Source organism: Pteronotus mesoamericanus, unplaced genomic scaffold (assembly GCF_021234165.1).
Source record: "Pteronotus mesoamericanus isolate MK-2021 breed Mesoamerican mustached bat unplaced genomic scaffold, CSHL_Meso_final contig_53, whole genome shotgun sequence".
NCBI lineage: Eukaryota > Metazoa > Chordata > Mammalia > Chiroptera > Mormoopidae > Pteronotus > Pteronotus mesoamericanus.
This window is the reverse complement of record NW_026555195.1, coordinates 2,264,282-2,552,639: the sequence shown is the minus strand read 5'-3', so window position 1 is coordinate 2,552,639 and position 288,358 is coordinate 2,264,282. Positions and strand designations below refer to the sequence as shown.

Below are 288,358 nucleotides of genomic sequence, written 5' to 3'. Positions count from 1 at the left end.
AAATGTTAGGGATCTCATGTATAGAAATGTTATTGTTGCCTCTGTTAATTCTTTTAGGAGCCTTCACATAATTTTGCCTGATAAGAAGTGGAATTAATACTTTATACAAAAACTTACATTTCAGTGTGATTCCTTTCATTTCCGGGTTGAAGCTCACATCTGACTGTAACATGGATTCCCTGCTGTTCACGAAGATGCCAGCTGTGGACCTCAGGCAGTTGGTGATTTGCTCCGGTGACTGAGGTTGCTTTGCTGCCTCAGACATTTTCTCCGATCATTTTAGACATGCTCAGTGATTTTCATGTTCTTAGTTGATTTCAAAAATATATTTATTTATTTCTTCCTCATTTTTAAAAATATTAGACAAAGAAGTTTGGGAAACATAAGTATCAGGGTTAATTTCCAAACTTCCTCTCTTCCAAACCTTTTTCATAATAATTACATTTTTCAACATTTATGATATCAACAAAAGAAGAAGGAAAGCAGGCCCATTTTACAGATGGAAACAGAAATGTTAATTAACTTGTTCAAGGTTACACAGTGGGGCAAAATTTAAAAAAAAAAGGGACGGCTAACATCTTCTAAAATTTACCACATTCCTTTCCAACATGGTGATTACTTCATTTGGGAACAAGATGTAATTTGGCTTTAATTTTCTGTACCTTTAACTTTTATATATCAAAACGTAATTGCAAGGTTCGTCTGTGATTTTGCTTACAGGCATTACATTACTCATTTAATATGTACCCCTCTCTGCTGATTCTTGATCTTTTCTTAGATTTCTCAGTATAATTTGTTTTGATTTGCCGTGAATTGCAAATTACATAATTTTATAATTTGCAAGTAGTCCTCACTTGTAGTAAGTATATAGAAGATACATCTGTAGCAATAAGCGACAGCAGAAAATAAATGAGCGTAGGGATTCTGGAAAGCTGACAGTACTATTTATTCATTTACTTGGCGATGTGGATTCAATGGTGAACAAACAAAATCCCTGCCCTCATGGAGCGTTTATGCTAGTAAGAGAGGCAAATAATAAATAATCATTTACAAGCACAATCATGCAGTGAGTTAGTGCTGTCAAAAAAAGAAAAGAAAAAAAAGCAGAGTCAGGGAACAGAAGGCAAAACTATGTTAGCAGTTGAGAAGGTTAATTTAAAAGCTGGGAAGAAGTGTCCCTTGGGGTGGAAGGAGCAGCTGGAGGCTAGCCCTGGGCGGCTGGGGCGGAGTGAATGTTAAGAGGTAAAGACTGGAGAGGTGAACAGGCTGAAGGGCTTGCAAGCCCAGGGGAAGGACTTCGAATTTTATCATAGTGTGATCAGAAGCGCAGAGCACTGAGAATTTTGAGTGAGAAGTAGGACATTATCTCACTAATGTTTTGAAAGAAATTCTCTGGTTGCTGCGTTGAGACCATGGAGGGGAATAATGAAAACAAGGAGACCAGTTAGTCACTCAGGAAGGAGATTATAGGGGGCAGATGGAGGTGTCAGTGGTTAAGAGAGAGGAAAGCGATTAGTTTCAATATATTTTTTGAAGGTAGAACTGCAAGGATTTGTTACTAAAAGGAACTGTGGTATTTGAGAGGAAGGGATGTTTTTGTTCTGAGATGGGGGAAGAGTTGCAGGAAGCAATTTAGGGTTTTGTGTTTAATATAGAAAATCAAGAGTTCTGCTTTGGACACATTTAAGTTTGAGATATCCGAGTGGAGGTGTCAGCAGGCAGCTGGATATTTCAGCCCGGAGTGCTGGGGAGAGGTCAAGGTTAAAGATATACATCAGTGAATGGAGGCCATTTAGAGCCAAGGGCTGCGGGGGGACTGTGCTGGGACGGAGAGCAGAACGAGAATGGGAAAGGCTGAAGGTCAGAACCCTGGGGCGGTCAACATTTAGAATTCTGGGAGAGGAGAAGGACGCCATGGAGAAAGTAGAGAAGAGCCGCTATCTGGCTGAACTGTTCAAGAGCAGATGTGTAGATAAGTACAACTGATGTTAAGATTTAAAGACTGAAAAAAAAAAAAAAACCAAACAAACCAACCCAAAACCCCAAACCATTGACGGGAGAACAATGAAAAGTTCTAAACTATCGTCATAGAGAATAATAAACTGAAATGTGACCAGGAGAGAAGATGGGAAATTGATCATTTCAATGAAGGCTCCAGGGATTTGTCGCATAAGCAGGGAAAATGATATTGACCACCTCCTAAAATGTTGCTCAATAGTAGTATTTTGTTGCAAAGGAGGCTTCTCCATGGGTATCCATGTTAGCTAGGAGAATGCTGCCCACAGACAACATGCCTTTTTCAAAAATTTATTTTATTGTTCTGTTTTATGGGGACACAATATGGCACTGGCCCTTTGGGCAGGAAAAAAAAAATAAACAAGGCAATGTCAAATGTCACTCTGGGAAAATTCTCTGTTAAGCCTGGCCTACTTTCAGCAACTCATTTTTCTCAAGCCAGTTGTTGGGCATTCAATTTGAGAATGAAAATAGGCTTGCTTTCTGTCCCTTGCTCAATTCCCAAGCTCTCTCTCAAACTCAAGGTTAGGTAAGTGTGTTGCAATGATCTGTGTGGCTGCTCTCCTTGCTGGCTCTACTTGTCTGCACCATGACGCTGCTCAGTGCCTGGAGGGGACTGCAGTGCAACAGATCCAAGATGCCAAGAGTGAGCCCAGATGCTACCACCAGAAGAGGACAGTGCCAAGGCCGAGAAAGGAGGCCAGCCTGAGGCCTCCAACAGCTTCCAAGAGAGGGGGCATTTGTCTTTTTCTCCCCCCTCCTTCTCCTCACTGTGGGAATACTGAATCAAACCATAACAAATGCAGTTATTGAACATCATTTTACAGCTGGACAGGCCTTTTCTTTTCTTAGGAACTGTTGGAATTTCTAGGATAAATAAATTGGATCACTAAGGGTATTATTAGGTCAGAGGTAATTGGTAACAAACATCTGAAACAGTAAGTTCAGACGGCTGCGGAGTTGTCCAGGAGTCACAACCTTCAGTTCAGCTGCGAGTTTAGCAATCATAACTATTTATTCACAGGCTATTTGAATGCTGCTTCCCAAGGAGAATGACTGCTGGGTCTGAATGAGAATAAGGAACATCAGCGCCCTTGAACTTGCTCACGTACCTCTGACATAAGGAATCCATTTGTTCTTTCTCTGAACTAGTTAAAATACCAATAGAGGAAAAGATACCGAAATGTTTTGTGACTCTGAAGCAAAATATCTGTCACCCAATATATGCATAGATCCTAGGTCCTTTATATGTTACTTACCTTTTCTACCAGCTGAACATGAAGTCATTTAACATTCAGCCAGTGCAGCTAAATTTTGGGATGTGATGACAAAATTCTGGGATGTGAAGGCTCTACAAAAAAACAAACAAACCCAAAACCAGAATGTCATTATCTTACTTGAGGGTAGTCAGGGGACTAGAGCCTTGGGCAAAACTTGCTTCTCTCATGGTGACTTGGTTTAATGTCCCATACTGATGTCCTCTTGACATCTCAGGAGGTTTTATGTTTAAAGCTCACCATTTCCAGGACCAATGCAAGCTACCGAATTCCTCTCTGCATACGCGCCTCTCTCTGGCAGAGAAGGCTGTGGTCCAAAGGTGAGCCCATGAAATGATCGCAGTTTGGAGCAAGTAATTTTTAAACTCTGGGTTTCTGTTGAAGTTGAAGGTTTTAGTTTTCTTCATTTACTTTGCTTTTTTGCTAGCACTTCTGAAGCACCCATTAAGACCTTTAAGGATCCTAAGTGCACGTTTCCAGTAGTTGGTTCTATATCAGGACACATTTATTTAAAGAAGGCTTCTTTAAATTTTCCCATCCCAGTCTGTGCCTCTATGCCAATCTGCTCATTCCACCCCTTGTTCTCTGCTAAAAAACATCTAGAATCTTGGTCAACGTTGATTATATTGAAGGTGGCAAGAGTGGGAATGTTGTGTATATTCACTGTCTACTTTCTCTAAAGAATGTGGCGAAATCCTGCTTCGCGTACATGCCCTTGACATTCTGCTAAGTGTGGTCAAGGCCACGTTTTATGTTCAGTGACTCCCGTTGAGTGGACCCGAATCACTGCAGTGACATTGGATGACGTAGGACTAAGGGTTAAATGATGTAGGTTAACTGCCCCCTCCCACCCCCCAGCATTTAGATAGCAAATGGGTCAGAAGGAGTGAAAGGTACATATATAAAAGGAAAAAATGAACATATAAAATGGTAGAATGTCAAGATATATACTGTTACATAGAGGGTGGTTTCTCTGGAAATGCTGCGCAGGCTTTAGAGGCTGAACAAAAGGAATAGGGCAAGAAACAAGGTTAATGCCATCCACAGGCGGGGGTTTTCCATAAGCTCCTTCGCTCCCCTCCAGAAGCTCTGCTCAGTCTATCCGCGCACCTTCAGGTCTGCTTTCACCCTTTCTCGTCCTACCTCTCCCCTGCCATGCCACTTCCAATGTCCTGGTCCGTAACTCTAAATGAAGAAGCAACCGAAGGAACTTTTATTTAGATCCCGCATTCCCAGTAATAACCGATGCGAGTTGATTTTAGATCAAAATGCGCAGGAGATGGAGAGACGAGGATCTTCCTTCCTGACTTGCGGCAACGCCCCCTTCCCTCCCCCGCTCGGTGACAGTATTCACGGGTCAGCTGGGAGTGGAGAGGACCCACTGCCGTAGTCTCACTGGAGGTCTCTTCCCGGTGTTATCGCTGCTGCGGTTTTTTTATTTTTGCACCGCAGCGCAGCGTAGAAGCCGAGGCAGAAGACCGCGCCCGAACCTCTAAGGAAGTGTCTCAGTCCCCCTGACACTCCCGGCCGACCCCTGCGGCCCCCCGCGCCGTGCACGTGCGCTCCCGGGACAACGGCAGGCGAGGCCTGGGCGCGCCCCCGCCGCCCACGGCCGCGCGCGCGCTCCGCCCGCCCCTCTCGCGCGTACTCGTGCCCGCGGCCGCGGCGGCGTGCCTCTTCTCCCCGCTGCGGGCGTCGCGGTGCAGAAGGAGGCGGAGCGCAGGAGGCGGAGGCCGGGCGGGCGGCGGGCTCCGGCGGGCGCGCGCCGGGGAGCGAGGCGGGGGCGCGGCGGGGGCGGCTCGAGGGCGGCGGGTAGGGGCTCCGAGCCCGAGGATCGCGGACCCGGGCCGACTCCGCCGGGGCGGGCGAGCGTGGCGCGTGACGGAGGTGGGGACTGTGTGAGGCCGCGGCCGGGAGCCCGGCGTCCCCGCCCCCGAGCCTGACGGGCGGCCGGGCGGGATGAGGCGCTGGCGCGGGGGGCGCCCGGCCGAGCCTCCGCGGCTGCCCCGGGCGGCCAGGCGTTAGGCTTGCGGCGCGAGCGGTGCTCGGCGGCGAAGACGAGGAGGACGAGGAGGCTGAGGCGGAAAGGGCGGCGGGCCCGGTGCCCGCGGAGGGCAGACACGGAGCGGCGATCGGGGCGCAGCGAGGCCGCAGCGGCGCGGCGGGGCCGCGGGGCTCGGTAAGGCGGGGGCCGCGGGCGGGCCGGGGGCGCCGGTGACGTGGGCAGGCGCCGCAGGGAAGGCTGCGGGGGGCCTTGCTTTCCTTTTTGGAAAAAATTCTTTTTAAAGTGAAGGTTCCGGATCGAATGTTCTTAGACCATCTCGGGTTTCCCCCGTCCCTCCGTGCTCACTGCCCCAGCCTCCTGGGGGCACCCGGCTTCGGGCCGACTGCCTTCCGCGCCAGCATCTCCCGTGGCCCCGTGGCCTCGGTAGACGAGGGGCTCGGACGCATTTCTCGTTCTCTGCGGTGCTCCAGCCCGAGGCTACAGGCGGGCTCGAGTCGCGACTCCCAGGGATGGCAGAGGGGCTCCGGGGACACAGCACGCGCAGTGGTCCGCGCGCGAGCGTTTCCCTCCGGTACCGCCCCCGGGGCTGGTGGGGGCAGGCTGGGCGACATGTCTCAGCTCGCGGGGACTCCCGTGGAGTTTTTCCTCTCATCTTTCTAATTGGCTGAAGTTGCTGCTGCATATTGGACGCTACTGGGGACTTAGTGCCTCTTTTCCTCCTTGATCTCCCTGCTACCCCCATGTCTTGCCTTTCTCAATTTGTTGGCTTGAAATATCTATGTTGAAGATTTTCGCAAACAGATCGCAAGAAACGGTAGGAAGGGAAAGTCAAGCCTGATTTCTTAGTTTTAGTCTGCTTCTGGACCCGTTTTAACTTCATCTTCTCTTGCTCAAGCTTAGAGAAGGTAGAGGGGAGGAGACCCACGGCAGGACGCTTGGGATGCAGTTTAATAGTTAGCTTTTAGGAAATAGAATTGGGATAATTATAATTTTGATCTGCATGCAGAATTGCAGTTTGCTTTTAAAATGCTCGGGGCACTGCATGATGCTACATGGCTAGCTGGCAGCTGGGCCACATTGCATTGTTGTCAGCATCTCTCTTATGTTCCACTCTTTTAGACTTTATTTGGCACAGATTTAGACCTTTTAAGTCATTCTGAATAGGAATAACTTCTGATACATTGGTTGCTTTTGGAAAACGTTGTCTATATTTGTATTTGTACAGGAAGGAAAAAAAAGCATATGGTGTTAGAGTACAGTGGCTTTCAGAGTCCAGAAATATGCCAGTTTGGTCCAGTAATTGGATTTATTGTTGCGATATTTTGGGGTAGTGATGGTTGTGATTCACTGTATTCTTTTCCTATTGGGTAAATTGAAGTCAAGCTGGACATCTTAACATTGGCTCCTTGGAGCTTGAGAGGGAAGGAAATAGAAGCTTTAATTGCTGCTACAACAGGATCTCAGTTTTTCAAGAACTCGTTGGGTGGAATCTTTCTAAGAGGACTGTTTGTGAAGATGGGGTATTATGCTGTTGTGATTTCCATTTTCAGGACTATCTTGAGTCTACCTCACTTTTAAAATTGGTTATGTGGTGATGCTTAAGAGAGGAAGACCATAGGATGGTGGGGGACTGGAACTGCGCTCAAGCCTGTTACCTTCCTACCGTCGTCTCCATAGCAGGCCATGGAATAAAGCAGCACTTTGGACAGAGACTTGTCCAGACGTAGTGGGGGTGGAAGCCCAGTTTGCTGTACCGTGGTGCACACTGAGGTGGGTGACAGAGTGTAAATGGGCCAGAGAGGAAATGATAGTTGCGAGAATCTTTTTCCGTTGCGTAACTGTTTTGTTTTCTAGGGATAGACGGAGAAGCAGTCAGGCAGACTGAACTGCCATTAAGGTCTTTGATGTTGGTTTGAATCCCAGTAGTTATGTTCCTCTTATTTTCTTTTCCCAACCCCCACGTCATTTCCCAATCAGAAGCTATTCTGCAGTTGGGCTGAGACTTTAATGTTAATACATCCATCTTCACTTCTCTCTTGGTTTTTCTTATTCTCTGTTTAGATGACTTATTCAGCAGTGTTTTCTCTTTCCAAGCTGGCCTGGCTGTGTTGTCTGCATCGTATATATAGATTCATTGTTGACTGTAAATGCGTTTAACAAATGTCAGGGACTAGCAGCTGTTTTCTTCAGAAGACCATGGTAGCAGAAGAAAAATGGCATGAAATGACTAAATATTGTTCATCATTTAGTTTCGTCTTGCAAGGAATGAGAATGTGTTAGATCTCTTCAAGTTTCAAAACTTTGCAATTATATCTTACTCTTAGGAAATCTATATGTCGTACTCCCAGTTTGGAACTTTTGGAAGTTTTCATTATTTTGGGGAAGATGACAAAGTTTATTGAGACTTTGAACTTTCATTAATGCATCAGGTCAAAATATCAAAGGAGGTTTCAAGTTAGGATTTGTGAGAAGAGCTGTTTAGTTAAAAAAATTATGTGTTTTCTACATTATTTAGGAATAAGTTGGCAAAATTCAGTCTTTGGCCAAATCTGGCCCACAGTTTGTTTTTTGTATGGCCTACAAACTAAGAATGATTAAAAAAATTTAAATGTTTGAAAGGAAAAGAGGAACAACATTTTATGACATGTGCAAGTTACATGAAATTCAGGTATCACTGTTCATAAATGCAGACATTTGGCACACAGTCCTGCTCGTTCCTTCATGGATCGTCTGGCTGCAGTGGTCGTACGGCAGTGGAGTTGCGTTCTCATGACAGAGAGTGGTACCTGCAAGGCCTAAACTGTTTCTCTGGCCCTTTACAGAAAAACCTTGCCAAACTCTGATTTAGGACTTAAAATTTTACGCGTTACTTAAGAAATCACAGCGTGATTTCTTATCCTAGCGTTATAACGGGTAAGACCCTGGAAAGGTGCTGATTTTTGCTTTGGAGCATAAACTTTGATCCTGGGCGAACTAACATCTTGGTGCCTCGGGTACCTCTTCGTAATCAAAGAATGACGACGGAATCTATCTTAGAAGGTTGTAGTGAGGATTAAGACATGGCAAGTCTTAATGCAATATAAGTATATAGAAAGCTCTCAGTACGATGTAGATGATGATGATGATCAATTCTAGTCTAAACATATGCCTAAAATATTGTACATCACCTTTGCCCCTGTATTACACAGTTGTTCTCCTGAGTGATATGCTTACTTGTTCCTGACTTTTCAACTTTTCTAAAGCCACTAGTTTAGTTAACAGGTGATCATTGTAATAATGAGAAATTTTCCAGATGTTATATGATATTTTTATTAATCACTTATTTAGGGTGGAGGCCCTGGCTCAGTAGCTCAGTTGGTTAGAGGGCCGTCCTGATATGCAAGGGTTGCAGGTTCAGTCCCCAGTCAGGACACATATAAGAACCAACCAATGAATGCATAAATAAGTGGAACAACAAATTGATGTCTCTCTCTCTCTCTTTCTTCCCCCACACCCATCCTCTCTCTCTCTCTCAAAAAAAGAAAAGGGTGAAAAGGTAGTTTTTTTCTATTTTTTCAGAGATCCTTGTTTTTGATAATTTTCTGATACTGTTCTTTGCAAACTCAATTTAAATATTGGTTCTATTCTGATACTGCTATTTTACTATTACAGGCTTTAATATTAAGTTGCTTTTTGAAGTTTTTGGCTTAAATTATCTTACAATTGAGAAATTGGATGTGCTTTTTAACTTCGAGTGCTGGTTGATTTACCATGAACCTCAGACTAAGAGTGAGCAAGTAAACCAGGCCGTTGAGCTAAATGAAACAGAATTGGGGTCATTGTGCCTTTTGCAGTTCTACAAATTGTGTAGTTTCGTGCCTTGGGTGATGCTTAAATGCAGGGGGATGATCCAAGGGAAATGGAAGGGCACTCCTGTCCCCACATTGTCCTTGATGGAACAGTGGGATGGATGAAGGCAGAGGCCTTCCATATGGCATAGAGCAGTAGCACCTGGAAAACTAAACTGCAGGGTTCTAATTGTAGCGCCTGAAGAAAGGTAGCGACCTAAAGAAGACCTGCTCTCATGAGGAGACAGCCTTTTCTTTCGAGGTTCAACCAGCCAACCAACCAACCAGCCAACCAATCACCCAGCCCGTTTTCTATCTAGAGAGATGAAGGTTGAGAGAAAATGTTCCCCAAAGGTAGCACAGATTTGGTAAGCTGGCTGTTTACAGTTTCACAGTGTACCTGGACAAGAAGACCTTCCCCAGTATTTAAAGAAGATTGTTTTAGGACAGGTAAAATCATGTGAGAAATGAGGTATTTGGTTAATTCCTCATAACAAATATATGAACCAGAATGTTCATTCTAGAAGTAGAATTCTGGTTTTCAGAGAGATCCTAGTATGTGGCTTGTGGTCATATATCCATTTGCTACCTTACTTTATGTTACAGATTATAATATAGGTTAATATTGGAGGTTGTAGAGAAGAAAAGTATGGGAAGGAAAGGCATGTGAGTCCATTAGCATAGAAGTATTAAATGGTATGTTTACATTGTCTTTATTAGAAAAGATAGGCACCATGCTCTGGGAGTTAATTCTAAAGTAGATATTCAGTTTGTTTGCCCTTAAAAATCATACAGTCGTTACTACATGGGGTTCAGCCTTGTGATCTTGGGCAAGCCATTTGACTGCATTGTTTTTATTCCCTTGTGTGTAGGATGGAAACTGCAATACCTGTTCCTTTTTTTTCCCCAGTGGAGAGCTATGTGGTAAAAGGATACTTTAAGAAGAGTAGCATTGTCACCAATTTTGAAGAACGCATGTGGAATTCAGTAATTACTTTGTGTATTAAACACAGACATAAAAGTGAAGTGACACTTGAACAGGGGAAGGAAATTTGAACTTGAAGTCACAGGACCTGGATTCTTGTCTTGTCTCTGCTGTAAATTGTCTGTGACTTTGGACGAGTAATTCATCTCTCTGAACCTCATTTTCCTTATATCTATAATGAAACTATAAGGCTATATCCTAGTCAGACTAGAGGTAAGGTCCTTTCTTGCTTCAGAATTAGGATTCCCTCGTCCTTTTCTAAAAGCTAGGGACCATCCTCTTGCATTTGCCTAGCTTCCATTGACCTAGTAGCTGCTTTATATCCAGTGGTCTTGCAGATTCAGTAGCAGTCTTGGCTCAGTAGGATGAGAAAAACCAAACCTTTTTTATCAGTTAAAGTATCCTCTGAGTATGTATTACGTATTTCGTACCATGCTAGACGCAATGGAAAATAGATACGAAAGAAGGTGACATTGACTCTCTGCTCTCAGAAAATGTTCATTTCATTGGGAAGATAAACTGTATTATGAGAAAGAATACTAGAAAAGGGTAGGCAAGGGAACAGTGGGATGATCTCTTGGGATGTACTATTGGAGAGGGCACTCTGTGGCCTTGAACTTTTGTAAAATGAGCTTAGTAGACTCCCTTCAGCTCTGAAATTGGTCATATTCTCTTTGATGGCAAAGCAGCATCCCAGAATCAGGAGCCAACCCAAGTGAGGACTGCGCCATGCAGACCAGAGTTCTATGCAGATTTTCTGCACTCGCTTGATTTGTTAGATGGGAGGGAAGGGTTACTTTAACCTGCTGGAAATGCATTCAAGGACAACCTTTGTTCTGAAAAGTGAAGCATGTGACAAGTGACAGGAGACCACAGTGTCCCTTTTTTTGAAGCAAAAAATTTGTCCTGCTCACAATCATTTTTGCCTTCTTATGGCCTCCACTTCTGCAGCTACTTCCTTTACTAAATTATTGTTCTGTCCGTACTGGATCATCTCTTTTAGTGTGCAAACGTGCCTTACATTCCTTGCAGCAGTGATGACTAATTGTCTACCAAAACATTCTCTGAGGCTTCCTTTCAGTAATAGGACCCTCTAATTTTATCTGGGCACATGGCGCCCAACTACACTACAGTTCCTAACCTCTCTTTTACAGCTAGGTGTTGCCATGTGACCTCTAAGTTTTGGCCAAAGGGATGTGCCCAGGAGTGATGGGTGTGATTTCTGGGTGATGGTCTTAGGAAGCTAGTTGCCTTCTGCTTCTCTTTTCCTTGGTTTTGTTCAACGTTGCAGGTGAGAGCAACACTTTAGGAGGATACGGATCAGTAAGATGGATTCGTGGATGATCTCATGGAGCAAACCCACCTCTTAGCCATGGGGACTGCTTGTTTATCTCTGAATGGTTAAGTGAGGGACAATAAAATTTGATTTTGTTTGAGCCCCTAATACTTTAACCGAATAAATCACCTCTCTTAAATCATGCTCTCCTCCACGATTCTCTTCAACCATCGCCCAATTTCTTTGTTTCCTTTTACAGCAAGAGGTGCCTCTATTTGCTGTGCTGACTTCCTCAGGCGGCCCTGGCCTGGATCTTGCCAGAGCCAGGGATCAGTTCAGGTTCTGCATCTGACTGACCTTTGACCAGCATTTCACATTGGATGACTTTGATCTTTGATCTCTTACTACTCATTCTCTGTGTCTTTTTGCCAGCTTATCTCTACCCTTCCCCCAGCTCTAAAATTTGGAATGTCCCTGGACTCTGCTCAGGTTATTTCAGCCATTTTTATGGTTTCAAATACCATTTACATGCTGATGAGATTACATTCCTACCTCTAATGCTGAGTTTTTCCCCCTTGAGCTCTAGATTCATCTCACGTCATTCCTCTGCTTGACGTCTAAAAGACACCTGAAATGTAACATGAACAAAGTGGAACTCTAACTTACTCTTCCGTTCATTTATTCCTCCCCTCACCTCTGCCAAGCTGTCCCTATCTCAGTAAGTGGCGCTACCATCCATTGAGTGGCGCAGGCCATACCCTTGGAGTCTTCGTCCATTTTTTTTCTTCTCATCTCATGTGAAGTCTTCTCAGCTCCATCCTCAGAATATAAACTGGGCCGGACTGCATCTCTGTTTTTCACTATTAAAAACCCAGACTAGTAGCCTTTCTCCTCTGGATAACTGCCAACAGACTTCCTCGCCTCTGCTCTTGTCTCTGTCCTCCCTCCCTGTCCTGTACACAGGAATGAAAAATACTGGTAAGTTGACTTGATCGTGTGACCCGCTTACTGGCTTTCTAATATACTTAACAGTAAAATGAAAATGTAAAATTTTTATCATGGAAACAAAATCCCCATCTTGGCCACTTACAAGGCCCTGTATCAGTGGGGAAGGTTTTGCCATGAGGGGACACTTGGCAATGTCTGGAGACATTTTCGGTCATCGGGACTGGATGTGGGGCAGTGGGGGGTGGGAGGTGCTGCCGGCCTCTAGTGGGTAGAGTGCGGAGATCCTGCTGAATATCCGACAGTGCCCAAGACAGGTCCCGATAAAGAATAACGTAGCTCAGAATGTCTGTAGTGCACGAGTGGGCTCCTGGCTTTCTCTCCAGCCTCGTCTTCTATCTTCTGTTGGTTCACTGGGCTGTAGTCACAATGATATTCTTTTTCTTTCTTAATAGGCTTTATTTGGAAGAGCAGTTTTAGGTTTACTGCATAATTCAGTGGAAGGTACAGAGATTTCCAACACAGGACCAGCCTCTCTCATTACATTATCATCCCTAGAGTGGCCTATTTGTTACAATTGATCAACCTGTATTGACACAACATTATCACTCAAAGTTCATAGTTTATACTAGGGTTCATCCTTGGTGTTATACATTCTATACAGAGTAGTTTTATTGTCCTAAATATACCCCGTGCTTCACCTATTCATCCCTTGCCTCTCCCCACCCCCAGCCCCAGCTATCAATGATCTGTTTAGTGACTCCATAGTTTTGCCTTTTCCAGAATGTCATTTAGTTGGTAGCATACAGTATGTAGCATTTTCAGATTGGCTTATCTTGTTTAGTAGTATGTATTTAAGTTTCCCCATATCATTTCATGGCTTGATAGCTCATTACTTTTTAGCACTGAATAATATTCCATTGTCTGAACGTATGGCAGTTTATCTGTTCACCTGCCGAAGGACATCTTGCCTGCTTCCAAATTTTGGCAGTTATAACTATGGTTGCTTAAACAGCCATGTGCATGTGTTTTTGGACATAATTTTTCACCTCCTTTGGTTAAATACCAAGGACTGTGATTGCTGAATTGTATGGTAAGAGCATGTTTAGTTTTATAAGAAACCATCAAGCTGGTTTCCCAAGTGGCTGCACCATTTTGCCTTCCCACCCGCAGTGAATGAGTGTGTTCCCGTTGCTCCACATCTTCTCTGGCATTCGCTCTTGCCAGCATTCTGGAGTTAGGCCGTTCCAATACGTGTGCCGTGGATGATGTTCTTTGTTATCCATTGAATGAGTTAAGCATGTGTCCTCTGCGGGATTTGCGATTGCTGTTCCTTTTGTTTAGGGTGTACTTCCTTCAGATCTTTGCACGACTGCCCTCCTTGTCTTCCCGAGAGAGGCCTTTGTACCTGTAAAAGTGCGACATTCTAATTTGTCTTCTGTGTTTTCCCACTTACCTCTTTTATATTAGTTTATTATTAATTTGCATGTGCATTTAATTTATAATTTCCTCTCCATAAACTATTTGAGGGGGCAGGGGCTCTGTCTAGATACCTGTTGTGTCCTTAACATTCCTACTTAATAAATGGTTTGTTGATGACAGAGAGGTGCCCGAGTCCAGTGTGGGAATGGAAGGCAAGGTATTCAGTGATGATGATAAATCAAAGGATTCAACTGGGAGCAGTAGGGAGGGTTATGATTTTCTGGAGGATGGAAAAGAAATCCCTTGAGACAAGCTGCTTTAGCCTTTATTTAGTGATTAATTTTGTAGCGTGGAGGAGCTCACCTCTGTTTTATGAGGAGGGAGATGACAAGAGTAAGCTGACAGCAGGAACTCTTTAAGAGAGGTTACTTCAGGATCTCCCTTTGATTGAGCCTTGCATCTTAACACCGCTTGTTTCTGCATAGAGAGCCGCGTCTTCACTGGACCGTTGCATGCTGCAGTTACGTAGACCTGTAGGGAGTGTGGTCTTTTTCGCAGTGTCAGAATTCCTTCCAGATTATCCTTGGAAAGTAATCATCTGCTCCGTGCTTCTGTGTGTTCAGTGTCTGGGAACTCAGCTACATGACTGCCCAACTCTCTTTAAAAAAAAGAGTTCTTTTTGTTGGAAAATCCCTTATTATATTCGAGTGGAATGGAGCTCCCTGAATTTCCAACACCGCACAGATACGCTTTATTTTTCACATGATCGTTCTTCAGCTGTCATGTGAAAAATGGTTGGTTCATTTATCTTCCCATCAGCCTGTTTTCTTTTCAAACTAAATGTACTCATTTTCTTCAACCATTCCTCATATGACAAGGTTTTCAGCTCCTTTTCCAGGCCTGTCCTGGACATTTTTGGGACTTGGGGCAAGAGCAAATGGAAGTCCGTATACGGTATGTCTAAAAATTGACAAGTTCTAATTCAGACTAACTGATAAAGCCATTCCATTGCCCACCATAACAAAATGTCACGATGACCTAATCAGAGTCAAACGGAGTCAGAATCCTCAGACAGACCTGCGTTCCGCTGCAGGACGTGGTAAATCGTAAAGGACCAGCCTCCAACCCGAGACCTCCTTTTCACTGCAGGCTCCTTGCACAGGGGACTTTGCATGTGCACAAAGGTGGGCACTCTGTCCCATACCTCCCCCCACACCTTTCAGACAGCAGCTCCTTGACCATCCTTGGGGTCCAGGGGTATAAATACTGACGAGCTTACCCTCCCTTGCGAGGACCAACTCAGGGAAGAGGGCTGAGCAGACCCTCCTGGAAGTGGGCAGGAGATTTTGAGATACTGGGCAAGATAAGGACCGGGGGTGCGGGCTGCAGGTGGGCACACCGTTTAGGCCCTGAGAACAGCTGGCCCCATGGTCAGAGGTGTGGCCAGTGGGAGGCCAGAGCATATGCAGGCCCAGGCAGGGGTGCCTATTGCTTAGATGGTCCTGCTCTATCACTGTCAAACTCTGGTCTTGATTCTGTTTGCCAAAGCTAGTTATTGTGGAAAATGTTAAATTTCCTCTTATAGTATTCCAGATTAGGCACGGTGTTCTAATTAGAGCTTTCTCACTAGTGTGCTAGGCAGTGCTCTGAATGTGTTACAGATGGGCCAGAAATACTGATTTCCTTAGTCCTCCGAGAGTATTGTCAGTCGTGGAGAGGCAAGAGGCTCTAGGCCGATCACTGTTGCCCAGCAACAGCATGGCTTATTTACCCCAGTGTGCCTGCACTAGTAGAGTTGTTCTCTGTCCGTGTCATGAGTGAAGAAGATTGGGAAGCCCTGCTCCAGACTGATACATGGCGGCTATGCAGTTCTGATAGTTTCATGTCTTTTACATACAGCTTTAAGAGGATTTTTTTTAATCAATGTCATTATTTGGTCTGCCTGACAATGTTGGAGGTGTCAAACTAGGTTTGTGCCCTTCTTATTAATGAGGATATAGATCCAGGTTAAGTGGCTTAATCTAGCTCCATATTCACAGTCAAGTAGGGCAGCTGAAACTAGAGCTCCGTTCTGACTCTTATTTTGGCATATTCTCTCTACTAACCTAAATTGTTTTTCTTGTACTTCTATTTATTTATGTTTTCGGACAGCCTGTCATTTCAGGTTCATTTAGGGCATGCAGTCAATTAAAATTTTTGGAGTTTTTCTATCCCAACGTATGTTACATTACTACTTTATTGTTGCTTTTTAACCTGAAGGCTCAACTTTCCATTATTCCCTCTTAATGGTATCATTTTTATTTTAGTCAAACTTGATCCATGTCTTGAAACTTGATTCTCTGTTGTCCATTTTGATAGCTCTCTTCCCTAGATGAGTGTCATATTTAGCTATTAGAGTGATATTTGTCTGAAATAGTCACCCTGTGTCACTTATAAAAAGTTAGATTACATTAAGGCAGAAAACTGCAATACTTTTAGAAGTAGTTCTTTCTCAAAGCAGTTATGATAAAATTCCAGCACTTAAATGTAAATTTATTTCCTTTTAATTTAGTGCCCACTTTATATTGATCCTCACAAATGTTATTTTATGTAAACCTCAGACAAGTGTAATCACTTGCTTATGTCACCCAACTAAGTGGTGAATTGATTCAGAATCAAATCTAGGTGTTTTTGACCTCAAAGTACCTGTGCTTTCCTCAGAATTACTCTGTAAGTAATGTGAAATAATTTCCAGACATTTAGCTTGGGCTGGGAAAGGAATGTTTCCCAGATTTATGTTCTTACATGTAGAATAACTAATTCTCTAATGTTACTCATGCATAGGACAGTTGCCACATCCCCTGCCCCCAAGAATTGTCTGGCGTAAATGTCAGTAATGTGAGGCTGAGAATCCCTGCTTTAAGGGTTTTGAGAAGTCAAGGTGTGTTTGTATATTTAGCTGACTATCACGGTGATGGGTATTAGAATGTACGAGTGGTGCGGAAGTCCTCGTGCCTCCGTATTTTATATTCGGAATTGTCTGCCTCCCTCCTTAGAACAGGTTGTCAATGAGAGTAGAGCATGATGTTTATCCGTTTCCATCCTGTATTGCTTCTAGACCATCTGAGATTTTTATAAAGGCCTTCTAAGTGGTGAAGGTTAGGCTTTTTATGTTTGAATGCTTTTCAATGCAACTATGCTGGTTTTTGTCTGTTGACTTGCTAACAATGTGACTTCTGTGAAGAGCTGTATTTATCGGGTAAAGCACAAATTTGAAGGAATGGTTGCTTAACGTTCTAATACAAGTCCTTTCTCTTTTTCCCTGGTTTTTGAGTTCCCAGACATGACCAGGACATCATTATAGGTAGCCCTTTCCCCATTTCTTCACAGTAGCTTTTCTAGACTTGATTTTTGTCTTCCTTTGATCTATATTGCCACATCTTCTGCCTGAAACTTGCTTCATTGTATCACTCTAGCAGATCATGAACAAGCAGAGGGTCCCTATCCCTAACATACTTAGCTCTCTTGTTCAGTTTAAAGGAATGGTTTTTTACAATCCTCAATTCAGGATTCAGTTTTACTAAATGGTAAATATGTGTCTCAATAATCTCAGTAGCTACTGTTACTGCTAACAGTATTTAATTATTATTGATATGCCAGGAACTATTTGTAGTCCCTTACTGTATTACCTGGTTTAAGTCATTGCAGTTGCCTCATGAAGTAGTTACTCATACTGATTTTTTTTTATTGTGGTAAAATTTACATAACAAAATTTACTATCTAAACCATTTTTAGGTGTCTAGTTCAGAAGTGTTAAGTTTATTCACACTGTTGTGAAACAGATCTACAGAACTTTTTCATCTTGCAGAACTAACTCTCTGTGCCCATTAACAACAACAATGCTTCATTTCTCCCTCCCTGCAGCCCCTGACAACCACCATTCTGCTTTCTCTTTCTGTGAATTTGACTTTCTTTAGATACCTCATGTAAATGGAGTCATGCAGTATTTGCCTTTTTTTGTGACTGGCTTATTTCACTTAGCGTAATGTCCTCAAGGATGTCATCCATGTGTAACATGTGACAGCATTTCCTTCCTTTTTAAGGCTGAATAATATTTCATTGTCTGTATATATATCACATTTGTTTATCCACTCATCTTTGAGGGACACTTGAGCTGCTTCCACCTACTGGCTATTGTGAATAGTGCTGCTATGAACATGCGTGTGCAAATATCTCTTTCATTTCTTACTTTCAATCCTTTTGGATGTAGACCTAGAAGTAGAATCATGGAGCATATGGTGATTGTATTTTTAGTTTTTTTCAGGAATCGCCATGCTGTGTTCCACAGCAACCGTAGGTGCACAAGAGTTCCAGTTTCTTCACATTCCTACCAATACTTGTTATTTTCTGTTTGTTTGTTTTTTTCCTTTTGCTAGTAGCCAGTGGATGTGGGGGTATTATCTCATGTGGTTCTGATTTGCATTTGCTTAATAATAGTGGTAGTGACCATTTTAAAATACATTGTTGGTCATTTGTGTATCATTTTTGGAAAAATGTTCATTCAAGTCTTTGCTTACTTTTTAATCAGGCTGTTTTTTGTTGTTGTTGTAGTTCCTTATATATTCTGGATATTGATCTCTTTCTTACCAGGTATATGATTTAAAATATTTCCTCCCATTCTGTGCTTGCCTTTTCATTGTGTTGTAGTGTTCTTCGATGCATGAAGTTTTTAATTTTGATGAAATCCAACTTACCTCTTTTGTTGCCTCTGCTTTTGGTATCATGTTCAAGAAATCATTCCCAAACCTAGTGTTAGGAAGTTTTCTGCCTATGTTTTCTTCTGAGTTTTATAGTTTTAGCTCTTTTGTTCGGATCTTTGATGAGGTTTGGGTTAGTTTTTCCATATAGTGTAAGGTATCGGTCCAGTTTCATTCTTTTCCATGTGGATATCCAGTTTTCCCAATACTTTCGTCGAAAAGACTGTCCTTTTTCAATTTAATGGTCTCTGAAAACTTGTTGAAATCAGTATTTATACTGATTTTATAGATGAGGTGATTGACATTGAAGTGTGACTGATAGACACTATTAACACATTTTAGAAAGAATTAGTCGCTCTGGCCAGCGGGGCTCAGGTGGTTGGAGCACTCTCCCACAACCGAAAGCTTGCGGGTGTGATCCCCAGTTAGGGCACAAACCGAGGTTGCAGGTCCGATCCCGGGTCTTACTACGTTAAGATCCCTGGTCTGGGTGTGTGTGGGAGGCAATCAATAAATGTTTCTGTCTCTCCTTTCTTCTCTCCCTAAAAGCAATGAGAAAAATGTTTTTGGGTGAGGATAAAAAATAATAAAAAACTGAAAAGAATTAGTTAACGCCAAAGTAATCTACATTTGGTAGAATAAGGTGAAGGGAGTTTTTCGGGTTGTGAGGTGTGTGTGCGTGCGTGTGCGTGTGCGTGCGTGTGTGGTAGTCTTCTTCCAGGTGTACAAGTGTCAGTAACCTTGCAACCCAGCTCCGATAGGTTTCCAGCTCTATGCAGTAAGCCAGGGATTTTCAGACTCTTTTAGCAACAAAATCCCTTTTTTCTCCAAAGAAAATCTTAGATGGACCTTCAGTGTTTCTACTGATAATTAGTATTTTGTTAGTATACATTCATCTAAAAAAATCAGTGTATAATATTTACTTAATTTCGCTACTTGATGATAATACAAAGTCATGCATTTGTGGTTTCAAGTTTGTTGAAAACATGTCCATCTTACGGTTTTTAAATTTTGTGTCTTATAGTTTTAAAAATAGGTAATGGTATATGGGAACACCTTTAAATCAAGTGCTTGTAGAATTCCTGAAGCTCTGCTTTGGGTATCAGTGTGAGAAACGCTAGCTTACTTAGGTGTCTTTGAGGTTCAGCTTATGGTTATGGAGAACCGTTTTTCTCTTCGCAAAGTTAACGAGAGTGTTAAACATAGCCAGGTCTTGACTTCTTTAGTGCCGAATGTGGGCCTAATTGAAAAGCCTAACTACTAGCCCAAACCAGCTCTTTCAGCTCTGCTAAGAATCTAAGGAGAGATGCCAAAAGCCATCTCATTTTTCTGTATCCTAAAGTTGTTTAAACTTAAAGCCAATTCTCATGTTGTATTTTAAGATTCTGTGGTTGATAAAGATATCAGAAATTTTGTAGTTGTAAGAATTTTATTGTTTGAGAATTAATTGTAAATATGTCATCGTTTGTTAACTTCTTAATGGAAGAGAGTAATTTTGGGTTTCAGCATTCTTAACGTAAGGTCTTCAAGAAACAGAGTACTCTTTTTTAAAGTTATTTTTCCTAATACAATGTTCCCCAAGAAATTACAGTATTTATAATGAAATGTACTGTGTTTTAAAGCCATAAGCATTACCTAATTGTGTAATGGCATTAAGTACTTTTGCAGAGCCCAAGATACTTGAAAATTGGTATAGTTGGGTGATATTTTAAATTTAGCAACAATAAGAAATACTGACTTCTATTCAGAATATATGTAATACAGGTGTCAGAAGAGTGGTGTTTTGGTTTTGTTAGATTTATTTTGTTGTTTTTAAATGCAATTTTGCCCCTCCCAACTTTATTGAGATATTATTCGTGTGTGACATGTAAGTTTAAGATGTATATATTGTGAAATGATTATTACCATAAAGTCAGTTAATATCTTTATTCCCTCACACAATTACCTTTTTTTTTTTTGGTATAATGCTGACATTTAAGATCTACTGTCTTAACATCTTTCAGGTGTATAAATACAGTATTGTTAAATGTCCTCACCATGCTGAACATAGATCTCCAGAACATAATCAGCTCATGGCTGGAAGTTTGTACCCTTTGAGTGAAATTTCTCCATTTCCCCTGCCCTTGCCCCTGGCAACCACCATTCTACTCTCTATTTCTATAAATTTACCTTTTTCAGGTTTCACATGTAAGTAAGAACATAGAGTATTTGTCAAAGTCCATGGTGTTGCAAAAGGAAGCATTTCTTTATTTTTTATGGCTGAATAATACTTCGTTGTATATATGAGTATATGTTGCACTTTCTTTATCCAGGCATCCGTGGACGCTTAGGCCTTTCTATGTCTTAGCTATTGTGAATATGCTGTAGTGAACATGGAGGTGCACAAAACTCTTTGAGATAGTGATTTCATTTCCTTTGTATACCCGGAAGTGGAATTGCTAGATCATATAGTAGTTCTATTTTAAAGTTTTTGAGGATTCTCCATACTGTTTTCTTTAGTGTCTATACCAACTTACATTCTTGCCAACAGTTCGCAAGGGTTCCTTTTCTTCACATCCTCACCAACACTTGTCTTTTTGGGTATAGCCATTCTAACGCATACGAGAGGATACCTCATTGTGTCTTTGATTTCCATTTCCCTGATGATTAGTGATGTTGAACATCTTTTTTATGTACCTGTTGTCCATTCGTGTGTCTTCTTTTGGAAGAAATTTTACTCAAGTCGTCTGCCCATTTTTTAATCAGGCTTTAAAAAAAAAAAAAAGCTCTTTTTCTTTTTTTAGAGTGGTTAAAAAGTGTATGATGATCAACTTTTGTTGGCTCATCTGCGGAAACAAACAGCTGCCCATATGCATGTTCCCCTGCCCCTCCTGTGGGAACACACGCTGACCTGCCATTTTAAAACCTGCCCAAAGTATGTAAAACTGTGTTTTAAAATGAATGGTTTTAACAAGGTCTCTTTAGCTATATTTTATAGCTCTGTATTTCTAAGTTGGGTTAAACTGATCTCAGCTTTAATTCAGTAAGTAATTTACTACCTACCTAATGGAAGTGAATTTGTAGGGTATAAAAAGTAGGGACTTTCTTGATGCCATTTATATTGATAGAAATTAAAGATAAACATGAAAGAGCTAGAATAATTTTCAGTGTAATATAGTACAAACTTTTTTAGAAGTTGAGTAAAAATTCTAAGCACAAGAGGTTTATTAGAATTTTATTCTAGTTTTTGTCTAGCATGCCCGATTTACTCCTTCCTAAGTAAACACTGTGAACATTTTGTCAGATTTTCATATTTTCTCTTAATTTGTATGTGAAGGGCAGACATAATTTCCCTATTTATATAAAGGTCCATATTAATTTTTCATATGGCAATATGGTAATGGCTAAACATGAACAAGTTTAGTTATCAAAATCATCAGAAATTAAAAAATTTTTTTTCTTGCAGCAACAGTAGTAAAAGGAATTTCTAAGTCATTGCTGGTAGCATGTTAAGTTCCTGCTAAATTAGATTCTAATACAGTTTGCCTTTATTTTCATTATACCATTAATAATCTGGGAATCATTTAGTGAGATGTTTAAAGTCTAAATTACTCTGATTAACATAATAAATTGTTTTATCAACCCTGCTCCTGACAGGAAGCAGTTTTCCTACATTTATTTGCTTAACAGTATGTCCTGAAAGCTATTTGGTGAATTCATCATCTGCTTGCTTGGCATAGGAGAGAAGTGGAAACAGGAAAAACGCTTGGTTTTTACTGGCTTTATTTCTTTCAGCATTCTTGCTTAATCGAAACAGGAGCCCCTGCTTCGGCACGTAGAGAACCAAATTCACGTAGGTGGGACTGTTCTTTTATAGGTTAACCTCTTGAAAGGTAGGAAGGAAAGGTCTGAAATAGGAGAAGTTTTAGAAAATCTTTTTCAGATTAGTTCTAGCTAGATTAGTGATATGAAAAAATATGATATTCTTAGTGTTTCAGGGTTATGGATTTTAGTAGAAGTAGAAAAAGAAGAAGCTGTTGGTTAAATAAGTCTATAAAGGCGCTAATGGTTTAGAAATATTTCTGAGTTACCAAATTTTATGCAGCAAAATCTGTAATAACCTTTCCTTTTTTTTTTACTTCAGACTGTTTTCCTTCCTTTTAGCCCTGTTTAGAGCCACCTTGTACTCAGTTTCAGCCCTATTTCTGTGTTTCTTTGGTCTTTGCCATATGATTTGTTCTTTTTTGCTTTTTTAAGTTGTATTCCTTTCCACTCTATGCTCACTGAAATGAAGAAAAAGAGTTTGGGTGTATTTTCTCTGACTGAGGAGTAGATTCAGCCCAGTGTCAATGGCTCAGGAAATTTTAGCTGGTACCTGGGCCTCCTAGAAGCATCTGCCTTAGTTAGAAGCGGCTCTGGGAGGTTTTCTGCGTGGAGGAAGCAGCCTCTGTGCGGGCAGGGCCTTCAGCGTCGCAGCTGCAGCGCTCGCTCTCCTGCTAAAAAATTGATTTCAGAAAGGCTCATGCAGTTTTACTTATCTGCTAACTTTTTGAGGGGGAGTAATTATTTTTTTGATTATTCAACTATGATAACAGTACTTTATTGTATCAGAATAGATTTTAGAGGTTGCTGTTAGCACATGAAAGTACGAGGAATTTTTTAAAAAGTTGTTGGTTTAAATGGGCAGTTTTAACAAATGTTTTACTTTTATGCTTCAAGAGTATTTAAAGTATATAGATAGGGTAACGTTACTTGTGTTCTAAATTATGCTGTATATTTATTGTAATATATGCATATTTTAAGCTCTTTTCTATTTTAAAGTAAATTTTGTAACTTTGAGACTTCTTAGGTATATCTTTATTTATTTTTAAAGGATTTTATTTTTATATTTAGAGAGGGGGGAGGGAGGGAGAAAGAGAGGGAAAGAAACATTGATCAGTTGCCTCTTGCATGTCCCCAGCTGGGGCTTGGCCTGCTATCCAGGCATGTGCTCTGACTGGGACTAGAACTGGTGAACTTTTGGTTTGCGGGACAGTGCCCAACCCACTGAGCCATACCAGTCAGGGCGATAGGCTCCTATTTTAAGAAAGAACTTTAAGATATATAATTCTGTATAAAAACCTATAATAAATTTATTTTTATTTATCATCTATGTGATTTAAAATAAATACAACGAGGATGAGAAGGATCCTGAAAAACAAAGTCAACAAAGCTTTACAGAATAATGTTATATGAAGTGTGATAATTATGACAAGAAACCATAGAGCATTACTGCCAATGATGTTCTTTGTGTTTGGCTAGAATTAATACTCATTATCCCCAGATAAATAAATGGTTTTCTTTCACAATAGAGATTTAATAATTTATGGTTGAAACATAAATGATATACTATGGCCCTTCAGTTAAGTACTGCTCATTGCAGGCCTCCGACGAAAGAGTTCAGGGTAGTTGTTGCAGCCCATGTCATTGAAGAGATGGGGACAAAAGTTTGTTTGTAACTATCATGGAACTGAGTATAAAGACGCTAGTGACCTGTGAACCTCTGTGGCTGTGTATCTGAACAAGGAATTGTTTGAGGATGGGAAGAGCTGCCAGAGACTTGGGATATGCTTTGTCCTTGCTTTCTCTGGAATTGTTGAATGACTCTACTTCAGAAAAACAAAAAAGCAAAAACCAAAAAAGGAAAAAAAAAAAGCTTAATTGGAAGATGCTGTTATTAGTCTCAGAACAATCTTGTGTCCATTCAGTTAAATCTCATTGGATATTCATATTCTAAAGTGATAGTTTCTATAAAAATATAGTCACCACTTACAAAAGTAGCAATGTTGATTATTGCCATCTGCTCATTGACAAGGCTTACCGCTTGTGGTTTTTTCCTTTGAGGTTTTGGTACCTTCTTTTTAAAAGCTATTTTCGAGCTCTACCGGTTGCTATCTTCGAGCTCTACTGGTTGAAACGTCTTTCTGTATCTGGGTCACTCTTAATTCCTTAGCTTTCTTTTACATTGTTTAAAGGTTGGGCATTATTCAGAGAGTGAAACCCATAAATACTTGTCAGTTGAATGAGTGAATTAATAAAACCAATGAAACAGTGTGTTTTGTGTGTGTGTGTGAGAAAGTAGGAATAACAGCATTTATGGGACTTTTTCCCCTACCTTACTCCCAAGAAGGTTAATAAAAATTTTGTACCATCTCCCAGTGCAAGAATACTGTAAATAACAGCTACGGAAGAGCTCTTTTGTGAGTTTAGTTTTGATTGCCCGAGCCAGTGTTCGAACTGGGCTCAGATAGCAAGGTTTTGTTTCAAATCTATTGTCCTTGGAAGAGCTGAGGAATCAATGCTACTATTACCATTTTGGAAAAAAGCAGGTTTTGGCTTATATTGTTCATTTATAATATGACTGATTGCTGCATAATTACATATGATTAATAAAGCAAGATGTTTGTATTTGAAATTAATGCACTGATTCACCATTAAACAGTGATATGCTTCGAGGTGGCTGTCTTTCCAATCAATAATGCATTTGTGCATTTATTTTCATATACTTTTAGGTAGTTCTCTTTCTGACTGGTGATCAGCTCATAGGTTAGTTTATAGGTTATGATATGTTGCAAAGATCTGAGACCATATAGCTTAACTGGAGCTATTGGGATTGCATCTGTGACTTCTTTAGTAACTTCGTCTTTGTGAATGACAAGGGATAAGGTGTGAAAATTAGCATGGTAGTTATGATAAGAAAAATGATTGACTTTTTCAGTAACTTTTCTAAATGTTTTTATATATATATTAAAATACTGTATTACCAGAAGTTTAACATAAATTCTCAACTAATTGATACTTGGAGAACTTTATTCATCATACTTATATGAGAAATTACTTTGAAAGTTAAGCTTTGAGTCTTGATTTATCAACTACTCTTATGAAATACAGTATACCAGAAGTTCTTCAGGTTCTTCTTCGGTCTGTCGTAAAATGCCTCAGCATGAGGAGGGCCTCCATGTTTGAAATCCTCTGTGGAGTTAGAAACGTAGGATGGAGGGGACTGTAGCCACGAAGAGAAACGTGTGGCTTTCAGGGGAGATGGTGGAAAGAGAGAGACCTGGGAGCCGGATGGGGATAAAAGGAGGGGCTTGTGAGGTACAGACAGCTGCGGATGAGCACTCACATTCCAAGCTGAAGGGAGTGAGAGGAGAGAATCAGAATAGCAACTCAGGCATCAGATGATTTTTTATCTGGTACAGGAGACAATCCTTGAAAGTTTCAAAGATTAAAAAAATGACATTCAACTTCCTTTGGTTAATATACACATACATATCTTTTATTCAATTTTAGCTTTGGTTTATTTTAATTAAAGTCTTTCGTGATATGTATTGAACTTAGATTAGACTTTAATGTGATAGTTGTTCCAGACAGAACAAGCAAACCATTGCACAAAATAGATAATATATTTGAGAAAATTTAAGTCCATTTAATATTTAGTGAAGTGAATATTCCTTTAAAAAATCTTCCATGAAATATGCTGTTACTATTTAGACAAAATAAACTTATTTTGAATAGCGCACTCCATTTTGTTAAAATGGATGGTTTGTGCAAGGAAAAGATAAGGGGGAGGACTGAAGAATATGAGGAGATACTGGCTAAATAGGGTATTATTCACACCTGTTATATTGAGAGGGAAAGTTTGAGTTCCGATAACCATATTTCAGCAGGAAAGTGCCACATTATTTGATTTTATAAAATGTCAAATAATAATAAATTAAAAATAAAAATAAGCCTTCACTGGTATGTCTCAGTTGCTTGGGTGTTGTCCTAAAAAGTGAAAGGTGGCTGGTTTGATTCTTGGTCAGGCTCATGCCTAGGTGGCAGGTTCGATCCCTGGTTGGGGTACAAGAAGGAACCAACTGATCTTTCTCTCTCGCATCAATATTTCGCTCCCTCTCTTTCTCCCTCCCTTCCCTTCTCTCTACAAACTAAATAAATAAAAATTAAAAAAATATTAAACTAAAGTGAAACAAAAAATAATTTGGATGAATGTTGAATAATGTTTTAGGTCAGAAAAGGACACATTGAAAATTCATTGTTTATTCTGAAAAAATTTGTCAGGAAATAATTTCTTTAGGATTTAGGAATTTTTTTTTGACTTCTTAACTTACTATGTCTAAAAACTTGAGTATTTTAGAAAAGTTCATTCAACCTTTTTGTAATTATTTTTCCAAAATACTAAAATGGAAATATGAAAGGAAAACAGTCTGGATATTGATCAGTTGCTGCCAGCTGAAGAAATGGTTGCTGTAACTGGCTCTTTAATATGGTAGTGGCTTTACATTTCTTCCTGTGGTAAATAGTATGAAAAATACTTGGGAAAAATGGTTGTCAGAATTGTATCACAGAAAATCGCTTGTTGTGTCATGAGCCACAGACGTGTAAGTTGCTAGATTAAAAATAATATATTCACTGTTTGCAAACTCATCCTATCTGTGGCCATGACTCCTAGGTGTCTAATGTCCATTTATGCACTGCCCTGCCTCCACATCTTCCTTTTCCTTTCTCACAGAAGGTTACATTTTGTTCAGAAGCAGAACTGTGCCTAGCTAGAAAAAAAAGCTGTATGTTTCTTAGCCTTTTTTCCCCCTGGAGTAGCCAAGTGACAGTCCTGACCAATGAGATGTATACAGAAATTTCTGGATGAAGTGCTTGGGAAAGCCCTTTTACCTATTTCTTTGTTCTCCTGCCTAGAAATTAGACGTGATGACTTGAGTTGGACCAGTATTCTAGAGACTTTAGAGAAAAGCCAAGAAATTTACCTAAGTATCAGCCCATGTATTTTTGAGCTGTTAGAAAGTGCCTCTCTCTGAATTTCCATTTCACTGCTTTGTTTAAGCCACTATAATTTGGACTTCCTGTTACATGCATCAGAATATCATCCCTAACTAATATAATAGTTTACATGCCCGTTAGGGCATTTATGACATCCTTTCAGGACATTTGGAATCTTCTGATACTTTAACAAGGGATTTTTATCTAACTTCAAATGCAGAAGACTTGAGGATTTTTGGAATTATTTCTTTTAGATTTGATTGGAAGAGCTGCATATCCAACTGGGTGGATATTGGTTGCTGCTGGAGATTTGAAGGAAATATAGGAGTGTTCATAAACAGTTTAGCATTTCCCACTGTCATTTCATCCACTCTTTCATTTCAAGTCCCTGGCTTCACCTGGCAACAGAATCTCTATTAAAACTAGTAGAGCTCCCTCTGAATGGAGGAGATTACAGGTAGTCGTAGCACAATTAGGGTCACTTGGGTTGGTTAAGGAAGGACAAGACTCGAACTGATGACCTAACATCCATCAGGTCAAGGTTAACGATGGAGAGCCCCTCCCCTCCCCTCTCCCCTTCCTTCCAAAAATGTATTCATGTGTAATATACATACAGGGAAAGTGCATAGATTATACATGTACAGCTATGTGACCTTTCACAAACTGAACATACTTGTTTAAGTGGCATGAGATGAAGAAATAAAGTTCTTCCGTTGCCCTTGTGGGTTATTAGTGTCCAGACTTAAAAACAGCATAGACTAGTTTTTGCCTCTATTTCTACTTTATATACCTGGAATCATATGGAGTGAAGTCTTTTGTGTCTGGTTTCTTTTGTTCAGCATTTTCTGATATTTATCTATATTACATATAATTATAGATTGTTCATTTTCATTGCTGCGTAGCATTCCATTGTGTGAGCAACTATATACCAGCTTATTTCATCCACGTTGGTGGGCATTTGTATTGTTTTTAGTTTCTCAATTTTATTATTATTATTTTATTTTTAAATTTTGTTTATTTTCAGTTTGATATTCAGTATCACATTAGTTTCAGGTGTGTAATAGTGATTAGAGATTTATATAACTTAAAAGTGATCACCGTACCATCAAAACTGAATACTGCTGCCTAAACATTCCAGTACATACCTTCTGGTTGGCATATGTCATTATTCTGTTGGGGATATATGTACCTTGGAGTGTGGGGATATATGTACCTTGGAGTGGAACTGCTGAACCGTAGGGTATCAGCAACGTGTGCGACTTGCTCCTCTGTGCTCTCAGTAGTACTTTGTTCTTGCTTTTAACTGAGTCACTCTGGTGGGTGTGTATTTCGTGAAGCACCTGTTCAAGCCTTTTGTCCATTTTTCTATTGAGTTGTATGCCTTTTCTTATTGTTTGTGGGAGTCCTTTGTCAGATGTTTGTGTTGTGAATATCTTTTCATATTGTGTGAATCATTCTTTCACTCTTTAGTGTATTTTGAGGAATAGGTCTTATTCAGCTTTTTATCAGCTTTTTCTTTATGGTTAGTACTTTTTGAGTACTGTTACAAAACACCTTTGCCTATTCCAGCATTACAAAGATGATGATTTTTTTTTTACATGAAAGCTTCATTGTTTTTTACCTTTTATATTTGATTATTTTAACTTTAATATTTAGACCTGCCCTCCATCAAGGATATGAGGAGGTCATAATACATTTTTTTCATATGGGTACTTAGTTGAGTCAGCACCGTTTATTAAAAAATTATCCTTTCCCCCACTACTCTGTAGTGTCAGCTTTGTTGTAAATCAGGTAATCACATAAGTGTGGCTTGTTTCTGCACTCTATTCTGTTAGTCAGTTTTTCTACCCTTTTGTGAATGCCATACTGTCTTAATTATTACAGCTTTATAACAGATTTTGTAACTGTTAGTGTTAGGTTCTTCAGCTCTGTTCTTTAAGATGGCCAGATAGGTGGAGTTAATCATTGTTTTGTATGCCCTCTAACTTTTACCATTTATATCCCTCAACCAACTGACTGAAATATTGGCTTAATCTTCTTAACTATCAAGAGAATCTCGTTAGGACCTCTAACCTCCTAATGGGTTTTCAGATTTATTGAGTAAACAAAATAATTTCTTGGTGCACACACAGTACATCACATTTAAAATCATGGCTTACTTTTAGCATAAGTAACCGCAGTGTGCGCTGTAATCAAATACTTAGTTTAAATGTGCGTATTTAATTGCTCTGATGCTTAATTTTCTCATTTGTAAGTAATCAGCTGTTTTGTCTGTTATGACCAGCTCTGTAGAAGCCGTGTTTGGGAATCAGAGTGCTTCAAAAAGATGAAACAGGAATAGTGAAATAAAAATAAGTGGAATCCATCTGGAAGAATGAATCATCTGTGTGTGACATTTGAAGGCAGTGATCTTTGTTAGTAACCATGTGATATTGTCAATTGGAATAAATTTCTCCCAATATCCTGCCTTTTCCCCTTCCATTTCATGTTTATTCAATTGCTGGAAATCATAGGTTTTAAAGTAAAATAATTGTTTTTCTTCAAAACTGATTATTCATGACTTGTCTTATTTCCTTTGGGGAGTGGGGATCGGAACGAGATGGAGAGCGGGGAGCCTTCTGGACTCAGTGATCGTGTGTTCCAAGTTCCTATGTGACATGTTATCACACATGATGCATTATTTACAATGGAGACTGTCCTGAGAAATTGAAAATATGTGATCAGTACAATAACTTTGGGGAAGCTTTTTTCTAGTTTTTAAAATGGGGGGGCCAAATGATCAGAGCATTGTGGGTAGCATGGGTTTCCCCCCCTTTTCAATTAATAAATGGTGAGTTATTGGATTGGCCAAAAGTTCATATGGATTTTTCTGTAAAATAAAACACATTTTTCATTTTCACCATGAACTTTATTGATTTGGATATTCTGAGTATGTGTGTCCCCTGCGTGGTATAATGTTGATTGTCCTCAATTAATATCTCAGTTTGGTCACTATCAACTTCACCTGGTCTACCTGACTGTGGAGCATTGTCCAGCAAGAAATCTCCTGCACAAAACTTCGCAAACCACTTTTGACACATTTGATCGGTCACAGAACCTTCTCCATACATTGCACAAATCTTTCTTTGCGTTTCAGCTGTGTTTTTACCTTTCTTGAAATAATAAAGTATAATATGCCAAAGTGTTGCTTATTTTCCATCTTCAGTACTAAAAGGGCTACATAAAAATTCACCAATTTTGATGTTTAAAAAAAATTCATGCTTATATGACAGTTGTCGCAGTACAATCTAACAAAATTGTTTTGAATGAATTTAAAGAAGTAAGCACTGCTAGAGCCATCTAATGGAAAAAAGCCAAACAAACTTTTTGTCCAACTCAATGCAAGGGTTCATGTTTGACTCAGAAATTGGAACTGAACGTGAGTTAGATATATAAGGCTCTAAATACACCTATTTGATTTTAGTGACAAATTTACCATTTTATTTATTGAAATTTTAATGTAAACTTGAACAGTTTCCATGAATGACTATGCAACTCCAACTTGATCTGATATCTGACAGTAGAACCTTTATACGGCTATATGGTGGGCAGGAACTCTCCTGTTTCAGTGGGTCAGGCACATTTTTGCTGAAGGATCTCAGTGGTGATATTTATTTAACAGATATTGAATGCATATTGATTTTTCAAATACTTCATAAGCACTGGAATCAAAGATGAGCAAAATAGATGTGATTCCTGCCATCACAGAACTATTTGACTAAAGTGGTATGCCTCAGGCTTTTAACTTGGTGTATTTGCACACTGGTAACAATGACTATTTCCCCCCAGCTTTATGGAATTATAATTGACATATAATATTGTATAAGTTTAAGGTGTATACTGTGATGATTTGACCCATATGTGTGTTGGGAAATAATTACCACATGAGGTTAGTTCACCTCTCAAGATTACAGTTTTTTGTTGTTGTTGTTGCAGTAATGGTGAAAATATTTAGAACCTATTCTTTCAGCAACTTTCAAGTGTACAATGCAACATGGTTAATTATAGTCACTGTGCTATACCTTAGATCCCCAGAACTTATTCAGCTTATACCTGGAAGTGTGTACCCTTTGATAAACATTTCCTTATTTCCCCAACTCCCCAGCCCCTAGCAACCACCAATCTACTCTTTTTTTATGAGTAAATACTTTTCATTTTCCCTGGGAGGATTCAGGCTTTCTGCTCTAGGTAAGTATAAAGTTTCTAGTACAATGCGTTAGTATCAGATTTTCACATATTGGCTATTTGCACTCCATGCAGAGCACATTGTGTCTGAAAGTATTAGGCTCTGTTTCATTACTGCTCTTGGAAACAAGCCTCCAAAACGAATGTGCATTGCCTGTTCCTTATATATCACATTTCCTGTCCAGTACCCTTTTTTTTTGTTTTTGTTTTTGCCTGGATTGGAAAATAACGAGAACGCGTAGACCTGCCAATCCATACACTAAAGCCATGTTTGGTAAAGCAGAGTATGTTCTTCCTTATAGATGTGATTTGTCTGCTTATGTCACTAAGTTCCTGTTGAAGAAGCAAAGCAAGGTAATGAACAGGGAGAGGGATAGATCTTTATGTGTTGAAATTTAGGTGACAACACTCTAGGAGTCTTGGAGAAGGGCAAGATTAGGACCAGTTTTATTCAAAGTTAGGTAGGTTTGTTGCGCCTCCCTTTTTTCGCTTTTTGGTCCCCGCTCTGCTAATCTCCAAGGGGTTAACCTCTGCCATCTGAACTTACTCTCTGGCTCTCCAAACCCTTTCCCCAAAGCACATCTGGGCTTATTACCTGTGTAGCTCTGTTACTTTTACACCTTTCAAGTCAATGTCAGACGTGTCTGCCCTTCTCCATCGCCATTGCTGCTACCCCAGTCTGATAAGTGTTCCCTCTCCTCCAGCTACTGTAGCAACTTCCTTCTTGCTCTCCCTGCATAAAGCTTTTCTATTCTTCCTCCATTTTGAAGTCAGAATAATTTCTGATTGGCTCATGTGGGAATTCAGGGAGCTTCCTTAGATGACTGGGTGTAGTGTTGGGCCTAGAAAGAGGCAAAAGCATGCTGAGTAGAGGGAGGAGCGTTTGCAAGGGCTTTGGTGTTTTAAATCATTGCATCAAGATGACCTCCAGAAAGGATGTAGTCCTTTTAACCTAATCATTGTTTACCCGGGGGCATGCTGGCAGCATCAGCCATATTTATGGTGGTATATCCTTGCTTTAGTTCGATTACAGATACATGTGAACCTTGCTTTTCTTACACAGCTGAATTTGGAAGACCTGCCATTTCTATCTAACAGCTTGTTACTGTTAACACTTTCCTGTAGTATTTGGTGAATAGAAATAACTACCATACTTTACCATGCATAATGTGTGCTTTTTTGTGCAGATTTTTGAGGGGAAAATGAGGATGCACATTATACATGGGTAGTGCTAATTCCATACCTATATAAATGTTTTTAATTCTTCTACATATCCTTATGCATTAAAAGTATAATCTAGAAAGCAATAACAATATCCACATACAAAATAATACCCTTTATAATAATAAACAATTATCTAAATGTAAATAGATAAAACACTGAATTAAAAAATTAAAATGAAAGATTTTTTTTCCCCCTGAAAGTTTGGGCCAAAAACGTGCGTGTGCATTATACACAGCAAAATACGGTCATTTGTAATGGTGATCAGTATTTTGCCCAGTTCATCAAATATCTTTGGTGAGTTGGAGTCCCCTGTCAAGGACCAAGTTGTCAGTCAGACTGGAAGGCAGTATATCAGCACGGGCAGCATCCCAAAGCAGCGCAGGCAGCACAGGTGCCATCTACTAATCAGCTTGCCTCTTCTTGCCAGTTTTTCTGACAGTAGGTCTAGTGGAATTCTTTTCTTCCATTGATAATCAAAGATTAGACATGACGAGAGCCCAGAGTAAAGCGGTTAAGCTGGAAATAGACCAATTAGTGTAGGTGATGGTTAAGGTGTTAAAGATGATAAAACTACCCTGTAGATGTAAAGTTAACGTTAGTTTGGAATTGGTTCTAAACTCTACATTGTCGTCCATGGTGGTGACAAAAGGGTGAAGCATGTTTGCTTCATACGTGCCACATACGTGGCATGTTTGTGGTAAAGGTCCTTGATTACTGTTTTTAACCTTCAATATTTTCTGCTCTATTTAATAATATTTTAGTTAAAAATATGTGCAATTCATATATTGCTGATGCGTTTCAGTGATATTATTAGACAAATTTCTGTAAATGTATACTTTTAAAGTATAGTTGCATTTAAACATTCAGCTTAAGCAAATTAGATGTGATTTTATGTTTCCATATACAGTCACCTATTTTTAAAAGTCTCCTGCTTCTGCCATGTGTCTTTTTTATTCAGAGCCACATTATCTTAGTGAAACGCTTCCAAGATTTTGTGATGTAGACTGATGGAAAAATAATTCATTTAATAGGATTCTATTCGACAGGGAAGGTTATTGGGGCGCATCATATTTCATTAAGGGAGGTCTGTAAACCAGATGAGATATTATCTTATCACCATCACCTTTGGAGTTACTTAGTGGTGCGTCATCAAGATAGGATCAATTACTTTCTTGTCTGCTGTTTTAGAATTCTCTTAACGTCTAAGAAGTCACAACTTGATGGTTTAAATGATAACATAGGATGTAAACAAAACTGGAGGTTGGATTTTATCATTCACTGTAACTTTTAAACATCTGTTTTTTGAATAAATAACTCTTTCAAAGGCAAAACTAATGTAATGGAATTCATACACTGTTGTGGATGTTTTAAATGGTGAGATTTTTTCCAAGGGCAAGTTAGGAATATGGATCAAGACCCTTGGAATGTTGGTTTTGACCTAGTGATTCCACTATTGGATCTTATTCTAAGAAAACAATATAAAATTTACAAAAAGATTTAACCAAAGATATTCATTGTAGTAGTATATCTAATGGTGGAAATTTGGTAAATCATAATGTCCAATAAGAAATAATTAATTGTGTGCCCTCGCGCATGTGGCTCAATGGATGGAGTGCCGACCTGTGAACCAAAGGGTCCCCGGTTTGATTCCCAGTCAGGGCACATGCCTGGGTTGCGGGCCAGGTCCCCAGAAGGGGGCGCGTGAGAGGCAACCACACATTGATGTTTCTCTCCCTCTCTGCCTCCCTTTCTCTAAAAATAAATAAAATCTTAAAACAAATAGTTACTTGTGGTGTTTCCATATAGAGGAATATTACTTAGCTATTACAGAGCTTATTTCTGAAGACTAATAACAAGGAAAGATCATGATATGAAAGTGGAAAAAGGTAAGGGGAACTCTGTGAGAAGTTCAGCTCTAACAAATAATAAATGGCAAATAGAAACACAAATCAGACCGTTAATATACAGATCTGGAAAGATCAAGTGAAATTAAATGCAGAAAAATGGTGTAGAATAATATACATACACATACACATGCACATGCACAGAAAGTAAGATATTTATAAAAGTACATTAAATGAGCCATATTTCTATTCATATATGGGCATGTACATGCATAGAAGAAAGTCTGTTTAGTCTAACTATTCATAGCAGTGACTGGAACTGGAGACAGGAGAAGGTGCACTTTGACTCCTGCTTGAATTTTAACAGTGAAAGAGTATTCATATGTTAATTTATAATTTAAAGTAAATAATTTAAAAAAGCCCCTCAAACATAAGATTCTGTTTTGTAAAGAAATTCACTAAGAGATGAGCATTGGTTATCTTTGGAAGGCAGGAGTTAGATAGTTCTTAATTTTCTTCGTATTTTTCTGTGTATGCCAGAATTTTGGCAATTAACAGCTATTCTTTTTATAACGAGGAAGAGCAGTAAGAGTGTTTTTAAAAGGCGGTGTCACATGGAAGAGCCGTGGAGTGTAGCGCAGGTCACTTCGGTTCAGATCCTGGCCCCACCCCCAACCTGTGTGGCCTCGGAGGGCAGGGGGCTGCTTTGCTCTCCTCGCAGGCTTTCTTTGAAGATCAAGTGAGATTCGACTTCTGTAAGTTAGTCTTTAGAGTGTTTGATACACTTTTGGTGCTTAATATACGCTAATTGCCTTCTTATTTTTGTCTCTAATGACATAATAGTTAAAATTCTTCCGAACATGGAAAATCTCATAAAACTATTAACAAAACCACAAATGTATTTAAAAAAATACATTAGTTGAAGAGCTTATGACATGATAGTTTCAGAAATAATTGTGCTGCAGGATAGAAAATGAGAAGATTCATTAGAGCAAAACAAAGAGAGATGGTGTTTCCCTCTGACTGTAGAAGGGCCGGGGCTGGAGCGTCGCTCTTCTGTCTGAACTGCTGGTTCGTAATAACGTCGTTTTCTGAGCATAACTTAAAAAAACTCCCCACAGGTTCAACCTGATAACTTCCTAAAAAGCTATGTTGTAGTTTTTTGCTGTTTTTTATTCACCGTGACTGTTAAGATTAAGAACTTAAAGTATTCAGGATTTCAGGATAAAAGTCTTGTAGTAGTAATTCAATATGTAAAATGAGATCTCTCCATTCATTTCAGAGGTTATATTTCAGTGGCATAAGATAATGAGGGAAAATAGACACCAGCATATTCTCAAAGCAGTGCACAATTATGTTCTTCTTACACATGTTTATCAGGCGCACAGTGGAACATGGAGACATTCGCCTGTTTTGCAGAGGGGTGTCACAGGCTTGCAAAGGAAGATTAATTGATATCGAACAGCCAGTGAAGTGGTAACATAGGGCTCTAATTCTAGACACACTGGACTTCAGAAACACTAATCCTGCTGTCTCTAGTATTGCTGCCTCCAGATGTTTTCATAAAAAGAATCAGGTTTTTTTTGAAGGTTTGGTGGATATCAAATGTTTCTATTATTCCGTTCCCTTACTTGGCCACATTTCTCGAATGAATACATTTGATGTCATTTTTTATTTCTTCTTCTTACAGTCCTTCTCTTGAATTGCAGCCTTTCAAGAATGCCGTGTATTGAAAGCAGTTTGGGATAGATTCCCGCATGGTAGAAAGTGAGCGGACTTTGGGAAACTGCTGTGGCGTTGGGCTCTGAGTCAGCAGGCGAGTCAGGTGCCTGCAGCCCTGCCCTGCCCTAGCCCTGTGCCCCTGAGTTACTACGGCTGGGAATAACAATCTCAGTATTAATGCCGATTCAGCGCTTTCCAGAAACAAGTAGAATCCTTCACAGAGTCCATCCCTCGGAGTTCATTTCCACTCTGGCATATTGATTTTTCTTCATTTTGTAGGATTTCCTCCCCCCCCCCCCCCCCCGCAACAAGCCCAAAATCTCTTGGAATATACTGTCCTTTTAGTGAAACCATATCTTTTTTGTAGATCGATCAGTGGTCAATGTTTTTTGTGTCTCGGTAGTATCTTTATATTTTTAACTTGCTGTATAGGTAGGTGCTTGAGTAATCGTGGATTGTCTTAAATTTTCTACTCTTTCTAATGGATTCCAGAGTGGTTCTCTTGACTCTGTCCCTTATCTTATAGAAACCTACCAATCTCCTTATCTAATCCAGTATATTGCTGTTACCCTTCCTGCACTGCATCCTTTGTTGTGAGGGCTAACCTGTGGGGTGTTGTGTTGTCCTTTTCTCTTGGTTTGCTAAATGACTGCATGAGAGAGGAAGGGGCCTCCGAGCCCTCGGAGGGCAGAGGACATGGCGGTGTTGCTGGCTCTCTGAGGAATACTGTATCTGGCCCGGCGCCTGGTGATCAGTGCGCACATGGTAAGACAGTATGTGAGGGCATGGCTAAGCACAGACGCGGCAGAACAAACAGTGGGGCTGTAGTTAAGTGCAGCCTGAATCATCGATGTATTTTTAGGGTAGTGCGGCACAGGAAAAGGAGGAGAGGGAAGATTCAGCCAGGTTTTTGAGAGTTTGTGGAGAAACGAATGCTATTTGTAACAATATTTTTGAAGACATATTCCAGCCTGTGCTGTGAGCTTTCTATGTAGTCCTTTGTTTAATTTGTAGCAAGTACAAACATCAACAACACGACAAAAGAAATAATTGGAAGGGGAAACATGTTCTGGTTAGCGGAAGTAAAGGGGTGAGTTAGATATAGGTCCCACTTACAAAGGTTTTTTAATTTTTTTGAGAGAGGGGATAAGGGTGTGTTGGGGGGAAGCTTTGATGTGAGAGAGAAACACTGATGCATTGCCTCTCCCACCCGGCCCAGCCAGGGACCAGGGTGCAACCCAGGCTTGTGCCGTGACCGGGAATGTGCCTTGAACTGGTGACCTTGTGCTTTGCGGGATGACAGCTAACTGAGCCACGCCGGTCAGAGCTGGAAAGATGTTTTGTACAGGAGCTGTCAAAGTATTGGTAGAACACAGTAGGATGATTTTCAATTAGATTTAGGTCAGAAGTAAATTTAAAAACTTTGAATAATACTGTAGTCAAAATATTGAGAGGCAAGACATAAATAAAAACTTGGGATCTCATCCCCAGAAGTCCTCTTGGTGTAAAGTTCGGTGAGGAGGGGGTAATGAAAGGCTAGGCTCACGCAGCCTCCAGAAAAAGGCCGTCCCTGGAATGCTGATAGGCCGGCTGAGATAGGCTTCCAAAGTCCTTTCCACTGGGGTTCTTCTATGGCTCATCCAGATTGAATGTATGTCATTTTGAAGGAAGATGTTTGGTTTCTTCATTTGCCTTTTATTAGACAAAGTTAGGGTTAATTTAAAGTGAAGAGGATTTAAATGTCTAAGGGAAAACTTTCAGTGACACTATTTAAATTTAGGAACTGGGGAAGACCCAGTCCTTTGCATTCCCCTCCCACGAATACTTTGAGTCAAAACATGAAATTCTTTTCCTGTTTTGCTGTGCGAGAGTTTTTATCTTGCAGAGAGCATCTTTATTAGCATGCAAAGGTTGTGCTTATACATTTTGCAGTGTTTTAATGTGTTAAAAATTGCCTTCAAAAGATGGATGGAAATTGCTGTATCATACCTTTCATATGTTTTAAAAGAAAGCCTTTTTCTTCACTGAGGTAGAATTGGAAGATTGATTTTTTTTAGACAAATTTCTTTGAAGGCAGACTAATAAAATTTGGTACCCTTTTTCTTCTGGGGGAAATATTACCACAATAGTTGTATTTTTCTCCTTCTTTGATGCATGTTATTTGTGAGGGCTCTTTAAACTCCTTTGAAAAGTCTCAGGTTACTTTGAAGTCTCCAAACAGGAAGTGTGAATGCATGAGAAAATAAACCTATGACTGAATTTAATTAATCAGTTAAAAATCTTATGACTCCTGGCAACTAGCCTCATCCAGCTTTGAATGATGAATAGAGCTAGGTCTGCACATCACTTACACTTTTAATGAATAAACACCCTTGGTCTTTGACCATGGATTGTTGACATGAGAGCGATAATTTTCTGCTCATTTCTGAGAATTGTGGAATAAACATTTTGTTGCTGTTTTTAATCAGTTTAGTGCACATTATTAACCCTTTATGAGATGCAAAGCAGTGTTGGGCTTGTAGGAGGAATGATGAATAAGGATCAGCTGTAGCGCATCGGTGTGTTTATTGTAGAATATGGAAGGCAGACCTGGGTGGGGAACAAAGGGGGCGCGCTGAGTGGGGGAAGCGCCCCTTCCGAACTGATAATGAAGTTAGCCACCGTCAAGTTCCAATTTGAAACATTGATGTTACGGTGTGTATGTCTTAAAAGACAAATTTTAGTAGCATGGTTGATGACGGTAGAGATGAGTTTGAAAGGAGGAGAACAGGATGAAGGATAGGCCCCTTTAAAATCTCTTCTTAGTGTTATGATTGATCACCCTGGCAAATTAGTTTGAAATGCCTGTAGAGCCAGAGGGTTGAATTAGAAATTGCTAGAATAGATCAGACTAAAGCTTTAATCTCAGATTTGATTGCCACTAGTGATCTACAGTTAAAAATAGTTTTTACTGCTATGGGAGAGCATGGTTTTCTTCTCAGTCCCTTAAAGGTTAAGTATTGCCCTGTGTCCTTGAATTTGATTTATAGGTTGGCCTCAGTTTTTTCCAGAAACTTTGTGTTGGTTTTATACCTCTATTCATTAAAATTTGAGGTGTTGATTTTCATAATTTTGTTTAATACTACAGGAAATACAACTTACGTCTTCTTCTTGTTTATCCTCTTCACCTCGAAGGATACTACCAAAGCGATCGTTTTGGACTTGATGAACTCAAATCTGTGGACCACCTATGCTTTCATAGGTTGTTTTCTCCCCGCCACTACCTTTTCTACCTGCAGACTTTTATTTTGGACTCCCTTTACTTTAGTTGATACCTTTGTTGAACTTCTTTGTCCCTACATCAGTTCTCTCAGATTTGGGTGAAATTTAAACACTCTTATTTGGAATCAGTACTAAAACTGACTTGAGAGCTACTGCTCTTTAAGTCAGTTTGTGATCCATGAACCAACTCATTCAAGCATGACTCTGATGTTTAGAAAACTGTGATCCCTTTAAAGGCAGGGATTGTACTTTATTGATTTATGCCCAGGGACAGCTAATACAGTATCAGATCCCAGTTGGCTCTTAATAAAGGCTCGTTGAATAAATGAACGAATGGGTTGTCAAAGGTTTCATGGATATCTGACTAAGTTGATCTTACTAAGTGCTTGATTTTTTAAAATCTATGTGAATACTATGAAATAAACCCCAATAGATTATTTAGGCATAATGTCTCTTAAAAACATCATTTGTGACTATAGCGATAACCACCCCAAAACACTGGTCATAAACCTTAAGTGTAGTATATTATTTAAGATCAAGACTTATGCATATCATTTGTTGCCTACGCCAACAAGGAGAATGCGAAAATAGTGGTGATAACTAGGCTGACAGAGAGGCAGTAAAATTGTTACTCTTGTTATTTGTTGGTGGCTGTATAAAACGGTTAATCCTTTTAGAAAAGATTTTAAAAAGTATGAGAACCATCGAAACATCTATACTGTTTGCCCAAGGTTTTAACTTTTAGAGTCTAAGGAAGTAGTCCAAAATAAGGAACTAGCTATATATAGATGTTAATTGTAGAGTTATTTATACAATTGAAGAATATTACAGTGTTAAACCTTGCGTAAGTTAATTATCCCTCTGCCTCATTTTCTTATCTGTAAAGCGGAGATAATAATAGTACCTTCCTCTTGTTGCTGTGAGGAATAAATGAAATGTCAGAGTAGTATCTGGCATGAATAAAGCACTCAAATTTGGCTGCTGCTGTTGTGTTTTACTACTAGTGATACATAGGTCTCTCATTTCCTGGAGACTTTTATGTAATTGTGCCAGGCATTATGTTATATACAATGGGAGATAAAGAAATGAAAGTTGTGGTTCTTATTTACAAGCAACTTAAAATTTATTTGGTGGTGAATTAAATATATTTATAAATAATTTTAATTACAGGTCAGTATGTGGTAAGTGATGTAATAAGAGTAACAAAATGCTATGCGAGCTCTAACACAGGGAAGATCACAGATTATTTTGGGTTTGTGGAAGTGGAAAGGTGACCATTTTAGTGAGCTTTGAAGGGTAAACAGAATTTTGAGAAGTAAAGTTATGAGATGATGTTTCATGAGGCACATGAGCAAAGACACAGGTTGGAAAACAGATCGTGTAGAGAATAGAATAGAGTTATGGGAGGGAACGCTGAGGAGACAGGAGAAGTCCCCGTGTTGGGATGGTTTGAATGCTGAGCTGAGGTGTTTTTATTTTACTCATGTGCCATTGGTGAGTGTGGCTTTTGTGACCTGGTAAGGGCTCTGTTGTGAGAAGCTTGAATAACTGCAAAACGATTTGGTGGAGGTAGAAGAGGTGGGAGGTGGGAAGGCTTGTTTTTTCTTATGCATTCATTCACTCATTCATTCATTCACTCATTCATTCAAAAAACATTTGTTGCTTGCCTGTTCTTTACCGTGTTTTATGCTTTGTGTTGAGGATAATAAGCTGAACCATATTTACTCGATCTATGATTGCTAGTGGTATTGAAGAGCATAGCTAGTGAAGACTGAAACTAGTGCGGTGGCGGTAGGAATGGAAGGTAGACACCAGCTGCATTGTAGAGGTGGGATGATAGGCTTGATAAGTTTGTGGACAGGGTAAGGGAGAGGGAGAAGTTAAAGACAACTTTTAGGTTTTAAACCTGAGTGACTTGGGAGATTTATTATTCTTAACGCATATTGGGAAATAAAGAGGTTATCATCCTAGTACATGTGGACAAAAGGTATTTATTTGGCTTGAATTGCCAGTGGAATATTGAATTGGAGGCAATTGGCAATGAGGAATTGCAATTTGGGGGAGCCAGGGACTAGGGATTAGAGCTTTAAAGGTTACAGATTTGTAAATGGTGTCCAGAGAGCTGGTAGACGGAGCCTGACGTGGATGACGCTGTCAGGAGGGAATGCGTTGTGTGGCGGGGGGGTGTGCGGGTACTGTGGGCGAGTGGGAGCTTAACATTTTTGTTTTTTAAAAATAATTCCTTTAGACACTATATATGTCCATTCCCATTTATAGCGGTGCAGAGGGTATATCCAAAATCTCACTACCCAGAAAAATCTTGGTAACCAGAAGTAACTATCATTAATATTCAGGAAGATCATTCTAGATTTCTTTCTATACGCATTTGTAGATAGATAGAAATAATTTTAGAAATCTATTACGTGTCGAACAGTGTATTTTGTTTCATATCATGACTGACGATCACAGCTCACTCTCTTGGGAGTTTGTTTACGACCCCCGAAGCCCTAAAGCACTAGCCCCGCACAGGCCTGGGGTGCACGCTGGGGTCGTCCCGGGCGTGGCCCGGAGGGGGCCTCCGAGAGCTGGGCCTCCATCCAGGCCTCCTGCGAGCTTCGCCGAGCCCTGGCCCTGCCTGAAAAGTGATTCTAATAGTAAACATTCTCTTGGAATTAGTTTGTACTTTTATTAGGTAAACAGCGAGCATCACTTTTAGAAGCTGTACTGCATGGGACTTTTGAGCGGGAACAACAGCCCTGTTCCGTCCCGTCTGGCTTTACCTCATCCGGCCTCCTGTTCCCATATTTCTAAATATACTTTTGCTGGTGTTTCCTTATCATATATTGATATTATCGCAATTCATTTAGACATCATCCAGTGCTTTTTTATTTTATCATTTTCTGTAGAGACAGTCTTGGATTTGTCACGGGGCTTTTCATGTTGAATGGTTTAGTCAAAATTATCTCGCTGTGATTTTGAAAGGCTTCTCTGTAAGAGCTTTTTACGTAGACCTTATTTACACTAAATTCAGTAGAATATCCAATTTATTTGTTCAGTTGAGTGTCAATAGTGACTCTTAACATTTTATATAACTTCATTTTTTGTTATCTTTTCATACAAAAGAAAATCTAACGAAGTTTTAACGAGGTGTAAGTTATTGTGTGTCTGTCCTTTAATTATAATTAAGATTTAAAAGATGTTTGTTTATTGAATATCAGCTATGTACCAGGAACTGACCTTTGTTTTTTGTATGTATGATTTCCTTTATTACTTGCAATGCACAGATGCCAGTATCCCCATTTTACAGGTGAAACAAAGAGAGAAGTTAAATAATTTGCCCATAGAGCAATTGGTGGCAAATAGTGGAGCTAGAATTTAAATTCTGTGTCTTAAATCCATATTCTTAACTCCTAAGTTGAGCTATATTCTTTTCTTCAGGCTTCCCAGATTTCTCCAAGAATATTCCTTTCTACTTCGGCTGAAATGATGCTTTTAAGTATGGTCTTTAAAATTTATATAAAATCGGCTTTTGCAGACTCAATTTTTTTTTTTACAGTTTATATTACTAAAGATAAAAAAGATTTGTGCAGTGGTTTATTATGGTTATAATGACTGAAAACCTAAAAGGAAATGTAAATGTCATGCTCAAGCATTACCAGCTTGGAAGAAGGGAGAGGAGAAATTAATATAATTAGATAGATTATCTCCATCTTGCTTGGTTCACAGATATTTGTGCTTGTTTAAGGCACTGTGTTATGTGTCTCAAGAAATTTAGAGATAAAAAGCTTCTCCCCTCATGAATAGTTCAACTACAAATATATCGTAAGGCAATATAAATATCCTTTAAGGAAAGTTAGTCACTATGGGAATTTACTGACGACATAGGAAAGCTTGTAGAAAAGGAAGTAACTTGGGATGGGCCTGCTGCAGGGTGGATAGCACAGTTATGGAATGACCATTTCAGTAGAAATTTACAGAGGCAGGCAATTTGGGGGATGTGTGTGTAGAACATAAAAGAGTTGAATTTGATTAGAGTGTCTCTCCCAAGTTCACGTAGCTAATAAGTGCTTGAAATGGAATTGGAATCCCAGGCAGTCTGCCCCCAGAGTCTGCAGTAATAGCTAGTGTGCTAAATTGCTGCATCCTCACCTAGAAGATTGTCTAGTAACCCCTAAGGCCAGAGTTGGGGAGTGTTCTGTGGAGAGGTGGGGCATTTAGGGAAATTCTGTACAAGGGGGCACGTTTCCTGGGGGGCCACGGGAAGGAGATGAGAAGGCAGGCCGTAGAGGGGGACTGGGTTAACCAACAGGAGCATGGAAGAGTGGGGCTCAGTTGGGTGTCAGCGATGGAGAGAGGCTGACAGGAATGTGATACCTGACGCAGTTCGTTGGCCTCAGGGTTCTAAGTGGAGCTGTGGGAAGGGCATCAAAGGTGACTTCACATTTTTCTTTTTGCTACTCTTTAAAGGAGGCATTTAAATTATACTGAGAAAAATTTCGTATGTCAGATTATTTAAAAAGTTACTTCTGATTGTACTTAGTGAAGTTAAGTGGTAACTCAAGGTTAGTTCATTATGAAAATAAAAATTATTTGATATTATAAAAAGCTACAGTGCTATCGCTTCAATTCTTGTCTTTAAACCATATTGCGCAGCTACATTTTCAATAATGTATTTTTCATATGTGGAGAAACAGAAGATTAGATCAGTGAAGAAATACTTCATGGACTTAATGGTGTTCAGTAAGGAAGAGTTTGATTTTGTTGACTAGCTATCTAAAAGAGGGGAATGTGCTTACAGTTTAGGAATTCAGTAACTTGGTTAAATATTTTACGGGTTTTGGTTCTGGAAGTCAAATTTTAAGATCATTGTCCAACAAAACTTAAGTTTTATAACTTGAAGTGCTCGCTTCGGCAGCACGTATCTAAAACTTAAAAACCCTTGGAATTTATTGTCTGAGAGGCCAGAGAAGAAATTTGTGCAAGCAAGACAGAATGACAGTTGCTTGAGAAACCAGAGAGGGTGCCATGGGATCTTCAAGTGGGGAAAAACCTATTTTTTTAAAAAAAATTATATGTCTTACTGGTATTTGAATAATAATTTCATGAAAAGTGGCATTTGAGTTAGATTTTAGAGAGATGGCTTGGTTTCAACAGATTGATGGATTAAAGTAAGAAAAGACACATGTGGAATATAGCACATACTTGAATATGGCCAGTGTTCAGTATTAGCAATAATGTGGGGAGGGAGTACAATTCATTGGCCATGGCGGTAAGGCTAACATGCTGCGGAGCTTGGAGTCTGTTTCGTGGGTGTTTGAAAGCGCCGGGAAGTACTTTATTTGCGCAGGAACTGGCACCATTCGGGTTCTGCTTTAGGAACGTTAGCCCAGGCGGGCTAAGGGGCGGTTGCTGGGATGGGAGGAAAATGAGCTTTAGCGCTTGCAGTCCGGGGGCGCCTTCTGGCTCTGTCACTCTTGGTGATCTGATCTGATCTGATGATCAGTTACGAGTTTACTCGCCTGCAAAATAGGGGTAATGGGGGTGCCTATAGAACTGTTGTTCCCTGGCTGGTGTGGTGCGGTGGACTGAGCGCAGGCCTGTGAACCAAAAGGTCGCCGGTTCAATTTCTGCTCAGGGCACGTGTTTGGGTTGTGGCCAGGTCCGTGGTTGGGGGTGTGCAAGAGGCAACCAGGTATCTCTTGCACATTGTTGTTTCTCTCCCTCTCTTTCTCCCTTCCTTCCCTTCTCAGGAAAGTAAGTAAATAAAATCTTAAAAAAAAAGAACTGTTGCGATGAATAAATGATGCAATGGAGGGCTTATTTCATGTGTTAACATCGAGTCAGTGCTGTCTTACACACACACAAATGTTGGCTATAGAGCAGTGTCATTCTGGAAAAGGGCAAAGGCTAGAGGTAGAAACACCATACCATGCAAGATGTAGGAAAGTCAGTCTGTATATTTAATAAGGTAAGTAATATGCTAGGGCTTTTCTTATTGTGGAGATAACATTTTATCACACTATCGAAAAAATCTTAATTGTGTTTGTTAGGGGCGTGTGTGTGTGTATATGTTACAACAAGTTCTGTGAAAAGGCAATTGGTTACTTTAAATTTCATCAGTCTGTGTATCAGAGTCCTCTTAAATGTGTGTGAGGGCACCTGTCAGGGACAGTTATCGTGGATCTGCAGTGGTGGTGGTGGAGGAACATGTAATGATGAGTTACCTCAACTGCCTGGGAAATGATTGAGGGGCGGGGCTATCACTTTGCAACTTTGTTTTCTTCTTGGATCCTGAGAACTGAGAAGAGGATGAAAGGGCACAGGCACCATTTACCTTGAGTGAGTTGTTCGGAGTTTTTGCTGACAGGGCATAAAAGTTAGAAGGAAGAATCCTTTGACTTAAAGGTGCTCTGTGTCCTCAAAGTTCGCAGGGACTATAAATTTATTTCATAATTATTTGGCTTCTGAGATGGGAGATTCAGGCTGAATTGGTTTTACCCAAATTTACAGGAAGAATTAGGATTAGTCAGAACCGTATTCGAGAAAATTGAAAATTACCGAGTCATCAGAAACCTTGGCATGAGCTGTGACTGTCCTTTTTTCCGGCTCACTATATCAGCAAACTCTGTTGTCCTCACCTTCAGAATGTATCTTGAGCCTGGCCACTTGTCACTTCCTCTGTCACTGGCACTCCGGTGTCAGTCAGTCACCTCGCGGGCTAGAGCAAGGCAGCAGCGCCGAACGGGTCTTGTTGGATGTGTGCCCTGCCCCGGGCTGGCCTGACGCGATGTCCAGGTTAGTCCTTTTTAATAGAGGCAAGGCCATGTTCTTCTTTCACCAACACCTCTCAGGTGCCCCCTGTTTCAGGGGTTCTCAGCGCCACTCGAAAAGCCCTGTGCGGCCGCACCCTGTGTCCGGAGCCTTGGCTCCTGTCGCTCTACTCCCCGGCCGTCGAGCGGCCCTTGCCCCGCGGTCTTGGCGCTTCCGGGTGCCCCGCCTAGATGGTCCTTCTTTCCGCGGAGATCCGCCCAGTTCACTCCGTTCTTTCAGGTCTCTGTCCATAGGTCACCTCCTCACGGACGTTTCTCCGGTCACCCTCTCGGGAGCAGCCGTCCCAGGCTTTCTCCGCGCCCTGGGCGTGCTTACCGGGCTTCCTAGCGCTACCCGGCAGACAGGTCTTTGAGAACCCGTGTCCCCCCCGTAGAATCGGAACTCCAAGGGAGCAGGGATTTTCTGAAGTGTGCCCCTCGGCTAGGACGTGATCAATGGCCGGTACTTATATGTTTGGTGGATGAATGATGTATAAACAAAGGAGATTTATATGTCTTTAAATCTGAGATTTACTATTCTCATCAATACTTATTTTCATCCGGGTACTGGAGCAGGCAAAATAAAAATACAACGTATTTAAGAAAAGGAACAACTAGGATAACGGGGGGGGGGGGGATTATCATTTGATAGCCAAGAAGCTTTTGGTTCAGATAACACTCGGTAGTATAGAGACTAGATTCTTTAAATGCTGCTTTCTCTGAGGCTGTAAACTCTCTTTCTTACGGCATTGTCTGTGCTAAACTTGAGGGCTGGGATGAAAAGGTATCTTACTGATATATTTACGTTTTGATTGATTTTGATTGATTTTGTAACTCTGGTTAACAGTGTGGTCTTAACCTTGTGCTTTTTTTTTTTCAAAATTAGGTCGCACCGTACCTATTCAGAAATTTGCAATCTTAAAGCTGTGAAAAATGACACGAAAGGAACCGTTTTAAAATGGAGCCAGAGTAGCCTTTCCAGAGGAAGTGCGCCGCTCGTCTTGTTCCATGAAACTTCTGGACGGGGCTGAGCCACAGTTGTTTCACAAATAATTATGGTCACGTCGGCAGGAGGGCGCGTCCTGACCACAGGGACCGATGAGTGTGGACCTTCTCTCTGAAGGCAGAATCAGTAACCAGCCACGTGTGGCCAAGGGTGGCTCAGCTTGTCAGCGCCAGTAGGAATTTTTTCTTTTCATATATTGGAGTAATGACTCTTCCTTTTTCTCATAAAAACTTGTTTTCGCCCTGTAGCCAGGACATTGGGTTTCTGACCAAATCGGTCCTGCCTGAATTGCAACTTTTTGATCTCAAACACTTTTTGCCTCTCACTTTGGCTTTTTAAACTTTAGGTTAAAAGACCACATTTCAGCTCTAGACCAAGTTTTGATAAGGGGTTAAAATCTCAGTTCCAAATACCAGAGAGCTATATTGAATTTAAATGCTGAAGTGAAAAAAACAAAGCAAACGTGACCGAACAGAGAGGTGGCCCTTCCAGCACTAGCAGATCCAAACGCTGCGCCGAGAGCTGCAGGGAGAAGGGGTGGCTGCGTTCCTCTGAGGCACCTCCCAGGAGAGCAGCGGGAAGCTAATGCTCGAAAGCCGGACTCCCCGTGTTGTGTAGGTTACAGATTACGTGGAGTTTGAGGGTTGTGTTGGTGGTTCAGAGGTGAGGGAAGGATAATAAATCATTTCTTTAGGTCTCGAAGATAGTGCTGAGGTCTCTTGCAGGTGTTTCTCCGTTTAGTTAAATGAAAAAGTAGCCAGGGGGTTGTTCCACCTAAAGGCTGTCATGTAACTTAACTTAGATCAAGATGTTATCTTTAGTTTAAAAGAAACCCATACCTCCAGACCTTTAGTCAAGGCTTGGCCATTGTTCCTGGCCCCCAGGGGGTTGATGAGCAATAAGGGCCAGGGCTAAGGCTTACAGGGCATGCTCTGTAGAAACGAAGCAGGGTGCTGGGGCTGCACAGTAAATGAAAAGCATCAATTAAACCCGGACCCTCGGTTTCACAAGTACCAGAATGATCTTTAGGATTATTAGGAAACCCAGCACGCCTTGGTGCATAAAACAGGGGTCTTAGATTTGTCATACTTAAATAGGAATTCTTTCTTATGAGTATTGTGATTTTGGACGAGTTATTTAACCTTTCTTGAGTCTGTTTTTCCAACAAGTAAAATGTTACCTAGCTATTGTTACCTAGCTACTATACAGGGTTGATGTATGAATTTAATAAGAAGATATTTGTATCTCATAGTTGGTACATAATACATGGTAGATGATATTATATAGTAATTTTATATGCATAGACTGCCAGGTGTCTACTTTTTTATATTTTGATAGTTGTGATTTATTATTTCTAATTTTCCAAAGGTATCTGACAGTATTACCTGACATATTTTAAAATCCATTCAATTGTCATGAAATCTAGTCAATTTATTTTGCATATTTAACTTTAAAAAAGCAGGTATATTTTGCATTAATATTACTTAAGACAGTACTAGAAGTTATTCATATGAGAATGTTATATCATTTCTGCTTTTAAAGTTTAAAAACTTTTCAGATCTATATTACTAAAGCTCTGTAACTGAATTTTAAAATTATACTATAGATGTGCTTGGTCATCTCATTAATCTTAGTCTAAGCCAAGTGCAAAATATGGCTCAGTAAAATAAAGTTACATATTGAAATTTTGAGATGCAGATACCAACTTTATTAGAGAACCTTTTCATGCTTAACATTTTGTGGTGTAGTTTCACTCCTTAGATGCTTTTATAGTCTTCTATCTCTCAGGTGAGATAACTAGCTTCATTCCATGAAATATAGATTTTAATGAACCCAGAGGCAGCAGTAAGAAAAACATCATTTCTCCTGAGTCCTCTGAATGTGCTTTAAGAAAGCAATAAGATGTATAAAATGGGCTTGTAAAAACAATGTTACAATAATGACTGATAAAAAAAACATTGAGTTGCTTGCAACTTATTTGATAGAGCACTCAATGGCACTGCTGTGGTCATAACCTATAGAAAATACTTAGAAACATCCTTTGAGTCTCTATATCTTACCCCCCTCCTCCAGCTGTGTAGAGAAACGGAAAAACACATGTATGGTTAAGCAGAGTCATTGGGTGAAAAAATAGAATTATCATTCAGGAAATAACTTAGAGGCAGTTAACTTGAAAGTTGCCTTGGAATAAGCTGAATGTACAATGTAGGAATTTTGCAAATTGTCATTAAGATTTGTGCAACTGTAAATGCAAATATCAGCTCCTTCTGGTATCTTGCTTTTTTAAGTATGGCACACAGAGGTACATTGCTGGAGGCTACCGCAACAGAAATTCCATTTGAGATACAGAGTTGTATAAAAATACACCGTACCGGAAAATACTAGCAGGGAAAGCAGTCTCGCAGGCAGCAACCAGTGTTTGCATAGAGGAAGTCCCTGGAAAAAGCTTGACTAAAAGAAATGGAGGTTGCGTTTGTGGCCTTCTTGCAGAATGTGTGCTTTATCTGTGTGGAAATGATTTATCATTCTTTACTTTGATTTCTGTGTACATAAACATAAAGGTGGGTACCAGTGCTGTTTTTAAGGGGACCTTGTGTTCCTATTCTACACTGCAAGTGAGGGATCCGTGAGTAAATGAGCTGCAGCGAAGAGGACATTAGCAGCCATTTGAAGAAGGGCAGAATGAAAAGGCCAGGAAGACTCAGGAGCGTCACATTGAAAGGAACTCTGAGGCAGTGAGCAAGGAAGACTTATCCATTACAGCACAACAGCGAAGGGTTGTTCTGTCAGTTTTTGTATAAATACTCTGCTGAACATTACCTATACTAAATTGTCAATAAGTAAATAGGTCATCACCATTTAGTGCCAATTCACACATCTAGGACCTAATGAGAACTGATGACCAAATATCAGGAATAGTTTGGAAAGTACTAGGGAGTTGATCTGTTATCTTAATAACTGCTTTCAAATTAAACACAGAATTCCTGGGGAAAAAATAGGGGCCTTGTAAATAGAATCCTAATTTCTTATTTGTATGCCTCTTAACTAAACTACCAGCTACTGGTAGGTCAGTAAGTCACAAACATTCTATAAAGGTATGCTTAAATGTCAAATGAGAGTTAAGGAGCTCTAAATTTCTTGGAAATTTCACACTTATTTTAAAAATCCACATGACTTTTGCAGTGCACACAGCATAACACATTCAAAATTATATAAATACAACAATGTTTAAAATTGACTCCCTCAAACAATGTTCCATTTTAACTTACTATATTCCTTGGTGCTTGCTATAGTACTTCCAGTTTTTGAAGGTGCTGATGGTCAGTTTTGATTTAATTATCTGGTTTAAAATTTAATAGTTTGACATGTCCCACACTGGGAAGTACAGCCAGCATTTACTTCACTTTTGAATGCATGGTTTTATAGTATGTGGTGGTGTGCAAAGGCAGTTACAGGTTAATTCAGATGTAAATACTCAGTTATCTAACCTAAGGGGAAAACCCCTACAATTCTTATCAAAAAGCAAATAAGGCCAATGTTTTTTTCTAGTTAAAAATATGAACTAATCTCGCCAGTGATTGAAAATATAGACATGAGTTGCTGCTGGTCGTTGGTACAGTTTTGGTAATAATAGATACAAATCTTTTTCAAGTTGAAAAAAGAAACAAACTGGTCTAATTTATATGTAGGTAAGAAACATAGCATTCAAAATGTGAAAAGAATTGTTAACTCACTTGATGAAACCTAATTTAAAATTCTTAAAAAGCTTCAAATAAGATCTGTCAGGACCTCTGAACAGTGCACTCTTTCTCTATGGACAGCGTTTTTGTCCTGAGATTGTGAGTGGACAAAATTAAGACAATAAGGACAACTGCCATGGAGTAGTTTTTGTTTGAAAAAAATACGACATTAAAAATTCAGTGCTCTTCAGGATATATTTGTTTTTCATTGTAGTCTTTTTTATTTTAAAATTTAGAATTTATTTTTTAATAATAAATATACTTACAAGTTCAAAATTCAAAAGAAAGAGAAGAGTTTACAATATTTACTCCTTGTGTATCCTAGAGATTTTTAAGCATTTGCAAGTATTAATATAGTTACTATAGATATTTCTTTCCCCTCCTTTAAGCTGAAATTATAGCATATTTATAGGTATTTTTCGGTACCTTAGGAAAAAAGGTTTTTACATTAACAAACACGTCATTCTGTATCATTATGTAATGTGCCTTCTTCAAACTTTATTTTTTTTTTTTTAAGGACTGCCTGGTATTCCCATGAATGGCTGTATCTCAGTTTTTCTAACCATTGCCTCCTGTTAACACTTTTAGCTTGTTGCATTATTGTCTTAACTCCAAAAAATATTTTAGTGTAGAAGACCATTGTTTCTGCCTTTCAGACTGAAATACTGCAGAGTTATGAGAAGAATAAAGAGCGTTGGCCAGCTGGGTGAAGAAGGCTAGACTTTAGCTAGTTTTTGTTAGAGGTAAAGAGTTCATATAGAGACTTTTTTCCTATTTAAAATCAGTTTCTTAGTCTTATCACATGTGTCTGCACATACGTAGTAGCATCACAGAGACAGGGCTTAAGAGAGAAAAGAAAAGCCTCGCGCGGTCCCGCGCGTACGTGGGCCTCTGCAGGGGGCCCTGTGTCACGGCGCCGGGGCCTCGCCGGCTGCCTGCCTGCCCCGCCGGGACTGTGGGCAAGCCTGAGGGTCTCAAACGACTGTTTCTTTTTTCCTTTACCCTTTTAAAATTGTTTTTGTAATAATAATAAGAAAACCCTAGTCGTAAATAGTTTAAGCAGTGGTTCCTTTGTTCATCATTTTTTTTGCTTTTTAATATAGTTTTATTACATTTATATGCTCCAAAATATATTTTACTTTTTCAAAAAGTGCTTTTAAATTTTATAAAAAGATTATGATGCCCTGTCTAATATTCGGGATTTCTCCCACTTAATATTACCTTGCTAAAATTCATCTGTATTGTTGCTTTGTCATTAAGATTGATCCATCTTTCATTATTACGTATATTTCATTGTGACTATAACCAGAATTTAATTCCGTGTTCCTCTCTTCATGGACATTTGGGTTGTTTCTCCCTGTTTTTGTTATTGGGAACCGTGCCTCTACGAGCATATTATGCTTATTTTCTCTTGTATAGGTACAAGAATTTCTCTGTTACATACATAGGAAAGGAGTTGCTACGGTAGAGCCGATGTGAATTTTCCACATGAGGAAACAATGTCAGTCATTTTACCAAGTGCTTGTACTGCAACGCCTAAGTTTCTGCTTCTGTGTGTTGTGAGTACAGGTAGAGTTCCTGTTCTCATGGGAATTACATTCTCGTTAAATAAATACCCACGATAATCTTAGCATTATTGCAGTGTTACGCCAAGACTAGACGGGTGTTGGGAGCTGGCCGATGCCTGGTCTTCGTCCAGTCTCTAACTGCTGGAGGTAAAGAGTGATTGGAGAGGTGGTTTTCGTTACTGCGATTGTGGGAGGCCTCGGAGGGGGCATCTGAGGTGAGATCTGCATGAAGAGGCAGACGCCACAGAACCTGGACTGCAGGTGGGGTGCGCACAGAGGTACCGGGGGAGGAAGGCCCAGGGTCCGCGGCCGGAACCGGAGCCCGCGTGGCTGGGAGGCGGGGACCGAGAGGGCGGGGAGAGGTGGGCGGGGCCAAAGTCGGACCGTCGGGAATGGAAAGGCGGGGGCGATGTGAGCTTATTTAGATATTGAAATGATCACTCTCACTCTTCTTTCGGTAATGAATACCAGATGAGGATGGGCAGGGGTCAAAACAGGGAGGTCGCCTAGAAGCAACTGCCAGTCTAGGTGGAAGGTGATGTTAGACTACGGAGGCCGTGGAGGGGAGAGAAATAGTGAGGTTCTGTGCTGAAGGGACAGGATTTGCCGACAAATTGGTTTTGGATAAAGTGACAGGATATGCTCATAAATTACTTCTGTATTTTTAGGGAGGTATGAGCTTTTAATCTCAAAAACATGCCCCTTAATGGTAATAAATTAATAAATAAATAAAAAGCAGAATGCTATTTAGAAGCTTTGTCTCTGATTTAAAGAATTCACTCAGTGATTTTAGTAGTGTTAACTGATTTTTGCCCATCCATTTGAATCTGTTTTCTGGGATGGCCCAGCAAATACGGAAAGCTAGTCCCAGGGTCTAGCTCCAGTTCTTTCTTGCGTGTTTTCTGTCACTGCTCCTTGTTTTGTGGCTGTAAATCCTGGTCTTTCATGTTGTAGTCCCTTTCCTGGCCCCTGCCTGGGCACATCTGCCCTTGTTCTACCAGCCATTTCTTGGTGTGTGTTCTGCATTCTTGCTTCTGTGCTTCCCTCTGCAGGCATCTGTAGAGTTAGGGCCAGGCCACCAAACCTGAAACCGTGCATGGCAGGCTGGGCCAGAGCATCCTGAGACCTTGGATATTTGCAGTGAGGAAAGTAGTTGAATCTTAACTATCAGAATTTATGCATAATTCAGTTACTTTCATTTCTATATAATTAGAATTGATAAGATACACCTGATTCATCAGTTGATGTTAGGTTTAACCACATCTATTAATGTAGCCTTCACATTCTAACCAGATGAATTTTGTAAATCATACCATGCTGTACTTATGCTCAAAAGTCTCTAATTTCTTGTGATCAGAGACTCTGTACTCCAATAATATCACTTATCTCTCTCTCTCTTTTTTACTATTATCACCCTCAGGGGAAGAATTTCATTTTCTCTTACTTGCAGACCAAGCTCAGGGGTGCCCACAAATCTGTATTGTACCAGCCCTTGAATTCCAGCAGATAACTGAAAAATGGTCCAAACCCACTTTTGCTGCAGGCGATGGAAGTTCCGGAATAGATTATACTGACACATACGGCATCTAGTGTAGGGACTCAGTCGAGTGGGGAAGAGCACAGAAAATGTGGTTGAAATTCTAGAGCAGGGTCACGGCAGGTGCTATGCTACGTAGATAGTTGAATGAATAGCAGGGAATGTTTGAGAAGGAGATACTGTATTAGCGTTTTGTGGCTGCTGTAACAAATGACCATAAACCTGGTGGCTTAAAACTGCAGAAATTTAGTGTCTCCCAGTTTTGGAGGGCAGAAGTGGGAAGGCAAGACACTGGCAGGGCCACATTCCCTGAGAAAGGTGCTGGGCTTCTTTGGCTCTTCCAGCTTTCGGTGGCTCTAGGCATCCCTTGGCTTGTGGCTCTGGAACTCTGATTAGTGCCTCTGTCTTCACATGGACTTCTCCTTGTGCCCTGGTCTCCTTCTCCTCTGTCTCATAATGCGCTTGTTATGGGATGTAGGGCCCACCTGAAATCCAGGATGATTTCATCTCAAGATTCCTGGCTAACGACTGTGAAGATCCTTTTTCGTAATGGGGTAGTGGTCACTGGCCTGGGTGTGAGGATATGGACCTATCTTCTTGGGGGCCACCATCCGACCCGCTACAGCAGCCGTCCCTCGCGGTTTTGGTGCCAGGGACCAGCTTTGTGGAAGACAGTTTTTCTGCAGACTCCGGGGTGCGGGGGAGGCAGGGATGGTTTTGGGATGATTGGAGCATATTACATTCAAGCTCACCTCCTGCTGTGTGGCCCGGTTTCTAACAAGCCTGGACTGGTACCGCCCGAGACCCAGAAGTTGGGGACCCCTGTGCTACAGTGACCCAAACCTGTGAAGTGCTACTTACAAACCTAGAAAGTGAAGGGAGTGTGAAGTGGGGAATCAAAGGTATAGGAACAACTACCTTTGTTGTTCTTTCCCCCTCTAGAACCTAGTTACCATGATGGAGGCTCCCTTTCAAAGCATCGTAAGCTTCATAGAGCGTAAGTTCATAGGCTGAGTAGTTCTCCCCACTCCACCCTGGAGAGAGAGTTTTGTTCGTATAAAAGTTGGCAGATTTATTTAGGTAGCAGGTTAAAAATAAGTAAACATCATTCATTTTTGAACAACTGGCAAGGAGGTCTTTGGGGAAGAATTTCCTAGAAAGAAATGTTTTTTAAACCATTCTTTACTTATTTCAGTATTTTTCTTCATTATATAAAAACGTTCAAAATATACAGAAAAGTATAGAGAATCACAGCATTCTTGTGTCCCTCACCTAAATTTAGTAAAATTTCACAATTTGCCGTATTTATTTAGGATATATATATATTTTAAGAATAATAATAAAATACAGTAGGATATTCATTTTACATATGTTGTTACAATCTTAAAATTATTTGGTATAATGCTTTGAGCACATTTTAGCATTTAATTATTATAATTCATATTTTTATAGTATATATTATGCTGGCATCAGCAGGACTTTTAAATCAATATTTAACTGTGGGTATTTTGAAGTGAAAAAGCTTATAGTTCTGAAATAGCATGAATCAACTAGGTCACATTTGAAATTGATTAAATTGATTCTTAAAAGAAAATCTTATTTAGAAGCTTTAATGTTAGGCAACTTGTGAGTTAATGAAGTAGTAATCGCTCTTGAACTATTGAAATAGCCTTATTTTTTTAAATATTGAAATATTTTAAATAAACAGGAAAGTACAGAGAGGAACATAAACCAACATTCCAGCTCCATTACTTTCTTATGTTTCATCATCTTGTTTCAGGTAGTTTTTTAAAAAAACGAATCATTAGATGCATAGTTGAACCTCTGCTATTATTTTCTTTCTTTTTACCTAGTAGTACCCGTTATCCTGAATTTGGTACATTACCATACTCATTCATGATACCCTTTCTGTTAAGTTTAACCAAAAATAATATGGAGTAGTTCTTAAAGTTTTGGCAGGGCCAGTGAGGAGCCATTGAGTCCAAGTCACCAGCTGGGAGAGCCACATGCGCCCCAGGAAGAGGCGTGCCTTTATCTCCCTCTGGCACTCAGTCATTGGCTCTGGGAGCAGCCCCAAGAAGTGTGGTAGGCTGAGTTCTAAAGGTGGCCCCCTGTGCTTCCTGTTCCCGGGCTATTCAGTCAAACACTACTCCAGGTACCGTCGTGAAGGGATTTTTGCAGATGTAATGAAAGTCCCAAATCAGTTGACCTTTAGATAAGGAGATGATCTGGGGTCACCCAGACTGATGACTGGGGCCCTTTAAAAGAGAGTTTTCTCAGGCTGGTGGCAGAAGGGGAAGTCAGAGAGATTAGGTGTGTCATTGCTGGCCCAGGGATAGAAGGGGGACATGTAATGAGGGATGTGAGTATTCGCTAGAAGCTACGAGTAGCCCGTGGCTGACTGCCAGCAGGGAAATGGGAATGGTAATATTACATATCAAAATTTGGGGGATATAGCAATAGCGGTAATTAGAGGAAAGTTTATATATCAACTGCAAGAAAGTGAATTTGGCCAACAACTTGAATTCAAGTTTGGAAGCAAGTTCTTCCCAGAGCTGACAGGTGAGAGCCAAGCCTGGCTGACACCCTGATTTTGGCCTCCTGGGGCATTTGTTAGTATCACCACTAAACTCATCAGGAAAGCTTTCAAGCTCACAGTGTCAGATACAGATTTTCCAAAAATTCAACTTTACTTGAAAGTCCAAATTTTATGACTGCACATACTGACAATTGTTTTCTTTGAAGTAACAGGCTCACTTTGTTTTTGAGAAATTGTCTGCTATATATCATATTAAGTAACCATAATTTGTGTACTGAACATCTCAAATAAAAATGGTATTCAGTGGAATTCTGCTCTGATTTTTATTTCCTCCCTTCTCCTGACTGGGTTTTGTTCTTTTTTTCCTAGTTCTTTTTAAGGTGAAAGGTTAAGTTATTTATTTGAAGTTTTCCTGGTTTCTTAAGATAGGCCTGTAATGATATATAAACTTTCCTCTAATTACTGCTGTTGCTATATCCCCCAAATTTTGATATGTAATATTACCATTCTCATTTGTCTTTGATCTCTGTATCTTTTGATCTCTTTTATGTCTTCTTTACCCAGTCACTATTCAGCAGCATGTTGTTTAATCTCCACGTATTTGTGGTTTTTCCTGCTTTCTCTTTACAGTTGATTTTCCTTTTCAAAGCATTGTGGTCAGAGAATATGGTTGGTATGATTTCAGTTTTATTAATTTTGTTGAGGCTAGTTTTATGTCTCAAGTATGGTGTATCCTTGAGAATGTTCCATTGCACTAGAGAACAGTGTATAATCTGATGCTCTGGGATAAAAGGCTCTGTAAATATTGGCTGTGTCCATTTGGTTTAAGGTGTCATTTAAGGCTGATATTTCCTTATCAGTTTTCTGTTTGGATGATCTATCCTGGTAGTAAAGAATGGGGCTTGTTCATCTTGTATCTTTAGCACTCAAGTGATTTCCTCAAGACACACCATATGTTGTGTTTTGAAGTCTAAAGAGCTTTTATGCATACTTCCCATTTCATCACACAGAATATTAAATAGATATGTGGGTCAAGATTGAATAAAGTTAGGCTGCTGGTCACGGTGGTGGAGTAGGTAAATGCTGTACTTGCCCCCTCCCATGATCACATCAGGATTACAGCCAAACTGTAGAACCGTCTTCACTGAGAACCGCCTGAAGTCTAGCTGCAGTAGGATGTGCAGAAGAAGCTGGGGCCAGACTGGTCGGTGGGGCAGTGATGCAGAACGGGCTGGCCTACACCCAGTGTGGTGGCCAAATTGGGAGGGTTCTCTGCTGCGAAGGTCCCCACTGAGGAGCGAGGGATCCCAGCCCCACACCAGGTTCCCCCGCCCAGGGTCCCAGTGCTTAGAACGGAAGTCCCCACAACTTCTGGCTGTGGACACTAGTGGGGGCCGGGGCTGAGTCAGATGGGGGGCTGTTGGAGTTGCCGGCGTCCCTCTTCAAGAGCCCGTGCATGGACTGCCTTGCGGACAGACTCGCTTGTTTAGCGCTCCAGTCCTGAGGCAGCAACTCGAAAGGCCCAAGGGACATGTGGGGAGGAACTGAATTGTGTGGCTTTAGGACAAGGGCCGGAGGGGCAGATTCCTCCCAGACAGAAGTGCTGGCAGAATCCCCATTCTTTTGCTGCTCCCTCCCACTGCAGACACAGCTGATGCCATATCTGAATCTCTATTAACTTAGTTAATGCCATTTACCACACCCTGGTGATTCCCTGAGAGCCTGCCCCACTTAACTTTTGGGCCCACCCAAGCCATTTCCAGTGGTTTTACATAAAAACAGCTTTTCTTGGCTCATGCTATAGACATTTTAAAAATCTCTCAAAGGTTCACAAATCTGGAACAAGCCACATCTGGCCTTGGTGTGCCCCATACCTCTTTCTAATAAACAGCCCCAAGCCCAGCAAGAGTGGCCTCTGGCCTCAATTTGCAGCTATCCCGGGCACATCTGAGCCCAGCACAAGTGGCAACCAACTGCAGATCCCTTTCTAGCCCACACCAGGTGGCCCTGAGCAGGGCACAGGCAGTGTCTGACCTTGGTCTGTACCTCCCAAGAGGCCTCAGAATCAACACACCCAGTGGATGTCCTCAGACCACATCAGAGCACCACCTGGCCACCTCCACAAATGACACACTCAAAGGGCAGACTGAGTAGGGACCGGAGCCCCACTAAAGTGAATCCTACTCTGTAGCGTCTGCCCCTGTACAACAGCTCCTCCACTGTAGTCACGGCCGGGTCTCAAAACCAGTTAGCCCGAGGGTCAGTTCCTCTTGATGTGCCAACAGCAATCAAGGCTTCATTACAGCTGGGAGTATATACAACCCAGTCAAGGGACATACCTGTAGCACCAGTTTCAAGTGACCAGGGAGACTGTGCCACTGGGCCCCATAGGACCCATGCTAGATAAGGCCATTTTACTTTGACCAGGAGTAATAGCGGCACTATATAATACATTGAAACAAACACAGGGAGGGAACTAAAATGAAACAAAGAACCAGGTTGCAAATGAAAGGACAGAACAAAACTCCAAAAAAGAACAAACAAAATGGAGATAGGCAATCTACCAGATAGAGACTTTAAAACGTAAGGAGGCTCATTGATCTCAGTAAGAACTTCCACAAAGAGTTAGGAAATATAAAAATGGAGACAGAAAATGTAAAGAACCAGTGAGAAATGAAGAAAACAATAATCAAAATGAAGGATACATTAGAAGGAATCAATAGTCTGCCACATAAAGCAAAGGATAGAATCAGCAACTTGGGAAATAAGGAAGCAGAAAACACCCAATTAGAGCAGCAAAAAGAAGAAAGTCCAAAAATGAGGATAGTGTAAGGGGCCTTGGGACAACATCAAGTGTTACAACATTCCCATTGTTGGGGTACCAGAAGGAGAAGGGAGAGAGAGAATAAGGATGGAAAACCTATTTGAAGAAATAATGACAGAAAATTCCCTAACCTGGTAAAGGAAATAGACAAACAATTCCAGGAAGTGCAGAGAGTCCAACACCATGACTTGTCTTAAATTAAAATGTCAAAGGTTAAAGACAAAGAATCTTAAAAGCAACAAGAGAAATGCAGCTAGTTACCTACAAGGGATCTCCTGTAAGACTGTTGACTGATTTCTCAACAGAAACTTTGTAGGCCAGAAGGGATAGGCATGAAATATTCAAAGTGGTGGAAAGCAAAGACCTACAACTAAGATTACTTTACCCAGAAAAGCTGTCATTTAGAGTCAAAGGACAGGTAATAAACTTCCAAGACCAAAAAAAAAAGAAAGAAAGAAAGAAAGAAAGAAGGAAAGAAAGAAGGAAAGAAAGAAAGAAGGAAAGAAAAGAAAGAAAAGCTAAAGGAGTTCATCACCACCAAATCATTATTACAAGAAATGTTCTTCTAACGGGTCTTCTTGAGGAATAAGAATAAAGCTCCAAAATTTGAATAATAAAATAGCAATAAATACATCTTTATAAACACACAATTACTTTAAATGAGAATGGATTAAATGCTTCAACATAATCAAAAGATATAGGGTGGCTGAATGGCTAAGAAAACAAGACCCTTACATATGCTGTTTACAAGAGACTCACTTTAGATTGAAAGTCACAGACTGAAAGCAAAGAGATGGGAAAAGATAATACAAGAAAATTAAAACAAAACAACAACAAAAAAATCTGGGGTAGCAATACTTACAGCAGACAAAACAGACTTTAGGACAAAGGCTATAAAAAATGACAAAGAAGACACTTCCGGTTCTAGGTATTTATTCACAGAAAATCAAAACTCTTAACTTGAAAAGACATACATTAGGTCCGTCTGGAAAAAGTCCAACCGTTGTTAATATAGTGAGAACGGTTTGTGTGACATCGATGTATCGTGGCAGCCAAGGAGAGTGAACTGAAGTATGCGTGCGTGAACATCGACAACTTCATTGTACCAGTCACTGGGGGCAGTAGACTCCATTGAATGATCATGTGTATTGTGTGGCCATCACATTCAAAATGAGCAAGTAGAGTAACAAATCTGTATCAAATTTTGCATTAAGCTGGAACATTTCTCTGTGGAAACTATTTGGATGATTCAGAAGGCCGCAGCTTCATCACCACAATGTGTCTGCTGAGGCATCACGCCTTGGGCAGAGTTTTTTGTGAAACAGCCTATCACCCAGGTGACTCAGGCCCCCTACAGCCCAGATTTGGTGCCTGAGACTTCTGGGTTGTCCCAAAAGTAAAATCGCCTTTGAAAGGGAAGAGATTTCAGACCATTGATGAAATTCAGGAAAATACAACCTGGCAGCTGATGGCGATTGGGAGAACTGTGTGAGGGTCAAAGGGGCCTTCTTTGAAGGGGACTAGAGTATCATTGTCCTATGTACAGTGTTTCTTGTATCTCGTATCTTCTTTAATAAATGTCTCTATTTTTCTTATTACATGGCTGGACACCTTCTGGACAGACCTCGTATATCCATATGCTTATTGCAGCATTATTTATAATAGCCAAGATATGGAAGCAACCTAAGTGTTCATCCATACACAGCTGTATTCTGCTCTGCACTGCCCTGCTCTTCCCTGCTTTTCTCTACTCTGGTTTGGTGAGTTGTTTTTGGTGTTTCATCTTCAGTGTTTTAGCTCCAGCTGGGGAGACACAGTCGCTAGTTGGTGCAGGAAGGGGAAAGTGTGCTGTGAGCCAGAAGGGAGCTGACTTACATAGACAGAAATCCCTGACCCGTGGTCCCTAACTGGTCTATCCTCATGCAAATAAGTACTTCAAATCTTTGCAGTTTGATTGGTCCAAATGGCACTGTTCTGATTAGTCAGAATGGAGCCACACTGGTTGGTAAAGTTGCTGATAGGAGTGTGGCTGCATAACTCCAATTGTACAGGGAGCCTCAGTCCTATTGGTGGAAATACAATTCCAGGAGCTCCTTTACAAGGTCTGGCTCAGGTGTTGGGAACAAACAGCAGGCAAGCAGCTTAGTGCAGGCTTCTCACTCAAGTGCAGTTTGTGTGAGAGACCCTGTACAGAAATGGCTGCTAGGCTCTGTGGGGTTTCTTTTGTTTTGTTTTTAAATTTGGGCCCAGTTAGCTACCCGGAGCACTTCGGAGGTATCTTCATCTTCTTTCTCAGGGTCTACACTTTTTTATCCAGTTTGGCAATATCTTCATTTTAATTAGAGTATTTAGTCTATATTTAAACTACCTGCTAATTGCAATATCTGGGTCGTTGCATGGTTTGTCTCCATTGTCAGCTTTTCCTCTTTATTGTGGCCCAGTAATTCTTTGCTGTATTCTAATCATTGCGGATGCTGCATTGTAGAGAACTTATCTTCTGTTGTCTTTCTGTTAATTTTGCTTCTAGTGATTAAACTATTGTCTGATCACATTGAATATTTGGTACCTTGGTTTTATACTACGTCAGGGTGAGTTTTGCTCTATCTAGTCCAAGGAGACTCCTTAATCCTGGGATATCGTCTTTACTTTTAAGGTATGCAGTGTAAAGTCGAGCTGTTTACCTAGCAGTTTAACTGAGCTTGGCTCAAATAGGACATTCTGTTTCCCTGGTGGGGAGCAGCCGCTGAGATACCTGCTCTGACGCTTTCATCCTTCCGGCTGTTGCTTTCACTGACTCCACGCAGTCTTTTGTGCACATGAGTTAAGGGGATTTGAAGCGAGCTTATTTTAGGATTTAAGTTTCCTATGGAGCCCTCCTCTTTCTGGGATTTCTGCCCTCAAATACACACTCACTTTGGTGGTTGTGAATTGTCATTTGACACTTCCACAATGTAAGACTGGCTTTCTGCTTGAACTCCTGGCACTGCCACCCTGGGAATTGTCCTCACAGGGGAAAAGCTGAGCAGCGTGGAGCTCACCCATGAGTGTGGCTGTGTTTTAAATGGTCGAATCCCCAGTCGTTTTGCTGGCTTTTTGTTGCTATTGCAGACTCAATGGGACAGAGATTCCTGGGAAGAAAGTTTATTAGCATATTATTAGTATCAACACCTATGGAGGAGAGGGGAGGGGAAAAGGAAGGAAAGCAAGAAATGGGTAGAAAAAGTTGGGTTGGGATGAAATCTTAAGAAAGGGCTAAGCCCTAGGGGATTCTGAAACGTGATGACGCTTCAGAGTTGCCTCTGCTCGGGGTATCTGGGGCAGACTTGATGTCCCTTCATTAGATGTTTGTCTGTAGTCACTCTTCAGTCTTTTCAAGTACTTGTCTTACATTGGTGTCCACGACTGATGGTTCTTAACTTGCTGGAGATACATAATTTGATGAAAAAATACAAACTATTTCACCATTACCAAAAGCAGGACCTTTCTAGGTTTTTAAAATTGGAAGTTACGTATATTTGGTTTGCCCATAGTATATATACTATGTTTATATTTGCCAATGGAAATACATTCCAGTTATTTTGGATTTACTCTGAACTGCTTGTTAGTATATTTAATTTAACAGAAAAGTGCTCTTCTCCTGAGGTTTTATCTATAACCAGAAAACATAATTGTTAACAACATATTTAAAAGCTGTCAAAAATAGGGGAGGATTTCTTAATACAAAACAACAACATCAACACAACAGAGTAAATATTTGCACAAGAACCATAACTTATGTATGTGCTGTATAACTATGAAAAATTACTTTATAATATTATTATCATTTTAAGTTCTAGGCTCTATTTGATAGATCCTTATATTTTGCTAGTTAGTCAATCATTGAATTGATTCGAAATGTAGTATCTGATACAGTTTATTTTGAAATAATTTAGTTTAAAGATAGTTTAATCTTATTTTTAAAAGAGTTTTACTCTCAGGCATGCACTGGTGAAATATTATTTTAAAAGTATTTTCTAGTTTGATGTCTCAAATTTAGCTTGTAGAGGACAAAAATGCCAAAATTAAAGTTGTTTTCTAGCAAGTTAAAATGTTTTGAGATGTTTTGAAAGCAGATTAAAAAGAGTAAATAGAACAAACCAGTAAATATGTATGGAATACAGACAGTTGTGTCATTTATTGCATATTTTACTTGGATTTTCACTGTAAACTCCACTGGGAGAGATTAAGGAGAGTGCATACTTTTAACCAGGTCTCAAGACAATTGTATTTTCTAGTAGCATCTGAAGCATTTCCTTAATGATATTGATTGTGGGTTTGGGGAAAAAAATAGTTTCTTTCAAGTATGTTTTATAAAATAATTTGGATTGGCCATGCAGTATGATAATAAACTTTAGGTTCCTGCTCTTAGCGTCTACGTTACAGTAATTATTTCTTTCACAAGACTGCCCCCTGATGTTCTGACTCTCTATTAGCAGCTGGCCCCATATTTCATTTGGCAGCTAAAATATTTTTGTTCCTTGTTATTTGGCCACATTAATGTTTCATATATGTATCTCGTACTATGTAGACTGTCTCTTCTAGCCAGTGTGATAAAAATTAAGATCTTTAAGTAACTTAATTAAAAGTTATTGACATGTTAAGGGATTCAGATGTGATTCATTTCCCGTGGCCCCAAACCTTGCTGATAGCCTCTCCACTAGCTACATTTTGTGCCCCTGCTCTCTCTACAGACCTCCAGTCTTCAAGTGGCAGTTGATGCAGCAGCCACCGGGGTTGCTCCGTGGTAGTAGGGATGGGCTAGAGCTTATCATAATACAATGTAAAAATAATATTAATTAGCTTTTAAGTAATTCAGAATGTTGGATACTTGAGCCAAGAGTACAAAGTTTAATTAGGAAAATTGTTTCTTAATAAATGTACAAATTAAGTTACTATAGATATGGTTTAAGGAAAATTATTTAAAGTAATATTCCTTCCAAATATCTATTGCATGTGAATGATGACTTAATTTTGGTTTTTAAATTATATTTTATTGATTATGCCATTACAGTTGTCCTGATTTTTCACCCTTTGCCTCCCTCCACCCAGCAGCCCCTTCCCTCAGGCAGTCTCCACAGCATTTTTCATGTCCATGGGTCGTATGTATCAGTCCTTCGGCCACTCCATTTCCTGTACTGCACTTTACATCCCCATGGCTGTTCTGTAACTACCTATTTGTACTTCTTAATCCCCTCAACCTCTTCACCTAATCCCCTACACCCTCATTCCATCTGGCAACCATCAAAATGCTCTCCTTGTCCATGGTTCTGTCTCTGTTCTTGTTTGCTTAGTTTGTTTTTTAGATTCAGTTGTTGGTAGATAAGTGTTTTTTGGGATTTTATTATTCATAGTTTTGATTTTCTTCTTTTTCTTAAGTAAGTCCCTTTAACATTTCATATAATAATGGTTTGGTGATGATGAACTCTTAGTTTTTCTTCTCTGGGAAACTTTTTATCTGTCTTTTGATTCTAAATGGTATCTTTGCTGAGTAGAGCAATCTTGGCTATAGGTTCCTGCTTTTCGTGACTTTGAATATTCATTGCCAGTCCCTTCTAGACTTCAGAGTTTCTTTTGAGAAATCAGCTGAGAATCTTATGGACTCCCCCGTAGGTAACTGACTGCTTTTCTCTTGCTGCTTTTGAGAGTCTCTGTTTTTAACCTTTGGCATTTTAATTATGATGTATCTTAGAGTGGGACTCTTTGCATCCACTTTGTCTGGGACACTCTGTGATTCCTGGACATGTATGTCTATTTCCTTCACCAAATTAGGGAAGTGTTCTTTCATTATTTTTTCAAATATTTTTCAATTTCTTGCTCTTTCTCTTCAACTTCAGGCACCCCTATGATGCAAATGTTGGAATGCTTGAAGTTGTCCCAAAGGCTGCTTACACTATCCTTGTTTATTGGGCTTCTTTTTTCTTGTTCTGGTTGTTTTTTGCTTCCTTACTTTCCCAATCATTGATCTGATTCTCAGCTTCATCCACTCTACTGTTGTTTCCCTGTAAATTGTCCTTCATTTCAATTAGTATATCCTTCATTTCTGACAGGATTGTTTTTTTATGCTCTTGAGGTCCTCACTAAGTTCTTTGAGAATCTTTACAACCAGTATTTTGAACTCTGCATCCAATAGATTGCTTATCTTTATTTTGCATAGTTCTTTTTCTGGAGTTTTGATACGTTCTTTTTTGGGTCATGTTTCTTTGTGTCCTTGTTGTGGCAGCCTCCCTGTGTTTGTTTCTATGTATTAGGTAGAGCTGCTTCGACTCTGTGTTTTGGCAGCGTGGCCTAATGTAGTAGGTGTCCTATACTGTCCAGTGGCACAGCCTCCTCTATTATCCAAGCTGGGTACCTTCATGTGGGCCAGGTACACCCTCCTTTTGTAGTTGAGCCTTGATGACTGTTGACAGGTCAGTGGGAGGGGTTTACCCAGGCCAGTCAGCGGCAAGGATTGGCTGTGACCACTGACCACCAACCTCCATCTCCTGTGGAGGATCAGCCATGCAGGGGCAGGGTCATGGTGCTCCAGTGTGGTCAGTAGCTGTCCACTGGGTACACAGGCCCTGGGGTTTCCTGGGTGGTGCACGCCAAGGTCATCCCCGACCTGTGTTCTGCCTGGGGCCACCCTACATGAGTTATAAAGCAATCTGAGATGGCAGCTACTGGTGCAGGGCTTGGAGATTCCCAGGCAAAGCCAAGCAGTGACTCTAGGGTGGCTACTGCTGGTCCAGACCTGGGCCACTTAGCAAGAGGTATGGGGGCTGGGAGCTCACTGTGGTCAACTTGCTTGTTTAAAAGGATTTAGGAGGTTGTAAAGTATGAGCAATGATGAACCATTCATATGGAAACATGGTGGGCCTGAATATCGGGATCTTCAGGGCAGGTCCAACAGTGTTAGCCAGGTTGGTGGAGTCCCAGATATGGCATCAGCTTGCCAGCTCTGCAGGTCTGTGGCTCTGTGCGGGGAGGGTTCAGAAAAGGGACAGTGGCCTCAGCTTACCTTTCTCTCAGGCATATAGCTGTCCCCCAGCTCTGGCCTTGATGCCAGACACTTCAGTTCCTTCCTGTATGCCACTGGTGCCTTTCAAACAGCTACCCTGGTGCTGGAGCTCAGAGGGATTACGTCTGAGTATGGGTTTGTATATGGGTTCTTTAAGAAGAACTGCTTGGGACTCTAGTATACTAGTTTCTTCCACTGATTCAATCTCCACCGGTTTTTGCAGCAAGAAGTTATGGGGACTTGTCTTCCTGGCACTGGAACCCTGGGCTGGGGGCCTGGCGTAGGGCTGGGATTCCTCACTCCTGAGATATCCCTCCTTTTATCCACCACATGTGTGTATGGAACCAGCTGGTGACATGTCTCCATCCCTCCTACCAGTCTGGATGGATGTGGTTTCTTTAACTCCATAGTTGTCAGACTTCGATTCAACTTGATTTCTGATGGTTCTGAGTGATGGTTGTCCTATATTTTAGTTGTAATTTCATTGTGGTTGTTTGAGGAGATGAGCGGCGTTTAACTGTTTATACCACTGTTTTATATCAGTGTCTTCATTAACCTTGTAGAGGGTAATGTTACTTTCTCATGGCAGCTTTGTTTTCAGGGCATGGAAGAGAGCTTTCTGTGTTATTTGAAGCCGTAGCTAACAAAGGAGGAATATAGGTTTTGATATCAGACAGGGTTGAATTCAGGACGGAAAGAATTAAGAGGCAAAAAAGGTTCATAGTGATAAAGGGAATACAACGATTATTTATGTATCAAATAACAACATTAACAAACATGAAGTCAAAACTATAGAAAATAGGAAAAACAGAAACATGTTGGAAATAGCAGTAGATAAAAAATTAAAATTTAGAAAAATTCAATTAACATAGTGTAAATCTAATTAAAATATATTGAACTTTATACTCTAAAAACAGAACACATCTGTTCAAGTTCTCTTAGAACATTACAAAAACTGGTCATGTATTGGGCCATTAAAAAACACCCAACAAGAGCCCTGAAATAGAAATAGTTGAGGCAGAGTTCCTGGTCATATTGCAATAAATATATAAACTAATGATTTAAAAAAACACAAAATGCAAAATTACTATCACTTGAAAATTAAAATGCTTTAACTAATTTTTGGATTAATGAGAAAATAAAAAATATAGAAAATGACAATGAAAACAAAACACATTAAAACCTATGGGATCTAGCAGAAACTGATTATATGGGAAGATGATTTGTCTTAAGATGCATATTAATAAACAAGAAAGAATTAGAATAAATCCATCCAACTCAAGGAGAGGAAAAAATACCAAATATATCCAAAGAGAGCATAGAAAGTATTAAGAAAGACTGGTAGGTTAAGTGTTTTTTAAAAAATCTATTTTTATATGACTTACTTCATTTACCTTAATACCCCAAAGTTCCACCTCTGTTCCTGCAAATGGCAGTATTTCATCTTTTTTATGGCTGAATAGTATTCCATTATATATACATACCACATCTTCTTTATCCATTCATCTGTGGATGGACATTTGGGCTGTATTTTAGATCATGGTTATTATAAATAATGCTATAATGAACATAGGGGTACATATTTTTATGAATTCGTGTTTTCATACTTTTTGGGGGAATACTCAGAGGGGAATTGCTGTATCAGATGGTAGTTCTAATATTAGTTTTTTAAGGAACCTCCATACTATTTTCAGTAGGATATGCCCGAGTTACATTCCCACCAGCGGTGTGCCAGAGTTCCTTTTTCCCCACATCTTCTCCAACGCTTTATTTCTTAATCAGCCTCACAAAAGAACTTCAGTGTGAAATCCTTCAAATATTAGCAGAACCGAAAGCTCATGAAAGAATAACAACACACTGCAATCTGATGTGAGTGTTCTATCCGCCTAGGAATAGAAAGATAGTTCTTTTTGTAAATCACCCTATAAATAAATTAAATGAAAAAAACCCCTCATTTCATCAATCATCTACAAGATTTTGAAGAAGTGTTTGTTAAAATTCTATGTCCATTCTTGATAAAAGGAATAGATGGCTATTTGCTTTAACATGATGAAATCTTCGTGTGGTGTGTGTTTCTGTTTCCAAAAGCTAGCATCATTATTACTAGGCAAACACTGGAAACATTATTATTAACCAAAATTACACAATAATCAGTGGGAAGAAGGGGTTCAGAAAGGAAAGTGTTGCTTAAGTTGACCCTTGAAGGATTGGTCTCTGTTTAGAAAGCAGATGCGTGAAAGGCTATTCAAAGGAGAGGGGCTGATCAGTTCAAAGGTATAACGATGCAAAAAAAATTGGCGCGTTCAGGGAAGTGATTTTTCTATACAATTTCAGTAGAGTTCATAAAGAGAGGTGGTTTTTAAAAAGCATTTTCAAAAATATATTTAAAAATCATTTTTATTGTTACTCTGTTACAGTTGTACCAGTTTCCCGCGCTTTGCCCCCTCCCTCCGTCCCCCACAGTCCGTTTCCAAACTGTTGTGCGTGTCCTTGGGTCATTCTTACATCTTCTTTGTCTAGTCCCTTCCCGCCTTTCCACCATTTCCTCCCCGCTGTCCCCTCTGGTCACTTTTTGTCTGTTGCGTGTTTCCATGCCTGTGGTTCTATTTTGTTCATTACATTCTTCTTATAGGTGAGGTCATATGACATTTGTCTTTCACTGACTTAGCCTAGTTTTCTCCAGTTCCGTCCGTGCTGTCGCAAGAGGTAGGAGGAACTATAGTCTAATTGATTGGAGTTAAACAAGAACTTAAGCTAGTTAATGTCCTGTTAAGCTCTGAGAATATTTTTTGGGAATTTTGTGATTGCTTACTTTAATATCCATGAGCTTTTTCTTAATCCATGGGTTAGTTCTGAAGTAACTGGGCAAACTGAAAGTAATGCCTAGTTGAAAGTATCATCGATAACCCTTTAAACGTACCAGAAAGAATAAAAGTATGCTGCCTTCACTAAACTTTTCATATTTTTTCCCAGCAGCTTTTTTTTAATAGGTTTGCTTTTTTTTCTTTTTTCCAGTTGAGTACAGGTGAAATACACTGAGTTAGATTTTTCTTAGAAGCTCTTTTATATTAAAACTTCATGCCTACTTGTCATCTTACCCAATACTGAATCGGTATTGTTGAGTTTGCATAATCAAATTTAAGCTGTGCCACTCTGTCACTGTTGTGTATAGATGTTATAGTAGATACTTGTTTCCTTCTCTTTTACCCTTCCCTTCCCACCCTTTCCTTCTCCCTCTCCCTTTTTTTCTCCCTTGACTTTTGTTTGGAAATCCTTTCCCATCCTAGTCTTGGTTCCTTGGGGACCAGGTGGGAACTCCATCTTCCTGTTGCAAGGATGTCCAGACCAGTCAGCACAGTATACTTCCTTTGGACACAGTGGTGGGTTCCGACGTCGGTAAGAAATCGAAGCGGACCCAATTCCACTGAGTCTCTTGGGGCTGTGAGAAGAGAAGATGGGGGACTGCGGCTGCCTTGTGGTTACAGGGCCTGCAGCCTGTGAGTTGAAATGTGAAGGAAGGGGGCTGATCCGAAATCAAACGGGAAGTCACGGCACCACGTGGGGACGGCTGCGGCTCACCGTCCTAGTGCGCTCTTGGTATTCCTAAGTGGCCTGGTTTACCTGGGCGCACTTTTCTGCAGTCGCTTAATACCCAATTGACAAGCGAAGGGTCTGCTTGTTTTTGTTTAAATAAAGTTTTATTGGAAAACATCCTTGCCTACTTATTCACTGTTGCTCTGGCTGTTCCTTCCACAAAGGCATAGTTGAGTCATTGTAACAGAGACCACACAATATTTAGTATCTGGCCCTATACAGAAAACGTTCGCTGACTTCTCACCTAGTGCTTCCAGCAGATGAAATCCCGTATAAGCAAATGGAAAACTCATAGTATGTTCAAATTGTTCCCTAATGTATCAGTCACTTTGGAACAAACTTTCGTTTTTAAAACAAATATAATAGCAGAACTGTGCGTGAAATCTAAGACTATAGCCAATACCTGGAGAGCAGAATAAAGCTAACAAATGGAGAGACACCTTTCTGAAGCCACAGGAGTTCCCCTGACTCTCTGTGCTTAAAGCAAGGCAGCCCAGCCCTTAGGCATGTTCAGTTATATGAGCCAATACATTTCTTTTATGTTTAATCGAGTTGGAGTTGCATTTTAAATCACTTTTAGTAATAGGATTCCGGATGGTACAGAGAGTTTCCCTTTACCCCTTATCCAGCTTCCCCTTTTGTTCACATCTTACATTGCTGTGGTACGTTTATCATCTGTAATGAACCAGTATTGATACATAATTATTATCGCTTTATCTGAATCTTTAGTTTCTACCTAACGCTCTTTTTCTGCCCTGGGATATCCAATTACATGTCGCTGTTATTTCTCCTTGGACTCACCTTGGCCGTGAGGGCTTTTCAGACTCCCCGTCACTTTGATGGCCTCCTGTTTCGACGGGTATTTGTTGGCTCATTTTTAGAATGTCCCTCAGTTTGAGTATGACTTTTTTTTTTCATGGTTAGACGGAGGTCGTGGATTTTTGGGAGGAGTGTTATTGTAGTTCTCTTTTAAAAATCGTTCCCTGAGGAACGAGCATGGACAAGGTAAGGTAAATATGAGACATTGTTCTTATCTTCAAGATTTTAATAATGTTTATTTAACATCATTTAAATTTCATACCCACCTTCGCACCCCCCCAAAATGAGAGTATATAGTCTCATTCCGTAATTGTTTCTGCCCTCAACAATGCCTTAATTTATCACCCCTATGGTTTCTTCATGTAAGATACATCATTTCGGAAGTCAGAGAGCACTGCATATATTTGAAATAAATCTTTTTAAATGGCTCATGTAGCATTATGAAAATGTTGCACTTTTAAAAATATCCTCAACCCTGGCCAGGTGGCTCAGTTGATTGGAGTGTCATCCCATGCACCAAAAGGTTGCAGGTTCAGTTCCTGGTCAGGGCACATACCTAGGTGGTGGGTTCAGTCCCCATTGGGGGCTCACATGAAAGGCAACCAATTGGTGTTTCTCATGTCGATGTTTCTCTCTCCCTGAACTCAAATTTATCATCAGATGAGGATTAAAAATATGTACATATATATTATCTGCAACATACATTTTTTAAAAGATTATTTTTTAGAGAGAGGGGAAGGGAGGGAGAAAGAGAGGGAGAGAAACATCCATGTGTGTAAGAAACATCAACTGGTTTACACACCTGGACTGGGGACCAAACCCATAACCCAGGCATGTGGCCTGACCAGGGATTGAATGGACAACCTTTCTCTGTGAGGGATGGTGCCCAGCCAACTGAACCACACTGGTTGGGGCTGCAACATAAAATTTAATTCAAGGTAAGGGAACCTGTCACATTTTCAGGAGTTTTAGTCTAATATTTGTGTTTTAATAATGCAGAATTCATTTGATACAAGTGAGATATGGCGTACCATTTGTGACACATGCTGCAACGCTATTTAGTAAGGGCTCCAAGGCTGCTGTGATGACGGCTTGGACTCTTGGGTCCGTGACGGTTCTCCTTTACTATCACAGCACCTGTTGCCAGTTGTAGCACTTGTTGCCAAGTTTCAGTACATTGCTGCATGCAGCCATGTGCCTTTGGCGATTAATGCTGACAAATGGAAGATTAAAATTTAGGTGCTGTAAGTGGTAAACCACATCCTTTGTATCAGATGAAATACCTGCTGGGGTATTTTTCTGGTGTAGCCCAAGCAGTGATTTTGTTCATTTGCAATGAAATGTGACTTTCCTTGAGCACAGCAACATGCTTGTGCCTTAGGGAACATTTCTTAATTACCTTGTATATAATTTGTATCATTTAAATTTTCAAGCAGCATAACTACCAAGTGAGTCAAAACACTTGGGACTTAGATAAAAACTTGGATTCTTTAAGTATACTGTTTTTTTTGAAATGTATTATGAAATATAAACTTTTGGTATTTAGTGAATAAAAATAAGACATATATTTTTGGGAACAACTGGGTGAAGTTCAAATGAAAATATAATTTGAGATCCAAATGAATCGTTTGGTAGCCCAGATAAGGTTTGTTCTTTATATGTAGAATGAGTAATTTTTTAGTCTCCAAATTAAAACCCTGCTGCCTTCTTGTAAGTATTCTGGATCAGAAATATTTTAAGTACATGTTATTTAAGTACACACATATAAATTCATAAAATGCTATGAAGTTTTTTTATAGGGCATTTTGTATAAGCAGACCTAATTGCCAGCTAGAATGGTTACATTTGTATTGTACTACATTATGTACTATAGTAGCTATAACATTCTACCAACTGTGGTTGAGTCATATAAGCATTTAAAATAAGAAATATTAATGGAGAAATAAGTGTACATTATTATGTTGAGGTAAAATAAGCAGTGTGGTTTTTAATAGCGTAAATGATACTAGTATAGCCTTCATGAGAATCGTTTGCTCCCATAGACCCAAGAAGTGCAAAATAAAAAAGTTAAAATAAGATGGTGATTTCCTTCTTTCAGATTGCCAGATCTTTGTGCTATGGAAATATAACTTTTCTCATGTGCATATGTTACAAACATCATGGTTCTGCTTCCATTTCCCACAGTGAGGGTCTTATTTGTACGGCATGTAGGGCAATAAGGTAGAGGATATAGTTGATAGTAATGTTACTATTTTCTTTCATTCAAGCCTTGTATTAACTACACTACAGCCAATGAACAACCCTTCCATATTCGAATTGATCAGTTCTGAGCTATAGGATTAAAAAATGGCTATTTACACAGTTTTAATACTGTTTGTTCACGGATGCTGTTTCTTTTGCCTGAACTATTGATCATTTCAGAAAGTAAAAGCATGTAATTATGGGGGCTTCATTTTTGTGCTTGTTTTTCTTATGTAAGTACCTGACCATTGAACAGCTGGGCTGTTGGATAAAGAAAATTAACTGAAGAACCTCTGATGCAGATTCCAGGATCTGGTCTCTGGAAACACAGCAGGTCCCTGTGGGTGTGGGAGAACCTGTATTTTTTTAAAGCCCCTCATGTGATGCCCAGTTAAGTTTAGGAGCCAGCGATAGCACCTTTGTGTAGTTCTCTCACACACATTCCGAAGGACTCCTGGCTTTTGGTTTAGGTAGAAGGCACTGAGGTGATCCCAGCATAGATAGCTGTTCTGTAGTGTTAGATGCCCAGTATTCCTTTTTAAAGATTTTATTTATTTTTACAGAGGGGAACGGAGGGAGAAAGAGAGGGAGAGAAACATCAGTGTGTGGTTGCCTCTTGTGTGCCCACTACTGGGGACCTGGCCTGCAACCCAGGCATGTGCCCTGACTGGCAATCGAACCAGCAACCCTTTGGTTCACAGGCTGGCGCTCAGTCCATGGAGCCACACCAGCCAGGGCAATGCCCAGTATTTTTGATGGTAGTAATTTTATCCTGTAGTAAGACTTTAAAGACCTGACTGTCCATAAAGGCATGTATAGTAAATATTGATATTGGTTTTAAAACATTATTCTTATACAGTGTTTTTGCTATAATGTGTATATTTCTCAAAAATCTTGTGGTTTTGCAAACCATGCACTAAAAATAAAAGTCTGGTAAAAATAAGGTTGCCCAAATAACCCAAAATCTAGACAGCTTTGTGTCCAGAGAACTAATAAAAGCAGTAGCAGTCCTAATAATTGTTAACCCTGCAAAAACAATACCTACCAAGAAGGACTCTTGGTGGCTAACTGGGCTCAAATTGAAAAGACAGAGCCTAGCAGACGTTTCTACATGGGGGGCCTCTCCTGCAAACTGCACTTCAGAGAGAAGCCTGCGCTAAGCTGCTTGCCCCCTGCACTGAACTGCCTACCTGCCCTGTGTTCCTGCCACATGTGCGAGTCCTTATAAAGGAGTTCCTGGAATCCTCTTTCAACCACCAGGAGTGAGGATTTTCTTGTATGATTGGAACTGTGGAACTATACCCCCAGCAGCATCTTCACCAACCAATCATAGTGGTTCTGGTCTGCCAATTGAGTACAGTGTCTTTTGGATCAATCAGACTGCTGGGATTTGGAATCCTCCTATTTTTGAGGATGAACCAATGAGGGATTAACGGGCCAGGAACTTCTGTCTGTAGAGGTCATCGCCCCTCTGGCTCAGAGAGCGAACTTTCCCTTTCCACCAATGAATGAAGGTTGTGTTTTCCCGGCTGGAGCTGAAACACAAGATAAAGTGCCAAGGAAGTCTCTCTGGACCAGAGCCAAGAAGAACAGGCCGAGCAGGGCTGGGGCAGGGCAGGGCAGGCAGAGTAGAGCTGAGCAGAGCTGTGCAGCCCAGCCCGGCCCGGCGCAGCCCGGCGTGGAGCAGAGCTTAGCAGAGCTCTCTAGCCCGGGAGGAGCCTGTCATAGCTGTGCTGCTTCACAGCCATGCTGCTTTATAATTGAACTGTAACACGATTGAGCTCTTCCACAGCTGTGCTGTGTCACAGCTGAGCTGTTTACACTGTAAGGTAGAAAAAGGAAACCTGAATTGCGGGAGTTTAGTTTACTGACTTCAGAAGAGATGGTCTTCAAGATTTCTTCTGTGTACTACGTTATTTGAATCTCTGAAATTTCTCTAAGAGCTAATGGTTTCAAGTTCTTTGTGTTCTCTGACACAGATACTTCTCTGGCTGTTCATTTATTTTAGCAGTAAGTAGCCACTGGTCAGATTCTTTACTGTCGTAGACCTCTGCATGGGATATCCAGTTGGGCAAATATTCCTAATTTTAGAGGTGATAGCCTAACAAAGATGTCCACAGCAGCCTAGGAATTGCCCCCATGTTGATTCATAACTGGGGGCCATGCAGTTGGTCATTGTGTCGCCTGGTGTCATTTACAGGGTGTCTTGAGGAACAGTACTGCCCCCTTTACTGACGGCCCCTGGACGTTCTGGGTGATGTCTGGGTTTTATGTCTGTCTCATCTGTGAGTGTTTAAGGAGTCACACGAAGTTTACTCTTTGCCGTCATCCTTTTTTGCTCATACTGTCCTTAGCTGACCAGAGTCTTCGTTTCCTTCAGTTCTTCTTCCCTTCCTATCTCTCCATAAAAATAACTTCTTTCGTGTGCTCCTGATGCCAAGTAAATTAAGTTCTAATTAAAATAATTTTCATCTTAAGGTTTGAATGCTCAACAAGCTTGACACTCTCAAAGATAATTTGCTTTTTAAATTGTTAATCAAAATAAATCTCTAAATAGGTTATGAGTCATTATTACTAATGAGTGTGTGCATATTCCTGAGCTTTATTGGGGCAGAAAAAAGGATTGAGAATCTGTTTTAAAGCCACAGTTAAAGCAATAGCCTTAGTTTTTTTTCTTTGGAAGACAATGCAGCAAGTGACCATACTTTCCTATTGTACTCATTTCCTGGAACATATCTCACCTATTTTCATTATTAAGCTCTTTTATGCGAGACTATGTAGTTATTGAAAGATTATAATGAATTCAATTCTTAATGCTTTTTTTTCTTAAAAGTTTAGTTTCCTAAAATATGTATTTTAAATATAGAATTCCCACATTCGTTTATTTCTGTCACTTGTCATTTGCTTTGAAATACATCTGAGGGCTTTGGAAATAGCAAACTGATGTACTATTCTAAGGCAGTATTTTTATTACTGGCTGGTTGGTTGATGGTGGCAGAAAAACCAGTGCACAATGAATTGTCTTTTCCATGTGTTCATATGAAAACTCCTTGCTTGTTTGTGGGTATAGCTGCTACTTGTAGAACCTTTTACTGTTGTAACTGTTCTTTGACTTCGAGATTCTGATGCACTGACCAAAGAATAATAGTGCTTTCTTGGGGGTGGAGGAGGACATTGTCTAGCTCTCTGGCAGATTTGTGACACTTGGTATTACCATGTTGGATTTCCAAACTCATGAAAGTTTATTCATGTTCATCCCTCTATGTTCATTATATCATATGAGTCCCTGTTTTCTCAGATATGCAGCCTGTTACAGGTAATTCTTTGACCCTCTTATGCCTACAGCCATTTACTCTCCGATGTTTAGGAGTTGGTGAACTAAATTTGGTGTCCTAAAATGGGATATTCTGGCATTTCAACTTTTTCGTGTAATGGATCATTTATTCTGGGATATGAGTTGTTCCTTCCTGCCCAAGTAGGATTGATAGATGATGTTTCTGTCCTGTACCTTAAGGATATTCCATAGTTCATGCAGCTTTTATGTTGTTGTTGTTGTTGTTTAAATAATAGGAACTAATTAGTGACAAACATACTGGGTAGAGCCTTAATATTAGTCATAGATTGTTCAGATGTGTGCAGGTGTTGCCATCGTCCTCAGCAGATTGTGTAGGAGGACATAGAAATGTCATGGGCGGCAGTAGAGGGTGCAAGAGCCCATAGGTTAGAAGTCAAACAACACTTGATTAATTTGAAGTTAATTTGATTAATATATTTTCTTAGAAGGCTGGAAGATAAGGCAGAAAACATCAGATTAAAGCATTTGGCATAGCTTTAAGAATTAATACCTGTAAGTGAAATAAAACAGAGGAACCTGCAGAACACCACCAGTGGAATATAGTCAGCAAGATCCAGAATGTTAGAGGTTATACAGGACCTGGTTTCTTAAAAAAAATACATCACAGAAGAAGTAAGGGGAGCCTTTAAGTCAGAATAGGGGGGAACCCAAAAATCCAGAATTATTTTGTGGAGGGTGGGCCCCTTTTAGTACAGGCTTCACCTGATAGGTGAGTGTCCTAAGAACCCATTTGTATCAGTGTACCAGCTGGTGTCATTGTGAGAGGCTGTGTTCGGCTTCAGTGAATTTCTTTTGAAGACTCAGCATGTTTGCCCATTTCGTGATTGGTGATTTAGGAGCAACCTGCCCACGCCACGCTGAGTGGTCAACAGTTGTTGATCCAAAACGGCATGACCCCCATGCCTCCTCCCCCCGCCCCCCGCCATTCACCTGATCTCACCCAGAGCAACATTTTTGTTTCCCTGGATGAAAAAGTCCTCAAAGGGAAATTTTTTGCCAGTGTGGAAGAGGTGAAATAAAAAATGGCAGAAACACTAAAAGGTATCAATTGATGAGGTCAGAAACTGTTTTGGGCAGTGGAAAAAATGGCTTGTTAGGTGAGCTGGATCAAATGGAGAGGACTTTGAAGGTGACCAAAGCATGTAAGAATAAATACTCAGTTTTTTATAAATAAATTCCTGGGTTTTTTTGGGTTCCCCCTTGTATAGTTAAATATCATGTAAGACTTTCTGATTTAAACAAACCAACTGTTAAAAAAAAATTCCTGGCAATTGGAAAAGTTTGTACAGTGACTGGATAATTGTGGTATTAGAGAATTATTGGTTAATATCTTCAAGTGAGATAATGATATTTTAGTAATTAAAAAAAGAGTTCTTAGGAGACTTCTGATTCCTCATCTAAAGGAGTTTAACATATTTTAGTAGATCCAAAACCTAGATTCACGAAACACCTTTCTTTGGTTATACCTTCCATTTCCTCAGAATCTTTTATGAAGTATTGTGTTACATAGATACTTTGTATGTACTGTTGCATATGATCATGTTGATTGCAATATGAACAGGCATGGTGGTTATGTTCAGATAAGGAATTTTAACTGTAGAGATCTTGTTTTTTTGCGGTTTCATGATTTCAGAACTTTTTATTTGCCTACTGCACCCCACGGGGGTACCCCCTTCCGTTGCCTTAAATGTGTCAGAACTTTGGTCCACCTCAGACACCACTCGGTTGTCCACAGTCCAGCGGGTGGTAGCTTTTTGGCTGGATTGCATGGAGTTGCTGTTGTCCAGGGAGTCACCAAGATCAAAGTCCTCCTGTCTCCCAGCGGGCGGTGGTAGGTGGCGATCTCAGCCTCCACGTTGACCTTAACGTTTAGCAGGGCCTCAAAATCCTGGGCCTGGCCCTGCCCCTCTGCCCAGGCCTGGGGAACCCCTGGCTCCAAGAGCAGCAGGATCTCGTTGAGCTGTTCCATGGTCGTGGCACCGTCCGCCGCTGCCTCCCTGAAGCAGTTCTGCAGTGCGGCCTTCAGATTTCTCATGGACCCAGGTGGGTCTCCAAGGACCGAACCATGTGTCTCGGCTCTGTGAGTGTCACCTCGACACTCCTCCCTAAGTGGCCTGCAAGGCGACGGCTGTGGTGCTCTCCTCGGCCTGCTGGACCCAGGACTTGTCTGCTCCTCTCAGTTCTTCAGGCCAGCTCACCACCCTGGGCCTGGTGTCTGCCAGGGTCTGGCTGAGTCCTGAGATTTGGGGGGCACCCTACTCCGTGGTCAATCCAGGGTTGGCAGTCTGGGTCGGTAGACCGTTGACTTCCTCCTTGTGGTTCTTCTTCATGAAGAAGCAGCTCCTCCTCGAGGGCCTCGGTCTCTGTCCCCAGCTGCAGCCGAGTAATATCGGTGCCCTCAGTGACCTTTTGGAGCCCATTGGTGTCACTCCCCAGAGACTGGCACATGACCAGCTCTATCTCATACTTGGTTCTGAAGTCATCAGCAGCAAGACAAGCACTGACCACAGAACTTGCAAAGATCTGAGCCCTCAGGCCCTCGATAATGTTGAATTAATGTCCCCAGCCTCTGACCTGGGGTCCTTCTGGATTTTGCTTTCCAGTCTGTGATTTTCAGCCTCCTGGCTCCTCGCCCTTTCCAGGTAGGAGGCCAGGTAGCGATGCAGGCATTGCATAGTCTCCCTCTCTTTCTGGGTGCCCCATGTGCCCTCAGACGCGTCGCCATTCCCATGGCCAGGTCCTTGAGTCCCCACCTGCACCAGATGCTGGTGGATTACGCCCCGGAAATCCGGGAACCTGAGTGCCCGGTGCCTGCATAGACGCTGGCCCTGCTGTTGGCTGGCTGGGCTGCTGGCCAGGCAACTGCGTGGAGCCCAGGGTCTGGTGGCTGGTGGAGAAGCTGGAGCAGGTGATGAAGCTCATATTCAGGGACGATGGTGAGAAGCCCAGACACAGGTTCAGGCTGCTGACTGAACTTCAGAGATCTTAGGTTACTTAAGGTAGTAGGTGGAACAGAAGGAATTGGAGTCATTTGAGCTTCATTAAATTAAAAAAAAATCTAACAGTATTTCCAAAATGAAAACCATGGATACTCAAAAGTACTACTGTTGTTTTCAATTGCTTTGTCTATTTAACTGGAATACTTATTTATAATAGTGAAATAGTAGCTAATACATTGCATACCACTTAGTCATGAGTTAGTTTCTAAACCTGCTTATTTTACCACAAGAGACTAGTAATGTAACTTGAAGATTCTGAATTGAAACTTTAAAAATAGCATTATTATTTTGCCAGTTCTGTTGGAGACATCACAAGATGTGCTTTGTGTTTGTTATATCTTCGGAAAATGTCAGATGTAAAGCACCATAGATAATAACATTAATATCTGGCTCTAGCAAAATAAATCAGAAATAGGCAGATATTCAATTCTTAAATAATGTATCATTCAAATTTAAATATAAGTCTGTACGTCTTTAAAGAGCTATCAATATTAACTTTGTTTTCTCTATTTTATTTTTCAAAAGTTTCATATTATTATTTTTACCATTGATAATATTGACTAGAACAAATTTCTACAATGAAGATAATGGGAAAAATGCCTGTCTCCTGAAATAAATTTAAGTGAACTGGTAGTAACTTAATTCTCCCTTTCGGAAAATAAAACTGAAGAATTACTGATACCAGAAGGTGCTGCCACCTTCTTCTCCCACTTCCTCTGCCCCTCCTCCTCATACCAGGAGAAGCATACTTATTTTAAAATTATTATTATTATTTTATTTATTTTTATATTGTTGCTATCCAGAATGTCTTGAGAACAAAGGAATGAATACCAGTCAACTTCCCTAGTTTAAATTTAATTGTCTTAAAATACGTTTTTTGTAAGTTAAACATTTACAATATGCCTTGATTTAGCAAAGAGCAAAATCATATAGAAAGCCAGAAAATTTATCAATACATCTAGACAGATGTTTGCTTGTAGTTTTTGTTAACCGAAACCTTTTTTTCCACACATTGCACAGAGACCCTTTATGTAGGCACAGCCCTGGCAAGTAATAAGAACCTGATTGGTTCACAGAACTTCTACAAATTCTGCAAGTGGAAACCTTATTCTCTCCAAATGGATCGAATCTGGCTTGCCTTTTTTTTTTTTTTTTTTTTTGGCCAAAGCTTTATTTTCATTCAGCTTCCTTCCCCAACTTCCTGTGGTATTCCTTGCACTGCTTTTCCACGTACCTGCAGTGATAACAGTACCTAGTTTCTTTCCCATTTTTTGCATATCATACTTGCGTGATGGTCCTGTAGCTGCGGAAGCAGCAGCAGCCTGAACACTTCCATCAGAAATGTACTTACTTAAGTCAGAACAATATACCTTAGATCAATGTTTAGCTTCTATTGCTTGAGGATGGGATGGGTGTGATTTGAGAAAAATGCTTGTAATTGTATAAGCAGTTGAGGGTTCTCTGAAACCGTAGGTAACCAGTGATTGTTGACTCGCACTCTTACTCTTGACACCCCCTGTGGAGGTGGCTGGGGAGCAGGCAAGCAGGCAGAGTAAGATGAATAGCAAGCTGCAAAATTACTTCCTTCTCAAATAAACACGTAGTAGAGTTGAGCTATCCAGATAGTAGGTAAAGCAGTGTATTAAAATATTTGATTTACTGGCATTTTTCAAGTAGTTGAGGGGAAATAATGCTAGTAAGTTTATGCAGTACCTTGAATAAATACTCAGGCTTGGTACGACCCATTTCCCTTCCCCCTTCTTTATTCACAGTTTACGTTCCCTAGTGATTTCCCTTGAGTCCCTCCCAGACTGCTTCCCAGGTCTTCACTGAGATGATCATTTGGTTTCTCCCCCGATTGTTATTCATTAAACTTATATTTAGCATTTTTTGTAGTACTGTTAACATTAGGAGGAGGTCCAGGTACAGTGGTGTATGCCAAGACTGTAATTTTCTGACCCTAAATTTATAAATGTGGTAGCTTTCTTGCTCTACAGCTCACAAACTATGACATATTCAATCAAAATTCTAACTCAGGAAATATTTCCTTTAATTGAACATTATATTAAAGGATACTCAACCTTCATTGTCTTTACAGGATCTTTTATCAAATCAGTTGTGGCATAATGAATTCTTAATTTATTTATTTTTTTTCTTTTTTCTTTTTACTTTTTAATTGTTGTTCAAGCACAGGCAGTTGTCTCCATTTTTCCCGTCACCACTTTCCCCTGCCTCCCACCCTCAATCCTTCGCCCCTTTGGCTTTGTCCATGGGTCCTTCACATGTGTTCCTTGATGACCCTTCCCCTTTTTTCCTGTTATCCCTCTCCCCCCTCCCCTCTGGTTACCGTCAGTTTGTTCTTTATTTCCATGTCTCTGGTTCTGTTTTGCTTGCTTGTTTGTTTTGTTGATTATGTTCCACTTACAGGTGAGATCATCTGGTACTTTTCTTTCACCCCCTGGCTTATTTCACTTAGCATGATGCCCTCTAGTTCCATCCATGCCATCGCAAAGGGCAGCAGCCCTTCCTTCCTTCCTTCCTTCCTTCCTTCCTTCCTTCCTTCCTTCCTTCCTTCCTTCCTTCCCTCCTTCCTTCCTTCCTTCCTCCCTTCCTTCCTTTCTCCCTCCCTCCCTCCCTCCCTCCCTCCCTTCCTTCTCTCTCCTTCCCTCTCTCCCTCTCTCTCTCTCTTTCTCTCTTTCTGCAGGGCAGTATTCCGTTGTGTAACTGTACCATAGTTTTTTGATCCACTTATTTACTGCTGGGCACTTAGGTTGCTTCCAACACTTGACTGAACCTATGCACCCCAATGTTCATAGCAGCACAATCTATAATTCTTAATTTTCAACACTATACTTTTACATTAATTGTGATCCACTTTCTTTCTTTAGATCTATAGATTTACTCAGAAATATTGTTTTAGTATTGAATGGTTATTTACAAAGATGATTTCACTCTGTTAAATGTTATAGATTACTTTTTGCCAATATTTTCATTTAACCACTATTTGTAGATGTATTTTTGTAGCATTTAATTCATTGCTTTTTAAGATTATAACTTGTTTCAGACTTTACATGTTAACAATTATATAGTTTTGATTTCTTATACATAGTTTTGATTTATTTTTTTCTGTAAATTGAAAGCAAAAATAAGTGCCCCCCCAGACCAGTGAGGATTTCCTGAAATCTCTGAAATCTAATGTGTCTGATAATGCAAGTTGTTTCTGTTTTGTTGTTTATTGAGTCAGCCAACAGAATACTGAAGTTAATACAGCTTGCTCATTGTATGTGCCCATGGCTGGGTAGTTGCATGGGTTGTTCTCTGTAGCCTCTGACTACTTGACTACTTTCATTTCATTTGGTAGAATATGTTAATGTTGATACCATGTTCTTTCTTTTCGCCTTGGGTTAGAGTACTTTGAGCCTCCTGAGTGTTGGAACATAGTACTACCCGGTTGGATTTTGTGAATTTTTGTAAAGGGAAACAGTGAAAGAAAGTGATGTGGCTTACGAATTTGATAGTTAAGTAGATGCATTCTCTGCACTTGTGTAGTATGGAGATTAGATTTCTTTATTGACGAAATGCAAATACCATGGATTTTGGTTTTTCATTGGGTGCCGTGGGAAATACCTGGAGAAGGGATTCAATTCGTGTTAACTCCTGATGATCAGGCTGTAAGCCGGGCAGGAAGAGCTATCATGGGGTCTTCAGGAATAGGCCCCTCTTTGAACTTCATAGCTTCAGTGATTGGATTGACTCTGCTTTCTTTCCTGCTTCCTGCTATTCAGTACTTTTTGTTTGTGCTAGATTTTCATTAGCTGTAAAGAAGGGAAAAGAAAATGGAGCACATGTTGGTTTTAAAGTTAAAAACAAACTTGACCACTCCTCGAGTCGAGTCAAAACTGTGACAACAAGCCTTGGGCGGTCTGCCTTGGTGCAGGGCAGATTGGTGGGAGACATTCGGCTGCCGTCAGTGTTCTGTGGGAAAGTAGTGCTTACAGTCCACTTTTTCGTGTTTAAAAGGGCTTGAGAAAGTGCGGTAAACCAATCACCGTAATGGAAGAGCAAAAGAAATGATTTAAAAGAAAAAGTAAATAGGGTTAATAGAAACATATTAAAGGAGTTGAAATTGTTTGAAAAAAAGAACACCAAGATACTTAAAATAATATTTAAAGATCTGATTCTTTACTGAGGGATAAAAAGGTTACATTTAAAATAAGTTACTTATTTTTGCGAGGGTTCTATGTGCACGATACAGTAAAAAACAGTCTCCATCTCATTCTTCTTCTCCAGCTGTATTTTTTCCTTTGGAGACAACTGTCACTTGTGCTGTCCCTCCATCGATATTCTGCACATACATAGTCATAGGTGTTTCAAAAATATGAACTGCAGGATTTCATATGCATACTATTCTATACTTTCACCTCTTTCTTCTTTGTCTTCAAGTGTCCCTTAGGGTTTGTTTCATATCATGACATTGTGTCGTGTTTGCCTTGTGTTTCTCACTTACTCAGCTGTATAGCATTGCCATTCTATGGATATCCCATATTTAATTATCTGGCTTTTGTTAATGGGCAAGTTAGGTTGTTTTTGCGATTCTATTTAGCGATTATGAAGTTTACTACAATGAACACTTCTATTCATCTCTTATTTCCACGTGGTGAAAATAAGATAATTTCCTGGATGGGGAGTTGCTGGGCCAAAAATTTGTGCATTTTGAATTTTGGTAGGTTTTGCCAATTGCCTTGCACAGAGGTCATACCATTTTATATTTCCATCAACGGTCTGTATTTATTTTCCCACATCTCGTTTCAAACAGTTTGTTAAAAACATTTAAAAATCTTTGCCTGATTAAAAAAGGCATCTTATTGTGGTTTTCTTGCATTTATGCGTGAAATTAAATACTAGTTATGTTTTAAGGTTATTTTGTATTTTTCTATTATTATTATGTTTATATTTGTTGCTTGTTTTGGGTTGTTGAGTCTTTCATATATATAGGAACCCTTTATATGTTAAGGAAATGAACACTGGGTGATATGTTCCAAATATTTTTTTCTTAATTATTTATTTTTGCCTTGACTTCCCCATATATATATTAAATATAATTTTAAAATTCATAAAAATGTAAAATGTATCAGATTTTTATTTTCAGGGCTTCTTAAAATTATGCTTAGAAAGGACTTTCCCACTGTGAGATGATAAAAGCTTTTCTGTGATTTTCTTTTATGGTTTTATTTTTACATTTAAATTTTTGATTCATTGGGAATTTATTTTGATGGATGGAGTGAAGGAGGTATTAAATTCCATCTCTTCAGAATCTGGAATATGGTAGGGGATTTATAGCATAGAGAGATTTCAAAAATCCTTTAATTTTTAAAATTGATTATTCAGGCCAAAATTTGCTATGGATTTGTCTTGAGTGGAAATTAATAGACTGGTTTGTAAGATATCTCTGTGTAAATTGTTCAGGAATTTTTTTCCAAATTTGCTGCTATAAAGAACAGTTTGTAAATCTATACCCAGGCTTGACAGTGAATTTCAGTTTTTAATAGAAATACATTTAATGACCACAGTCAGTAGATGAAAATGATTCAGAGTTTTGAAGCAGCAATATTGAAACAGTAACACATTATGTAAGTTATAATTTTGTAGGAGGGAAAAAATTGTATAAATAAAATGGACTAAAGTTTCATTTTCCTTATTTTCAAATATGAAAATTCATGGGCATCCCAGTGGATACCTTTAATTTTTTTTAATCTGTCAGATTTAATAGAAAATCAGGGCACAGGAGTTTGCTGCTGCTCAGTTAAAAGGCCTGAACACCTATGACTATATGACATGTCAGTGGGTGGCACCAACAGGGCTGTTTTTTAAGTGCCGGTGTCCTAGACGCTGTATACGTTTCACTCAATTCCCAGAAAGCCATTTTATTGCTGCTATCAGCATCTGTCATTTAAATGACTTGTAAATATGTTGCATGCTTTTTCTTTGATATAATTTTCAGCGTATTTTAGCTTTGGACGCTTGTTTCTTCAAGGCGATGGACAGGCTTGGCTCTCAATGTCCTGCTTTGGATACCCAAGCAAACGTGTGTGTAACAGTTATGGCTGAGGGGAAGGAAGGGCGGTTGTGTAATATTAAGAAGGCATGAAGTTGGGCAGGTCCTCAGACTTATCTTCTCTGTACATTGTGATCCTCCTTAACTGCGAGATCTACAAGTGTGCTCCCATCGCGGCTGGCCCGGGAGAACTTGACACACACTATTCTCTTTTCTGGTTTTCTGTTCCTTTTTCCTAAGTCTGAAATAGCAGAAGGATATAAATAAGAAAAGCCTGCATTTTGAAAACATGTATTTTCAACTTAATTGGATACTTTGAGAATAGCTAAAAATAGTTATTAAATAAGTAATTACTGGAAAAACGCCTTCCTCTGGGTCCTGCATTTGGTGATGTAGGTCACAGAGCCGGAGGCCGTGGGAGGGTCTGGGTGTCGCAGGTGCCGCAGGCCGACGCGGTGAGTGTGCCGCCCGTGGTTTCCTGTCTGCGCCCAGCTGTGATGACACCAGCAGGCAGCCGACCGGCCGGGCGTGCTCGCAGATCGCCGGGGCGCCGGCCGCGCACCTGAGTGCACACAAACACAGCCGGACAGCCCGAACATCGGTGTTCTTTACTCCATGCCTGGAGGTTCGCATTTTGGAATAGAAGATGGAGACCGAAAGTGAGAGCAGCACCTTAGGAGATGACAGTGTCTTTTGGTGGGAGTCTGAAGTTACCCGCCAGGTGACTGGCAGTAAAGGGGGAGAAAGGGAAGAAGACTTCAGGTAATTCTGGAATTCTCAGTTCTCTCTCTCTCTCTCTCTCTCTCTCTCTCTCTCTCTCTCTCTCTCTCTCTCTCTCTCTCTCTCTCGCTCGGTTTCTGTTCACTCCCACTACCCCCTTCCCATCCTCTGTGTTTTAATCTCTTTCCAATAAGACTTGTATTTCCCCCTCTGGGGAAAGGTTTGGTGCGGGAGAGGGCAGGTTTCTAGTTGCACATAGCACTTTTCATCCCACAACTTGCCCTGCGCTTGTAAAATGCGTTCTGAATGACTTGTTGGAGCACCAGGAAGAGAAGGTGTTAGACAGGTTTTGTAGTGGCATTTCAGGAATTTCAAGTAGAGACTCATAGTGAACTACTACCCCTTCCTGTACCTGATTTGTACCTGATAGATTTAATCTGAATTTGAATATAATGGTTTTTCTTTCTCTCTCTCTTAGCATGTGTATGGGTATGTCTGTATGTGGCTGCTTTTGTTGTCTGGTTCATGTGCATGAAACATTTTGTTTACATACAAATGCATTATATCACGGCTTTGATCCTCACTGGTCTCTGACCTCATACCTCACCGCCCCCTGCCCCCTCCTGCTCTGCCGCTCTTCTTTGGTGTTGAATCTCTAGCTGTAGCTTCACAACTGCAAATTTGTAGCAAATGCCTCCTGAATAGGCAGCTCTCAAAGTTCAGTGGTGTCCCTGAAGAAGGTCTTACCCAGCTTGTGGAAACAATGCCATTTGTTTCTTAAATCTGTTGCAGTGTTACAGGGTTTTGGAGGCTTTTTTTTTTTTTGCTTTTCTTTTTCCATTAGGGTTAGCAACTTAACTTTTCCAGAGGCATTAACAAAATCTCTTGAAGTTCATAGTACATATTATCACTGCCACCCACATGGGTAATTAAACATCTTTTATAACTTTACCTGTGAGTACTTGGGTAGGTGAACATACCATTATTTTCATCAGATCTTATCTTTATGTTTAATGTGCAAAAAAAGTGTCTCACTTTCTCAAGCTAAAGGGTTTCTTTAGCCACAGATTTTACTTTTAAAGTCTAGGTTAAATGACAAAAATTACTGAATATTAGGAACTCTTGATAACCCATGTTAAATCTTCTAATCAGTGGTTACAATGAATGAGAAGTGTGTTTTAAATTTTAAAGACTGATTTATTGTTTAAAGAAACTATTTTCTTAGCAGTGAAATTCTTGTGCCAAGTTTCTCATTCTCTCCATAAGGTTATTTAGCCTTTTTTTTTTTTTTTTTTTTTTTTTTTAAATAAGCTGCTTTTCTCCCAAGGTGTGCTGAGGTTACTCAGATTCCTTAGTTTTCAATTTGGTCAGTCTCATGAACAGTTAGTAGGAATAATTTGTTTGTATCTGTTTGACCCAGTATTAAAATTGTAGAAGTTATTTGGGGGTATTTGTCAAAGGAAGAAACAACCTAGACTTTGTTGTGGTAATAGATTTGGTACAGTGATCCTTGATTTACTTGTTAGGCAACAAGAGCCTTCCTTCCCAGAATTTTCTCCTGGCAGTAAAATTTAAAAGCAAATCTGTGTAAGATTGAGCTTTTCTGTTCCTCAGGCCTGTGTGACAGCATCTTCCTCCTGAGAAACTGAAGTATTCAATGCATTGTTTTAGGAAACCATTGTTCCCTAGGGTACTTGTCCTGTTTATAGTGGTATTTCATATCTGACTATCATGGCTCTCCCAAACCAATTATATCGTTGAGATTTGGTCTTATTTTACTTATAAAAGCAACAAAGAGATCAGGAGATCAGCACACATTTCATGTCGTGTAGCTCACCTATTCAGCAGTGACACCTGAGGAAATGGGGCACCGGGTGCCTCCACAACAGCCACGCACTGTTCTAGCTGAAATGCCTGGCAGGAAAAAATGTGTGTGTGGGCATCGAAGGGGAAGGGTTGCAGAGGAAGAGTTGTAGCTGTAACCTTGGAAGAACCAAAAAGTATTTTCAGTGTTGTATATGAGAATTGTTTTTGTAAAATCAACTTAATAATTTGAAAAATATACAGGAAAGTCTATGCTGATACACATTAAACCTAACTATCATTATTGATTACATTCTAGTTAATTTCCACGCATACACACACACACACACAAACAATGGGAGCAGACGATTATGCATTATTCCTTTTCTCTGATAGCTTCTAACCTAGATTTTAAATTCCCTCTTAAAGAATAGCATTGTGTCACTTGAGGCACCACGGCTAAGAGATCAAGTCATACTGCACCTGGAATATAGGTTCTGCTTCCGCCTCACACAGATGGGCATTAATGTTTGTCCACTAGCTTTTGGAATAGCATTTATTTTTGGACTTGGTTGGAGGAAAGGATACTTTTCCTTATAGTTTAGCACTGTGGTAAGTTGCCCAATCTCCTCCATGGCAGTAGTTCAAACTTGTCTACCATCGAGTCACAAATCTCTCATTTTATGATTTCTAATTTGTAGAGTGGAGTTAATAGCTACCTTATCATGGTGGTAAAATACTTCTTGGACTGACTCTTTAGTGCTCCCTAGAGTCCTTAGAGTAGAATAGTCCTTAAGGGTTATTAGAAGTACCCATCTGTAGATCAGAAGGGGGAATGTGAGGCAGAGGAGGAAAAACAAATGTTTTAATTTTTTTAAGATGGAAAAATGTTACTCAGGAGTTGTTACGTGCAGAGTACTAAATCAAGTATGTTCTCTTCAGTATTTAAGTTATCTGCCTATTCCTCTTATAGAGTGTCTTATTTTCTTATTTTCCAGATGAAGAAATTATGGCTCATAAAGCCAATTGACCATGTTGTCAGAATTTAGTAGAACAAAAAATTGAACTCAGGTATAATTAATGTTGAAAGTGAAAGACTAATTTTATACGTTTTTTGGCATTGCTGCTGCTAAATTTATTCCCTGGTAAGTAAGAACTCTTAGAAACTGTAGCTGATAATCTTAGTCCCAAAATTCCTTCTTGTAGGAGTTTTTGAGTATCTGTGATGTATAGATTATTCAGCCAATGTAAAAGTGAATTAATGCATGCAATAATGTGACCTTTTAAAGACAGGACCTTTAGGACACCTCGGCATTATTACTAACTCACAATCACAAAAGGTTCTGGTTCTTTGGCATCGGAGGGTAGGAATGCTTATCATATAATCTTTTTTAGTCTCTAATATTACGTTATTGATAGATAACAGTAGCCTGGCAAATATGACATACGGTTTGAAACAGTTACAGAGACGATACTCATATAGTGCATAATTGAACCACAGTGTTAGAACTTGTTTATCTTTAAAACCAGAGTCTGCAGATGCCCACATCACTCAATCAGATCATTCCATGTATCTCCATTGTAAGGCAATTTATTTTAAGTGAGATATGACAGTTTTGTCCTTATTTAAACTAGATGGTTTGGTGGACATAATTTAATTTCCTTGGATTGTCTCTTGGTTTATAGCATCCCAGGACTAATGTAGTTCAGGCACTTGATTGGTTGGTCAGTGGCTTTCATTCTCTGCCTTATTGAAAATGATGCTCTGACTTAGAAGATGTTGCAGCAGTCCAAGTAGGTAACAAGAGTCTGGGATGTGGTATTACATTGCTTCTCATTCTTGTTTTCAGTCACAATAGGACCATTTACTTTAATGGACTAAATTATTCTAGAAGCCCATACACTATCTCATAATTTCCTGCTTTTAATACCATGGCTGTTCCTTTGTCTTTGGTAGAAATTCTTGATTTGGGGATTCTCAGTTTTTATGAGCCTGGAAGGAGAGAGAGGTAGCATTAACAATTAACCATTAACATATATGCCAGTCATACCCAGACCTACATTATACTCTGTGACTTCTCATAGGCATCTCATCCTTAATAATCTATTATGTACAATACCAAAAAAAGATGTGTATTTTTTTAATCCTCACCTGAAGAAATGTTCATTAATTTTTAAAGGAAAAAGAAGGGGGGAGGCGAGAAAGGGAGGGGGAGAAACTATTGATATGAGAGGGAATCATCAGTTGGTTGCCTCCATGTGTGCCCTGACCAGGGATCGAACTCTCAACCTAGGTGTGTGTCCTGACCATGAATTGAACCCCAAACCTTTTGGTGTACAGGACAGTGCTCCAACTAACTGAGCCACCTGGACAGGGCAAAAAGATGTGTATTTTGCAAAAAAAAAAAAAAAAAAAAAAAGATTATATTTATATTACTTTGTAACCTTTTATTTGTGATCTGGAGGATAGTTTAGAGTTAGCCCCTATATATTCTTCTAATAATAAATAGAATTTTCACCGGACATACTCCTACTGGTGTCACAAAAATAACAAATTTAATTGTCATCAGCAGACTCTGTTGTGAACATCACTTAATCTCAGTGAATTTTATGCCATGTTGGAGTATGGCCATTAGCCCAACAACTATCTTTATCATCTCTGAAGTGAATCTGTCTTAATAATGAGGTATGTTAGTACAAGATTTCTTGGCATTTCAGTCACTGAACTCTTGCAATGGAATCCAAGGTGAGCCTTTCTTATATCTTTTTGTATAAGGTTTTTGAAATTCAAGAAGGGACTTCAACACAGAAACTATATAAAACTATATAGAAGTTCCTAGTTATTAAGTCACATACAGTTAAAAGTTTAAAAACCTTTTTTTCTTAACTTTTGTGTTCAACTTAAACGTTAAACTGATTTAAAACAGTCAATTGTATGTTCAAACTTAGGAAATAATAATTTCTGAAACATTTAAATTTCTGTTTATAGGGGGGAAAATGGGGACAACTGTAATTGAACAATAAAAAAGTTAAAAGAAAAGAAGTATAAAGAAAACTATCATGTAACCTAGCAAGATTACAGTCCGAACAAGCAAAATCTTTCTAGATATTTAAATTTAGAACTTCTGCTGTACTTTTATTGTTCATTAATGATCAGCTTCCCTGTCTATGTTCGCATACTTATATATGTGCTTTTTCCATTATTTGAAAAATCAAATAATATTCTCCATCCAGATGTGCTGTTTTTTCCTATCATGTCTCTTTCTTTTCTTTTCCTCTTCTTCTCCTCTTCAGATCTTCAGAATACTTTTATTTCCAGTTTCTCTCAGTTTCCTTCTCCCCGGATGAGACTTTGGTACTCTTTATTTATCACCATTCTCCCTCACCCCCAATCCTATTTTCTTGTCGACATGATTTAATATATTTGGCCATTTATTTAGATTTAACCAGTACAGGCAGACCTCAGAGATACTGTGGGTTCATTCCAGACCAGCTCAATGAAGTGACCGTTGCACTAAAGTGAGTCACATGACTTCTTTGGTTTCCTAGTGCATATAAAAGTTACGTTTACACTGTACCGTAGTCTGTTAGGTGCACAGTAGCATTATGTCTAAAAATATAATGTACACGTCTTAATTAAAAATACGTTATTGTTAAAAAATGCTAACTATCATCTGAGACTTAAGCTAGTCGTAATCTTTTTGCTTGTGGTGGGGAGGTCTGGTCTCCAGGTTGATAGCTGCTGGCTGATCAGGGTGGTGGCTGCTGTGGCAATTTCTAAGGTAACATGAAGTTTGCTGCATTGATTCATCTTCCTTTCATGAATGATTTCTCTGTGGCATGTGATGCTGTTTCATAGCATTTTACTCACAGTAGAAGTTCTTTCAAAATTGGAGTCAGACCTCTCAAACCCTGCTGCTGCTTTATCAACTAAGGTTATGTAATAGTCTAAAATCCTTTGTTGCTGTTTCAACAATTTTCACATCATCTCACCAAAAGTAGATTCAATCTCAAGAAATTATTTTTTTTGTTCATCCATAAGATGCTGCAAGTCCTCAGTTATTCAAGTTTTACCATGAAATTTTAGCAGTCCATTCACACCTTCAGGATCTATTTCTAATTTTATTTTTCTTGCTCATTCTACCACACCTATAATTACTTTATCCACTGAAGTCTTGAACCCCTCAAAGTCATCCATGAGGGTGAATATTTTGACCTTCTACCCATGAATCATGGACGTTCTTAATGGCATCTAGAATGGTGAGTCCTTTCCAGAAGGTTTTCAATTGATTTTTTCCCAGATCCGTCAGAGGAATCACTACCTATGGCAGCTATAGGCTTATGAAATATGTTTCTTAAATAATAAGACTTAAAGTCAGAGTTACTCCTTGATCCATGGGCTGCAGAAGGAATGTTGTGTTCCAGGCACAAAATTAATCTTGGATATTCTCTCCAGAGCTCTTGGGTGACTGGGTGCATTGCCAATTAACAGTAATATTTTTGAAAGGAATATATCCTGAGTGGTATGCCTCAATAGTGGGCTTAAAATGTTGAGTAAACCATGTTGGGAACAGATGTGCTATCATCCAAGCTTTGTTCCATTTAGCAGAGTAGATTCAACATATTACTTGAGGGCCCTAGTATTTTGGAATGTAAATGAGCACAGGCTTCAACTTAAAGTTGCAAGTTGCCTTAGCCCCTAACAAGAGAGTCAGCCTGTCCTTTGGACCTTTTCTTTCTAAAACCCAACAAGCAAGAAAAACAAAAACTCAGACACAGATAACTATATGGTGGTTACAGGAAGGACCGAGGGTGGGGGTTAATAAAAGGTAAAGGGAATCAACATTTGACTTTGGGTCGTGAGCACACAATGCAATACACAGAGGATGTATCCTAGAACTGTACGCTTGAAACTTATATAGTCTCATTAACCAATGTCACCCCTTTGAAATTTTAAAGCCAGGCATTGATGTCTCCTCTCCAGCTATGAAAATCCTGGATGGCGCTTTCTTCCAATATAAGCTGTTCTGTCTACATTGAAACTCTGTTGCTTGTTGTAACCATCTTCTTTAATTATCTTACCTAGATCTCCTGGATAGCTTGTTGCAGCTTCTGCATCAGCACATGCTGCTTCCCCTTTGCACTTCTTTTATGTTATGGACGTGGCTCTTTTCTTTAAACCTCATGAACCAAACTGTCCTAGCTTCAGACTTTTCTTCTGCAGTTCCTTTACCTCTCTCAGCCTTCAAGGAATTGAAGAGAGTTAGGGCCTTACTCTGGATTTGGCTTTGGCTGAGGGGAGCGTTGTGGCTGATTTGATTTTCTATCCAGACCACCAAAACTTTCTCCATGTCAGCAGTATGTCATGAATAGAAGGTACAGTGGGGTAGAATGGAAAGCCTAGGAATATACTCAAGTACAGAAATACTTAGATATGGTAAAGATGTCTTCTCAAAAACCAGTGGGACAATATGTATTATTCAGTAAATACTTTGTGGGAAACTGGATGTGCATTTGTAGAAAATAAAATTGGAGTTCTACAGTTCTACCCCATACCAAGGATAAAATCCAAATAATTAAAGATATAAGTATATCCAATGAAACCAGAAAATTTTTAAAAGGAAATGGGAAATTTTTAAAAATTATTTGGGATCAGGGTAGGCAGTTTGAATTATGATTTCAAATGCAAACCAATAGAAGAAATGGCTGTGAAATTCAGCTACATAAAAATAAGATATATGCATTATAAAAACAAAATAAACAAGGATAAATGATAATCTGGAAGAATACTTGGAATTCACATTACAGATAAAGGACTAATCTGTTTCATATACATATAAAGAACTAAGAATAGATAGGAAAAAGACCAACAACCCAGGAGAAAAATGGGCAAATGCAAGAAAATAATTTTTTTCATGGATGAGAGTTTGTCTTTCAGCTATACTTATACATGTGTAGAAGTGACGTGTTTACAATCTTATTGTAGCATTGTTTGTATAGCAAAAGATTGGAACTAATTCAAGTATTTATCAGAAGAGGACTGGTCAAATAAAGTATGGAATATCCACTCAGTGAAAACAACAAAGAAGCTCTTTATATACTAACATGGAAAGTTCTCCAGAATATATTAGAAAACTATACAACACTGTGTAGATGTACTTCTTATGTGAAAAGTAGGGTGGTAATGGAGGAATAAAACTTACTCTTTCATGTTTTTTACATATAGAGTAACATATTTATACATTACTTTCACATTTTGCTATGTGTGGATATATTCGTTAATATATATGAAAAACATACATATGAATATATCTATATATAGGCATACCTTGTTAATTGTACTTTGCTGATACTGTTTTTTACAAATTGAAGGTTAGATCATCCATCAGCAAAAGTATTATGACTCACTGAAGGCTCAGATGATGGTTAGCATTTTTTAGCAATAAAGTATTTTTTTAATAGATATGTACACTTTTTGGACATACACTTAGTAGACCACACTTAGTACACATAGTGGACTACAGTATAGTGTAAACAAACTTTTGTGTGTACTAGGAAATCAAAACTTTGTGTGAGTCAGTTTATTGCGACATTCACTTTATTGTGGTGGTCTGGAACTGAACTCACAGTATCTCTCAGGTATGTGTGTAATTTATAAAGGAAGTCTAGAAGAATATATAAAAATGGGGAGTTTAAAGATTTTATTTATTTTTTTACTTATTTGAGAGAGGAGAAGGGAGGGAAAATGAGAGGCAGAGAAACAATGATGTGTGAGAGAAACAGTGATTGGCTGCCTCTTGCACACCCCCCAGCCGACGCCCTGGCGAGCAACCCAGACATGTGTCCTGACTGGGAACTGAACTGGTGACCTTTTCGGTTTGTACGACAAGGCTCCACCCACTGAGCCACGCCAGTCAGGGCTTAAGATAGAAAGTTTAATTGGTAGGAATTGGGCAGATTGGAAACAGGAAAGGAAGGTTTTTCAAGATAAATCTTTTTGTACCTTTTGCTTTTTGGATGAGAAAATGATAATACCTATTAATAATTATAGTGCAGCATGTAATTATTACAGTGCAAGCATTTCCAGTTGGAGGTGACCCCAAAACTCAGTTCCAGTAGGTTCAGCAGACCTCTCATCTGTTTTCACCGCAGTGCAGCTGACCCCGTTGGTGTTAGCGTTCAGTTAGTTTTCTGGGAATCCTGGGACTGTTAGATTTATGTAAGCACTTAGTCTATAAACCAACCAGAATAGAGCTCTTATAATTTAAGGGGCCTTATAATCTAATTTATTGATGCCCTCTAAAAGTAGGAAAATATATTATTCCCTGCGATGACAGGTAATGATTTCTACCAATTACAGACTCACATAGACACCTTCCAGCTTCAGTTTTACAACTTTAGCAATGGGTGAAATAAACAGAGAACCCCAGACTTCACATATCTCAAGGAGCTGCTCTTCTCTCCAGAGGAACTGATGAGGCACCTTACTAACAAGCCAAATGCTCTCTTGTCTCTGACAGAATAGATGCCTGTCTGTCTCTGTCAACTACCACCACATGGTCAGGCCATAGAAAAAGCTCCATACCAATGACGAAATACCTAACTGGCCACGAGTGTTGCAGAACTAAAACCAAACTCAGTCAAGAACCAGAAATAATCAAAAAGAAAGATGAGACTAAAACGAGAAAGCTGAAGTTCTATTGTTTCTTCAGATTTACTCCAGGGATCAAGAAAATAGATGCGTGAGACAAAGCAGCCCCATAGGGACATGTTGCAGATATTTTGTCACTTTGACTTCTTGGTGGAAATTTAACACAATCAAGTATAATTTTTCCTAAGTTATGAACAAGAAGTTCATACAGAATATAAAACGAGTATGTGTCAGAGATTTAAACAGCTTTGAATGGGGGAAGCAGCGGGATAGTACGGCTGGTCCCCACAGCTTGAAGCATGTGCCCCCCGCCCCCGCCAGCTGATTCTTTTCATTAAAAATGCGTAGTTTCAAATCTAAAGATATTTTACAGAAAATTCTTGTAAATAGAGCATTAGATTCTTCAGGTTTCATGGTTGGTAATCTATGTTTCCTCCCTCACAATTCTTTTTTAAAAGAAATTTATTGTTCAGTTAGTCGCCTCATCTTCACACCATATCTGTTCCGTTAGATATATGAAACTATAATCACTTTAAGGGTAAAATCTGTCCATAATGTACAGAGAACAGAGTCAATTAAATAAATAGATATTGTGTTTATGGAGTTGATTCATTGTTCCATGACACAATGTATATAAACATAATTTTTATAGCTTTTAAAATAATATAACACTTGCCAGTAAACTTTTGTTTCACTTTTACTTAGGTATAACTTGCACATCATAAAGTCCACAGATTATAAATGTGTCTATAGCTTGAATAATTTATATAAATGTATATACCCATGTAATCACAATGCAGTCTCAGCATAAGTTATGTCCAGCGCCCCTTAAAACCCGTGCCCCTCCCAGTCAGCACATCTCTCAAAGGTGCATTATGCGGACTCTGTCACAGTAGATTAGCTTTGCTTGTCTTTGAACTTCATGCAAAGAAGATTATACAATAGGTACTCTGTTTTCAGCTTTATTGAGATATAATAGACATGAAAGTTTAAGGTGTACAATGTAAATATTGGGAACACTATGTACTCTCATGTCTGGATTCTTTTTTACAACATTTATGAGATTCAGCAAGTTGTAAGTTGACGAATCTTACAGTGATTCTTTTTCATTTCTGTGTAAGAATCTATTCCTTGCAAAGTTGTCCAAATTATTTATCCGATGTTTTTTGATGAACTTTCTTGACCACTAATTGTATGATGCTGGTATATAAACACTTGATTTTTGCATTTGACCTTATATCCTTCAGTCTTGATAACTTACTGATTCTAATTGTTTTTTGAACTCTTTTAGATGGTGTACACATTATGTCATCTTCATGAGGAGAATTTTATTTCTTCTTTCTAATTTTTATACTTTTTATTTTTTTTCCAAGCCTTTACGAAAAGCTGAATTAAGACCTCAAGTGCTGTGTTGAATACAGGACATGCTTCTCTTGTTCAGGACATTGTTGCCCTTGCTTGTCAGCAGGAAAGCATCAGTATTTCACCATTAAGTGTGATGTTATCTCTGTGTGTGTTTTTATAACTTTTATTAATATATATTTAAAAATTATGACTAGGTATTAAACTTTACTGAAGTGATATGCTTTTATTCCTGTATTTAATGATGTGGCACTTATAAGAACTGATTTTAGAATACTAAAATAATTTTTATTTTGGACTAAAACTCACTTGGTCACTCTGTATCTTTTTTGTATACCAATGAGTTTGATTTGCTATTATTTTATTTAGGAGTTCTGCAGCTGTGTTCATGATACTGACTTATAATTTCGTCTTCTAGTAATGTCTCTATCAGCTTTTGTTATGGAGATTGTCCTGGCCTCATGAAACAACTTGGAGGTCTTCCTTTTGTTTTTATATTCTGGAAAAATGTATTTAAGATTGTTATTATTTATTCCTTGAATGTTTGAAATTCACCAAACAATCCATTTGGGTTGCAGTTTTCTTCCAAATTCAATTTCTTGAATAGCTATAAGAATTTATGATTTTTGGTTTCTTGTTTCAGTTTTGATAATTGGTGTTCTGCAAGGAATTTTTCCATTTCAACTTAATTCACAACGGTGTTGGAAAAAACGTTGTTCTTAAGTGCTCAGAATCTTTTTAATGTCTGTAGGCTTTCTAGTTATATATGTATCTCCCTTTTCATTTTTATATGTATTTTCTTAATGGCTCTTCTCCTAGGGGTTGTGCTTTTCGCTTTGATTTTTCTCTATCGAATACCTGCTTTTATTGATTTCCAATATTTAACATTTTCTCTTCTTTTTACTTTTCTTGGGTTAACTTGATATTCTTTTTTTTGATAGCTGTTTCTTGATAGCTTTTTGTGATAGTAGCTTAGAACATTTATTTTTTAACTTGTCTTATTTCCAATAAGTTGCATTCAGGGCTATGGATTTTCCTTTGTTTTAGTTGTATCCACACATTAATCTGCTGTATATTATCATTTGGTTCAAAATATTTTATAATTTTCATGGTGATACTGTGTACTTGACTCAAAAGTTATTCAGAGATGTGTTTCTTAATTTCCAAATATTTGGGAGAATTTGTAGTTACCATTCAATAGTTAATTCTTAGTGTAATTCTATGGTGGTCACAGAACACTTCATTAATAATTTAAATTCTTTGTTAAGATTTACTTCATTGTCTATTTATGGTCTCTTGGTAAATGTTTTATGTATGTACTTGAAAAACTGTATATTCTGTAGTTTTTGGGTTTAATGTCCTGTATCAGTTTAGGGTGATATATTGGTTTCAAATGTTCTATATACTTTTGACTTTCTCTGTCTCATTATTTTGTCAGTTAAGGAGAAATGTTTGTTAAAATCTGCAACTCTAATTGTGGATTTATCTCTTTTCCTTGTAGTTCTTTCAGACTGACTATTTATTTTGAAGCTGTGTTATTTGTTGCATTCAGATTTTATGGTATCACCCTGTTGGTTTGGCACTTTTATCACTGTGAAATGTACTCCTTTAGCCATTTCAATGGATTTTTTAGTCCATTTACTTGCTTTTTGAGATATAATTCACACACATAAAATTCACTCTTTTAAAGTACACCATTAAGTGGTTTTTAGTATATATGTTTAGTTATACAGCTACTACCACTATGTAATTTTTGAACATTCCAAAAAGAAATCCCTTACCCATTAGTAGTAAAACTTCAGGTCCTCCTACCCTGAGTCCCTGGCAACCATATACTTTCTGTCTCTATGGATTTACTAATCTGGACCCTTTGTATAAATGGAATAATATAATATGTGGCTTTTTGTGTTGGACTTCATTTAGCACAATGCTTTTACTCTTCATCCATGTGATAGTATGTATCAGCACTTCCTTCTTTATTTTAATGGCTGGAAAATATTTTATTGTATGGGCCTGGTACATTTTGTTTCTTCATTTTTCAGTTGTAGGGCATTTTGGTTGTTTACTTTCTGGCTAATATGATGAATAATATTGGTATGAATATCCATGTACAAGTTCATGGTGGGTATGTTTTTATTTCTCTTGGTTAAATACCTAGGAATGGAATTGCTGGATCTTATGGTATTTGTATGTTTAACATTTTGAGAAACTACCAAACTGTTTTCTACAGTGGTGCAACATTTAAATTTTTGCAAGCAATGAATGAGGGTTCCAGTTTCTCCAAATGCTTACGTACTATTCCATTCATTTAAAAAATTATAGCAATATACTTATATTGAAGTTTACCATCTTAATTTTTTATTTGCCTTTTGTATTCTTTTTGTCTTTATTCTTTACTGCTTCCTTTTGGATTAATCAAGTATGTTTTATTTTTCAAAATTTCCTCTTTTGTCAGCATTTTAGTCATACATTCATTTATTATTCTTTTAGTGGTTACCATAGAGATTGCAGCTCTTATCTTTGACTTACTGCATTCTTTGAAATTGGTCTTAGTTCACTTCCCAAACAATAGAGGAGGACTCTTAAACTCTTTGCATGTACTTTTCCTATCCTCTGTGCTTTATGTTTATTATAAACCCCATAGGATGTTATTTTTGTGTGTACATTAGTTTTTACATCAATATTTAATTAAATTTTTCTATATTTTCACTTTTTATACTCTATTCATTTCTGTAGTTCTGGGATCAGTTTCCTTCAGTGGAAAAACAATCCTTTTTTTTTTTTTTTTTTTTTGAGCAGGTCTCCTGGTAGCAATTTTGTTCATCTTTTGCTTGAAAATAACTTATTTTACCTGCTCTGTAAATGTATGACTTTGTGCGGTAGAGGATTCTAGGTTGGCAGTATCTTTTACTTTTATTGAGTTAAAATTTTAGTCCATTATCTTCTCATTTCTGTTGAAATGTTCTGTCATGTTGTTATTATATCCCCTTTAAAGTCAACTTGTCATTTATTCTCTGGCTGTTTTAAAGAATTTATTAGTTTTTTTTTTTAAACAGTAGTTCGAGTATAATATACCTAGGCGGTTTTATTTTATTTTTTTTTTAAATCCTGTTTAAAGACTTCTCGAATCTGTAGTTGGCTGACTTTATCAGTTTCAGAAAGTTCCTAGCCCTTGTTTTTCAATTACTGCTTTTGTCCCGTTCCTTCATATTTCTTATCTTTGAGTAGCTAGCTTAGACGTATTTGAGACGTTGTACCAAGTCTATTGTATGTTATGCTGTTAGGTATATCTGTTCCTACTTCCTTTGTTCTTCAATGTGAATATTTTCTTCAGCCATGTCCATTGTTCTGTTAAACCTATCCATTGACTTCTTAATTTCAGGTATTTTATTTTTCATTTTTAGGATGAACATTTGATTGTTTTTCATAGATTACAATATTCTGTTGAAGTTCTTTACCTTTTCATCTGTTTTTTATATGAACATATTTTTCTGAACATATTTATTAAAATATTTTTAGCAGTTTGATAAAAATTTAACTGGACTTTTCTTAGCAACTTGCTTATCTATCTCTCTTCTGTGCCTTCCTTGCTCTAGGCAATTTATTGCTTGTGATTTAGATCATCTTGGATATTCCTGTCTATCCCTAATTGGTTGCCCAGAGACCTCAGTTTTCTTATGGATTCAAGAAAAGTTACGATTTCATAGATTATCTTTCTTGTTGTAAGGCCGTGGAGGTATGCTTTTCACAGCTGCCTACATCATACACAAAAGCCAGAAACCCAGTATAGCCATTTTTTAGTCCCTTTCTGAAAATCCTAAAATGCAAATCAAATGTGAGTCTCTCTCTGTTTTGACTACGTTTTTTCCAATTTTTATTCATTTGGTCCTGGTGTTTTAGAGCATGCCTTATAATGTTTCTTGGACACCTTAGTCCTAAGGCCTGGGTTCCCTGGAGTCTCAGCTGAGCATCCAGGGGTGTGCGTGTTTCTTTCAGTGCCCCGATTCGTTCTGGGCTGTGCTTGCTTGCCAGCCTCCATTCCTGAGCGTGACAGGGCTGGAGAATATCTGCTCGGCTCGGTAGCTGCCCCTCAGCTGTTTTTTGAGGAGTTTCTTGGCATCTTGGTCTACATACATGTAAGCTGAGGACTCGGTTAACAGTTTGAGGGGAATTTCCATGTAGATTTTTGGCATTTTTTCCCTGAGGCCCCATCTGCTTTGGCAGCCTCAACATCTGACCTCTGACTCTTCAGCCTAGGTAGACTACAGTGTTATGCTTGGCACCTAGTTTCCATCATTGATTTAGAAAGTCTGTTATACAAAAAGAATGATTAAATATGGAATTTGCTTCATGGGTTTTCTTCTCTCAAAGAAGGTAGTCCCAGAAATTCTATTTGTATGGATTGTTTCCTGTGCCTCAGACAAGTAATTTTATATGTTTTGTCTAATATTCATCGTTGTTCTCCTTGAGAGCGCTAATCTAATATACCTCCTCTGTAAATTGGAAGTAGAACTATTGTACCTCTTTCTTTATCCTGGAATTTTACTAATGCTTAGTCCAGTTCTATAAATATTGATGGCTGTTGCAGATCTTTTCAAGGTTCCAACTATGTTCAGCTGATAAAATCAGTCCTTCTACAAAAATTACCACAGACCATAAAAGTTAACTAGTTATATAAACTTTAGTTTTATCTCCTGGAATAAAAGTAGGTATTTGGTCCACCAGGAAAGATCTCAGAAAACTAGAGTAGAAATGAAGGAACAGTAATAGTCACGAAAGCTCTTTTAACTAAGCTTTAAATCTCACACAGTTGTCCGTTCTTTGAATTGTGATCATTGGAAAGTTTTTATAGAATATAAAATCTTATCAAAATCTTTCATGTTTTGATTTCCAGGAAGATGAAGTCCTCGGTACATTCTGAAGAGGATGATTTTGTCCCTGAACTACACAGAAACGTGCACCCTCGAGAGCGGCCTGACTGGGAGGAAACGCTTAGTGCAATGGTAAATCAGTTCTTTAAAAAAGATTCTATTGGTTTATTTTTAGAGAGAGGGGAAGGGAGAGAGAAAGAGGAGGGAAAGACTCATTGATGTGAGAAACAGCAATCAGTTGCCTCTCATACGCGCCTTGACCGGGACCAATCTTGCCATTTAGGCATATGTCCTGACCCGGGATTGAACCTGCTTGCTGTTGCTTTGCGGAATGACGCCCAACCAGCTGAGCCACACTGGTCAGGGGGGCAAATCAGTTTTATCCATATGTATGTATGTATTTTTTACTTACATAAGGAAAAGAAACTGAAGAAGCATTACTTACAGAAAAAAATTCTTTTTGTTGTTGCTTGTTCATTTATTGAGGAATTACCTATTGAGTGAACAATTTATTCCAGGCACTGTTTTAGATTCTGTGGGTAGATCCTTGAGTAATACACACAAATTTCCTGCCTTTGTAGAACTTACATATTAATGTGGTAGGAGGAAAAGCAAACCATTAAATATTGGGTTGGTCCGAAAGTTTTAGTTTTTTCAAAGGATGCCTATAGTAGTGCTTAGTTGTCTTTAACTTCATTAGAAACAATTTTGTTAGATTGTATTGTGATAGCTGTCATATCAGTGTGCACTTAAAAAAAACTTATCAAAATTGGTGAATTTTTGTGCAGGCATTTTAATATTGCAGATGGAAGAAGATATGCAACATTTTCGGTGTGTTATATACCTTGTTATTTCAGGACAGGTAAAAACACAACTGAAACACAACATGAGACTTGTGCAGTGTATGGAGAAGCTGCTGGGATTGATCGATTGTGTCAAAAGTGGCTGGCGAAGTTTCTTAGTACTATTGACATTGTGGCCAAAGAATCCTTTGCTGTGGGACTGTCTTATGCATTGGGAGGTGTTTGGCAGCATCCCTGGCCTCTGCCCACTAGAAGCCAATGGCGGGAGACAGCCAACATACTCAAGATATCTAAATCAATAAAGTTGATGAAAATGGAAAATGTGTTTTTTATTTTATGGAAGTACTAAATGGACTTTTTGGCCAACCCATTACATAGTATGTCAAGTGGTGGTATGTGCTATTGCAGAAACTTAATGCAGAGGAGCGGGGTTACAGAGCAGTAGGACAGAGTGTGAAAGGGTAGTTGCTGGTTACACAGGGTGGCCACACATGGCCTCTGGGAGCTGATTTATCTGGGAACAGATCATTTTCGGCCATGAGAGAACAAGTTAAATAGTGTGGCAAAGGATTAAAAAGTGTTGGAAAAAAACACAAAACTAGGACATGTGGCTGAAATCGAGCCAGGGGAGAGGAGAAGCAGATGACATCAGAGAAGCGGTTTGGGTGGGTGGAGAGCAGATAATGGAGTTTCTTGTCATGTCTTACAAAAACTTGTTTTTCTTTCCTGCCAAGTGAGATGGGAAAGCACTGGAGAATTTATGGCTGAGAAGTGACATGATTTGGCTTAAGATTTTAAAGGGAGCCTCTGGTTGCTGAGAATAGGCTCAGCGGAAGTAAAAGAGGAAGTAAGGAGACCAGTTAGAAGGTTACTGTAATAGGTGAACAGTGATGCTAGTTTGAACCAGGATGGTAGGTAGGATGAAAAATGGTTAGATTCTGGATATAGTTTTACAGATAGAGCCAACTGTTCTTGCTGATGAATGGGATACAGAGGGTGAGATAAAGAGACGTCAAGGATGACTGTAAATTTTTTGGCTTGATCAACCTGAAGAATGGAGTTTATATTCACTAAGACGTTAGAAAAACAGTTATTGTTGGGGGTAACTCCCCATGTAGTATAGTTTTCCACATAAGTTTAAAACACTCATTTAATTTATTACAGCTTTATGTAATTCAGGTCTCTTAATAAGAACAATGGAATATTTTTTGTGGAAAATAACATTTTATTTAATCATAGTTAAAAGCGTTTCATATCATCAGAATTGAATGTAAAATGTTCATCTCTGAGTGCTGATTTGTAATGAGATTTTATGTATTTTTTCTCTCAGATATGTACTGCTGGAAACTGACACCAGTTTGTGAGCATATGATTCTAATTGAGCATATGTATTGCTTAGAAGGCATCTTCAGAATTCTATTAGATTTTTCTTTTAAGATTTACCTTTTAGCATAACATGGCAACTTCCAGTTGAGGTTAGATGGAAGCTCCTCAGTTACACAGTTAAGTGGATTTTGCAATATGGAAATTTACTTTGAATTTGTATTGTGAACTGAAAAATCCTGCTGGAACTGCAGTTTGAGCTTAGGAAATATATTCATTGCCAATTGATGTTGTGAAGGACGTCTCCCTTCTTGTTTTAATGTTTGGTAGCTGGGAAGCACGTATAGCAGCTCATGCTTACTTGCAATTCTGCCGGTATTATCCCAGTGTAAGTTTCTCATGTAAGCTATGTCTTGCCTTGTAATTTCAGGCAACATTCATTAACAAATAGCAGCACCATGCTGTAGGTGATCCCTGAGTTCAGGTCACCCCAGCCCCACCCCACTTGCCCCCATGCCCGATGAGTGAAGCCCAAGACCCTGCCCATATGGTTGACACAAAGATGCAGCTTTGGGGCAGGAGCCATCAGGATGGGGCAGTGGGTCTCTCTGTTCCTGCCAGAACCGGGAGCTTCAGGCCTCCTTCAACCTTCTGGAGCACGGTTTTCTTCAGGAATTCCTCTCCAGAGAGTCCCTGTTTCCAGATTGCAGCTCTGTGTCCAGGCACCTTGCAAATGATACAGAGGAGGACCTGGAGGACGCCAAATGTGTGATTTTTTTTTTCTTTTTTGGGGGCCCTGGGCAAAGGTCGGCATAGTCGGGTGGTAGACTTCCTGCGTCAGAAGGACAAGCTGTGGGCAAGGACTGGCGTCCAGGCTATTGTAAACTGCCTGTGCTGAAAAGATGTCACCCCCAAGGAGCTATCTTACTGGGCCTGGACTCGGGAGTGGTGTCCCTACCATGTTGGGGCTCAGAGGAGCTGCCCAAAGACCCGAGTCCCCCTCCCCCTGGGGGCCTCTTACCACCCCACTGTTCCTTGCCCCTCTCTATAGCCACTGCTACCACCAGCTCCACCCCTTGCCTGTCTTCCCAAGTGCTCTTCCCCACACCCTGAATGGTACCGCCCTACTTCCCATGCTTGTCTCCTATTGGCTCAAGACCCCAGGGGCGGGGCTTCCCCACGGTCCGTCCTACATCCCCACCTCAGCGTATCTGGAGCCAGACACCAACACTCCACATCCCCGTAAGCCAGCCCCTGCCAGTACCCTAGGTGCTGGCACTCGCAGGGTGAAGAGCAGCCTGCGTGCTTGCCCACTGACCCGACACTCTGCTGGCTCTGTCCCCCGGCCTCCTGTCTCTTTGGCCTCAGGCTGGCAGCACTGCTCAAGCTCCCTGCGGCCTCCGCGCCGCGTGCAACTGTACCCACTGTGACTCCAGCACCCCTGTCATGTACTACAAGACACCAACTGTGCTTAGGGAAAAAAAAAAAGAAATAGCACCAAATCTACAGCAGAAACTAATCATAAAAGCTGTTTAGGGTTCAGTAACAAGTTGAAAGTATGTCCAGGCTATTTTCTGCTCCATGCATGTTTCTTGTTTTTTTGTTTTGTTTTGTTTTTTGCCAGAATCAGTTATAGTGTATTGTAGTAGATTCCACTTCAGGTTGTACTGAATTAATGTTTGCTGAGAATATTGTCACCCATAGTTGCCCCATGAGGACTGTTCATAGGAGCTAATTCTTGAGCCCCTTGAAACTCCACATTGACTCCGCAACAACTGAGTAATATTGGTTCCATTTGTGGATTCATCTAGAGTCATGGCAAGCCAATTGAAATCAATTGCCTTGTTTTTAAATTTACTATTGATTTTTCTCTCAAGAACCTCAACTCTTCAAGCAACTGTTCTCACCGAAAGGCTAATAGTCTTAACAGTTTGTTTCCTCTGGATGCATTTCTTTGGCTGCTTAAGCAAATACAATTTAAGTGACTCATCATTGATAAATGGTAAATGACTTTTCCTTGCTTGGCTAACAAATCAGCTTCCTAGAAATTTACTTTGGATGCAGTCTTGTTTTTATTTTCATGAAGAAATTCCGTGCGATGATACAATCTTTTAGAATTTTTGCATTTTTCATATTATTGCTTTCCCGTGACTTGAGAATACTGTGATGAGTGCAGAGTTTGGTAATATGTATTTTTTTAAAGACTTTATTTATTTATTTTTAAGCAGAAGGGCAGGGAGGGAGAAAAAGAGGGAGAGAAACATCAATGTGTGATTGCCTCTTGTGCGCCCCCAGCTGGACACCTGGCCTGCATCCCAGGCATGTGCCCTGACTGGAAATCGAACGGGTGATCCTTTGGTTTGAACGCTGACACTCAGTCCACTGAGTCACACCAGGCAGAGCCAGAGTTCGGCAATATAGATGCACATTCTATTCTTTTGGCACAAGTGTTGTGTGCCAAACTACAATGTTTATCATCTAATTTTATAACAAAAACCCACATCCTTCTGTGCCATAAAAGCATGACATCCAGAGCTCACTTATCTCTTCTTTACTTATTTTTACATGGTCTGTATGAATCGGCAATTTCAAAATGTGGTATGGTGCTACCTGTGGAACTTGAGATGCTGTTAAATTTACACCTCGGTACTGCAGTTTATGGGGTGAAGTGATGAGTGCCCCAGAAGGCCTCTCGCAGCTACTCAGTGCTGTCTTTGCAATGTGAGAGCAGCCATAGATAATACATACGTGAGTGGGGCTGTGTTCCAATAAGGCGTTACTTGTGGACGGTGATATGTGAATGTCATGTCATTTTCACACATTATTAGTCATACTTCTTTGATTTTTTTTCCCAAACATTTAAAAATGTGAAAATTACTTTTAGCTCATGGGCTGTACAAAAACAGGCAGTGGGCTGGATTGGCCCTCGTTTTTGGACCCCTCACTGCTTTATTATATAATTTTAACTTAAGATGTAAGGCATTCTTAAACCTTCCAGATAGAAAATGGTTTTATTTTACTTCTTATATGTTGTTCATCTCTCTATTGTAATACTAAATCTCATTCTAGTTGGCTATTAATGTATTTTTCTCCTTTATGGTGAGCTCTCTAAGGAGGCATAGGGATCATTTTGTATTTATTGTACTGAAGAATAAATTTTAGAGGAAGATATAATCATGACTCTCATAAAAATATAAAATGAACACATACCAAAGATATTTAATTCAATAATTGATGAAGGAATCAGTCAAGTGTAACAACTGGTTCAAAGAAGAATTCAAAGTACTAAGTACCTTACTGTTACAGATCAATCATGCTAAAATGGATGCAAATGGATGGAGGACTGGCAAGGCTGTTCCATTCCACTGGATATAGTTCGCATTTTTATGAGCAAAAATCATTTGTACTATGAGTTTTCTACAGTTAACTTTTCTGCAGAGGTGTAAAATAGTCTAGGCAAAAACACAAGCAAGTCACATACCCCTGTTGAATCAATTAATCCGTGGAGTTGCCAGCATTCCATTGAAAGGATATTCAGTATTCTGTTTTGCCCCATTTTTAAATCTTCCACATTCTTTCCGGACAGTTTTTATAACTTCCAAAAAATCTACATTGAATTTATCAAGTGGGAAGACAGGTGGTTATTTGTTATTATATGGTGGTTTGTATTGAAATGTCACATGCTGTGTATGAGGTCTGGCCAGAAAGTATCCAACTGTGTACTATGAAAAATAGACATTTATTGAAGAAGATACAAGATACAAGAAACACTGTACACAGGACAATGACACCTAAATCCCCTTAAAAGTAGGCACCTTGGGACCTCACACAGTTCTCCCAATCACCATCAGCTGCCCTGTCATGTTGAATTTCCTCAATTGTCTGAAATCTCTTCCCTTTCAAAGGTGATTTTAGTTTTGGGAAAAGCCAGAAGTTGCAGGGTGCCCAATCTGGGCTGTAGCAGGGCTGAGCCACCTGGGGGATTTTATGTTTCACCAGAAACGCTGCACAAAGCATGATGCGTGAGTGGATGTATTGTTGTGCTGAAGCTGCCAATCACCAGTTGCCCGTGGATGCGGCATTCTGAATCATCCAAATAGTTTCCATTGAGGCATGTTCAAGCTTAATGCAACATCTGATGCAGATTCATTGCTCCACTTGCTCAGTCATTTTGAATGCCATGGCCACACATTGCACATGCTCGCTCAGTGGTATCTACTCCTCCCAGTGACTAGTACAGGGAAGTCACCATGGTTCACCCATGCCCATTCCAGCCCACTCTCCTTAGCTGCCAAGTTACATTGATGTCACACAAACCATCCTTGTTAAATTAACTGGTTAGACTTCTCCTAGACCTCTTACACAGAAAGTTACTGAATTTTCCTTTCTGGAGTCCACGCTGATTCGTCTATGGGAATTACCATTTTTGTCATATGTTATAGCACCCTTTTAGATTACACTTTTTCTAGAAAGTTGCATTGCTTTTAATGAAGAAGTAAGAGTAACGAAAGTTTGGGACCTTTTTTCCCTCCGATAATAATCTAAGTGAAATAGCACTTTGAGGATGAAGTTTATTATTAAGAAAAACTCTTAGGAAGTATTTCTTCAAAACAATCCCATTTAGTGAATTTTTGAGTTGCTTTAGAAATAAAAGGCCTCACTGTGAAACTTTGTATTTGTGGGGTGTAGCCAGAATATTACTTTTTTATCTTTTAAAAAAAAATTCTCACCTGAGGATACAGTCATTGATATGAGAGAAAAAGAAGAGAGAGAGGGAGGGGGGGAGAGAGAGAGAAGAAAACATCAAGTAGTTGCCTCCAGTGACCAAACCTGCAGTCTAGTGCAATCTAGGTATGTGCCCTGTGAATTGAACCCATGATCTCTTGGTGCATGAGATGGTGCTCCAACCAAATGAATCACATGGGCCATGGCAGAATATTAGTTTACAAAATACACATTTAAAAGAAAGTCAGAAATTTCCAACTTGTTAAGAATTTAAAAAAAATTACAGTCATTTTAATTGAGATATAATTGATATATAACATTATACCATAATGTTATGTATATAGCATAATGATTCAATGTATGTGTATGTTATGAAACGATCAACATAATAGTTTACTTAATCTGTACCCGCACAGTTACAGATTTTTTTCCTTGTGATGAGGTCTTTTAAGATTTACTCTTAGTAATTTTCAAATATACAATACAGTATTAACTATAGTAACTGTAGTTCATTACATAGTCAGGACTGACTTATTTTATAACTGGAAGTTTGTACTTTTTGACCGCTTTCACACATTTTGCCTACCCCCAACTCCCTTCCTTTGGCAACCACCAATCTGTTCTCTGTATCAGGGAGTTGAGTTTATTTTTATTTTTTGGATTCCATGTATAATTGAGGTCGTACAGTATTTGTCTTTGCCGACCTGACTTATTTCACTTAACATAATGCTCTCAGATTCATGCATGTTGTCACAAGTGGCAAGATTTCCTTTGTTTTTATAGTGCTCTCCCCCTCACCCCATGCCACATTTTCCCCCATTCATCTATCAAGGCACCATTTGGTCGACTTCAAGTCTTGGCTCTTGTACATAATGTTGCAGTGAACAAGGGGGTGCAGAAACCTTTTCCAGGTTACTGTTTTTGTTTCTGTTTTTGTTTCCTTCAGGAAAAAAAAACCCTGAAGTGGAATTTCTGTATTGTATTATAGTCCTGTTTTTCATTTTTTGAGGAACCTTCATACTGTTTTCCATACTGGCTGTAACTACTTACACACCCATCAACAGTGCACAAAGGTTTCCTTTTTTCTACATCCTCGCCAACACTACTTATTTTTTTTATAATTGCCATTCTAAGTGATATGAGGTGATAATGTGGTTTTGCACTCCACTGATCACTAGTGATGTTGAGCACCTTTTCATATACTTTTTGGCCACCTGTATGTCTTCTTTGGAAAATGTCTTTTCAGATTCTCTGTCCACTTAATTTATTTTTTCCCCCACTGTTAGTTGTGCGAGTATAACTGAAACCCATGTTCAGCTGCCTGGTGCAACAAAAGCGAGACTCGTGAGACAGGTGCTGGTATAAAAGAAAAGTGACCCGGGACAGTTGTGGACTCCTGTCTCTAAAACCATCCCCACTTCCGGCTCAAGCGTGTGGTTCTTACAGGGATAGGGAAGGGGGGCTTTTTTTTTCAATCTAATTATCTTGCTAGCTTTTGGTGTGCTCAGATCCTGTCCATTCATCCTGTTAGCGTTTGGCTTGCTGGGGACCTGTTCATTCATCTTCCTAGCTTTTGGGTGCTCAGCATACGAACCTTCTTTTGTGTTATCTTGGCCAATGGGAGACTCTCTGGTGCTCTGTCTACAGCAACATGAGTTTCCTTCTATTCTGCATAATAACTCATATCAGATATATAATTTGAAAATATTTTCTCCCGCTCAGTAGGTTGCTTTTTTACTTTGTTGGTGGTTTCCATTGCTCTGCAGAAGCTTTTTTATTTGATGTAACCCCACTCACTTGTTTATTTTTGCTTTTGTTGCCTTTGTTCTTAGTGTCAAGTCCAAAAAAATCGTCCGCAGAACCATTTTCAAGGACTTGCTGCCTATGTTTCCTTCTGGAAGTTTTATGGTTTCAGGTCTTATGTTCAAGTCTTTACTCCATTTTGAGTTAATTTTTGTGTACGGCATAAGATAGTGATCTAGTGTCATTGTTTTGCATGTGCCTGTCCAGTTCCCCAACACCATTTATTGAAGTGACTGTCTTTTCTCCTTTGTATATTCTTGGCTCATTTATCATAAATTAATTGACAACGTGTGTGGATTTTTTCCTGGGCTCGCTACTCTGTTCCATTGATCTCTATGTCCTTTTTTTTTTAAAGGCCACTACTGTAAGGTTTTGGTTCCTATAGCTTTGTAATGTAGTTTGAAATCAAGATGTGTGATATCTTCAGCTTTGTGCTTCTTCATCAAGGTTGCTTTGCCTATTTGATTTTTTTTGTGTGGTTCATTACAAAACTTAGGATTGTTTCTTCTATCTGTGAAAAATGCCTTTGGAATTTTGCTAGAGATTGCATTGAATCTGTAGATTACATTGGTTTTGGGCATTTTAACAGTATTCATTATTACAACCCATGGGCATGGAATATCTTTCAATTTTTTTGTGTCTTCAATTTCTCTCATCAATGACATAGTTTTCAGTGTTCAGGTTTTTTACCTCCTTGGTTAAATTTATTCCTAGATGTTTTATTCTTTTTGATGTAATTGTAAATGGGATTGTTCTTTAAGTTTCTCTTTCTGATAGTTTGCTATTAGTGTAGAGAAGCACAACAGATTTTTGTGTAATGACTTGGTACCCTCCAACTTTTGAGTTTGTTTATTAGTTAGTTCTAACAGTTCTTTGATGGCACCGTTAGGGTTTTCTATATGTCATCTGAAAAGTTTTATTTCTTCCTTTCCAAACTGGATGCATTTTATTTCTTTTTCTTGCCTAATTATCCTGGCTAGGACTTCCAGTACCATGTTGAATAGATGCAGTGAGAAAGGGCAGGCATCCTTGTCTTGCTCCCGATTTTGGAGGAAAAGCTTTCAGCTTTCATTTTTGAATATGATGTAAATTCCGGTCTTGTCATATATGGCCTTTATTATGTGGAAGCACCTTCTCTCTATACTTACTTTATTGAGAGCTTTTATGGTAAATGTATGTTGAATTTTGTCAAATGCTTTTGCTGCATCTGTTGAGAGGACTGTATGATTTTTATCCATCATTTTGTTAATGTGGTGTACCACATTGATTGATTTGTGGATATTAAGCCATTTTTGAATCTGCATTAAATCCCACTTGATCATGATGTATGATGCTTTTAATGTACTGTTGAATTTAGTTTGCTAATATTTTGCTCAGAATTTTTGTGTCTGTGTTTGTCAGGGATATTGGCTTGTAATTATCTTATGGCTTCTTTGTCTGCTTTTAGTATCAGGGTAATTTTGGCTTCATAAAATGACTTTGTAAGTTTTCCCTCTTATTTTTTGGAAGAGTTTGAGAAGCATTGATATTAACATCTTTAAATGTGTAGTAGAATTTATCAATGAAGCTATCTGGTCCTGGAAGTTTTGTTTGTTGGGAGATTTTTTTTTTTTACTTATTCAATCCCCTTTTTAGTGTTTGGTCTGTTCCAAATAGTCATTTTTAAATCAAAACAAAAAGAACAAACCCTAAAATAGAGCTTTCCTTTTTTGATGTAACAAAATAACTATCTTAAGAAATCTAATAGAAAGCTAGAGTTTTTAAAAATTAAGAGTATAATATTTATTTGCATGATTTAACAATAAATTGTATTGTAAATAAATGTTAGGATATTTTAAAAGATGTAAATAGAAGAAATCTTTTCCAGTTTTGATCATAATACTTCTTACTGTTCCTTGATTTGTTTTATTTTTAGTATTGATCGTTTCAGTATTCTCAGAATATATCTTATTTCTCAAACTTCCTTTGTTATAAAGTTTCTCATTTGTTATCTTTTCTATTAAAATTATTATGTTCAAAGCTCAGGGCTAAAGTAGGTTTTGTTGTAAGAAATGAAATTGTTATTGATAACAAAATCAGTGGTCCTGGGTCAAAATACTTATGCTAACAACTAGAGTCATGAAAATTAAAACAAGGCATAAATTTTGAACGTCCAAAATACCGAACATTTTGAGAAGGACGATAAAAACATTAATTCTTGGTGTCAACACCATATGTTTGTCCCTGCTCACACTTTCCCTTCCTCCTTTTCTCCCTCTTCCTCTCAATATATATGTTAACACACATACGTGCGTGAGCATGTGCTCTCGTGTACGTGTGTCCTCTCTCTCTCACACCTGTACACACACTCACACCGACTCACTCCTGAAGGGTGGGACCCCCCTTGGCTCCCGGTGCCCCCCCCCCGCTCCTGTACCCCCCTCCCGCCTCTCCTTCCCACCCGCTAACAGCCGACATTCGCACGGGCCGCACTCGCTCTCTGGAAGCTTGTTTCCTCCCCGCGCTCTGCGCTGCTCCTGCAGGTTTAACTGTGCGCTCCCTCCGGTGACTTCCACGTCCGTGGCTCTAGCTCTGTGAGAGCTCCTTTCCCCGCGGACAGTCCTGTAGAAACCGTGCGCCATAGAATTTCACTAAATCTCATCTTTCTGCTCCTTGATGTGAGTTTCTTTCTAACTGTGCAGAGAGTGTTTATAACACTAAGTTTATTTCAGTTACCCAGGTTCAAAAACCTTGTATTTGTTATAAATGAAGTGGTTTCAATTAGTTTTCCTTAAAAGGCAGAGGCCTTCCTTCCTTGATCATTTTTACATTTGACATCTTTACTAGTGATTCCTTGAATATGCCACCTGTTCCCCCCCTCGGGGGCCGCTGTGTTTGTATTCTTCGTCTCTGAAAGTTCTTCCCTTCTATGATCTGCAAAGCTCAGTGCTGCCTTTACTCGCTGTCTTAGACGAAATAATAACCCAGCCCCCGCTCTCTTGTCTCTCTAATGCTGCTTTAGTTTTCTCCACGGTGCTTGGAAATACTGAATATCTGTATGAATATGCATTTTGTTTCCATTAGATTGTAAGGTTCTTGAGTACGGGGACTTCATCACTTCCATTTACTGTTTTGTCACCTGTGCCTGGCATAGTAAATTCTCAGTAGATATTTTGGGAACGAATGAAATTGTCATTCTCTAGACATTGAACGACTTGATTTTCCTTGAGGATTCCCTGAATTTTCCTGCTTTTCTTTATCTCATTTGTAGGGTGGTAGTAGGAATTTTCTTTTCTTCTCCCCCCCAACCCCCGCTCTCTTTTCTTTCGCTTTTAAAACAAAAGTGAGGCCATTGCATTTTTCTTAGACTTCTCAAAAGTACCCTTTGTATTTGGACCATCCCCCCCACCTCCTTTATTGCCTGCTTTCTAAAGAGGAATGAGGATTGAGGACAGTAATTCTCAATAATCTTGAATAAGTAATTTTGGAAGAGATGTGTATTTTATGTATCGCCCCTTGGATTGATAGTTGTCCACTCCCTATGGTACTCACACTGGTATCTTTTACCAGTCAGTTATAAAAAACATTTGCAATTGGAATAAAAGAAAAAGATAGTCTTTGCACAGGCTCCTTCAATGAATTTCTTTAGCTCTTTATTACTGTGTGGTTTAACTCTTTATTTTTGACTGATGGGTGAATTTTACTTGTAATTCAGAGAAACGGATGATGTTTATCATTTCACAGCCTTTAAAAGCTGAATGTTTTATTTAGTGTTGCTTTGTGAACAATCACAAATGCAACCATTGATTAATATGCAAAGCCCAGATTTTGAATTTTTGCCAGTATATTATACAAAGCTCTTCCATAAACAACTCCAAGCCCATCCCCTTACATGGTCATTCTGTTCTGGCTGGAGATGGTGGGAATTCTCTGGCATGAATCAAATGGTGTTAATTATTGATGATAATTAATGCACTATTGGGAGTTCTGGAATTTATACTCGGTTGAATTGTATGACATTGTTAATTTTATAGGTTAAAAAGTGTTGAAAATGGATAGTTTTATAAGGTTAAGCTTAAAATCTTTTGAGCTGGTGAAGTGATCTTAAACCCAGTATTTTATTGTTTAATTCTTATACTGAAAACTACATTACAAATATTGTGCTATTTAAGACTTCAAGTGATGTGGATGTTACTTTTACAGATAGAATTTATTATGTGGATTTTCAGAAAAATTTTAAACTTATAAAATACTGAAGGAAAAAGTACGGTTAGAAGAATAATTATTGTTACTGATCTCAGCCGGAGTGTCATGGATAGTTTAGAATCTTGCCATTTCTTCCTTTAATAGAAGATTTTCAGTTGAGTGTCTCCATCATTTATGGTTCTTTGTTCTCCCTTCTACTCTTCTTCTGTTCATACCCTGTTCCAGAAAGAATTTATAGTTCATGTTTTTATACTACATGTTTAAATATTATATGTACATTTTTATTAGTAGATCTTGTGTACAAAATTCAAGTGTTGGAACAGACCATTTTCCTGAATAAAGTGCCAGTAAAGTTAATTCTATACTGTTTTTAGATTTTCCTAGGAACCTTTTTATAAAATATCTGGTAAAATTCTATACTACAAAGGAACCTCGTATTTTCAGCAGATAAATTACATGCTGAATCGGTAGGATTATTTTTAATGATTGGGGCAGAGAGGAGTGAAATGAAGGAATAGATGAACATCCATTATAGAAAAGAAAAGTAGAAACCTACGAATATTAAAAACTTTGCTGATATGTCAGTATGTTAATTTTTAAATTGATTACCCAGCTGTTGCCTACTAGAGAATTTGTAATTATTATACTAATGGCCCTTGCTGATAATTTTTCCTAAATTATTTTAAACATTGCTCCTGAATAATTTTTTCCCAGCTGTTGGGTAGTTCTTTCTGAGGACCTGTTTTCTAGTAGAAGTAAACTTTGAAGGCGAGTCCTTTGCTGCAAAAGAACTAGTTTTATAATCAGTGTCAGAAATCATGTTTGGGGTTTTTTTTTGTTTGTTTGGTTTGTTTTAGTATTCCACCCTAATTCCATCAAAATAGAGAATTAAATAGAAATAACTATATAGTTTACTCCTGGACTTATTTGATGGCTTACTTGTATGGTTTGTGAATTATCCACATACTTAAACCCAACTGCCTCCTTCTTTGGTTCCTATTTGTGTTTTTCGCACTTGCACATTGGGAATTCTAGATAACATACTGGAGGAAATAAATGAAGAAAATTGTTTTGTATTGTGTTTTTAACATCAAGGGTATTTTGCTGCATCAAAATTCTTTTGAAAATATACAGATAACTCAGTTAATTGATTTTCTTTGTGATATACTTGTTTTTTAAGAATCATTTTAGTGATAATGTACGATACTGTAGATCTAATAAATTTAGCTCTTCTGTTGTATTGGAATGATTTTTTATTAAATTGTACCCCATTATCTCTTGTTCCTTTGTAAGAAAGGGAATAATACTTAGACTAAAAAATTCTGTAAACATGTTTCATTAAAGAGATTTGTTGCATTTATTTACTACGATTAACCTGTGTTTGAATTTGGAAACTGGCAGTCCTATTTGCCTTTCTAGACAGAACGAATTTCTCATTCAAAATCGCTTTCTGAGCTGACTGTATATGTATATGCATATGATATACCAGGTATCTCATAATTTGGCTCAATGACTAGTAAAAAATCCATTTTTTACCATAACATGGATACTTCCCATCATAAACTTGTTTTTAGTCTTGTTCTTCCCTAAGTGTGAATACCTAGTTTTGCACATTAGAGTTATATAGAATATATGATCTCATTTATTCATTACAGTTATACATTTGCAAATTGTTGCTGTAAGTAGGTAGCATGCAGAGGTGACAAAAACTAGTTTGCTTTCTTTTTTTCTCTCTTATCATAAAGCCTTCCTCTTTTATAAAAGCAGAACATGCTTATATAGAAAAGGCAGAAAAAAAAATAAAGACTGTCACCCCAAACCCCACTTCCCATACTGGGGAGATTATTTTGCTATATTTCTTTCATGATTTTGTACAATGCCGGGAGTTTTAAATTTAACATATAAACACGATTATCTTACATAAAACTCTCCAAATCGTTTCTTTCAAAGGGTATTGCTTTGTTAATATATTCTCCTTCCCCATCGTGTCTGGAAATGTGATTGATAATCGTAAGCCATATACAATTTTGTCTCTTCTTTCTTCCCATTTAACATAGGCATTCTACCTTATTATGAAGGTGCTGCAGTTAAGAGAAAATTGAATATTTCCCATTGTCCATTATGGGAAGTGTCACTGGAAGGATGAAGTCTCTGGAAGTGACTAGCGGGCGGACACATTGTAGCGACACCTGCGAAGGGGGATTAAAGAACAACGTTGTGAAGAGGAAAAGGAAATTAGTTTCCCTTCGGAGAAAATAATGAGCGTTTTGAGATCTGCAAAATGAGATACGGAACAAGCAGATTGTAGCGCGCACAGTGAAATACATGATTGCGAGGGAGAAGGAGAGGCGGCTGTTGCACCCAGTCATCTCCCTGTGCCCTCCGCCCGTTACCGCCTCTACCGGCGGAATTTGCCCTTGATTCTAGGGCTTCCCTTCCCGGGAACAGCATGCTCCTGTGAGGGATGCTTCACGGGAACCTTGGGAGACCACTGAAGCAGGCCTACCCAGATAATTTTCCTATTTTAAGATCAACTGACCTGGAACTTTAATTATATCTGAACCATCTCTTCCCAGCATTACTCAAGTTAATGTTTGAATAGCCAGAAGGTAGGAATCTTGGCGGGGGTTCTCTTTAGAATTTTTCCTACCACAGTGTTACACAGTTTCTCTCCGTTATTTATACTTGATAATATAGTTACCATATGTGATAACATTAGCTGATGGAAATTACAAATATTCCAGAAATTTTAAAACCACTAACATTTCATAAAACTTGCCTGGGAGAAATTTATGTATACAGTGTGTTACATGAAAAAATCTTAATAAATGCAATGACTACATAAAACCCTATAATATAGGGTGCATTATTGACGTTTCATTAATTGGTAGGACTTTGAGTTTGTTTTACATTTTTCACTTTGATGAATATCTTCATGATGAATTTGGCCTTCCTTAAACTATTATTTTACGGGGCACTATCTAAAGAGTATAAAAGGATTTTGCTAATTTGTATTCTAGGCAGTAATGTTTAGTGTCCTTTGTGCCATATCTTTTTAATCAAATATTTGTAGTCTTTCATATTTTGATAGGAGGAAAGCTATATATACGTACATATGTATATATTTGTAATTTTTCATTTAAAAATTGGACAGCCTTTGAACTTTTCTTCCAAATGCCTAATATATTAGATATAGTAATTTTTAGGATAAAAGTCCAATTTAATTTAAGCACTGTGACTAAACACGCTGTGCCAAGTAGCTCCTTCCTTCTTGGTCTCAGTTTCCTCGTTGCAGTGGAAGAGCTGAGTGAGTTTCCCTTCAGTTCTGTCATTTTATATTAAGCATCTTCCAATGCTGGTTTTTTTTTCCCCTTAGGTAAAAATCTTACTGTCCATTAGCATTTGGCTCACACTTGTTAAGATGGACTTTATAGACTTTGGATGAGATAGTCACAGACATAGATAATACAAAAGGGGCGGGCACTGAGGCGGGGCGGCTGCAGGAGTAGCTAGCGTAACAGCTGTGTCTTGGAACGCAGCGATACGCTCCTGTTACACCATTTCACAGTTACCCAGTCAGCGTTAGATCTTTCCCTGGATTTGGGATCAAGAGAATGGCCATTTGAAAGATTTGTTAAAGATCTTTACCAGTGGCAGAAATGGTAGACTACTTTTCTGGGTTTAGTCAGCGGTGAAGCAGACAGGATTAAATACCGCCAATTCTTGTTTTTGCAAATTTCCACATCCTATTATATTTTCCTGAAATGGATGAACTGTCCTCTGTGTGGTTTAACAGTTCAGATTATGGAGAACCAAAATACTTTCCTTGTGATAGACGCCACAGTTTTTCAGACTGCATTAGCTTTTTTACCAGTGAGGATATACTTTTGACTTGTATTTATTTAGCTAGTGCCAAACTATAGGCTTTTGATCTTGTTACTTGCATTTTTGTCAAAGTGTGCAGCTCCCCACCATATTTAGGTGATTGAGTTTTGAATATAAATTCAGGGCTTTAATTTTTATTCTTGATGAACTTCATAGTCATTTTAGTTTGTTTTTGCAGCCTATTAAAATAAAATCACTTTGAATTCTGCCATTAGCGTGTTAATATCCTTTTCATTTATTTCCTCTCCATAAATTTGATGAATGTCATGTTCTTGTCTTTTATAAAAATTTTCTGAGACATTTAGGAATAAAAGAGCCCTATGATCGGCTCCCTCCTTGGTGCAGAGTGATTTGCAGTGTAGTTGACAGTTACCTAACATTGAGTATTTAATCTGCTTCGAATAAATCTAACCGTATTAATAGGGGATTTCCATTTTAAAATCCTAACAATGGGTATATCACAAAAATACTCAGGTATTGGGTTGGCCAGTAAGTCCCCGTTTAGTTTTTTGCATGAAATAAAAGACACATTTTTCATTTGCACCAATAACTTTATTGATTTGGATGTCTTGAGTATGTCGACTGTCTCCCGCTATTGGCTTCTAGTGGGCAGAGGCCAGGGGTGCTGCCAAACCAGGGGCGCTTCCAGTGCCTGAGGCAGCTCCCACAGCAAAGAATTATTTGCTCACAATGTCAATAGTACCAAGAAACTTTGCAAACCACTTTTGACACGTCTGATCAGCCACAGCACCTTCTCCATATACAACACAATTTTTTTCCCATTTCTGTTGTGTTTTTACCATTCTTGAAATAATAACGCATAATACACTGAAAATGTTATATATCTTCCATCTCCAATATTAAAATGCCTGCACAAAAATTCACCAGTTTTGATAAATATTTTTTAATGCCCATTGATATGACAGCTGTCACAATATTATTTAACAAAATTCTAATGACGTTAAAGACAGCAAAGCACTGCTAGAGCCATCATAGGGAAAAGAAGGAAGTGAACTTTTCGGCCAGCCCCGCATATCCCGTGGTGTGATTGTTTGTGTGCCTTCTGCAACTGTTTTGTCTTTCTAGCAGCCGTATTTCAATAGTCCCCACTGCCTGCCCCACCCCACACAAAGGAAATCAGTAACGTTTGTTTCTTAGTCTTCTGATTCATATTTGTATGAATACAAACCTTAGCTTTTGATGACATTGACATTTGCTTGCTTTAATTATTTAGTTTTTGATAGTTTCAAAATAATAATGCAAATATTAATGAAAAGAGTTTGTTTCCTGTCTAGGCTATATCCCATTAGGGGTCTTTTACTTTGTATTGCTCTCTATTGAAGTCATTCCTCTCTGGGTGAACCCAACCTCCAACAGATTAGGTTCATTTGTTTTATTTGGCTTTTATGATTTATAGGAAATACCTACTTGATTATTCAAATGACCAAAATATCTTTCTCTTATATATTTGGTTTTTGTCTTCTTGACATAAGAGACGTCCAAGCCTGTAAGAATTTTTATGAGTTTATTTGAGCCAAACTGACAGTAGTTGCTGGGAAGGAAAATCTCAGTGGATTGAGAAAGTGCTTCAGACAGTTTTGTACCTTATTTTATACATCAGAATCAAAAGAGAAGACATAAGTGGGTTACATGAAATCCATTGGTGGTGGATTAGGGAGGCAGGAGAAAGCAAAGTGGGGACATCTCTGAGATTGGGTAGAAAGTAAAAGAGAGAAATACATACTTCTTTTACATTGGTGGGTATAGAAGAGTTAGCACTTAACATTTAAAGCATATAGAGATGGTATGTGGGAGAACAAGATACAAATGAGGGGTTTCGTCCCTGCAAAGGGACTGGGAGTGGGGCGACTCTGCCCTGGCATGGTCTGCAGTGTGTGGGCTCCTGGGCTCTTGACTTACATGCAGGAAAAATTTCACAACACAGTCCAGGTGATTTTGAGAGTACACTTAATAAAGCTGGAGACAGCAAAACAGGGAAGGGCTTAAGATAGAAGAGGCAAGATCACAGCAACAGGAGTGAGCCAAGGTGGAACTGCCTTTTGGCTCAGTGAAAAGTTAGGCAAACGGAGGGCCCTTGGAGGCAGATTCAGGGGCTCAGCCCGGAATGAGCTGCTGCCGCCTATTGCTGCCCTGGTTGCAAGTCTCCTTGGGACCCTTAAAGACACACGCCTGAAGGAAGGAGTGGAAGGCACGGGTGTGCTCTGGGTTCTTATCTTTTTTTCTAAAGGCAGAAATTTTAGTGAATATCTCAGGGGAGAATCTCAAGAGAATATTCATCAATTTTCGAGGTGCGTCTAATACGCTGATGCCTCAAAATGAGAGTATAGAGGGGTCAGGAGCATTCTCTGGTTTAACAATGTCACCGAAGAGGGGATGGGACGGAGGCGGGTCTGCCACAGCAAGGTCCGGAATGTGCCACGGGGGTCCCCCCTGCAGCCCAGGATGGCTATGATGGCAGCCCACCACAAAATCGTCAATTTCCTTAAAACGTTATGAGATTATTTTGTGATTACATGTTGCAGTGTATTTAATGTGTGGCCCAAGACAACTGTTCTTCTTCCAGTGTGGCTCAGAAATGCCAGAAGGCTGGACACCCTAGGAAACCATTTGCTCCTAATAAGTGTCCTTGGTTAGGAAGATAAGACCTTGTGATTTGTTATCTGGCTATAAATTGCTTGGCCATGTAATTGTCTCAGTTTCCTCATTCCACCTGGCCTAGGAATTCTCCTTGCTTCCTACTGTCCTGCCTCAGTTCCGTGGTCTCATGTTCTAGTGGGAAATGACGCCCTGAGGAGTCTGGAGAAAGGCGATTACTCTGACATTCCAAAGGCGTGCTATTGTAGGTGCAGAGAGACAGCGGATAGGCTCAGTTAAGGTGAACACGTGTGTCAAGGAAGATAACTGGTCTAGGGCATGACTGCTCGCCATAGCTCCCTTTTTGTTAGGAAGTTTTAATTTCAGATCATCCTACGTGGCTGCTTTAGGTCTCTGGCTTTGTAAGGCCTGCCATGCACTTGTGCAATTTTAAAGACCTCATTGGCGTTTTGAATGCTCCGTGAACCAGGCAGCATGCCATCGAGGAAGGAGAAAAGACTTCTGAGGGGCTGTATAAAATGCAGGGCTTTTAGGGGCAAAAGGGGAAGAGATAGGGAAGGGACGGATTACCTCATCTTCCTTTTCGGGAGGAAAGGGCCTGTGTGGCAGGTCGCCTCTGGGGTGCTGAACAGAAGATTCCAAACTGGTTAAGATTACGTTTCTGGGAGAGACCGGAAGTGCAGTTACGCTTGGTATTAAGTTTGAGCGTGTGGTTTTAGCACCAGTGACTCCATTTTGGCCTATTGTCTTTTTCACAGTTACTGGAGATAGTCCTGCAAAGAATGACCTTATACATATGACACTTTTACTTCTGCCAATATAAGAACAAAATGATATTTTGAAAATTATTTTGGTAATACATGTTTGAGAGCAGAGATGAATGTGTCTTCACTATTTTCAACGAGAAGCCTTACTAGATGTTACCATGAATGGGGGTTGAGTTTTATCAGATAATTTTCTGCATCTGTTGCAACAATCTAATATTTTTTCCTAACTAACTTTAATTATTACTAATAATAAATATTCAGTTGTTAATATGTCCTGCATTCCTGGCATAAATTCGGTTGAGTTATGATATATTTCTAAAAATTAACATAGTGATAGATTTGGATTGCTAGTTTGTTTAGTATGTTTTTATGCATCTTTATTCAATAAATGAGGTTGACAATAAATTCCTATTCTCATATCGTCTGTTTTTTTTCACATTTAATTTTTTTCCTATCAGTTGTCATTGGTATAACTAGCATACAAAGAAGTCACAAATCTCATATGTAGAACTTGATGAATTTTCACTTTTGTTTTTCCCATGTGACCACCATCCAGATTTAAACATACAACTTTTCCTGAAATTCAGGATGTTCCCTTGCATGCCTCTCAGTCAGTACTTTTCCACCAAAGGCAACCATTGTTTCTACACATGACATCCTACATTCTCTACTCACTGTGCCTGCTTTCTGTTGTGTATGTAAAAGAGTGTCACTGTGGTTTTTATTTGTGTTTCTATGATGATGATTTATGTTTAGCATCATTTCATTTGCTTATTTAGCATTGAGATGTCTTTTTCTGTTATATGTTCTTTCAAATCATGCATTTTTCTTCTGTGGGGTTGCCTGCCTTTTAAAAAATTGAATTTTAGTAGTTCTTCATAAATTACGGATACTAGTCCTTTATCAGATATATGTATTTTCAGTTCTTTCAGGTTCTAGCTTGGCTTTTCACACCCTTAGGTGAAGTCCCAATTTATTAAAAATTTCTTTGATTATAGTAATAATTTTTTCTGTGCATTTTAAAGAAATCTTTGCCCACTCCAAAATTATGAAGGTATTGTGTTGAAGAACATGTTTACTTTTTATGTTTGGGTCAGTGAGCTAATTTAAATTGAACTTTGTTGGTAGAGGGGAGGTGGAGACAAATGTATTTGAAACAATAAAATAAAATTAAAAAAAATAAATTGAACTTTGTGTGTGATATGAGATAAGGGATCAACATTCCCTTTTATCCTTTAGAAATACAATTGACTTAATACATATATTAAAATGACTGTCTCTCCTTTTGACTTAATTTGAGTGTTACCTTTGTTGTGAATCAGATGACTATATTATCAGCTGCTGCCTGCATTTTCTTATGGGCTCCATTGGTCCATTTTTCTGTTCTTGGGCAAATATCACACTGTCTTAGTTACAGTTTTGTAGTAGATCTTGCGAACTGGTAGAGCAAGACTTCTAGCTCTGCTCTTCTTGACTTGGCACTGATATGTTTTTTGCATTTCCATATAAATTCTTAGAATTCGTTTTCTAATTTACACAGATAAATCTATGGATAATTTGGGGAAGAACTGGCACTGTGACAGTATTGTATCAGTCAGTCCATACAAATGAGATGTGTATATGTGTGTAATATGTTACTTTACATTGTCTTAAATTTTGAAAAATGTTTGTCGTTCTTAGTGTAGAAATCTTTTTTATATTTTTATATGGTCCTAGGTATTTGATGTTTTCTTAATGTTATTCTATTGCTATTGTTTTAAAATTTTATTTTCTACTTGTTTGTACCTACTATGTAGAAATGTAATTAATTTTTGTAAAATTATGCCCAGAAATCTTGATAAATTCTTTTTAATTCTTTGGTTAATTCTAAGAGTTTGTAAATCCTTGTACAAGGGTTTGTGTGTGGTTTTTTCCCACATTGCACTGGTTAGGCACTCTAACATGATACATAGATGTGATAATTGCATACATCCTTGTACTGTTGACATTTGGGGAAACTTTAAATATTTTCCCATTCAGTATCATGTTTTCCTTAGTCCCTTTCTGGATACTTTTAAAATATTACATTAAGGGTGTTCTCTTCTGTTTTTAATTTATTGATGTTTATTTTTTCATCACTAGGGTTTGGAATTTTTTCTAAGGTGTGTACTTCCTAAGAGATGATCATGTGATTTTTTTCTCTGTTAATGTGATGAAATGTTGTTTTGTTTTTAGGTGTTTCACTGATCTTACATTCCTGGCCTAATCTACTGGTCAGGGTGTTTTATCCTTTTTTGTGTGTTGTTAGTTTTATTTTTCTATATTTTCATATGCTACTTAAAGCTATAATTTTGCACTTCAAGTGGAGTAGGTAGCCCCTTTTCCACCATGTAGGTGCCTTTATTTTCCCCTTTATGTTGTACTTTTTACAAGTATCACATCTACATGTATCAAATAATGCTGTCATATTTTCTTTGAACTTGCACATGTATTTACAAAAATTAAGAGGCTATTAACCTGTTACATTTATCTAATTATTTACCATTTCTGTGGCCCTTCCTTCAAAGGAGAATGTTCAAGTTTTACGCTGGTGGCATTCTCCTTTACAGGAAGAACTTCCGCAAGCATTTCTTTTAGGACCTATTGGTGATAAATTCCTCTTCACCTGAGTGTGGTCTTATTTTTACTTCAATTTGAAAGATATTTTCACTCGATGTACTTTATTGGTTTGAGTGTTCTTGCAGAATTTTATAACTGTTGAGAGAAATCCAGTCATTTAAATTATTGAACTATATGTAATGTCTTTTTTTCCTCTGGCTGCTCTCAAGATATTTCTCTTATATTTGGTTTGAAGAGCTTGATTATTATTGTTTTGGTTTTGTGGTTTTCTTTGATTTTCTCTGATCTTGAATCTGTAAATACATTTCAATAAATTTATAATGTTTTCAGGAATTATTTCTTTAAATAGTTTTTTTTTCCCTATGCCAGAATGTTTCTTCTCCCCAGGTATCTATATGGATCCATTTCTATTTTTGAATCTTTAAAAAAATTTTTAGCTATCTTTTCAGATTGTCTAATGTCAGGTACCCTGTTATCTCCATTCTGCTGAGCCAATTTTGTTTTAATTTCAGATACTACTTTTTTCAGTTTCAAAATTTTCATGTTGTTTGTTACTGAATGCAAGGAGTTTCCTTCTTGGGGTGTTCTATTTAGGAAGGAGATAAGATTGTTGCAAGGTTTGTTTACTTACTTGCAGTAGGTAAAGGAGACAACTGGATTCAAACAAAGTTCTCTCTGATGGGAGGCTTAACCATTGCTTATATATGCTATATGGTTAATTTAATGTTAATTTCTTCCTGTTTTGTTGGCTACATGTATCTGGTTTAGTTTCTGTCAAGCTCATCCTGTCTACAGCTGCATCTGCAAAATACTGTGTTACCTTTTAACATTTAGCAACAATATCATTTAGTAAGAACTGCTCAGACCTTGAGGCCCTTGTCCTATCTAAAAGTTTGGTATTTTTGTATAGGCACAGTTTTGGAGAAATTTTTGTTTTACCACTGGTTTCAGTATCTAATGTAGCATGTTTATAATACATGTTTTAAAGTCTTTGATAAATCCAACATGTTTCATCTCATATTTGGTATTTGATTATCTTCTTGGGGGAAATTTCTCATATTTTACTGGCTTTTGGTTTATCCAGTTATTTTTTATTCTATTGTGGACACTTGGACTATTATGTTCTGAGACTGACTCCTAATAAAATCCTCTGGAGAATCTTGGCTTTTCTCTCTTACCAGGCATTAACCTGGTGGGGTTTAGACAGAAGTTTCTGTCTAGCCTTGTTTGGGTGGCGATTTTAACATCAGTTTCTATTTTGTACACATTGTCTGCTCTCAAAGGATGCTTTCCCTGATTTCTCTGGCTGGAAGGAAGGAGTTCGCCAGGCCTGTTAGTCTCTGGGCTGCACACAGTGTTTCATGACTGGGGCCGCTCCAGGCCTAAACAGGGGGAGAAGAAAGAGGAAAAAAATAGCAAGGATTTTCCCTACAGTCTTTACGCAACAGGGTCTCGAAGACTATTGCGAAGAACGGGTTCCCACTGAGAGTCTCATATGCCCCTGCTACAGCTGGGGTACTGCTCTCAAGCCTGTCCTTGGGCCACGTTGGAAGAAGAGGAATAAAAGGAATCTCTTGGCTATTTTTCCATATTCAAGGGGTATTTTTGAAGTCCTGTGGCCAGAAATTGTATTTTTTGAAACAGTCTGTTTATTGCTTGCTGCTTATATCATGATACAGCTTCTCCTTAGGCAGTTCTGAGAGGGGGTGGGGTGGGCTTGGGGGAAACCGGGAAGCACACTGCCGGTATATTATTAGTCATTTCTCAGGTTTTGACTTTGCTTTCCAATCCACTCGCTCTCATTAAATTTTTTAGAATTATCAGGTAGTTGCTTGTTATTTTATTTCATTTTGTTTTTTGTAGAGTTTTCATTATCAGCAGTGGAAGAGACTAGAATTCTCACATTTTTTTTTGAAATAAATTTTGCTGGATATAGAACTCTGTTTTGACAGTTTAAAAAAGCAATTAAAGGAACTCAATCCAAGCATTTTGCTTTTCTCATATGTAGTCCTGTGAATGTAATGTGTGTATATGTTCTTTTCCCAGCTGCTGTTAAACTTTTCTCTTTATCAGGGGTTTGGCTGACTAGAGAGTTCACCTTCCATGATTTATCTCTCTCAAAGATCATAGCCTCTTATGTCTTTTCTTTATTGATGTCTTTTCTATATGGTTGCACGTTAGTGCTTAAATGCATTTATACAACTTTTCTGATTGTCTTAGTCTTCTCCTTGCTGGTGTCCTAACGCCTCTTAAATGGTTTTGGCGTCTGTTAACTTATCATAAGTTAGAAAACAGCCTTCTGTTTGTGGGCTTTGAATACTGTTCTTTCCTTATTGTCTTTCCAGTTACAGCTATTTTAGACAAATGTAGAACCAGCTTAAGTGTCATTAAAAATTCTGTTGATACATTTTTCTGTTAATTTTTAATTTAAGCTCAATACACACCTTCGCATATTGTAGTAATGGTTAGATATATTCATGCTGTTTAATATGTTAATAAATATCTTTTTTCAAACACAGCATTTCATTGTCTAATTACACCTTAATTTATTCAGGCAGTCCTCTGTTTTTGTGTATTCATGTTGTTTCCATTTCTGGTGATTGTACAAAAGTTCTTATGACTGTTTATATACATGCGTATTTGTGTACATATGGAGTATTTTGGGGGTCGACATTTGGGAGTGTAGTTGTAGGATCATGGGGGTGTATGTATATTTAAGTTAGTAGGAATTATCAAACAATTTTCCAGAGTGGTTATTACTATTTTATACTTCAATCAGCAATAAATGAGAATTTTAGTGCTCCATGTTTTTTTGCCAGCTTGGGTATTTTAATTAAAAAAAAATTTTTAGCTGTTTGGAGATTGTTCAGTATTATCCCGTTAGGATTTTAGTCTGCATTTCTTGATGAGTAATGGCATTGAATATCTACAATTATTGGCCATTTGGTATCCTTTTTTATGAAGTACCCTTTTAGGTGTTTTGGCATTTAAGAATTGGGTTGTTAGTATTTATTTTAAGGAGCTTTTATGACTTAAGTTGTTTTTAATTTGGATGTAATTGAATTCATTTTTTCTTATAGGTAGAACTTTTTTGTTTCTTGTTAAAGGCATTTTTACATGTTATTTATTATTCTTGTTTAATTTTAGAAGCATTAAATCTTCACATTGAGTGAATTTCTACCTTGAATGATTTTTTGTGCAGATTGTTTAGAGAAGGCTCAAGGTTTATTCCTATTTTGCATATTTTAGAAAACTACGCCAATCTTATTGACACAGTAATATTCTTTTGAATTGCATTGTTACTTTTGTCATAAGTCAAGCTTTGTTGTCATATGTGGGCTTTCTCCAGACTTTCTGCTACATTTATTTAATTTGTCCATCCCAGTCCAGTACCACACTGACTTAAATTACTATTGCTTTATAGTAAGTCTTGAAATCAAGATATGTAAGGACTAGACCTTCCAGGCTTATAATTTATATGGCAAGCCATTAAATATCTTGATTATTTTATGTCAGACAAATATTTCTACCTTTGACTTAAAAAATGTTTTCTTTGAAAAATCTAAAAAACAACAGAATCTGAAACTAAGCGTGTGTGTAACACACATGCACAGATATATATGTATATGGTAGTACAGATGCCCATTAAAAAGGGAATTTTAATAAACTCTTTTACTTAAATTAGAAAAGAAAGATAAGGATGTAATCCTATCAGATGACAAAGATAAAGATTGATAATATCCTGTGTTTGTGAGGTTGTGAAAAATAGGCACTCACATACATGGTTGGTGGCACTGAAAATGGGTCAGTGAGTCTGGAGGATTATTTAGCAAAGTGTAACAAAATCGTAATAGTAAAATATTTTTACTTATAAAAATAGAGCTGTTAACATGCAGAATTTAATTTTGTTAACTGTAGACTTTCACAGGTACTGCTTATTAGCCAGGAGAATTATAAGATGAGAGATAAAAGCCCTGATTTGCTTCTCGAGGGTAGTTAGCAGTACTGGGATTCTTTGAGTGTTTTCCTTGAATGCTGTTAAATTTTAGCGTTGTAACGAGGGTAGAGGATGTCAGATATCAATAAAGTATGTGCATTTGTCACTCCATTAGCTCTTGTTCAGGGAAGTTATTCTTTTGATGATTGGAAAAAAAGGTAAGAGAAAGGCAAAGTGCTTTTCAATAAAATATCAATAATAATATAATAAAATGCTTCAACTTGCTGTATAGAGGGTGTTACCTATGGGAGATTAATAAGAGAAAACAACAGCGTTTGGCTAAGTTACTAGGATAGGCTTAAGTGGAGTAGGTGCACAACATAATAATTTGTAAGTTTAATTATCATAGCCAATGTCACATGATACAAAACTATACTCCCAAATGTAGACCCCCAAAATACTCCATGTGTACACAAATAGGCATGCATATAAATGTTCATAAGAGCTTTTGTATAATCACCACAGTAGGTCTAGTTAAACATTCATCGCTATGCGTATTACAAGTGTTTTTCTTTTTTTGTGTGATAAGAACTTCTAAGATACACTCTCTTAGCCACTTTCAAATATGCAATACAGTCACCAGAGTGTACATTATATCCCCAGACCTCTTCATTTTATCATGGAAAGTTTGTGCATTTTGACCCTGTTCACCCATTTTGCCCGCTCCCTACCTGCTGGCTCTGTGAAACACCGATCTCTTCTGTTTTTTAGCTTTTTTTTTTTTTTTTTTTTTGCTTTGTATTTTTAGATGCCACAGATAAGTGAGATCATAGGGTGTGTATCTTCCTTTATCTGACATGTTTTACTTCGTGTAAGGCCCTGAAGGTCCAATCCTGTTGTCCTAAATGGCAAGAGTTCATTCTTTCATGGCTGAATAGCATCCCATTGTGTGCATTTACCGTATCTTCTTCGTGATTCTCCCCTTTGCTCAGTTCAGCCGCGCAGCCCAGTTTATCCTCCCCTGTTGCATCGGGCGGCATGGGCCGTGATAACTAAGGGCGCGGGTCATGGGAAGCGTGGCTTCGGGTGGCGGGCACACTATGCAATATGTACAGGTCTTGCAGCACAGAAATGCGCACCCAAAACCTGTATATGTGACCCTATTAACCAGTGTCACACCAGTAAATTTAATGAAGAAACCATGGATAATATAACATAAATGTGTTCTTTAAAAATGGATTTTTGGATTTGCTGTTGATCTTGTTCAGAGTGTGAAGACCCTTGCGGTTGAATGTGTCACTAGAATTTAAAAAATCCCCACATGGGAACTGGGGCAGAGGAAGCAGTAAGTTTGGAGATGTCACTTTCACGTTTTGGTGTGAGAAATGCATTTTTCTGAGTGCCTAATGGTATTCGTATTGCCATTGTACCTTTTATTAATCATTGTAACTAAGGTTACTTTAGTCCACCGCCCCCCTGGGGAGATTTAAGTTTGTGCTGCAATGCATAATAGCCGATTTTGAGATGTGAGTATAAGAGCATGAAAACCCTTGTCACAGAAGACTTTTCCTCATACAGTAAAGTTAACTATTTAAATTAGGTGAATATTTTTTCTTACTCTTAATTAAACTGAATAAGTTATTTTAAGAAGAGATTATTAAATCATTATGTATTGCTGTTGGTACAGAGTCAGCAAAACCATTACAATGAACTATATACTCTGCTTTTAAAAACGTATTCATGATAAAGGAATAGTCATGCATCTTCTGTTTTTATTATTTTGAAGGCAAGAGGAGCAGATGTCCCTGAGATCCCCGGAGACCTTAGTCTTAAGACATGTGGCAGTACAGCTAGTATGAAGGTTAAACATGTGAAAAAGTAAGTATAATTTTATAGTGGTTTTTAAATGAATTCCTATAAATGGAAATCAGTTCTTCAGTTCTCTTAAAACTCTTCTTTAGATTTCTTACTAAATAAACTCTTACTCTCCATACATTAACTTATACCAGTAAGCCTTAAATTATGACTCAATGGTTAGTGAAATACATCTGAAGATTTATCTCTGGCCTATGAATATACTTAAATTTTGTTCTTGCAACTTTATGTCATTGTCTGTTAGGTTGTGTTTGTTCAATAGGAACAGCCCAAGTATATCTCTCTAGGTACCTTTAATACATATTCTCATTCATTGAGAAAACTGAGGTTTGTTTAAGTTACGAGAATTGCTGCATCTCAGCTTTGCCTTTGAGACGGCCTGAGATGGATGCCAGCAGTTGACATTTAAGTGAAGTATCTTAAGGTGTCTGCTTCAGTTTTAAACCGAAAAGCCCTCTTTTCACCTGGTAGAGGGTTAGATAGCTATGTTTTCATGCAAGTGTAGAAAAGACAAGGATAAAAATGTTCATTCTGCACCCAGACCCACCCACCCAGGACTGATGGGCTGCGACAACATTCACAGGTAAAATCTGGCTTTGTATTTTGTGGTGGGAATGCTGCTTCTCGTTAGAAGCTGGCTGTCCGCAGTCTGCGTAACACCCACTGGAAGCGTAGTTTTTCTATGGGCATTGACTTGAGCCATGATTAGGAGAGTATAGTGATGCTTTTCAATTTTTTTTTTTTTTTTGATTTTTGAGCTGTGCGCTAACTGTTATTTTCATTTGATTCAGTTTCTGAAAACGTTTGTGTGGGTATATGTGTGCTCATGCGCATGTGCTTACTAAATAGTTTTGCTTGCATGAGCTCTTGAACCCATTTTATTTTCTCCGTAGGCTAGTAATTTTCACCACTCCAGTGCCTCATATCTCACCTCTTTATTCCATGTACTTCAGGTTACCCTTCACTAAAGGTCACTTTCCGAAGATGGCTGAATGTGCACATTTCCATTACGAGAATGTTGAGTTTGGCAGCATACAGGTATATTTGAAATATTTCCCTCATACCGAATTATATCTGTTGTGCATCCACATGTACATCTACCTGTATCCAGATCCACATACTGAGTGGTGATACTCAGAAGTTGATGTTTTATTGGTTGATGTGAAAACTTTTATTTTCTTACGTTTACTAATAATGTCCGATGGCTCCTAATTCAATTGGAAACAGTAGTGAAATTAGTGGAAATCCAAAAATTCCCATCAGATTCCTAGACAGAGTTTGCCACTGTTTTACAGCATGATCTATTCTAGCTGTTGCCTGACACTCATGTTGGGTCACAGTAACAAGAAATCAAGAGTTGGGGCGCAGTGGAGTAGGGGTTAGGGGAAGGAAGGCTAATGGAGTTTTTTTCCAATCCTTTTTCTTATTGTGATGTATGTCTGTATGTATATACAGATATATATGCATACACCCCCCCCCACACACACATTGGGGTGGGCAAAAGTAGCTTTAAAAAGAACTCAGTACCGAAGTGTGCTTGAATATAGCAAGCAGGCTACAGGAATGTGTAAACAATGAGGGCCGGCAATTTGAGCACCTAGGAGATTGTATCTGCGTGCACTGTGCCATTGTGACATTCTTCTGAGTTAATGAAGCTGTTGTAGTGATCATAGTCTGTGTGTGTTTTTCCATGTGAACAACTGTAAACCTACCTTTTTCTTCCACCCTTTGTGTGAGTGTGTGTGTGTGTGTGTGTACACACATATATATGCACATTTGAAAGCCTAGATTAAGAGTGAGAAATTTTCGGTGTCCTTGCTGTGTGGCATTTACCTTCCCTACCCTGGAGGCTACTTGCACCATGGCTTTTATAATATTCATTGCCGTATCTTTTTATCATTCTAATATCTGTATGCGTCCCTAATTATATGAAGCAATTATTTAATTCCTTCAGCAAATATTTACTGAGCAAGTAACTAGGTACCAGCCACAGTTTTAGGTGCTTTGGCTACATTAGTGAACAACAACAAAAATCAAAGATTCATGCTTACGGAGCAGAGAGGATGGCCAAGAAGATTAGAACTATGGGGAAAAAAAAAGTAGGACCGGCGAAGAAGGAACCAGGGCTACTGGTGGGAGCTTGAAACATCAAAGTAGTGTTCTTTCTTGTCTTGCATCTTTCATTTAACACTGGGAAATTTTATCACTGTAGATATACATAATTATACTTCACTCAGTTCATTGCTGTCTATTAATTCATATCATGCACATGTCACAAGTAATTTATCCTTTTTTTTTTTTTTTTGAAATTTGGATTGTTGCCAGTTTTGGACTATTCTAAACAACCTCTCTGTGAACATTGTACGCGAATCCCGGTGCACTTGTTCAGGGGCTTCTCACGGTGTATACCCGGGAATGGAGTTTCAGGGCGATAGTGTTCCCACGTATCAGCTTTACTAGGTAAAGCCAAACTACTTTTTCAAGTGACTGACAAATTTATACTCACACAGAAGCAGTCAGTGAGAGCTGTTGTTTTCCACCGTTGCTGACTCTCGGTTGTCTGACCCTTGCCATTTCACCAGTCTGATGGAGATGTAGCTCTCTCTCCCTGTATTTTAATTGTCAGTCCCCTCATTTATAATGCAGGTGAGCATCTTTTCAAATGTTGCTTGGCAGTTGATATTCCTAATTTTTAAACTCTTCTAGATTAAGTCTTTTGCTCATAATGTTGTATAGGTTTGTTTGTATTTTTTATTTATTCATGGTAATGCTTTACAAGTTTTGGATGTTAATCCTTTCATGTTGCATCTAGTTCTTTACTAGAAATAATCTAAACGTTCAAAAATAGGAATGGGTCATAAATTATGCACTATTCACACAGGGAAATCTTATGCAGCACTATAAATTATGTAGAATAGTGATGGAAGTAGAAACAATGTTCATGTTAGATTGATAAATTAAAAAGCTCAAAAACAAGACTATATTTCTATAAAAATTATATGTAAGTACAAAAATACTTAGAAGAACTTGTAAGAAAAAGATAGTTATAATTTGGGAAGGAATACCTTTGATGGTCAGAAAGATGACTTGTTTAGCGGTTAGAGCAAAGTAGTGCGATATTCTTTCATACATGGTTTTGTAAAACAGAAATTTCCTTCCTTATTCTGAAGGGAAGAGTATTCCACCTTTGAGAGCAGAGTTGCCACTGAGCATTCTTGAGTAATTTCTTTGTTTCTAATTTAACCACAGCCGGATGAAATAATTCCCAGGCCTGTGGGTATATTTTTCTGGTGAATTGGCAACACATGCTTTATTGTGCACAGATGTGTTTAAATTCTCTATCAGCTTATTTCTGGCACACTTTGGTCAAATTATCTGACTTTTCCTGTTCCAACCGCAGCTCAGTATCTTCAGGTGGAAGGTAGTATAAGATGGCACTGCCACGTGGGCGAGAAATGACCCTGGTGAGCTTGCTGGGCGGCGGGCGAGGCCAGCCCGTAGTGCGTTCTCGTGTGGCGCGCGCACTCTCTTGACTGCCAGAGAGACTGTCAGTTTATCCTGATCTTGTTTTTCTGATCTTCGTTCTGAAAAGGAAGCGCAGACCCTGGATACACTAGCACTCTAGATGACCAGTAGACTAGAACACTGGATGTTCCTTCCAGCGAAGATGTTGCAGGAGAACTGTGAGCTGTGATTTAGATAAGCTGGGATGTGACAAGGGGGAGAGGAAAACAGAGTCAGAAGAGGCTGTGCCACGCCGTGGTCTTAACTGAGGCCATGTTACAGAGCACGAATAAACTGTCTTTAAAAGTTAGTGCAAAGAATTACTCTGGTCATAGGAATAGATTGTTGAAACGCCGTTCTATTCCTGGGGCATACTCTATTAGGTTAAATATTTTAAAAATAAGTATGTTCGTTTTTACTCTATTAAGATGATGATTTTTGTGTCTGTGTTGACGGGTGATGCTGACCTTCGTTCTGTGCTTGTCCACTAGCCTGAGTTAGGGAATTTCACGGGTCCTCCCTCTTTTAAAAATGCATTCCCTGAAGTAGTTTGTATAAATTGGAATTACCTGTTTTTTGAAGGTGGACTAGAATTTTCTTTTTAAAACCTTTGGGGCCTGGTTCCCATTTGAGGGCTTAATCTTTAATTATCATTTCAACTTATGATTTGATCATGGGTCTAGTCAAGTTCTTTCATATTTAGTTAGGTCAGTCTTTATCATTTATAATTTCTTAAAAAATTGTCCATTTAATATAGGTTTGAAAGTTTATTATGGTAAGTTGTACACAATATATTATTAAATTTGGCCTTTTTTAGAAACCAGCCTGTGATTTTATTGATCAGCTTGAGCCTGCCGGTCTCCTTCCTTCTTGCCTTCTTTTCTTTCCTATCTCCCTCTCTTTTGTCCTCATCATACTATTAATTTTTAACAATATTTGTTTCCATTCTACTTTTTTTGGTGTTTGTCTACTTTGTTTCTTGAATTCAAAGTTTAGTTCTTTTATTTATTTTGTTTCTGAAAAAGAGCTATGAATAGCAAACAGGTACCTACTTGCTGATCAAAAACTAGCTTTACTCATAAATCAACTCTGACAAATATTAATATTATTCTATACTGGTTTTTCAAAAGTTTGCCTAACCCCACTTCCTGTTACACCCCTTTGCTTTTACAAAAGACCTACATTAGTACCTGTATTCACTACCTAAAAGAAACTTGAAAACGATTTTCACTTTTATGAAAAAAGGTGAAAAGCGAAGCCAGCAGTCAGCGTTTGTTTTGCACGGGCCGCCTTGGAGGCGGTGCGCACCCAGAACATTGCAAGTGGCCCCCAAGCTCCTTCCATGGGAACCACACTCAGCACCTCAGCTCCAGCTGCCACAGCTTGGAACTGTGTTTGTGAGCATCTGTGTGTCACCTCCATTTATAGTGTTTGTCTGTAAGCAAGGTGTGTCCCGAGGTATCTGAAAAGCCTAAAAGAGCTTGCGTAAAACTGGACATAATTAAGCATTTCAGTTGTGGTGAATGAAATAAAAGCATTGTGTGTGTGTTGAATTTTGGGTTTGAGAACACTCAGAATTTTTTCTTATAAATTAACAGTAGTTTCTTCTTTGCTGTATGCCATTCCTGCTTATAAAAGGTTTTATAGACATGCTTTACTTTTGGGTACAGAAGGAAACCTGTGTATGCTCCTTCAGGGAAATCAGGTCTGTAGGTGCTATTGAGATTTGGTTCATTTTCAGTTAATTGTTTTTTAAAAACAATTTTTATTTTCCAATTGCAGTTTATATTACATATATTATACTACTATAATATTTGTTTCAGGTATACAAACATAGTGATTAGACACTTAAATAACTTACAAAGTGATCACTCTGGTAAGTCTAGTACCCATCTGATACCGTACATAGTTATTACAATATTATGTTACTGTTTTTTAATAAGTGCATTTAGGTTTGGAAATTTCCCCCCTGAATGAGTAGTACCTTGGGCCAGCTCTGTAGAGTTTAACGTATAGTGCTGTATTATGTTTTGTTCAGAGAAATAGAAACCGCAGGGGGAGGAAAAGATAATTCCTAGAAAGAACTTCTTGTTTGAAGGAATTTTAGATTTTGTAAATTTAGTATCTTTATTCCACCTCTCTATTCGATCATCTCCATTGTTCAAAAACAAAGATTTATTCAAATTTCAGGAATATTTTTCAGTGAAAAGGGAAAAAATCTCCTGCAACGTGCAAGGACGCACGGGAGCCCTGGTGCCCGAGGCGTTGCTCGCTCCCCGCTGCGCTGCGCGAGGTGCGGCCTCTCCTGTGAAGGGTCCTAAAATACTTGCACGGTTTCCGTTTTCTATTATCGGTTGCTTATCTGAAGCTGCGAATTAATGTTTCTTTTTATCTGATTTCATACGAAGCATTAAGTTAACTTACCCTGGATGCGAGAGGTCAGGCTTTAACTGAAAGAAATGCAGAAGAAAAGTATGAGTTTAATACCTATTCCTTGAGCATTCTCTGCTGATGTTACTGTGCAGCTGCCTCAGAAACACTGCCGTTGCTTTTATGATCACGTGCACTCTTGCCTTGATGCTGAGACGTGTGGAAAGAGGTGGTACTATCTGACCTGAGTGTGAAAACGTTGAGGACTAATAATATAAAAATCCTGACTTTTATTTTTAAATGGAGTTATCAGCATTATAATAAATGAATACAAGCCAGTATTTATGGAATCCTTTCTGTGAGCTAGATATTACACCAAGTACTATTTGTATAATGTCTGATTAAGTCTTCACAACAGTTTCATAGGCAGAAATTGAGGTAAAGAGAGTTCACAGCTGGTAAGTGGTGGAGTCTGTGTTTGAATCAAGGCCATTCTGCATGTTCTTTGGTAGTGCTAGAGAAGGAGAAACTGACAAAACTGCTGTTTCTAACAAGGAGGAATAAACCATAGTTTTGAAGTGTCCTACACGTTTAATGTAGTTAAACAGATATGATGCATAATAGTACCATGTGAGCTTAAATAAATCCCTTAACTTCTCTGGTCCATTACAGTTTGTAGAAAAATGTATCAGCAAAAATTTTTGGTACATGCCTGTGAGACTTTCAGTCATTAATAAAAGCTAATTTAACCAATAAAGACGTTATTTTTTCCATCCTGTTAATGCTACTTGCAATTTCAAGTTTAACTTGTAGATATTTCCAGTTTAAAAATATCTTATATAGAAGTACATGTGTGTGTAACCATTTGAAACAAAAGCTGTGGTGATTTTACTATTCTCACCCCTACTGAAAAGTTTTGTTTTCCTCAAACCAAAACAAATAAAAATTGAAGGTCTATTTTTTTGCCTTTTCTGCAGTAATTAAAATTAATACCAGCTCTTACACCGAGAAATCATTGTCATTTGAGGGGTAGCTTTGAAATGAAAAGTTCACATGTTAGAAGTATGTCATTTGAGATTTCACACAAGTATCTCATTTGAGATTATCCAGTCCAAGAACCAGGTGTATGAAATTGGTTGAACAATGAAAAAAGATATTATGTATCAGAGCCACATTACATATGTAATTTACTTCCAAGAATTTGACTGAATATGCTCTGTAAAACAATATTGTTGAGTCTGAAACTGTCAAGGGTCTGACATTTTACTCTGCTTAAAATCTAACAAGTCAGCTCGCTACAGTTATAGACAACTGCACACTCACACTCTAAAATAAAAAAATGAGGTCTCTGTGTCAGAGATTAGACCTTTTATTTACTTGTAGAGTAACTTGGGTTGGTTCCCTGTGCCCCAGTGTCCATGGGGTGATGCACTGAGAACCAGACACCTTAGGTGTACAGTGAGTGGCATGTTGTACCACAAGAGACAAACTCTGAAATTAGGAAACTTGGAGCTTACACAAGATGGCTGGCCCTTTGTCCATTTGCCTCTCTGGATATGGAGAGAGGGACCTTGGCTGTGGAATGTAAATAGATTCCCTGGAAGGTGAGGGAGAGAAGGAAAGGGCTCTATTTCATAAACATCCTGGGATGTAAACATACGGCTCTTGGGAGAGAGGAAATTCTTCCCTCTCTGGAGGGCTCCATGTTTAGGGTTGCTGTTCAGTCGCCCTTTAACCCGGCGCCAAAGCTGTGGGCTTAGAAAGTCCTGACGATGCAGAAATGCAAAAATACCCGTGAAGCATTGTTCCCTGGCAAGTATATGTTCTGGAGCGAGCATCTATAAGATGGGAGATGTGAATTTGCTGTCATTTCCCATGTGTTCATCATGCTGTGGGCATCTCTGCGCTGAGGATGATTCTAGTGTCTGAAGGTGAGCAAACCAGTCACTTAATCTGGTATTCAGTATTAAAAATATTGGTAATACCAAGTATTTGTGACTGTGAAAGAAACTAGGTATTCATAGACTCTTTCTTCATCTTCTTAAAGCGTCCCTTTGGCATATTTTGCAATGCTGGTTTGGTGGAGGTGTATTCTTTTAGCCTTCTTTTGTTTGGGGAACTCCTTATTTTGCCTTCCATTTTAATGGAGAGCCTTGCTGGGTAGAGCAGTCTTGGTTGCAGGCTTTTGCTTTTCATTCCTTGGAATATTTCTCACCATTCTCTTCTGGCTTGTGGTGTCTGTTGAGAAGTCAGCTGCTAGCCATACCGGGCCTCCCTTTTATGTTACTACCTGTTTCTCCCTTGCTGCCTTTAGGATTCTGTTTGTCTTTGATATTTGCCATTTTAATGATGATGTGTCTTGGAGTGGGCCTCATTGGGTTCCTTTTGAATGGGACCCTCTGTGCTTCCTGGACTTGTGCGACATTTTCTCTCCTCCAGTTAAGGAAGTTTTCCATCATTACTTTTTCAAACGGGTTCTCTATCCCTTGCTCCTCCTCTTCTCCTTCTGGTATCCCTATTATAAGGACATCATTACATTTTAGGTTGTCCTGCATTTCTGTAAATGCTTCTTTGTGCTTTTTGAGTCTTTTTTCATTTTCTTGCTCTTTCTGGGAGCTTTTTTCTACCTTATCCTCCATCTTGCTGATTCGATCCTCTTCTTCATCTAGCCTGCTTTTGATTCCTTCTACTGTGTTCTTCAATTCAGAAATTATATTCTTCATTTCGTCTTGTCTCTTATTGATACTTTCTGTGTCCTTTTTCATGCTGTTATAGTGTGCAAGTAAGTTCCTCGTAGTTTCCCTGCAGATTTTTGTAATTCTCTCTGGGCTCACTGAGCTCAATGAGCTTCCTTAGAACCATTGTTTGGAACTCAATATCTGATAGTTTACTTGCCTCTATTTCATTTAGTTCTCTATCTGTGGATTCTTCCTTCCCCTTTGACTGGGGGGGGTGTTTCTTTGTATTCCCATTATTTGTGAGACTCTTCTTTTTTGCTTCTGCTTCTTAAATTGATCTGTCTTGATTTCCTTTGTGGTGTGAACTTCTATGGTAGGAGACCGCTGTTTTTAATTTCTGGATCTACCTCTGATGATGTGAGATGTAACCCTATCTGACCTTAGGCAGTCTGTTTGAGACTTCCAGAAATCTACTGTCTGTGGCTGTCTCCTTCAGCTGTTAATCTAGTCACTCTGCATTCAGCAGGCCAGCTTAGGACACCACAGGGCAGGACAGAGTACCTCCTGGGGGCAGGGTTATTGGGTTCTCTCACACTGCTGCCACTCAGGGGAGTGGTCCCTGCCTGAGCAAGATGGCTGCTGCTGTTTGGGGGAGGAGTCAGCATCGGGATCCCACTAGCTACTCTCTCAGTTCTCTCCCTAAAGCCTCCATCTCCGGTCTCTCTTCAAGTGTCTCTAGACCACTCTGTGCCCCCATTAGCCAGGGATCTAGTATTTGTGGCTTCTACTCTGTACTCAGCAGGCCAGCTTAGATACCATAGGGCAGGGCTAAGTTCCTCCTGGGGGTGGGTCTATTGTGTCCTCTTATTCTGTTGCTGCTCAGGGGAGTGGTCTCTGCCTGAGCAAGATGGCTGCTGCCATATGGGGGATGAGTCAGCGTTGGGATCCTGCTCTCTATCTCTCAGTTCTCTCCCCAAAGCCTTTCTCTCCAGTTTCCCATTAAGTGTCTCCAGACCACTCTGTGCCCCTGTTAGCCAGGGGTCTACTATCTGTGGCTGCCACTCTGTACTCACCAGTTAGGCTTTAGCACTGCCAGGCCAGGGCAGAGTCTCTTCTGGGGGCGGGGCCATTGTTTCCTCTTGCCCTTTGCCGCTCAGGGGGAGTGGTCTCTGCCTCAGCAAGGTGGCTGCTGCCGTATGAGGGATGAGTCAGCACTGGGATCCCGCTAGCTACTCTCTCAGTTCTCTTCCCAAAGCCGCCTTGCCCAGTCTCTCCTCAGGCGCCTCCAACCCACTCTGCCCCTGCCTTTGCTGGAGACCAGGGTAAGTGGCTGCAAATAAAAATGTATGCGTTTGCCTTTTAAATGGCTCTTTGCATCTTCAGTCGCCCGTCTCTGGCAGAGAGCAACCTTGCTGCTTTTCGCAGCTGGCTGTTATCTGTGTCCTTTTTAGGCTGTGATGCTGTACGCTGGAGATCCCCACTTATGGTTTAGATCCCACTCTTTTCAAGAGGATCCAACTGGCTTTTTCAATATCCTTCTGGTGCTGCTGCCCATGGGCACCCCGCCTGCCTTCTCTAGTCTCTACCATACTCCTTACCAGTTAGGTTGTGCTAAAGCTGATTCTTCTGTTTGTCTGAGGTTATAAGGCTCCTCTCTTGCTATTGTTCAGTGGTTTGTTCCAGGTGATTTCTCCACAATTTAGTTGTAATTCCAGATTGTTCCCAGAAGGAGTTCAGTGTGACTTTTACTCACTCCTCTGCCATCTTGGTTCTCTCCACTTGACATTGTCAACTCAAGAGTTTTAAAGTAGTATTTTCACTGTTATATATTAGGATGTTGATGGTGGGTATGAGTGAACCACATAATAATTGTGAAACAAATGAGTTTTTATTTTTCCACATCTACTGTAAGCTACAGGGGTAAAGGAAACCTTACAAACTCCAGAAGTATGTCACAGTGAAATTGCAACCGTAAGAGAACTAAATAAAAATGAATAAAAGAAGAGAACTTTTTCTGTGCCCCATTTGTAATCTGTAGATTAGGCTTTGCTGAATAGTTTTTTATGTGGGTGGGACGATGTATTATAATTGTACCCTTATTTACAACCGATTTCCATGCTCCTTGTTGAAAGAAGAGTTTTCTTAATATTTGAAGACTTTCTGAGTTGAGTTTTATTTTTAAAGATTCTAACAACACTAATTGCAGATTGGTTTCCATGGTAATAGAAAAGTGAATTCAATATAGGAAAAATAACTCCAAAAATAGATTTGTAAGGAATGTAGAAGTATGGGACTTGGAAATTCTGTTTTCCATTTCTTATAGACAAAGCATTAAGATATTGTTAAGTTGAAGAAAGTAAAAATAATTGAAGTCATTACATTAATGTATTCTGTAGGCGAATGTAGCCTAAGCATTTATAATGTATACTCTGGGAACATGTGGTTTAGATAGTGTATGAAGCATTGCTGTTCCGACTTGTGCATTGGATGTCTTAAAACCCACAGCCAATTCATTCAGAATGGTTTTATTGAGTACCTTGTAAGACATTCTTTCCTCAGGGGAAACAAGCAATATACCAATAAACTTAACAATAGTGTAATACATGTTTTAAGAGTGCTTATAGGTATTCAGAGTCAAGAGAAGTTCTTTCCTGTGGCATACAAGGAAGTCTTTATTAAAGATTGAGTAGGTTTTGGCTATGCAAAGATAGAAGTGAAGAGCATTTAGACAGAGGAAATTAGCTTAGACAAAGGTACCTGGAAAGGAATGACATGAATGGCTTAGAATGATTATGGGAAAAAATGTGGTTTACGAGATATTTGGAGAAATGCCAGTCTTCAAAGCTTATCTAAGGTTCTGGACTTTGTCTGCATTTAAGTTACTTTCTTAGTAGGAAATGAGAAAGTATTGAGGGATTTTGAGAAGAAAGTGCCATGATCAATGTTTAAGGGAAATAGAGGGAGATCAGTTGTAAGACTACTGTAATCATAGAGTCTTCAGTTGTCTAGAGTCCAGATGCTTTTAGACTCAGAGCTGGGGAAGCAGCAATGGAGAATGAGAAGAAGGAAACAGGTGTGAGAGGCAAGTGTTAGGAGACAGGAACAATTAAGGAATCAAAGGTTGAGATTAGATCTTGACCCCGGGAGTATAAAAGGAAAGCTTGTGTGGAGAGGTGGAGTGGTAGAGGAGGCTGAGATGATTAGGTTGGTTATGATATTTATTTACTTTGGGAATGAAGGAGGAGGAAGACACTATGTGAGGAAAAATAATGTATTTAGTTTAGAAAATGAGTATTATATTCCAGTGAAACAATATTTGTTTATTCAGTCATTCACCAAATAATTAGTGATCCTTACTTAAACTGCAGATACTTTTCAAGATGTTTGGGTTAAGCATACACCTATCTCATTTTTTCCTTATATACAGTAGTCGGCAAAAGTAGGTTTATAGTTGTAATACAAGTAAGTAATACAATAATTAATAAATAATACAAGAATAAACTCTTGTTTGACATACAACTGTAAATCTATTTTTCTCCATTTTTATATTATGGTTAAAAAATCTGCCAAATGTGTATTACAGAAGAGCAGTTAGATCTTCTAATCACCAGTCTTGGAAGTTCAAGAACATTTTTTTCTCCACATTTTATTGGTTCAAAGAGTTGTAAGTGTAGCAAAAATTTAACAGAGTGGGGAGCCTCTATCTCTTGATGGGAAGAATAGCAAGTTCATACAGGGAGGCACTGAGTTGTAGCTTCCTAATAAGTCTTGATATCTGGTAGGCCTAATCTGACTTCAACAAATTACCTTGGTTATTTTGGGCTATTGTTTTTCCCATATATATTTTAGGTTTCCCCTGACAAATCCTGTGAAGAAAAAAAAAAGTTACTAACATTTTAAGAAATGCATTTAATATATGGGTTAATTGAGGGATGATTATTGCATTTACCATAGTTAGTTTTTCAAAAATAATTTTGATGTATTTATGTCTTCCTTCACACTTTTCAGTAATGTTTGGTAATTTTTCTTGATAATCTGCACTTTTTGTTTGGTTAATTTTAGGTACTTTCTAGTTTTTATTATAGTAATGTGAATGAGATATTTTTTAATTACATTTTAAAAGTAGATTTTAGTAATTATTGAAATGGTGATTTTTTCACATTAAAACACTTTTAGAGAGATTTATTGAGGTATAACTCATAGACCATAAATTTACCGTATATTACAGAATATAAATTCACTCTTTTTTAGTATATTCACAGTGTTGTGCAACCATCACCAAAGTCTAATTTTAGAACATTTATTTTACTCCAAAAAGAAACCCTGTACCCATGATCAGTCATAACCTTTCCCTTCCAAACCTGTGGGCCCTCTCCCTCCCATGCGGCTCTGGGCACCAGTGATCTACTCTCTGTCGTTACAGACTTGCTGATTCTGGACAGTTCACGTAAATGGAATCATACAGTATGCTTTCTTTTGTGGCGGGCTTTTTCATTTGGCATATTGTTTTCAAAGTTAAGATATAGCATGCATCAGTACTTCATTGTTTTTATCATTAAACAATGTTCCATTGTCTGGCTTCACACTGCATTTTATGCATTTTTAATTTTGCATTTTAAATTTAATACATCTGAGAGACTTCTGCTTTGGGGAAGAAGGAGTAGACTGTTAATTTTTCTGGGTTTTTTTTTAATCATTTTATGTGTATGACTCAGTCACATTAAGTACATTCACATTGTTGTGCAAAAATCACCACTGTTCATCTCCAGAACTTTCCATCAACACAAAGTAAGGAATTACGAGGACGATTCAACATATGAAATAATTGATCAGTATAATACACTACATTAACTGAATGAATGAAAAAAAGTCCCACATGTTTACCTATGTTGATGCAGAAAAAACATTTGCCAAATTTAGCACCCTATCATGGTGAAACCATTCAACAAACCAGGATACCAAATATGAGAAACCCATAGCTAACATGATGTCAGTGGTGAAAAACTGAAAGCATTTTCCCCTAAAATCAGGAGCTAGGTGAACATGGTACTGGATGACCTAGGCAGAGCAATTAGGCAAAAAAAAGAAATTGGAAAGAAGCAAAATTATCTCTGTTTCCAAATGAAATGGTGTTATATGTAGATAATCATAAAGATTTTACAAGAAAACTCTTAGAAATAATAAATAAGTTCAACAGAGTTGCAGAATGTAAAATTAACAATCATGTGTCAGTTATGTTTCTATACACTACAAGGAACCATCTGAAAAAGAAAATTAAAATAATTCCATTTACAGTACTATCCAAAATAATAAAACACTTGGGGACAAACTTAAGAAAGGTGAAAGACTTGTACACAGAAAGCTACCACATGTCACTCAAAGAATTTAGACAAATCCTAATAAATGTAAAGACATTCAATTTTCATAGATTGGAAGATTTCATATTGTTAAGATGACAGTACTATGCAAAATGATCCACATCTGTAGTGCAATCCTGTCAAAATTCCAGTGTCTTTTTTTTTTTTTTGGTGCAGGAATAGAAAAACCCATATTATAATTCATAGTAATTCTCAAGGGACCCTAAATAGCTAAAACAATTTTGAAGGACAGAGTTGAAGAACTCACATTTTTCAGTATCAGAGCTTACCATAAAGCTAAAGTCGCCAAAACAGTGTGATAACTGATAGAAGACAGACGTATGAATACCAGCAGAATAGGCTAGAGAACCCCAAAGTAAACCCTTACATTTATGGCCTATTGGTTTGCAGTGAGGTTGCCAAGTCCACATAATGAAGGAAACAACGACCTTTGAACAAATGGTGCTGGGAGACTGGGTATACATATGCAAAAGGATGATGTTTGATTCTTGCCTTAAATCATGGTGTAAAGATGAACTAAAAATGGATTTAAGACCTAAATGTGAAAATGAAAACTGTACAACTTAGAATACATATCAGAAAATACAACATTGGATTTGGCGAGATTTCTTTGGTATGGTACCCAAAGTAAAGGCAAAAAAAAAAAAAAAAGATAAATTGAACTTGATCAAAATTAAAAACATTTGTACATCCAAGAACCCTATTAAGAGTGAAAGGCAGCCCAAGATTGTTTTTTCTATTTCTGTGAAAATTATGATCTTCATCCTTCATTGTGGTGTATCGCATTTATTGATTTATGTACGTTGAACAATCTGTGTATCTTGATCATGGTGTATGATTTTTTTAAATGTGCTGTTGAATTTGGTTTGCTAGTATTTTGCTGAGAATTTTTATATTCATCATAATCAGAGATATTGACCTGTAATTTTCTTTTCTTGGAATTTACTGGCTTTAATATCAGAGTAACGCTAGCTTCTAAAATAAGTTTGTAAGTGTTCTCTCCAGTTCATTTTTATGGAAGAGTTTGCCAGTGCTTGGTGTTAATTTGTCTTTAAACAGTTGGTAGAAATCACTACTGAATTCATAAGTTGAGGGACTTTTCCTCTTTGGGAGAGGTTTTTGATTGCTGATTCAATTTTCTTGTTATTCGTTCAGAATTTCTATTATGATTCAGTCTTGGTAGTTTATGTGTTTCCAAGAATTTATTCATTTTGTCAAGGTTGTCCAATTTGTTAATGTATGAGAAACTGTTGATAGCATGATCCATTGTATTTCTTCAGTGTCAGTTACAATTTTTCGTTTTTCATTTATAATTTTGAGTCTTGTCTTTTTTTGTTAGTCTAATTAGTCTGTCAGTTTTGTTTTAATCTTTTCAGAAAACCCAACTCTTAGTTTTATTGATCATTTTTACAGTTTTTGTGGTTTCTAGTTTTATTTATTTCTGCTCCGATTTTTGTTATTTCTTTCCTTCTAACTTTGGGTTTAGTTCGTTCATCTTTTTTCTAGTTCTTTGAGTTGTAAAGATAGGTTGTTTATTTGAGATTTTTAAAATATTTTTTAATTTTATTTATTTTTTTAATGTAAGACTCTAGTGCTACACTTCTCTCTTAGAACTGTTTTTATACCATCTCATATGTTTTGGTATGTTATGTGTCCATTTTGGTTTTTTTTCCTAGATTTTTAAATTTCCCTTTGATTTCTTGTTTAATCTATTGGTAGTTCATGAGTATATTGTTTAATTTTCACATATTTGTGAATTTTCTAGTTTTTCTCCTGTTACTGATGCTAGTTTCTTACCATTGTGGTTGGAATACATACCCGTTATGATGTCAGTGTTCTTAAATTTCCTGAGACTTGTTTTGTGATCTAACATGTGATCTATTTAGAGAATGTTACATGTGCATTTGAGAAGCACGTGTATGGTGCTGCTGTTGTACGGAGTGTTTTGTGTATGTCTGTTACGTCCTTTTACCTGTAGCAGCAATTTTCAACTGGTGTGCCACGAGAATTTTTAAAACATGTAATACCTGACTTAGTTAGGGGCACTGACCTGTTTTCTCTTAGGGGGTCAAAAAATGACAACAGCTCACACAACAATATCTGTTCAGTGTGAATGAATCAAAATTATACCTTTTGTTGTCAGATTGGCAGAAAATATATTTTCTTGGTGTGCTGTAGATATTTAGTAATTAGTTTATGTGTGCCATGATATGAAAAGGTTGAAAATTGCTGATCCTACAGCAATTCCTTGTTGATTTTCTGTCTGGATGATCTGCCCATTGTTGAGAGTAGGGTAGTAAAATCCCTCACTGTTACTGTGTTGCTGTTTATTTCTTCTTTCATTTCTGTTAATATTTGCTTTATATATTTAGGTTCCTGATGGTGGGAGCACACTACTATTTCACTGATACATATCTTCTTGATAAGTCAACCCTTTTGTCTTTTTATAATACCTTCATTTGGGTGTTGTGACAGTTTTTGACTGAACGTGTACTTTATGTAATATGAGCATAGTCATCTCTCCAGTCTTCCGGTTTTCATTTGCGTGGAATATCTATCCCTATCCCTTGACTCGCAGCCTGTATATATCCTTAAAGCTAAAGTGATTCTCTTTAAGACAACTTACAGTTGAATCTTCTTTGTTATCTATTTAGTCACTCTGTATTTTTTGACTCGGGAATTCAATTAATGTACATTTAAAGTCATTATTGATAGGTCAGGGCTTCCTAGAACCATTTTGTTAGTTGTTTGCAGTTTGATTTTTAGGGTCTTTGTTACTGTCTTCATCTTTTGCTGTCTTCCTTGGTGATTTGATGACTATTTGTGGCATTATGTTTTGATTCCTTTCTTTGTCTTTTGTGTGTGTCTTCTGCAGTTTCTCCCTTTATGCTTACTATGAGATTTACATAAAATATCCTACAGCATTCTATTTTAAGCTGGTAACAAGTTAAGTTCAATCGACTAGAAAAACCTTGCTTATTTCCTCTTTCTCACATTTTAAAAAGGTTATTGATGTTATAGATTATGTCTTTTTGTATTATGTATCCACTTAAAAATTATTGCAGCTGTATTGTTTATTTTTAAATTTTTATAGTTGAGAATAAAGTGGTGTACACATCATTACATTATTATTCTGAATTTGACTATTTTTCATCTTTACCAGTGCGTTTTATCATTTATGTTTTTACCTTGTTACTTAGTACCTTTTTATTTCAGTTTGAAGAACTTTCTTTACAATTTCTTGTAAAGCAGATTTAGTGGGGAACTTCCTCAGCTCTTATTTGTTTGAGTCTTTATTTCCTCTCCCTCTTTGACAGGCAACTTTGCTGTGGAGTGTAGTTCTGTTTTACATTTTTTTCTTTCAACATTTTGAACATAACAGCTCACTCTCTCTTTGCCTACTGAGTTTCTGCTGATACCCTTATAGGGTTCCCTTGTATTTGAAGAGTCTTTTCTCTCTTGCTGCTTTTAAAATTCTGCCTTTTTGGGGGTTTTTTTGTTTGTTTGTTTTTTGTAGTTTGATTATAATGTGTCTTGGTGAAGTCCTATTTGGATTGCATATGGTTGGCCTATTTGTATTACATATGGTTGGGGATGTTCGGATATTCATATTCTTTGAATTTGTGATGTTTTTAGCCATTTTTTTCTTTAAATAGGTTTTCTGCCCTCTCTCTTCCCTCTTTTCTGGGTTTCTAGTAATGCATGCCTGTTCATTTCCCTACATTCCATAGTCTTTCTTCACTCTTTTTCATTCATTTTTCTTTTTGCTCTTCTGCCTGGATAATTTTGAGTGACCTGCTTTTAAATTCACTGATTCTTTCTGTTACTTGATTGAGTCTACTGTTTAAACTATCAGTTGTATTTTTTGGTTTAGTCATTATGCCCTTTAGCTCTGTAATTTGTACTTTTTAATGGTTTTTGTTTCTTTGTTAAACTTCTCACTTCCTTAATTTCCTTTGGTTATCTGTGTTTTCTTGAATTTCATTTGACTTCTTTAAGGTGATTATTCTGAATTCTCTGTCAGCTCACAGAGGTCCATTTTTTAGGATCCTTTTTTGGATTTTTATTTGTTACCTTTGGTAGTGTCATGTTCCCTGATTTGTCATCATCTTTATGTGCTTGCATTAGTGTCTGTGCATTTGCAGTAGTGGTCACCTCTTCCAGCCTTGACGTGTTTGTTTTGGTGGAGAAGACTTAAACCAGTCATCCCAGCTTGTGGTTTTGAGTGGCCCCTTGGTAGCTCCACTGGACAGGTACTGGCCCAGAGCGTGTCTGCCTCAGGCCGGCCTGTAGCATGTGGGTTCTTGACTTCGTGTGGGAAAGATTTCACAACACGAGTCCAGGTGACTGTGAGAGGACATTCAGTAAGGCTGGGACAGTGAAACAAAGAGAGGACGTAGGGTAGAAGCAGCAGCAGGAGAGCCTGGGCGGTGCTCTGCTCGGCTCCCTAGAGTCACCGTGGGAAGGAAGTCAGCCACGGCGGAGCTGCTCTCAGCTCACTGGAGAGCCAGAGAAAAGGGGGCCCTGGAGACAGGATCGGGGGTGAGCCCCAGTCGAGCTGCTGCTGCTGCCTGCTGCTCCTCCGGCTGCAAGTCTCCTCAGGACCCATCAGGTCTCGGAGGAAACCGAGGTTTGTGCGCGAGCAGGGGCATGGGTGTGCTCTAGGGCGAGCCTTCCCTGAGCCTTAGTCCTGAGGGCTATTTGCATTTTTTTTTCTGTGAGTGAGAATCATAGGGGAGGGTTTCAGCAGAATATTCATCAGCTTTCCAGGTGCATTTTAAATATGCTGATGCATCAAAACGGGCGCATAGCGGGTTTTGGGAATATTCTTTGGTTTACTACACTGTTTTACTTTCGGTCTTGAGTCTTCCTGGCTTTTAATGAGGCATTAGTTATTTGTTCCCCTGACTTCAGCTGTCCTTGGGTTTAGCTGGCACAAATGACATTAATTGAGTCCCTGTTCTCTATCTCCCAAACCAGGGAGATTTAAGCTCTGGATTCTTTGGTTAGGGAGGAGTGGTATAAACCATTTGCTCTCCAGTGCCTTTGGCTAGGGGAGATAAGATCTTGTGATTCACCAGCTGGCGGTGACTTGCTGACTGTTTGGCCTTGTTTTATTTTCTTGTCTCAGTTTCCCCATTCCACTGCCCAGGAATTTCCTGGCTTGTGACTCCCTGGCCTCAGTAGTATCTGCGGGAAGGTGGGCTTGCTGCAGGGCCTTCTGGGCTGCTGCTGATTGTCTGAGGTTGTCAGGCGGGGTTGCTGGCTGGACTTCACCCTCGGGCAGGACTGCTTGATGGGCTCCACGACTGGGCCGCGCTGCATGCTGGGCTCGTAATTACCACTGGTCAGGTGTGGCTACGGACGGCACCCCCTCCTCAGTTGGCGCCACTGACTGCGTTGGTGTTCAGGCAGGACTGCAGGCTGGGCTCTGCGGTTTGGTGAGGCTGAAGGCCGCTCTGTGCATGTGGGTGGGATTACAAGTTGGCTTTGGGATGGTGGGTTGGTGCCCATAGGCCTTACCATTCATTCGTGTGGGGTAACTTGCTGGATTCCCCATCTAGGCAGGGCTGTTGGTCAAGAGTGATCACAGACTGGATTCCCGGGATGGGCAGGGCCAAAAGCAGTGCCTTGCAGTGAGTGGGGTGTGACTGTAGTTTGGATCCCACAGTTGGTTAGGATCGCTGGCTATGCTCAGGGGTTCATGGGGCTGTCGATTGGAGACTCCAGTTGGGCAAACTGATGATTGTGCCTCCGGCCTTCCATGGCCACCATTTCGGCTCAGGGCTTGGGCAGAGCTGTTGGCTGAGTCCTCTCGTTGGGCAGTGTCACCAGTAGGGACAGGGTGCCACTTCCAAGACCCATTACTGGTTGCTCTACACCGAATCCCCCTTCTTTGTCACTAGGTGACGTCAGAGGGCATATCCCTGCCATTTCCCCTATGTTTCCTGGGGCAAGATAGAGGCCTTGACATTTGTGTCCAAACACCGGGGAAGCTGGATGTCCATCTTGGGCTTTTTTTTTCCTACTGGAGAAATCATGTTCCCAGGGAATCCCTCTTAATGTGATTCTCTGCTGCCCTGGAAGAGGGGCGAGGCCGTCAAAGTGAAGCCCCTTCTCTTACCTTTTTAATGCGACTTCTCTCAAATTTTTGCTCCAAGGGTTTACTTTGGCTTCACCCCAGGTTCTAGTATTTTCGCAGAGGCATTCTTGTTAATGGGTAGGTGTTATTCCTCCATATTCCTAATATCTCTTCTGAAATAACCTCTTCATGTGTTTTGCTTTTTTCTTCTGAGATTTCCGTAATGTAAGTTTTGGTTCTTTTTTTTTTAATCCTTACCCGAGGATATTTTTTCATTTCTTTTTAGCAGTGAGAGGGGAAAGTGGTGGGCAGAGGGAGAAAGACATACAGACAGACATCACTGTGAGAGAGAAACGTCCTTCTCACATGTGCCCCGAACAGGGATCGCATCTGCAGCCTGGGTACCTGCCCTTACCGGTGATCCAACCCACGACCTTTCCATCTACAGGAGGATGTTCTAGTCAACTGAGTCACACCTGCCAGGACAAGTTTTGGTCCTTTTGATGACCAGATTGACTAAGGGTCCCATAGCTCCCTTAGGCAATTTGCACTTTTAAAAATTCCTTCTTTTTGTTCTTGTTGTTCTTTGGACTGTATAATTTTATTTGTACTTTCTTTAAATAAGTTGATTTTTCTTCTTGCCCAGATCTTCTGTTGATCCTTTCAGTGAAATTTTTGTTTTAGTGATTTGTCATCTCCTGAGTTTGTGTTTGATTCTCTCTCGTAGTTCTCTTCATTGTATTGTTTTCCTGCTTTTTCCTTTAGTTCTTTGAGATTTCTTTGAGCTCTTAGAGTGTATTTTAGATAGTTCATTTAAACTCTACTTAAAGCCCTGTATCTGGACTTTCCAGAGACAGTTTCTGTTGTTTTATTTTTTATTTTTCCTGATAATAACCCCTGTCTTCATACGTCTTATTTTTTGTTTTTGTTTTTGTATATGTTGTGATTTTTTTTGTTGCATACTGGATATTGGAATATTACAGTGTGGTAATCCTGGAAATCAGATTCTATACGTTTCTAGAGTTTTGTTGTTTTTGTTCATGAAGGCTGTAGTTGTGTGGTTAGTAACTTTTCCAGATTATTTTTGCAAAGACTATTTTCTGTCATAGCTTCTCAGTCAATTCTCTCTTCTTTTAGCTCGTGTTGAGGTAGTAATTTTTTTTCCAGGTAATTCCTTGAAAGCGAGGAGCTAAAAATAAACAAAATAAATACTTTCTCCAGTCTTTGCACATTTTCTTTGTGTTGGAGCACTCATTCAACACTAAAGATTCGTTAGAGGTTAAAGGTTAGGATGTTCTTACATCTTTTGTACGCATGTGCTCTGCCCTGGACACATTCATGGGTTTTTGAATGCCCTAATTTCACAAAGAACCTCTCTCCTCAGCTTTTCCTCCTGGGTTTTAAACTGTTTTATGTCTTAGCTATAATCCTTTGCTCCAGGTGACTGCAGATGTCTTGGTTACTTTACAATATTTTTGAACAATGCTGCTGCTTATTGTCCCTGAGTCAGTTCCAAATGTAATGAAACAGGTTTGTGTCTTGCAGCAGTTCCTCAGGTCGTCACCAGACAGATTGGAATAGATAACAGACTCGGTCATTTGCTAATAGTGTCCTACTTCTTCGGACCCAGGGACCAGGGTCCCACGCTAGAGAACTAGAGTTGCCTTCCGCAGGAGCGCTGCTGTGCTGGGCGGGGTCGGGGGTGGGGTTGGAGCAAGGGCAAGTAAAGATGCTACAATGCTTTCCTGCAGTTTTTAAGTTGGCTTTTTTGATTCAGTGTTCTTACGGTGTTGTAACCTTTTACTGTTTTCTAGAGCAGTGAGAAAATGGATTCTGAGAGTTTTTAGTTTGTTTTCCCATGTTTCTGTGAAGGGACTAGAGTCTGGAGCTGCCTACTCCACTGTTTCGTTGACACCATTTGACCATGGTCCTTTGCTTTTAATTTTATTCCCCACCCCACCCCCCATATCTCCTTGCCTTAACTTGGAAGGGAAGCTCTCTCCTTCTCCTCTCTCCCCTCCTCTGCCCAGGTCTGCTTAGGAAGATTGATTTTACTTATATTTTTTATTTCTGTTGTAGTTATTGACATTTAAAATTCTTACCCCCCTCCTCATGGTTTAGAAATTATGGTTCTTCAGTTCTTTTAGTGGCTACAATTAAATTTTAACTTGAATATCTAATTCTCAGCCTAAAGTTTATCAGTATCTCTACTTCTCTTAAGCAACACTAGTACTTGGGGATGTTTTAACTGGATCACTCTTTCTTGTCTCTCATACTAGTGTTGTCTAGGATTATAATACCATCTCTTTATCTTCTACAATTTATCATTTTTTATACAGTTAAAATTTATTTTGATGAAATACTTGCTAAATTCTTTGCTCAGTATTTCTACTTTCCATCTTAGTTCTTTTTCCTGGAATCTGTTTTTTCTTTCTTTAGTGCATATTTTAGAAGGTTAATTTAGTGAGAACTTGATGTTGGAAGTTCAAAGTTTTTATTAATCAGAAAATGCTAATTTTTTTGCTCTTATTTTTTTCTTGTAGTTTAGGTATGAATAAAATCTAGGATAATTTATTTTCCTTTTTTAGAACTATTAAGATAGTCTCAAACTTCTTTCACCTGTTATTGTTGTGAATAAGGTGTTTTATATTTACTTAAATATTTACCCCGTTCTAGTTATTGTTTATTCCTTTCTGCATTTCTGGTTTTTTTTAATCTGGTACTATTTCCCTTCAACCTAAGTTGTTTCACCTTTCTTTCTTGCATTGGTCTGTTGGAAGATGATGTCTCTTAGCTTTTATCATTTGTAAATGTGTCCATGTTTCTTAAATTTGTTAAGGTTATTTTCATGGGATATAGATTTAACACTCTTTTCCTTCACCTCTTTAAAGATGTTTCCTTTTCTCTTATGTCCTTCTTTCTGGTGAGATTTCAGCTGTCAATCATATTTTTCCCCTTTATGTAATATTTTTTTAGCCTACTTTAAAGATTCTGTCTTTTTGTTGTTTAAAAGTGTGATGATAATGTGTCTAGTATCGATTTTTAAAATTTATCCTATTTGAGGTTCACTACATTTCTTGAATTTGTTAACTGATAGTTTTTACCAGTTTTAGAAAGTTCTCTTCTGATTTCACCAAATATTTCTCTTGTTGTCTGTCTGATTTTCTTCTAATTGTCCAGTTGTACATGTAGTTGTCTTTTGGCATTCCCTCGGTGATCTCAAACATAGTTATTTTTGGCTATTCTTGTTTTTATCTTTTTGTATTAACTTGATAATTTCTAATGGACTCTTTTCAAGTTTACTGATCCTTTCACCTGCTATGTCTAGTTTGCTATTAATATCAGATGTAGTTTTTATTTCCAGCATTTTATCTTGAATATTTTTGTAGTTTGTCTCTGCTAGATTTTCCCATGTGCTACATATTATTATCTTTTCAACTTAATTTTAGAATTTCTATCATAATTTACATTCTCTTTATTATTTCAGTATCTGGGCCATTTGTGTCTCATTCCTTTTACTGTTTCTTCTCTTGACCATCAGTCACAATTTCTTACTTCTGTGTGCGTTTGTAATTTTTTATGCCAATTATGTAAAGTCAGTAAATATTTACCTCCAGGAATGGGTCTATCCCTTCTTCTTCTAGTCTGTTAAATTGTTATATTAAATATGTCAGTCATGTTTGATTGGGGGTGGGAGGAGCTGAGTGAAGCTGACCTGTAGCTTATACAGATATGGCCTTCTGGCAGCTATAGTTTATCATTTAAATATTTTGAGTGTAAGTTCAAGAGGGTTTTTTTTGGTTTTGTTTTTTTGCTTTTTCCTATCAAGAGGAGTTTAAAATGGGCGCGATGTCTGAAGATCTCTTTGTGCTTTACAGCTAAGCCATTAGGTTTCTGAACTGATGGAAAACCCACTTTCTTTTGCCCATCTCCGCCTTACCGCCCAGTTGCTAGTTCTCTTGTTCTCCGGGCTTTGTCCAGCTCTCTGTGCTGAAACAGCTCCTGTTCCCTTCCCCAGCCTGGGTCTTGGTAGCTGCCGTATGTTCTGTGAGGTCGAATTGCCTCTGTAGGGTTTTTCTCAGCTTCTCTGGGCCACCAGATGCCTTCAGTTGCTGAATGTCCGGAGTGTCTAGAGTGATCTGTTCCGTTGTGCTTCCGGGCTCTGCTCCCCATCCCCAGCAGTGAGCTCGCCGCCCGCTGCACGGGGAGGTAGCGTGCGCTTCCCGGGTTTGCCCCCCTCGGTTCTCCTGCAACTCGTTCTCCTGCTCTCCCTCCTGCCTTTGGTCTGCTGGCCTCGTGCGTGCGCTTGGTGAGTGCCTGTGGGAATCTGTTGGTGAGTGGGTGTGCACGCTCTGTTACGGGTGTTCCTTGAATTTTAGTTTGTCACTCTAGTCCACCTACCGTCGGTTGTAGGTTTGGCCGGTTTCTCCCTCCCCTGTCTAAGGCAGATTCTTTTTCCTCTGGGGTCTTTTCCAGGCTATCCAACACATCCATCAGCCCTTTTGTCTCATAAAGTATTGTCACTTTCTGCAGCTTAATTTATTTAGGTTTCATTTCCCCCCTTAATTTTTTTATTAAAAAAATGACTTTGTGATTAATTTAGCTTAAATTGGATAGTGTGAGAATGATCATTATCTCTTGTAAACATTTCTTACCTAATACCAGGAGGTATTTTTAAAATTTTTCCTGTTACACTGCTTTCAAAAACAGAGAATATATCTTCAAACCATATATTTCTTATAACATTAACTGTAATAATAGGTAACATATATTAAGTACCTTCTGAGTGCCAGGTACCTTGGTGAACACTTCAAAGGCAATATCCCATTGAATACTCACAAACTTGAGAACAGGTATTATTACATCATCTCCATTTTCCAAATGAGAGATTAAGTGGGCAGGTCAATATTATACAACCAGTTAGTGACACTTTTGAAATCAGGGTTGTCTGTTTTTGGAGCAGAGTTTGCAAATTCCCATTTCTAGTGAGGGCAGGTATGTAAGATGAACGAGTGCAGTGAGTAGGGTATAAAAAATAAAGCCAGCAGTACAGTGAACGACGGTTAACATTCATCTAGATACTGGTGGAAAATGGAGTAATGGATTCCGTGGCATAGTCTCTTGGAGGACACATTCCAAGGGGACGGTCGCTTCTCAGCTCCAGCCAGTGGTTGTGTGAAAGTACGGTCCGGTATTTCACATTTCCTGACTTGTCAATAGAAGCCAGAAACTTGTATCTTTCATTTGAAAACACTCAGTTTCTAAATGCTAGTTGGTGGTTCAAAAAAAAAAAAATCAATCCAGTGCTCAGGCCTCCACGGTGAGTCTGAAATAAAGCATCTCCGTAGGGCCAGCTTGTGTCCCGGGCAGCCAGCCTGCCGTCTCTGCCGCAGAGCCTGAGCGCTGTCAGCTCCCAGGCTGCGCTGCCGCTCCCGGCCCCCTTGGTGTCTTCCTTTCCCCTGTGCGCTCCAAGTTCAGAAAGGGAAGGCCTGCTCTTGAATGAATGTATTTTACTTACTACTAATAGGATATTTTTTAAAATCCTGAATTCTTTATCTGCCTTAATGTAGTAGAGTTCTCTTATAAGGCATATCGTATATTAAGATTATGCGAGAATCCAAGTATTACTGAGTATTTAATTCTTGTTCATTAATCATGTCTCTCCCTCTCTCCTGCCCTTTCTTCTTTGACGCAGCTTTCACTTTCAGAAGAACAGAATGACATAACGAAAAATGGCTGTGAATCTAAAGAGCTGGTCTACCTCGTGCACATTGCTTGTCAGGTAATTTTGTGGTTGTGTTTTCCATTTCACATAAAATTGAGTAAGAATTATTTTGAGGGACTATTACAATTCTTTCTGTAATGAGTTTCTCACATTGCCTAATAGAATCCACAGAAAAATACGTGTACAATATTGAAATGAAATTGGACTATGAATGACTATTGTTAAGAAAAGAAAATAGATGGTATCCTTTTAAAAAGAAAAATAATGTGTTCATATAATACTAAGTGGAATGCACAGTTTGGTACTGCAACTTGCATATCTGTCTGCATTTTCAGAAAGTTTTTTAAGGTTTCAGACACTTGTGAATAAATAAGAGTTAATATGGTAATATAGATGTTTTATTTTATTCTTCCTCCTAGTCATTTTGATATTTCTATATGTACTTAGAGTTGAGACAATTTAAAAGAATCAGTTCTATAGATATTTAATTTATAAATGTAAATGAAAATTCTTCTTGTAAGAGTAAGGGAAATGCATTGTTTATAGTAGGATAATAAGAGCACATATGATAAAGAAGCAGGCTAAGTTGTCTCTGCCTCACATTCTCACTTTTCTAACCAAGATGGTAAGTTCCACTGTGGCGTATCAATATAATGTGTGTATGTTTTAGAACTGTGCTGTATCTTGATGCTTTGTACTAGAGCTTTTTCTGTGGGTAACTACCATGGCTTGCTTTCATTTATTTTATTTTTTATTTTATTATTGTTTTTAAATCCTCACACAAGGATGTGTTTATCAATTTTAGAGGAAGAGGAAGGGAAGGAATCTTTGATGTTAGAGAGAAATATCGATCAGTTGCCCCCTATATTCACCCCGACCCAGGATTGAACTCACAATCTAGGTATATGCCCTGACCAGGAATCAAAGCTACAATCTTTTGGTGTAGGGACGATGCTCCAACTAACTGAGCCACCGGGCCAGGGAACCATGACTTGCTTTTAATGAGATTTAAATTATGTCATATATAGCATTGATTATTTCTTCCATCATGTAATCAGTTATAGTTTATTTAGTCTGTATTCATTGAGCTTTCTCCCTATTTTAGAATTAGCCATTGTAAAGCAAGAGTTTTCAAGGAAAACTTTCTTATATACAGAGATTTTAGTTTTCTTTGGGAGAGAGTAAGATAGGGGTATCTGTGGTTCCCCGCCCCCCCCCCCCCAGAAAGTATTATTCATGTACATGAAGTCTAAAATTAAGTAGCCTGGAAAAGTCTGATGCTTATCTCATATGGGAAATACTTTGTCTTGGTGAACTTACGGAAAACATTTCATAATTAAGTGCTTTTATTTATAGATGTCAGAATATGTTATTGGAAATTGATTTTACTTTTATATAAGATGTCCAAAGTCACTTATTGTTTATCCATGTTTTATTGCATGTCATCTCAGTTCCTTTGAGGAAGTAGGTAGCTCTAAGTTTCATGTCATATTTCATAAAAGTTTTCTACTTGGTGAGTTAATTTTTAAGTGAAAATGTTAAGTGCTCTTATGATGAACCTTTACTAACAGATGACTATAAAACATATCTTTATCTAGAGTACATGGTTGGCATATCATAATGAATTTAATCCCTCTACAGCCTAACACCTTTTAGCATCTTCTCACTGTTAATTTCCATGTGTTCTGACAATGCAGATATTTTTATTCTCTTAAGCAAAACACAATGTCACAAATATCTCTGCTGTTTTTTAAAAATGACTTTCAAAACTTATCCTTGGTATTTTGATACCATACATTAGAATGTGTAATTGTTACTTGGTTGTGCTTCCATGAATAGTGACCTAGATAGTTAGGTTAATTCCTGGTTGTAAATATCTTGTTAGGCCGCTTACCAAATTTTAGGCTACTCGGTACACTATTTATTACATCAAAACAGTAATTTATTGCATTGTAACAATGCCGTCACACTTCTCTGCCTCCCCGTAAATAGTCATTGATGCATTCCCATGGCTTACCTCCTGTATTCTTGGATAGGTGTCAGCCATAAACCATATTAAATGAGAATCATATATTTTTTATAGCTACAGAAGACTCACAATCAAGCCCTCTAATTTTGCAAATGAGGAAATTGAGGCCCAAATTACTGAAGTGGCTTTCCTAAGCTATATGAAATCTTAGCAGGAGCTACTATAAAGGCTTCAGTTTTCTGATTGCCCTTTTTTCTTGCATCTCCTTGGAATTTGCAAGCAACAGAGTTGAGAGATTGTTTACCCTTCAGATGAGGTCATTACACACTGATGTAATCTGTCCATTCCAAAACTATGCATGTATTTCATATTTTTGCTAATTTCTAATTTTAATAATGGGCTCTTCAGATTTTTTATTTAACCAAAATTCTTGGTGCTTTGTCTTAACCTACTCTCTTCCCTTGTTCTTTTATAGAAAATGGCCAATTAAATTGTGATATTTTCCCCGTCTGTAGGTTAAGTGGTACTGATTCTTTTAGGTCTTACCTTTGAACCTTTTAATTGTGTCTTTGCCTCTGCCCTTTAAAAGTTTTGATTTCTTCTTAAATCATGAACTCAGAAATGTAAACCATGTTTTTCATAACAAATTGATACAGATTTAGTAGGCATTTTTGACCACCTATGTGTAGTACACAGATATTATGACATGCAGTATATCATTTAATTCTTACAACAGTCTGTGAGGTAAATAGTCTAGTTCCTTTTTACAGATGATGAACTTAAGACTCAAGAATGTTAATTAAAGACAAAGATCAAGCCCTGGCTGGTGTGGCTTGGTAGATTGAGTGCCGGCCTGTGAACCAAACGGTTGCTGATTTGATTCCCAGTCAGGGCACATACCTGAGTTAAGGGCCAGATCCCCAGTAGAGGGTGCATGAGAGGCAACCACATACTGATATTTCTCTCCCTCTCTTTTTCCTTCCCTTCCCCACTTCTAAAAATAAATAAATAAAATCCTCAAAAAAAAGAGAAAGATTAAGATTTGAACCTTAGTCTAGGGTTTTGTTTTTTTTTTTCCTATTCTTTCACCATTTTCTAATATGATGTATACTTGGTTGGCTCCTCTGAAATTTGTGAGCATATTCCAGATGTTAATAAAGAATTATAAAAGGCACTGAAACTGACCATCTGAGTCTCTTTAAATTTTTTTTTAATTATTGATTTGAGAGAGAGGGAGAGAAACACTAGTTTGTTGTTTTACTTATTTCTGTATTCACTGGTTGATTCTTGTATGTGCTCTGATGCGGGATGGAACCCACAACCTTATTTTATTGGGACAGCACTCTAAACATCTGAGCTACCTGGACAGGACCCCATCTAAGTTTCTTTGCATGATTTAAATGGACAGGGTATCAGTAGCATTTATATATAAATTAAGATAGTTATAGAGAGAACTTTAACTGGAAGTCTCAAAGAGCCAAGGATGGAGAGTCTAGGCCAACTGGGTTTAAGCCCAGGCCAAGATTTTATATAGTCTGAGTGACAGTAAAAATATTTAACAGCTGGCATAGCATGGGTCTAGTGCAACTGGAACAGATACCTGTCATGCAAACCTCAGTTACCCATACGATGGTGGCCCAGCTGGGTATTAACCATGGATAAAACAGCTCTCCCGGATGCCTTGGAAAACAGATGTTTAATGCCCTGCTTGAGCCCTCAGCTCCTCCCTCTTATACTAATTATTATGTAGAAGAAGCTGTCTTAACCAATATAGGCATGTTGTACTTTAGATATTTCCACCCTTTTCTTTTTATTCTATTCTCCAATTAAATAAACTGGAAAAAAAAGTGTTATGTAGGAAAAACAAGTTAGCGAGTGTGGATGAAGAAACACTTCCCAATTTGTATTATGATATTTATCTGAATGGGAATACTTTTTTTTCCCTGAAAAATCATATTAATTTTTCCTCTGTGTTCCTCCTACTTTTCAGGAAACAATGTATTCAGTTTGAAATCAATGAAAATTAATGCAAATCTTAGAAAATTCAGGACTAGGATAAACTTTTATTTTTTCAAATGTTAAAAATTCAATAATTAAAAAAAGACCAAAGTTAAATAAACCCTGTCAATATTGAGCTCCACTACATAGAATAAAGCATTTATAAATGTAATGACAAGGTAGTGAATCTTAAAAACATTCTATATTCTATGTTTTTATTCTTTAGCAAATAAGCAAACATCAGCTTTTAAGAGTTAATTTTAAAATAACAATTTTAAATCTAGCTGTTCCAAGAATTTATTTTAACCTGTGCTCTAATAAAAATCCTGTTCTGATCGTTCCCTTTTGTAAGTATAGTTTTGTTATTGTAAAAATAATTGTTGCTTCATAAAATAGTAAATATTTTATTGTCCCTTAGTAAGCTTTAGAGTAGTGGAAGTTAATGTTTCTTACTGCGATTGGATTGCATTAACTACCTCTACATTTTAACCAGAATCCAACAATATAATAGTTTATTTTTTCCCCTGAAGATCAAGTTTGTTACAGTAATATGAAGCCTCCACTATATCCCAGTTGGTAAGGTAAACAGTTGGTTTTAGGGGACTGCTTCTCTACCTCAAAATATTTCCTGTATTTTGATGCTTGAAATTCCATAAGCAGAAATGCATTCTTTGGTATTAAATATCTTCTCCACTCAGCCCATTTAGAAAATGCTGTTACTAAGGGGGTGCGGTTGCATATTAACATTTGTAGAGCATCTGTATGAACAAAATATGTAGGCTGATTGCAAACATTGTTATTTAAACCTCGTACCTCTTCTGTGAAATGTAGGTGTTGCTGTTCCCATGTTGCAGATGAGTAAACTTCTGCTCATAGGTGTTAAGTAAGTCATGTATCTAGGATAAGGCCAGGCTGAGATTTAAATCGGGTCTCTCTCTTTTTACTGAGCCTTATCATGTGGTTGAAGATGCCATTCATAGCATTAACTTTTCCCATGATAAAGTCACTTCCAAGGACATGGGGGAAGTCTATTCTTCTCAGAAAGAACAGCAATTATATCTCGAATTTGACTATCTCTTCCTATCTCTGTTACTACCAAGCTTGCACAAGCCGCTACCTCTTGAGCCAGTGTGATAGCATCTGTGTTTGCACTCTGTAATTGAATATAACCCTCTAAACTGCCAAAATGGCATAAAGTGTTAATTGAAACATGTTACTCTTATGGTTAAAGCTCTACAATCGATGTTCGCTGTGTTTAGAACTCAACCCAACTACTACTTAGCCTGTGAGGACCCCACACCATATGGACTGGCCTGTCTCTTCCACATGTTGTCATGACAGCCTTCCCACTGCTCTGCTCTGGTCACACTAGCTTCAGTCAGCTCCTAAAAGACCCTAAGCTCTTTCCTACAACTTTCCTAAGCTCTTTCCTGTGAACTTTGATCAGCTCATAACTATTCATTTTGCGCACTTGCTGTGTTTAGTGCCTTTTCAGTTCTCAGGATACAGTTTAGGTATCATGTCCTCAGAAGGGCTTTTCCTGACCATCCTAAATGAAGTAGGTTCTTATTTCTTTATAGTGCAAAACTATCATTTCATTTATGTATTTATTTGTTTTAAAAAGTATTTGTTTTCTCACTAGAAGTAAGTTCTAAGAAGTCAGAGGTTTGATGGTCCTTTCTCTCTTGCATCTCTAATGCTCACTTCAGGGCTTAGTGTCACTTAGGTACTCAGAAACTGTCAGGTGAGTAAATGAGAGAAAGGTCAAATTTTTATCTTAGAAATTGTGATCCTGTACACATTGGGATATTCTTTTTCCCTCATTCTTAATTTTAAGCCTTGTAAAGAATTGTTGATTTTTGTTACCCATGAATAACAATAATTACTTGATTGTAGTAATTATTAAGGATAGAAATTAGCACCAAGTTACAGTTTAGGCAGATGTATGTAATGCGTTTGTGGTCTGTTTTGTTTTTTATACAGTAATTGAACTTCTGAAATACTCTGATCATTTATTTAGTCTGTTTGGGAATTGGATGATTAAGCCTATTTGTTTTTACATAAGAAATTTAAAGTGCTTTTATAGCTGCCAAAAATATGAGATATTTTCCTGTTTTTACAATTTACTTGGTGAATTCAACAGTTTTAGATGATTTACAAATTATGTGTTAAGGTTTTAATTTCGTGAATAAAAATCTATAAAAAGCAGACTTGCCTGGCACACAGACATTTTTAAAAGTTGAAAGAAATCAATTCACTTATATATGAAGAAATGAATTTTGAAATCCAGTCTCCAGCATTTACTTTTTGAGACCGTTAACAGTTACCGCATTTATGGGGTTGGTTGTTGATATTTATTTCTGTGATCAAGACTGCTTAGGCGGAAGAGGAAATCATTACTTTTTTAAACTCATGAACTTTATTTTTTAGAGCAGTTTTAGATTCCCAACAAACTAAGTAGAGAGTACGTAGTTCCCACATAATGCACAACCTCCTCCACTGTGGACACTTCCCAGCAACACAGTGCATTTGTTGCAGTTGATGGACCTACATTGACATACCACTGTCGTCAAGAGCTCACTCATGATGGTGCAAATTCTGTGGGATTGGATACATTTAAAATGACACGTATCCACCATTATAGTGCTATACAGAATAATTTTAACTTTCCTAAAAAGTATGCCCCACCTGTTCATTTCTCACTTCCCATTAACTCCCAGTAACCACTGATCTTTTTATTGTCTTCATAGTTTTGCCTTTTCCAGAATGTCAGAATATTGGAATTATGCCAAAAGTAGCTTTTTCAGGTTGGCTTCTTTCACTTAGTAATGTGCATTTAAGTTTCCTTTTTTATAGCTTCGTAGTTTACTTCGTTTTATTGCTGAATAATATTCCATTGTTTAGATGTACCACAGTTTGTTTATTCATTCATCAGCTGAAGATTGCTTCCAAGTTTTGACATGATAATTAAAGCTTCTGTAAGCATTTGCATGTAGGTTTTTGTGTGGACGTAACTTTTCATCTCATCTGGGTAAACACCGAGGAGTGTAATTGTTGGATCCTATGATTAGAGTATGCTTAGTTCCGTAACTAACAAACTGCCTTCCAAAGTGGCTGTGTCATTTCAGCAGTGAAGGAAAGTTCTGTTGCTTCACATCCTTTCGGTGTTGTCAGTGTTCTGGATTTTCGCCATTCCAATAGGTATGTAGTGGTATCTTGCTGTTGTTTTAATTTGCATTTCTTTGATGACATATAGTGTGGAGAATCTCTTCCTATGCTTAGCTGTCATCCGTATATCTTTTTGGTGAGGAGTCTGTTAAGGCCTTTTGTCCATTTTTGAATCAGTTGCTTTCTTATTTTTGAAGTTTAAAAAGTTCTTTGTGTATTTTGGATAACAGTCCCTTAGCAGATACAGCTTTTGTGAATAGTTTACCCAAGCCTGTGGATTGTCTTATTTTCTTGACAGTGTCTTTGACAGTGGGAAGTTTTAATTTCAGTGAAATCCAGCTTATCAATTCTGTCTTTTATGGACCATGCATTTGGTATTAAATCTGAAAAGAGTCATCACCTAACCCAAGGTCATCTATATTTTCTTCTATGCCATCTTCTAGGGGTTTTATTGTTTCCCATTTAACATTAAGGTCTGTAACCCATTTTGAGTTGGTTTTATTGAAAGTTGTAAAGGCTATGTCTAGATTAATTTCTTTTTGCCTCTGGATGTCCAGTTGTTGCAGCACCATTTGTTAAAAAACTCTCTTTTCTGTATTTTATTGCCTTTGCTCCTTTGTCAAACAAAGATCAGCAGACTATTTTTAGGTGGATCTGTTTCTGAGCTCTTTTGTTCCATGGATGTATTTGTCTATTCCTTTGTTAATATCATACTCTATGGTAAATCTTGAAGTAAGATAGTGTCAGTCTGTCAGCTTTGTTCTTCTTCATCAAGAGTTTATTAGCTATACTGGTCTTTCTGTTCTTCAGATAAAATTTAGAATCAGTTTTTTGATACACAAAAATAACTTGCTGGGGTTTTGATTGTGATAGCATTATGAATATATAGGTCAAGTTGGGAAGAGCTTGACAATATTGGGTTTTACTATACATAAAATTTATTTAGTCCTTTGATGTCTTTCACTGGAGTTTTGCAGTTTTCCTCATATAGATCTTGTACCTATTTTGTTAGATTTATACCTAAGTATTTTATGGTAATGTGGAGTACTGTACTTTGTCAGTACTGGTTTTTACCAGTACTGTACTTTGCCATGTATAATGTGCACGCATGTTTTTGACCCAAACTTTCAGGGAAAAAAAATCTGTCATTTTAATTTTTTAATTGATGTTTTCATTTTTTATATTTAGAAATAAAACTGATTATTGTATTCCAGGGTATTATTTTGTGTATGGATATTGTTACTAGTTTCTAGAGTTACACTTTTAATGCATAAGCATAAATAAAAGAATGAAAAACATTTACTTATATAGATACGGAATTAGTACCACCCATGTATAATGCGCACCCTTATTTTTCCCTCCAAAACTTGGGCAAAAAACTGTGCATTATACATGTCAAAATATGTTAATTTCAAATTTCACTTACTCATTGCTGGTATATAGGAAAGCAATTGACTTTTTTACATTAACCATGAATTTTCCTGTTTTACAATAATCACTTATTTCAGAAATTTTTTTGTCAATTTTTTTGCGTATTTCACCTAGATGATCATGCCATCTGTGTACAAAAGCAGTTTTACTTTTTCCTTCCCAGTCTGTATCTTTTATTTGTTTTTCTTGTCTTATTACATTAGCTAGTAATTCCAGTAGAGTGTTGAAAAGCATTGATGAGAAGGGGATATGTTGGCCTCTTTCCTAATCTTAATAAGAAAGCTTCAAGTTTCTCAACATTAACTATGATATTAACTAAATTTTAATAGGTATTCTTCATCAGCTTGAGGAAGTTTTCCTGTATTCCTAGTTTACTGAGAGGTTTTTATCATGAATGAGTGTAAAATTTTGTCAGATACTTTTCTCTGTCTGTTGATGGGATCCTGTGATTTTTTTCTTCTGATGATGTCATGGGTTACATTAATTGACTTTCGAATGTTGAACCAGCCTTCAATATCTGGGATAGATTCCACTTGATTGTGGTGAATAATTATTTTTATATGTTGTTGGATTCTAGTAGATTAAATTTTATTGAGGATTTTTACATAGATATTTGCAAGAGATATCAGTCTGTAATTTTTCTTTCTTGTTCTAGCCTCATAGAATGAATTAGAAGTATTCTTTCTGCTTTAAATCTTTTGAAAGAGATTGTAGGGAGTTGATATAATTTCCTCTCTAAATGTTTGGTATAATTCACCAGTGAACCCATTTTGGCCTGGTGCTTTCTCTTTTGGAAGTTTATTAATTATTTATTAAATTTATTTAACAGATATAGACCTACTCAGATTGCACATTTCTTGTGTGAGTTTTGGCAGATTGTGTCTTTCATGGAATTGGTCCATTTTATCTTGGATATGAAATTGGTGGGCATCCAAATTGTTTATAGTATAGTATTCCTTTGTATGTTTATAGGATTGGTCATGATGCTCCCTCTCATTTCTGATATTAGTAATTTATGTCCTTTTTTTTTTTTCCATACTTATCTTGGCTTGATTTTTATGATTTCACTGATCTTTTCAAAGAACCACCTTTGGTTTTGTTGATTATCTCACTTGATTTTCTGTTATCAAGGTCATTGATTTCTGCTTTAATTTTTATTTCTTTTATTCTGTTTATTTTGGTTTTAGTTTGTTTTTCTTTATTTTCCTAAGATGGAATTTTAGATAATTGATTTGGATCCTTTTTTTCTAATACATGTATTCAGTGCTCTCAATAATTCTACTAAGCACTGCTTTTGCTGCATCTGACACTTTTTGATATGCCGTATTTCAATTTTTTAAATTTTTTCCTGGGAGTTTTTTCTTTAGCCCATGTGTTAATTTAGAAATGTTTTGCTTAATCTTGCCAGTATTTTGGGACTTTCATGCTATCTTCTTGTTACTGATTTCTATTTTAATTGCATCATTATTTGAGAGCATTGCATCATTGTTTGAGAGCAGACATTGTATTTAAAAATTTAAATTCATTAACATTTGTTTTATGGCCCAGAATGTGGTCTCTCTTGGCAATGATCCATGTGAGCTTGAGAGGAATGTTTTTTTGGATGAAGTAATCTATAGATGTCCACTATATGCAGTTAATTGGTGGTGATGTTGAGTTCAAATATATCCTTACTGATTTTCTGCCTGCTGGATCAGTCCATTTTTGTTAGAGGGATGTTGAAGTCTCCAACTGTAATAGTGGAGACTTCACCTATTTCCTTTCACGGTTCTATCAGTTTTTGCTTCACATATTTTGATGCTCCGTTGTAGGCGTTAAGGATTGATTGTTATATCTCTTTGGAGAATTATCCTCTATATTACTATGTAATACTCTTCTTCCCTGATAACTGTCGTTGATCTGAGTTCAGCTCTCTGTGAAATTAATGTAGCTATTCCTGCTTTCTTTTGATAGTGTCAGCATTATACATCTTTTGCCATTAAATTTATAAAGTTCATAATTTATAACATTCATAAAATTCTTTATATTAAATTTAAGATTTCACTCCCCAGAGTTGAAGCAAATAATTCACCCAATATGGAAAGCCACTTTCAACATCTGAAGATACATTAACTCTTTCCTGGCTAAACCCTAATATGCATAAAAGTAAACAATAAGAATATCCTTGTCTTTTTAGTTGCTGAGCTTTTTGAGACCAGTCATTTGTTCTGCTAAATACCATGGGGTTTTGTTTGGAAACCTTATTCCCTAATTCTGATATGTTCAGCTTAGAAAGTTTCTTGAATTAAAGTGAACTATTTCTGGTACTCTATTAAGCACTTTATATTAATGTACTGCATGTAGTTCTTAATAGCCACGAGTTACTGGGACATCCTAGAACCAAGTTCTCAGCTATTTATTTCAGTAGTAGATAAATCTACGTAGCTTCAGAATCTATGCAGGTAATATAAATAAGAAAAATGGCTTGGTGTGGTAATCACTTTGACACATTAAACTGTGCTGTCCTGTTCTTAAACGTATTCATATACAATTTTTAAAATTTTTCAGGCCTAACCCAAATCAGAGGATAGAGTGGATAAGTTTAAGATACTTGGATGAGGGCAGCTAGACCTTCTTGTCCAAATACAAGTTTAAGTTATTTTATTTGATACTTATTTTAATCCCTATTCTTTCACACATATCAGTAAGTAAAAGCCATCATTTTAATGGAGAACATGAACAGGTTTCTAGTTAGGAACATGCAATTCACACCAAATTGGTATTATTACTTTGGAGGCCAGATTGGCAAATTTAAAAGAAAGTTGATGATGGTCATACATTATAATCCAGCAGTTCCACTTGCAGATAGTTCCTGTGGAGAATCTCTCCCAAATGTGAGGCATAAGACATGAACATATTCTTTGCAGTACTACATGCCAAAAGGCCGAGCGTGAAAATACCTGCCTTCCATAGGGGAATGGAAATATAAACTGGGGTTTTATTCCTCCAGTAAATTGCACTTTAGCATTTGTCTAATAATAGAGCTATCTATATCAACATGGAAAAATCTCAACATACTGTGGTGTGAAAACTCCATGTTCCAAAAATATATGAATTATATAAAATTCAAAGTAATAAGGTACCTTATTTATGGATATATTAATATATAGTAAAGATGTAAAACATGTATTTGTGCATGATAACTATGCACATTAACTCCAATCCTTATCCTTAGAAAGAGAACACGAGAGGTTGGGGCTTTACATCTATAATAATTGGTTCTTAAAAAATATAAAGAGCTTTGAAACAAGAGTCAACAATGTAGTTAATCTCTGTGATAAGAGACAGGTATGTGTTATTTTTTTGTACTTTGCTGATATTTGAACTGCTGCATAATTTGTACTATATATGTAAGTGTGAAAGAAAAACTATTGCAACTCTCTGATAAGAAGTTAGTCTCTACTTTTTCTGCCTTTGTTGTGCATTTTTATTTTTTCTTTTTGCCATCCCAAAGAGAAGCATTTTACCCCCCTGTGGTCTTTTAGGAAAGAGTTGGGTAGAAGGCATCTGTTGAACTAAGCAAACAAAGGAGCTTACTTGATTGAGCAAGGAATAAAAAAATGACTTTCCATGGCAGATGAAATAGCATTTAAAAATCTTGGAGGCAAGAAAGGGCATACATCTCATAAAATGAAGAAATGGAAGTAATTGAGCATAGCTGGAAGCAAAGAAAGGGCATGGATGAGTAGTGAGTGAGATGAGACTATCAATTTAGATGGGACCCAGGTAATGAAAACTCTGATATATACACATACATACATTTGGACGTAATCCTGTGGGTCAGTGGTTGTCAATTCAGACTGATCGTCAGAATTAACTGAATCTTATTCCAGAGTGATTGTGCTAGCATTTCTTAGAATAGGGACTAGAATACTATTCTTTAAATACAGGATACTGTTCTTTAAACATGTTTGCCACACCTCTTCTCTTATCTTATTCAAACTACTGTCTGAAAGAGGAGATCTATGTCATGGAGAATTATAGTCCGAAGTAGGAGTAGACAAGTTTGTGATGTTAGTTTTTGACATAACTCTTTTAAAATTCAGCACCTCCCCTGTGAAGTGATACATTCTATTTCTGCCCCATTTGGCTGAGGACAATGGAGAAGGGCTACATGAAAAATGTTGTCTTTCATTCTGAGATGACTGGTTACTCTGGAGGCTTATTCTCCTCGTTCCTCCAGATTTTTATGAGATGAAAGTCTCCATATAAAATTAGATTAAGTTGAAAAACCAGATAGTGTGCAGTCAGGACCTGTTCATCATGGCTGACCACACTGCTTTTTAAGGATTTCTTAAGGCCTGATAAGCTTTGTGTTTTGTATTAGGGGGAGTAGAGTGAGGGAGGAGATCATAGGCAAGGAGCTTTAGCAGCATTCCAGGTAAGAAATGATGTCAGTCCTTATTAAAGCTACGGCTGTAGGAAGTGATAGATTCAAGATAAAATTAGAGGACAGTAGGTAATAAAAATGCTGTGTGAGTAGATATTTATTTTTAATGAGTTTGTGAGATTGGGCAAGGAAAGGAAGGAAGCCTGAGAAGTGGGGAAGGATGATGGGTTCCAGGTAATACATGCATATGGAGTCATTATAGATGAAGATTTAATTTTAATTTTAGTATATTTCTAGTCTCAGTCACAGGAAATGTTGGTGATAACTAATCAATAACCTGGTTTTATTTTTCTTTAATTCTTAGTAGCAGTTTAATTTCCTCTCACTCAAGAGTATGTTATGGTTCTTTTTGCAGGGTGAAGGTCACATGCTGTCTTAACCGTCTAACAGTTGTTGCTCCCAGAGGCCAGTGGACTCTGAGGAGTGGTGGGAAGAGGGTTGGTGGGGAGTCCGGTCTTACCGTCTGTTACGGACCCTTTAATGTAATATAACCCAGAGACTGCTTTGGAGTTTAACTCTCTATTATTGAGTTAATAGAAGCTTTCCATTAGAAAATATAAAATGCCCTGAATGAAATACCACTTTATAGTAAGACCCAGTTCATAAGCATTTCCTAATAGACAAAAATTACAGGAGCCTTTTTTTCTTACCTGCAGGGCAAAAGTTGGATTGTTAAAAGAAGCTATGAAGATTTTCGAGTACTTGACAAACATCTTCATCTATGTATTTATGACCGACGATTCTCCCAGCTCTCAGAACTTCCCCGTTCAGATGCCCTGAAGGACAGTCCAGAGGTAATTAAGTATATATAAATTAGCAAAAGTTTTTGCTTGTATACTAAATAAAAGCCTATACTGACACTCAGGATGATTCCTGGGATTATTTAATTATTTCATGACTGAAAAATTAGTAATGTTATATAGGATGGTTAGTAAAGTAGGCTTAATATATAATTTTATAATGAAAAAACCTCATATTGTAATAATATATAAATGAGTAATGTATATGAGCAGATATTCTCCAAAGAGAATATAAAATATGGAAGCAAAAATATGAAAGACATTGACTTCAGTAATACTCAAATAAATGCATATTAAAATGATGCTGTTTGCTTAGTTTATGATGACAGGCTATACCTATGAATCCACCTCCATCCTGCCAAATATTTCTCGTAAAGATATAAATGATTTAAAATGTTTTAAAAAGGACAAGATTTTTTGTTTTTATAACATCAAAAAATGAAAAGCACCATCAGGGAATAAAAATTGTGAGGAATATTTGAAAGTAGATGGGATCAGGCTTATGAGGACAAGAGAATATAGCCTGAAATACACGTGCAAGAAGAGTGCAGAAGACAGATAAACTAGAAACGTTACAGGAAAAAATAGCATGCAGTTATGTGCTGTGTGACAGTGTTTTGGTCAACAGTGGACTGCATTTATGGCAGGGTCCCCAGATGATTATTACAGAGCTGAAAATTTTCCACGTCCTAATGACATTGTAGCTGTCACAATGCCATAGTGCAATGCATTAATTACTCAAGTGTTTATGGTGATATGAGTGTCAACAAACACAAACCTACTGTGCTGCCAGTCACAGAAAAGTATAGCACATATAATTATATACAATACATAACACTTTATAATAAATGACTATGTTACCGGTTTATGTGTTTACTATAATATACTCTGATAGCGTTGTTTTTGAAAGTATTCTTTTTACTTAAAAAAATGTTTGCCTTAAAACAATGTGCCGTGTTCTGCTGGCAGCCGCCTCATTCATCTCCCATTTATTATGCCTCTTGATTACATCAGTTTCTCTTGTGCATGATTTAATCCCATGTTGGTTTGTACTGTTAACATGCTGTACAGGTTTGTAAGAGCAGTAGGCTATACCATATAGCCCAGGTGTACAGTAGGCTATACCACCTGGGTTTGTGTATGGGTGTGCACTCTGTGATGTTCACACATGATGAAATCTCCTAAGGATGCATCTCTCAGGACACATCCCCCTCAGTTAAGTGGTGCATGACTGTAAACAAAACAACAGAAGAGCAAACAGAGGGCCTTGAGGAACATGATTCCTGTGCTCAGAGAGTGAAGCAATCACATTCATAGAATGAGAGCCGAACTTTACAAAAATAAAATAATCAGGAGATCTTAGAATTGAACATATGGTCATTTAAACGGACTTTAATAATAGCAAACCTGAATAGCTGGACTACATAAAAAATGGACACAGATAAATAGAGAATTAGTGAGCTGAAAGATCAGACTTTATAAAAATACAGCCTCCGAAGATATAAGAAGTTGTGAGAGAGTAGTTGGGACACATGAAGAATAGATCGAGAAGTCCCTACTTTCGTCTTATTGGAATTAACTAAAAATTGATCAAAGAAAATTCTCTAAAGTTTACAAAAGTCATGTTTTCAAATTAAATGGTCCCATTAAGTGCTCATATAATGAGTGAAAAGACACACATCTAGAAACATGTAGTGAAATTTCAAAATGCCAAAACAGCAAACCAGAAAGGCTTCTGGAGAGCAAACAACAGATTTCTCAATAGAACAAGAATTGTATTAGCATTAGGCTCCTTGGCAGCTACAGTGGATGCTCAAAAACAGTGCAAAATATCTTCCAAGTCCTGATGGGAGGCCCTTTCAGTTCTATAATTAATTCCAGGGCAATTAAGTATGTAGGGCAAAGTAGCAATACCATCGATCATACAAGAACTGACACTACAGCAGAGTCTTGGGAACATCTTAAAACCACAGATTTTTTTTTGTATTATAGAGAACTAAGAAATCTATCTCCATTTCCCATCTCTTTCTCTCTGTTGCATAATTTTCTCTATCATACTGTCTCCAAACATGGTCACTACCAACAGGTCCTGGGTTTTTGTCTATTTTAAGACAGCAGCCAGACTGAGCTGAAATTTTATATCAAAATTCCTGATTCCTGCAGTAACCTGTGTTGGGCCAGGTCACGTTGCATCACATTCCTGGACCACTCAGCTGGTCTGGGAGGTAGGATCATGGGTGAACATGGCCATCCTGCTGTGGCTGGAGAATCACAGCAGGTTGCAGGGAAAGAGTTTCAGGGTAGCTGGGAGAAGCCAGGCAGAAAAACTAGGTGTGTCGTTGCTATTGTGATCTGTAAGGTTTCCATACAAAAATAGAAAGAAAAAGCAGTAAAATTAGAAGCTATAAAATAGCCTGTCCCGTGATGATGATGGGTTAAATATTATAGTTCCATACAAGACAAGGACTTACTAGGTAAGTGCCTGTAGTTTCAGTTCAAGGAACTGTCTAGCCTCTGTGAAGAACTCTCTGTAATGATTAAAGTGCCAAAAAGTCTGTTGATTTGCTTTTTCTCTCGAAGCAACTGACTTACAGTAGTTCCTCTGACACAGTATAGTATCTTTATGAGTTACCACTGAATCTTCTCTTTCTTTTTAGTCAGTCACTCAGATGCTTATCGCTTACCTGTCCCGCCTTTCTGCTATTGCTGGCAACAAGATCAATTGTGGGCCTGCCCTTACTTGGATGGAGGTATTATCTAATTCATTCTTATTAAAGTTTATTTTTAAATTGTCTGCTTAAGAAATTTAATATTAGTTTAATTTTGACAGCAGTTGAATTTTAGGAACAACAAAAAAAAAGGACTTCTGTATTTTGGAAAGATAAATGACACATTAAATATTTGTCATCTCAAATCTTTCTTTGATGATCCAGGAAAGTAATTTTAATGTTGTTATTTTGGTGTTTAATATGTAAATGTATACATTTAGAAAGGTATGTATATATTTTCAGTTGACTTAGTAATTGAAAATATCTTTTAGTTATTTATGAACAAGAGACAGTTAACCTTTTAAAGGACCAGATTTAAGTCTTGAGGGATGTTTGGTCAGGATGACAGAGTAGGTAAACTCTGTGCTCACCTCTTCCCATGACCATATCAGAACTACAGCTGAATTATAGAACAACTGTTATTGAGAACCATTTGAATATTAGCTGAAAAGAATTCCTATAACCAAGGACATAAAAAAGAATCCGTGTTGAGATTGGTAGGAAGGGTGGAGATGTGGAACAGGCAGGTCCCAATCCAGGGTGTGGAGATTAAGAATTGGGAGGGCTATCTCAGCTCTGCAGGTCTCCTCTTAGGAGCACGTGGTCCCAGCTCACACCAGGCTCCCTAGCCCAGAATTTCAGTGCTGGGAAGAAAAGTCCCCACAACATTTTCCTGTGAAAACCAGCGGGGATTCTATCCATGAAAGAAAAAATAGAGACCAAAGTGCATCTCTTAAAGGGCCCATGCCTAGACTCATTCACTCATAGACTCCCTGGCACTAAGCTTCAGCACAGAGGCAACAGCTCAGAAAGTGCCAGGGACATACAGGAAGGAAATAAATTTATTAACTTCAGGGTAAGGGCTGTCGTGGCAGAGGTTGGGACCTCTCTCCAGGGGCAAAAGTGCTAGTGGGCAATATTGTAACATTGTGGAACTCCCCTTCCTTCCAGCCAGCCCAGTGCAGGAGAGTGCCAAGTCTGAGTCCATTCATCTGGCTAACACTGTTCACTGTGCCTTAGCGAGTCCCTGAGACTCCACCAACCCAACTTGCCTGCCCACCTCAGGTGGCTCCTTTACACAAGTGGTCTGCCTCAGCTCATGCTGTGGACTTTTCCAAAATAACTCAAACTTCTACAAACCCTAAGCAAGCAGCTGCTGGCCTCAGCATGCTTGGTAGTTATTGCTGAGCGGCCCCAAGGCCAGCACAAGCAATGACAGGTCCCAGTGTGCATTTTAACTCACATCCAGTGCCTCCATGCTTAGCATAAGTGGCGGCAAGTTTTACACTGGAAGCCAGCTTCAATTAAGCCGCCCACAAGCCCAGTACAAGAGGTGGTTGGTCTCAGCTCACACTGTGAAGCCCACCAAAGGATCATAAGCTCGGCACAAGTGCCCGCCAACGTCAGTACACAGTGGAGCTTTTCCCAAGTACCTCCAAGCCCAACACAAGTGGCAACCTACCACAGATCACTTTGAATCTTCTACCAAGAGACTCCAGGCCCTGTGCAAATGACGGCTGACCTTGATCTATACCAGCGTTCCTGCTAAGAGGCCCAGAAACAACACACCTGGCCGCCAGCTTCAGACCACACTAGAGCAGCGCTGCCCGTCTCCCCAGATGACATACATGCGGGATGGACTCAGCACCTACCCAAGCCCTGCAGAAGTTGCTCCCTTGCTATGGGGTCGGCTCCTGTACTACAGCTCATGCACTGTATTCACAGTCCGCCCTCTATGGCAGTGATCCTGAGGGTCAGCCGCACCCACTGGCTTACAAAGAGCAGTCGAAACTTAAATACTACAGGAGGGCACACACAAACCACATGGGACGTTCATAGAGCACTCGGCTCATGTGACTAAGGAGGCTGCATCCCTGGAAACCACAGGGAGCCTTCTTTATAAAACCACTGTTGAGACTGTGAGACACAGTGGATCTCCCTAATACTTAAAAACAAACAGAGGGAGTCAGCCAAAATGAGACCAGAAAAAAAATGCCTCAAATAAAAGAACAGGACAGAACTTCAGAAAAAGAACTAAATGAAATGAGACAAGCAGTTTGCCAGATACAGAGTTCAGAACACTGGTTATAAGGAATACGTGGACTCAGTGAGGACTTCAACAAAGAGGTAAAAAACACAAAAATGAGATAAAATCCTAAAAAAGAAGTAGTCAGAAATGAAAAGTACAAAAACCAAAATAAAGCATACATTAGAAGCCATCAACAGCAGATTAGATGAAGCACAGGATTTAATCAGTGATTTGAAAGACAAGGTAGCAGAAAACACCCAATTGTAGCAGTAAGGAGAGAAAGCTTTTCAAGAAATGAGGAGAGTTTAAAGGACCTCTGGTACAACATTAAGCATGTCAACATTTGTGTCATAGGTCTATCAGAAGGTGAAGAGATTGAACAAGGGATTTAAAACCTATTTGAAGAAGTAATGACTGAAAACTTCTCTATCCTGGTAAAGGAAATAAACCCACAAAGGAGGCACAAAGAAACCGAATCAAGATGAACCCAAAGAAGCCCACACTAAGACACATCATAATTAAAATGCCAAAGATTAAAAATAGAGAATCTTAGAAGCAGAAAGAGAAAAGCAGTTAATCACCTGCAAAGGAGCTACCATAAGATTGTCAGTTGGTTTCTCAACAGAAACTCTGCAGGCCAGAAGGGATTGGCAAGAAATATTCAAGGTGATGAAAAGCAAAGACCTACAACCAAAATTGATCTACCCAGCAAGGCTATCATTTAGAATGGAAGACGAGATAAAGAGTTCCCAGAAAAGAAAAAGCTAAAAGTTTATCACCACTAAACCATTATTACAACAAATGTTAAACGTGTCCTTTTTAAGTAAAAAAGATAAAAATATGAATAAGAAAATAGAGAAAAGAAAAAATTCTCACTGACAAAGGTAAACCCTTAGTAGAAACAGTGGATCGACCAACTGTAATACTAGCACAAAGGTTAAAAAGCAGAAGTAGGAAGATCATGTGTAATTGCAACCACAAATTAAGGGATACACACAAATGCACACACGAAGCAAGTACAAAACAATGAAAAACAGGTAAATGTGGAAGGGATGAATAAAATTGTAGTGATTATAGAATGTGTTTGAACTTAAGCTACCATCAGCTTCCTGACTGGCGTGGCTCAGTTGGTTGGTCATTGTCCCCCAAAGTGAATGGTCACCAATTAGGTTTCTGGTCAAGGCGCATGACTGGGCTGTGGGTTTGGTCCCCAGTTGGGGCATATATGAAAGGCAACTAATTGTTGTTTTTCACATTGACGTTTCTCTTCCTCTCTTTCTTCCTTCCCTTCCCTCTAAAAAAATAAATACATAAATAAAAATTGAAAGAATGCTACAAGCATTGCTTGGTTTATATGAAGCACAAGTCAGCCTCAAATCACAAATCGATAAAAGATATGCATGAATAAAAGAGAATGGAACCTAAACATAACACTATAGAATGTCATCTTAATACGAGAGAAGATAGCAGGAGAGTAAGGAAGGAACATAAAACTACAAAAACATTCAGAAGACAGTTAATAAAAACGGCTAAACTAAATACCTGTCAATAATTACTTTTAATGTAAATGAACCAAATGGTCCAATAAAAAGACAGGATGGCTGAATGCAGAACAAACATGACCTGTACATATGCTGCCTAAAAGAGACCCACTTCAGATCATAAAACACACACAGGAAGTAAAGGAATGGAAAAAGATAATGCATCAAGAATAAAAGAGAGCCCAGATTAATAAAATCATAAATGAAGGGAAAGCAACAGCTGACACCACAGAAATACAAAGAATTATAAGAAAATGTTACAAGCAATTATATGCCAACAGATTGGACAGTGGGAAGAAATGGAAAAATTCCTAGAAACGTAAGTTATCTAAGACTGAATCTGAACCAACTGGTAACTACTAATGAAATTGAATCAGTAATCAAAAAACTACCAGCAAACAAGTTTTGGACCAGATGGCTTGACAGAAAACTTTTACCAAACATTCAAAGAAGAATTAACATTTGTCCTTCTCAAACTATTTTAAAATATTGAGGAGCAGGGAAGGCATCTAAACTAATTTTATGAGGTATCCTGGTATCAAAATCAGACAAAGACACTACAAAAAAAGAAAATTAGAGGCCAGTATCCCTGGTGAACATATATACAAAAATCCTCAACAAAATATTAGCAAACCGAATTCAGTAATAGAAGTTCATATGCCATGATCAAGTGGGATTTGTTCCTGGGATACAAGGTTGGTTCAATATCTGCAAAATAATTAATGTGATACACCACATAAACAGAATGAAGGACAAAAATCATGTGGTCATATTAGTAGATACAAAGCATTTGACAAAATCCAACATCCATTTACAATGAAAAAAAACTCTCAGAAAAGATGGAATGAACATACCTCAATATAATAGAGGCCATATATGACAAACCTACAGCCAACATCATACTCAATAGTGAAAAGCTAAAAACTTTTCTTTAAAATTAGCAACAAGACAATGAGTCCACTTTCACCACTTGGAGCCATCGTAGTATTGGATATACTAGCCACAGTAATTAGACATAATAAAGAAATAAAAGACATTCCTAGCTGTAAGGGAAGAAGTAAAACTGTCCTTATTTGCATATGACATGATATAGAGAACTCTAAAGATTCCGTCAAGAAACTATTTAGAGCTAATAAATGAATTCAGTAAAGTTGTACAATACAAAATTAATATGCAGAAATTGGTTGCATTTTAGTACACTAATAATGAACTATCAGAATGAGTAAGAAAGCAATTATATTTACAATAGCATCAAATAGAGTAAAACACCTATGAATAAATTTAAACGAGGAGGTAACAAAAAACTTGTACTCCAAAAACAATAAGACATTGAAGAAATTCAGGGAGATAAAAATAAATGGAAGCATAAATCATGTTCATGGATAGGAATAATTAACATTCCTAAAATATCCACACTACCCAAAGCAACCTATAGATTCATTGCAATCCCTATCAAAATACCAATGGCATTTTTCACAGAACTAGAACAAATAAGCCTTAAAATTTATGTGGAACAAAAAGAATAACAAAGCTGGAGGTGTTACATTTCCTGACAAACAATACTACAAGACTATAATAATCAAAAAAAGTATTTTTGCTGGTGGTAAGTAGAGACACATAGATCAGGGGAATAAAATAGAGATCCTAGAAATAAACCCATGTCTATATGGTTAACTAATCCATGACAAAGAAGACAAGAAAACACAATGCAGTAAAGACAGCCTCTTCAACTAGTAGTATTGGGAGAACTCGATAGATAACATGAAAAAAAATTGGTTCAATAAACTAGGCAGCTTTCTTACACCATATAGAATAAACTCAAAGTCAATTAAAGAATTAAATGTAAGACCTGAAACCACAAAAGTCCTAGAAAAAAAACTTAGGCAGTAAACTTTTTGCCATTGCTGTTAGCAGTATTTTTGTGGGTATGTTTTCTTGGGAGAGGGAAACAATAGAAAAACAAGTGGATCTACATCAAACTAAAAAGTATTCGCAGAGTGAAGGAAAGCATCAACAAAGTGAAAAGAAAACCTAATAAATGGGAAAACATATTTGCTAACTAAACAACATATTATATCTAAAATATATCAGGAATTATACAAGTTAACACCAAAAAAAAATGCTCCAATTAAAAAATGGGCCGGAATACACATTTCTCTGAAGATATACAAATGGCCAGCAGATACATGAAAAGATACTCAACATTCTGAATCCTCAGGGAAGTGCAAATTAAAACCATGAGACATCACCTCGCACCTGCGAAAATGGTTGTCATCAGTAAATCAAGAAACAAATATAGGCGAGGATGTTGAGAAAAGGGAACCCCTTGTGCACTGTTGATGGGATTGTAAATTGCAGCAGCCACTATGGAAAACAGTATGAAGGTTCCTTGGAAAGTTAAGAATAGAACTTCTATATGACCCAGTAATTCCATTTCTGGGTATTATCTGAAAAACCCCAAAACACTAATTAGAAAAGTTATATGCACCCTTATGTTCATTGCAGCATTATTTATTAATAGCCAAGGTATGGAGGCAACCAAAGTATCCATCGCTAGTCAAATGGATACAGAAGAAATGGTACACATGTACAGTGGACTATTACTGAGCTATAAAAGAGAATGAAATCTTACCATTTGTGACAACATGGATGAACAGAAAGTATTAATGGTATGTGAAATAAGTCAGGCAGAGAAATACAAATATATGAATTCCTTTACATGTGGAGTCTAAAAAACAGAATAAACAAAAAAAAAAGAATAAGTCTTAGATGATACTATATTCAGGAAATATGTTAGGCATTTTTCCTTAATTTGTGTATACAGAGTTATATTATTCTTTTCTCATTGGAAATTGGAAGGCAGGATAGAAAGTAGAAAGATTGTAGAACTGACCCAAGCCAACTTGTGCTGAGATCTTGGCTCTTTTATTATTGTCTGTGCGATCTTGGAGAAATTATTTGATATGTTGGAAATTATATAACCTCTTTTTAACTTTAGCACCTTCATCTTTAAATAATGATAATGATAATTAGTATCTTTTAGAGTTACAGGGACTAAATTAAATCATATGTTTTATGCACAGCACAATGGCTGGCATACATTAAGTATTCAATAGATGGTATTATGTTTTTCAAAAAAAGATTCTTTTGGTTACAGTTTCCCTAAATCAAATTGATGTCAGAGGAACTTCTGCCAAGTCTTGTGTCTTTCACCACCTCATGTGACTTTTTTTTTTTGTTGTTACAGATTGATAATAAGGGGAATCACCTTCTAGTACATGAAGAATCATCCATTAACACTCCTGCTGTTGGTGCTGCGCATGTTATCAAGAGGTACACTGCTCGGGCCCCTGATGAATTGACCTTAGAGGTAAATGCCTGAAGTTGCTGCTCTATGCTAGCTCAGTCCCTGCTACTTTTCTAGCCTCATCTGAATGTTTTAATCATTTTTTAAATTAAAAGCACCATATTTTTTTATACCCCATTATCTTTTAGCTTGGCATGCTATCTGTTTTTACTTAAATGACTGTACTCATCTTTGAAAATTTCTACTTCATTGTCTCCCGTTTCTTCTGGAAAGTAATTCTTGATCTCCTTTCCCTACTCCATGCAAATACACCACCCGCACCGCCCCCCCCCCACCCAAAAAAAGAAAAGGTCTGGACTGAATGCCATTTGGAACTGTTCATGGCTTATTGCTGACATATCACTTAAGTACATTCAATCATAATTTTTCTCCCATTGGTTTCTCTTAGCTTCTTGAAAGCCAGGTCTGTATTTTTTTCTTCTTTGTATTTTTACTACCTAAAAATAATACCCAATCCCAATGATACTTTTTTCCCCTCATTATTTGTTCAAAGATTGAGCTAATAGAAAAGTGAGAAGAGGAATAAAAATGTCTTGCTTTCAGATGTAAAAGGAGGGGAATTAAATTTCTTTAGTGTTGGCTGATGAGAGATAACAACCAAAATCCTGACAGATACTCATTTTAAGAAAAAGCAGTTTAAGTTTTTACTGTAGAGAATTTGAACTGTTCTCAAACTCAGTTTTTAGGTTCTATAGCCAAAGGAATGTAGATTTTTGGAAGATGCCAAGCCTGTTAGCAAATACGGCTTTGTGAAGATGATTCTTTCCTGACCTGAAAAATTAGTTGTGAATATGAAAGAAAAATTCTTAAAGCAACATTGTATACATTACAGTAACATTGCTCTGAAATACTTTGTTCTATCACAGAGATCGTCACTTACTGTGATCAGAGTGTAACTTCCATTAAATAGTATTAAAAACAATTACTGCGATTTTATACTTAGGATTTTGTAAAAATTTGTATAAACCCACTAGTTGTTTTCTTAAGAGTGGAGGAAGTAAGCTATTGTACTATCTCTTGAGAGAAGTATAGTTGTCACCAAATTTTACGCTTAATAAGAATAACCCAGTAATTGTAGGCATTTTAGGGCTTTCTTAGATGATTAAATAAGATAATGTCAAGTGCTCAGCACAGTGCCTGGCACATGGTGAGCGCTAACCGTGGTATTAATAGAAGCTGCTGTTGCTTTAAGTATGAGTATTTATATCTGTCTGTCATAAATGAATCAGGTCACTTTTAGTAACAGCAGTTAACAGTATCGTAACAGAAGTATTGATGAAGGTATGATGCTTAGCCTTCAAAAATCTGACACTGGAAGCCTGGCTCTCTGAAGTTACTGCTCATGTTACAGTTGGATCACAACCTTCGTGCTACTTTACTTTCTGAAGCCCTCTCCTTAACAGATGGCTAGGATTATTAAATTCTTTCCAGAAAGAAGTGTTATGTTGTTTTTAGAAAGAGTTCAGATTAAATTCTAGATGGAACAGTTGATTTAGAATTTGAAAAACATTTCACTTCAATTTTCTCTCCTAGGTGGGCGACATTGTTTCTGTTATTGACATGCCTCCCAAAGTGTTGAGCACCTGGTGGAGAGGCAAGCACGGATTTCAGGTAGGCAGTGGGGAATCAGATGTGGAAAAATTCAAGGCGAGTTTTTCTTACTTCGTCAGTAATGCCGTGGTTTACAGCATGTACTGGCGGTAGGTTTTATCATCGGAAATTCTCTCTGCAGCGACAGGAAAATGTAGCTGATGGTAGATTTGGATTTTCTTCTGTTCCTGTTGTGGTTATTTTTAACTCCTCCTTTTCTAAGTGATGATACAGCCAAGGTGTGAGCAGAAGCAGAAGCCTGACCATCACTCTGCGATTATCAGGCCTGTGACTCTGCCTTGCTTCTAATACTGGTTTTAAATCATGATTCACATGTATTTTCTCTCCAGAATTAAGTCAGTTTGATCAATTTTTTTCTTTAAAATACATTGATAACTGTTAATATAAGCAATGTATTTATTGGAGAACAACAACAGAACCTAAAGCATTCTCATTTCTTTTTCCATATGTGGCTAAATAATTTTAGGCATGATAATGATGATTTAGGTTCACTAGCACTAATTTCCATAGTATTGATAGGTTTTCTTTAATCTTTTAAAACTACCAGTGTAAGAGTATCTAGAAATGCCCTAAGATTGTATTCTTAATGTATAACCTGTGTTTTTGTGCTCTATTTATAAAAGTGGTCCTAAAGTCCTGCATAAATAAAATACTTAATGCTATATAGTTGAAAATATTAATAACTATTACAAGTATTGAGCTTTAACTACATATTAAATAAAAACTATTCATTAGGTTTTTATAAAATGTATTAAAAAAGAATCATTAAGAACATGGGCCCTGGAGCCAGATTTCCTGGCTTTCAGTCCTAGGTTACCGTGAGCATGTTATTTAACATCTCTGTGCTTCCGTTTATTTGTTAAGTGGAGATGGTAGGACTTTTCTTTACCTTATAAGATTATTGTAAAGATTAAATCTGTGAGGATAAAGCATGCAAAGTACTTGGATCAGGCCTGAAGCATATTTTTCACTCAGTAAATGTTGATTTTAAAATTTAAATAATTTTGTTTTTTATTTTACAAATTTAATTTTATGTATCTCTTTATCTATTATAAAATATTAATAGCAATTCAATTTAATGATTAAGACCAGAAAAATTATATCCATGTTTCTCCACAAATTATTTGTTTGTACAGTTGGGGTTCTTTATCTGTGCACGAATTTCTTAGTTGCTATGAATAATTGGTACCTTTGATTAAATATAAGAGTAAATAGAAGACTGGGGTTATCTTTTTTCTATTAAGAGGTCAATTCTCCATGTTCATGGAAATGAGATAAGAACTTTAGAGTCTCAAAGATGATCAAAAAATATATTTGGCTTTAAAATGACAGTTATATTTTGGTTTAGATATTGTTACCTTTCTTATACTTCTAGACAAGTCAGTTACTTTCTTCAAACTTTAGTTTCTTCTTAATTGGAGAGTTCCACTTACAATCTTTGTGGTTCTCAGCATTTCAATTTTATGATTGTAAAAATATTGCATATTTTCCCTTCTTTCATGTGACGCACGTGTATTAAATATTTAGTTGGTGCTAGGTCTAGATTTATCTTCCTAGCTCTTTGATTTAGGGTCACATAAATTAGTTTATTGCTTAAACAAATGATTTTTTTTTAAATTGGAATAAAATAAGTAGTTAAAAATTTGTTTATTGTCAAAACAAATTATTTAAAATAAATACAGGATTTTTAAACTTGAAGAATTGATTTGTAATTTATAATGAAAGGTCTTTTGATATATAAATGCTCTTTTCCATCCTGATTGGTCCTGGAAAGATAGTCCTATCCATTTAGATCAGGTTGGAATATGCCTGTGATTTGGATTGGTAGGGCCCCCATGAAACCAGGAGCAGGGTCCTAAATGCCACTATCAAAACGTCATTTAAAAAGGGAATCTAATACTTTAAGGAAAGAATCCACACGATTTAACTCTTCCTTGCTGTTCCCAAATAATATCCATAGGTAAGTGCACCTTATTATAGTTTCTTGCAGGGAGGGCATCTGCTAAAGCATCTGCTATGTGCAAAGTATTGCGAAGCACTTTATACACGTTTTCTTTAATCTTCGCAGAACTTCATGGTAGTCATTGTGCTCCATTTTATGAAAAGGATAATTTGAGAAGGTTAATCAAAAGCCAGGATGCCAGTCAATGGGAGATGGAGCAGGGACTCCCATCAGAGCTGCTCAGTCATTAAGCCTGATTTCTACATTTACTCTGACGTTACTAACTTTCTCCACCTCAGTTTTCTGGGCCATAGAAAGTTCCTTTCTAGAGCATATTTTCTTTGCAGCCAACAATGAACGTTATAAAGATTAAGCAACTGTGGACTGCAAAGTATTCAGGTTTACTGGTGGAAACATTGCTGTGACCAGGTGTTACATTTTTATGTGATGATTAATACATTGTATCTGGGTAAAAACTCCTCTTCAGGCTATTTGTGTCAAAAAAGGCTATTAGCCTTTTTTGGATATTGTTAAATTGTGAGCAATGCCTGTCCCTCCTCAAATATTCTGTTGAGAGAGGAAGATAATGATAGTTTACTGCATATACAGTAAGCCCTCACCTCATATGGTCAATAGGTTCTGTGACTTTAAGAGAAACAATGTATAACAAAGCTAGTTTTACCATCGGCTACTTGATGCAGAGTTCTGTTCCTATGACATCTCATCAACTTTACAACAAAATGAAGTGACATTGAACGAAATGATGTTATTCCAGGACCTGCTTGATACGATAATTGTAGATCAGATCCCTGTAAAAACCTGATTTTTAAGTTTGAAATAACTAGAATAATGGCTTAGTCCTTTGGTTGTCATAATGATAAAAAAAAAAAAAGTAGTGAAATTTTTAATCAGACAGAACTTAGATGTAACCTCAGTGTGAGAAAATGTACTAGTGGAACTGCCCAAGTTAGTTTAGTCAGGCACCTTGGGCCTTACGCCCCAAGAAATATGCGTGGTTGATGTCTCTTTGACTTCCTGCAGTATCCCAGATGGGAATCAGAAGAGTGTGTACAAGTAACACTGCTGGAAAACCACTAGTTCAGGTTACTAGTAGACCTTGTTTTATGTAGTGCATAACCGAGGCCTATCCAGAAAAAGTCCATTTTTAGTATAACAGGGACAGTTTGCACAAGATTGATGTAACCTGGTAGTCGGTGAGAGTGGACTGGAATGTGCATGTGTGAACAATGAAGACTTCACTGTACTAGTCAGTGGGTGTGGTAGACACCATTAAGTGAGCATATGTACTGTGTGGCCGTCACATTCAAAATGAGTGAACACAGCAACAAATCATCAAATTTAGTACTGAGCTGGAACATCATTCCCCTGTGGAAATTAGTCAGAAGGCCGCAGCTGTGGGCAACCGCTGATCGGCAGCTTCATTACAACAGTGCACCTACACATGCATCACGTCTCATCAGAGTTTTTTGGCGAAACATCAAATCACCCAGGTGACTCAGTTCCCCAACAACGCAGACTTGGTCCCTTGTGACTTCTTTCTTTTCCCCAAACTAAAATCACCTTTGAAAGGGAAGACATTTCAGACAGTCAATGAGATTCAGGAAAATAGGATGGGGCAGCTGATAGCCATTGGAAGAACTGCGTGAGGTCTCAAGGTGCCTACTTTGGAGGGGACTGAGGCGTCACTGTCCTATGTACCATGTCTCTTGTATCTTGTATCTTCTTCAATAAATGTCTCCATTTTTCATTACATAGCTGGATACTTTCTAGACAGACTTTGTATTACATCAAAGGCTGTTTTATCATTTGAACTTTTAAAAGCCAGGTAACAGGGAGAATCAGGATGGCAGAGGAGTGAGTGGAAGTCACGCTGAACTCCTCCCAGGACCAATCTGGAATTACAACTAAATTGTGGAGAAATCGCCTGGAACAAACCACTGAACAACAGCGAGAGAGCAGACTCATAACCTCGGACAGACAGAAGAATAAGCTTTAGCACAACCTAACTGGTAAGGAGTGTGGTAGAGACTCAAAAAGGCAGGCGTGGTGCCCACATGCAGCACCAGCAGGATATTGAAATGGCCAGTTGGATCCCCCAGAGAAAAGCGGGGTCTAAACTGTAAGTGGGAATCTCCAGCCTACAGTACCAGAGCCCAGAAAATACGCAGAAAACAGCCAGCTGCAAAAAGTGGCAGGGTTGCTCTTTGCCAGAGATAGGCAGCTGGAGATGTAAAGAGCCATTTAAAAGGCCAATGCATACATTTTTATTTGCAGCCACTTACCCTGGTCTCCAGCAAAGGCAGGGGCAGAGTGGGCTGGAGGCGCCTGAGGAGAGACTGGGCAAGGAGGCTTCGGGGAGAGAACTGAGAGAGTAGCTGTCAGGATCCCGGTGCTGACTTATCCCCCATGTGGCAGCAGCCATCTTGCTCAGGCTGACCACTCCCCTGAGCTGCAGCAGTGTGAGAAGACATAATAACCCCACCCCCAGGAGACTCTGCTCTGGCCTGGTGGTGCTAAAGCCTGACTGCTGAATACAGAGTGGCAGCCACAGACAGGATCCTTGGCTAAAGGGAGCAAAGAGTGGTCCAGAGACACTTGAGGAGAGACTGGAGACAGAGGGTTTGGAGAAAGAACTGAGAGAGTAGCTGGCAGGATCCTGGTGCTGACTTATCCCCCATATGGCAGCAGCCATCTGGCTCTGGCATACTATTGCCCTGAGTGGCAGCAGTGTGAGAAGACCCAATAACCCTGCCCCCAGGAGGTACTCTGCCCTGCCCTGTGGTGTCCTAAGCTAGCCTGGTGAGTGCAGAGTGACTAGATTAACAGCCAGAGGAGACAGCCACAGACAGTAGATTCCTGGAAGTCTCAAAGAGACTACCTAAGGTCAGATGGTCACATCTGGCATCATCAGAGGCAGATCCAGAAAGAAAAAACAGCGGTCTCCTACCATACAAGTTCACACCACAAAGTCAGAAAATCAAGACAGATAATTTAAGAAACAAGGAAAAAAGAAGAGTCTCATAAATAATGGGAAGACAAAGAAACACCCCCCAGTCGAAGGGGAAGGTAGAATCCCCAGAAAGAGAACTAAATGAAACAGAGGCAAGTAAACTACCAGATACTGAGTTCCAAATAATGGTTCTAAGGAAGCTCATTGAGCTCAATGAGCTCAGAGAGAATTACAAAAACCTACAGGTGAACTACAAGGAACTTACTGCAAACTGTATCAGCATGAAAAAGGACATAGGAACTACCAATAAGAGACAAGAGGAAATGAAGAATACAATTTTTAAATTGGAGAACACAGTAAAAAGAATCAAAAGCAGGCTAGACGAAGCAGAGGATCAAATCAGCAAGCTGGAGGATAAAGGAGGGAAAAAAGCTCCCAGAAAGAGCAAGAAAATGAAAAAAGACTCAAAAAGAATGAAGAGGCATTTATGGAAATGCAGGACAACCTGAAATGTAGTAATATCCTTATAATAGGGATACCAGAAGGAGAAGAGGAGGAGCAAGGGATAGAGAACCCGTTTGAAAAAGTAATGATGGAAAACTTCCTTAATTGGAGGAGAGAAAATGTTGCACAAGTCCAGGAGGCAAAGAGGGTCCCATTCAAGAGGAACCCAATGAGGCCCACTCCAAGACACATCATCATTAAAATGGCAAACATCAAAGACAAACAGAATCCTAAAGGCAGCAAGAGAGAAACAGGTAGTAACATATAAGGGAATCCCAAAATGTCAAGCAGCTGACTTCTGAACAGAAACACTACAAGCCAGAAGGGAATGGCGAGAAATATTCCAAATCATGAAAAGCAAAGGCCTGCAACCAAGACTGCTCTAGCCAGCAAGGCGCTCAATTAAAATGGAAGGCGAAATAAGGAGTTCCTCAGACAAAAGAAGCCTAAAAGAATACATCACCACCAAACCAGCATTGACAAAATTGCCAAAGAGACTGCGTTAAGAAGATGAAGAAAAAGAGTCTATGAATACTTAGTTTCTTTCACAGTCACCCATACTTGATATTACTAATATTTTTAATACTTATTATTACTTAATACTTATTATTAATGTATTATTTTAATTGTTACTTTATTATTTGTTGAAACTAAACCTGTTTTTGTATATTTTTTGCCTATTTCTATTGTTTGTAAAAAAGCTTTAAATGACTTTGGTATTCTTTATCCATTTTCGATTAAATATTTGCAGAATTTTTTTCGCTAAAAAAACAAACTATTAAACCTTTTTTAGATGTGTTGCAAATACATTCCTAGTCTATTACTTGTCCTTTAACTTTTTTTATATGTATATTACTTTATAGTCTTAAATGTTTAATATAGTCATATTGTCAATATTTTATAGCTTCTGGGTTTGAATATTTTACTGCAGAGTAAGGAAAATATCATTCAGTATTTTCTCCTAAAACTCCTTAAATTTTACATACTGATTTTTAACTCACATGAATATTTCTTGTATAATGTGTGAAATAGGGCTCTGTATTTGTTTTATTTCAAGTAGTAGTTGTCCATGCACCTTATTTGTTGAATAAGCCTTGTTTTCCCCATTGATTTGAAATATCAGTTTAATCATATATTACATTATTAGATATATACATTTGTTTCTAGAATGCTCATTTTATTTCATTGATCTACTTATTTCTGTGCTGGTGTCATGTTTTAATTGCTGAGACTTTATAATGGATTTGAATTTTTAAATATTTTATAATGGATTTTGACATTTAAAAAAATAAAATCAATCTGCATTTAAAAAAAAAAAAGAAGGAACTCCTACATTTTGTGACAACATAGATGGAACTGGAGAATATTATGCTGAGTGAAATAAGCCAGCCAGTGAAAGACAAATACCATGTGATCTCATCTATTAAGTGGAATCTATTCAACAAAATAAGCTAACAAATAAAATAAACCACAGGCATGGAAACACGGAACAGATTGAAAGTGACCAGAGGGGATGGGGAAGGAGGGCAATGGTGTAAAGAAAGAGAAGGGACTAAACAAAGAACATGTATGAATGACCCGTGGACTTGGACAACAGAGTGGGAATTGACTGTCGGAGCAGGGGGCTGGGTGGGATGGGTGGAGGGCGGTAAAGGGGGAAAAACTGAGACAATTATAATAGAATAAACATGATTTAAAAAGAAAAAAATAAAAAAGCCAGGTAGCATGCTAAAGGTATTAAAGAAACTTGTTCTTTATATAATATTTTTTAATGTGACTCCTTTTACAAGGGTAATATGTTGATTTTTAAATTTCTCTAAAGTAAATTATATCTGAATTCCATGTATTTCATATATTCTGGTGTAGGTGGATGATAGGAATTTAGAATGTGAATGATAATCATCTTTCTGTGAGTTTTTCTTCTGTTAGTATTGCCGTTTCTAAGGTTCATCTCTTCCTTCACTTGACTATTAGGTGATATATTTGTTTTCTGGGGCTCTCATAACCACATGCTACCCACTGTATGACTTAACAGAAATTTACTTTCTCAGTGTTCTGGGAACTAGAAGTCCAAGATGAAGATGTTGCCAGGGTTGATTTCTTCTGAACCTTCTCTGCTTGGCTTGCCGTGGCCACCTTTTTACTATGTCCTCACATGCTTTTCTCTATGTGCACATTCTCAATGTCTTTGTCTCTGTCTCCTAATGTCTTCTTATAAAGACACCAGTTAGATTACAATAGACACACTTATATGACCTTATTTAACCTTAATTGCCTTTTTAAACGCCCTGTCTTCAAATACATTTTGTGATCGTGGGGATTAGGGCTTTAAAGTATGAATAGGCTTCAACCAGTCCTGGAGGGCTAGGTGGCTGGGGGTCACCTTTAGGGCTGGCATGAAAGCTGTTCAGGGACGTTCTCACACAGACTTGATACGCAGCGAGGCCCTAACCTGAGCCAGGCTGGCCCTGCACCGAGAGCAGGCAGAGCTTGGGGACCTTGGCCGAGACTGCAGAGAGCTCGAAGGCCTCCAGAGGAAGCACTCTCGGGAACGGCTGGGCCGCCTCTGAGAAGGAGCCTTCTTGAGCTCACAGTCTGGTATCAGACCTTCATTTCCTTCATGGCAGAAGGCCCCCTGGACACGGGGCACTATGCCCTGAGGCAGGACAGAGAGACAGGCAGGCCTCGGTGCTCTCCAGAGGGCTGTTCAGATGAGTGGGAAGTGTAGAGCCCTTGTAAAGTCTAGGAGGGGTTCCTGGAGGAGTTGACTTTGGAATGCAGAGGCTTGTGTACGTCCTCTGAGGAGCGGACATCTGTATGACCTGGGTGCGCCGGCCAGACGCGGGATAGCCATGTGACTGGTTAGCCAGCTTGACTGGTTCTGGTGACACAGGTGGACCCTGTAACCTGTGCTTTGTGAGGAGACCACGAAGGAGGAAGCACAGAGGCAGGAAGCCTGTCCTCCCTAATAGTGTAGGAGGAGGCGAGGGCTTGGATTGGCCAGTGGTCTTCCTGGGGATCAAGACCGTTTAGAGCGGACCACTCAAGAGAGAGGGAATGGGAGCAAGGACGTGGGCCGCTGCTTCCGAGAGTGGAGGCCGCCCCTGAAGTGTGGGGTGTAGGGCTCTGGCACCACAGGAAGGCCTTCTGGCCCGTGTGTGTCCACCTGCAGCTCTGCTCCACTTGATGTGTTTTGACATTTTGCATGGACCCCACCTCTTTCTTGTCTTGGTCACATGTTTGCTTATTGTCTCCTTTCTTCCTGGCTGCTGTCAGGGCATGACCAGGACCCGGTTTCACTGTGGAGGCCTTTCCTTTCTATTGCTGGGCACTGATGCTGTGCTTTGCTGGGTTGCGACTTTGTGTTTTATTTTATTATTACTTTAAAAGATAAATTATAGACCTTAGATTTTACTACAAATTCACAGAGAAATTGAGGTCACAGAATTTCATAATGTTCCCCTCCCCCGACACACAGTTTCTCCTATATTATTAACATCTTGCTTTATAATTCATTGAATAGAATTGACAAGATGCTCATGTTTATCAGCTGCCAGCTGATGTGCAAAGTTTGCCCACCGCACAGGGTGAGCACCGCTTCTAGAAGAGTGGTCTGAGGGACACGTGGGCCAGAGTCACCAGGATAAAGAGTATTGGTTTCACATCCTCCTCCACAGTGATTGAAACGATTTTGGGGCTTGCTTTTTGTTATAATCAGTGAACCAATATTCCTATATTACTAGTAACTACAGTCCATTATTTACCTTAAAGTTCACCCCTTTGTGACGTATAGCTTGAACGATTTTAACAAACGTATAATGACATGTATCCATCCTTACGGTTTCACACAGAGTAGCTTCACTGCCCTAAAAATGCCCTGTGCTCCACTTACTTATCCCTCTCTCCTCCTAGCCCTGCAAACTGATCATTTGCTGTCTGCATAGTTTTGCCTTCCAGAACATCCTATAGTTGGAATCCTACAGTATGTAGCCTTTTCAAACTTAGCATTATTCATTTTAGGTTCATTCATGTCTTTTCATGGTTTAAGAGTCCCTTTTAAATCACTGATTAAATCAAATTAATCATTGTTATGGATATGTCACAGTTTATTTTTCTGTTCACTTACTAAAGAACATCTTCATTTCTTCCAGTTTTGTCATTTATGAGTAACGCTGCTATAAATGGGAACACCCATGTGCAGGGTTTGTGTGATATTTATCAGCTTTTTTAGGTAAATACCAAGGAGTGCAATTGCCAGATCATATGGGAAGCCTTTGTTTAGCTTTGTAAGAAACCAAAACTATCTTTCAAAGTGGTTGTACCATTTTGCATTTCTACCAGCATTGATATTGATGCTACTCTGCATTCTCCCCAGTATTTGATAGTTCTCAGGTTTTGTTTGGCTTTTTGTTTTGGATTTTAGCCATTGTAATAGCTGTGTAGTGGTATTGCATTGTTGTCTTAATTTACACATGAAGTTGGTCCAAGGAGAAGCATTTACTAATATACTAATGGTGCTATATACTGCTGTCTTTGTATTTCTGTTACCTATAATTCTTTCTGTTCTCCCTTTGCCAGATTCTCAAACTTTAGTGTATTTAGGAATTACCACGGGAACATGTTAAAATGTAAAATCCCAGGACCTAATCCCACAAATTGTTTCCACGGTTATGGTACCGGATGAGACTGTGTCCTAGACATGCAATTCTGGCCTGGGTGTTCCTCAGACCGCTCTTCTGGAAACTGTGCGCGCTGTGTGCTCTAGGTAAACTCTGTGAGTCAGGTGGTAGTTGATAAAGATCAGCATTTGCCAAGATCTAGTCTATGTGTTGTTTTAGCCTGAACCACAACTTAGCTATGTGAACAGAAGGATTAGTTCACCCATGTGTTTAAATTATACCATGACTCTATTTCTTTTCTTAAACTTCTGGGAGTAGGAAGTGTTAAATTATATTAACTATAGTAATTTTAAATTCTGAAATCTGTTCTTTATTTTTTGTCTCCTAAAGAATACTGAATTTTTTGCTTTCTGAGGTGTTTCTTCATATAATTTACTTTAGCCAAAAAATACTCTTCACTTTTGAAATCTTTTTAAAACTAAGTGGCATCAGCTTTTGTGCCTTTGTGTAGACTTTTGTTGGGAATGTGAGGTGAGGTGTCTGGGAAGCCTGTTCTTCCTGGGTGAAAGGTATCACACGGATACAAAACGCAGGTACCTTGGAGGAGTATTTGAGGAGTATTTGTGCAGAGGTTCTCAGAGGTTTATGTGGGATCCACAAGCAGCAGAAGGAGCTGAGAAGCATGTTAAAACTAGATATTACTAATCCGGATCTTGGCGGATGGGAACACGAATCTGAATGTTACCCAGTTCTTCCAATTATTAAGAGCAAAATGTAAGGACCACTGATGTAGCCTCCCATTGTTTATCATGTACACAGATAACACAAGAAATCAGACACTTCAGAAGATGTTTTTCTCCCAGAACTTTTTCCTTAAAACAGATTTGGGATGTTAATGTAATAGATAAAAATACCATGTAGAGATTGACAGAATTTTATACAGCTCACATTCTCTTGTTTCTCCACAAGAGGATCAAGATTATCTATTTTATTTTTCATAGTTAGCACAGATTATTATATAAGTGGTTTTGTGCACAAGTATCAAAGAAGCAATTCTTGGACAAGAAAAATTTTCTTACTTCATTGCAAATAACTGATTTTCAGAAAAGTAGTTTTTATGCAGAATGGAAAATACTCGGAAACCTTGTCCATTGTAGTAGTTTAATGGAAGAAGGCAATTTACCTGATTATTTATATAAAGACGTCATCTTTATGTATGGAATGCAGAGCTCATCTTTTTATTACTCAAAATTAAATAGAGCAAGCCATTTCCTCTTTAGTTCATTAATAGGAAATCATGTACTGTAAATTTTCATCTGGAATGTTATATAATTTCAAGGGAAGAGGAAACATTCAAAATGTGATACCACAAGTAGAAGTAATTTGTAGCATTCCTGAGTGTGCTCTTCTAAGTGTTTGAACCTCCAATTCTTACAGCTCTGAGAAAAGTACTATTATTATCTCTGTTTTAGTCATGAGCAAACTAAGGCAGACAGGAGTTAAACAACTAGCCCATTATTATTCTGTTATTCGGTTTCAGAGCTTAGAAACCTAGAAATTCTGGCCAAAGAACAGGTCATAGAAGTAATTTAATAAGCCATTAAATTACTTGTCTACTTGGCTTCTACTTGTCTACTTGTGAGAGCCATGGATTTCGATAGTGGAGAAGATGACAGTGAGTCATCTGGGCCTAAACTGTCATTTTAAAATTATAGAATTCTAGACAGAAAAGAATATGCATAAATTGTTCTGACTCACAAAGACAGTAATCAATGGTATAACTAGGACTAGAACACAGTGTTGGTAAGTTTCAATTTTGTATTTTCCCCCCTTGGATCACAAAAATATGTAAATTCTCTTAAATTATTTTCTGTTGCTGTTTTTTTATTTTACTTATTAGTATGGTTTGCAGCTGCCATTGATATTTAGAGATAAATTTGTTCCTTGAACGCTTTTTGTTAAATTTATAACATCAGAATATGTCCTACCAAATGATGCTTAACATTCAGTTTCATGAAAATTATTGACTAAATGGCTCCAAGCAGTAGTTCTTAACCTCGTCAATTTTATAACCCCTTGTTATGCTAAGTATTTTCTAAACTCTTTAAGATTCTAAAGCGAAATTTAGAAATGATATGTTTGCAAATGAAATAACGATCTACAAACACGGTTTCAAAAAGATCAGTATAATTTTTCACATGATAGAAGAGAAAAAAAGGAAAGCAATTTATGAATTTAAAGTATACAATATATACTTACAATATAAATAATTGGGACAACTGTGTGAGAATCTTGTAATTTAAATGTAGTCAGTTGAGCAGCATTAATGTCAGAAAATATAGTAAGACCCATTTATGATAACATCAAAATATGATCTACTTAGGGATATATCTGAAAAAAGATATGAAAAATCTGTGTACTTAAAACTATAAAACATTTCTGAGAGAAGTCAAAGATTATCCAAATAAATGGAGAAATACATCCTGTGTTTGGGTTTTATGTCATTATATTATTACTAAGGGGTCATTTCTCCCTAAATTGATCCCAGTCAAAATCTCAGCAAGCTTCTTTTGTAGACATTGATAAACAGATTAAACAATGTGTATGAAAATACAAAGGACCTAGAATAGAAGAACCAAATAAATCTGAAAAAGAAAAACAGAGTTGGAGAACTAACATGAATTGAAGAATTATTATAAAGCTGCAATGTCACGAGTATGGTATCAGTGGACAGATAGAAAAATGAAACAGAATTCAGGGCCTAGATACAAACCTCTGCTTGTGCAACTGATTTTCAGCAAAGATTCCAAGTCATTTCTGTGAAGAAAACATGATCCATCTTACAAAATGGTATGGGAATAATTGGATACCCGTATGCCTTCAGAGAAACTTTGATTTATTTCTTTGCCATCTGCAAAAATTAGCTCAAAATGGATTATCTACCCCAATATAAAGTTTAAACTATAAAGCCTCTAGAAGAAAAATAGGAGAAAACTTTTGTGACCTTAGGTTAGGCAGAGACTTCTTAGAGGCAACATGAAAAGAACAATTCATAAAATAATAAACCAAATTTCACCAAAATTTAAAACTTGTGCTCTTTGAAGACATTTCTAATAAGAGAATAAAATGACAATCCAGAGACTGGAAAAATATTTGCGATGATTATATCTAATATTCATAACATAGAAAGAACTCTCAAAACTTACATATTCTTTTTTTATTCTTCATGTCATTTTGTAGTATAGGCTTTTACTAATTCTTTTCTAGTCTGTGTTTGTAAATTTCTAATATAATCTTCTGCATTTTGTCTTTATTTCTTCCATCTACCCTGAAAGGTATACATGGCTATTAGAATTTTCTTACTGTTCTTTTCCCTGTTTGCCTCAGAACTTGTCACTTTCATTTCATTCAGAAGAAACTTCCAACTCTTTGTCACGATACATAAGACCTTCCAGATCTCTAACCTTGTTATTACTTTTCCAGTCTTTCTGATACTCAATTTTATAAATTCTGTGCAAATTTAACTTTCATTTCCTCCCCATTTCACAGGCGTCTCTTTCCATCCACCTGTCCTCCACTTATAATGCCTTCTCTATCCTTCTCTTGCTTCTTCCAAGGAGGAAAGGTAAGACAAAGGAGTTAAAATTTTAAAGCAGGTATAATTTTGTCTTATTTAATATTTCATTGAGCTAACGGGGAAGAGAAATTCAATTTTGTTCGTTAGGTTATTTGCTATTTAATAAGTGATTACGCTCAGTACTCATTCTCAGGATTATTCCTTCGGCCCCTCGAGTTTCTGCTGTCACTCACTTCCTGCCTTCACTGGCCTTCCGATCCAGCTGGGGTTCTAGGACCATCATTATTACGTTCACCTGTCACAGACACGTCCTTTACCCTTGGTTTCCTCTCTTGCACAAAGTGGTCTCTGTTTGGCTTCATGCAAAGAATGGATACATCATTACTCCTCTTACAGTACTTTAACCTTCATCGATATTTGATTTATCTTTTCCTGGCGTGCTCTTCTCTTGACACACATGACACAACACTCTGAGTTCCTCCTCTTTTCTCAGTCGTCTTTTGCACTTCATTCTCCTCTACTAGACCTCAAAGTCGGGGTGGGACTACCTTCTCGTTCTACGCTCCTTGTCATAGACTATCTTACTCACTTCTTAGCTTAAAATGCCATGCATCTGCTCAGATCTCAAATTTATATCCTGATCCCTGACCTTATTTCTGAGTCTCACACCTGTATATCCTGCTGCAAGAGTAATGTTTTTAAAAGTGGAAATTAGGGAGCTGGCATTTACAGTTTAGTAGAAGCAAAAATCAAGCAAAGGAACCAGAAGCACTGTGGTATTTTGGAGGAGTTTGTGGGTGAGTGAGGAGAGGGAGAGATATAAATAGAAGTATCTTTAAAAAACACCCAATGCAAGAATGATTGAGCCACAAGTAAATGGAACCAGAAACCAGGAAGTAAGGAATTTAGGGAATTTGCTTCTACTTTTTTGCTTCATAGCAGCAGCTGCTTCTTTATCTTATCCTTTTCTCTCTTTCTTTCTTTTTTTTAAATCTACTAGTTATAATAACTCAATGGAGATGATTAAAAATTCTAACTCAGTTCAAAAATCTTAGGAGACAAACTAATTCACTCATTAACTTGTGTCCTGTTGTTGGCAGGGCATGGAGGCTGGGCTGGACAGAGACCCTAAGGGGAATGGTTCTCTGAGAAAGTTCGGGGAGTGGAAAGAAATAATTGGCATCTCTAGGTGGCAGATTATGAATTTGTCTTGCTTTGCATCTCTTCGGTGATGTGATTTTTCTCCAGCAATAGAGAGGCATGCAAGCAGGGAAGTACACTGACACGTCTTTGGTTTGCTGGATTGGTTTGGCAGAAGGTTAATACTGCAAGGAAATTAAAGGTACTGATTTTTTTTTTTTTTTTAAGAACTCTAAATGATTAATCACAGAGGTCATACTGGGTATCAGAAAAAGAGACTGGAAGGTAGGTAGGTACCTTGGGTGGGGGCGGGGAAACAGGAAGGCAGGAGATGCGATGTCTCTGAACTTGAACTTCACTCATTATGGAACAGGAGCACTAGAGCCCTGGGGGGACAGGAAGTCATAGTCAGAAAATGAAGAAATTGGAAACTCTGAGGCCAGGTCCTTTCTGCTGAGGAAAACTTTGTGGTATATCCCCAGGAGCAAGAGCAGTACTCTGCTAAGCTTAATCAGAGTTTCACTTGCCATAAAATAAATCAATAAATCATTAAAATAGGGATTTCTTAAAAAGTTAGTGGTGAACACATGCTATGCTGAAATTTCTCTTTAGATTTTGCTTGGTTACCTCAGAGAGACCTTAGTTAGAATGAGGCTTCATCCTTCAGCAGTGATTCCTTTACATTCTCACTGCTGCTGAAGCTCTTGGCTGTTTTATTGCAGTAGCTTCGTACCTAACGTTTCTTCTAAGTTGTACCAAAATATCTTTCAGTACATTCATCTTTGTAGCCAAACCTGTCTTCTTTCTAGCGTGAGTATATCCTCAAGGTAGAATAAGATCAGAAGAGCCAGATCGTAGTCTGTTCGGTTCAGATCTCTCCTTGTGCTCGGTGGGCCAGGTTCTTGTCAAGCTGCTACAAACCTCTTTCCAGGAGTGTCACAGGTGGGGCAGGCTTGGGGCCCATGAACAGGGATAGATGAGAGGTGAGCTGGGGCCAGCTGGGTCATTTTGAGGAATTTTGTAGGGCCATTATTAAACACAGCCATTATTAAACATTAAAGCATACACATTTATACATAAATTATTATTAAAAACAAAGGTGGTAAATACTTAAAACTTTTAAAAAATATTTGTTATCGATGCTCTGGAGGGTACTTACACCTGTGTATTGTATGGTACTCTGCATTCGGTTGTGTTACCTTGAGAGCCTGGAACCAGCCAGCAAACTCTATACATCAAGGCCTTTCCTTCTGAAGAGTTCATTGTGTACCATTTACCAGCTTACCATAAGCTATAATAGCATCTCTAGCGTCTTCTCACTCTTTTAACTCCAAGACTTGGGGGGAAACTACCATATTGAAGGTCCTCTTTCCTTCTTCTAACCCCATCCCTAACCTGTTTCAGTTTTATCTTTATATTGTTCTTTTTCTTCTATTACTATATTTTTATTACTTACTTACTCCTCTACTCAATGGGCCCTAGATGCTGTTTTTTTCCTTCCTTGTTCGTCTTCCTGGAGTTGAATCTCGTTTGGACTGCTGCCAGTATACCCAATTCCCCTCACTCTTCCCAGCATATAAATCAGCACTTTCGAAATTGCTGCTGCTTAAGAAAGAATAATATGTAAAACAGCGAGACAATTCATAGATCATATTGCCAGAGATGCAATTACTTTTAATGTTTGCCATTTTGAGTTTACCAGAATTATTTATATTTGTTGGAATATTAAAGTGCCATCAAAAAGTATCAGTGTTTATTAACTATATTTTAAGGTTAATTCTTGTGTGCATAATCAAAAGAAAATAGCTTTTTCTATGGTGGCAATGTTTTTAGTGATATACTTTATTTTTAAAATTAAATTTATTGAAGTAACATTGGCTACCATATATTTGATCGCCTTTTACCTAATTCACTCTATTCCACTCCCTCTTTCCCTCTGGTAATCACCATTTTGTTGTCTGTACCTGTGAGTTACTTTTTGTTTTATATTCCACATGTGAGTGAAATCATGGTTTTTGTCTTTTTCTGACTTATTTTACTTAGCATGATACTGATAGCATTTGTTCCATCCCTGTTGTTGCAAATAGCCGTATTTCTTTCTTTTTTTTTTTTTATGGCTGAGAAGTATTCCATTATATATATGTACCTCATCTTCTTTATCCAATCTTCCATTGATGGACACTTTGGTTATTTCTGTGTTTTGGCTATTATGATTAATGTTGCTATGAAAAAAGGGAATGCATATATCTTTATGAATTAGTTGTGTTTTTTTTTCAGGTAAACACCCAGAATAGGAATTGCTGGGTCATATGGTAGTTCTATTCTTAACTTTTTAAGGAACCTCCATACTGTTTTCCAGAGTGGTGGTGCCAATTTACATTCCCACCAACAGGATAGAAGGGTTCCCTTTCCTCCAAATCCTTTCCAACACTTGTTATTTCTTGTTTGTTTTTTAAAAAATAATAGCCATTGTAACAGGTGTGAGGTGATTTCTCATTTTGTTTTTGATATGCATTTACCTAGTAACTACTGATGTTGAACATCTTTTTAAATGTGTGGTGGCTATATGTATGTCTTCCTTAGAAAAATATCTGTTCAGATCCTCTGCCTATTTTTTAATTCTATTGTTTTTTGTTGTTGTTGAGGCGTACAGGTTCTTTACATATTTTGGATATTAATCCGTTATTGAAAGTATTGTTTGCAAATACCTTTTTCCATTAGGCTAGCTGCCTTTTTGTTTTCTTGATGGTTTTAAAAAATGTTTTTCTGTATGTTTTTTTAATCCTCACCAGAGGATATGTTTACTGACTTTAGAGAGAGAGGAAGGGAGGGAAAAGGAGAGGGAGAAATATTGATGGGAGAGTGAGAAATATTGATGTGAGAGAGTAACATTGATTGGTTGCCTCCTGTGTGCACCCTGACCAGGGATTGAACCTGCAATATTTTGATGTGCAGAACAGCAATCCAACTAACTAAGCCACCTGGTCAGACTTCATCGATGGTTTCTTTTGCTGTGCAGAAGCTTTTTACTTTGATGTGGTCCCATTCATTTATTATTGCTTTTGTTTCCCTTGCTCAGGAGTCAAATTCATAAAAATACTTGTGAAACTAATGTACAGAAGCTAAGTACAGAAGCTAAGTTTTCTTCCATGACTTTTATTGTTTGAGGTCTTGCATTCATATTTTTAGTTCACTTGAGTGAATTTGTATGTGTTGCTGTAAGATACTGGTCTAGTTTCATTCTTCTGAATAAGGCTGTTTAGTTTTTCCAGCTCCATTTATTGAAGAGACTTTACTTTTTCCGTTGTGTATTTTTGGCTCCTTTTTCATAAATTACCCTTGTATGTGTGGATTTATTTCTGAAGTCTCAATTATGTTCCACTGGTCTGTGTTTCAGTTTTTCTGCCAATACCACACTGTTTTGATTACTATAGATGTATAGTATAGTTTCTTTTTTTTAAATCCTCACCAAAAGATATGTTTATTGATTTTTTTTTCAAGAGAGAGAGAAAGAAGAATTGGGAGGGAGAGAGACAGACTGACAGACAGACACTGTTGTGAGAGAGAAACATCAATTGATTGTCTCTGGTACATGTCCTGGCCAGGATTGAACCCACACCTTTTGGTGTATGGGATAATGCTCCAACCAACTGAGCCAACTGGTCAGGGATATAGTATAGTTTGAAATAAGGATATGTGATAACTCCAGATTTTTCCCCCTCTGGATTACTTTGGCATTGTGGGGTCTTGGGGAATTTCATACAAATTTGAGAATTCTTCGTCTATTTCTGTGAAAAATGCCATTGGGGTTTTGGTAGGAATTACATTGAATCTGTATATTTCATAGGTAATATGGACATTTTAACAGTGTTTAATATTCCAATCCATGAATATAGAATATCATTCCATTTTTTTGTGTGTGTCTTTAAGTTCTTTCAACAATGTCAGAGTTTTCAGTGTACAGGTCCTTCACTTATTTTGTCGAATTTATTCCTAGGTATTTTATTTTTTTATTGTGATTGTAAATGGGATTTTTCTAATATTTATATAGAAATGCAGCAGATTTTTGTATATTGATTTTTGTATCTTGAAACTCTACTGTAGTATCTTATTATTTCTGATATTTTTTGGTCAAGTCTTTAAGGTTTTTAATGTATACGATCATCTCATCTGAAAATAGTGACAGTTTTACTTCTTTTTCAATTTGGATGGCTTTTATTTATTTATTTTTCTTGCCTAATTACTCTGGCTAGTACTTCAAGTACTTTGTTGAATAACAGTGAGGAGAATGGGCATCCCTGTCTTGGTTCTCATTTTATAGGAAAAAGCTTTCAGTTTTTTACCATCGAGTACAATGTTAGCTGAGAATTTGTCATGTGTGTCTTTTATTATGTTGAGGTATGTTTCTTTTATACTTATTGAGAGTTTTTATTATAAATGGATGTTGTATCTTTTCAAATGCTTTTAATGCATCTATAGAGATGATCATATGATTTTTACCTTTTGTTATTGTGGTGTATCATGTTTATTAATTTGCAGATGTTAAATCATCCTTGCATCCCTGGAATGAATCCCACTTGATTATGGTATATGAAACTTTTAATGTATTGTTATGTTGTGTTTGCTAGCATTTTGTTGAGGACTTTTTAGTCTGTGTCCATCAGAGACACTGGCCTGTGTGTGTGTATGTATGCAGGTGCTGCCCTGGCCTACTTTTACTATCAGGGTAATCCTGGCTTTGTAAAATGAATTAGCAAGTATTTTTTCCTTTTCAATTTTTTGGGAGAGTTTGAGAAGAAAATATATTAAATTTTTTTTTGCACGTTTTGTGCAATAGAATTCACCAGTTGAAGCCATGGTCCCGGACTTTTGTGTTTTAGGATGTTTTTGAATAGTGTTTTAATTTTGTTAACTACTGATCAGTCTTTTCAGGTTTTCCAGTTCTTCATGGTTCAATCTAGAAAGGTTGTGTGCTTCTAAGAATTTGTCCATTTCCTCTAGGTTTTTAATGTAATGGTCTATAGCTTTTCATAGTATTCTTGTATAATCCTTTGTGTTTTTGTAGTATCATTGTAATTTCACCTCTTTTGTTTTTTATTTATTTGAATCTTCTCTCTTTTTTCCTTAGTGAGTTTAGCTAGAGGTTTGTCAATTTTATTTATCTCTTCAAAGAACCACTTGTTTTATGAATTTTTCTATTGTTTTTTTATTTTCTTTCACTTCTTTTCACTCTGAATTTTAGTATTTCCTTCCTTCTACTAACTTTGGGCTTTGTTTGTTCTCCTTTTACTATTCTCTTGAAGTGTAATATTAGATTTTTATTAGTATATTCCCTCTTTGTACTGCTTTTGCTGCATCCCAGAAATTATAATATGTCATATTTTCATTTTTTTGTCTGTGTATGTCTTTTGAGTTCTTTTACCCAATAGTTTTTCAGCAGCATGTTGTTTAATCTCCACGTTTGTGATTTTTTTCCAGTTTCCTTTCTCTAGTTGATTTATAGTTTCATACCATTTTGGTTGGATGAGATGCTTGTTAGGATTTCAGTCTTCTTAAATTTATTAAGACTTGTTTTTTGTCCCAACATTTGGTCTGTCCTTGAGAATGTTCCATGTGCACTTGAGATGAACATGTATTCTGTTGTTTTGGATGGAAAGTTCTAATATATCTACTAAGTCCATCTGCTCCGTGTCATTTAAAGCCAGTATTTCCATGTAGACTCTGTCTTCTTGATATATCCATTAATATAAGTGGAGTACTGTCAGTTCCTCTGTATAGGAAGGTTCATAATTACTTTATATATTTTCATACTCCTAGGTTTGGTACTTATATACTAATAAAATGTTTATCTTTTTGATGTCTTATGTATCATTATAAAATGTCCATGTTTGTCTCTCTTATTTTTTGTCATGAAGGCTATTTTGTTTGGTATAAATATAACTGCATCTTCTTTTCTCTGGGTACCATTGCTTGGAACATCATTTTTTAATCCTTACATTGAGCCTGTGTTTGGTTTTGTAACACACATGAGTCTCCTAAAGGCAGCATATAATTGGATCTTGTTTTTTAATCTGTTTTGGTACTCTGTGCCTTTTGATTGGTGAATTCAGTCCATTCACATTTAGGGTAATTATTGATGTATCAGGACTTACTACAGTCATTTTATCTTACTCAATCCCAAATTCAGATCTTTCAAACAAACTGATAATTGTTAATAACCCCTTTTTAGCACATGATAGCTGGTTACATCTTTGTAATGTTAAGAACTACCATAGAGTATCGATCTAGAAATTGAAATAATAATGCAGCAAATGAGTATGTGAAAATAATCCTACACAGATGGAAATTACACAGCTCAGAACTTCATGATGAATCATATTCTTGGAAGACCATTGCATTCTTCCCCAGAGTCTGTCAACAGAGGGACGTACAAAGTGATGTAATTTTCATGTTTTAGCTTTAGCATCTGCTGCATGGCAGCTCGATTATAATCCTATTAAAGAAACATCTATAAATATTGGTAAAGATTTCCTTTTTACATTTGTTTCCAGGCTGCTTATCTCTGTAGTCATTCTTTTGGCTGCACTATAGTCTCTTGAGTGATTTGGTGCTCAGTATTTTCCTAGGATTTGACCTCCTCAGGATTTGACTTGGTCCGTGAGTAATTCCACCAGGTCAAAGTGGTGTGTTTTTAAAGCCAGATGCTGAGAGGGACTCTTTTTTTCTCTCTTGTTTTCCCACTTATCCACACACTACTAGCTCTTTAACAACAGCAAGAACCAGGATTTTAAATGAGAAGTTATTTAACCAGTTTATTTTAGTTTTGTCATTTTTCATGAAACCTGTGGAAGTATGAAGAGAAAATTTTAAAAATTTGAATGTGGTTTAGTGTACGCTTTTAAAGAATTATAGAGATGATAACAAATATAAAAATTGGCAGGAGAGATATTAACACAACTAGATTGAAATTTCAACAGAATAAATTATTGAGTGGTAAAAATTATACCTACTACATGCGTAGGCTGGTATCAGATTAAATACTGGTGTAAAAAAAGTGTGGGAAATTAAAAGCTAAAACTTGAAAAACAGACAGATATTTGGGAAATTAAAACGCATAACTCTATATACTCATAGCAACAGATTGTTTCATTATTTGTTTGTGTAATTGGCATCGTCTGTGCTTTACAGTCTTGGAATAATAGAATCATTTGGGAGGGACTGTGGAGGACATTACTGGAATTGAATTGGCATTGTTCACACACTGGTCCGTTCTCTGGTTTAGAATCCTCTCTTTGCTGCTTTTCTTAGGTGGGGCTCTTCCCTGGACACTGTGTTGAGTTAATTAATCAGAAAGTTCCCCAGTCAGTGACCAACTCAGTGCCAAAACCAGGTGAGTACACTTTTTCATTAGTGTGGTTGGTTATTTTATCAACTGCTTAATGGTACGGATTTTCTCTTCTGGTCGCATAGCTCGTTTTGCTGTTCTTTGTATTTATTGATGTAATATGCATTCTTAATTTTATGTGGCTTTGATATTAAGAGATTTTTATTTCTCTCGATCATTTCACAAAGATTTACATGCACTCAAAATTTTAGACAATTTTAAAGAACTATTTGCTCCATTAAGCTTTGTTGTTATTTGTTTTTACAATTATATCAATTATATCGCAGGAATATAGCTTATTAATGAATAACATGATAATAGTTTTAAAGAACGGACATGGAGATAGTATGATTAGCTGAAAATTAATACATAAATGAATGATATTTTATCAGTGCTTGTGAATTTCAAAACTATTTTAAACAGCATTTCTTACTTACATAGTATATTTACAGTGCTGTATAAATATGTGGAGTATTGTACAAATAATTAAAGCAGTGTTAGATTTTTTTTCTTATTGGGGTGACATAATCTTGGCAAATACTGCAGAGTATCTAGTCTGGAATTTTTAAATGTGATGTAAATTTTTCAAAAGAAAATTAACTAAAAAAAGAATACAAGATTTTTGAGAGAATAAGAAGTAATCAAATTTATTTTTCCTAGGTTATATTCCCTCTGTTCTTCCCTGCTCTAACCCCAGCCCTCACCCCCAATTAAAGAAAAGGAAAAAACATTTCTGGGCCTCAGAATTTATTTGTATTGTTTACCTTAATGTATTTTCTAGTTTTAGATTCTTTGTGTGGAATTGGGGGAGGGCAGTTTATTCTTTACTTACTTAATATTTTCCCATCTCTGTCTACAAAACCATTGAGGCATAATAGTTTTTGATTTCAATGAAGTTCAATTTATTTTTTTTCTTTTGCCGTTTATGCTTTTTGTGTCTTATCTAAGAAGGCTTTGCTTAACCCAAGGTCAAGATTTACTCCTAAATATTCTTTAAAGAAGTTTATAGTTTTAGATCTTAAATTTCAGTCTATGATTTAATTTTGAGTTAATTTTTGTTAATGGAGTGAGATTCAATCTGTTGGATATTCAGTTGTCCTAGCATTATTTGTTGAAGAGATTACTACTTCCCCATTAAATTGTCTTGACTTGCTTGTAGGAAGTCAATTGACTGTAGACATAGGAAGTTATTTTTGGATTTTCAATTCTGTTCCATTGATCTGTATATCTGTTGTTATGCTGATATCACCGTGTCTTGATTACTATTGTTTTATAGTAAATAATTTGCAATTGGAAGTCCTATTTTGTTCTTTTTTTTCAGGACTGATTTGGTTTTTCAGGGTCCCTTGCAATTTCATATGAATTTTAAAATCAGCTTTTCAATTTTTACAAAGAAGTCAGCTGAGATTTGGATAGGGATTGTGTTAAATCTATATATCAATTTGGGAAGTATTCCATCTTATCAGTAGTTATTAAATCTTCCAATCCATGAACATGGGGAGTTACTCCATTTATTTAGACCTTTAATTTTTTAAATTTTTGTTTTTTCCAGAGTATATGGTTAGCATTTCTTTTGTTAAATTTATTTTTATTCTTTTTGATACTATTAAAATGGAATTTTAAAAATTTAATTTCTTATTCATTGCAAGTGCATAGAAATACAGTTAATTTTTATATGTTAATTTTATATTCTGAAACATTGTTGAAATGTTTATTCTATAATTTTTAGTGGATTCCTTGGGATATTCTATTCGCAAGATCATGTGATCTGTGAATAGAGATATTTTTACTTTTTTCCTTCCAGTCTGGATTTTTTTTCCTTTTTCTTGCCCAATTGCTTTAGCAGTAACCTCTAATACAATGATGAATAGAAGTTTTAAGAATAGGCATCCTTGTCTTGTTTTTGATCTTAGGAGAAACCATCCAGACATTAACTAGAATTTAGCTATGGGGTTTTTATAGCTGCCCTTTAGCAGGTTGAGGAAGTACCCTTCAATTCTTAGTTTTTTTGAGTGATTTTCTCATAAAAGGGTGTTGAAATCAATATTTTTCTTTATCTGTTGAGGTGATCGTGACTATTTGTGGTAAGTACTTTGGTGTTATTAAAATATAACATCAAAATTTATTGTGATTCCTTTTGCATTATTTTTATAAATTTCTGCTGTAAAAGCTTAACTTTTATTAGTAAGCTTCATTTTTGATAATTTTATCTCAGAAATACTGTAAATTGAGTGTTTTTAATTTTCTTAATATTGGTATTAAACTGTGTCAATCAAATACTTTCTCATATTTTAGATGGGAAAGTGACATTTCTAATTGTGATAACCTCCAGAAGCTTTTGAAACTTGAGAAAGTTAATCAGTTATTGATATTTCTGGGAAATAAATTTCTATTAATAGACTTACGTGGCATTGTTAATTCTAAATTAGTAATGACATAGCTAATTATTTTATTTTTTGTGAGCAGCATTGCAGGGTTGTCATTGGGAAATGTATATTCTTAATCCATTTTGGAAAGGATGATGTGAATTCTATCAGCCTGAGGCTTGCTTCACACGTTTAAACTGTCTTTGCCTACAGTATAAGCAACGTGAATGTTCTATTTATTTTTAACATTGCCATCTGTCACTGTTAGATGCCAGATCTGAAAGATGTAGTTATAGTTCTGAGACTGAAATTTAAATCTCCCTATATCATTGCACAACAAGGGCAATAGGAAAAAAATTTCTCTTTGGAGTTCTTCTTAATGTTCTCAATTTGTTCAATTATTTGTGTGTGTAAAAATAAAATTAATGAGTCATCATGCCCTGCTTGGACTTTACTGAGCAGTTGGTTCTTTTTATTGATTTCTTTCTTTCAATTCTTAATGTTCTCAACTATTACCTCTTTAGTTATTTCTTTTGTTCAGTTCTCTGCTCCTCTTTGCCTGACACATCAGTCACATTCTTTAATATCGCCTCACACATCCTCTCTTTACTGTTTGGATATTTTGTGGTGACCTCTCTCCAAGTTCACTGACTCTTCCCTCTGTGTAGTCATCTCTTAAGCCTACCTAATAAGTTCTTAAAGTCTCATAGGTTTTAGGATCAGCATTAGGTCTTTTTTAATAGTTTCCAAGGTGGAATTCTCTATCTTCTGATATTATTTACCTTTTCCCCTTGAAAGTAAGAAAGAGAGGGGTGGGGAAGACAGGGAGACTGTGGGAAGAAATGGTAAAGAGAAAAAAATAAAGTATAAAAAAAAGATGAAGAGAGAAGAAAGGCAAAGCTTACTCCTGAGGCATAAATTTCTAAAAATGAAGGACTAGAGAATTTAGACAAACCTTCTCTCTGAAAGGAGACAGTTTGGACAGAAATGAAAATATCTTTTTGAAGCATTTGAGAATTAATAAGGCAGGAAACAATTAAGGCTAAGTAAGCAGATGAAGGAAATCCGGTGAGGCAAGACCCTGGGAGATGGAGACATCATTCCCTGGTGTAGCTGCTGGTGGAGGTGACAAAGTCATAGAGCTAGGGGAAAAAATTGCAGTTCAGAACCGGGGCAGAGTTACGAATAAATGTCCCAAGTTTTGATTTGGAATTTTTGTGAGAATTGACAACTGATTCTCAAATGTAAATGGCACTGTAGATCCAAAAATACTTAAGACAATTTTAAAGGATAGAAGAAGTGGGAAACTTACTATAATGGATGCCAAGATTTATTGTTAAAGCTTCACTAAGATACTGGTATTGGTGCAGGACAGACAAATAACTCGGTGGAACAAAATGGGGTTCAGAAACCAACAGTGTATACTCAGATCCTTGATTTATGTTAAAAGTGGCATTGCAGAGCATTGTCCAAAAGGCAGTCATTTCAATAAATGGTGTGAGGTTACCTGGACAAATTATATATCTGATCCTTCTTTAAGCCCATGTACAAAATCCTCTCCAGGAGAATTATAGATCTGTATGTGGAAGATAAAACAAAACTTTTAAAAGATAATTCGTTAGAATATCCTCATGACGTATTTTCATGGTCTTGGGTTAGACATAAAGCAGTAATCATTATAAAAGCTTAGTAATTAAAGTTCAGAGCACTATCATATGATACTATTACAGTAATGAAAATGGCAAACCACAAAGTGAAAATATGTTTGCAGTACACATATCTGAGAAAGATCAGGCAACCAAACTATGTAAAGAAGCAAACAAGATAACAACAGATAAAATGATTTTTTTAATTGATTGAAAATTTGAACAGATACTTCACAACAAATACCCAAAATGCTCAATAAGCATTTGATAAGATGTTCAACTTTGTTAGTCTTTAGAGAAACACAAATTAAAACCTTACACACCCACTACACACCCACTAGAATAGTTAAAATTTAGGAGTAACAGTACCAAAAGTTAGTAAGGATATAAATTAGTGGGAATTCTCATATTGCTGGTGAGGAGTATGATGTGGGACAATCATTCTTTATAGACTCCTAGGTATATGAAGGATGTTCATAATAACCTTGTTCCTAATTGTCAGAAAACTAGAAAAAAAACTCAAAAGATATATCCGTAGTGAAATGGGTAAATAAAGCCATGTTCACTCAGTGGCTTTCTCTGCACCAATAGAAATGAAATACGTTCTGGCTCTGTGTAATAACATGGATGGATCTCACAAAAATAAATGCTGGTGAAAGAAGCGTGACGTGCATACATACTTCCATTGTAAAATTCCTTATAAACAAAGAGAGTTCACAGTCAGCAGAGTTTGTGCAAGAAGTTAGGATAGCAGTTACATTCTGAGAAGAGAAGAGGGGTAGATAATTGGGATTGTTAGGAGAGAGGATTTCCAAGTGGCTGGTAGTGTTCGTTCTGTTGATCCAGGTGGTAATTATATGGCAAGATGATGTCAAGCATCTTTTCATGTATTGAAGTTCTTTGTTATGTTTGGATTGGTCACTGCATTTTTAAAATACACCTCACATCCAGATGAATATCCTTTGCAGCATTGCTTTAATGTACAAATGTTGGAAATCACATTTTCAAAATAGATTCGATACTTCCATGCTGGAAGATACTCTGCAACTGCCCAAAAGAAGAAGTAGAGGCATATGTGCTCCTCTAGGACATTCTTTTTCTGTGGGGTATTTTTAAATGAAAAAGCAAATTACAGAACAGTATAATCCCATTGTAAATTCGTAGAAGAGAATCTGGAAGGATCCATACCTGATGGAAAAGAATAGGATTATGGAGGTAGCAAGAGACATTTCATTTTTTTCTCCATGTGCTTTGGCTTTTAGTCCTTTATTATAAACATACACTACTTTATGAAATACGAAAACAAACAGATTGTAATCTCCCCCTTACTCCATCCTGTCTAAATAGGAAATTTCCAGGAGTCTTTAATGCATCCATCTCATAAAATAATTTTGACAATAGATACAATGTAGATATTTTATTTAATTTACATACCTGTGTCAAAAGCACAAAAGCAACACAGCTGATAGGACAAAGAGCCTAGGCTCTAACCTTGAGTTTTAATCCCTGTGCCACGTTGTTACTGTCTGTATGTACATCATTTGGCTTCTCTGATTTCTAATCTCCTTATCTGAAAAGTGAGGCAAGATTCTCTTGAACTTTAGGGATAAGGCATTTAAAGCCTCTGAATACTTAATAAATGCCAGCTGTTATTTATTTATTTATTTATTTTGCTTTATTAGTTGGCTTTATGTGTATTTACTATGTCATGTCATTGAAAGTCCAAGTGTTAGAAACTAGATCAGTTTAGTTTATGTAAAGACTTAGTTAGCATATTATTGTTGGTATAATCTATTTACCAGGATCCCCAGGTACACCACAGAAACAAGTGAATTACAGTAGTTCTCATGGGACTCTGGTGGGGAAGGGAGCCTCCTTGGACCGTCGCTCTAAAAGAGTTTGCGCCATAAGCTTTTCTTTTTTGATGACAGCTGAATTTTTTGGTTAGCAGACAGAAGAAGCCGAAGCTTTCATTTTGTTCTGTTCTTTTAGGGGACTGGTCCCCTCATATCTAGCTTTTTGTTGTGTTACTTGCAATTTTGCCTAATTATAGTGTTTTAACCTCTGTTTTCATTTGTTTGCTTCTGGATTGTTTCTAGGGTGGATTGTTTTCTGAGTTTCCAGCACTTTGCTCCTCTGTAATCCTGTTTCTTCACATGCCACTTGACTATGAAGTGGCTAAACATTCTATAATATAGGCCAAGGTTGTCACTCACCCTGTGTGGAATGCTGTATTGAATAATTGTCCCATGGAACATATGCTTCCTTGTATTCTGGAAGCGAATACTTTAAGGATCAGATTATTAAAATCAGTATCTTAGGAGGCATTGATGTAAGATTCAAAGGAGGACCAAAGCGCTAGAGTGGGCAGGGAATTTTCTCTCTTAATACATTGCAAGGAATAGCTCAAGATACTATTTTCTCACTTTGTGTCAGGGAAAAACAGTTAGAAAATGTATAATACCACATATGCGCAAAGTGCTTTATAGTTTATGATGCTTGTATTTATATTGTTTAAATTGGAATTTGAATCTTGATATATTTCTATCTCCCAATCACATTCCTTTTTTAACAAATGGAGCAACAGAGACCCAGAAAGGTTAAACAACTTGCCTGAGGTTTCACAATGAGGATTTAGAGAAATCTGACATCTGATAGTAATCAGAGCCAACACTAACATCGTCATACTATGTGCTAGGCACTGAACCAAGTATTGACAAAGATTAACTCCTTTGCAATTAATTAACACAAAACCCAGAATTCTTCCCACTATACCACATTGAATAGAGATAAAGTTTATTGTTCTTTCTCTCAAAACAGGAGTAAATAAAGATGTATTCGGATTTCCAGAGGCCTTACTGAACAGAACAGAACAGAAATTAGGGGGAAAGTGCTTGTGGAAACCTATTTAATTTGCTGATCTGTTTCAGCCATCATCTTTCTAATACCTCTCTAATTCAAAACATATCTTTCAGTCTGTCTTCATTGTGTATAAAATGTAACTCCAGACTCTCTTTTATATGGCATTTCAGCCACCTCCTCTTCCACTCTCCTATACTAGCCTTTCTCTCTGCTGGGCTCGGGCTACTCCTGTCTCTAAACAAACCATGTGCTTCACAGCTTTCCCCTGCTCCTCCTGTTTCTGTGGATGGAATGCCCTCCTCACTGTGCTACCCAGTTGAAATCCTTCTTGCATTTCAAGACTCAGGCCATGATCTACTTTGTCCATGAGCATCCCTTGCCCCTCTCTCCCTGACTCCACCTCCTGTTTACTTCTAGTCAAATCTAATAGTGACTGTTTCACTTGCTCATAAACTGCAGTGTCCTGACAAGTGACAAGTTTGCCTCATTCATCTGTATCTTCCCAAAAGGTTGTATGTACAGTGGATGTACCGTGAGTGCCAGTTGCATTACTCTATCCTAATAATAACTACTAAAATAACTTTTTAGAATATAACTTTCATTTAGTTCCTGACTTTGGAAAAGAAGGGACTGCATTTCAGCCTACAGGAGCTGGTGTTTGTATCGTTCACTTGGAAATAGTGTATGGCAATGAATTTCATATTATTTTTTGCTTATGGGCAGATATTCTATTTTATACGAATTTGTATCCTTTATACATAATGTTTACTCCAAAACAAGTGATTGATAAGATGGACAGTTCCTACTATAGTTACCAAGACTGTTTCTTGAACTCCAACGTACCCTTTTGCCATTGCTAGGAGTAGGTCCCTAATCAGCCTCCTCCTTGCCTTAAGTAAAGCAGCTTTTCCATTTTGGGTCATTTCCAGTATTCATTTATTCATTGATTAGAATTGTATTGAGTGTATATTATGTCCTAGGGCTAAAGCAGTCAACATAACAGACAGAAATACTGTCATTTTGGTGTTTGTATTCAAGTGGGATGAGAGGGAGAGAAAAAGGTAAACAGGTGAAATACATAGTTTGCTGGGCGAAGCCATGGGGAAAAATGGAGCCTACAAGGGAGCCTCAGGGGAGAGGAGGTGCTGGTGTGTGGTTCATGTGGGGTTATAATTAAAAGCAGTACAATGGTCAGGGAAGGGCTCTTCCGAAGGCTCTTTTTGAGCAAGAATTGAAGGGGATGAGGAAGGGAGATGTGCAGGTACCTGGGGGAGAGCTTTCCAGAGAGGGAACTACAAGTGCAAGGATACTGGTTGCCAGTAGGAATCAGGCCCTTCACAAGATCGTGAGAAAAGCATTTCACGGACCCACGCATGGGAGATTGTGGTGTGGCGAGGTTTATTCAGGTAGAAGCCTTCCCCGGCGTCTCATCTCTGTACCACCATGAAAAAGTCCAATTGTGTCCTCAGCAAGGACACCTTTCATATTAAGGCTTAGTCCTTTGGACCCCACATGGTCTACTATGGGTCCCACTCACGGTGGCTTGACCCATGTGGTTGCCTGTGTTCCCCTTTGAGAGAGAGAGAACATATGAACGAATGGGACAAGTAGGGGTCACTGAGCAGAGAGGGAGCATCTTTGTTCCCCTGGAGTTATAACCAGGTGCTTTTTGAAAATAACCAATCAACTTCCCAAGCTTTTGTGGGCTTCTGATACATCTACCCCCTGGTATACAGACAGGCCTCTGTGTCCAAGCACCTCTCCTGTGCCCCCCAACAGTTTGGTACTGGAGCAGGGGAAGGGAAGAGTGTTAATCCCCTTGGCAGAGAAATGCTGGAATCCCCTGTAGTGTGTGAAGCTGTAGCTTCCGGGCTAGACAAACAGGCTTATGCTCCCCAGTTTACCAAGCCTCATTCCATGTCTCATTCCCTTTGCCCTTTCCTTATTAATAATTAGCTAACTACCTGTGGTAGTGTACGGAGCTGGATGTGCGTCTGGCTTGCTAAAGCGTCAGCAGGAAGGCCGCCTGGACTAAAGCAGAGAGTGAAGGCATGAGATGAGGTCCAGAGGTGAAGGAGGATCAAAATTTCTTTGGGGGCCACTGTCCATTTCGGTTTTCATTTAACATTAGGTGGGAAGGCACTAGACGGTTTTGAGCAGTTGTTGTTTGACCTGACTTTCCTTCACAGACCACTTTGGTTGCTGTGTTAAGGACAGGACGGGGCACGAGTAGAAGACGAAGCTTGGCAGTGCTTTTGGGAAGAGACGGGCAAGACGTGATGGTGGCTTAGACCAGGAGGGTGGCTCTGCAGGTCGTGGGAGGTGATCTGATTCTGGATATATTTTTGGCTATGAAGCTGGCAGCATTTGCAGACATACTGTGAAGAGTCTGAAAAAATCCGGTAGTTTTTCTCATAGAAGGATAGCAGTGACTTTTTATTGCCTATCCAGTGAATTCTCCTGCCCCAACCCCCTCTTCCACACAGATGCACACAGTCCTTCACGAGACAGCCCCCACACATTTTGTTAAATTTGAGCGAAAAATAACATGTGACCTCTCCTATGCCATAGGCAGCATTAGGAGACGAAGCATAATGCTTTTCAGTCAGCGCTGTTATTTAGCTTTTTATTTTGAATTAACTATAATCTCAGAAGAAGTTGCAAAAACAGCACCGAGGTCCCATATACCACAAAACTCAACTTCTCCCACTTGTAACAGATTACATAACTATATATAGTACATTATCCAAACCAGAAAGTCAACCTTGTTGAAATTCTGTTGAACTAGATTACAGACCTTACTCCAATTTCCCCAGCTTTGCACACGCTCACTTTTCTTACCATGTATTTCTGTGTGGCATAGGGCAGCTCTTTCGGGTGTGAGTTACTGTTACTAAATCAGTCTTCTGCACTCAGGCAAACCATTGTTGAACTATTTATTCCTATCTGTGTTTGTATGTTAGGTAATACGAGGGGATTATGAGTTGTACTAAGTATTCCCAAAATGGCTTTTCTGCAGCATGGATTTCCCCTCCCTCTTCTTTTTGTTTTGTCTTCCCCTTCTGTTTTCCGTTTCTCTTTCCCTTGCTGTCTCTAGTACTGACCAAGGAAAGAGTGGGAGGAGGGGAGGTTTAATTTAAATTTTCACCACAGAAGGGTGCCTTTGAGTTCTCCACTATGAATAAAGTTTAGGAGCCTCATTTCCTACTCAGTGAAATCTATAAACACACAATTTTTTCACTGGTAAAAATTAACATTTTGTTCCTGTCACATATTAGAATTTTCTGTGGTCTTTCATATTTTAAAATCTTATCAGTTCATTGTTTTTCTTACTGTGGCTTCCCATTTATGAGCAATTTTGTATTCAGAGCTATGTTCTAAGAGGAAGGAAAGAATACATTTGATCAGGAACAGAAGATTTTGGCAAGGTGCATCATAAATACCCCTGCATATCTTGAATGTGGCAGTTCCCACGTGTGTGACCTTGTTTAATCCTCTCTCTGGGATGGGAATAATAGAATCAACTTCATAGGGTTATATTAAAGACTATTGGTAAACTACACAGACCCGTGTCCGACATATAGCTCATGTCTGACCCATCATAACATTACTGTGCTTATTAAAAACAAGTTTCTCAGTGTGGGTTCACATTGGTATTAGTAAAAAGTCTTTTGGAACAGAAAATATGTTACTCTTTCAATTCATTTATTTCTTCAAATCTAATAGAGTTAACACAGTGTAGTACTGTAATTTGTATAAATATTGAATCTCTTGGTATTTATACAGGTGAAGTTAGTTTTAACACTTGGTCAGTGTATAAAAAAGGTGGCGATACTCGGCAAAATTTGTTTAATTCTAGGTTTTCAATTCTGAAAAAAACTATTCTTTTAATAGATGGTTAAGAAATTGTCTCCAGATTTTTCAGACAGAGGCAGTATAAATTGATACTTTTTTTTTACGTGTTATTAAAGCAACAATCACAGCTTATTATCAGCAAAGGTATTGAAGGGTGTGTTTTTAGTCTGTTGGTGCTAGTTTAATGATTCAGATTTTTACTGGTATACTTCCTACATGATCGATTATTTCTCTTATTTATTTGGGACTTAAGTTCCATCAATATCATTGGATACAGTGTCTCCCATCACGATAGCAAATATAAACAACTGAACAGTGATTTTTAAAACGCATACAAACATAATTAAATAGCAATTTCATACTGGTGTTTTCTGAGCAGGAAGTTTTCACCTGTGTGAGATTGGTGGGTGGAGCTATACTGGGGCAGCCTGTTCTGCAAGTGTGAGTTTGTACTGGGTGTTGCAAAGCCGGACGTGCAGAGAAGGAAGGATTTAGCTCTTGAAGGCGAGCGCGCTACCCCGCCCACAAGCCAGCTAGGGTTGATTCAAAACCAAAAGCAAGCCAAGAAAGCTGCTGATGGGGGGCCTGAAAACAGAGGGGGAGACTGAAAGCGCTGCGGAGGTTTGACTTGGAGCTCTCCTGTGCCTGAAGAGGTCTGAGCCAGAATCGTTGCGATCCGTTCTGTGCGCGGTTGCCTGGAACACAGAGCCGCCGGGTCCTGAGGAGTCAGCTGCTAAGTGCAGTCCCTTGGAATAATCTAAAGTATTGATCCTAAAACCTGTGCCACACAGCAAGAGGTAAGGATATCTCAATTCGTTTCTCCAGCGTTTGCCTCCAGTAACACTCAGAATATTTCACTGAGACTGTTTTTATATTCTGTTTGGGCACATGTGTCATTGGTTGCTTTTAAGTGAATAGTTACTTTTTGGACTGTTCAGAAATTGAATAACCGAGCCTTCATGTTTGTGGAGAAATGATCATTTTTTGAAGTAGATTGTACCACATATGGATTGGGCAACGTATCTCTTTCCTAGTCAAGAATTAATTCATTTTTCTTTCTGAAATCAGCTTATTTCTTAATGTTTTCAAGACCTTAGATTAATGTACAAAAGTTTCATGATTAAAAGAACCTACCTTTGTTTCCTAAGGCGCCAGTATATATCATATTAACATTTTCCCCTGATGGGTTAATATTTCATGGGCAGCACTGATTTACTGAGAGCTTGGAGGACTGTTTGAAGAGGCTGTTTGCCTTAGCATGGGGAAGTGCCCCGCCTGGCCTTTCCCTTCAAGTACTGTGCGTGGCTTTTCCTCATTGGCATCAGTAAGGATAGCCCTGTCTATCCATGAAATACTTGTATTTACTCTTTTTCTTCTTGCAGAGGTTTTTTCCCCATGAGGGTAGTAGTCCAGATTTCTGTGGTGCTTCTCTAGACCTTTTCATTCAGCTCATATGGACACCAGAATGTTCTCTGAGTCACAGGTCAGCCCTCTTAAGAATTTGAACATTGCTCCCCTCGCCCAGGAATGTTTGTTTTACTATTAAAATGATATCAATATTTTAATTTTCAAAACCATGAATGGTGGAATCTCCAATTGTAGACCTCTTTTTCATTGGCAACTTAAAAAAAAAGCACCTGTAACTCCTCTGCTAATGGTTTGAGACCAGACTTCTCTCTTGAAAAGTATTATGTAGTGATGCTTTCCATGGTGTTCAGTGGAAGAGAGCAAAATCGGAGGTTTCCTAGGTTAGGTTTACATTTAAGACAGTTGCACGAGGAAGTAGAAAGGGAGTGTGTGTGTGTGTGTGTGTGTGTGTACCCTTCCTGAGTGCTCTCAGCCCTGAATTTGGGGGGAGGGGGTGTGTGTGTGTGTACACACCGCCCCCCCCCCTTCCTGAGTGCTCTCAGCCCTGAATTTAGGAGGTACAACCAGATTCGCTTGAAACTGGTCTGGGAAGCTGACTCAGGTTTTGGTTAAGCTCAGTACTGTGGAGGATTCTAAAAGTTTTCAGAGCAAAGGTAAAGAAAAATTACAGTAATAAAAATAACCCCTGTTTATAGATACTGAGTTATTGCTTGGCATATATATAATTTCTTGAAAGCACATAGCAGTAAACCTGAGTGATACGTATTATTATTGTCATTCTTGTTGTGTATTTGAGGGAATTGAGGCTTAAATAGGCAGTTTGCTTAAGATCTTGCAAATTGGGAAGTGATTGGAGAGTGGATTCAAACTCTCAAGTCTGTCTTCTCTCAGAAGCCCATGTTCTTGGTCCCTGTGCTAAAGGTCAGGTCTTGCTGAAGGGCAAAATTCTAAGATGTTTGTTTGCTCTTAATAGAGTCTTCATCATCAGTTCGGAGCTCTCCAATTATAAAAACATTCCCCTCCAGCTTAGGAAAGGGAGGGGAAAAAAACAACCCATGGAAGAAACAAAAACCACCTACGATAGTATCAGTGGTCAACACCAAACTCCATAGCTTAATAAAGTGCAAAAAATTATATGACATCAAAATGAATGTGATTACATTTTAGTCTAATAAATTTCAAGATGAGAGTTTGCATGCTGTTAAGATTAAGGATCTAAATTTTCAGATTCCTAGAAATTCATGTAGTGCTTTTGATAGTCCTCTTACTGATGTTACTAAATTCCTAAGAACGCATAGTTATTGTTATCTTAATTTCTATGAGGAAATATATAAATAAAATTTTTCCTGCAATAGTACTAGTGTTTAAACTTTTATCAAACAGTACTAGTTCCTCTTAGAAAAATAGGAACCCAGATTATTTAAAATTCCTTAGCAGAGACGCTTTCATAGGCTCTATCTTATAACCATTCTAGCGCATTAGAATCCTTTAGTGTCAGGAATTTATATCCACATCATGTTTCCTCCTACTCTCTGCTAAAATGCAAATCTTTTTGTGCTGTATTTAGCAATGCAGTTAGTCAGAGTCTTATATAACTGAGGTGGTAAAGTCACCAAGTTAATTTTTTTTTTTACAAAGTTAAGGAACAAACGAATCACTTATTATTTAGATTTTTAAAAAGAAAAATTAATATTGATTTTAGCAAGATAAAGTATAGCTTACTTATATCTCCCTAAAATCATGCAAGCTAAATTTGAGCCTTCTTTGATACTTATTACTGAAATTTATAGCTCCTGGAAAAGTAAATATAGAATATAAATGATAAGAGTGTCTTATCTTAACCTGACGACCATTTTCCCAAGGGAACTGTGATTTTTAAGATCTCATGTATCATACCCGTTCTAATGTATAGCTTTACCCTAGGAAGAGCAGCATGATGTTGCTTTGGTTTCATTCTTAAGTAAGAGGGAGAGATACATTTTTATTCAAATACCCAAATATTTTAAGCACAAGCATGTCATGACACATAAATGTTGTGCTGGATATTCTGAAGAAGCAATTTTGTTGCTTGCTTTCTGCTTTCTTTTTTCCAAGTGAATTGTTCTTATCCTTTTTGTCTGAAAGGTTCTTCTTTAGAATTCACTACAGATTTATTTTATAGATCCCTAGTGTCATCTGTTTGCATTCTGTGTCTCCTCTCTCTCAAGTAAATGGAAACCAATTTGACTTACGTAACTGTTAGTAGCTTTGTAACTTTTCCATCAAGAGCCATTACTGCCAATGTTATTTTTAGTTCAGCATTGCATGTACATGACATTTCTCAAATACCTGGTTTCCTTCCTTTGAGGTTGGAATGTACAGATATCAAACTGTTAAACAGTCATCCGCATTCCGGAACCTCTTCCCTGGGCTGGTCCTAGATATTTACTCTGGTAGTCCCTTGCAGCTGTTACATGCCTCAGTTAGAGAATTGGGTTTTTCCTCTAACAAAATTGTTTGATGTATTGATAAAAAATGATCATGTACTTTCTTCCACGTATATTCAACAGTGTATTAAGATTTAATACTCAAATTTACCTGAAGATTTTCTTGGACTTTGTGAGGTGGTGAGAAGAGATGAAATCCGAGGCTGAGGCTCCTGTATTCTTGCTTTAAAAATTAGAAGTAAACTCAGCAGTTTCTAGAGAGACAGTGAGCGCTTTGCGTTTTGATTATCATCCTAAGTAGAATATAAGTTTGCAGAAGTTTAGTATCTATAGATACTGTTTACCTCTTTTTCTCTTACTAGAGTGAATTCTTAAACCTAGGTCAAAAATTAATCTGTACAAATCATGTGACATTTTCTAATAAAAACAATATTATAAGTGACCATTATACTGTTCACCAGGGTCTTTCCAGCAAATAAATCAAGGAAACAAACAGTATATTATGTGGCATGATCAACGACTGCAATTGGCCTTAACAATTAAAAATAGTATGATTATGCATTAAGTTCTGGAAATAATTATAAGCGTGTTGTATGAATTAGTTGTAAAAGCACTCCTTACCATTCTAAGTTGTCATAGGGAAAAATAAATAATTTAAATTAATTTAATTGTAAAAGTGCTAAACTTAATATACTATACATAAAAGAGTAACATTTAACCATGATCTTTCTATCTTAAATTTTTATACCAGCCCTTTCCAAGATGAATTAGAAAGCCTAATTTATTTTTGGCACTGCTTGGCAATCAAGTTTTAAATGCTGTGTTTCTTTTCCTCCTGATAAATTTTGCTAAAGCAAAGACATTTTTCCCAGACTGTAGAGCTGTCTGTGCTTTATGCTTCTCATGATTTCACGGTTTTTCATGATTTCTCAACTATTTTCACTGAAATCTAGAATTCATAAATTACTTGGTTAAACTGTTTTTTCATATTGTTAAATGTGATCTAAACCTGTTAACTACTTTGTCTAAAATCATACAAGTTTAAACTGCCACTATCACATTTTCACTAGCTCATGCGTAGGCAGTAATAGGCATGATTGGATGGACGACCTTCGTTAGACTATATATTTTATTATTGGAAAGGCATAAAAGCTTTCAATTATTACATCATTGGTTCAAGGATATATTTCTAAATCTTCAAATAGGATTCCTAACATTTTATGCTCACCGAATATTTTTACCACATACAAAAGCTATGTTTTTAGATGTTATAGGATAGTACCAGATACACTAATGAAAAACAGTTGGAATATATGTATTAAGTCATCTTGATTTAGGGCTGGATAATTAGAGAGGAGAGGAAAGGCATAAAGTATCATTAATCTGGTAACCCTTGTTACATTAAGAAGTCATTACACTGAATGCAATGGGAGGTTAATTAGATTTTTTAATATACCTGTTCTTATGACAAACTATTATGGACTAAATTCTAGTGATCAGATACTGGTTTATATTTTGAATTGTGTGATGCTAACAGCAAACCCATGTAAAGCACTGGAACATAATGAGCACTTGATAAATGTTAGCGAAACTATCATTATTGTTATGATATTACTGTAGTTTCTGGATTTTCTTTCAATTTTTGTTGGATATCCAGTTTAGGTTTCAGTTTTTCTTTTTCTTCATCTTGAGTTTGTAGGAGGGAGAAGGCAGATCTAACACAAGAGTGACCAGAAGATTTACAGAGATAAAAATAGACTCAGTGATAGAATTTCTTGCACATGCCCTCCTTTCATCAGATACAGACTTATTCAGAGTGTGGTTCAAAAGAAACTCCTTCCCTCTGATTTGGATGGTGTTTTTCGTAAGACCAAATGAATTGTATTTTCAATAATTGGCTCGAAAGAGCTTCCTTTATATCGTTGTTCATCCTCAAAGCTTTATTTATATTAAAGCTCTGTTATATTATGAAAAAAAGGGAAAGTTACAAGATGTTCTTTATTTTAGTTACTGGAAAAAGTGTTTTTAGTTCAGTTAACTAATATTTGAGTCACACATTAGAATCTTCTCAACTATCTACAAATTTGTCTTTAAAAGATTTGAAGAGTCGTTAACTTATTGAATCATAGATTCCTTTCTGAGACCATTTAAACTAATTTGATATACCCAGCACTGTAAACTAAATAAGAATGATGGCGCATCATCCAGCATGAGTGCTGACTGAACGGGTTCCAAAGCTATGTTTCTCAGGTGCCCAACGATCCTTTCAGGACGTGTGACAATGCATATTAAAAATAAACTAATTTTTATATTTTTTCCCATATTCTTTTTAATAAATTTAAAAATACTAAGTAACAGTTCACTTTAACTATTTACTTACGACTGTAAATGTAAATCTGTGTCATACTTCTTTGCTGCTATTTAAGGCATCAGCAACCTCTGAGAGTTTTTTTCTCTTTTTAGAACTCTTTGTCTACATTGTACCCTATAGATTGTTTTTATGATAGACTTTTATTTACGAAAAGTCACTTCTAATATGTTTACAGTGTCTGTTTTTGCAATTTCTAGGAGGGCATTTTGCCTTGGCTTAAGGCTTTAGTTTTTTAATTTGCGACTTGCCTTTTCCCGTCCTCTACACTCACTCATTTCTGTCCCTGCGAAGAACACAGGGGGAGTGGGAGGAAAGGGGGCTCATTACATACGTATACAAGCAAGATTTTTAACTGTGCATATAAATGTAGTTCGCCACATTTAAAACTTAAAAATTACACAAGACAAAAGAAATGGTCATCTTAATAGATGCAGAGGAATCATTTGATAAGAAGTTAAACATTTGTTCATAAATATCTGAAAATTAGCACAGGGAATCTGAAAATTAGCACAGGGAATTTCTTTAATATGTTTAAGATTTCTACTCTCAGACCTTAAGAAGATTCTGTTCTTGGTAGTGAGACATAAGAAACAATCTATTTAGTCAGGAAGCAGAAAATCATGTATTGGAGGATTAGTGAAATTAGACAAAAAAAATAGAAAGATTGGAAAGAAAGAAGCAAATCTTTATTCTTTACAGATGATTGTCTGCAAATCGAGAAGAATCTATAAATGATTAGAAGTAATAAAAGAATTAAGGAGTGTTGTTGAATAAAAGATAACACAATGCCAACAAAAATACTTAACATTTACTAAGTTTTTTTCTGTCTAGCACTAGGGGCTTTATACTCTTATTTAATCCTCACAGCTCTCCTCTTAGGTAGCTAATATTTTTTACTTTTTCACAGATGAGAAAATAAGGACTGAGAGCTAGGCACTTTGTTCATAGACACACAGCTAGAAGCCTCCGGGGCACGGTGGCGTCCCGGCGGCCTGGCACACGGGACAAACTGCGTTCTCTACACTAGCCATGAGCTACTAGAAAATGTAATTTAGAAAATTGTACCATTTACAAAGACAGCAAACATCATAAAGTTCCTAAGAATATAATAAAAGGATGTTTTATGGAAAAAGATCAGAACATTCATGGAAGGACTTAGAAGAATCTTAAATAAGTGGCGAGAGGATACTGTGTTCAGGGCGGGGAATGCTCGCTGGGACCAAGAGGCCAGGCCCCCTGGAGGGAGCTGGAAACCGGTGAGCTGTTCGTCAGGTTCCCGGGAGGGGCGTCCCCTTTTAGAGTTTGACAGGCTGATTCTAAATTTCACATGGAAGAGTAAGGGGTTAATATCAAGGCAGTTTTGAAGAGTAAGTGGAGGGGCTTATATTGCCAGATATTAAGACTTATAAAGTCTTAGAAATTAAGAAAAGGAGGTATTGATGGAGAGAGAGACTGACAGAATTCCATTACGTACTATACACGTTTCTCATGTAAGAGTCAGTCGTACAGGTTAGTAGAGAGAGAGGATTATTCAATAAAAGGGGAAGTGACAATTGGTTATATACATAAGGACAAAATAATATGACTGTGCATCTGCTCACCCCAAATACGTAAAAAAAGTTCAAAGTCAACTAAAAATTGTAAAAATGAAAAATTTTTAGAAGCAAAAAGAGGTGTAGAAAAAATAGAGGACTTTGGGTAAGGAAAGGTATCTTAAAGCATGGGAACCTGTATTTTTTGACATGCAAAATTTTATACAGTGAGAGATAAGCCGCAGACTTGGAAAAGATGCTTATAATGTGTTAATTGATAAAGGACTTATTTCCAGATTAAAGAATTTTTACCTGTCTTTAAGAAAAAGACAACCAAATAGTAAAATGGGCAAAGGGTGTATGAATGGTTATTTCACTGAAGAGGAAAATTGAATGGCCAGTGAGTAGAAGAAACAATGCATAACCTATTAGCAAGGAAAGAAATGTATTTTGAAGACGAATAAAATTTCATATTGATCAGACTGGCAAAAAATGAAGGTGTCTGATAGAACTAAATAGGTCAAGAAATGAAGAATGGTGACCCAAAAATACATTCTGTGGGAATGTATATTTGTAAATCATCTTAGAGAATATTTTTGCAGAATTGAAATATGGTTGAAAATAAAATAATCTACAACTCAACAGTCCTGCTCCTAGACATGAGTGCCAGAGAAGTTCTCCCACTTGTGCCCAGGGGGACGCTTCTGAAAATGTGACTGCATTGCTGAGTCCAGTAACAAAAACTTGGGGACCCTCTAAATGGCAGTCAACAGAAGAATGAAAATATAAGCTGTGGTATATATACTTGGAAGGGAATACTGTAGTGTAGTTAAAATGAATATCCTGAGCCCCAGTTATGTATTTTCAAAATTTACAACTTCGAAGGTTTGATATAGTATATTTTCACTCATTTCTGCAAATTTTAAAAACATGCAGAAAGACAGTAGATATTATTTATGGCTAGATGCACAGAGTTAAACTGTAAAAACATGCATGGGCTTTGTACTAAATTCAGGATATAGGTTTCATCTGTAAGAATAGGGTTGGGGGAAATACACAAGAGTTCAGCTCTATCTGTAGCACTTTATTTTTTTTTTTAATTTTAAAAAAGGTAAAATAAATCTGAGGAAGTAGTATGGTTAAATGTTAAGATGTGGTAAAAACTAGATGGCTACCTGGATATTTGTCATATTATTCTCTTAAAGTTTTCTGTATAAGCAAAGTATTGAGTAATTTTTATGAAGTATTTTTACTTTGGGATTTAATATTTCTGTCAGTTCTTAGCTCTTGATTACCCAAGGTAACTGTGACCCCAGGCCTATTTCTTCTGGTTGTGTGTTTCAATTAGTTTGTCCTGAAAACAGTCTTTGAAGACCATAAAGTCATACGAAGCTAGCAAGGTATAGGCCTGTAGCCATAGGAGTAGTAACCAGGTTAAAACTAAGAGTAATACAATTTTTTAAGAGTCAGCAATTTTTTTCTAAATTCAGTTTTTAGATATTCTTCTGAAGAGAGGAATTATTTTTAACCCTCACCCTAGGACATGTCTGCTGATACCAAAGAGAGAGAAAGGGGGGGAGAGGAAAAAAAAACAACAAACAACAAACATCAATGTGAGAGAGATCAATTGGTTGCCTCCCTTATGCGCCCCAACCAGGGATCAAATCTGCAACCTAAGTATGTGCCCTGACTGGGAATTGAACTCACAACCTTTGATGTATGGGACAATGTTCCAACCATCTGAGCCACTCAGCCAGGGCAAAGAGCAGAATTTTTTACATTAGTCCATGTTATATAACAACCTAAGAGAAAAAATCAATTTGATATTATTCAGAAAAATTTTTTGTCCATATTTCTTGGTATGAATAGATACATTGTTATGCCTTAAACAAAAGCAAGTTCATGGAATTTTGTATTAAAATTCAATCTTTTCATATTTATTTGACATAAAATATTCCTTCATTTCCTTTTTTTCACGTCTCAGCTTTGGATTTCTGTTCTGTGGCTACCATGAGGTTTGTATAAAATGTGTCAGTCCATTTTCTTCTGATAGCATCTTATCTTTATTTCCACCTATACAAGTTCCATCTTTTCCTTCTTCCCTTTATGCTTTTATTGTCACAAATTACCCCTTTTTATGTTGTGTTCATTTCCAAATTGAGGTAACTAAGGTTATTTTTGATACTTGTCTTCCTCTTTTAACCTTTGTTATAATTGTGTTAAACACCTTATTCTGAAATAGAGTTGCAATTTTCTGCCTACGTTTGTCACTTTACTCAAAGTTTTGTGCCCTTTTTGTCTTTTTGTCTCAGGTAGAAAAACTCCTTTTAACTTTCTTGTACTGTAGGTCTTGTGTTGGTAAATTCCTTCAGCTTTTGTCTGGGAAAGCCTTTATTTCCCCTTAATATATAAAGTATAATGTTCCCGGTGATTTTTCTCTCTCAATATTTTGAATGTATTATTCCACTGTTTCTTGGCCTACAGAGTTTCTGCTGAGAAATACGATGTTAGCTTGATGGGGCTTCCTTTTAGGTTACTCTCCCTCCTCCTACCCTGCCACTGCTTTGAGAATTTCTTCTTCATTATTGTCTTTTGTCAATTTTAATATAATGTGACCTGGAGAAGGTCTTTTTACATTGAGAAAATTAGGTGTTTTGTTAGCTTTTTGTACTTAAATGTCCAGTTTCTACCCCAGGTTTGAGAAGTTCTTATCATGTTTGAATAGGCTCTCTGTTTCCTTCTCCCTCTCTTCTCCTTCTGCGATACCCATTATCCTCATGTTGCCCTCTCTCATGGAGTCAGATAGTTTTCATAGAGTTCTTGGATTTGAAAAACATCGTTCTCCTCTTCCAGCTGCGCCGTTGCTAGGTCTTGATCTCTGAGCTCGGCCACTCTGCCTCCCGCCGGCCGGCTCCGTTTCCGGTGCTCTCGGGCCCGTTCTTCATCTCACGGTGGGGTCCTTCAGAGCCAGGACTTTCGTTGGGTTCTTTTTTAGACTTTCAGCTTCTTTGATGAAGTCTTCTTTCTGCTAATGAAATTTTATTCCTGAGCTGACTGAACTGCCTCAGTTTTCTTGTGTCTTACTGAGTTTCAGCATGACTGCAGTTTTAAATTCTTTATCGTTTGAGATCGAGCACAGTCTTTCCGGACTCTGAATTTGGTTTCCAGAGAATTGTCGTTTTTGAACACCGTGTTACCTTGGCTATTCATGATGTTTGATGTATTGTTCCTCTGGCAGCTCATTTGGAGTAGTGAGCACCTTTCTTATTCAGGTACCACTTTGATACTAATGATTCAGCAGGTCAATAATTACATCTTTTGTTTTTCAGTAGATGGTGCTACGGGGCAAGTTTTGGTTCCCTCTCACCTGAGTGTTACCTGTACCTCTGGGATCTCTGGGCCCTGCCTCTGTCTACATCTTGGGGGTGCGGGAAACGCTGTGGTCATCATGGGAGCCATGGCCTGGGCGACCAGGTGTCCCTGCTGTGTCTGGGTCACCTGGGTCTCAGGACGCAGCCACTGTGTTATGGGTTTGTGGCAGTTGACAGGGGAGTCAAGTTTGCAAGGCCGCTCCCCGTCCCCCCCACCCCGACCCTGCCACCTGCTGGCACCTGGTTTCCCAAGGCTGCTGCCATTGCAGTGGCGTGGCCAGGAGGCTGGAGGTCTCCCTTCACCGCTGCTGCCAGGCTCTCCCACGGTAGGAGCACTGTCATAGTTGCGGGGGAGCCAGATACCCGGGTGCGGAGGCTGCTTCTGCCCTTTGACCCTCTGCCAGGCTGGGCTGTGTTGAGGGGCTGTACCCAGACTCCTCCGCTGCTACCATTTTCACTGGGGCTGTGGGTTCAGCTGAGGTGTCTGGGGAGTCAGGGTTGTGGGTTCTGTCTCTTTATCATTCTGCCTTCGCCACACGCAGCAACACACGCACCTTCACATGTGCCTCTGGGTGCATCTTTCCTCAGTCTCCTCGCTGAGCAGAGGAACCTTCATTGTGTTATAAATGCCCTGTTAGTTGTAGATTGAAGGGGAGATCGATAAAAGGGGCCCTCTCAGTCTGCCATGATGCTCAAAGTATTTCAAAGTATGCCACAGAGACTTCGCATTTGGGCGGTTATAATTATGAGACCCTTAAATTTCGTGTAGTTCAGTGGCCTGTACTTTTGCTGTTAAATTTCCACCAAATGGTCATTTAATCTGCTTGAAAACTCTGAGCAATAGAAGGATTTGGGTACAATTGTGAGACTCCATTGGACATGGCACACATTTCTCTCATCTTTTATTATGTGTTATGTTTAATCAGTACAGTATCATCAGGTATTGTGCTTCCCACCTCTACCCTCTCTTTTTGTCTGCTTGACTCTGAATTTATTACAGATCTTAGAACGTGAGGCAGATAATCAGCATAATGAGGAGGCCATTACCTGGCACAAATCAACCTCTCTTAATTACCTAAGAAATTAATTCAACCCTAGACTTTACTTAAACCAGTTTAGGAGATTTCTGAGACCTAATTTAGAGAACTCTAATTTAGGTGAAATATGAGAAAGTGAAAGTTCTTTTTTAAATATTGATTTGCGCGCGCGAGAGAGAGATACATCAATTTGTTGTTCCACTTAACTCACGCATTCAGTGGTTGCTTCTTCTATGTTCCCTGACCCAGGATTGAACCCCCAACCTTGGCATATGGGGGTGGCACTCTAACCAGCCGAGCTGCCTGACCAGGACAGAATTCTTTGGTTTTGTAGAGAAATATTATATCTGTGCAGTTGGAAACACCCGGTGCCACACTTCTCCATGTCAAAGTTCGCTATGGCTTACTAAGCTGTATGTTTTTAATGTATCCCCATAAACTGGTTATTGGTGTCATAAAGATTTGCCTTGGAGATGATAAGTTTTGTGTCATACTGCCAGAGCTTTTAACTGCTGGAAAGACTGGTTTTGTTGGGTTTGCCTCAGGTTTGAACAGATCGCAGATATAAAATCTATATTGTCTAAATAACATGGAAGAAGGCGACATTGTACCATATGTTGTATTTTCACTCTAGAATGCGAAAATGGACTGTAAAATGGTATGATCTGCTTTTATCTAGGTATCGTTTGTGTTTTATTTTTGATGTGTGTTACCGATGGAAATGCCATGATTATCATGTTTGTTTCTCTAACCCAGCATATTTGTAGACTTTAACCTTCACACTCTCAGAGCTGCATTTCATGCACCTCTGTTGAAATATTTTTATAAGCACTTAACTGCCCAAAACCACACACCTATTCTACATCCTTCAGTGGAAGTCTTATGATATTATTGCTAGTATTTCAGAATTCTGTTCCTCAAAAGATAATTTTACAAACCCGTTTTCTCATTTGCTCAGAGGCAATGTGTGGGAGACATTGTAGGTGTCTAAAAATAAGCTTGTTTTGGCCATTTTATTGTCTAAGAAATGAAAAATTATAAAGAGATTAATATGAAGAGACATTAATATTGGGAAGTATATTTGAGTATAACTAACATTAATATTTATATTAGTTTAAACTAGTTTATATTAGTGTACATTTCAAATACAGTAAAATTTATTTATCTTGACAGATGATTGATTATTTAATTATGAATGCCAGCCAGAACTTTTGGCCACAGCTATATCCCAGTGGGCTAGCACACCATTTGTACTAAATAACAGCAACACGAACTGTGTACAGTGCAGCTTAATCTTTCTTTGAGGACTTAGTAGTCACGTAAGATGATATTCTAGTCACCATTATGGATATTAATTATTACAGTATCTCAGACTGGAATATAGATTGTTAGGGAGAGGCCACCCCTGCCAAGTATTACAAGTTCAGATTTAAAGTCCCCAATTTATTTAGCAGTGCTTTTGGAAAGGTAACAGAAGTTGGCCACACAGAGTAGAAGCCAGGTTTCACACACGTCAGCGGTTGCCCAGAACCCTTAGAACGCTCAGGTACCAAATGAGGGCAGAGTTGCTAATGACACTTTCCACGGGTCTTAATTTTGTGTTACCGTAGAGCCTTTACTTGAGTCTTGTGTCATTATTTAGGAAAAATAAACAGCCTTTAACTGAAGAGGGCAGCCAGGTTTCCTTGTCCCTGAGCCGACCTTTGCACACCACTCGCAGAGGCGGGCAGGCCCGTTCTTCAAGGGCTGCCGCTCACCGGTGTGCGTGGTTGGGTATGAGAGTTCGGCTGGAGGAGCACAATCACAAATCTGCATCCTAGCAGGCAGCATGGAATTGTGCATGTGCATATTTCCTGGTTAATATATAATTACTTCCAGTCAATAACTCCAGATACGATATTGCTAATCCATGTGAAAGAAGTACACATGTTTTTTTCTCTACTAGTGAGGATCCTGTTCACTATGGAAATCTAGGCATGCAGTTGTTTAATGGGTCTGTCCCTGTTAGTGCTGGAAGCTGTCGCTCCCTTCCCGCCTTCCTTTCTTCTGGGGGCTGTTATTATGGACTTACATTTTTTATTTATTTGATGTTTCATAATAGGTTATAGTCACTCTATGGGATGATTGAATCTTTATGATGTCCTAAAGCTTCCCAGTGTGTGCCCAACTCGGTCCTCTTGGCATGGCTCCTAATGGGTATGGGCGTTTCCCTTGCTTTTTTCTGTCGCAACAAAATGTTCCAGTCTCACCTTGTCTATTTCCTACTGTCCACTTGCAAAAAGGTGTTACTGTAAGCAGTCCTGGTGGATTTTATTGGGGAATATTTAGAAACCCAGATCTGAAACCAAAAGCGTTCATTGCGACTGGGATGTCATTGTTTCAAAGCCTTTTCAGTGGCTAGAGCTTAGGGAAAATATTCCACCTAATGATGGATGTACATTCTGAGAAAAGCATTGTTAGGCGATTTCATTGTTGTGCAAACATCATGGAGCGCATTCACACAGACTTTGGTATAGTGCACTATACATCTAAGCTCTGTGGGATGGCCTATCGCTCCTAGGCTACAAGCAGCATGTTACTGTACTGACTACTGTAGACAATTGTACAGTGGTATTTCTCTATCTAAACATAGAAAAGGTACAACAAAAACAAGGTGTGAAAGATAAAATGGTACACCTGTATAGCGCAATTACTATGAATGGACTTCGCAGGACTGGAAGTTGCTCTGGGCGAGTGAGTGTGAAGACCTAGGACATTACTGTACACCACTGTAGACTTCATAAACACGGTACGCTTTGGCTGCGCTGTTTATAAAAAGAAATTTTTATTCAATAATAATTTACCATAGCAAATGATAAGTTTTTTACCTTGTAAACTTTTCTAAATTTTATTTTCAATTAGTTTACATTTAATATTATTTTATATTAGTTATAGGTATACAGCATAGTGGTTAGACACTCATATCCTTTACAAAGTGGTCTTTCCAGATTTTAAGGGAAATGCTTTTCGTTTTTCCCAGTTGAGTGTGATGTTAGGTGTGAGTTTGTCATATACAGCCTTTGTTATGTTGAGATATGTCTCTTGTATTCCCACTTTGCAGAGAGTTTTTATTATAAGTGGGTGGAGGATTTTGTCAAATGCTTCTTCTGCAGCTATTGATATTATCATGAATTTTATTTATGTGGTGTATCATGTTAATTGATTTGCGGATACAGAACCAAGTTTGCATCATAGGAATAAATCCACTTGCTCATGGTGTATGATCTTTTTAATGTAGTGCTGAATTCAGATTGCTACAATAGTACCATATTTTGCCATGTATAATGCACAGTTTTTTGCCCATATTTTTGAGGGGAAAATAAGGGTGCATGTTATACATGGGTAGTACTCATTCTGTATCTATATAAATGTTTTTCATTCTTTTACTTACGCTTGTGAATTAAAAGTGTAACTCTAGAAAGCAGTAACAATATCCATATGCAAAATAATACTCTGGAATACGGTAATCGATTTCGTTGAATTTAAGAGGAACTTGCAATGAAAGCAGTTCCGGCCAACCATTCAGCGAAATAAGATGGAGCGCAACATATTGTTATCTGCAGAGTAAGACAGACGATGCCAGTTGTTATCCACTTGGTAAGACAGATGATGCTGGCTTTATTTTTGAACTATAATGTGTTCAAAAATAAATGCTAAAATTCCTTTATAATACAAAAAATACATATCTAAATATAAATAAAAATTGAATTAAAATATAAAACAAGATTTTTTTCCCCTGAAAGTTTGGGTCAAAAACATGGGTGTGCATTTTACATGGCAAAATACAGTGTTGTGTTGAGGATTTTTGCATCAATGTTCAGTGGGGATATTGGCATGTAATTTTCTTTATAGTGCTTTATTTGGTTTTGGAATTAGGGTAATGCTGGCCTTGCAAAATGAGCTTGGGCATCATCTCTCCTCTTGAATTTTTTATAATAGTTTAAAAAGGATAGGTGTTAGGGTTTGTTTTTGTTTTGACAAGTGTTTGGTAAAATTCACCTATTAGGCCATCCAGTCCAGGACTTTTGTTTGTTGGGAGTTTTTTTGATGGCTACTTCGATATCATTGATTGAAATCCATTTTTTTTTGTAGATTTCATTTTTTCTTTGTTTAGTCTTGGGAGATTTTGTGTTTCTAGGAATTTATTTATTTTCCAGATTGTTTAATTTCTTGGCAAATAATTGTTTATAGTGTTATCTCTAACCCTTTATATTTCTGTGGTATCAGTTGTAACGTCTCTTTTATCTCATTTTAGGAGGTCCTTTCATTTTTCTTCATGTGTCTGGTTAAAGTTTATCAATCTTGTTTATCTTTTCAAAGAATCACCTCTTTATTTCATTGCTGTTTTGTATTTTTTAGACTTTATTTCACTTCCACTTTTGACATTTTTTATTTTCTTCCTTCAGCTCTCTTGGGTTTTGGTGGTGGTTCTTTTTCTAGTTCCCTTATATATAAGGTTAGATTATTCATCTGGGATTTTTCTTGTTCCTGGAGTATTGCTATGAATTTCCCTCTTAGGACTGCTTTCTCTGTTTTGCATAGATTTTGGGTGGCTGTATTTTCATTTTCATTTGTCTCAAGATCTCTTTGGATTTCTTCCTTGAACTCATTGTTAACCCATTCACTGTCTAATAATGTGTTTTTTAGCCTTCGTGTGTTGTGTGTTTTTCAGTTTTTGTCTTGTAATTGATCTCTCGTTTTATACTGTTGTGATTGGAGAAGATGCTTCGTTTAATTTTAGGGTTTTTCTTTTTTTTCCCTCATGTTCTTTTTGTTTTTTTCCTTCCTTCTCAAAGAAGTCCCTTTAATATTTCTTGTAATACGGACTTAGTTTTTTCTTTCCTGGGATTCTTTTTATTTCTTCTTAAATTTTAAGTGATAGCTTTCTTACGTATAGCAGTCCTGTTTGTAAGTCCTTGTTTTTCTTCACTTTGATTAGTTTGTGCCAGTCCAGCTAGCCTGATAATGCTTCTGTTGAGAAATAGGCTGACAGTCTTATGGGAGCTCCCTTGTAGGTAGGTAACTGTCTTGCTGCTTTTAAGCTCTCTTTGTCTTTAATCCTTGCCATTTTAATTGTGATGTGTCTTGGTAAGGGCCTTTTTGAGTTCATCTTGTTTGGGACTGTTTCCTGAAATTGTGTCTTTTTTCTTCACCAAGTTAGGGAATTTTTCAGTCCTTATTTCTTCAAATAGGTTCTCAATTCCTTGCTTTCGCTCTTTACCTTCTGGTATCCCTATGATGCACATCGTTATGCTTAATGTTGTTCCAGATGTCCCTTAAACTACCCTCATTTTTTAAAATTCTTTTTTTCTTTTTTGCTGATCTTATTAGGTGTTTTCTCTAACTTTGTCTTTCAAATCACTGAGTCAGTCCTCTGCTAAATCTAATCTGCTGCTGATTCATTCTAATGTATTCTTTTCATATATTTATTCTTTTTTTTCTGACTGGCTCTTTTTTATGGTTTTTATGTTCTTTTTAATGCTTACTTTCTTTTCTTTCCTTTTTTTTTTTTTTGAAGTTTTCATTGAGTTCATTCATTCTTTTCCTAAGTTCCTCAAGCATCCTTATAACCATTGTTTTGAACTCCATGTCTGGTAGATTGCTCGCCTTTATTTCATTTAGTTCTTTCTCTTGGAATTTCTCATTCGTTCATTTGGTGGAAGTTTCTTTGTTTTGGCTGACTCTGTTTCGTTTTTATTAGATCCGTTCCGTCTCACAGGGGTGGCAGTATGGTTTTATGTTGTAAGTGTCATGTAGGCACAGTTCCCCAGATCACCGGAGCATTATAACCCAGCAGTGCACCTTTGTGGATTATGTGAGCTCTCCTGTTGTAGTTAAATCTTGATTGCTGTTGGCCTGTCTGGGTGGGGTTCACTTCCAGGCTGGTTGACTGATAATTGACCCTGACCACCTTGTACGTAAGAACTGCTGTGTAAAGGTGGCCCCTGGGAAGCAGCACTTGCGGCAGCAGCGCCTGGTGCCTGCCGGATCCTCCTTTTGCTTTGGATGTGCCTTTTTGGAGCTAATAGAGTCATGCTCTGATGGAGTCTGAAGCCAGCCATAGGGTGTGTTTGTTCCGGAGCCCCTTGGGAGGGTCTCTGGTTCAAGTCAATGTCAGACGCTGCCTAGGAGCTACAGAGTGATCCACAGTTGGTCACTGCCTTTGCTGGGCCATGAGTGTGTGTGGGAGCAGTCAAACTGTGTCCCAAGGTCACCTTCAACCAGTAACGGGCTTAGGGCAGGTCAGCAAAAGGACCAAGACACCATAAGATCAGCTTCCGCCTGCAGGCTGACTGTTAAGCTCAGCTGCTGAAGGAGCTTCTCTTGGTTCACAAGTTGTGTGAGCCAGTTTCTCAGTGATTCTTCAGGTAGGGGTGGCAGGTCTTCACCAGGTTAACACAGATAGAAACTTGGTGCCAGAGCTGGATCTGAGGCTACTCAGCAAAAGTCTCAGGGCTCCGGGAGCTGTCAGGGTGCAGCCAGTAGAGTTCATTGGACTAAGACAGATTAAGATTTGGTGATGCGGAAGGCGCGCTCTGCACAGGAGTAGTGGTGCCTGTCTGGCAGGCAGGAAAACATGGACCTCAGGCTAATGCCATAAAACTAGTCTTTCCCTGTGTGTCTCTGACACCCTCTGAGCTTCCTTGGATTTTCTGAGTGCTTTTAAAGGAAGACAGCAGCACAGGCCCAGGTTGACTGCAGCCAGCAGATTCCTTTGCAGGCTGTGACCTTGGCTTGGTGGGACCCCAGGGAGTTGGGAAGGTAGGGCTAGTGCCTGTCCCCACGCTGATGCGATACAGAGGGAAGTGCCCAACCCAGGAAAGATGGCATCTGTGGGCAGTGTGAAATAGGGACTCAGCACAGGAACATTGGCGGCTGTCCCTCAAGCCTCTCCCTGCAGCCACATACCACAATCTCTTTCTGTATGACTCCAGGTCTTGCAGAAAGTAGAACCCTTGGTAAGTGCTACTGAGCGTGGGTTTGCGTGCCAGCCCTTTTAATAGGGCACCTAGGTGTCCAGCAAAATCTCCCTTCTCACCCAGGAAGGCAGAATCCCCACTGATTTTCACACCCAATGTTAGGCAGGCACCTCCTCCTGGTACTGGTGCTTCTGGCTGAGGAGCCCGGAGTGAGATTGAGACCCTGTGCCCCTCAGGGTAGACATCTGCAGCTGCCACATCCCTCCGGGTTCTCAGCTGCCACAGCGCGTGCAAGTCCTGCCCTGTTCGCTTCTTCACTGCCTACCAGTCTCAACATGGCTTCTTCTGTATATTCTTAGTTATAAGACTTCTGTTCACTTAGCCTTCGGATGGTTATCCAGGTTGACTGTTTTATAATTTAATTGTAATTTTGCCGTGGTCCTGGGAGGAGGTGAGTGTAACTACCACCCACTTTGCCACCGTCGTGGAGTCCCCTATGAATTTTGTAATTTTTTTAACTTTTTGACGTTTTCGTAATAATACTTAGCCAAAAATACACACAATATTGTACAGCTGTACAAAAATATTTTCTTACATCTTTATTCTATAAACTTTTTCTACTTTTAAATATTTTATTTATTTATTTTTTTACTCTTTAAATGTTAAAACGAAGACAAGCACACACGTTATCCTAGGTTTACACAGCGCCAGGGTCATGAATATCGCTGACTTCCGCGTCCACATCCGGTCCCACTGGAAGGTCTTCAGGGGCAGTAGCACGCATGGAGCTGCCATCTGTGATAACAGTGCCACTTTCTGAAATAGCTTCTTAAGGACCTGCCTGAGGCTCTTCTTGAGGAGGTGTCACTCTTTTAAGAGATATGACCATGGTGGTTTGCTTGTTTGGTGGTTTTTTTTGTTTTTTGTTTTTTCATCATAGATTGCAGGTAAGCAGGTAATGTACCATGAACATTCCTCTCTAGCAATAGAAACCTTTTGTTGTTAGGGGCCATGTTCTCGAACTCTTTAAGGAGCTTGTTGAGGTCTGCAAAAGCTTCTGCCAACCCCTTTACTGTGAATTTTCTTGAGGGGTCCTTCTTACAGGACCACCATCGTATATGCGGTTTGTCATTGATATGACCGTATTTTAATTTTAATTTTGAGTTCGTGTTCACATTTCCAACTCAGAGTTTATATTACCTTCCTTTTTGACTGATATTTTCTGAACATTACTTCATATTGGTAAGGAAGAGAATGTACTTTTTTAAAAAGCCAAACAGTAATATCCTCTGTATCAGGTATATTATAGTTTATTCAGCCAATTCCCTATTAATGCACATTTGGGTTTGTAACACATATATTGGTTTATTTTTAAAGTAACCTTCCAAAAAATGTTTAAACTGTTCCGTCAGTGTGTTCTCATTACATAAAATCCAAACTCTATATTAGGCCTCTAGCACCTGGCTTTTGTATATATACCCCTTCAACCTACTACTGTCATTTCATACTACTGTCTTTTTTGCTGGTAACTACACTCCCATGTGCCAGTTCAGATGTGACTTCCTCCGATCTTCCTGACCGCCCTATTCAATGTAGTTTCTTTCCCCTGTCGCTATTACTTCGCTTCCTCTGTTTCCTTACTAGAAGTTAAAAGCAATCTGATATTGCCTTGCTGTGTGAACTTGAGCACTATTGTATAGTGGCCAGGAGCGTGGGTTTTGAGCTAGACCACCCGATTTTGAGTCTTAGCTCTGTGACCTTGGACAGGTTAGTTAGCACTCTGCGGCTGAGCTTCTTCATCAAAATACAGGGATAATGATAGTGTTTTCCTTTTAGGGGTCTCTGAGAAATGAATGATTGATGAATATACACACTTGTGCAATTGCCAGCACTTAGTACGTGTAAAATAAGTGCTGAGTATTTTACTGTTGTTGAATCGCTTGTTGTCTGCTCCCCTCAGTGAGCTCTTTGGTGGCAGAGCCCCCGTCTCTCTGTCCCCACTGTGATCTCAGGAGTTAGAACAGTTTCTGGTATCGCGGGCACTTGCGTATTTGTTGCTGAGTGAATAATAGTTAAAATTCAATTCCCATTCTTTTGCAACATTCTTGAAAATCTGAGATTAAAAGAACACTTCCTCACATATATATCTTATGCAGTGTCAAATTCAGCAGATATTTTCATCAAATTCGGCATCTAAATATGAATGCCTATCATTAACATGGATCTTGGAAATTCTGGCCAATTATTACAATTAAAAAAATCAAATTATTTCTATCAGAAATACTTTATCTCATCTCTGCTTTGACACAATTATAGATCCATGAAATACAAAAGGATCAACTAAAATCCTTCTAAAACTGCTGAGAGTTTAGTAAATAATTAGATGTGAGCTATACATAAAGAACTTATTTTCTAGCATACCAGTAATTGCCAGTTAAGATCATAATTGGAGAAGAGTATTCTACAAGTTAAAAAAATGTAAAATACCTAGTAATATCCCTAACAAGACATATGTGCGATGTATATGTTTATAAAGAAAATGAGAAAACTTTACTGAGAAATATAACAGGTTTAAAAAAAATGATGACATGCCCTGATTCCAGGTGGAAATACTGTAGAAATTAAAATTCTTTCAAATATATAATTATAATGTCAATATATTAAAATATATCTAAGTTGAATTTATTACAAACCAAACTCACTTGCATTTTCTGTACATCTTGTCAAAATCATTTTAAAGTTTATGTAGACAATGAGAGTGAACAGAAATAGTTCGATGGCCACTTTTTAACGAAGATTCATAACACACACTCCGCTAGGAACTGGGGGAGAGTAAAAGCCCTGCAAGTCCAGTAACTTTTAACGAAGCGACAGGCTGCTTGGGACACACTTCTGCAGTCACCCAGTGGGCTCTGAGTGTCTCACTAGCAGGTAACTGAGCCACGTCATTTAATCATATTGCAAGGAACCCCTGATACCAGTGCGGCTGCAGTTCACCCAGAATCTCAGAGCATGTCAGAGAGAGCATCAAAATTATACTGATGATTGTAAGTGTATTTTAATAATGGATACACAAAAAATAAGTTTCCCACTTAATCTGTGTATAGTCCAGGGTGACTGCCTTGACCCGCTTTGCCCAGGACCTCCCTGGTTTTAGCAGTTACAGTCCCGTGTTTCAGGAAACCTCTCAGTTATGGACAAGCCCGTTATACAGTCAGTTACCCCTGTACAGTTCATAAAAGAGATGCTTATGCCTGAAATAGCGTTTCCCATAAAATGAAAAGGTATTGATGGCAAATGCCCTATCTGGTCTGACCCGGTCCGTCTAGGCTACACGTTAATCTTGGCGACAGAATTTTTGTAGGAGGCTTCATCAGTTCAAGAGATTTAAGATTTGAGTTCAGGCAGGAATCTTTCGTAGGATTCAGTCACTCCCAGTGATCATCTGCAAACTGAGGGGCAGGATTAAGGCCATGCGGCTTAGCCTTCTGTCCAGCAACTAAGCTCTGGGCTTAGGATATTTGTATGTTGAGTTTTAGAATAATTTACCCTGTAAGCTGCACTTAGGGATTTGTTTGCATTCAATTCTTTCACTGCTATCTTTCTAATATACCAGTCAGTGGAAATATTTTACTATGTATTAATTTACCTATCTTTTGCCTTGATCTACAAAAGATTTAAGGTTATATATTGATATTTAGTATACTGTAGTTGAATCTTAATAAAGATCTAATGGTTTTTTGTTTTGTATTTACACAATAATTCGTTTGACAAGTATGCTCTGTATCATAATGGGATTGTCCATAATAAAATGAAAAGAGGGAGTTGGTTTTTGTTGTTGTTGTTTTACTTTCCAGATTATAAGTGCCATAAAAATTTCTAACCACCAAGTAAAATATTTTAGAAATCAACTAGAAAGGAAAGCCACATATTTTACACCATATTCAGTCTTACTTATTAGGAACACCTCCAAAGGTAGTGCATTAGAGTAAAACTCAGGCACCAGTCATAACCCCATAGCACCCATAGGAGTGCGTTGGGAAAATGGCTGGTTTACCAGGCTTGATCTAGAAGTCACAGATGGCAATACTTATATTTGCTCACACTCCCTTCAAGATCACTTACTGGTAAGAAGTGCAAAATTGTGATGTTATTTAAAAGTAGCTGTTTCCTAAACTTCTGCTGAAAATTTCCTATGAAATATGAAGTGTACATTTAATAGGTTTTTTTGCAGTCAGCCTGTTGAGATCTCCCTTTCTTTTCACACTACATAAAAACATAGCCTCTTGCTTACAACTAAAATGTTTTCCCATTATTACTCTTTTTTAGTGTCTAAAAAGCACGGCAAGCTCATTACTTTCCTACGCACATTCATGAAGTCTCGCCCAACAAAACAGAAGCTGAAGCAGCGGGGAATCTTGAAAGAGAGGGTGTTTGGTTGTGACCTCGGGGAACACCTTCTGAATTCTGGTTTTGAAGGTAAAAATAACATTTAAAATTTATAACCTTATAATTTCAGTTTCTAACCTCTTCATTTTAATTTTTGAGAACCAATCATGGCATAGATTAGGCAAATAATATCTGTTTCATTTAAGTTCAGCAGCGTGTGTTGAGCATTCTCAGGTCCTTCTCTTAGTTCTGGGGATAGCTGAGAATAAAGAGAGGTCTAATAATGTGCTTTGGCCATCAGAGATACTTCTGGTCTGTGGAGGAAGGTAAGTCATTTATATAAAGAGTACAATAGCACTATCAGTTTGCATTATTTTTATATATGTCCCAACACCGTTCTCAGCCAGCTTTCCCCTCTCACATTTTATTCTAAAATATTTATTTAATGTTCCTTCATTAAAAAATATAGTCATAGTTTTGAGGCTATAAAATACCAAGACTAGTTTCCCAAGTTTTATAGCCAAAAATTTTAATTCTTTTCTTTGTAAATCGAATTCTGACTCAAGAATTCAGTGGTTGGATGAATCGATGAAGAGGAATGAATGGATAGAAAGAAAGCAAAAATGAGATTTTCCTTTGATTTTTTAAAAATAGCCCTTTCCTCTACCAGTTCTTGTAGAGAAGCTAGAATATTAAAGAAGTATCCAAAGTACCTATAATGTTGATAAGTACAAGAAATAGATGATTTGTAGAATTCTGAATCCTGATGGAAAATACCCATTGTACTTTTTAAGGCTACTGATGAAAACTAGTATAAATACCAATAAATAATCAAGTTCAAATTAAGACTGTACTCATTGTTTAAAGAAAGCCAGTGTACTTGTAATATGAATTTAATGCAAATTATGCCATGTTTCTTGAGAGAAAACAATAAAAGGTGTTATTCCCAAAATATTGCGAACATATTACAGTTACCAAAAAAAGGAGGACAAAAAACCCTGAGAATTATTTTTGCAACTAGTTAAATACACGTGGAAAAATAAGCCACTGAGAATATCAAAGAGCGTAGTAGGGGGAAAAAAATCAGTTACAGGATATGAAACATACGCCTTTATTAGATACTGAAAACGTTATTCAGAACTAGAATTATTCAAAATGAGAATGAGGTATGAATAAAACAGGTTGGAATGTGCAGAAGTAATCCTTACTGTAGATAAGAATCCACCAATATAAAGTATGGTTTTAAAAACAGATCATGAGGAGGAAGGGTTACTTATTAAATATATTTTGAGATAAATAGGAATTTTGAAAAAAAATTCTCACTTTATCACACTGAAAATTCCAGATATATAAATGAGTTAACTGTTTTAAGCTCGTAGAAATGCTGATATGTTATGATTTTGTTTTGAGATCAAAGAGGGATGCTAACTTTCTCATATTAAAAAAATATAAAGGAACAGGTAGTCTCAAATACGTAATTTCCATGTAATGAAAATAACAAATGGAAAGATACAACAGGCAGGAAAAATCATCTTTTTTTGGCTATAATAAAATGCTTATAATATAGTGTATGAAAATATCATTCACATTTGTGAGAAAATTAAGCCCTTCAGTAGAAGACTGAAGAAAAATAAAAACATAATTGTCACAAGGAGCTAGGTAGTAAACAAATTACAGCAAAGTGTGTAGGCTCATTTGTTGTAATCATGGAAATGTATCTTTAAGTAATTTTGGGACACCATTTTATATTGAGAAACATTATTAATATAATAAAGCTGCATTTCTAAATTATGATACTCTTCATCATAATGAAATCGACAGCTACATATTTCTCCAGCAAAATAGCTTTATTCAGAAACAACAAAGAATTGCAATTCGGAACAAAGGAGAGAAGAGTGCTTTTTCTATGGACTTGGGAGGGGCTGTTGTAAACCTGGCGTCCACTGGAGGAAACTAAAAGTATGAAGCATAGTGACTTAGCATGTGCTGACTTACGGCAGTGTCCCATTGTCTGGGAAGGGAGGAGTCTTCCCTTCCTCCTGCTGAGGTAGTAAAGTATCACTTCCTGTGACCAAAAAAACAAAACAAAAAAACATCACTTTGTCTTGGAGATGCAAGGTATGTTTCCTCCTGTTGGGTCAGTAGTGTGCGTTAAGCACAGATGTGTGAGAGTTCTCTCTTCTAGGCTCCTGACTTTTGTTAAATGAGATCTTTGTTTACTAATTTTCACAATACCCAATACTATTAAAGAACAGCAGCAGTTTTATCAATAGATAAAAATTGTTGATTTTGGGTAGTTCCGTGAATTACTTGCTTTTTGGGAAACATTTTGGTACTTTATAGCAAGAGGCTTTATAGTGTTCATTTAGCAATTCCCCTTAGGGATTTATCCTAAGGTTTATATTTCAGTAGAAACAAAAATGTTCATTATAGCATTAGGTATGAAAGCAAAAAAATTGAATACTCACTTTCAGAGTAATTGTTCTTTAAATTATAAAACTGTTAAAATTGTAAATTTGAATATAGTGTGGAAATTTGAAAAATGTAACTAAATTTACCTTTTCAAAAGTATGGATACTTAGATGATACATAAAATGAATATAATTATGGTAGAGTGTTAATGCAGAAATTTTGTGATTTTTTTTTTTCTGTGTTTTCCTGCTTTTAATTAAAAAGAAGAAAAAATAGTAGAAGAATATTAGAAATGAATTTATAGTCTTGGAAGAGAACTCTCTGCTAAAGGCTGATCCCGAGGAGAGTCTATTCAAGTGATTAGAAAAACAAAAAAAGGAAAAAAAAGTTAATTTGTGACATTAGAGTATAATCGTCATGTGACAAACCTTGAAGACTGAGGTCAGATACATTCTAGTTAGCATATTAAAATAATTTCCTCTTTGGAGATGGTGAAAATGGAGAATAAATATTCATGTGAAGGATATCATTTGAATATTCAAATAAAGACCAAATTAACACAAAAAGGGAAACCTTTTAAGTTTATCAACTAGAGTTTTAATTAGGAAAGAAAATGGTTTTTAATATTAAACCGATTTACTAGTTTGTCTTCGATTTAATGAATGTGTGAGAAATTGAAGTTTTTAAAGATTGTGATACTTTATAAATACTGTATATAGTCTATAACTACAGTCATACCATATGTGTGTATGTATATGTAGATATATATAGAGAGGCTCTCTCAAAGTCTAAATTAAAACACGTAGAATTGAATGTATATTCTATATAATATTTTAAAGTCTAAGTGAGAACCAATAGAATAATCCTGAGGAGGAAAAATGATACATCAGTTTTACACACACACACACACACACATTTGTGAGAGGAGAATATGGCTAGATATATAATCTGTATAATCATTCTGCCTTATGGTTACCTTGTTTTAGTTGGGACTTTAAAATATAAATATATAAAATAGATTTTGCACCATATTTTTCTAAGAAGAAAGCCCATATCAGTATAATGTTTTGCTTTGTGACTCATTCTCTGAATCTTATTTCTAATGAATATGGGTAACACTTTCTAGACTTTCGAGCACCTCTCTGCTGGAGTGAAGGCAGACCTGACCTGTTTCTTCTACCCAGAGTGTTGTATGAATTCATGCAGGAGCCTGGCAAGGCATTTTAAAAACTCTTTTATTTGTGACCCCGGTGCCAGAATCCACTCAGGATGATCTCACCAGGTTCAGCTACCACAAACCTCGGGGCTCGTAACTGAGTTGATGAAAGGTCTATCTATCACAGTTATTTACAGAACTGAGTTTTTTAGTTTTTTTAAAAATCTCCACACAGTATGTTTTTGTGCATAGATCAGACTAATTTGTCGTTTACTTGGGCATTCTTAATTACAGAGGCAAATGCTTTTTGTTTCTTTTTCTTTTTGTATGTCTTTCTTCTTTTGTATTTCTTTTGGTTTAACCTTGCTTGAACATGATCATTAATATGAGGGAGTGTTTTCCAGTGAGTTTGCCATGCCTGTTAGCTTTCACACATCAATTCAGCAAGTTAGTTGTATTTGGCAGTTTGCTGATGTGTGTGTCCATTCTTAGTAAGTTCAATAGGCGACAATGGATGCCAAGATTTAAAAAAAAAAATTAATAACTCCAGTGTTCATGCATTCTGTAACCATGGTAAAACTTATTCTAGTGGAACACAGAGTTTTCAGATGTCATCGATTTTCTATTAGAACTTGTTTTACTTGTTGCACAATTTGAAACTGAATTTCCTGAAAATTAAATTTCCGATGAGATTTCTTTTTGAAAAAAAGCAAGTACTTTGTAGGAAACTAGATAAAACTATATTTGATACAAAATAGTAAATATATTTTAAAACTTAAGGTGAGGAAATCCTGGATCCTGGATTTCTTTATTTGGAGTTTTTTAAAAAAATTGTTGTTTTTACAATATTTGTTTTACAATAGCTGAAACAAACAGGGGTATTATAATAAGAGCACACTGAAAAAAAAACAAAAAACAAGGCCCAAATAACCTCCTTTTGGTAATCATATTTTCTTAGCCAAAAATCATGATGCACATTCTAATAGGTGGCATTTCACCAAGGTCCTCCTGGCCTGGGAGCCACTGCCCCGAGAACGAAACCTGGCTTTTTCATCTGGGTTGAAGAGGACCCAGTTTCCTCTCTCTGACCTGGAGAAAAAGACAGAATTTTTCCTGTAGAATTTCTGTGACAACTAGTGAGGGTATGTGATTATCAAGCACTGAGCCTGGTACTTACTACATGTTCAATAGTATAGCTGCCTAAAAAAATTATTCAAAGCTAAGGAGTTTAAATTTTAAATGTAAGTTATAAGATCTGACAATTTAAAACAGAATGCAGGAAGAACAACAAAAAGCAGGAAAACCAAGGAAAAGTCTGTGGTAATAATAAAGGACTGATACATATATATAGCAAGTCCTAGAATAACATCATTTTGTTGTAATGTTGGTGAGGTGCCGCTGTAGGAACCTAACTCTTGTTTGTATCAGTCAGGCAATGGTAAAGTCGGTTTCATTATGTCATTTTACTTAAAGTTGCAGAACCTCTTAACAACATTAAGTGAGGACTTATTGTATACTATGTGAGATGCATTAGCTAAAATTATCTCATTAGAATACTCACCACTCTTTATGTTTCATCCCAGGTATAGTAGTTCTTTGCAGACCAAATAATGTTTGTCCAAGCACTTCTTTTCAGGGATTTTAACTAATACTGTCAAATGAACAGTTACTAAGTATTTATCAGTCTGTGTTGCAGAACAAGTAAAGGTCATATTTCAGCTATTAAACATTTTTAATGATTATAAATTTTTTTTTATCGTATACCTTGACATTCTTTTCTAGACTGCAGGCCCGGAAGAGCAGCCATTTTTGTCAGATTACTCAGTGAGGTAACCAGAGCGAGGGTCCTTCTACCTACTCGTTACTAGAGTGCTCTTTATAATGAGCTGATAATATTAAGTCAAAAAGTCAGTAATTATAACATAAAGATAGTTACGAGATTAAGATTTTATTTACTTGATAATTGCTGTGACCTTTGCGTTATGTTGCTATTTTGTTTGTTGGATAAAATTAGAATTAGCATTAACTATGAAAAGATAAAACAAACTTTTTTAACAGTGAAAAATGGCAGCACTTACAGGCGGTTATCTTGTTGGGATAAGCATATAACTTTTTTATATCCATTTGCTATATGTGAAATTAAGCTGAGCAGCTATATATTTTTATCTGGTATGGTGTTATGACTAATCAGTTCACTTTACTGTTATAACATGATGTAAATATCTACTGCAGAAGATCTTACAGAGACCATTCCTGATAATATATGAACTCTTGCACTTACCTAAATGTAACAAGGTAGAGCCGGTTTTGATTACTCAGGAAGCAGTTACCTGGTTGAGATGTGAAATTTAATAAACATGCCCTCATCGGTTTTTGTGGTAGATTAACTCCACCCCTTATACCTTTAACTCACAAATTTTATTTTGTTTTTGAGAACGAAGATATTCTCATGTTTTGGCGAAGCTGCATACTCCCAGTTTAATCCATGTCTTTAAAAATTCTCTTTAGTACCCCAGGTTCTTCAAAGCTGCACAGCATTCATTGAGAGGTATGGCATTGTGGATGGAATATATCGTCTCTCTGGTGTGGCCTCCAACATCCAGAGACTACGGTAAATCCTTATATGGCATTTTCTTTTTCATTCCTGTTGTAATTCTTTAAAATGAAATTATTTCAAATTAAATCCCTTTCATTGATAACCATGCTTTTCAATAAGAGAGCTTAGAAAAAGTAAGAAATAACATCTGTATTGTTTTCTGTGTGTATGTTCCGAAACGCCATTTATAGTATCAGGAAACTACACCCCTCATCCACTTTAGTACTTGTATTTTGTCTCTTTGCAACATTTGAAGAGTTTAGCAAATAGAACTTGAACCCATGACAACATGACAGATGAAAATTTACATTGTAATAGAATAGTCTTTAGTTCTTAATTAAAATTGATGAGGGAAACATTTTCTAATCTCCTTTGATACTGGTTCTGTAGTATATGCTCAAGTATGGATGTGTTACATATTTTACATCCTCTCTCATTATCTTCTAAGACAAAAGTAATGGTAACCTTTATGCCAGCAACAGAAATGTTATGCTCAATCTCTTAGATTCTAGTCTATTCTTAATAGACTTTTATTTTCCTTTAGTTTTCGCTTTGGTGCTTGCAGACTGCCATGTACTCTATAGGGGTTTGAATGTTCTCGTCGACCTCACAGCTCATCTCTACTTTCAGGAATACATACTGGAAAACACTTAAATTGATTCTTGTACTAAAGACCCTTTCAGTCTTTACTTTCATATACAGCAAATCTCATATCCAGTAATAAATCCACATACACTAATCCTCTAGGTTAAGAGGTCTCATGCCTATAGATTAATATTAATTAACCTCCCGAAGAGTGAGCTTAATATGCCTTAGCATTCAGAGCACAACTTTTATTTCATTCACTTGAATACTACAGATTTTACCATCTATTAAAATTTGGTGTTAGAGCTGGGAATCAATGTATATTATTTCTGTCTTTCTTATCCCTCTTTAATAAATCATTCCTGAACCATACTTCTTGTATCTGAGGGATTTCTGTGCATGATTCTTCATGGGCCAGCTGCCACTCAATCCTGATTTTTATTAATTGCCAAAGTATCAGATATTCAAACCATTAGGAATTAAGAGTCCCATTTTCAGATCCATGCAGTAAGAGCTGCTCATTCATATGCATTTCAGAGATTGCTATCCATTTTAATATTAAAGCTATGCCCTTAATTTTCACATACAAAAGCACTCTTCTTATGATCAAACATCCAATTACTGCTGAAGTCCAAATATAATCCTTTGGAAAAAATATTTAATTCACTGAGGTAGAGGTTAACACTTTGGGCCTTTGCTTTCTGTTTTGAAGTCATATTCTTGCTTTTCCTTTAATAAAATAACTTTTTCCCTCTGCTGACTTTGCTAGCCATGAATTTGACTCTGAACATGTCCCCGACTTGACAAAGGAACCGTATGTTCAAGACATCCATTCCGTGGGTTCCCTCTGTAAGCTCTATTTTCGTGAGCTCCCAAACCCTCTGCTCACCTACCAGCTCTATGAGAAATTTTCCGTGAGTACAAGTCACTTTTAAATCAAGTCCTATTTGGAATTTTGTTGTAATTTTGTTCAAAATGTGTAAAAACTGTTTTGGTTATGTAAGAAATAGTTCTAGGACTAAAATAGCTTTTTTGAAGGGAACAAAAAACAAAAAGTGGTCATTGCTAGATAGGTCCTAGTCTTTGCTGATTTCACATGTCCATTCTTTTAGTTCCTGACTTTGAGCCACTAGTCTTATGACAGTTACTATGGGTTACCATAGAGTTTTTAAAAAATTAATCTTTTAATAGATTTCAATGTCCACATAATGTGGAAAAGTGTTTACTTCCTTGGTACTATATGGTGTTTCCTCATTGTTCAGCATCAAAGAGTAGATGGAGTGATGTCTCTCAGAGTGAAAACTAACTTGTAAGTGAAGACTTCCCTTTTTACCAACAAAGCCCACTGGTTTATTTCGTATTATCATGGTTACAGGATGCTGTTTCAGCAGCAACAGATGAAGAGCGGCTGATAAAAATTCATGATGTCATCCAGCAACTCCCACCTCCACACTACAGGTAAACCGCATGTAAAGTACCAGCCAAAAGTAGAAGTGAGCTGAGGTATACAAGTGCTGTTTTTCTTTGGGTTTCTAACTATTGAAATTTTCTGGGAGTTCCAACTGTTTAAACTTTTGTTTGTCCATACATTTATATTTGTCTGTGTATCCTCAGGGCCTGGCGCAGTGCTTGGCATCCAGTAGGCACTTAATAGGCCCTGGCTGGTGAATGAGCGCTGGCCTGGGAACTGAAAGGTCACTGGTTTGATTCCCAGTCAGGACACATGTTAATCTTACACATCGATGACTCTCTCCACCTCTTTCTCCCTCCCTTCCCCTCTCTCTAAAAATAAATAAATAAAATATTTAAAAAAAAATCTCAACTTAAAAAAAACCAACAGGCATTTAAAAAATGTTGAATGAACGAATGCGTGGATGAATAAATGGATGGTTGACTAAGCCTGTCCATTGTATGTGTGTTTTGAGACACTGAGAAATATTGCTGAAGGTACTGGGGTGTATGACCACAAGTGTGCATACTTTTCTTGTGATTTCCTGAGCCCAAAATGTGGACATGCTGCCAGGTGCCTGTTTCCTTTTCTCCAATCCTCTTCTGTTTTTTAAAATGTGTCAAAACCAAATAGAATGATAAACTCTAACAGTTGTCTCAGAATTCCTCTTCATGAGACACTCTCTAATCATCAAACCTGTTTTTTGTTTTGGTTTGTTTTAGGTTTTGTTATCGTTTATTGGTTTTGTTGTTCCTACTTTTTAAAACTCAAATTTAATTTGTATGTCAGTTTGGACACTCAAATGTTTTTGCGTATACCTGGGAAGACCAGAACAAAATTGGTGAATGAATGAAAACAGCATAAATTAAGGAAAAGTAAAAATAAAAAATTTAAATTTTAGTTATTGACAAGAAATTAAATTCAGTAGATGTTTTAATAATACACAAATTAAGTAACATAGTGCTAATTTTGAAAAAAATGACTTTTTTTATACATACTTAAAAGCAGCATTGAATTTGGTAATAAACCAACACTAAAATTTTTAATCAACATTAAAAACCACATTTTTTTAGTCAACATTTTAGCTATCAGTTTATCATAGTCAGGAGCCAGAAGGTAGCTTAGCATTTTCCTATCAATGCATTCTTTGAGGAAATTAAAGAGGTCTTAAGGATCCATGAAGTGTAAACACACACACACACGCACACACCCTCAAAAGAGCTTTTGTGAAGCCAGTGCAAGAAATAGAGGTATTTGGCCTGAGAAAGAAGGCTAAGGAGACAAAATAATCAGTATACAGTTATTTGTAACTTACCAGAAAAAGAAACCTTGTGCAGTATATAAAGAATGTTGACTTTGATAACTTGAGTTTGAATTTTCAACTTCATCCCTTACTAAGACTATTCTAAGCATCAATCTTCACATCTGTGAAAAGAATACTAATAATGCCTTCTTTTTATTTTTTCCATAATACGCCACAATTTTTATTGCAACGTGGCCATTTTGTGAGGGTGGGGAGTTTGATCCCAAAAATGTTCCATTTAAGACTCTTTTAAATAGAAATTGCCATCATAACTGATAAAATATCTTTAATGTTATAAGACTTACATGGTAAGCATAAAACTGCACTTATTCAGCAGTGTACACTCAATGGAAAACAAAAAGGCATTAATAACAGCTTGTTCTTTTAAGAAGATATTCAGGTCACAGGAATGAACACTGAGGTAGTAGCATAAGTTGATGACACAGTTAACACAACGTGATTGGCATTCCTTTAGAGGGTGAGGAGTTCAACTCAATACAAAAAAGTGCTTTTAATGCACCGTGTTATATCTGTGCTGCCACATCACAAAAACAGGCTTGTCAAGGCACGTGAGGTGTGTGAGTGGTGGAGCCTTACAGACCTGCAATCAAATGCAACTACAAATAATACTGAATAAAGTTTCCTGTCAGGCCAGTGGATAATGCTTTCAAGCCATTCAATCAGCTTACCCTTTGCAGCATTCTGAGCTATTCACACTGACAAGCACATTCACCTTAGCGCTTGCTGCAAGGGAGGCATGTTACCAGTTGTTCTGGCTAAAATATCACGGGAAAGCATTCCTTGGGTTCTGCATCAAAGTAACAGTATTAAACAGATAGTTGTTGACAGGCTGCTTGTATGAATGATATCTCCTTCATTTGTTGTATTGGAAGGACCCAGTGGGAAGAGAAAAAAACCAAAAACCAATTTGACTGAGCTGGAGAAATGAAAACTCCTTAAGATCCAGATGGCACTTGACTGTCATTTTATAAGGGTTCTCTTTCAAGTGTAACTATTACGTTGCCTCCAATTTCTCTCCAAGTGTCAAATGGTACTTTATGTCATCGAAGCCATTTACTTGCCACTCACGTTTAATACCTGTAAATTTCTTTTCAATGGCATCTTTAGAGCTGGCATAAATCATCTTGCTTTTTAAAGGTGCGCTTTCAGGAGCCCAGAATATAAATACCGGGTCTTCTTTCTTAGCCTCTTTTGTTTTATATGTGCATCATACAGAGCGTGTTAGCCACCTCTCAGAAGATGTGTACATCCTTTGCAGTATCACCCGTCACCCACGAAGATCTGCTGCGCTTCCTCTACAATTGTGTGTTTTGTCATCACTTACACAGAAGAGAACTTGCTTTCTTTTTTTGACCTTCCCTGGTGTAGAAGATTTCCTTACTCTCATATCATTAAACACTTTGATGACTTCATCGCTCCCTGTAACTCCAGAAGCCATAGTGCCCCCAGTGACGGTCGCAGCAGCAGCTGGGGCTCCGGCGGGGCCCCGGCTGGCGGCGCTGGGAGGAGACAGAGGAGGGGCAGGTGGGCAGCCGCGAGTGCGGGGCACACTGGGAGCTGCAGCCAGGGAGGCGGCGGCAGTGGCCACCGCGTAGTGATACCTTCTTAAGAGGATTTTTTTAATGTGAAAATGAGATCAAATGTGTGAATGAGCCTGGCCCTTTGTTTGTTTATGTTTAATATCAAGCATAGCGAGACAGATGATTAGGTTTAGGCCAAGAAGTCTTGGTAATTTTACATAAGGTACTATGTAAATATTAATTTTTCTCTAAATTAAAAAAAAAAGATTGATAAAATATACGTACATAGTTTTAGAAAGTCCAGTGGTATTCAGAGCTGACAGTGAAGAACAGCAGTTTCCTGCTCCACGCCTTCCCATTTCGGATTTCTCTTTTCCAGAAGTCACTGCTCAACTCCAGAGGTTACTCCTCTTTCTAAATACCATGCTTACGTTTTTATTTCTTGATTTTTCCTTGTTCCATATTATATTTTATCTCTTATGGTAAATGCATATTTAGCTTTCTTATAACTGCGCCTGTCCCCCTCCAGGACCGCATAAACACACGCCCGCCCTTCTCTCATTTTCTTCATCTGTAGCTCCGTCTGCATGCGGAGTTACGTTGGTGTTCATTGTCTGTCAGGGGTGTCCAACCCTTTGGCGTCTCTGGGCCACCCTGGGAGAAGAAGAGTTGTCTTGGGCCACACAGTAAATACATTGTGACATGTAATCACAAAAACAATCTCCTAATGTTTTAAGTAAATTGACGATTTTGTGTTGGGCTGCCTTCACAGCCGTCCTGGGCCGCCTGTGGCCCACGGGCCACAGGTTGGGGACCCTTGGATTGTCATCCCTAGGTAACAGTTGTTCACAACTGCACCTAATCATATACTAGAGTTGTATCTCCTCTCTGACTTTGTGTGTTTTTGCGGAGTGATTGCCCATTTTTGGCTTGTTAGTTTCTGTCACTACTTTATGCGCTAAATTCTTAAACAGCATGGTAAATGCTCTCTCAGCATGTTCAGACATAGCGAGCAGCTCTCTCTCTTTCCCACGAAAACACCCCTCCGAGGGCCTTCTGCCCCACTCCTCGGTCCAGGCTGGTTGCTTTCCAGATGTGCAGTGCAGCTGCCCGCCCTTCACCCTCCCTCATCCTGCAAATTCCCTTCATTGCTCCCTCGTGAGTGAGATCCCTTCTTTCCTGGGTCTCTTGTCATTTTTCTTATTTTTACTTCTTGCTTTTGTAATGTTCTCTTTCGGTAGCTCTCCAAGAAAAGGTGTATGGGAGGTAGTAAATGTCTTGAGACTCTGACAGGAAAACACTGTTATTCTACTCTTGCATTTGATAGATAGTTGCCTATAGAATTTTAGTCACTAAGTTTTTTTTTCCTCACAGTTTTGATGGTATTACGCCATTGCCATCTAAGCAAAAACACTGCAGCATAGTCTGATTAAACTAGTTTGCCAAATTTTTGTAGGACCATTTTGTTTTGTTTATATCCTTTCTGGATTCGCTGAAATTTAGAACATACCTCGTGATCAGTTTTCACATTGACTCATCTTGGAATGGGTTCTTTCTCATTCTTTGCTCTGAGCACTCAACAAGGGCCTTTTCTTTTTGAAAACTTCTGAAAAAGTTTCTTGTATTATTACAACTTCTCACTACAATTTAAACCCTATCCCACTTCTCTGTTCTTTTTTATTGTTTTCCTGGAATCATAACTCTTGAATTAACTCTTATTTTCTTACATTCTCTTTGTCAGTTTTCAGGTATGGATTTCTTCCAACACATCTCTTGATTTAAATACATTTATTTCCAGGAATTAACCTTCCCTCCCTCCTTTGCTCCCTCCTTCCCTCCTTCCTTCCTCTCATTCACCCATACCTCTCTCCCTTTCTTGTTTCTCCAAATGTTCCTACTTTATAGTAGCCTATTCTTATAGCGTGGATATTATCTTATCACTCTATGAGAATATTATTGACAGTTACAGGTTTGGTTTTGTTTAAATTGTTATCTGCTCATCACAGTATTTGATTCTCATTTGGCAGCTCACCTTTATCAAGACTTTGCAAAATACTCAACTGAGGTTTCGTAGAAGCAAGAAACAAAACTTTTTTGTGTTTTATAAATGTTGATAGCATTTAACTTAGTTATGAATTAAAATAACCTTACATAAATAGTTACAGAAATACTTAAAACTGGTTTTAGGTGAGCTTACAATTCAAGCAATGTTAGTTGAAGTGTTCAGGGATACCACAGAGAAACCTATTCGCCAGAAAAGCTTACTGTGCCTTGGACACCAATCAGTTCATTTTACCGAAAGAATTAATAATACTGGTTAAGCTTGTGGGTCAATTAAGAAAACATTATTAATAAGAGGCTCTATCACATATATAAAGTCTTTATGTGTACATATACAGATATAATAAAGAGAATGTATGTACATATATGTCATACATGCATATAAACATATACATGTATTTCTCTTATCGTAAAGTATGTATATCTCCTATATATTTTATATAAGTAAGTCTCCCACCATGCTTTATTTGTATCTCATTTATTTATCCCATACTTTGTAGTACATTTATATCACCTACTATATATAATATCTATATATTATAGACTTTCTAGACTTTGGAGCCAAACTGCATTTATTAGCTGTATGACCTTGCAACCTTGAGCAAGTTCTTTTGTCTCTGGGTTCAGTTGCATTATCTGTAAAATGAAAATAATAGTACTTTTCTCATAGGATCATTATGAATATTAAAGGAAAGGCACTTAGAATGAGGCCTGTTAAATAAGTGTTATTTATATGAATTAATTACCATTATTATCAGTTATTACCTGTTATATATGCCCATATATTTACTATGTGTTTTATTATACACACATATACCTACAAATATAAGTGCATATCTCACACATATATCTTCTACTACATTGATAGATATATTACCTTTCTACAGTGTTATTCTATTCTACTGTAATTACATTTTCCCTATTATAGTATATAGTCTCCTTTATTATATACAGATATTTCTCAAAATAGGTAGACATTTCCCCTACTAATTACATCTATAGCTCCCTTGCTATCTACTTAATCTTTTATTGAACATCACATGCCTTTTCCTGCTGTATTTGTGCATATATCCTACTACATGTTTTTATACACACTGCATTGCCCATTTATGCCCCTCCAAAACACAGACTCCTTGAGGCCCTGAATTCTGTCTCGTTTATCACTGTATTCTGAGACTAGAGTTTTGCACATAGTGAATGTTCAACGATATATATTGCACATATTCTTTATATCTTTAAACACTGTATATTTTATAGCCTGCTGATAGATGTGTGCATATATCCTAATATCTCTCTCCTAATATGCAGGGTCTGGCACAAAATAACCCTCCCTCTTTATTGCACAGTCTTTAATTACAAAATCATAAACATGTAATTCTGTCACAAAGCAGTATCACACTCAAGCACATCATATGACATTTTAGATGAAATGTTCAAATTAAAACTATAAATTATTACAGCCATATTATTACCCTCCCAACCATACTCAAGCAGGTGCCGCCTCTGCTGGACCCTGTGTATTACCTACTGGATATGCCCACCTGTTTTTCAAGTATATTCCATATCTCCTACTCCACTCTATAATTATATATACTTCCTTGTTACATATCTCCTGCTATGTAATGCGCTTTTATAGTCTAGCTGCTTTTAAATAATTGATGTATCTCCTACTTTATATATCTTTTTTGATCCAGATTTTTAAAAGATGTTAACATTCACAATTCCTGGTTCCTTGAATGTTTTTGGGAAGCCTGGCTTTCAGCAGTGTTCTCTACTGTCGATAGGCCGCACATTATTTCACCTTCCCCGAAGGTGCTTATTTAATCTGTAAGGTGGGGTTTTTCTTACACAACCCAGTCCAGTTTTAAACAAGACTTTGAGGACCATACATTTGCATGAATCTTTTTGGGAACCTAGATTATTTTTATTAGGATAAAGATCTAACCAGAATTCTTACAAATCAAAAGACAAGTTAGATTTTCTTCTCAACATACAGCAATTTCCAAATTGTATTCCATGAAGGTTTATGCAGTTTGCACTCTGCTACATATGAAATTGCTCATTTATGAGATTCTGATTAAAATTCTCCATTAGCTCTTAAAAGCATTTTTATAATTAGATAATGTGAATAAAATGCTATCTTTGGTTGTTGCATTTCTCATAAAATATGTTTCTGAAGTACTTTAACCTTCTCTTTCCTTCATATACCACCCCCCCACCTCCAAATAAGGAATTTTAACATTGTTTTCTACACACATTTCTCAAGCCTCTCACCTCTGTGTTGCCTCCAGGCCAGCTTCACTCTGTCTGTCTTTACTTCTGTACAAGAGGGACAGAGAATTCTGGTTTTTGCCATACAGCGGCTTTCGTAGGTTCTGTTGAATGAGCCAAGGCTTTGGGGAGGAGCTGAGCCTGATGGACCCCCAGCACCGCGTGCCTGTGTAATGTGGGCAAACTGGGGTTCACCGCTCCATGAGTGAGGGGCGGTGACACTGTGCTAGGGAGGGCCCTTGTGAGAGTTACATGAGATACTTGTTCCCTGTCAAGGCATCTTGAACAAAACATCCTGCCGTTACCTTCCTTTTCTTCTCAAAGTCATGTTAAGCTCATCTAGACGTTTGAGACTCATACGTTTACCAAAAATTAACTTCCATTACTGTTTCAAGTAATAGTCTTAAACTTCTGTCTCCCATCCATTGTCTTTAATAGTTTTCATTCCTATACAGTTAGGCAGGAACGCTTTGAGAGATGTGGGGGCTGGTAGGTAATACCTATTTGTGTTTATGTGTTTTAACTTACATTTAAGCCAGTCATGCTTTATTTCCAAAACTACTCTGCCTTTTTATTTTATATCTGTCCATACCCCTCTCTTTCCCTCTTTCTATATAGATATAGCTATATATTTATTTATATGTCTATATATGTTATATATAGGTACATAGTTATAGATTATAATATATATCTGTAATTATATATTTATTATATATAATGTGTAGATATATCTATATATTATATACTGTATCTACATATTATATAGATATATAGATTATATAATATAGAATATAGAAATTTTTATATATGTAAATTGTTTAAATAAAGCAAACTTAGAACGTATAAGCTAGGCCAGGATAATGAGGATTTGGAGTAGGCTTTCTATTTTACAAGCACATATTTGCTCAAATATTCTCCTCTTGGTGCCTACTGGAATTTTAATTTTAATTCTTTTCAGGCTTGTGAAATGTTTTCTTTTATAGAAGGAAAGTTGAAATCCTTTCCTGTTAGCATGTCGGCTGCAAGTAGACTAGCATAACTTCAGAGTCATTTGTCTAGAAACTGGATTGGAGGATTCATTTCACTGGTATCTTGAAACTAGATTTCTGACAGCCAGGAGCAAATCTTCCGGCAGTTCTGTAGTAATAACATTCAAACCCAATGAGCAGCACAACATTTGCTGGGGTTTGTACGGCTCTTTTTCCATTTTGCACTGAAAACTTAACAGTGGAGCTTTTATGCTCCGCACTGCCACATAATGGTTTCTTGTTGTTTTTAATATGTTGTATTTCATTTTCCAGAACACTGGAGTTCCTGATGAGACACTTGTCACTTCTAGCTGACTATTGTTCCATCACAAATATGCATGCAAAAAACCTAGCAATTGTCTGGGCTCCAAACCTGCTCAGGTACGTTGCATTTGACATATGACCTTAAGTAGAGCCAATCATCTTAAATGAAAGCCTAATTCATCAGTGTTTCATAAGGACAATTTTTAAAAGTAAAATTAATCTGTTGTTTTATGAGCATCTTCCCAAAAGAGGCCATTGGTACTTAGCCAAGGTACTGTGAAAGTATACTTTCTCCCTCTGGTGTCTCTGTGATTGACATGTTTTAAAAAAAAAGAAAGAAAGCCCTTTAAGACTGCCATCTCTGTGGCTTTTCACTGATGGTAACTGTATTTACTCCGCAGGTCAAAACAGATCGAGTCTGCCTGCTTCAGCGGAACTGCAGCCTTCATGGAAGTGAGGATTCAGTCTGTGGTGGTTGAATTCATCCTCAATCACGTTGACGTCCTCTTCAGTGGGAAAATCGGCGCAGCCATTCAGGAGGGAGCAGGTGGGGCCCGCGCAGATTTTGTTCACTGCCAGGAACACATATCAAAGCTTTGCAAGGAATGGAAAACTGCGTTTCTTATCTTAGTTAAATAAATCTGTCTTTGGTAGAAAGCGGCAAATTATGCCCACTTCGCAAAATGCACAATATAAGGTATTTTGTGTGTACTTAGTGAAAACTATATATTAGACATTTTGTGATCTAAGTTCATGATACATTAAAAAAAAGTCTTGTGTTACTTCCTGTTGGTTTATATAAAGGTCTAATTTGGAGCAGCAGCAGAAAAATTCCTTCCAAATCTAAACATATTTGAGTGATATTGGGCAAGGCCTTAGGAAAGGAAAAATAGTTAAATTACTTAAAAATTCTAAATACGTATGTGTGTATGTCATTGTTAACAACCTGGCACGTCACCTTCTGTTCCTCACTTAGTACAAAGCTGTATTATGTTTGCCATTCAAAAAACTTAATGAAGAAAACTTAAAACAAGACATAGATAGGTACATGGATAGACAGATAAATAGATGGATATACACATACTCACACGTATCGTTTTCCCATGCAGAAAGGCGTGACTGTCTTTATTGTATTTCTTTCTTTCCAAAGCCTCTCTGTCAAGACCCAAATCCCTGCTGGTTTCCTCGCCATCCACCAAGCTGCTGACGTTGGAGGAAGCCCAGGCGAGAACACAGGCTCAGGTCAATTCTCCCATTGTGACAGAAAATAAATACATCGAAGTAGGAGAGGGACCTGCTGCACTTCAGGGGAAGTTTCATACCATCATCGAGTTCCCACTTGAAAGGTAAATTAAAGTTCATTAAATCTTCATGAATGTGATTTCATGGCTCTGTGTTCTCTTTTATTTTACTTTACTTTTGTATTTTAGTATTACTGTATTGATTCTGGGCCAGTCCCAGGAAAACCTGGTCTTTTGACTGTGGGTGATACTTCATAGGGAATGATAGAAATGATTTGAGAAGCACTGCAACACCACGTCATTTTAAACAAGAAGGAAATCAAGTGTATAGGGAAAATTGTTAGGAAAAATGATACACTTCCACTGTACAGGATGTGATTTTTCTCTCTGAGACACGTTGCTTTAAAATTTGTTCAGAAATAAGCTGTGTGGGAATAGCTTATTCAGAAAGTAATGAATGGATGATGACTTGACGTTGGTTCCGCGTTAAGTTTAGAATAGACCAGTGCCCCTCGCAGGGCGAGCTCCCCGGTAGCAGCACCCGCAGCACCAGAAAGTTGCCGGAAATGCTAATTCTCAGGCCCCACCCGGACCCATGGAATCAGAAACTCGGGGGCTAGGGGCGCGGGTCCAGCACTGAGTCTGTTGCCCGGCCCCCCAGAGGGCCCCGCTGTGTGTGCTGGTGTGAGAGCCACTGTGGGTGACCCGCCCCGAGTCCCTTCCAGCTCTGAAGTTCTCTGTTTCTCTAAAGAAGTGATAATGACATGTTTTTTTGTTTTGGGGTTTGTTTGGGTTTTTTTTACTAAAATGTTGTAGGAAGACTAATGTATGTAAATTAATTTTGGTACATCTGTTACTCCTTTGGCTATTACACATGAAAGTCAGGATTTCAATTTCATGGATTGGGTAGCAGTAATAAAACCTGATGGAGAATTTATTCTTTCCATTTTTTTAGTATACTTCTCTTAACTTCCTTTCACTTCCCATGACTAAAAAATGTCCTGACAACATAAAATTAGAACACACTCTTACTTTGTCGTTCTGAGTTTGTCTTCAGTGTCTTGAATTTATGTTTTAGCTTCATAATTTTCTCAAAAATCTCTTTAGAGAGTAGTAATCAAGAGAGTAGGTACTGTGATACGGATAGGCCTGGCCTCCAACCCTGACTCTATCATTCACTGGTTTTATAACATTAAGGAAGTTACCTAAATTTTTTCATGTTGTAATTTCCTTAGTTGTAAAAGGAGGATGATAGTGACTGCCTCATATTGTAGATAATTTAAGGGAGATAACTACATATAAGGGAGGTAGCACAGTGTCTGGCATTCAGTATATGTTAGTTACTATTCTTAATTCTTTTCATTTTTGGCTTAATTTGTCTTATTCACAACTAAAATCATTTTCTTTAACTCTGTTTCTGGAGTTTTAATATTTCCTATTCCCAAATATATGTTACTCTCACTTATTTCCCAGATAGTGAGGTTAGATCTAAATATGACAATCTGTATAAAAATTATCTTTGTGAAACTAATTACTGACTAAAATCCAGGCGGTCACTTCCATTCCATGCTGTCGCTGTGCAGTCTCGCTGCGCTGTGTAGAGGGCGCCATGTGGATGGTGGACGTGTCTCTCCCGGCTGTTTGGGTCTTTCCATCATTTGTTCCTTTTCTTTAAGTAAAACCAGCCCCTTGGATATCTTAGTACAAATTATTTTCTCTCTCCTAGGAGGCGGCCTCAAAATAAAATGAAAAAATCTCCTGTGGGCAGCTGGCGTTCCTTTTTCAACCTGGGGAAATCGTCATCTGTTTCGAAGCGGAAGTTGCAGCGTAATGAGAGCGAGCCTTCCGAGATGAAAGCCATGGCCCTGAAAGGTCAGTGCCCTCCCGCCGCCCCTGAGCTGCCACCGGGGCGCAGGTGGCCCGTCGGCCCCTTCCTACTCGGGGCATGTGCTCAGTATGTCGTCCTGATGTGCTTCCGTGGGACAACCCACAGTTGTGTTGCTACATGTGAATTGTCTTTTTTTATCCCCAAATGCATAAATTATATGTAAATAATGTAGGATACCTAATTTCTTAGGGAAACTGTATATATTTTGTGAATGGTTAAAAATTTGCAACTTTGTTTATTGTTGGTAGTAGGTAATTAAAAATTACTGCTGTGGTGTTTGCATTTATTAACTGGTATTTTTACAGATATTTAAAAAATGACAAAACCATGTTCAACATACCTTTCAAGTTTATAACTTTTATTACCAGAAGAATCTATCTTTTTACTAGAGAACTGATTGATGCAAGTATCTTAGAGGGTCAAATAAATCTATTACTTTTATTGAAAAGACCACTCTTTTAAAAATAGTTTAAAACCCATGTTCTACTGATAACTATCAGCTTCTAAACCTTGGAAAGATCATATGCGTTCTTCTCAGGTAACGTTAGAAATAATGTTCAGGTCACTTAATCCCGCACTTAGGCAGTTGGCAGTAGCGTCCTGAGCACGTGCGAGATTACTGAGAGCAGCCTCCGCAGACAGGAAGGTGAGACACTGCTCCTGCCTTCATAGTCTTACCTGGGAAGCCGTATGTGTAAGAAAATAAATTTCATGCATAGCTATTGAAATAAAGGTTTGTGAAAGATAGTTATGGTAGGAATTATCGGTTCGTGCCGGGAGAGGAGCTGGTGGTCAGAAAATAGAACCTTTGGCTTGGGTTTTGAAGACTAAGTAGGGATTCCCACTCAGGAGGTGGGAGTGCAGTGTGTTGCTTGTGTGTGAAACAGGGAACTGTAAAGAACTTGGCTGCGTAGTGTGGTACAAGACGAGGTTCAGACCATTGTATGCTTGCCAAAGAGTTTTGGTTTTGTCCTGCATTTCTTGGGGAGGGGGGTGGTTATTGAACGGCTTCAGTATTGTAACATGATCAAATTTGGATTTAAGAAAGATGACTCCAGCAGCAGTGTAAGGAACATTTGGAGAGAGAATCAAGACTGGAGACTGGACAGCAAGTTAGGGGACAGCAAGTTAGGGGACAGCTACTGTCATACAAGCAAGAAACGGCGAGTGTCTGGAATAAGCAGTGGCACTGGGAGTGGGAAATAGATATGACAGACATTTAGGAAGCAGGTTCTACTGTACTGGGTGACCAAGTGATTGTGAAGGATGAGGGGAGAAGAGGAACAAAGAACATTTTCAGGTTTTGGTGAAATGATAAGGGAGGGAAGAAAAGTACTGTGTCTATCTGTGCAGTAGTGAGTCGGACGTGCCTGGGGCGGGTTAGCAGTGTGGGTCTGGAACTCAGTGAAGGCATCTGCCATCACCAGATACGGACTTGGGAGTCGTCAGCAACCACATAGAATCCTAGAAATAGATGCTGTGGCCCATAGAGAGCCTGTTGAGTGAGAGAAGCAGGTTGGGGGTTGAATCCTGGAGAAAAGCGGTGTTTAAAGGACGGGAAAAGGCAGCGTCGTCCTGAGAGGAGAGTGAGAAGTAATGGCGAGAAAGGTAGGCAGAGAACAGAAGAGATGAGTCCTACCACCCGAAATAGTGGGGGAGGAGCTTGAAGAGAAAGTGTCGGCTGTGTTGACTGTGTCAAGGTGAAAGAGGGTGGACATGTTTAACAGATCAGATTCAACAGGTGTATAGTACCTGTGTAGTTTCCTAGGGCTGCTATAACCAATTGCCACAAATTGGGTGGCTTAAAACAGCAAAAAATGATTACCTTAAAGCACTGGAGGCCTAAAAGTCCGCAGTCAGGGTGCCAGCAGGGACGAATCCTTGCCTCTTCCAGCTCCTGGTGCCCCTTGCCATCCCTTGGCTTGTGGTGGCATCACTCCAGTCTCTGCCTCGGTCTTCACGTGGCAGAGACTGCCTCCGTCTCTCCGTGTCTTCTCTTCCTGAAGGGACACATCCCCCTTCACTGGATTTAGGGCCTACCCTGAATCCAGTATGGCATCATACTGGTCATTAGGAAGTATAAAAGGAAGACATTTTAAAATTCATCTTTTTTCTCAAGTTCATAATCCTTTAAGAAAAAGATTTTTCATAGAGGCAACCATTTGAGAACAATATGTTATATAACAGGATGCTAAATGGAATATGATTGTCAGTGTACAACTAATCACTCTTGGAAGTTTAAGTACATGTAGAGAAAAACACTGCTCCCTGTTACTACATATGTAACAATGAATAAAACTTTGCACTGTTTGGTTTTGATTCTTAAGGTGGCCGGGCAGAAGGAACCCTCCGATCAGCTAAAAGTGAAGAGTCACTTACTTCTCTCCATGCAGGCGATGGTAAGATTAAAAGCATCAATCATTTTATTCTATATTTCATGAAAGAACGTAACAAGTTAGTTTATTTTATAAATTTATGCTTAATAAATAGGCTATAGGCCATCATTTCTTAGGAACACTAGTATCTGTTTTGTACTGTCCATTGATGTTTAAATGTGAGACCAGCCTTGTATTTCTTTATTTTTGACCTCATTGCTATTCAGTTTACATAAAAAGAGATGACACAGTTAAAGTTAACCATATATAATTATTAATGCTCAGTGAAAAATTGTATTATTAGTATTTCTTTAGATTTCACAATGAGTACAGTGTTGCAAAGTATAAAATCAAGCAGTTTTGATATTCAGACTAGCAGTTTTTTGTCTTGAAGATGGCTAACCTAATATTAAATTGCATAGATCAGATTGAGTATAGGCTTTCCTCATTATCTGAGCATAGTTAGTACCAGGAGAAATGAATCTGTTTAAAATGGGGACCAAAATGTTATTCTAAATAATGCAAAAATGTTTGATTGTAACTTGAAAAACAAAACTAAAAAGTTATGAAAATAAATTTTAGCGTCTATCAAATAAAGTCGGGTTATTGTTGCAACTGTTTACTGATTTTTAGAAGGAACAAAGAACTACTTCACTGTTTACTGGGAAGGAAATAAAACTTTTTTGACCAAACCATGTACTAGCAAGTAGGACATCCTTTACCTCATTTTCGGCTTGTGCAGCAGGATTGTGAAGAAGGCCCCCTTTACAAAGATAACCAAGAGCTACGTTGCTTTCCCGAGGGCATTTCTCAATCTGTAGATGTTCAGATCATGCCCTCCTGAAGCGTCCTGGATGCCATCATCCTGGTCAGCTTTCTCGTCTTCAGACGGTCCGCACTGCCACGTCCTCGTTGACTGTGCCTGTGAGACAGGACATCCTCACAAGTCACTTTAGTTGGGTACCTACCACTTACAGGTTTTTCAAGATTTTCCATTTCACTTCAGTTGTGAGAATGCTTCACAAAACTAGGTAGTGGGCTGGGTAGATGCTACTGTTAAGCAGAAAACAATATTTGAGTAGGGATTAATTTTCCATGTGGCCAGTGCATTAGTGAATGTTTTATGTTAAGACAATCTCTGCCTCTTTGTAGTACATTTTTACTATGGCAATTATAATAGTTGTAATTGAATGCAGAGAGAGAGGACTTCTATCAGGTGGATAGGTAGATATTTAGCAATGTCAAAAAATTGTGTGATTTCACAAGTCCCCTACCGCTTTTGAGGACTGATTCTGCCTGAGAAACTTAGAGCCTATTCTTACGGGGGAAAAAAATAAAATTATTTTTAAGTATCTGAAAGCAATCCCTTACTAAATATGTGTTAATGTTTTATGAGATTGTAGAGATATTTTAATTGAGAAGTTTATTTATTTATTTATTTTTAGAAATTTGGGTGTCAGGAAAACATTTTTCCCCACCAAAACCAAAACAAAACCAAAAAAGGCTCTTGCTGCTGTCTCTCTCAAGTACTATTTAAAGTGATTCATTCCACCTTACAAGTCATATGTGAGGTTTGTGATAAAATAAGACAAAAAGAAATTAAAAATGTGCCTGAAGTCACAAGAGCCAGTGTTGGCCTAGGAATAGAACCTAAGAGCTCTGAGTCCCTTTCTTTCCCTGCTGAAACCACCGACTGCTGCATTCTCGCTTTGAGCATATCAGAGGCGTTTGTTATTTAGCATCTGGTCTGGGTGTTTCATCTGTGTGCCCCAGGAGATAATTACCCGAAAGAAAAGGAGAAGTAGCATGTCTTCCCCCACATGCGCTAGCTAAGGAGGTGCCTTGTGGCATTGTGCTCCTGTGACATTCGCACTCAGATATTATTGTCCATCTTACCAGGTGACTCCAAACTGTTCCGGCCGAGGAGACCCAGATCCAGCAGCGATGCCCTGAGCGCCTCCTTCAACGGGGACATGCTGGGGAACCGCTGTAATTCCTATGATAACCTGCCCCACGACAATGAAAGCGAGGAGGATGTGGGGCTGCTTCACATTCCAGCTCTGGTGTCTCCGCATTCCGCTGAGGATGTGGATTTGAGCCCCCCGGACATTGGAGTAGCCAGCCTGGATTTTGATCCAATGTCATTCCAGTGCAGTCCTCCTAAGGCTGAATCAGAATGTCTGGAGAGCGGCACTTCCTTCTTAGATTCCATAGGATGCTCCAAGGATAAGCCCAGTACAAATAAAAAGGATTCAGAGGCAGGTGGTAGCCAGTCGCAGACCCCAGGAAGCACTGCAAGCTCGGAGCCCGTGTCTCCTCTTCAGGAGAAACTGAGTCCATTCTTCACCCTGGACTTGAGCCCAAGTGAAGAGAAATCATCCAAGCCATCCTCATTCACCGAAAAGGTGGTCTATGCTTTTTCTCCAAATATTGGACGGAAATTAAGCAAATCGCCTTCTATGAACATCTCTGAGCCAATCTCAGTGACTCTTCCCACTCGGGTGTCAGAAGTGATGGGCGCAGCCTCAGCTACCGCAGCCCAGGCCGCGCCTTCTCCAACCTGGAACACAGGTGTTGACGCAAGTGCTGTCATAAGTAGGTCCCCTCCCCAGGCAGGGAAGATGAAGACAGACGAGAGAGAGGCCCAGGAAGGGCGCGAGTCTGAAGTCCAGCCCCCGGAGCAGGTGGCTGCTGCCGACGCAGAATCGCCGGCAGAGGAGGAGCCGCCCGCCTCTGGCGGGCAGAGTAAGGCCGTCCCTTCTGGACAGGCTCAGACAGGTACCGTTTGTTTTCCTCCGTTCTTTCTTTAAGCTAAGAGGGATCTTCAGTTCTGTGTGCCATCTGTGCCTTGTAAGAGGGAAGTACGCTCTGCGCCTGCCCTTTAATCAAAGAGAACGGGTGGTGCTGATGGCTCGAAGCCTTAAATTAAAATCAAACAACAATCCCCCGAAGGGCCAGTGGTCCTGCCTCTCAGCTCCGTAAAGTTCCCTAATCTCTTTGGACAGAATTTTTTTTTTTTTTTTTTTTTTTGCACAACTTCATAGCTCTTAATTCTGTTTTCTCTTCTAATAAAATACCTATATTTTAGCCTAACATGTTAATCAGCCAGCCTGCACATCACATGTAAAAACTATTCTAAACCATCTCAAGCACTTGAAGCTTGTTTGCTAAGCAGTCTTTTCTGAGCCAGATGAGGGACCTGCTTTTTTTTTTGCCCCAGTCTCTGTAGCAATTCAAGAGGAGATTGCAGTCCCTAAACACTTTTTGTTTTAGTTTTCCTTCTGAACCAGATGTGTTTTCTTCAGCATTTGCATGTGGGATGGAAGACCGTGGATTGCCATTCTGAAATACGGAAGGCACCTGTTTTGTAGTGATCAGACGGGGAGTGTTGGCTCTCCATCTAGAGGATAATGCAAGCTGCCTTTTCACTCTCATTTTTTTTCCTAATTTCCCACCAGGAGCAGTTCCCCATGACCCCCCTCAGGATTCCATCCCTGTCAGTTCAGTCTCTCTTATCCCACCACCGCCGCCTCCGAAAAATGTCGCCCGCCTGTTGGCGCTAGCACTAGCTGAGTCTGCACAGCAAGCCTCCACCCAGCCCTTGAAGAGACCAGGGGCCCCCCAGGCTGCCCCCACAAACTACGGAGATGTAGCGGTGGCTGCAACTGAAGACAAGCTGCCTGGCTCCCACTCTCATGTTACTCTAGATAAAGCCTACTTCCCAGCGGACAGGCCTGCAGAGCAATCTGTCCTCCAGAACAACGCCGCTGGGAGCTGTGACCAGCTCACCGCAGACCCAGCGGCTGTCCGGGATCGTGCCCACCCCAGTGCGACCGAATCTGGGGAGCAGCTCCACCAGGCAGACTTCCAGCCCCATCGAACGTATTTACCTGGGGACCCAGAAAAGGCCAGAGTCACTTCAGTCCCCCTAACAGAGTCTAAGTCTGACGATCACATCGTTTTCCCCGAAGACCAGTCTGGGAAGACCATTGTGCCGACTGTCTCCTTTGCGGATCAGGACCAACCTCAAGTTCATTTCTACAGTGGAGACCAGCCTCCTTCTTATCTTGGTGCCAGTGTGGAGAAGCCCCATCACCCCTCACAACTTGCAGACAAGACTCCCACACCTTCTACTTTGCCCCGGGACAAAATCTACCCTCCCTCTGGGTCCCCTGAAGAGAACACCAACACAGCCACCCTGGCTTACATGACAATTGCTCCAGCAACAGCTGAAATCAGCGCCAGGGAAGTGCACTGGGATGTGGCTGAACAGCCCATCGCAGCGGATTTCGCTGCCGCCACCCTTCAGCGTCCTCACAGAACCAGCCGTCCCCTTCCCCCGCCTCCTTCCCAAAGGGCAGCAGAGCAGTTACCAGCTGTGGGGCAGGTACAAGCAGCCACCAGCATAGGACCAAATAATTCGCACAAGGTAAGGAGGGGAGAGGGTCAGTGAGATGAAATGTACTTTTTTTAAAGGTACGTCCCTTTTCCGCATCGTGCGTTTCCTCTGAGTTGGACAAAGTCCTCTGGCAGGTTCTCCGGAAACCTTTCCCACGGAGGTTTTTCCCTGACGCAGGTTTTCCTCTGCGAAAGAAGTTACGCAATGGCTGTGGTGTAGCCAGATCTGCTCCCTGCTACCTTCCTAAAGCACCCAGGCGGTTCCTCCCTGGCAGTACAGAGACGTAACATCCAGCTGAGTCAGGCTGGGCTCTCGGTGTCGGGGTTGCTGGGTTTTTTCCCCAGCCCCATCGCTGACTCATTGTGACTTTGGGCAAGTCCTGTCTGCCAGTCATCACCTCTGCCTCACAAAAGTGCTTTATTCTCAAGACTTTTGGACGACTCTCTGCCTGCAGGCTTGTTGTAAGTGTTAGGTCATAGGACTTTTTGTTATTTCTCCACGCTAGCCAGCAGGCTCTGTCATGGAGCACCTGTTTGGATGTTGGATGAGAGAGTATTGTATGCAGAGTGCTAAGGTTGCTTCCTCATTTTCTCATATTTTAAAGTGCCCCAGGTTTGTTCGTGGCCACCTTGAGCTAAAAGTACTTCAGTACCCATCTGCAGTGGAGGACACTGTTTCTCTAGCAGCTGCCTCTCAAGGGCAGCGCATGGCAGTGTTGCTGTGAAGACCCTGGCTGCTGCTGCCACACACCAGGGGGGAGTGCATGGCAGGGGACAATGACTGAGTTGAATGCCACCTTAGACAAGTCACTTTATTACCTTTCCCTAGATTTGGGGGCTAAAACTGCTGCTCACTGTGCCACTGTGAGCCACTTCAAAAATCTCTCTTTTGAAAAAGAGGGAGAACGGGCTCTTTGTTTATCAAAGTGTTCCTGGTGTTAGGCCTGAGTGGGACAGAGAGGCTGCATGTGGATTTTTAAGTGTGACTGTTATTTGATGAACCCTGTTTTGGCCTACGCATGAAGGTAATGTCATAGGCAACCTCCTCACGTTTGAAACCTACTAAATTAGAACAGTCCTCAAGATGGTAGTGGCTGTTACGCCATATAGGCACTCAGGCCATTTCCTGGCTGGGGACAGCTTGACCTACTGTCCTGTCCCACGCGACCACAAGGCTTGGGAGATTTCAGACTGCCACCCAAATAGCCACAACTTGTGAGTTACAAATGTCATAGTGTTTGATCTCACACAGGGGAGCACAGGAAACACACTCACACTATTGTAATTTTTCAATAGGTTCAGGGAGTAGCTCCGGTTCCAGAGAGGCCACCGGAACCCAGAGCCATGGACGAACCTGCTCCTGTCCTCGTCGGTGATGGCAGCAGCGCCACTCAGTGTCCTGGCTCTGCTCCCGCTCTCCAGCCCGGCCTTCCCGAAAAGCTGCGGGAAGGTCCCAGGGCCCCGCCGCTGCACCTGCGCGCCGAGCCTGTCCCGGTGCACGCGCCCTGTGGCTTCCCTGCACCGCTGCCCCCGACCAGGACGATGGAGAGCAAAGCTGCCGCCGCCATTCACTCCAGCAGCGTGGATGTGACCGGCAGTTCCAGTTATCACCCCTTTGTTGCTGCTTCCTCGGCCTCTGTGGATGACGCTTTGCCTTTGCCACTCCCTGTCCCACAACCTAAGCATGCTTCTCAGAAAGCTCCTTACTCCAGCTTTGCCAGGCCTGATGTCGCCACTGAGCCTTTTGGTCCAGAAAACTGTTTGCATTTCAATATGACTCCAAACTGCCAGTACCGCCCCCAGAGCGTACCTCCACATCACAATAAAGTGGAGCCACACCTGGTGTATGGCTCCAGGTCAGAGCCACCCGCCTCCATGGGCCCTCGTTACAACACGTACGTGGCCCCAGGAAGAAGTGCATCGGGACACCACCCCAAGCCGTGTAGCCGGGTCGAGTACGTGTCTTCTTTGAGCTCGTCTGTCAGGAGTGGTTGCTACCCTGAGGATATTCCCCCGTACCCGACCATCCGGAGGGTGCAGTCTCTCCACGCCCCTCCAGCCGCCATGATTCGCTCTGTTCCCATTTCGCGGACGGAAGTGCCCCCGGATGACGAACCAGCCTACTGCCCCAGACCCCTGTACCAGTATAAGCCATATCAGTCCTCCCAGGCTCGCTCGGATTACCACGTGACTCAGCTCCAGCCTTACTTCGAGAACGGTCGGGTCCACTACCGGTATAGCCCCTATTCCAGTTCTTCCAGCTCCTACTACAGCCCCGACGGGGCGCTGTGTGACGTGGATGCCTACAGCACCGTCCAGCTGAGGCCCCTGCACCGCCTGCCCGGCCGCGATTTCGCTTTCTACAATCCTCGGCTGCAGGGGAAGAACGTGTACGGGTACGCTGGTTTGCCTCCCCGGCCCCGGGCCACCGTGACTGGTTATTTCTCGGGTAATGACCATAATGTGGTCAACATGCCTCCACCCGCTGATGTAAAGCACACCTACTCCTCGTGGGATTTTGAGGACATGGAAAAATACCGCATGCAGTCCATCCGGAGAGAGAGCCGGGCCCGGCAGAAGGTGAAAGGGCCTGTTATGTCCCAGTACGATAACATGACCCCGGCTATGCAGGACGACTTGGGGGGGATCTACGTCATCCACCTGCGCAGTAAATCCGATCCTGGGAAAACTGGACTCCTCTCCGTGGCAGAGGGGAAGGAGGGGCGGCACCCGGCCAAGGCCCTCAGTCCCGAGGGAGGGGACCGCTTCTACAGGAAGCACCCGGAGGCAGAGTTCGACAGAGCCCATCACCCCGGAGGCCACGGCAACGGGCAGGCAGAGAGGCCGTCCCTGCCGCAGAAGCAGAGCAGCCTCAGGAACAGGAAGCTTCACGACATGGGCTGCAGTCTCCCTGAGCACAGGGCCCACCAGGAAGCAAGCCATAGGCAACTGTGTGATTCCAAAAATGGACCCCCTTACCCCCAGGGGGCTGGCCAGTTGGATTATGGGTCCAAAGGGATTCCAGACGCTTCTGAGCCCGTCAGCTACCATAACTCTGGAGGGAAGTACATCACAGCAGGGCAGGAGTCGTTAAGACTGAACCACAAAGAGGTAAGGCTCTCCAAAGAGATGGAGAGGCCTCGGGCGAGGCAGCCTCCTGCCCCAGACAAACACTCCAGAGACTGCTACAAGGAGGAGGAGCACCTTAGTCAGTCCACAGTCCCACCCCCTAAACCAGAGAGGAGTCATAGCCTGAAGCTGCATCACACCCAGAACATGGAGAGGGACCCCGGTGCGCTGTTCCAGTACCAGGCGCACGGCAAGCGCCAGGGCGGCATGACCGCCGTGTCCCAGTATGACAACCTGGAGGGCTACCACTCTCCGCCTCAGCCCCAGCGCGGAGGCTTTGGAGGAGCAGCCGTGGGGGCGTACGCGCCCTCCGGCTTTCCCCACCCGCAGAACAGGACATACGCCACTGCTCTGGGGCAGGGGGCCTTCCTGCCCGCGGAGCTGTCCCTGCAGCATCCGGAAACCCAGGTCCATGCGGAATGAGCCCCGAGAGCAATAGAGTTGAAGCAGCCTCTGCTGGACAGCGGACTGTTCTATTTTTTTCAGTAACCAAAAAGATTTAAAAAAAAAAAAGAAAGAAAAAGAAAAAAGCTACAAACCCCCTGACCACATTAAAAAAAAAAATAGTAAGAAAAATAAATCACTATCTTTTTTCCCTTGCTGTTTCATTACCACCTCTTTATCTATAGACTCATTTTTGTCATTAAACGAGAACTGAATGAGTGTAAAGCACTGTGATGAAAACGTAGTAAAACAATGTGTCACAGAGCATACTTGCCATATAGAGCTAATTTGTAAGAGCCTGAGGACTGCCTTTACCTGCATTTGAATTTGACTTTGTCCTTCTTTGTATTTGCTGTACAGTTCCAAGCAGTTTGTGTCTATTTCCTGGGAGGTTTTTGCGTTTTCCTTTGCGTCCCTCCCACCCTCGGTGGCCATGGCGCTTGCCGGCACTGACGCTCATGTCCCTCACGGCACGCTCCCTGTCTTTTGTGTTCAGTTAGAACAGAGAAAAACTCCCCCCTGATTCTTCAGATAAGCCTGTTGAGCATTTAGCAAATTTATAATTAAAAACATAAAGGAATCAGGACGAAGCATTTAATAAAGAGTCATCATAGAATGTCAAACCATTTAGTCCCAGGCTGGAGCATATTCTTCATGTTCTTCTCATAGCTGTCTCACAGTTCAGTGAACAGGCTCAGACCGCTGGAAGAGAGTGTTAAAAAAATTAGAATTAAAGATGCTTCTCAGATGGAAGTCAGTGAGCACTGTTAGCACCAGAAAACTATATAAATGCTTTTAATGTGTTGCCTGCCTCCATTTATTTTTTTTCCTCTCTCAATAATTGGTAAATTGTAATCCTACTAAAAAACATTTCACGCCATGCTTTTCCCTAAAGCAACTTTTTTCATTGAAAACCCAGCGTGGTTTGGTAAGATGAACACATAGTTTATCATGGTTACAGGTCTACATGCTAACTTCTGTTTCCAAACCAGGCTACAGGTTTGCTGGGAATTCTAAAGCAGCTGCGTAGCTCCTGTTAGTAAGACTGCAATGACCGCTCGGCGCACAACCCCGCTGTACCTGCTGGAATTGGGGGCAGCCGCTGTTTCTGCGCTAAGGAGTTAGCGCGCTGTTGGCTCAGGACCTCTGCGGCCCCAGTCCACTCTGGTCGCCATCTTCACCAGCATTTCGGCTATAGTTTGGATAACTGTAGACATGTTAACCATGTTCAGGACCCAGAACTTCTTTTGAAAATTGCATTCCTTGTGAGAGCTGGGCTAGACACCTCCAGCCCGACCCCATTCCATTTTCTCAGCTCCCCGCAAAACGTACGTGCCAGACTACCTAGCAAGGCAGTCCTGTATTTACAAAACAAGTTTAGATGTAATCATTTCATTCCGTGACTTTTAATAATACTTGATTTTTATACATTCACATGTTTCACATGCTCGGTTTGTAGAAGACGTTAAGGGACTTACATTCCATTTACTGGGTGGTCACTGCTCTGGCTTTTTAAAACTTGGAATTAACTTTTATTTAGAGCAAAGGAAGAAATCTTTTAAGAGGCTAAATTTATGCTGCTATTATTGCTGTGAATTTGTATAAAGATTAGGAGTCATGCCAGTTTTTTTAATTTAAAAAAATGTGATTGCATTTTAAGGATTTATATTTAGAAAAAGAAATAAAGTTTTAAGAATGCATTTATATGTGAACATACTCTATAATAAAGTTTTCTTTTGTTCCCCCAGAACTGATCCGAGGGATTCAGTAAAGACCATGGTAGAAATCCCGAAATACTGTGGAAATTCAGGCTTTTATGTGCAAAGCACAGTCACCGTGTTAGGAGGCCTGGAGGTACTTCTGTTGGGTGCCGTATGCCGGAGCTTGGGCTCTGGTGAATACACAGCACTGATTTCATGTTTTTACTTTAACCAGCTCTTAATAAAGTAGGCAACCCATTGCCCCTTTGAGCTCACTCAGCCCTACAAGTTCCCAAGTTCCCACCAGCAGCACAGACATTAGAAAGAGGAGCTGATGTGACAAGGACATGCAGCTGGCTTTAGTAGCAGGTTTTTTCCCTCAATAATGGTAAATTGTAATCCTACTGAAATGTGTCACACCATTTGTTCTCCTAAAGCAGTATTTGTTTTTTCATTAAAAAGAAAAAGAACTTAGAAGGATGTGAGGGTCCAGAAGGATGTGGCTGAAGAAGTCCTGTCCAGTCTTAATCCTTGTGAGTTTATCGTCACACGCATTTACTCCTGAAACCGAAGTCTATTTTATAAATACCAAGGTTGATGCCTCAAAGCAATTACTTTATCAGTGTCCTATGGCTTAGAAATATCAGGTAAATATTTTGATTTTGAATAATGACTCAAATTACTGGTATGAGTGTGAAACACAAACTTTAGATAAAATCTAGAGTTGTTTCGCTCCCTGTGTATAGATACAGCCTTAACTTCGGGGTTTGTAATTTGAAGAACTTTGCCTGTATCTTTCCCTTTCTAATATTGTAGGTAGAACTTGGATGGCAAATCACTGTGAGCCAGGTTACCTCAGTCTAGTTCACAAATAGAGTAATCAGAGATGATTGCTTTCAAATTTTGACATGGAGCATTATGATCCAGGAAATGGAGCTGCCTTATGCATTAAACCCATCATTCTACTAGTATTTTCATATTCATATCCCCAGGTGTTTTTCTTTGGCAAAATCCTGATGCCACAGTGCGGTGTGATTGGAATAAATATTCCCTGGATGTCCGGCCAGAGACTTTGCCGACAGCCCCAGACGCGCCATTTTTTATGACCGAATTTCATCTGAGCCTTTTGCTTACTGTGTTCAGTTTCCTTTTTAAACGCAATCCCTGGATGGTTCCAAGGATAGGCACATTTGTATGATGACAGCATTTTTAAACATTAGGGTCAGGTTGAAAAATTCTACAACTAATTCTGTAAAGAGGGACCATTCATGTGAGTCGGGGTAGAGAGCAGGTTAGCACATTCGAAGCAGCCATAGATGCAGACAATGTAAATGTGAAATTTACCCCTTTAGTCAACAAAGGGACCTGCAAAGTTCCTGTGTCTTCCCAGCCCTGTCAACCACGCGTCCGGTATCTTGGCAAAGTGTTTTCTGAGCAGTGTGTGTAAAGCAATGCTAGTGAAAGCAAAAGCGTGTCAGAAAGTTACTTCCAAATGGCTAGAGGCATGTGGTCGTTAGTACTGTGTGTGACGGAAATGTCAGGAATGGTCTGTTTTAACTGTGCAAGAGCGTGTCTGTGCACGGAGGCTCTTTTTCTTTTTCTGACTAGTACTGCTAGTGTCTAAAAATTTTAAATGGTTATTTTACAGTTTAGATTCTAAGGTAACAAAGACCTGATTTTTCAACCATGACCTGCATGAGAGAAGCATCCTAGGATGTCTTAGACCATACTTTTGAGTTTTAAATTTTAATTTATAGTGTTTTTTTTTATGTTTTAATATTTTTTGTGAACTGGTGTAAATTGTTTGCATATACGCTTGTGTATTTTTGTAAATAATTTTGTGATTTATTTCTTGATCCATATGTAAATATTTAGAGTCTCATTTCTTTAAAACTTATTTGAAACTGAGTTGTGGGTTTGGGGTTTTGTTTGTTTGTTCATTTTGGATGGGGGGGAGGGAGGGAGAAGGGATTTTGTACTCTTGATAATCCAGATGGAGAATTCTGTGATTTAAAGCAAATGTCCCACTGAAAGTAATCCAGTTATCAACAAAATTATTTCAGGTTAAAGTGGACTTCTCTGTGTGTGTTTCCTTTTTAACCTAATACAAATTATAACGAGATGGGGTAATTGACTGGGGATATTCAGACCAGAAGACACAGATTATTATTCCAAAGGGTGTGTGATTTGACAGAAGGCGTTTAATATCTCCCTTTTATAGCTATTGGGCACCGCACAGCTGTCTGGCCAAATTGTCCCCGGGCCACACGCTACCTTAGAACTGCAGGGGTCTCCTGAGATTGCTGGGAAGCCAGCCGTGCAGCCCTGCCGCCCTCAGACCGCCCGAGGCAACACAGGTCGGGCCCCAGCTGCCTGGCCCAGGACCGTGGTGCCCAGGAAAGAGCTGACTTCTTCCACCTCTGGATTCCCAGAAGGGGATTTTGAATAACAACTGTATTTCTAAGGATTGCCACAAAGCACCTTGGACATCTTGTTTACTTAGCAGAGTGTAACGACCAGAAAAATACAGTCACCTCTTAGGCTTGGTCACCTTGTGGCAAGCTCGTTTGTGGCAAACCCAGATTTAAGTATTTCATTCAGACAAGTGACCCAGATAAAGTATTTCAGTCAGACAACGGCTGCAAGGAACCCAGCTGCCTGACGGCATCTTGAGCGTGTTCCTTTGCCAAGTTCTCAAAAAGAAATATTGCGATATTAAGATGTTTTTCAAGGGGGAAAAAATCCGTCTTCAATATTAAGCTATTGAAATCCTAGTTTTCTTACTGGAAGGTATCAATTACACACCATTCTTCATTCTGAAATATTAGAGTGTTTCCCTTTTGCCAGAAATAGGGAGAGTTGCCTGGTCAGTGCCCATGACCCTGGAGAGCCAGCCGTCTTCTATATATATATACCTCTACCATGCTCTAGACCGGAAGCAGAGATGCAGCATCTGCTTTCAGTAAACAGGGCCAGACCTACACAAGCGTTCCTATGGCAACTGCTCCGATGGGATTAAAGACAAGACATGTGTGGCATTTCCACTGTCTTCTACTTAATTTTTTGGGACCCTTATTTCTGTACCAAGCATTTCGTGATCAAATGTCCTTCATACTGATGGGAATACAGTACATACCTCTTACAGAAAATACAGTACGTGGAGTAGTGGGTGACATAACTTGGTGGCAGTTGAGATTTTAACCATCTGTAGTTCCACAGGAAAAGGCACATTTTAAAGCAGCGCTGATGCCCCATCGCAAGGAGGCTTCGGGCATCTGCAGCCACCTGAAATAAGACTTTTTTAGGTGGCCATGTTTCGCACATAGAAGAGAGTGTACCTCTTAAAACTGTGAGGTTCAATTTTTAAGTATTTTAATTAAAAATGTTTCCAGAATATATTTCAAACCATAACCTTTGCTGTTAATACACCCAGAAGTTCATGTATGCCTGCGGGTTGCTGTACTCTGTAACAGAGTGACTCATACCCTTGGGGACACCCTGGGCTGGAAGGAGTCTCGCTTCTATACCAAATCCTCCCCCACCACTGTCCTCCTATGTTCTTGTGTTAACTTTTTAAGGTTTCTTATATCCTCTTCCTTCCGTCACTTCTTGCTGTTGTCAATGAACTACCTGTAACCCTTTTTCTTCCTCTAAATAAATATTAAAAATAAAGAAGCTCGTCAAAATGGTGAGCAAAAGAAGTTCTGAACTGGGGTCCCGGGAGAGTCAGGCTTCCCATCATCTTATTTTTCCACGTGCGCAGCTGCTGTTCTCCTAGCAGTGCTGGGTGGCCCAGTTTCGCAAGGGGAAATGCCACTGTTGAAGATGCTTAGAAGAATGAAGCAAAGACTCTTGAGTTCTCCCTGCATTTGACATTTTGTGAGGAAGCTGTATAGTTAGACACAATGACATTGTCCGCAATAGTGACCGCAAAGTGTTTCTCTCCATGTAAGAACGTGCATTCGCATTGAGCGTCTGCACAGCTCTACGGGGAGGAAAGAAGAGAGTGTCACGCACACGTAGTTTCATCAGTCACTGCGCCATTCAGTTAGTGCCGTAAGAACATTTTGAACACCAGCTTGAGATTCCTCAGCAACTGGTTCATGTTTAAAACAGGGTAAGTAGTCCGTAGACTTTGAGGTCCCACAAAGCAGCCGGAGAGCCAGATAAACATAAGATACCTGAGCAACCACTGGACAGTGGCATCAGCAGGTCAGGGGTTGGACTCTATAATCTCCAGCTGTAGCCACCACTGCATGTGATTTTGGTGTACATAGTTACTGATCTAGAAAGTGTATTTCATAGGCTTCTCTCAAAGGGAAACCATCTCTAGTTTACATGACTTGACCGCTTTCTCTCATTTGTGCCTTGGTTCCACATCACTATAGTGGTACTAGAACAGAAATTTATTAATTTCTCTGCCCTCAGTGTTTTTAAGTATTAAGCCCAGATTCAGTTATTTAAAACAGTGAAGGAAATTTGGACTAACAGCAGATGAGAAAAGGAGAAAACAATTCATTCCCTAATGTGTAAAAAAAAAAAACAAAAATACTGAACATTATACTATTGGCTCCAATTATATAGACATTGTTAAGTCTTTCAGGTGTGGGATGTTTGGGCTGCTTAGGAAGTGTAGGTAATGCATGTTTACTGTTCAGGCAGTCAACTGTTGGGTTGGCCAAAAAGTTTGTTTAGTTTTTCCCATACGATGGCTCTAACAGTGCTTAGTTGTCTTTAACTTCATTCAAAACAGTTTTGTTAGATTGTATTGTGACAGCTGTCCTACCAGCATGCATTTTTTTAAAAAAAATCAAAATGGATGAATTTTTGTGCAGCCACTTTAATACTGAAGGTGAAAGAAGATACACAACATTTTTGTTGTATTATGCTTTATTATTTCAAGAAATAATAAAGGTAAAAACGCAGCTGAAATGTGAAGAAAAGATTTGTGCAGTGTGTGGAGAAGGTGCTGTGACTGAGTAAACAGGTCAAAAGTGGTTTGTGAAGCTTCTTGACATTTGGGCCAAATAATGCTTTGCTGTGGGGCTGTCTTACGCATTGGAAGGTGTTTAGCAGCAGCCCTGGCCTCTACCCACCAGAAGCCAATAGTGGGAGACAGCCGACACGTTCAGAATATCCAAATCAATAAAGTAATTGGTGAAAATGAAAAATGTGTCTTTCATTTTACAGAAAAATACTAAACGGACTTTTGGCCAACCCAATGTTTCAAATACAGTTTCTGTGGAAAACAGAAACAGCTCCTAGAACCAAGCCATGTGCCCTCCTTCCTCACTGGGACCTTTTCAAGAACCCCGAGCACATAATGAGCTTATCTGACTTAAGTTTTAAGTATTTTATCAATCACAGACAACAGTATAGGGGCGTTTTTAACAGCTACCGGTAACTGCTGACAGCTGCTTGCTCTACTATTGTGCCAGCCACTGTCACGAGCGTTTTCCCTCGAGGAACTCATTTGTCTCTCACAACCCACGGGGAGGCCAGGCTGCCCAGAGGATCAAGCCTCGGCCTCTGTGCTGGAGCCGAAGGCCAGACCCTCGCGCGCGGGACACGAGTTTCTTCTGTTTTGACAAAGAGGGCTTTGTTGTGGGTAGTGGGTTTCAAACTGCTGCTTACTCATTCTAAAACCCTCACTAAAGGAATAGGCCCTTCTGATACTATTTCTAACAGCCGTGGCTTCTCATATATGAAGTTGCAATATTAACAGTGCCGGCTGCTCAGCGTTGCTTGGAGGACTGCATTAGGTAATGCACGCTCCTAAAGGGCTTCGCAGGAGAGCAAGGACTCCGTGCAAGTTCTCCCGGATTTTCACCTTGCAGTGGTGCAAGACCACAGAGCAGGGGGTGCGGGGGTGGGGGGGAGGCCATATTATGCTTATTCAGTTACATCATGAAGAATGTAATCAGTTGGATCAACCTTTCTGGAAAACAAGGGTCACCTAGTTGATACTTTGCAGGAAGAGAGCCTGGGCAGGTAGGGATGCGGGACGTGATTTAGTGGTTAAAACAAAACTTCACAGGGAAGCATGGAGCATGGCGTGGTCGTGGAGAAGCCCTTGCTTTCTAACAATAATTTGCAGTTTTTCTGTGGAAATCTTTATGTAGATAGCGCTATGACTACTAAACAATGTCTACATTCTGTATTGGAGATATGTAGTCTCGTTTTTACTCCATTGAATCTGATGACTTTGCAGCACAGGGTGAGCGGCTCGAGAACCTCTGTAACATGTGCCTTCCCTGCTGATGAAGCTGCCGCCTTGCAGCCCGCGGTCCTGGATCAGCCTAACCGCGCCGGGCCTGGCCGAGGCGCGCACGCGCGGCCGCGCAGGAGCGCGCCCCCTTGCGGCCGCACAGGAACGCACCCCTTTGCGGCGGGAGGCGGCAGGGGAGACTGGCTTGGTGGTTCACGAGCGTTACTGTAGAGGGATGACTGTCTCTCCATCTTTGAATGGTAAAACTTACAGTAACTGATGAGGCCCCTTCCATTATTCCTAAACACAAGCACGTTTTTCCCGATACAAGATCTGTCAAAGCAAAAATGCCTATACGGAGAAGAGTGTAGTGACTGCATTGCTAGTAACTAAGAGTACTAACCAGTACTAATTGACCAGTTACCATAGACCAGGCTCTTCTAAGTGTTTTACATATACTAATATGAACACAGTCTTCCTAACAATTATGCAAAGTAGCATTATTTCATTGCCACTTTACAGATAAAGAAACTGAGACCCAGGAAGTTTACCTTATGGGCTTGAGTCCGTATCTCTGGCGGGGGCGAGGGGCGGGGGAGGGATGCAGGCCTCAGCTCTCTGACTCTGCTAGGCCGCTGCCCAAAGTGGAATTTCAGGGATCCCGAACCCCAACAACGGGAGCGGGCAAGATAGCAGTCAACTCCTTCCTATCAGGATGGGCTAAGTCTATGCTGTAGTGACATCAGAGTCTCAGAATCTTCACACACACGCGCGCGCACACACGCTGTATTTCCAGCTCAGGCAAAGCCTGCTGCACGTCCAGGTGACTCTCCTGGGCAACAGTCCCCTGTGTGGTCACTCCGCCGAGGGGGTCTCCCCCGTCCGTGAGCTACATCACGGGAAACACATGTTCCTGGGGTGGAATGGCAAGGGAGGAGAGCACCTGCCGTCTTGTGCGACTAGGAAAATGTAGCCCAGAAGGAGTAACATAAGTCATCTGCGCTCGTAGCTCCTGAGCCAGAACTAGCCTGGAGGCCCCGCCCCGCCGCTGGGCAGGCGCACGCTCCGCGGGGTCCTCGGTGGGCGGGGACCGAGAGCTGCTCTGCGTGGCAGGGCGCAGCGCTCACGTCTGCCACACACGCTGAGCTCTACTCAGATTCTAGCACTTGCTTAAATTACCGACGATCAAAGCGTAGCACGGGAAAACTGCTCAAGCTTGAGACAAGGCCAAAAATAACAAACAGGGTTTTTTGGACCACAAATAAATTAATTAATACTAATAATAATATCAAGGGGAAGTGTAGGGCTGGCAGATGTCACGCCTGGGAGGTGTCACTTTGGGGAGACCCACAGTCGTGGCAAGAAGGTGGGCCCGCATCCAGACACTCCAGATCACAGACTGGAGAGAGAGGCTTCCGGAAGTCAGCGAGGGTGTGTCTTGCTCCCGTCCCAGGAAATGGAGGCAGACTCACCGAGGGGCGCGAGAGTCAAGTACACTTCGGTCCCCTGTCCTGTCACTCTGGCCCCACTGATCTCATTCGTTCAGAAACGTGCCGACTGCACGCCCATCTGAGCTGTCGCACTGCCTGACGGTCCTCCCCCACAATGCTCAGCTCCCAGGTGTTTACCTGGCCTGCTCCCTCGCTTTCAGGCTTTGCCCAGAGGCCGACAGCTTAGGGAAGCCTTCCCTTGACCACCCTGTCTAACATTATCTCTCTGATTACTCCCCACACACGTACTCTGCCTTCCTATGTCCTGTGTGTCGTGTCTGTACCTCTAGAACATGAACTCCAAGAGGACAGCGCTTTGTCTTGTTCACCGGCGTATCCTAGCGCCTCAGTCGGTGCTAGAGTGTAATAGGCGCTTCGGTATTTGCCGACGCGTGAACTGCGGGGCCTCCTTGCCATGGTGATGCCATGGAGGACCGGGGCTAGGGACCCTTGTCTGGGCGCCGGAATACAGCCCATAGCCGGTTATCTGTCTTCGGTGGCAGGAACGAATCCAGCGCCAGTTGCTTGGTCTGCTTTCTATGTTACAAGTGCTTTTGGGCTGCAGATGTTGGTTGATGGCTCACTAATTCACTGCTAGAATCTTTTTAAAGGAGGTCAGTTTTGAAAAGTGTTTGGGAAATAGTGAAGGAGAGTTACTTGGAGGAGGGAAATGAACACGTTCTAGGTGTCCCACCCTCAAACCCACCCTGCAAAGCATCTTAGGGTGTGGGCCTGAGAAAAAGTCATACACCCTTTTCTTCCAGAGAATAAAAAATTAAAACTCGGATAGTTGTCTTTTCTTTCTTTCTTAAAGATTTTATTTACTTATTTTTAGAGAAAAGGGAAGGGAGGGAGAAAGAGAGAAACATCCAATCGAACCAGCGACCTTTCAGCCGGCGGGACAACGACCAGCCCACGGAGCCATGCTGGTCAGGCCAAGGCTTGGATAGTTTTCAACAAACTTACATACTAATCTATGTACCAGGGGAGAAGAGAATGTAGGGAGACATAAATGAGTTAGCCCCTGAATGATCTGCTTCTCTAAGTTACATGAGTTTGAAAGGGCACAGATAAATACAAGTATAGGAAACGATCTCATTGATGTTACAGTAGCCCCTACAGGATAAAGTTACTGGGACTCTAAGACCCCAGAAGCCCCTGATTCCCCTGGTGCCTGTCCCCGCCTTCCCTCTGCGGTCCTGTGGACACCACTGCTTCTCCCCCTCCCGCATTTATGATTATTAACGTGCCAAAGGCTGTCTTGACTCCAAAGGCTGTCTTGACTCCTTTAATTTTTATGGCCCTTCGCTTAAGAGAAAACTAACTAAAACATGTAGGAAGAGTAGCTACCTAGGGGCTAGGCAAAAGCATACAATGTTGGACTAGAAACATATTTAGCTACAGTAGTAACAAATAAATATCCCAGGAGAGCTAATACCGTCACTCTCCTACTTCAAGGTAATCCTTTTGCCTTTCTGGGCTGTTTCCACCTGACAGAGATGGACACCTTTGGTCCCCTATCTAGAAAATATGACCGTCCAAAGACCTCCTCACCACCTTGGAAGATACCTGGTCACCTGCGCTGGCTCGCCCTGGGCGCCTCAGCAACAGTCAGCTACCCTGTAACCCGCACGATCGTGAAGCACGGAACCGGGGGAGGGGGCCGGGCCTGAGAGGCCCCCTCAGTGCCTGCAGAGCTCTCAGGAGAAAAGGATGTAGACTTGTTCTGACGGATCCCAGGGGTGGAAACAACCAGAAATGGGTAACATTGAGCAAAGATATTTAGGAGGGATTGGATCACTAGATGTGTAACTGGAGTACACCCTGAAGTTCTTTCCACCCTTGAGGTTGTGTTGCATTTCTGAAATCCTAAGGACTGCTGGTCTGTGCTGCCTGTCGGTCCTTCGGGAGCTGCCTGTGTACTGCTGAGGGAGTGCGCCCTTCTACCCCTGGGGTCCTCTTCTCCCCTCTTGCACCTGACCCCTCCAGACACTTCCAATGTCCTTAAAATGAACCCCAAACACCTCCGTCTGGCCCTGGCCTCTCTCTGTTCTCCCTTCCTCATCACAGTTCAGACGGCAGCAGCCTTCTCTTTTATTCCCATGACAAACCGGTTCCTACCCCAGGTTCCTAGTACAAGCTGTTGTCTCTGCCTACAATGTCCTTATGGGAGACCACTTCCCTTCGCCAAGATCCCAGCACAGCAGGCCTTCCTAGGTGGTCCAGTCCGAGGGGGCATCTCGATTGCATCACCCTCTTAATTCTATAAATAGCATCACTCAGAAACTATTTTTACTCATTTGTTTATCTACTAGTTGTCCCTGCTTCTTCACTTACTTTGTAAGCTCCATGAGGGCTTGGTGCATGATATGTTCTCAAATAGGTTTGTTGAATGAATGAAAGAAGGAAGCAATGAAGGAATGAATGGTGTTTAAGAAAGTGTAGAGGACTGGATGAAAAAACTGACCAGATTAAGAAGTGCAAATTGGTAGTTACAGGACAGTCACAGAGAGGTATATTGCAGTGTAGGGGACATAGGTAATAATATTGGAGTGACCAGTATGGGGCCAGGTGGGTACTGGAGATACTGGGAGGACCACTCTGTAAAGGGCATGATTGTCTAACCACTCTGCTGTACATCGGAAACTAATACACAGTAATATTGAATGTGAACTGTATTTGAAAAAAATAAAAAAGGAAGAAAGAGGTCATGGGAACAATAACTTTAGAAAACTTTGTTATTTTGCTTGTGTGAAAGGGTTTACCACAAGGAGACTCGACCTGCCTATTACATAGAGATCAGCCTATTTTGAAGAATCCACCAGATGGCGCTCTTGACACACTTTTTATTTCAAGCGATCTGTTTATTGCTAGGTTCCCCTGGGCCCCCATGGGATTCAATGGGCCTGTGCTATTTCATCTCTTTCCACCTCACTTTCACAAGAGCAGTAGAAGGGCGGGGACCTGGCAGCGAGCGCATCCTGGGATCCGATAGAAGGGACAACTTTTTTTTTTTTTTTTCCCAGAGCCAGCACTAAAAAAGAAGGGTAAGATTTGAAGAATGACACACAGGGCTTGGATAAAAATGCCATCAGTCTGAAGAACCCAAAGGGGGCTTTACTTTCACTCCAAGGATGATTTCATGTTTCCAAATTCTCAGATATTGTTTATTGCTATATTAAGGAAATAGTATAAAATATTTAGAGCCTGGCTTCTCTATTTCCCTATGCTAAGTCTATGTGGGGCTCCTGAACCTGGGCAGAATTTCCCAACTTAGATGCTCATGAGAACTCCCTGCAGAGCTTTCTAAAGATAATACATTTCTATGTGCCACCAAGTTGTCTCTGATGATCAGAGAACCGGCACGTTCAGAAGGAACTCCCTGGAAGATTCGGTGTCATCCAGGATGTAGGAGCCCTTGTTCCTGCAGCAGAGCTCTCTCTCTCTCCAGTCCCTGTCCTAGAACCTTCCAGGTTCACCCCCCCCCCCTCCTCCACTCGCCCGGGGCTTACCCTGCCACCCTAGTTTTGTTTCACGATCTTCAGAGTTAATGGGAGTCTCCCCTCCCCAAGATTGCATGATCCCAAAGCTTAGAAAGTAGTGGATGGAATAGGATTGTTTGTTTCACTGCTGAATCTCTTCGAGATCCACACCACGCCAGAGGACATGAAAGCTTCTTAGGAGGAGCATCTAGTGTTGGGTTGCAGAATGCTTTTGCTCACAGAGCATAAGTATTGTCTCGTTGAATGTGATCTGAATTTGGTGCCAGGAATATTTGGTTTTGGTCCCAGCTTCTTTATTAATAACAACGTGACCAATTTATTTATACCCACCTGATGCCACACCAAATTTGAGGAAACTGGCCATGTGCCATGGCTAAGTGATTCCATCCTTGAAGCCTTCATTGCCTTATCTGTAGATGGGGTTAGTGATCGCAGTCACGACCAACTCGGAATTGCCAGGGGACAAAGCAAGGGACATGTGAGAGGATTCTATGGCAAGAATGAAGTGGCATAAAGTGAGAGGTGGTGGTGTGTCTAGTAGGATGTGAGAACCACTCCAATAGCTCCAGAAGGGTAAAGGTTTTCAAGCAAGTGTATACATTTATAACCATTATTATAGTCGCTGTCATCTGTAAAACAAGTTTTCTGTGATTAAAAAGCATTCAAGTACTTAGCTTTGAAAGTCGACAAGATCACAAGACTTATAATAAAGCCTCATTCCCATTCATTTTCTAATTTCTACTGCCCAGAGACAACCTCTGTCAACTCCTCTAGTTGTCTTTTCTGGCATTCACCACCCAGTTTCTAAATACTGTGCTATTTCTTGATCTTTCCAGTTTAACTACTGCGTGTTGACGTCCCACTCAGGAAGGACCCTCTTTCGCCCGCACCGTGGCCAGTCCCCGCTCCGCCCCTGTCCCAACAACATACAGGCATCCCTGCTCCCGCTTCCATTTTTCTATTCTAATTGCAGTACAGTCCTTGAGTCAATATCTAATATTCTCTGTGGACCTCCCGCTTCCTCACAGCCCACCTAGGTCAGGCCAAGGACCGTGACATGAGGCTCGTCTTCTCACTCCTTCAGTGATCCCTTGGGAGGAAAAGGTTTTAATTCAGTGGAGTCAGATTTATCAGGTTTTTTCATGTATGATTGGTGAATTTTATGTCCTGCTTAAAAGTCACTCCTTACCCTAAGGTCATGAGTATAGAAGCTCTATTGTTTTACCTTTTGCTTTGATCCACAATTCACTTGGATTTGATTTTTTTATATAGTGTGAGATGGGGTCAAGTTTAATATTTTTAATATGGATATCTAAATTGTATAACAAAAATTAATGAAAAAATCCTTTTCCTGAAGTTAATCAATGTCATGTTTTTTAAATAAACCCAACGTTTAGATATTTGTTTAGATTTACTCATATACTTATCATTTTCATTGCTCTTTGTTCCTTACTGTATCTTTGAAATTCAGTATAGGATCATGTCCTTCTGTCTGAATAACTCCTTTTAGTGTTTTCTTTAGTGTGAACCTGCTATTAATTAATTACCTTAGTCTTTGTTTATTTGGGAAGGTTTCTATTTCACCTGCATTTTGGAAGGGCATTGTCACCGTATGCAGGCTGGTTATTATTTTCTTTCCACTGTCTTCTGACTTCCATTGTTTCTCTTAAGAAATGAGTTTTGTCTGTACGGGAGGACCACCGAGACAGAGTCTTCCTAACTAAAACCCATCCCTGAAAAGCTAAGCCTCATAAGGAAGCTTAAGATCTCTGAGAAGGAGCAGCCTGAATTCAGCATAATAAGCTCCCAGTCCAAGAGAGGTTTTAGGTTTTAAAGAATTACAATTTGAGAATTTAAAGAGCCTAGTGCATTAAGAATATTGAGAGAATATATTAAAATCCAAAAGTTGGAAGAAAGCCTGAGGAACCCTCGAAGATGCCACCACTGAGGCTGAGATTCAGTAGGTTCTCTCCACGAGGAAGTACGATTACTACTGAGAGGTGAGCAGGGTCTTCCTGAGAAAGGTAGTGGGGAGGGGAGGGGGAGCGGGAAGGAAGGGAGGGGCTTTCCCAGTGATTCCTGGGGGTCCTGTCGCTCCCTCAGTCAGCCTAAGGATGCCTTCCGAGCAGCTTCAAAATATTTCCCCTCCTTTGATATCTGTCCTCAGCAGGAGGGTCGCTCTACATCACTGAATGCTCCATAAGCAGCAGCAGGAGGCTTCTCAGGGTTTCCTTCACGGGAGCTCTGACCACTAGTATTTATTCTTTACCGTTTAATGCCAGATATGGTCCAGGAGGCCGAAGCTGTATTTGAGGCGGTAGCGGGGGGAAGCATTCAGTGTGTGGGCACAAGAATTGGAAGGTAACTTTGAACAACAATCAGCCTTCAGTGGCAGCCCTTTTGTTCAGAGATTGGCTCAGGTGAGAAATTTTGTTCCTTTATTTAAAAAAAAAAGCGCTCTGAATACTATGGATCTCATAGAATCCTTTCAAAATGAATTGTGTCTATAGGGATGCATTTCCTTTTAAGTTATACAAATGTGTTTAAAATGTCTTCTAAAGGAGAAATAAATATGAATCTCTAACTTATTTTGGATGTAGACTTCCCAACTTGGGCCATTTGGAAAATAACTGAAAATATTTTTGTAACTAAAAGAAGCTTTTTCGGGCTCCCAGTCATTACCTGACTCATCCATTAAAAATGCGTCGCTGGGCTCGCCTGCTTTCTCGCACTGGAGCTCCGAGCATTAGGAAGCGCACACTTAGCCACAGAGAATTTATAATCTCGCTAAAACCAGGCAGGTGAAAAGCATCTGAAGTGATACATATGCATAAGATCATGTAATGAAATATGCATATATTACAGAGCCTAATAGCAGGAAAGGACATTTATGAGTTTTTCTGCTTCTCTGATTTTTTATCATAACCCCCTCCATGGCAGTCCGCAGTGGTGACTGTCGTGGGCTTCCTCGGAGAAAATCAAATGTAGCTGCGTAATCTAAACAGCTTCGTTTATTAATAGCCACCAAGACCTACGAACTGAAAGTGTCGTAAAATAATAGGCAAGGGCGCAGGTGCAGGAGTCATACTGCCTGGGTGTGACATCTCCCTTGTTGAGTGACCTTGGTTGAATCATTTGACCTCCCTACGACTCCACTCTTTTACTTTTCTGTAAAATAAGGGTACTAGTACCTACTTCATCACATGCCTGTACAGAACAAATGGGTAGAAATCAACAATGCACTTAGAACAAATTCTGGGGCATGGTAAAGCGCTCAGTGTAAGTCCTTATTATTTTTTTTTTTTCATTGCTTGTAGAGAGAGAAGCAGGGAGAGAGAGAAACATAAATGTGAGACAGAAGCACCAATTTGTTGCCTCCCATACGCGCCTGGACCAGGACTCGAACCCGCCACCTTTCAGTTACCGTGTGACACTCCGACCAACTAAGGCACACCAGCCAGGGAAATTCTTATTTTTCTCAAGGTGCACCCATGGTGAAACATTTCCTTGGGGGAACTGAACTGTAAAAAGGAAAATATGTCATGAATTATTAGCGACAGCATACACATAGAGAAGCAAAGGGGAAAATCCATTTTGTTACCAACCAAGAAACATTGAAATAAATATCCTTCCTGTTCCCATTCAAATGAGAGGGATAGAAAAACAATTTCCACTTGTTCTTTCAAAAACACGTTTTTGATCTTTCTCGCACTCATGTCTGAAAGAATTGGCTAGTGATATTTCTTACTGAAGTCGGTTTTACTGAAAGAATTTTTACTTTCTCCATGTGCAGGGGCCGCAGCCTCGGTGAAGAGGGTCTGCTTATGCCCCACCACTGGAATCTGAAGGGCCAAAGAGCGGTTCTCTCCCACCCCCCACCCCCGCCCAGGCCTCTCTCCTCCTGCTTCTAACCGGGGGTGCGGGGGGTGCGTTTAAATGCGGTTATTGCATTCATCCTATTCTGATGATTGAGTACTTTTATTTAAAAGCCTGGGGTGATTCTTAAATAGAACTGTATTTACCAATCACAACTCACCAAAACATTGTCTTGTTAAAATTTAAATTGATCTAAACGGGACACACGAAAAGTACTTTCCCTAATAACAAGCTCCATTCATTGGCTAACTTCTCCCCTGCCCAGCCCTTTCATCTTTCTAAGTTCCTCTGTTGGCTCTCACAGTCTTCCTGGGAAATCTCATACATGCCGGATTTCCTTTCCCCCTCATTTGTACCTTTTGCTCAGAACTTTCTCCCGAGCTCCAAGCCTCAGTCCAACTTCTTCCTGGACCACTCCCAGCTGGGTCTCCCATGGGCCCCTCACACTCAATGTACAATGACATTTTCCCTCCTCAAATTTCACTTCCTTTGCAGGTCCTCTTGCCCTGTGCAGCCCGAATTCTGTGTCCCAAGCACAGCTTGGACCCCTCCTGCGCTCAGTAACCCCGCTTTTCCAACAGGAAATAGAAGGAGAATAAAGCTTGCTTTGACATGAAGCCTCTAATGTTTAAGCCGAGTGTGAGCTGGACACACCGCGTGGGCAGACAGCTGTAGGGAGAGACAGCGCGATGCTCCAAAGGCAGCAGCTGCTGCTCATTGCACGGAGGCGCCGCGTTCCCGGGGGCCTCCTAGGCGTCTGCCCGGCAGCCTTGAATTAAGGTGGGCTATAGCGGCACCTCTTAGAGACCCAGACAGTTCAGGACAGGTTGGGACTTGATTCTGAGGACATGCATCAGCAGGTGGCCCCTGAGGTGGTCCCCTGCCTCCTGACAGGATGTGTCACTGCACCTCTACTGGTTGACACCTGGCAAAGCACCAGGCAGAGAGCCAGACAAATAGAAATGAAGTCTGGAGACTCCTGTTCTCAGTGGCTGGCGGATGGGACGGAGGTGCCAGCTCAAGCTCTTAGCGCCCGACCTCTCCCTCTCAGACCTGGGTGGGCCGCTCGGGCCTTCCGGTCACAGCTGGGTCACGCTCTGCAGGAGTTAGGGTGGGATGGGGACAGCTCCCCAGATCAGCAGTTTCTCCTCATTGAGCTTCCGGAGCCCCAGGGCACACAGACTGGTGGGGGCTGCGATACCTCCCCCAACACAGGTGGGAGACGGAGCCTCCCTTGTCGGAAGAACATGACCTTTGAACTCTGTCCTGGCATTGAACCCCACTTCTCTCACCCTTCCCCAATGAGTGGCACTGGGTGGACTCCCTCTGGAGTTTGGTTATTTCTTAATCAAATTGGAAAGGGACTTTCTAAGATTGCAGGGAGGATTCTAAGAAAGGGCAGGCTTATCTTGGTGCTCACGGAACCGGGAGTGCCGGCAAGCCTGTCCGACTGGAAACAGGGAGGGGAGGAAACGCAGATCCGGCCGCTCTTTTCCAGCTGACGTGTGTGGCTCTGTGACCCTCGGCTCCAGCTGGAGCGCGTATCCGCTCTGTGGCCTCCGAGGGGCCGGGGTGGCCTTGCCTGGCCTCTCTTCTCTCGGCGCCACAGTGCGCTGAGCTGCTTCTGCCGGTGGCCTCTGGAACTCGTGGGCATTCTGGCACCGGCGTCCATGGGGAAGCTGTCTGTGGTTCCCGAAGATGCTCCTCCCGCAGGCCTGGGCGGCCAGGGCTCCTGGGAGAAAGGGAGCAGCAAGGGGCCCCCAGGCAGTGGGGAGGACCCTCGCGGGGGGGCCGCTCCCCTGGGCTGAGGACGGTCATGCAGAGGAGCGCAGAGGACAAGGACAGCGGCTGGAGAAGCCCTGGGCAGAGGGGCCAGGACAGCGGGAGGTGCAGAGGGCGGCTGGCGTCCGGCCCTCTCCCTCCGGCCCGGGACGGTGTCGTGTCAGGCCCTCCCCTGTGACAGGACCCTGTCTGCCCCTCAGCCTGCGAGCTGTTCCTGGAGGTTCTCCGGAAAGCCAGGCCCAGGGGCAGGGGCGGCTGCTGCTCGCCAGGCCCAGGGCGCGGTCGCTGTTGTCAGTGACCCCTGACCTTCAGGTGCATGTCTAGCCTTGGGGTCAGGAACGAGGGCACTGTCGGGATCTTTTCTTTCTTCTTTTTTTAAATCTTCATCTGAGTGTATGTTTATTGATTTTAGAGAGGAAGGAGAGAGAGAGAAAGAGAGAAGCATTGACCTGAGGGGGAAACCTCGACTGGTTGCCTCCCCTATGTACCCTGACCAGGGATGGAAGCCGCAGGCCTTTCCCTTGTGGGACGACGCTCCAAGCCGCGGAGCCACCCGGCCAGGGCGGGAATCTCCGCAGAAGGGGAATTACCTCAACCCAACCGTGGGGAGCTGCCCCCAGCTCCCGCTGACTCTACCCGGCCGCGTCCCCGGGGCTGGCCGGCCTTCCGGGAGCTCCCCTTCTCTGCGCCCGGGGCTGGCGCGGGTGCCGGGCCCAGGCGGGGTGCCCCCAGGAGGAGTGTCCTGGGGAGGCTGCCTGACTGGGGACCCCACGCGGGGGGCACTGCGGCCTCCTGCGCGCCACGCCTCCATTCGTCCCTCCAGCTCTGCCCTCCCCATCGACACCTGGCACCGACAGCACACCTGCGTCCGTCCGTGGGGTTCGGCCACTGGAAGGGCTGCCAGTCAAGGGGTGAAGGAGGACACGGCCGCCGTGTGTGCTGGGTCCGGGGGGCTGGGTCTCGCTGCGGAGGCCACAGCTCCTGGCTGGTGGGCTGCCCCATGCTGAGGTCTCCGGGCTTCAGGTCACCTCCCCTCACCTCGACTCTGCAGTCCCAGAGACGGGAGCTGCGGGCAGGGTCCTTCTATTGGACTCCATCGATCACTCTGAAGGAGCCATCTGTTTCTAGCTGGGACCCTGACTAATAATGAGATGCACCTTCTCCAGAATTCTCAGGGACCCTCTGGGCCCTGTCCCTGTTACAAGTATGGATTCTGAAGCCAGGCTGTCGGGATCAAAACCCCATCTCACCACCCGCCTCAACCCCTGGCTATGACTCCGGTCCCACAGACGCGTTTCCCCAAGTCTTGTGTGTGAAATGGCACAGCAACAGCTCATCTGAGGTGGCTTGTCATGCGGATTGAACTGGGGGCGCATGCCAAATACTGTCTAAGCCCCGCTCCAGGGAGCCTGCCCTGCAGCCCCTACCCGCGCCTGCCGCCTCCTCTGCTCCCGGCGGCCACCGCCCGCCCTCCGCTCCCGTGGCCCTCAGTTTCTGGGCCGACGGGCAGGGCGGTCTAGTTCGGGCAGGCGCTTCTCAGCTCTCCTCCTGGGCCCCAGGAATCAACGAATGCTAGTCATTAATATGATTTCCCTCCACGGAGTCCTGAGATTTGGGAGCTGGAAGAAGCCTTAAAGAATGACGGTGGGCCACGCTTTGCCATTGTGGAAACAGAGGGGCTGTTGTCTCCCTTAAAGTCACCTGGCTAATTACTGACTGTGCTCCTAACACCACCACCCAGACCCGACCCGTCCCCCAAGTCATGTGCAAGTGGCCTTCAGTCTGAGCTTGTAGAAGCATCTCTAAGGTGTGTGACTGCAGCCCAGCCCTGCCCTTCCACACCGGGTGGGTAGACTTCTCCCGGGGTGATCTTAGGAAAACTGC

The 288,358-nt window shown here is 39.0% G+C and overlaps 1 protein-coding gene and 3 pseudogenes across 1 annotated transcript; 1 reads left to right on the top strand and 3 right to left on the bottom strand.

Annotated features, from left to right (window-relative positions):
• Window positions 1-78,733: 78,733 nt before the first annotated feature.
• LOC129075395 (keratin, type I cytoskeletal 18-like) lies at window positions 78,734-79,550 on the bottom strand (annotated as a pseudogene).
• Window positions 79,551-80,585: 1,035 nt separating this feature from the next.
• Window positions 80,586-80,895, bottom strand: LOC129075394 (cysteine-rich PDZ-binding protein-like; annotated as a pseudogene).
• Window positions 80,896-86,328: 5,433 nt separating this feature from the next.
• Window positions 86,329-269,549, top strand: ARHGAP32 (Rho GTPase activating protein 32). The gene is made up of 22 exons (XM_054579450.1): window positions 86,329-86,444; window positions 102,113-102,221; window positions 130,518-130,609; window positions 131,560-131,644; window positions 156,314-156,400; window positions 169,995-170,132; window positions 172,796-172,888; window positions 179,724-179,846; window positions 181,377-181,454; window positions 203,516-203,597; window positions 237,714-237,863; window positions 243,850-243,952; window positions 245,292-245,436; window positions 245,898-245,980; window positions 254,450-254,557; window positions 254,842-254,987; window positions 255,591-255,786; window positions 257,408-257,553; window positions 259,897-259,968; window positions 261,844-262,722; window positions 263,403-264,373; window positions 265,639-269,549. Exons 1-22 carry the CDS (start codon window positions 86,329-86,331, stop codon window positions 267,892-267,894), a joined length of 6,258 nt encoding a protein of 2,085 aa, XP_054435425.1. The 3' UTR covers window positions 267,895-269,549.
• Window positions 248,262-248,734, bottom strand: LOC129075373 (cofilin-2-like; annotated as a pseudogene).
• Window positions 269,550-288,358: the final 18,809 nt, after the last annotated feature.

Coding starts and splice junctions, on each gene's coding strand:
- ARHGAP32 (XM_054579450.1), top strand. CDS start 86,329: ATGGAGACCGAAAGTGAGAGCAGCACCTTAGGAGATGACAGTGTCTTT. Junction 170,133..172,795: donor CCCTGAAGGACAGTCCAGAG/GTAATTAAGTAT, acceptor CTTTCTTTTTAG/TCAGTCACTCAGATGCTTAT. Junction 257,554..259,896: donor GAAAGCCATGGCCCTGAAAG/GTCAGTGCCCTC, acceptor TTGATTCTTAAG/GTGGCCGGGCAGAAGGAACC.